The 236,557-nt window shown below is 39.8% G+C and overlaps 3 protein-coding genes, 1 long non-coding RNA gene, 3 other non-coding genes and 1 pseudogene across 9 annotated transcripts; 6 read left to right on the top strand and 2 right to left on the bottom strand.

Annotated features, from left to right (window-relative positions):
• Positions 1-17,943: 17,943 nt before the first annotated feature.
• Positions 17,944-166,075, bottom strand: st6galnac3 (ST6 (alpha-N-acetyl-neuraminyl-2,3-beta-galactosyl-1,3)-N-acetylgalactosaminide alpha-2,6-sialyltransferase 3). Of its 3 annotated transcripts, none has more exons than XM_047367961.1 (6): positions 165,794-166,068; positions 132,998-133,117; positions 117,661-117,855; positions 90,884-91,293; positions 24,277-24,384; positions 17,944-20,405 (listed from the first exon to the last, which is right to left on the bottom strand). In XM_047367961.1, exons 3-6 carry the CDS (start codon positions 117,796-117,798, stop codon positions 20,216-20,218), a joined length of 846 nt encoding a protein of 281 aa, XP_047223917.1. In that variant the 5' UTR covers positions 117,799-117,855; positions 132,998-133,117; positions 165,794-166,068; the 3' UTR covers positions 17,944-20,215. The 3 variants fall into 3 exon arrangements, 2 of the variants coding, with proteins under 2 accessions (XP_047223917.1, XP_047223915.1); XR_007038661.1 differs by lacking the exon at positions 132,998-133,117 and adding an exon at positions 88,939-89,051 and having other exon boundaries at positions 20,268-20,405; positions 165,794-166,075; XM_047367959.1 differs by lacking the exon at positions 132,998-133,117 and having other exon boundaries at positions 165,794-166,067.
• On the top strand, positions 104,187-107,913 carry LOC124869813. Its single transcript, XR_007038662.1, has 3 exons — positions 104,187-104,225; positions 104,421-107,679; positions 107,792-107,913. It is a non-coding gene; the product is annotated as an uncharacterized LOC124869813 (long non-coding RNA).
• Positions 166,076-177,484: 11,409 nt separating the features above from the next.
• Positions 177,485-188,096, bottom strand: rabggtb (Rab geranylgeranyltransferase subunit beta). Its single transcript, XM_047369495.1, has 9 exons — positions 187,956-188,096; positions 187,584-187,691; positions 185,417-185,614; positions 185,055-185,160; positions 184,812-184,864; positions 183,093-183,203; positions 182,788-182,913; positions 180,133-180,282; positions 177,485-179,148 (listed from the first exon to the last, which is right to left on the bottom strand). The coding sequence occupies exons 1-9, from the start codon at positions 187,956-187,958 to the stop codon at positions 179,008-179,010; spliced, it is 996 nt and encodes a 331-aa protein (XP_047225451.1). The 5' UTR covers positions 187,959-188,096; the 3' UTR covers positions 177,485-179,007.
• Positions 188,097-197,397: 9,301 nt separating this feature from the next.
• Positions 197,398-204,501, top strand: LOC124870137 (E3 ubiquitin-protein ligase HECTD3-like). Its single transcript, XM_047368661.1, has 13 exons — positions 197,398-197,429; positions 197,521-197,602; positions 199,379-199,561; positions 199,638-199,690; positions 199,776-199,944; positions 200,039-200,152; positions 201,107-201,196; positions 201,538-201,744; positions 201,824-201,953; positions 202,992-203,066; positions 203,200-203,281; positions 203,367-203,438; positions 204,274-204,501. Exons 1-13 carry the CDS (start codon positions 197,398-197,400, stop codon positions 204,356-204,358), a joined length of 1,374 nt encoding a protein of 457 aa, XP_047224617.1. The 3' UTR covers positions 204,359-204,501.
• Positions 204,502-205,100: 599 nt separating this feature from the next.
• Positions 205,101-207,881, top strand: LOC124869512 (annotated as a pseudogene).
• On the top strand, positions 206,019-206,127 carry LOC124870723. The gene has a single exon (XR_007038881.1). It is a non-coding gene; the product is annotated as a small nucleolar RNA SNORD46 (small nucleolar RNA).
• On the top strand, positions 206,328-206,395 carry LOC124870722. The gene has a single exon (XR_007038880.1). It is a non-coding gene; the product is annotated as a small nucleolar RNA SNORD38 (small nucleolar RNA).
• Positions 206,928-206,996, top strand: LOC124870711. The gene has a single exon (XR_007038870.1). It is a non-coding gene; the product is annotated as a small nucleolar RNA SNORD38 (small nucleolar RNA).
• Positions 207,882-236,557: the final 28,676 nt, after the last annotated feature.

Genomic DNA, 236,557 nt, shown 5'->3' on the forward strand with positions numbered 1-236,557 from the left:
TCTGCATGTCATTCGGAAATCAAGGTGCCAGAGTCTGGAGGAAGACTGGGGAGAAGGAAATGCCAAAATGCCAGAAGTCCAGTGTCAAGTACCCACAGTCAGTGATGGTCTGGGGTGCCATGTCAGCTGCTGGTGTTGGTCCACTGTGTTTTATCAAGGGCAGGGTCAATGCACTAGCTATCAGGAGATTTTGGAGCACTTCATGCTTCCATCTGCTGAAAAGCTTTATGGAGATGAAGATTTCATTTTTCAGCATGACCTGGCACTTGCTCACAGTGCCAAAACCACTGGTAAATGGTTTACTGACCATGGTATCACTGTGCTCAATTGGCCTGCCAACTCCCCTGACCTGAACCCCATAGAGAATCTGTGGGATATTGTGAAGAGAACGTTGAGAGACTCAAGACCCAACACTCTGGATGAGCTAAAGGCTGCTATCGAAGCATCCTGGGCCTCCATAAGACCTCAGCAGTGCCACAGGCTGATTGCCTCCATGCCACGCCGCATTGAAGCAGTCATTTCTGCAAAAAGGATTCCCGACCAAGTATTGAGTGCATAACTGTACATGATTATTTGAAGGTTGACGTTTTTTGTATTAAAAACACTTTTCTTTTATTGGTCGGATGAAATATGCTAATTTTGTGAGATAGGAATTTTGGGTTTTCATGAGCTGTATGCCAAAATCATCCGTATTAAGACAATAAAAGACCTGAAATATTTCACTTAGTGTGCAATGAATCTAAAATATATGAATGTTAAATTTTCATCATTACATTATGGAAAATAATGAACTTTATCACAATATGCTAATATTTTGAGAAGCTACAGTACAGACCTACAGTACAGACCAGAAGTTTGGACACGCCTTCTCATTCAAAGAGTTTTCTTTATTTTTATGACTATGAATATTGTAGCTTCACACTGAAGGCATCAAAACTATGAATTAATACATGTGGAATTATATACTGAACAAAAAAGCGTGAAACAACTGAAAATATGTCTTATATTCTAGGTTCTTCAAAGTAGCCACCTTTTGCTTTGATTACTGCTCCACACACTCTTGGCATTCTGTTGATGAGCTTCAAGAGGTAGTCACCTGAAATGGTTTTCCAACAGTCTTGAAGGAGTTCCCAGAGATGCTTAGCACTTGTTGGCCCTTTTGCCTTCACACTGCGGGTCCAGCTCACCCCAAACCATCTCGATTGGGTTCAGGTCCGGTTACTGGGGAGGCCAGGTCATCTGGCGCAGCACCCCATCACTCTCCTTCTTGGTCAAATAGCCCTTACACAGCCTGGAGGTGTGTTTGGGGTCATTGTCATGTAGAAAAATAAATGATGGTCCAACTAAACGCAAACTGGATGGAATAGCATGCCGCTGCAAGACACTGTGGTAGCCATGCTGGTTCAGTATGCCTTCCATTTTGAATAAATCCCCAACAGTGTCACCAGCAAAGCACCCCCACACCATCACACCTCCTCCTCCATGCTTCACGGTGGGAACCAGGCATGTAGAGTCCATCCGTTCACCTCTTCTGCGCCACACAAAGACACAGTGGTTGGAACCAAAGATCTCAAACTTGGCCTCATCAGACCAAAGCACAGATTTCCACTGGTCTGATGTCCATTCCTTTTGTTCTTTAGCCCAAACAAGTCTCTTCTGCTTGTTGCCTGTCCTCAGCAGTGGTTTCCTAGCAACTATTTTACTATGAAGGCCCGATTCACACAGTCTCCTCTTAACAGTTGTTCTAGAGATGTGTCTGCTGCTAGAACTCTGTGTGGCATTGACCTGTTCTCTAATCTGAGCTGCTGTTAACCTGCGATTTCTGAGGCTGGTGACTCGGAGGAACTTATTGTCCGCAGCAGAGGTGACTCTTGGTCTTCCTTTCCTGGGGCGGTCCTCATGTGAGCCAGTTTCTTTGTAGCGCTTGATGGTTTTTGCGACTGCACTTGGGGACACTTTCAAAGTTTTCCCAATTGTTCGGACTGACTGACCTTCATTTCTTAAAGTAATGATGGCCACTCGTTTTTTTTACTTAGCTGTTATTTTCTTGCCATAATACAAATTCTAACAGTCTATTCAGTAGGACTATCAGCTGTGTACTGTATCCACCTCCTGAACAACACAACTGATGGTCCCAACCCCATTTATAAGGCTTGAAATCCCACTTATTAAACCTGACAGGGCACACCTGTGAAGTGAAAACCATTTCAGGTGACTACCTCTTGAAGCTCATCAACAGAATGCCAATAGTGTGCGGAGCAGTAATCAAAGCAAAAGGTGGCTACTTTGAAGAACCTAGAATATAAGTCATATTTTCAGTTGTTTCACACTTTTTTGTTCAGTATATAATTCCACATGTGTTAATTCATAGTTTTGATGCCTTCAGTGTGAAGCTACAATATTCATAGTCATGAAAATAAAGACAACTCTTTGAATGAGAAGGTGTGTCCAAACTTTTGGTCTGTACTGTAGTTTGAGCCAAAATTGTACTGTTTAGGCTCCCACAGAGTTGGGCGTACTGTGAGCAGTGTGGACTCCATGTGAACTGTCCGCAGACAGTGCACACTTTCTGCGATGGCATCAACGGACAAGGAGGAACAGTTAATTCAGGTCCTTCTCAAAAAATTTGCATATTGTGATAAAGTTCATTATTTTCCATAATGTCATGATGAAAATTTAACATTCATATATTTTAGATTCATTGCACACTAAGTGAAATATTTCAGGTCTTTTATTGTCTTAATACGGATGATTTTGGCATACAGCTCATGAAAACCCAAAATTCCTATCTCACAAAATTAGCATATTTCATCCGACCAATAAAAGAAAAGTGTTTTTAATACAAAAAACGTCAACCTTCAAATAATCATGTACAGTTATGCACTCAATACTTGGTCGGGAATCCTTTGGCAGAAATGACTGCTTCAATGCGGCGTGGCATGGAGGCAATCAGCCTGTGGCACTGCTGAGGTCTTATGGAGGCCCAGGATGCTTCGATAGCAGCCTTTAGCTCATCCAGAGTGTTGGGTCTTGAGTCTCTCAACGTTCTCTTCACAATATCCCACAGATTCTCTATGGGGTTCAGGTCAGGAGAGTTGGCAGGCCAATTGAGCACAGTGATACCATGGTCAGTAAACCAGTGGTTTTGGCACTGTGAGCAAGTGCCAGGTCGTGCTGAAAAATGAAATCTTCATCTCCATAAAGCTTTTCAGCAGATGGAAGCATGAAGTGCTCCAAAATCTCCTGATAGCTAGCTACATTGACCCTGCCCTTGATAAAACACAGTGGACCAACACCAGCAGCTGACACGGCACCCCAGACCATCACTGACTGTGGGTACTTGACACTGGACTTCTGGCATTTTGGCATTTCCTTCTCCCCAGTCTTCCTCCAGACTCTGGCACCTTGATTTCCGAATGACATGCAGAATTTGCTTTCATCTGAAAAAAGTACTTTGGACCACTGAGCAACAGCCCAGTGCTGCTTCTCTGTAGCCCAGGTCTGGGGAATGCGGCACCTGTAGCCCATTTCCTGCACACGCCTGTGCACAGTGGCTCTGGATGTTTCTACTCCAGACTCAGTCCACTGCTTCCGCAGGTCCCCCAAGGTCTGGAATCGGCCCTTCTCCACAATCTTCCTCAGGGTCCGGTCACCTCTTCTCGTTGTGCAGCGTTTTCTGCCACACGTTTTCCTTCCCACAGACTTCCCACTGAGGTGCCTTGATACAGCACTCTGGGAACAGCCTATTCATTCAGAAATTTCTTTCTGTTTCTTACCCTCTTGCTTGAGGGTGTCAATAGTGGCCTTCTGGACAGCAGTCAGGTCGGCAGTCTTACCCATGATTGGGGTTTTGAGTGATGAACCAGGCTGGGAGTTTTAAAGGCCTCAGGAATCTTTTGCAGGTGTTTAGAGTTAACTCGTTGATTCAGATGATTAGGTTCATAGCTCGTTTAGAGACCCTTTTAATGATATGCTAATTTTGTGAGATAGGAATTTTGGGTTTTCATGAGCTGTATGCCAAAATCATCCGTATTAAGACAATAAAAGACCTGAAATATTTCAGTTAGTGTGCAATGAATCTAAAATATATGAATGTTAAATTTTCATCATGACATTATGGAAAATAATTAACTTTATCACAATATGCTAATTTTTTGAGAAGGACCTGTATATCTTATAGCATTGGAAAAACAAAAAGAAAAGAAGGTGGTATATACGGCCTTCGGACCAGACTAGGAATGAAGAAGGGGAATTTACCAGTCAGTGCGGTGCAGAGAGGGGCAGTGACATTATGCCACAACTGGTTGCTTGGAGCGGTGTCACATAAACACTAGGGGTGTCCTGGTACACGTATTTGTACCGAAAATATCCAGTACAGCCCGGTCAGTTCGGTAAGCATATGTACCCAACAAATACAGCTTCGCTTTACACCTGAACATGTAGTGGCTGCTGTAGACTTTGAAGTTAAAGCCACTATATTGTTCAAAGAAGTTTCTTTCGGTTCACTTTTGTTGGCTTGGTTTTTAATTGATGCGTTTCTGTTCCATAGTATGCTCTTGTGCATCTATCCTTAATGAACTGAAGGGAAACTTACAATATACCACACGAAGTTTGATGAACGGTGAACTTTACTTTTCTTTTTGAGCAGATATCAAACAATGCTTCAACCTTTGGTTGGCATTCCACATAAAACGGTTGAAAAATTGTATAGAACCAAACATCTACTTTATTCCTGATTTTGTCACATACTTTTAAGATAATCTTCAAGTACATCCACTAGAGGGAACTCTTGCACAAAAACATGTTACAAAGTAACTTACTTTTAATAAAATATCCAAATGATCAATAGGTACAATCATCATATACAATAATAAACAATGTACAAAAAACACTTTGGCTCTTACAGAACACATGCAGAACTAAGTCTGGGATGCAACGTTCTATAGCACAACTTTAAAAACTGACACCAAAACAAAACAGAGATGAACCTGAGCTATCACTAAACTGCTATTTTGGAACATTATAAGGTTTCTCTTGCAGCTACAGGGGAAAAGGAAGGGTGGACGAATAAAACTTTACATCAGCGCACGCATTTTTTTGAACGGCAATAGCTTACAGTACATAGCTGCTCTGCCCTTAACTGAATTCCTCACCTGAACCAACTTCAAGATGGATGTATCAATCACAGGTACTGGAATAAAATAATCTTAAGTCTAAATCAGTTACCTGTAGCATATCATCAACCCAAACTCTATCATATAAAATGCAAGTTGGAGGAATCTACCTTGATGAGGGGATTTTCCAACAGATCAGCATGCTGCATCCAGGTACATATGGGACAACAGGATGTCTAAATATAAAAACAACTACAAAGTGATTTAAACATGCCTATTCTTAAATAAGGACACAGTCTTATTTGAAATGTTTAAACATTAAAATTGACTGTTTTCAAGTGGTTAAATTGTATAATTACGTATCCAGCCACTGGATATGCCTGCTTATACTACTTTCTGCACTGAAATAAAATCCAACCAAATCGCCTGTTAGCTCTATACTTTTCTCTCTACACACTTTTTTGAGTTTTGGAACATAATACAAATAATCAATAATCAAATTAATTTCAGAAAATAAAACATATATATTTTTATTTATTATTCTTGACTGAACCAGCTATCCCGTGACCCAGTATGGAAGAAGTGGGTTTAGAAAATGGATGGATGGATTCTTGACTGCATATTGAAAACAAACTGAATTGGGATTTTTGTGTACATCTCTAACGAGTACGTCCCAGACATTGTCGACATGCTTACCAAAGGGCTAGTGTTGTTTTAAAGCTGCAGGGTGTTTATGTGCAGAACTAAGTGCACAGAGCAGCAGTCTGTTGCACAGCTTTAAAAAGTAACACCAAAACGAACCAGGCAGCCTCCCAACTATCTCTAAAGTCTGCTTTTTATAGACTATTAAGTTCCTTATTCAGCTACAGTGAAAAAAAAGAAGAACCATACCAAAGTTTTGTCAGCATTTCTCAGCAGTTAATTATGTATTAGCTAATGTCCAAATCCTGCTGCCTGCTGAATTCCCTCTAAGATGAGGCGATTTCCCAATAGGTGAACTTGTAAGTTGCACTCAGGGACAACAAAATCTAGGAAAATGTTTGCGAATTTGAAAAAGGTAATAAAAAAATATTTTCAAAAATGTTTCCCTCTCATTTTGTCAATCCTATTTAACCTAAGTCAGTAGTAGTCTGGTTTAATGTCAGAAAGTGAGGAAATAAAAGGTTTTGTGGCATTTTAGATAGTTTATGTAATAATCTGGTTTTAAATGTATTCCCTTCTGTAAGAAACTGGTCACAGCTTATGGCATTTTTTAGTGTTGAAATCAGTGAAGCGCACCAGTTAACAGGATATAAAAATCAAGCAAAATACCCAAAAAACACGACACGCGTGTCTTGTACAGCCCTGATGAAATATGCAAACGACTTCAAGCTGCACAGAAAACAAACACAGCTGGAGATCAGCGCCCAGAGGAAGGTGATTTGTTACGCTGAGCTTTGACTTGATGTTTGTCAGACAAACTTCACTAATTCAGTGTCATCCTAGCTACAAGACAGTCGTTAATGCAATGAGTCAGGAAACCGGGAAGTGATGACAGAGGTGTTTAGTTAAAATGATATGCCAGAAACATGGATAAATTGATTTAATGATTTATTAAAAACAACTTTTAATCTCAGTGTACAAAATTTATGTAATGTGAATGCTTAAAGGTTAGAAAATTGTTCTTGTAATAAGGTTTTCTAAAATCTAGCGATCAGAGGAAGCAGAGTCTTGCCTTTATTCTCACTGTCAGTAAATAGTTTTAGGATATTGTTCGACAATAATTAATCTGAGGATTTATTTAAATTTAATCTGCCTTAAGTATCCAGAGGTATTGTGTTTTTTTTTGTTTTGTTCAAATCCTCAGACAATCCTCTTGTGGTGTTACCTTCTTTGTTACATTTTTTATTGTGTCTCCTGGGAGTCACTTGCACATGGATCAGAGATATCCCTCAAAACATACCATTTGGAGCTCAAGTTTAAGTTAAGTCTCAAATCTTTAGTGCTCGACTACAAGTCAAGTGTGAAACCTTTGTTCTTGAGACTTGAGTTAGAGTCTGAAAGTCAAATCCCCATCTCTGGTGCTAGGCTAAAATTAGCATGTTTACTGTGTTCTGATATGACTTGTTGAAAATTGAGTTTGTGACGTGTTTCAGTGTAGTTTCAGTTAATTGTCTGCAGACAAAACAAAAACACCAGCCAGTAAAATTGATGATTTGAGAATCAGAATCAGAATCAGAAAAGCTTTATTGCCAAGTACGTTTTTGGACATACAAGGAATTTGTTTTGGCGTAGTCGGTGCAATACAATACAAATTAAACAGTATAAACATATCTACAATATAATATAAATATATGTGCACAGTTTTAAGTGAGTGAGAGTAAATATAGAGCAGTATAAGATGCAAGAGCAATACAACAGTGCAGGTGATCATTGTGCAAGTAAAGCAGGAGTCCAAGCTGAGCGTTAATGTAACACATAGAGTTACAGGTTACAAGTTTCCTGTCAGCAAAAAAAGGAGGGGTGTGGGGGAAAGGGACAGTGTCAGGGTGGTTTCCGGGCTTTGTTAACCAGGCTGGTGGCAGATGGGAAAAAACTGTTCTTGTGGCGTGAGGTTTTGGTCCGGATGGACCGCAGCCTCCTGCCAGAGGGGAGAGTCTCAAAGAGTCTGTGACCGGGGTGGGAGGGATCAGCCAGAATCTTCCCTGCCCGCTTCAGGGTCCTGGAGGTGTACAGTTCCTGGAGCGACAGTAGACTGCAGCCAATCACCTTCTCAGCAGACCGAATGACACGCTGCAGCCTGCCCTTATCCTTGGCTGTAGCAGCGGCGTACCAGATGGTGATGGAGGAGGTGAGGATGGACTCAATGATGGCCGTGTAGAAGTGCACCATCATAGTCTTTGGCAGGTTGAATTTCTTCAGCTGCCGCAGGAAGAACATCCTCTGCTGGGCTTTCTTGATGAGGGAGCTGATGTTTGGCTCCCACTTGAGATCCTGGGAGATGATGGTTCCCAGGAAGCGGAAAGATTCCACAGTGTCAATTGTGGAGTCACAGAGGGTGATGGGGGCAGGTGGGGCTGGGTTCTGCCTGAAGTTCACAACCATCTCCACTGTCTTTAGAGCGTTGAGCTCAAGGTTGTTCTGGCTGCACCAGTCCAACAGATGGTCCACCTCCCATCTGTACGCAGACTCATCACCATCAGAGATGAGTCCGATCAGGGTGGTGTCGTCTGCAAACTTCAGAAGCTTGACAGACTGGTGACAGGAGGTGCAGCTGTTGGTGTACAGGGAGAAGAGCAGAGGAGAGAGAACACAGCCTTGGGGGGAACCAGTGCTGATGGTCAGGGAGTCAGAGACGTGCTTCCCCAGCCTCACGCGCTGCTTCCTGTCAGACAGGAAGTCAGTGATCCACCTGCAGGTGGAGTCGGGCACACTCAGCTGGGAGAGCTTCTCCTGTAGCAGAACTGGGACGATGGTGTTGAAGGCAGAGCTGAAATCCACAAACAGGATCCTGGCGTAGGTTCCTGTGGAGTCCAGGTGCCGGAGGATGAAGTGAAGGGCTAGGTTGACTGCATCATCTACAGACCTGTTGGCTCTGTAGGCAAACTGCAGGGGGTCAAGGAGGGGGTCGGTGATGTCTTTTAGGTGTGAGAGCACAAGGCGCTCAAAGGACTTCATCACCACAGAGGTCAGGGCGACGGGTCTGAAGTCATTAAGCCCTGTGGTCCTTTGGTTTGTGTCATGTAGGCCACATGACACAAACAGAAGCTGCAAGAGCCACAACAGTCTCTCCCAGAATGCAAACCACTACAGTTAGGGACAATCCTGTTTCTTTAGATCAACAAAATCAACTGCAATGACACAAATCTTTAAAAGAAATAGGTTTCTCTGAATGGCATTTTAAATGTACCTAATTCTGAACCTACACTGATGTGAGCATTAACATACAGAATGAGTCCTTTTTAGAGTTCTGGGTGTTTGAACATCTTTACAAGCCATTCAAGTTGTTTTTATGAGGCTGTTAAACAAAACGAACCCCATCCAAACATTTCAAAGGCAAAGCAGAAAAAGCAAATATTTGTACAGTTTAGACCTTCCACCTCTCCTTTTTCCCTTCATTTCTCATGTTTTACCATTTTTGTCTTCTACAGCGTCCCTGAGCTACAGTAATTGCAGAGTCTGCAGAACCATCTGGCCCTGGAGAGCACATTTCTCTTGCTAACATGCTCAGAGGTCAAACGCTCAGCAGGAACAGATTTGCACACATTGAATTTATCCTGGTCGTCTCATTGTCCTTGCACAGGTTCAGCTGTGGACACAACAGAAAACCCAGCATGGATTCAGACTGTATTTTAAGTGAGTTCGAGTGCAGCCGGTGTGACTGAAGTTAAAATGTCAGATTTTTCCCTCTTTCTTTAAAGTAAGGTAGACTAAAAAAGTTATTTTCTCCACTTCTCTAGCAGCTCCTTAGTTCCCCCGCCGTTATAAATTACATCATGTCCATTACTCCTGTGCAGCTCTGTGTATACAGCACTTTAGAGAAATGAATGGGCTCGGTAGTGAGCCATTTGGGTATTAGTTAATACATCAGCCTTGTCACTGTACTTCCCGAGACTCTCAGAAAGACAACCGAAGAAGTGTGGATGCCTGACACCTTTGGTCTATTAGCCCACATGATACACTACCTGACTGAACGAAGAGTTTAAAAAACACAACCTAAATTTAAGAGCCGCTTTTTGGAGAAGTACAACAGTGATTTCAAATAAACACTGAAGATTTTATTCGGCTGCACATCCATGAGGAGAGTCTCCCATTCCATAGCTTCCCAAAGAGGTTCAATTTAGACTGAGATCTGGTGACCGGAGAGGCCATTGGAGTACAGTGACCTCATTGTCATGTTCTGGAAACCAGTTTGAGATTAGCTTTTTTACATGTAAATTATTCTGTTGGACGTAGCCATCTTCTGATGGATACAAAGTGGTAATGAACAGTGTCCCGCGAAAGTACTCGGATAGGCTGAGGCATTTAAATGATGCTCGATTTGTACTAAAGGACCCAAAGTGTGCCAGGAAAATATCCCCCTCCCCATTACACTGCCACCAGCAACCTGAAGTCTTGATACAAAGCAGGGTGGATCCAGGCCTTCATGTTGTGGCAGCCAAATTCTGATGCTACCATCTAAATGTTGCAGGAAGTTTAGACTCATCTGACTAGGCAACATTTGTCCAATCTGTAAGTCTCTGTGAATTATAGCCTTGGTTTCCTGTTATTAGCTGACAGGAGTGGCACCTAGCATGGTCTTCTGCACTGTTGTCACCCATCTGCTTCAAGGTGCCATATGTTGTGCATTCAGAGATGGTATGTCATGTACCTTAGATGTAGCAAGTAATTGTTTGAGCTACATTTGTCTTTCTGCTATGTTTAACCAGCCTCCCAATTCTCCTCTGAAGTCAACAAGGCATTTTCACCCACACTCCTGCAGCTCACTGGATAATTCGTCCTTCTTTAGACCACTTTTTATAAACCTGAGAGATGATTGTGTGTGAAAAGTCTGGGTGATCAGCCATTGGTGAAATACCTAGCAAACATTATGCTTTCGTAGGATCCCAACAGCAGAATTAATCAGGCTCAGATTGTAGATTTTGCCGTGCAGTCTACAAATCTGGCCTTTATGGAGGAGTGGCAAGAATACAGCCATTGTTGAGAGTCCTGTCCCTCATGCAGGGGGAAGACCAAACATGTCAAAAAGTTGGTCTGGCCAGATTAGACTAGGGGTCTGCAACCTTTACAATCCAAAGGGCCATATTTGCCCTCAGTCCAGTAAATAAAACTTGTTTAGAGCCGCAAACGTTACAAGATAAAATAAAAGGAAAACATAAAACGCTAAAACAGAGGAAGGATAAATTTAAATACACTGACATTTTCTCGAGCCAGTTGAGGTGGCTCGGGCATCTATACCGGATGCCTCCTGGACGCCTTCCTCGGGAGGTGTTCCAGGCACGTCCCACTGGGACGAGGCCCAAGACACGGCCCAGGACACGTTGGAGGGACTATGTCTCTCGGCTGGCCTGGGAACCCCTTGGGCTTCCCCTGGAGGAGCTGGAGGAGGCTTCTGGGGAGAGGGACGTCTGGGCGTCTCTGCTGAGTCTGCTGCCCCTGCAACCCGGTCCCGGATAAGCGGAAGACGACGAGTACAAGTACATTTTCTCTATGGGATGTTGATATTTGTGGAAAATTTGTTTCCAAACCTAATGGCAAAAAAATTGATTACAAAAATATTACTGGTACTTTTAGTGTCATTTTGCTATAGGAATTGAATGCAATTACTTCAAGAAAAAACGGGAAAAACTGCTCAGACCTGCATTTGTTATTACATCTATTTTCATAAACATTGGTTGGATCTTTATTATGTTTAGAGCCAATGAGGAAGGTTCAAAGAGCCTCTTTGGCTCCGGAGCCGCAGGTTGAACACCCCTGGATTAGACCAAAAAACTTTTTGGCCAAAAGCTATATGCAGGTAAAACCTAATCTTTGCACACACTATGCTCACAGTAAAATATGGTGGGGGCAGCCTCATGCTGTGGAGATACTTTTCTTCACAATAATAAACTATTTTGTGCTTGCCTGTGAAATACATGGAAGCTTGTTGTTTTAACGTTACAAAATGTGAACTAAATTCAAGGAGTACGAATACCTTTGCAAGAAACTGTGTATGAAGATTTATGTCCTCCATCTCGTTTACTTGCAAAACATTTCTGCTGTTTAAAATTAGAGGAACTGAATCAGATTGTCTTCCTTCTAATTGTCTCTGTTGATATTTTATTTATTACTGTGGCGGAAAGAACACAAACCAGTGCATCGATAGTCAAACCCCTTTTCATTTCTTAACAGATTATATCAAAACCAAAGCTGTCAGGAAACGTCCGAACTCAGCACCATCCCCGCTCATTTTTAAAATCTAATGAGACGCCTGATCTGAGATGACAGCTCATCCCGAATCCCACAGCCATATAACATGAACACGTCACCAGGTTGGTTGTATTCCCACTCAGTTTTGTTTTGAGAGGAATTATATCACCATAAGGTTGTTTGATGGATTTATTTAATCTCCAAAGAGCATAAAACACACAGAGGACAGAGTTTACATTAGTAAAAATAACATTCACAATGAATCTGATTATAGCTAAAAAGCAGACAGCAACTGACAGACTAACAACACATAATCACTTCTTAAGAAAATGCACGCTTCAACAACATGCAGCGTTTTCCCCTTAGACAGCTGGGGTGTGTTAGATGTGTTACAAAAGCATTCTGTGCAGCTCAAACACGACCAGTGATACAATTTTAAAAGGACACTTGACCTGAATGATGGAAAGTGTTACAATGCAAAAAAAAAGAAAGCACAAGAAAGGAGAAGACAGAAAAAGCACTTTGGGAAATTGGCAGCTAAAAAGTTATGAATGAATAAAACACTTGATAAAGAATTCAAATCAGACAATTAGAGGTTCTTTAAGGAGCTGCTCCTGAATCCGTGAATAGACGGTAATCACCTCTTCGGATCACAATGTGGAAAACAGGAAAATGATGAGAGCAAATTCCCGTCTCTTTAATCAGGGCTTTTCATTTTACTAAATGACCTTCGGTTTGCTTTAACACTTGTTTCTTTTTTCCTGATTTACATTTAGACAGCAAAGTACTAAAATAAATAAATGAAATCTAATGAGGTGTTTTTATGGGGCTGGTGTAAGTTGATGTTAATTCTCCATCTAGAGCTGCAGAATCATGCAGGAATCAGAGTTCAAATCAGGCAAAATGAACTGAATAAAGATAACAGAGATGGAATCAAAGGATGAAAATTAGGCATTTGCTCTTGCATGAGCCCTGACTGCATCCAAATCTGGATTTACAAGCCATACAAATTATGTCTGAATCTGTAAGTAGTCGTGTTTACTGCCACATACCCAGCATTATGCCAAAGTCTAAAACAATCCTTGATTTCTTTATATTTTTCTTCTAACGAGCCAAACCTCCTTATAATCCATTGAACGTGTCCTGATCAAGAGTGGTTCATGTGGTTTTCTGAAGGTCTTTCAAAATGTTTCTTCATACTTGGCTGCTTTTTCACTCACTTTCAGTCTGGTGCTCATATTAGACTATGGCAGGCAATTATAGTTTAGTGTGTGACTAAAAAAATATGTGATGTAAACCAGTAGAGAACAAAAAAGGATTTGGCCTGAAAATATACATCTGTCACAGTACCTGAATCCATATTCTCCTTTATGTTGGTTCTTACACGTAAAAATATGTTTTATGTGTGTTTAGTAGAAAGAAAAAAGGTAAAATTTGTGCCATTTGTGATGGGGCCTGACTAGGATGTTAGGGTGCAGGATGTAGACTGTCTAGTAAGATACTGAGTTAGTTACTTTGTCTTTAAGCAATGCTGTCCAAACCTTTTAACATGAGGGCCAAAACTGTCAAGTTGAAAGCACTTCTGGGCCACAAAACAATTATCATCTTTTTAATTAAAAATGCAAAAATACATTTTGTGCGACAGTCTATGATTGCCCCCAAGTGGCTAAATAATTAATACCTGAATTCATTTAAAACAAAAGGTAAAGCTGGTTTCCTGCTATATCAGCCACTCCAAGCATTCAACATGTCAGAGTGAGAAAATCTTCATCAGTATAGACAGAGCATCTGCATAGTGTAACATCAGATTAAGTAAGGTTATTATCGGGTCATTGCTACAACCTTTGTGACCTAAAAAGAACAGCAAGAAACATGAAGGTGAATGGCAAGAAGCAAACCAGCAAGACATGGGGATAGGAACAAGTGGATCTGACAATACCTGAAAGCAAACCAGGAGAATAAATACAGAGGAGTGTGATTACTTAGACGAGAAGGAGGTGAGTCTAATTAGACTGATGTAGAACAGCTAGGAGAGGTGCTGAGGATTAAGGCAACTGGGGACACAGGGACTTACATAGATAAATAGAACAATAACTAAAGAACAAAAGAAACACAGAGAGCTAAAAAACAAAACACAAGAAATTCAGAGCAACCCGAATATAAAAATCAGGCAAATTAAACTTAAAGTCCTAGTAATTGTGACAGTGGCAGTCTGGTTTAGCTGGATATCCTATTGTGTGTTTTCCAGTGTCAGATGGGTAGAAAGGTGATGCTGAATCATTATTTCGTTAAAGCCGCATACCTGGGTTCTGCCTGAAGTCCACAACCATCTCCACTGTCTTTAAAGCAGACTTTCAGTACCAGGAGTCAAATATGAGAGTGAAGATGAACCAAATGGAGAAGGCTCACAAAGAAGCCATGGAGCTACAGCAGGCCAAGAACAGGGAACTGATGAAACAAGTGGCTGCCCTTTCGAAGGGCAAAAAGTTTGACCGGACAGGAAGCTCATTGCTGTTGCCCTAACAATAGAGCGCTCAACGAGTAAAGGCAGAACCCAGCCCCACCTGCCCCCATCACCCTCTGTGACTCCACAATTGACACTGTGGAATCTTTCCGCTTCCTGGGAACCGTCATCTCCCAGGATCTCAAGTGGGAGCCAAACATCAGCTCCCTCATCAAGAAAGCCCAGCAGAGGATGTTCTTCCTGCGGCAGCTGAAGAAATTCAACCTGCCAAAGACTATGATGGTGCACTTCTACACAGCCATCATTGAGTCCATCCTCACCTCCTCCATCACCATCTGGTACGCCGCTGCTACAGCCAAGGATAAGGGCAGGCTGCAGCGTGTCATTCGGTCTGCTGAGAAGGTGATTGGCTGCAGTCTACTGTCGCTCCAGGAACTGTACACCTCCAGGACCCTGAAGCGGGCAGGGAAGATTCTGGCTGATCCCTCCCACCCCGGTCACAGACTCTTTGAGACTCTCCCCTCTGGCAGGAGGCTGCGGTCCATCCGGACCAAAACCTCACGCCACAAGAACAGTTTTTTCCCATCTGCCACCAGCCTGGTTAACAAAGCCCGGAAACCACACTGACACTCTCCCTTTCCCCCACACCCCCCCTTTTTTTGCTGACAGGACACCTGTAACCTGTAACTCTATGCGTTACATTAACGCTCAGCTTGGACTCCTGCTTACTTGCACTGCCATACTTGCACAATGATCACCTGCACTGTTGTATTGCTCTTGCATCTTATACTGCTCTATATTTACTCTCACTCACTTAAAACTGTGCACTTATATTTATATTATATTGTAGATATGTTTGTACTGTTTAATTTGTATTGTATTGCACCGACTACGCCAAAACAAATTCCTTGTATGTCCAAAAACGTACTTGGCAATAAAGCTTTTCTGATTCTGATTCTGATTCTGATTCTTTGTGCTCCATGGAAACAAGAAGCAGATACAACACAGTAAGAGCGGTATAAGAAATAAAAACAAATCCATGAAGAACCTGATCCGAGACATGCAAAACTGCACCACCGTTCATCTGATCATATTCTGTAAGGACGTCTGTCAACTAATAACTTTGAGATTCACCTTTTCGGTTAAAATACAATTTCATGTATTTTTAACAGATTCATCAAAAGAAAATAAGGGAACAAATTGTGTCACCTGGCAGCCAAATGTAAATATTCAATTGGTTCTTTAGAAATTTGTCCTGTTAACAGAACCCTGGTTCTTCTTGTGACGGCAGGAACCGTTTTAAAAATAAATGAAAGCTCAGTTAGATGGATTTACAAACAAAACTTAAACTCACATGAAAATGAGAGAAAAGCAACCAAAGCCCACAGAAAAACGTTCAGAAATCCTGCAGAGCTACAGATTGAGACCATTTTAAAATATTACATGGAACTGTAAGTCATTTGAAACAAAATACAAAAACTTGCAGCAAATTGTAAAGAAAACACATTTGTCATTTTTTAAGGTCTTTCAGATCTTTACGTTTCAGTTTAGCGTTTTTAGTCACAAATTCAAAATGCACTTGGAAGCAGCTGTATAGAAACAGCTTTCCTCCGGTAATAACACACGGCGTATAAACAGTCCACACACAGAAACCAACAGAAAATGTCAACCTGACCTTTTTATGCTTTGCAGTTTGCACAAAACAAGATATATGATGTTAACTAGTTAATTTTAAAGGTCCTAGCTGTTTAATTTATTTTTCTTTTATTTTTAGATCATGTTGCAATAACTTTCCTCTAATTTCTTTCTCTAACATCAATGTTTTGGATCTTTTTACGGAAGTAAAATCTTCTGAAACTCACATTCAGCCACTTTTATGATATGACTGTATTTGACTGGGATTCAGTAGGAAATAGTGTTTACTGATCAGGAAATGAGCAAAAACAAACAAAATTGCACACAAAATACAGTAAAGGCAACTGACATAAGAAAACAAACATGCAACAAAACAATATTAACGGTTTGGAGCAAATCTTGAACTGATCTATTAAAATTAACGTTAAGGTCCCATTAGATGACAATAAAACACACCTCACAGCAGAACTTTCCTTACAGATTGAAATGCTGTTACAGGGTGTGCTGGAAACGCTGCTGCAGAGGCAAGAGTGAGTGATGAAGAGCTGCCAGATGACTGTACAATCCCAGGCTGAGAGGGAATGTAGAAAAACGGTTGTTAATCTGGAGACATGCACGGCTGTGAGGTCTGGTTTCCCTCCGGAGCAGATAGAACTCCTCATCTAATGTTCAGACTGTACCGTATAGCAGATACCTTGATTCCCAGCGGCTCATGGAGCTTGGACGGGGAGGGCACACGAGTCGTCCCGGAGGAGATTGGAACGCTGACCCCTGCCATGTCCCCGCCGCTTTCTGTCCACCAGGAAGAATTTAAAATAGGACCATTTTACATTTTGCTGATGCTCCCGTCAGCACGGCTGATTTCCAATGAGCGACAAGGTGACAACGGGTCTGACGCACAAATATCATGGACCAGATGCAACAACAAATATACTCCGGACACACGATTTGCAGGTGAAACTATAACCACAATTTGAGTGAAAACTGAGCTAAAAGTTATGAATAAAATCCTCAGAGCAGCCTACTCCTCAGGTTTTAGTTGTGTTAGGCAGCCTTCATTTGCTTACTTCTCAGGCTGATCAGTTGTCAATAGCCAAGAAAACGATGTCATTACATTTAGTGTCTGACAAAGACTGGATGTCTTTGGCAAATCAAAATAATCTAGCTTGTTTAGCTTTAGTTTTATAAATTAAAGCCTATCTCTGCAGACTTCGGAGGCGTTTAGGCACAAGAACAGATTCATGCATAAAACAGTTTTACGATGCCCATCATTCAGTGCATCTCCTCAAGATATGGGAACAATTATTAAGAAGACCAATCATTAAAGCAGCAGTGTTGTCTCTCAAGGACTCAAGAATGTTTTTGAAAGGCTGGCTTTGATTCAACGTGGTTTAGGCTACAATATCTCTACTGTAAAATATAATAGCTACTAACAGATCAATATGCTGAACCTCTTTATGCGTGCTAAGGCTGTAAATCCAGCAGCCGCAACATACAATCAGTCGAAGCGGTTTTGCTGAGGTGTGCACAATCAGCTTGTTTGCTGTGCTGTGAAATAAGGCATGAATGTCTGCAGCAACAAAATGCACACATTTAGAAACTTCACGTTTGAGATATGAGGAAAGAAAGCCAGGACAAGGCGTGGTCCACATAGTCAAAAATGCAGTGATTATTTAACAGAAAAATCGAAGTGATGATTTTAATCATAATTTCATTGCTATTATGGAAAAGGTTAGAGCATTTAGCTGTTTGGTGTCAAGTGCAACTTCTGATTGATACTTTGGTAAAAATAAAAATTACAATGACACATCTGCGAAAGAGCAAAGAACAGAAACAAAGAGATTTGCCTTATATTTTAATTCATTATCAGGTCTCTCTTGTTCGGCCTCAGCTTCAGCTGGGCAGGTCAAGTCACACGGACAAACTGGAAGCTGCAGCGAACAATACAGTCTCACCTTTTGCTGAAGATCAATGTTAATGTTGAAAAACACAACCCAGACTCATTAGGTCACATTCATAAACTAACAAATTTTACTCAGTAAATTCCACTTTGTTTGTGGATTTCTGTGATTATTTTTGTGGTTCTATCTGCATGGAAATTATTAGGTTCTATTCATGGATGTTACATGTTTTAATCCATCCATCCATTTTCTATATCTACTTCTTTCGAACAGGGTCGCGAGGGAGCTGCTGCCAGAGGTCTACAGGCGATTTGTGGGGTGCACCCTGGACAAGTTGCTCCATCCTAAAAAAAAATCTATTAAATGATTTTTTTTATTAATCTATATTATATGTTTGTGGAGAAGCAGATATTTCATGGCCTAACCAAATCCTTTGCACTTCTTACTGTGGATAATTGTTTAGCTGCTTGTTTTTTTCTCACATTTAAAATTATTTATATTATTCATAAGCCTTTAGACAATGGAGGAATTATTTTTACAAGTGCAGCTAAAAAATTTGAATATTGTGAAAATAAATTTATATTTGTTGTCATTCATTTCACAAAGTGAAACCTATATATGGTATAGATTCATTACAGATACAACAAAAGCCTTTATTTCTTGTAATTTGGTGATTATCCCTAATAAACAAAACTATTAAATTTTTTAACAATATTCAGATGTCTCGAGCTTTACCAGTACACTAACTGTTGTGGCATTTTGGCCTCTGTTAGTGAAGAGACATCTTGCAACATTATTTCTGTCCAGAAGCTCTGAAAGGATGAGCAACAGATTAGCTAAAGGAACATGTTTTGTGTCATTAAATTATTGTTTTTCATGCCCACGTTTGGCCCAGTTTGCACATGACTATAGCTGATCTGCAAACCACAACAATCCTCCGTCTGCTTGCATCGCAGCCAGCAGGAGTTGCAGAGAAACCTCAGCTGTTACTCACTGCCCTCAGAGCCTTCGTGCATTGAGTTGCCTAAATTAGAAGTCTTTGACTCTTTTTAGTTGTCCACACTGGTCCCATAAGTCCCAGAAGCAGAAGCTCATAGGTTATTCTTCACCCTCCTGTAACAGATATATTCAAATGAGACGTTGCTGAGTGGGAGACATGCACGCTGCACCCAGAGACAAATGGGACAAAGTCTGCATGGCGATGCGTTACACAAAGAGGCACAAAGCTGCATGAGAAGAAGAGAGGAAGAGAGCGAATGCATCTTCTTCTTTGTCTATACAATGAACTGCAAAGTATATTGCAGGCACAAAATGATAATGGGATACAATTAACTTCAAATGGTTTCACTGCACACATAAATCTCCTCCTCTGTAGGGCCACAGATTCCTTCCAGAGAGATGGATTTTCTAATTGCACCTCGCTCTCTGTGTTGTGCTGCTCACATCGTCATTGGCACAGTAAATCAGCAAACCCTCCACAGACAAAACCAAAATCACAAAGAGTTACTGAAATTCAGTTTCACTGGATCATAACAAGAAAAAAGAGCTGACATCTTTAAGTTGAAGCACAAAGAAGCTGATTTACATCTCTGGGTTTACCTGATCACTTCAAATCTCTTTGTCAAAAAACCTTGTTTGCCGAAGAGTTTATTTTCTATTTAACAACGAATTAGATCAAATTGAAACTGACAAAGCATTCTGCCTTCAGTACTCCCTCTTCCAAAGATGAAGGTCTGAACAAAACTTGTTACAGATTAATTATGACTTGACAGGAGAGGAAATCTCAGAGGAAACAGCAGAAAAGCTGATGAAATGTTCAAACCAACGCAACTCGTCTGGTTGGAGATCTTCCCATGTTCAGCATGAGTTAACACAAGATAACGTCTTTTCCTCTCTTTTGTTGAAGCTCGAGGCGTTCTTTGCTGGACTCACAGAGCCGCAGATGGATTGATCTGCCAGTGCAGAGCAGGAAGCTTTCCACATTCATCTGCTGAAAACGTACAATTCAAGAAGCCAAAGGTATGAAAAATGCTGTCTGCGTTTAGTCTTCAGATTTCCTTAATTCTGAAGGTTAAACGAGAACAAAATGGACAGATATGGAGTGAAATCTGAGCTTAAAACTGATGTGTGTGTTTGTTTGAGTCCCTGCAGAGGTTTGTTTGGTCTCTGGATGCAGGTGATGTGGGTTTTCCCATGCTCAGGCTCAGCCGTGGTCACGACAGCTGCCACGGAGGGCTGAAGAACTTGATGGAGTGAGTCTTGGCCCACTTGGCGAAAACGGACTTCTCTGTGATGAAGCGGTGTCCGCCGTAGGGGGCGCTCTCGTGAAGGTGGTACTCTGCACACTCGTCCCGACTGCCCGCCTCGTAGTAGTGGTAGGGAACCCTCCTGTAGCCCTCAGTCCTAAGAGGGAGAAAGAGAGGTTATCAGACAATGTCTTTCTCTACAGACGTGGAAGAGAAGCTCTTTACCCATAAATTAGGTGAAATCTTTTTCTGTCGATGACTTCTATGATCTGTAATTTAGCAATATTTGTAGGGTGCACAGCTAATGGCTGTCATGTAGACAGATTCTCCCACCTGGGCTGTGGATCTCTGCAGCTCCTCTAGAGTTCCCATGGGCCTCCTGGCTGCTCCTCTGAATAATGCTCTCTTTGGCAATCCTGTCAATTTAGGTGCACGCCATCTTCTCCACAACTTTCTCCCTGACCTCTTTGCTGTTTTCTTTGGTCTTCATGATGCTGTTTGTTCACTAATGTTCTTCAATAAAACCTCTGAGGCATTCACAGGACAGTCGTACTTAGAATAAATTACAAATCTGTGATAAATTCCCAATTTAGTTGACTTTTGAAGGCAGTTGGTTTTGCTGAAACCTATTTAGGAGTATCAGAGTAAAGTGGGCTGAATACAAATACACTTTTTTTTTTTTATAAAATCATTTTCCATGAGTAATTGTGGCTGAACACCGATCTCTGGTGTTTAGTTGGCAAATCAGACTGGTATGAACAGAAATCAGTGTAGAAATGTTTTGCCAAATGATGGTGAAGGAACCCCACATCATCTAACAGCTAAAAATCCTGCTGGATTATTGTAGAAATCTGGAGATCTATGGAGAATACAAACCATATTCCTGAAGCAAGGTGCTCTTATTGCTGACTGATCTGCATCCCTATTACAAGTCTGATACATAAGGATTTCAGGTGGTATGAGAGTTAATAGTTTAGACATAAATAATAACTCTGAGGTTAAACAAGTACAATGGATTTTACATTTAAAGTGATGTACACAAATGAAGACATAGTAATGGACAGCTAAAAATGTTGCACAGCTGGACTTTAAGAAGGTCTCTGACAGAATGGTTCTGTTGACTCCCAAAAAAAACTATGAAGTTCTGCATCATAATAAAACTACCAATTAGGATGATGTCTGATTTCAGAGTGAATTACTGTGCATAATTAGTGTATCTGCCAAGATTGTGTCTCAGTGCAGGTTCATTTTGGACAGGTGGCCAGCTTTGATGCTTCTGTTACAGGCTGCAGCCTGGGATAAACTGAGACATGCCCTATTCAATAACCAGCCAAGTGCTTTCTCTGAGCACTTATCCTTTTCCAAACACTTTCCTACCAACACCTCTCCCAGATGGTTCTGTGTAGCACATCGTGGGGTGAGTCGGGTTTCCCATCCTGCAGCTCTGAGAAGAACTGCAGCCATAGCTGTGAGGAAGGCTTTCTCAGCCAAAATCTTATTAATGCTGTTCGATCTGAGCGGGTATGAATCCCAGCAGCCGGGTTTCGGATCTTACACAAAAGCTTCTCAGAGAAAAACAAAAAAATCTTGTTATACCGTTCAGCTATGTTTCAACCATCTGGGATTTTATTGTATTTATTTTAAGGAGGTAGACCTTCAAGATCATTTAAACTGGTCTAGATCAATAGTTCTTCAGGCTGAGGGTCGTTCGGAGTTTTTCACTGGTCTTTGGCTACTTTTTCCCTACATTTTCTGTCCAGGCCATCATGACATCATATTGTGTGCGAAATGACTTAAGGCTAAAGATGACTTTTGTGACAGATTTTCCATCTCTATGTTTTTGTAAATCTTTCATCTGCCTGTTCTGATTTCTTTTTAGTATAATTAACAGCATTGCAGATAAAGATGCATGGATACACTCTGCTTGACAGAGGGTTCACCCTTTACAGCATTTAATTATTTTAAAAACAATAAAAGTCCACCTGTTTATCATTTTTATTTAACTAGAGTAGTTTTATTGATCTAACAAATCTTATTTAAACCTAACAATCTCAGGGGCAGATTTACAAAGCTATTTGCAGGAGCTAAATGTTCATATTTCTCAATTTGGCTTTGCTTCTAATTCTGAAACTGGCCACAAAGGCAGATCTGCTCCTAGAACAACGTCACCAATTGAACAGCATCTCTCTTCACTGACAAACTTTTGGTGCATTTCAATGAGGTATTATGTGCGCATTTAGTGGAAAGCCCGCACACTTTGATGTATATTTATGTAAAGTACAGTGAGAGCAAATAGCTTGTCATTTTTAAAGGTGAGTTAACTCAGAGCTGCAGAAACTCCTGTTGGGATAAAATATGTGTCCCTTGTACTGTAAGTGAGTTAAGTGAGACAAGATCACAATACTAACGTAGATCACGACATACTGATGAAATATAGCGTATTAGTCGACTTCACTTTAAGTTTTCAGGCATATAAATGTCATTGATTTTACTGCATTATGGGACCAGGACTTGTTAAAATCCTGATAATTGTAATTTTCTAAAATCAGTGTCAGAGACGAAAACAAATCCTTATCGGGACATCCCTGATTCTGGATTACCTTTTCTGTCAAAATGCTTAAATATATAGCAGATTTGGTTTCAAACAACACACAATTTCTCTTTTCTGAACAGATGAATGAAACTGCTTAGCTGCGACACACAGGCTCCTTCAGGACAGTAATTTGGGTTTCAAAGCAAATTTTCCCTGTCAGCAGGTTTTCCTTGCATTAAAATGAAATGTCTGTCAGCAGCAAATATATTAAATAATTTCTGACTAAACATTAATCATTTGCACAATATAACCAGTAGAAGAAATCTGAAAACATGCAGCAAACGTCTCATTGTAGAGTAGAATAATTTTGTCTATTTCGCCCTGAATTTCCAGTGGATAACTCAAACAAATACACAGCAGCAAAAAGCTGTGGATGTGGTTCACATGGCCTCTCCTGCATGTTTCTAATGGCGAGTGACATCTTTATGAGGGGATGACTTGTGTCACAATGGCATTGGGAAGATGAACAGAGACAGAAGAGAAACATTACAGCAGCAGTCAGAGAGTGACTGTGGCTCTCTGCCAGTTCACAGTAATACAGAACCCTGATATACAGCCCAATCACAGCTTCTCCTCTGTATCACACAGTGGAGCGTACAGGCGTTAATAAATAAATTCAATTTCACCATCTCTGCAGCACCTGTTGCAGCTCTGCCACTATGCAGCCACAGAAGTAAATTCTGGCTGCACCTTTAAATCTGAAAAACCCCTCACTGCTTCATGCAAACATTGAGTTATCAGTTCATAAACCTAGAGAAACACAATACGTGCAGGCATCAATAAATGATGCACAGACAGAGAGGGAGAAAACTATCCCTTAACTGCCTCGCTAAATCAGCAAATCTCCTCTGTGGCGGTTGAATTACCCTCTCCTCTCTGCCATGTGTCTGCAGCTCTTATCTCAGCTCCTGCTGTGCACAGGGGAACATACAGAGGATAAAAAGCAGGATTTCCAGCATGTATTAGGGAAGCGTGTTTGAATCGGGGGATAGAGGAGGTTCAGGTGTAGCTACGGTGGATGATGAGTTCATCGAGGGTGCGACAGAGCAGCCGAACCCAGAGCATCATGTTTGTCATCCCTCCTACGGCCTCGCAGCCTGACAGTAATCACTCGCCCAGGATTCAGGGAAAAGCGACAGGCCTGTACATAGGAACGACTTGAAGCAGAAGGTAATTGCAAGCCCAGACAGAGATACAAGGCAGGAAGAAACAGAGCCAGTCACAGCACAAAAAAATCCAATATGGGTGTCAGGAAGATAAATTTAGCCATTAAATCCAACCGATTGGCATAGGAACTAAACAGTGTGTAGTTAAAGATGTTAATAAGAATATTTCATTAATCAGTTTTATGAAATCTGATGTTTTTTCCCATCCGAGCTCAGACAAAGCCAGAGTGGTGTGGAGGCAGCAGGGTGTGGGATCTCTGGTGTCTTACTTGCAGTAGGTGTCATTTATCATGCCGTAGATTTGGATCTCCTTGCACATGTCCATGGCAAGAATGAGTGTGAACCAGCCGGTGCTCAGGTAGGAGCCGGACTGAATCCTGCAAACACAAAAACCATCACGTCGGGGTTAGCATAATATCCATCAATTCAAATATAATAATTTGCAGTTAGAGTTTCATTAATTCTGTTCCAGTGACCTTTGCACCTACTGCTCATGCATTACAGCTCAACTGAGTACTTTAATTATTGTAACAAATGCTTCCACTGTGGGCAGCTTCACATCTGATCCTTAGCTCAAATGTAAATTAAATGTAAAGGCATTAGCAGGTCAGCAGAAACACCAACTTTCTGAGTTTGGAGCTTTTACTCTTGAGTGGAGACATAAAAAATTACTGAAAGGCTGCGAAACAACAGGTGGCTCTTGCATTATTCAAGCACCTAGCAGGCAAGTCAATATCATGTATAATCTTTTCATGAGCCCCAGACTATTAGTGTTTGATTTGTGGACGTTCAAAGTTAAGACATGTCAGCTTTGATCAGAACATGGTGTTGAGATTCATCTTGGCTGGAGGTTTAGAAGAAAGCCTGGTGTTCAAGTCTGCACGTCTGACTGAGCAGGGGGCCACAAACTCCCCGGAGCCACACAGCAAACTAAAATAAAGTGAGGTAATGATAAAAAAGAAATATATATAAACTACTCATTTTATTTAAAGCCCTCGGAGGCTTTAATGGTGTACATCAGCAATTTGAAAAGCTAAACTATTATTACATACAATAATTCATGATGTTACATTTGGAGGAAAAAGGTGGAAGCTTGCAAGCCTGAGAACACCATCTCTACTGTGAGGTACAGGGTAATAGCGTCACCTGTGGGATTGTTTTGCTGCAGGAAGGACTGGTGCACTTCACCCAATAGATGGCATCATAAGGTTAAAGCTTGGGCGCCAACCAGTCTTGAAAATTGACAGTGACCCCAGGCATTAGGGCTGCATAATATATCACCAATACAGGTCCTTCTCAAAAAATTAGCATATTGTGATAAAGTTCATTATTTTCTATAATGTCATGATGAAAATTTAACATTCATATATTTTAGATTCATTGCACACTAACTGAAATATTTCAGGTCTTTTATTGTCTTAATACGGATGATTTTGGCATACAGCTCATGAAAACCCAAAATTCCTATCTCACAAAATTAGCATATTTCATCCGACCAATAAAAGAAAAATGTTTTTAATACAAAAAACATCAACCTTCAAATAATCATGTACAGTTATGCACTCAATACTTGGTCGGGAATCCTTTGGCAGAAATGACTGCTTCAATGCGGCGTGGCATGGAGGCAATCAGCCTGTGGCACTGCTGAGGTCTTATGGAGGCCCAGGATGCTTCGATAGCGGCCTTTAGCTCATCCAGAGTGTTGGGTCTTGAGTCTCTCAACGTTCTCTTCACAATATCCCACAGATTCTCTATGGGGTTCAGGTCAGGAGAGTTGGCAGGCCAATTGAGCACAGTGATACCATGGTCAGTAAACCATTTACCAGTGGTTTTGGCACTGTGAGCAGGTGCCAGGTCGTGCTGAAAAATGAAATCTTCATCTCCATAAAGCTTTTCAGCAGATGGAAGCATGAAGTGCTCCAAAATCTCCTGATAGCTAGCTGCATTGACCCTGCCCTTGATAAAACACAGTGGACCAACACCAGCAGCTGACACGGCACCCCAGACCATCACTGACTGTGGGTACTTGACACTGGACTTCTGGCATTTTGGCATTTCCTTCTCCCCAGTCTTCCTCCAGACTCTGGCACCTTGATTTCTGAATGACATGCAGAATTTGCTTTCATCCGAAAAAAGTACTTTGGACCACTGAGCAACAGTCCAGTGCTGCTTCTCTGTAGCCCAGGTCAGGCGCTTCTGCCGCTGTTTCTGGTTCAAAAGTGGCTTGACCTGGGGAATGCGGCACCTGTAGCCCATTTCATGCACACGCCTGTGCACGGTGGCTCTGGATGTTTCTACTCCAGACTCAGTCCACTGCTTCCGCAGGTCCCCCAAGGTCTGGAATCGGCCCTTCTCCACAATCTTCCTCAGGGTCCGGTCACCTCTTCTCGTTGTGCAGCGTTTTCTGCCACACTTTTTCCTTCCCACAGACTTCCCACTGAGGTACCTTGATACAGCACTCTGGGAACAGCCTATTCGTTCAGAAATTTCTTTCTGTGTCTTACCCTCTTGCTTGAGGGTGTCAATAGTGGCCTTCTGGACAGCAGTCAAGTCGGCAGTCTTACCCATGATTGGGGTTTTGAGTGATGAACCAGGCTGGGAGTTTTAAAGGCCTCAGGAATCTTTTGCAGGTGTTTAGAGTTAACTCGTTGATTCAGATGATTAGGTTCATAGCTCGTTTAGAGACCCTTTTAATGATATGCTAATTTTGTGAGATAGGAATTTTGGGTTTTCATGAGCTGTATGCCAAAATCATCCGTATTAAGACAATGAAAGACCTGAAATATTTCAGTTAGTGTGCAATGAATCTAAAATATATGAATGTTAAATTTTCATCATGACATTATGGAAAATAATGAACTTTATCACAATATGCTAATTTTTTGAGAAGGACCTGTATATCGTCATCAGTGTGTGCGATATTCATGTCGCTACGGAGTGTTTGACGTGTAATGATTGTTGGCTAATATATTCAAAGTGTTGTGAACTTGCATTTTACAAGTTTTTTGGAGCGACCGTGGCGATGGTGGTAGGGGTTTGTCCTGTAACAGGTAGGGTGCTGGTTCAAACCCCCACTCGGTTTGTCTCGGTCGTTTTGTCCTTGTTCAAGACACTTCACTCAACTAGCCTGCTGATGGAGGTCAGAGGGCCTGGTGGCGCTGTTTGGATGGCAGCCTCTCTTCTGTCGGTGCGACCCAGGGCAGCTGTGGCTACAATGCAGCTCACCACTGTCAGTGTGTGAATGTGTGTATGACTGGTTGTAGTGTAAAGCGCTTTGGGGTCTCTGGGGACTTGATAAAGTGCTACACAAGTACAGGACATTTACCATTTTACAAGCTAATGTAATATTTAGGCAGGTGGACATAGTCTCACGGCTGCAGATGATCACAGTGGACACAAATGACACTGTCCACAATGCCAAAGGCCACTGAGTGATGGACGCACAGATGAGCATGAGAGGAAAGAAGAAAATAGACACATATTTCAACTGAGGTCATCATCGTAATATTTACCAACAGTATAGCCATCCCAAGATTTTCTAACATTAAGTAGCACTATTAAGTATAGAAAATATTATTTTAATCTAACCGTCCAGACCTAAAACTGGTAAAGATTAGGCTGACGGCCACATAGATTTGAAATGCTATATTTTAGTTGTGTTTCAGCATCTGGGTTGAGCATCATGTGCTGTCAGAGGAAAATCTGATTGGCTAAGCCACTGCTGTGATGAACGCCCCTAAACTGGGCTGTGGTTAATCAGAAGTAGTTGATCGATTATTTAATATGTTGCGTGCCATGTATTATGAGTCTGAATACTGTCAATTAATTATTGGTGCTCTAAATGAACCATCTCTTGAAGGCCTTATTTCATCACAAAGTAGCACAAAGTTGTGAAGGTAAAGAAAATAATACATGGCTACTTTTTTACGAATAGAAAAGTGAGATGTTTTGCATGCATTTGCCTTCAACACCCTTTACTCTCTTACCCTCAAATAAAATTCAGGACAACCAAAAGAGAAAGTTGTGGAGACATTTAAAGCAATGTTAGGTTTTAAAACAATCACAATCTTTGAACATGTCACAGAGCTCAGTTCAATCCACCGTCCCAAAGTGAAACGAGTATGATGAAAACCGCAACCCTACGAAGACATGGCCGTCCACCTAAAGTGACAGCCAAGGCAAGGAGAGAAATATTCAGTGAAGCAGCCAAGAGGACCATGGTAACTCTGGAGGGGCTGCAGAGATCCAGAGCTCAGGTGGGAGAATCTGTCAACATGACAACTATTAGCTGTGCACTTAATAAATCTGGTATTTATTCAAGAGTGGAAAGATAAAAAGCCATTGTTGAAAGAAAACAACAAGAAGTCCTGTTTGCAGTTTGTCACAAGCCATGTAGGTGCTTCTTAAGAAGGTGCTCTGGTCGGATGAGACCAACACTGTATATACTGTACATAATTTAATATACATGCATGCCAAAGCTTTCAGATATTTATTTAGAAAAATAAATAATACAAATTTTGGTACAGATTTTAAAAATATGAGGAAATTCCTTAAAAACACATTTTTAATTCTGAGTGTACTTTTACTGTCAAGAACTTACCTTGCAGCTGAAAATACAAGCTGCACACAAACATTATTTATCTTGCAGCGGAAATGCTTTAAAAACATTAAATGCAGCGAAGTCAAATAGGAACCCAGGAGAGAGATTTCCATTATGTATTTTTTACAGCGTTGATAGCTCTGAAAAATGGAAGCTCAAAGTAAATAGGTTTAGAAATAAACATATTTTGGGGAGTTCTGATTGCTTGTGTATCCAGCTGTTCAGTAATGACTGCATTGGTGTCACTGCTCTGCACTCTACTGTGCGAATAATGTGGGTAACACAGTTCACATCTGTGCCTTTCATGCTCAAGTCGATGAGGGCTGAGTCCATATACTTAAAGGTTTTTAGTAGGTTTATTCTTGTTTTATACCAATGAAACTAATGATTAACATCTCAAAAACTGATGGATGTCAAAAAGAAACATCACAAGCCATCAGACCCATGGTAACTCGGGAGGAGCTGCAGAGATCCACAGCTCAGAATCATGGGGTTGCACGGTATTAGAAAAACATGCAATATTGGTTAATGTCGCAATAAAAAAACAGTTGCAACAAATAAACAATTACTGAATTGCTGTGGTTAATAAGTCAGATTTATGTCAGGGTCCTCTTTGACATTCAGGGTATTGTGGAGTAGAGAATAGTGCTGGCCACAAAAACTAGGTCCTCGGGTGTCACATTTGTATATCATTACATTTTTCTATATTATTAACTTGATGGAGTGATGACGTTTTTTGCTGAACTTGCTTTGCAACATTTTGGCATTGTTGGTAAGATTAATTAGGGGAGAGTGGCAATTTTTTTTATTGTGTTACTGCATGTTTTATAGTAACAATTGCATTTTGCGTACAGTATTATTACGAACACGATAAATTTGCGAATCATTTGCCATCATCCAAAATGCTGCTGCTAGAGTCCTAACCAAAACCAGGAAAATAGATCATATTACAGCAGTTTTTAAATCGCTACAGGATTTTCAATCTCGTTGATGGTCGAAAAAGAAGTGAATGTCTTGGATCTTGACAAGATAAGAAAGCACATAGTTTCTATGTTACTCAGCTCTGGACCAACTAGTGTGCAGAAACTGTTGAACCCTTTAAATCAGGACTGAGATCAATGTTTGTATGGAAGCAAATCGTTACCATATTTAAAAAAAAAAAATGCTTTTCAGAAATGCTTTTTCATTTTAAGAATGTGGCTGCATTGTTTGACTCATAAATGAAATTAGTTATCAATAATCTTATTTGCATTTTAATTTTCTTCTTCATGACTGCTCATTCTTTCACTTAATTAAAATGAAAAAGAAAAAGAAAATTGAGATTTATTATTCAAAATGTACCCCAGCAAATAGATACCAAAATTCAATTTGAAATGTAAAATTTGAAAATGAAAAAGCATTTCCAGAAATGCTTTTTCATTTTAAGAATGTGGCTGCATTGTTTGACTCATAAATGAAATTAGTAATCAATCATCCTATTTGCATTTGCATTTTCTTCTTCATGACTGCACATTTTATGCCATAATCAAAAAGAAAACAAAGCAGACATTGCTTTTTCGTTTTCGTGGTCTGCCCGCAAAGTACTGCCCAGAACTCGAAAACGAAAAAGCATTCCGAGCTGCGGGCGCAGCAGAGTGACGTCAGCAGCCGCTCTTCCTCAGCTCCCTGCTGACCGAGCTACCCATCTTGTTCGGTAGGGGGCGCTGTGCACATCTGCATTGCATTACATTGCAAACGTGCCGAGAAATTGATTGAATTGCAGCAGGGCCGAGCTCAATTTGTGGCAGTGGCAGGAAGAACTGGTAGTTCCGGTGGCAGACTGTGGCATCCTTGTAGCAGACTTATGGCCTGGGACATCCAGCGTGTTTTTAAGCATTTATTTATATTTTTCTGTGAGTGACGATTCAGAATAGCCGCTCGTGCTCTATAATAAACCGGCTGTTTGTGCAATAAATCTTCGTCATCCTTTCAACACGTCACACATACACATAGTGCTATTTATTTTCCATGTCAAGTAAATACAATCACCTTATGTTATGGTTCTAAAGCTGTTTATTAAATAATAATCAATAATGAAATCATTATTTAAAGGTAACAGGCTATAACAATAATGACAACCCATTTGCCGATAATCAGCATCAGCTTCCACAAAAACAGCGGCATCCGCATTGGCAAGTTTTTACGGCCGGTCTGGCACCTTCTGGCATCCTCGCGGAATCCCGTGCCACCGTGCGGCAGACTGTGGCAGTTCCGGTGGCAGCTTCGGTGGCAGGCTGTGGCGGAACTACCAGTTCTGCCTGCCACTGCCACAAATTGAGCTCGGCCCTGCTGCAATTCAATCAATTTCTCGGCACGTTTGCAATGTAATGCAATGCAGACGTGCACAGCGCCTCCCACCGAACAAGATGGGTAGCTCGGTCAGCAGGGAGCTGAGGAAGAGCGGCTGCTGACGTCACTCTTCTGTGCCCGCAGCTCGGAATGCTTTTTCGTTTTCGAGTTCTGGGCAGTACTTTGCGGGCAGACCACGAAAACGAAAAAGCAATGTCTGCTTTGTTTTCTTTTTGATTATGGCATAAAATGTGCAGTCGTGAAGAAGAAAATGCAAATAGGATTACTGATTACTAATTTCATTTATGAGTCAAACAATGCAGCCACATTCTTAAAATGAAAAAGCATTTTCAGAAATGCTTTTTCATTTGAAATATGGTAACGATTTGCTTCCATATGTTTGCTGCAGCTTTTCCATAATGGTCAAAGATTCTCAGTTCATTTCTCTGATGTGATACCTTTCATGTTATCATTTCTTCCTTTTTATGTGCTGTCTTATGTTTTTACTATGCATTTCAATGCTTTTCGAAGTGTCTTATCTCTGCTTCTTTGTTTTCCAGGTAAAGCACTTTTAATTTCCCTGGGAATGAATGGCGGTATATAAATAAACCTACCTTTCCTTACAGACCCGCAGTTCTGGGAAGTGATACACTGAATGCATTTACTAGATGGTGACATTTGTTAATGGTTTATACCAATCTGTTCATGTTAGCTGTGGCTTTATTATATTGATCCCATTGATGTCTTTCCAATTGAGATCTGTATAAAATGACTTTATAACAAAGAAATTACCTCCTGCAGTTCTTGTTGTTATAATGTCTGTGACACGCTTTTCCCACAAATGAAGAAAATGAAAGAAAACATCTGAATATTAAAGAAAGTGGGCAGTAATTGACATCACATTAGAATTAAAGACAATTGTGACACAAAGTAAGCATATTTTGTACAAAGTACAAAGTCGCCCAGAAAATGACCTCTAGGGGGAGTCTCCGGTCATTCAATGTGTGAGCGTCATTGATAAACAGTTTAGGTAGAAGTTGTGTAAAAAAAGCGTTGGCAGCAATACTACGACAGGAGTCGTTAGTCTGCACAACTTTCTTAAAGTGAAGAGGATCTTAGCTGCCAGGATCAGAGCTGGACAACTGACAAGGACACCCGGGCTGGTCCCTCAAAGCACAGCCAGTTGTGATCAGAGGACTTCTCGGCAAACTGCTTCGAACAAGAAACCTCTGAATCACCTGAGAAATGATGTCAGAGGTCGGGATATTTTACAGACGAAGGAGAATGTTGAAGCAGAGTCTATGGTTCAGGGCATCTGATGGGAAAAGATCGCCAAAGAAAAGGTTGTTACTGCTGTTGCTTAACAGATCAAGGTTCAGCAGGTAAGAACAGTTCCTTGTCACAAAAGTACATTTAGATATTGGCAGTTATTGTTATTAATAATAATCCAAAATTATTATTATTAAAATAAGATAAATTACACATGCATACAATATATTTAAATAAATATTTCTCAATTAAAAAAAATGACACCAGGTAGTGTCTTAAGATCTTGAATAATCCCTTGTGTCTGCTGCTGCTGCTCCTTGCTGCTCAGCTTCACCTCTGCTGGTTTCACTCAATGCCGTATATATACTGAATATGTACCTGGATTTACACTGTATCTGCTCCGGTCCAGTCCGCTGCGAAGCCCAGAAGAGCTCCAAGAAGCATATGCAGATCGCACAATATAAACCAGTGACAAATGTGGTATCAAGTCAGTTAAACTGCTTCATTTTTCGTTTTATGCATCCAGATGTTTTCTTGTGTTTTGTTCTACAATGGGTGAGTTCACTGAGTGCAGCAAAGCTACATCTTTTGGTTAATTTGGTGCATTAAATGATTATTTGCTCTGTTTTTAATACCTTAGTTTTATAAATATATGTGTGTATTTATTAATACAGTGAGATCTAGTCCGTCTTTAGTGAATTATTTTGAAACTGTGAATGTTGTGCTCGTTCTTTTTCTTGGTGGTCTGGTATGATTCGTGAATATTGACTCGGCCATGCTCCAGCATCCAGCAAAAATAGACTGGTGGAATTAGATGCTCTGCCATCTGATGAAAGCTGACTTTCTTCTCCTGACTGCTGCATCCCTCTGTGAGAATGACTGAAATATATCTAAAGAAACATCAGATTCTCTGCTGCTGTCTGTGTTGCCAGCCATTGTAGCAGCAGTCAGTTTACGTGCCGGGGTTCCCCTTCTATGTCATAAAAGAGTGCAAAGGAGTAGTCTGGAAGTCCCTTTTTAGTGAAATTTATGACCATATATCTGAACAACTTTTCATTTTAGCGGCATGAGTTTACTATTTTATTAATGTTTCCTTTCCATAAATGTAATTGGATTTATCATAAAAATTCGATGTCACAGGCACTGTAAGCTAGCTGTGTCATGATAAAGGGCACTTCTGTCTTATCAAAATAAAAGCAGTTCCTGTTGTGTTTACTCATAAATTCAAGATTCTTTCTTATTTAGTCTCTACACCGTGTCTCGATTATTATGCTGCCATTTATAGCATACTTTAGAACATTTATGAGAATGGTTTCTTGATAATCCTCTGATTCAAAAAAGGAAGAATAAAACATTCTAATCCCGATATACATATTTACAGCATATTGTGATGGAGATGACAATATGAACACATGAACAGGTGTTACTAAAGTCATTACAAAAAAATCATTCAAAAATGTGAATTTAACAAGAGTTAATCTCGTTCTGTTTTTTTTCTTTAAACATAAATGCACATTTATATTTTTAATAGGGTAAAAATTACACTTTATTAAATGTTATTTATTTTAACCACCTCATTTATTTCACTTCTTAGAAAAGGCGAGCTATCAGGGCTTTAGTCAGGGCCAAGTGGTCCCAGAAATCAAAGTAATTTTGATAAATAAATAAAGATGAATTAAATAATTTTCTAACACCACTTGTTTAAAATAAATTAAAACAATCAGAGGAAAGCTATACCAATCTAAAACAAGCTTGATTTTTCTGTACAGTGACCGTCAGTGTGGGTTTTCCTCACCAGTCCAAGGCTGTTGAAGCTGGTGCTGATCGTACACATTCCAGGACACTGAAACTCCTCAATCAAGATGATGCAGACTCACCACAGATTATTATTTTCAAATTTTTTTAAGACCATAAACCATTTAACCATAAAAAGATTTGAGTAAAAAGATGTGTTAAACAAGTTTGCGTAGGATATGCTGTTTTTCAGTCCTGGATTTGTCAGACATTTTCAGGTGAACAGGTGGAAAGGAAGAACTCGGCTCACAGACTTAGACTGAGTTCGGTTCAGGAGGTTCTGGTACTGTGTGGACCTGGAAAGGCTTTGAGATCAAATTGAAACACTAAAACACTGTAGGTTTTAAGCTAATGATCACAATCACACTTTTCGGACCACATAGATGGATTAAAGACAGATTAATCCAAATGGAGAAGGTGGAATCAGGTTCAACTGAGCATTTATGGTGGGTAAACCTGATTTGTTCAGTTTCTGCTGCAGTCATTCTATGAGGATTTACAGTCTGTCTTGTTAAATCAAGCTTCCATCCCCGAGGCTTGACTTGATATAATTTTCATTTGAACTCTTTAATTCATGACTTTTCTCCTGGCCTGCTCTGCAGGGATAACTGAATAATGTGCAAAATTTGCTTAAACTTGGAGGTCTGGGTAGTCTGTTTGGTGTAATCGGGGCTAGCTGTGTGATTTTGTGCTGTCAGTTTACCACAGATCTCAGTGATTACCTCAGCAAAGGGAAGATTGGTGTTCGGGTATCGGCTGGGTAGAACTATCACTAGTTAGCAGAGAGTTGAGACGCGACTTGCGAAAGATAGCTTGCTGACATCTCTGCTATGAACATGAATTATTATCAATTTTACGCTGTGTGAACTGAACTGAACTGAAGTTGCCCTGCGATGGATTGGAGACCTGTCCAGGGTGTACCCTGCGTCTCGCCCGTAGACAGCTGGAGATAAACACCAGATCCCCATGACCCACTATGGAATAAGCGGTACAGAAGATGAATGAATGAATGAATGAAATGAACTTATAACCAGTTTGTACCAGGGGTAAGTAGCACAAAGTTGGCCACTGGTTTATGGAGATACAAACTATCACATGTGACAGGACTGAAGCTGCTGCTGCATTTTGTATGTGCAGCAGCCATATTGACTTTCAATCAGGGGTTGACCTCAGACCTGCCAGGTCAGATTTAAACCTTTATGGAGTGCTCTCTTCGGTTTATCCGACTTGGAATTTGCTAATTCCAATTTTTCCAAAAACCATCAAATAAACTTAGCATAGAACCTCTCGCCTTCCCTTTAATAAAAACAAGCACCGCAACCCTGTTCTGCCACTAGGCTTTTCTGGATCCTCCATGTTTTATTGATAAGGGGTGTCAAACAGGACATCTCCAAGACATTAAGACTTCAGCTTCTTGGATGCTTTTAACATCAATTTGAAAGATGCAAAAAAACAAAAACAAAAAAAAGGAAAAATTTAACCTATTCACACATCATATAAAACTATATTTATTCTATTTATTTTTAAACAATTTGTGTCTGATAAGGACAAAAACTGTCTGGAGATACTCTGAATAAATAATGAGGCACCACTATGTTAGTTGAAGATGCCAATCCAGATGTGTAAACAAGGTGAAATCAAATTAGAAACCAATCAGCTGCTAAATCTGAGCTGCATTATTCAAAATGTTTGGCTTTTAAATCAAACAAACTCCTTCAAACGCTGTGACACACAAACACGCACGCATAGGGGGCTGTGGGGAGGTGAAATTACAAAAAATGCAATTTGTCGTAATAAAGGGGAGAAAGAGCACGGAGGGAAAAGGGACATTATCACCGATACGCAGCTCAGCAGCTCTCAGCCGTCTGAGCTGTCAACACATCACCATCACCCTGCATTATTCATTAGCCGTTTGCCACTCTGGAAGCACACAAACACGGGCCGACACATGCACCACATCCCTGGTTGGAGAGCTGGATGTTCTGGTGGAAGAAGCCTTCCTGGAATAAATGAAGAGGGTGGGATCTGTTGAACTGATAACTAACATTTCAAAGCTTGACGTCTGGATGTGGAGACCCAGAGAGAAAACGTCTGACAGGCGCTGTGTTTACCTGTGACGATTTTAATGGGACAACTTTGCAGAGAGGCTGCTGTTGTGTGGTCAATTTAAAAGGGAAGATAAGGCAGGCTGTAAAGCTGCTTTGGCAGGCGACAAATAACATTCAAAGCCCGGGGACACGGAGAATGCAATTTGCCTGTTTTGTTACAGCAGAAGAATCTCCTTTTACTCAAAGGCAGCAGACAAAATGTGTCATAAGGTCTGGCTCGACAGCAGTTTGCTTTTAAGAGAATCTCTTTTAGTCCCCACTGAGCCTCTTGTCTTGAAAAATTAAATAAACAGTGTTTGGGCAAAAACAAAGAAGGAAAGAAAGTGCATAAAAAAGCTTAGGTAAATCCTTCTTTCTATAACTCTACAACACAAACCAAGGAGAAGTAAGACAGGAGTTATTGGCACAGGCCTGCAAGTATAATGCCAGCAGCTGCTCTGAGCAGGGTCCTAACTAACAACCCCCTAAATCTGACTGAGCCGCCGTTTGTTGTGCTTTACATGCCGAGAACCAGAAGCTAAGATGCAGTGGAGAACTGCCTGGGATCAGCAAGACACTCATCTGCCTCCTATTCTGTTCAATAACTTGCACTTGACATTCACAGCAGGAGAGCTGTCCATTTGTGTGAGATAATCTGCAGTGACGGCAGATTCAGCTGAACCGTGCCTAGTGATGGCTCTGCATGCTGCTCCGATATGATCTGACACCTGTCAGAAACACTCAGAGGAAAATACCTCAGCTCTATTGTGGCAGGCTGATCGCTCAGAGAGGACGTCATGCTTACATGGGATTCAGAGAGAATGGTTTTCAAAAATTATTTAATGTGCTTTCTTGCCCAAAGTTCAACAAGAATATGGATACACCTTTTCATGCATAGATATTGTGAAGTTGCTTCTTCCTTTTCTTTTTTGATGTGTTGGTCCACAATGGTGGAATGATCTACCAGGTTCCAGCACAACAGGGGTGTCCCTGTCTATCTTCAAGAAACTCTTGAAGACCCAGCTCATCAGAGAGCATCTCCTACCCTAGAACCTACCCTGTACTTCCCTGCCACCTCTACTGTACCATCTTTTTCTGTATTTCTACACCTTTCTACATTTCTACATCTGCACATATGGTCTTCCTTCTAAGAAGCTTTTTGCTAGCTTCAATATTAACTGCAATGTTATTGCCTAATTTTTTAAGTCACTTCGGATAAAAGCATCTGCCAGATTTAAAAACATAAAGGTTATAACTAACGATGACTTAGATAAATATATCAATCAATTATAGGGGATGGGGAAATTATTTATTGTGCCCTCTGTGCTTCGGTTTTCCTAGTAACATCTGTTACATCATCATATCTACCTCAATTCAGATGTATTACAGTATATATTAAAGAATAAGTGTTTTTGGTCCATGGTCAGACCCTAACTATTCATTGCCTCTTTGCCATTTTGTTACTGGAGTTTCTGATTTATGATGGCTCTCTCTCTGCATGTGCAGCTCTTTTTATTTCACCTTTTTATTCAAATCAGTTTATTGGACAGTTTGCTTTAAAGTTTCACCTCCATTTGGGTTTATTCAATCCCTCCAACATGATCAATTCAGCAGCGGGACTTGGGTTTTTTGTGGAGAAATAAGTTGATTAAACAGGCGAGAAAAATGACCAGTTATCTCTCTGAATTTATTTCTTCATTGTGACGTCAGGTCAATATGCCCGCCAGATGAACGTCCAATTCTATTATTCCTTCGATATCTGGCCTTTTATTCTCAGAAAAACATCTTCTATGGGTAAATGGAAACTGTTGTTAAGAACATTTTTATCTTATTTTACTGGTATTATTAGTTGCCTGACTGTATATAACCAAGGTAATGTGGCAGGAATCCAGGTAAAACTGATGATGCAGCTTCAATTACTACCATTAGATGAGAAAGTATGCTCACAGAAATTACCGTTTGATCAGAATTGAGCTTTTCATATAAACATGACATCCCTGATTTTGCTTTGAAGAGAGGGAAGCAAGGCGAGGGCATGTGAAGACAAGAGGCTGGTTGAATAAGTGAGGTTAGTTTTCCACAAAGTACATTTTTGCATTAATGATTTATAGAAGGATACAATGCACCTGAAATTAAACTACTACACACTCATCAACACACTTCATGCTTCCCTGAAATTACAAAAATAAATAGACTAGAGGCAGCATAATGCAAATGTGCTGTACATTATAATTGGGGTTAAACTCTTAAGGAAGGACATCTCAGTTAGCTAAATATGTTACCTTGACTATTCAACTTCTATGATTAAATCTCAGGTGGCATTAACAAAGCTGTGAGGAAGAGAAAAACAGAACAAATCATTCTGTTTGTCAGATTATGTCTTTAATTATCTTTTACTTTTCACCAGAGAATTTATTAAAACTTATTTTGTGATGCAACTGTATTACAACCTTTGGTTAAGTTCAGTTAAACCTTGTTTTTAAAAAGCAACAAGGCTTTATTGGTAAATATAGACAACATCATCATCAGCATACAGCAGGAATTCACTTATATTTTATTTCAATTAGGTATGCATTGAAAATGTGACCATAACAGACAATTGCACCTGAATGACAACAGCACATGGTGAAGGCATGTGGTCAAGAGGGATTCTTTCTGCAACATCTTCACATAGCCAGCGCTGTTTTTTGTTTTATTTTGTAGCACTACTGGCCTTTTTATAAACGTTTGACTGACAGGAAATGGGGTGAAGAGAAAGAGGAAGACATGCAGCAAAGGTCAACACGCCGGGGCACAAACCGGCTGCGACGAGGACTATAGCCTCCGTACACAGGTCATGCGCTTTACCCTTCAGCCACTGCTGCGCCCAGCTAGCAGAGGTTTGACGCCTATGCACAACCTAAATCACCATTAGCCCCTTTTCCATTGCCTGTAGAAAGCCCCACGGTACAAATTTACCCTGGTAATTTCACTTTCCCGGGGCTTCACTTTCACGGGTAAATGCTCCTACTCTGGAGTAGGTCTTTTCAGCTTTCCCTGGGTTTTGTTAATTAGGGAAACAAAAAATATTTATCAGATAATAGTATTTTCAACAGAGTAAAGCAGTAATGCCATCTGCTGAAATGAAGGTGTTTTGCAGTTTTCTTCACAACTTTCCCATATGCCGTTGGGCTCATTTAAACAAATTGTCCATGACAATGGAAAAAAAAAGTACAGAATACCCTGGAATTCCTATAACCCAGGTAAAACAAATCCTAGGGCTTTAAATATTGGGGCTTTTAGTGGAAAAGGGGATATTGTTCCACTGAATGAAAAATCATCCAGATCATGAGGGAGCCTCCTCCACTGTGTTGAATACAGAACATCTCCAGTGGGATTTACTTGTCATACGAGTAACATTGGATGCCATCAGGACCATCCAGATTTAAGGGTCCCATGTTTGGGGCTCCTTTGAAAGTCAAGAGGGGTAAATTTATAGCATAAGAGAAATTGCCTTTGAAGACCATTTTTGTTCTTTAAGACCATTTCTTGTAGATATCTTATGGTAATTGGGCCGCATTCAGCTTTCAAACGTCTCCTGGTGAGCCAACCAGATCGTCCAGGGTAACAGGTGACTCTTTTTGGAGCCTTCTACTGGACCATTCAGCACCAGCCCCATCAGGATCTTTCAGGAAATTTAAAGAATCTCCTACTCCGACCAACGTTTGCAGCAAAGGAGCTTTGTGAGAGGCCTTGTGCGGGTCAGTAATCCCACCACAATCATAGACAGAAAGCTTTTTTGTCTTTGTATCAAGGAGTCCTGACGACGTGAATCCCCAACAGAAAGAGACAGCCAAGCCAAATTTATCCACAGATTTAGTTTTTTTAAGGCTATGGTCCTAAGCTTTTGATCAGCTGGTGTTTACTCTGTTTATTTTGTCTCTTGCTCTGGTTTCTTTGTTTTGTATTTTAAAGCTCTACTTAAAACCTAGTCATGATCCAGCAGCACAAACTGTGAATACTTGTAATTTCTTCCCAGGTCTTTAAATTGTGGTCAGCAATGTATCTTTAAAACCGTTTTCAGCTGTGGAGCATTTTCAACTCAAGTCCTCCTGGTCTTTCCGCCAAGTTTGCTCTTACTTCCATCACAATTTGGTGAATGAATTTTATTCAACCACTTTCCTATCAGAGAGGAGAACGGGCTTTATGTCAAGCATCTATTTCCCTTTTCCCTATTCTGGCCTCTCTGTTTTGGTTTAAACAAATTACCATTCAACCACAACCTTAAATATATAAGCAACAAGGACTCTGGTTGCACAAGTACCATTTAACTGCTGCCTGCAAACAGAAAGCTATCTCATTGAAGTGGTTTTCCACTAGATGTTCTGCTTTAAAACAGAGAGTTTCTCCTATTTTTCTTCTTCCTCATCAACATGTGAGCTTTCATTCACATCAGGATGCTGCCTGATGCAGACCAGTTAGTTATTAGTCGATTCTTTCACACAGCAATAATCTGTGAGACAAGGTTTTGCCTGTGGGCAGTTCTGTGTAGAAGAACATCACATAAAGTCTGCCTGTATCTAAGAAAAAGCTGCGATGCCCCCCGCCCCATGCCCGGAACAAATAGTGACAAAAATCCTGAACAGAGCCTTGAGGGAGTGGTGCTTTTTTAGTGAAACATTTTTCTTTTAGGAAGACCACAGAGCAGAGTAATTTATTGTAATGATCAAACGAAGGAGGCAGCTGTGTGGGCTTGTTGAGGTGGCTGTTAATTCTGCCGGGAGGCGACGTGAAACATGGCGAATGACCTCCACAACCTGCATTATGAAAATAAAATTTGCTCTTTTTTTGTAAAGGCCTGGTTTTGTTTACTTTCATATGTAGAGACATTAATAAAGCAGAGAAAGGATGCTGTACAATGAAACAAAGACTTCTGGTGATGCAGAAAATCTCCGCCTTTTGTTGCAGCGTGTCAGGACAGACCAAGCTGCTAATCTTTTCTGCTGCATTTTGTCTTTGTTTCCTATGACTTGTTACAGTAAAGTACATGGACATTGATTTTAACATTTCCATGCATATTAAGCAGGTTAGAGAAGAAAGTTGGTGCGATGAAAGAATCTATAGAGTGTTTCATGCATGCAGATTATTACCATTATTACAGGTGAAACATTTTCTCTTTGCATCCTGTTTCTGCAGGAAACAGGGAACTGAAGCGCTTGTCTTACCGACTGGGTTATGAATCCTTGAATGTTTTTTTTCTAACATTCGATTTGCTTTTATATTCAGCATGAGAATGCACTAAGGTCAAAAATGGAGCAGAGGAGCAAACAATGTCTTCTGATTAACTTTGGCATCTTCAACCTCTTTAGTTGAAGTCTTGCTTCAGTTTAGTTCTCATTTTGAAAAATTGTTTCCTTCTCTTCACTTCAGTCTCACACTTTAAGTGACATTTTAGTTTTACATCATTTTGAAGATCAGTGGATATTAACTTTTTTTAGTAATTTAAACTGCAGCAAATGTAATTATTTCAAATGTAATTGTAACAGTACAACAAATATCATTAATTAAAAAATAACAACACAAAGAAGCTATAGATTATATATATTATGCAAAAGTTTAGAGTATGTTTTTAAACTATGCTGTAAACTAAAAATGTTTTCAATAATTGAAGTTTATAGTTTATTTTCATTAGTTAACAAAATGCAGTACAGGGGTTGGACAATGAAACTGAAACACCTGGTTTTAGACCACAATAATGTATTAGTATGGTGTACGGCCTCCTTTTGCGGCCAATACAGCGTCAATTCGTCTTGGGAATGACATATACAAGTCCTGGACAGTGGTCAGAGGGATTTTAAGCCATTCTTCTTGCAGGATAGTGGCCAGGTCACTACGTGATACTGGTGGAGGAAAACGTTTCCTGACTCGCTCCTCCAAAACACCCCAAAGTGGCTCAATAATATTTAGATCTGGTGACTGTGCAGGCCATGGGAGATGTTCAATTTCACTTTCATGTTCATCAAACCAATCTTTCACCAGTCTTGCTGTGTGTATTGGTGCATTGTCATCCTGATACACGGTACCGCCTTCAGGATACAATGTTTGAACCATTGGATGCACATGGTCCACAAGAATGGTCCGGTAGTCCTTGGCAGTGACGCGCCCATCTAGCACAAGTATTGGGCCAAGGGAATGCCATGATATGGCAGCCCAAACCATCACTGATCCACCCCCATGCTTCACTCTGGGCATGCAACAGTCTGGGTGGTACGCTTCTTTGGGGCTTCTCCACACCGTAACTCTCTCGGATGTTGGGAAAACAGTAAATGTGGACTCATCAGAGAACAATACATGTTTCACATTGTCCACAGCCCAAGATTTGCCCCCGACGGACAGTTCTGGTGGAAACAGGAGAGTTGAGGTGCACATTTAATTCTGCCGTGATTTGGGCAGCCGTGGTTTTATGTTTATTGGATACAATCCGGGTTAGCACCCAAACATTCCTTTCAGACAGCTTCCTCTTGCATCCACAGTTAATCCTGTTGGATGTGGTTGGTCTTTCTTGGTGGTATGCTGACATTACCCTGGATACCGTGGCTCTTGATACATCACAAAGACTTGCTGTCTTGGTCACAGATGCGCCAGCAAGACGTGCACCAACAATTTGTCCTCTTTTGAACTCTGGTATGTCACCCATAATGTTGTGTGCATTTCAATATTTTGAGCAAAACTGTGCTCTCACCCTGCTAATTGAACTTTCACACTCTGCTCTTACTGGTGCAATGTGCAATCAATGAAGACTGGCTACCAGACTGGTCCAACTTAGCCATGAAACCTCCCACACTAAAATGACAGGTGTTTCAGTTTCATTGTCCAACCCGTGTAAATGAACAGAAGATAAATTTAAATCAAATCATTATTTGTTGTCCCCACTCTTTGCTTTCAAGACAGCATCAATTCTTCTAGGTACACTTGCTCAGTTTTTGAATGGGCTCGGCTGGTAGGTTCCTCGAAACATCTTGGAGACCTAACCACAGATCTTCTGTGGATGTAGGCTTCATCAAATCCTTCTGTCTCCTTATGTAACCCCAGACACACTCGAAGATGTTGAAGTCAGGGCTCCGTGGGGGCATAACATCACATCACATCCAGGACTTCTTGTTTACTATGCTGAATTAGTTAATTAAAGACCATAGCTGTGTGTTTGGGGTCTCCAGACATTAGATGGGTCTACCTGGTTCACACTGATTTCTGCCAGTTTTGAGCTGATAGCACTGCCGGACATCTTCTGATTTCGAAGGGAAATAATCTTGATGTGTTTTTCCATCTGCTGCACTTAGTTTCCTTGGCCAGCCACTGGGTCTAAAGTCTGAACGTTGCCAGTTTCTTTATGCTTTTTTGAAAAAGCTTGAACATCACATCGTGAAACATCAGTTTGCTTCAAAGGATTTTTCTTGGACAGACCTTGGTGATGCAGTATAACTACCGTGTTTGTTGTTGCTGTGCTCAGTCTTGTCATAGTGTATGACCTTTGACATGAAACTGTCTCCCACAACCTCACCTTGGTAGCGTAGTTTGGCTGTTCCTCATCCTCCACAGTTGTTTCTGTTTCAGTTAGTGACTGTGTTTAGATCTACCAGTGACACTAATGAGCATTAGCACCAGTCTGGTATAATTGGTTGATTGTACACCTGACTACAAGCCTGCAAAATCTCTGACTTTGCAAATGTACCTAATTGATGGTGATTTGAAGGCAAAGGGGAGTAAAACCACATTTTGATGTGATTTAGTTTTTTTTCTTTGAACAGATAAACATGAACTTTCATGACATTCTATTCTTAATTAAAAAGGTCCAACTTGTTGATGGATCCACCGTTGTCAATTCATAACAACTTTAACTATTCTGTGAACATCTCCCACAAGGTTTAGAAATAATTATATATGCCTTTAACATATAACCAATTGAAAATTTGAGTAGTTATTCCCACAACTATGGATAAATCTGTGTATGTGTGTATTAGTTAATTTATTAATTTCTAGTTTGTCTCAGCTATGATTTCTATTAGATATTACTTAATGATTTATTCATGTGTTGGATTCTTTTTCATCTTTTTCAAACATGTCTCTGTTCTCATATTACATGGATTTTTAGTAGTTTACGTTATTTTATTCAGCAACACATTCATTTATAAATACACTTTTAGCTAGTGTGTGATAAGCATATTTTAGCAAACAAATCTGTCTCAGGTGAGGTTTTCTCAGGTCCTGCGAAAAGAGATCAATACAACCTGAGATCTGTGGGAGTTTCATCCAAAACAAACTGAGGAGGGAAGTTCATGAATTAAAACAGACCGCACAGAGAAAAAAACTAAGAAAAGCTGCAAATGTTGCAAAGACGTGCGTGGTCGAGTTTCAGATAACTTAGTAGGAGTTGATGTTTTCAAGCTCTCTGTGAAGGTTGTTATGATTCTCATCTTGGTATATATGCAATAAAAAGACCTTAGGGGCAAATCTAGTCATGTTGAGAAGTTCATTCCATGGGTATTAAGCACTGTTTACTCATTATTCATTCCCTGTTCCCATGTTTATTATTTAATGTGCTCCTACTTGGAAGACTAGAGGAGCAAGCAAAGGGCTTGAGTTGAATAGAGGCTTGTTGAATGCGGTGCGTTCTTTGCAGAGGACTTTCCTGCATATCTGACTTATAAAATACAGACGTAGCACCTCTAATAGAAACAAAATACACATTTAATACCCGTGACTTTATTATGACGTTCTGTTATTCATGCTATTTAATTGAGGTTAAAGAGAGAAGCAAATAATGTCTTGTTTAGTTAAATATGTAATATCTTGATTGATCAGCAGCTCTGTTTGAAACCCAGGAGGGACCAAGCTGCGAGGCAAGAAGGTGAGAAAAAGTTTTGGTTTCATCTTCTGTCTGTCAAACTATGGGCTCCTCCATCCTTTACTTTTGTATTCTTAACTAACTTTTGTGATATTGTTGTGTTGTTTATTGTTTAAGTCCACTGTAACTGCCCAGACCCAGCAGTGCCTTTTAGTTTTCTTTATAACAGTTCACCTTTTTATATATTCGTTTATAATAATTGTAACAAGTTTACCTTTACTTTTTTAACCCGTCTCACTTTTAATCCAGCACAAAACATTCTTTTTTTGCTTTTGTGGTTGGAAATTTAATATACAGGTCCTTCTCAAAATATTAGCATATTGTGATAAAGTTCATTATTTTCCATAATGTCATGATGAAAATTTAACATTCATATATTTTAGATTCATTGCACACTAACTGAAATATTTCAGGTCTTTTATTGTCTTAATACGGATGATTTTGGCATACAGCTCATGAAAACCCAAAATTCCTATCTCACATAATTAGCATATCATTAAAAGGGTCTCTAAACGAGCTATGAACCTAATCATCTGAATCAACAAGTTAACTCTAAACACCTGCAAAAGATTCCTGAGGCCTTTAAAACTCCCAGCCTGGTTCATCACTCAAAACCCCAATCATGGGTAAGACTGCCGACCTGACTGCTGTCCAGAAGGCCACTATTGACACCCTCAAGCAAGAGGGTAAGACACAGAAAGAACTTTCTGAACGAATAGGCTGTTCCCAGAGTGCTGTATCAAGGCACCTCAGTGGGAAGTCTGTGGGAAGGAAAAAGTGTGGCAGAAAACGCTGCACAACGAGAAGAGGTGACCGGACCCTGAGGAAGATTGTGGAGAAGGGCCGATTCCAGACCTTGGGGGACCTGCGGAAGCAGTGGACTGAGTCTGGAGTAGAAACATCCAGAGCCACCGTGCACGGGCGTGTGCAGGAAATGGGCTACAGGTGCCACATTCCCCAGGTCAAGCCACTTTTGAACCAGAAACAGCGGCAGAAGCGCCTGACCTGGGCTACAGAGAAGCAGCGCTGGACTGTTGCTCAGTGGTCCAAAGTACTTTTTTTGGATGAAAGCAAATTCTGCATGTCATTCGGAAATCAAGGTGCCAGAGTCTGGAGGAAGACTGGGGAGAAGGAAATGCCAAAATGCCAGAAGTCCAGTGTCAAGTACCCACAGTCAGTGATGGTCTGGGGTGCCGTGTCAGCTGCTGGTGTTGGTCCACTGTGTTTTATCAAGGACAGGGTCAATGCAGCTAGCTATCAGAAGATTTTGGAGCACTTCATGCTTCCATCTGCTGAAAAGCTTTATGGAGATGAAGATTTCATTTTTCAGCACGACCTGGCACCTGCTCACAGTGCCAAAACCACTGGTAAATGGTTTACTGACCATGGTATCACTGTGCTCAATTGGCCTGCCAACTCTCCTGACCTGAACCCCATAGAGAATCTGTGGGATATTGTGAAGAGAACGTTGAGAGACTCAAGACCCAACACTCTGGATGAGCTAAAGGCCGCTATCGAAGCATCCTGGGCCTCCATAAGACCTCAGCAGTGCCACAGGCTGATTGCCTCCATGCCACGCCGCATTGAAGCAGTCATTTCTGCAAAAGGATTCCCGACCAAGTATTGAGTGCATAACTGTACATGATTATTTCAAGGTTGAAGTTTTTTTGTATTAAAAACACTTTTCTTTTATTGGTCGGATGAAATATGCTAATTTTGTGAGATAGGAATTTTGGGTTTTCATGAGCTGTATGCCAAAATCATCCATATTAAGACAATAAAAGACCTGAAATATTTCAGTTAGTGTGCAATGAATCTAAAATATATGAATGTTAAATTTTCATCATGACATTATGGAAAATAATGAACTTTATCACAATATGCTAATTTTTTGAGAAGGACCTGTAAACTGTTGCTGTACATGAGCTGGGCTTAATGCTGCATTGTTGCAACGCGATTATTCATTTCTGTTAAGGTATTTTGTCTTTTTCTTTAAATGAGAATAATTTTTAAAGTTTTAAGTAAAGATCTTATCACTGCAAAGCAACTTAAATTAAAAATGTATTGGTTAATCTTCATAGACCACATTTTAGTGTCAGATTCAGCTTGTTTTGATTTCTGACAAAAGTAATATGCATCTTAAAAAGTGAGAAATGTTTTGCCACACTTTCAAAAACTATCAGTTGGTAAGCATGTTAATATTCCATTTAAATCAGTAATTAGTCTCCTGTAGAGGTCTGTGTTGTGGTGGATCTGAAGAAGCCTCTGACTAAAGACACTGTGTGAAGAGGATGGTCTAAATCGTCCCTTACAGTTTTCATTTCAGTTCAGTTCATTTCGTGTTAGTTTTTTTCTTTCTTATTTGTTGCATTCCTCGTTCACAGATGGTCTCCCTGGTCAAGCCGGCATATCTGTGGCCTTTGAACTGATCAACAGCTGAGTATTTAGGATCAGCGCCTGGTTTGCCTGTCACAGTAACGAAAGCCTTTGAGAAGTTCAAGTAAAAACATTCCTGTTTCCGTACAGATTTCCTGCATACAAACAAAAAAACCTCCAGGTTTCTAACAGCTTGGTCTGCCTTGTCCAGTTATTTACTGCTCCTGTCAAGAGCTGCTTCCTGGATGAAGGATCTCTGCAACAAGCTTTACAAAATCTACCTACTTCACAAGTAAGAAACCTCACAAGTAAGAAATCCTCATCTACAAGACGCTCACCAATTATTTCCTGAGCTGTTCTAATACTTTCCAATGAGCCTGCTGAGCAACACCCTAGAACCCAAGATCTGTACTGTTATTATCTGTGCTTGCAATAAAAGTCTCCTTTCAGTTTCTCCTGTTCTTCAATCACACCATAAAATCATGACGAAGGAAGCAAGCCAGAAGCAAGTTGTGACAGAAATCATGAATGCAGCAGAAAACGTGAAGAAGGCCCGACATACTGTGTGTGTGTGTTGAGCGAGAACACACAGCTCTGACCTACACATACATTTTACTGCTTTCAGCAGGTCTCTTCAGAATATCCTTGACAGACCTTAGATGGAACCACAACGTCCTTTTATTGCATGCAGATGGCATCCTGGCATGTTAACGTTTTATGACCTCGAAGGGATTCATCAAAATAGGTCTTTCATAAATGCCTGTGAACACGTGTCAGTGTGTTCTTACGTGAATGGTCATATGGATCATTTATTTTTGCTTGATATGACATTTAGTAACATTTAGGAGTCAAGATAATCAATGACTGGTGCGCTTTAAATAGTGATTAATGTGTCTGGAATGTAAGCCTGTCCTTAACCTCTTAAGCCCCGAACCTTGTACCAGGGGAGGAATTTTACTTTTTCTTCTACGTTTATTGATCTACATTCCCTTAGTTAAATATAGATGTGTGGTATCCTTGAAAACGTCAGACTCTTGGCTAAATGCTAAATGCTTTAAAGCATTCCCACGAACACCAAAAAGCTGAAACTACAAGCAGTTCAAACAGAAAGTAAACAAACTTCACAAACTACAGTCACTGCAAATCTCGGTCTCAGCTGACCCCCTGCAGCTTCCCCACACACACAAACAGCATATCTGCAGACAACAGAGAGCTCACAGTTTCCAAAAATATATGTTTTGTCACAATCCGCCCAGGATTTACTAAACCAGCAACAAAAGACCAGAATTATCACTCGCGAATGAAAAAAATTATCTAAAAACTTTCTTACCTTTGTAATATTCTCCCCCTAGACTATAAACCCTTGTTTTCCTTCTGTATTTAGCAGGTAACTATATCTCCCAGTGTGCTTTGCAACTTGTTATACTTAAATTTCTGCTACCTGATTCCGGATAGAACATCTTGATTGGACGAAGGTAAAAGTCACTCAGCCTGCGTCACAAGTCTTTGTCGTTTTACAGCTGGTGATTGGTGGGACTGTCGTCAACGTATTTAGTATAATCTGATTCTACTGGCTCTATGGATGAAAAAGAGGGGTCATTTGTGCAATTCGGACCAACCAAACTTAAGTTATTGCTCTGCGTAAAGCTACTTGTCAGTACTTGAAGAAAAAAGGAAAATAAATGTGGGTAATAAAAAAAAAAAATAATATGTTAAAATGAACCATTTAAGACATGTAAAAAAGTTTTGCAAATAAAAACACTACATGTATCGCAGGTGTAATTATGCAGACAGGCTATTTGAACTACAAAGCTTGAATAAGTATTAGTATTTGCTTGAAATATATATCACATTAAATATTTACCATCAAAATAATAGATACTGTTGGTTTTCTGAAATGGAGTTCTTTGAAGAAGGTCAAACGTTTGGCAAAATTGTTTTAAAAAGAAAACTTGCATCTGTGTGGAAGATACTGTAGACATTGCTTTCTATCTTTGAGGTGGTTTTGCAAACTATATAGGTTTAGCCATCATGGTTAAGCTATCATGCGTAGACAGATTTCATCGGTGCGACTATCCAGGAGAGATCTAGATTACATTTATCCTGCTGCTGAATAGTACAAGCAAAACATGTAGTTGTAGCTGACAGACGATTCAACATGTTCAACATGACATTCTTTAGTTGGGATTTTGCATTTATTGAATGAAGGAAGTTGTAACGAACTTCCACAGTTAAACAGCAGCTACAGTATCTACAGTAGTATTATTAGACAACAAATAATTAAATCTGCCAACTAGTCAATCAGTCATTTTCTACCGCTTATTCCATAGTGGGTCGCAGGGGAGCTGGTGCCTATCTCCAGCAGTCTATGGGCGAGAGGCGGGGTACACCCTGGACAGATCGCCAGTCCATCGCAGGGCAACACACAAACAACCAAACACACACTCATTCATACACCTAAGGTCAATTTAGAGTGACCAATTAACCTAACAGGCATGTCTTTGGACTGTGGGAGGAAGCCGGAGTACCCAGTGAGAACCCACGCATGCACGGGGAGAACATGCAAACTCCATGCAGAAAGACCCCAGGCCGGGAATCAAACCCAGGACCTTCTTGCTGCAAGGCAACAGTGCTACCAACTGCACCACCGTGCAGCCCACAATCTGCCAACTACTTTCTGAATAATATTTAAAAGGTGGTAAAAAATAATTTTCTTTTCTCTTTCATTCAAAGCTTTGTTACTCTGTTCCGTTAACACTAAGAACGTGACAAACAATCAGATTATTAAGTGACAAATATTCAAGATATCATCAGACAAGAGAGAAGATGAAAAGCTTCACCTTGAACATCTTATCCTTTCAAGTCATTTAAAAGAGGAATACAGTGTTCTTTTTTTCAGTATCACTTTTTTCTGTGTAAACAAAGCAAATCCAGGAAATTAAGTGAACATTCTGTTCACACCTAATATATCTACATGAATCAAAAATTAAAAAATAAAGCTTTTGGCTTTTTTGGCCAACAGCAGACTGAACACTATGAATAATAATTGGGCCTGATATGGAGTTTGAAAAGAAATGTCAATTTATTTTCAGCCTGGTGTGGCCTCTTTTTGGCCTATTCACAGAGAAAATATCTCCCAACATTAAGCAGTTACACACCTATCGTCTAACATTAGGTTGCAGCCTTTTCAGAAGGCAAACACAACACTGAATCTAGCCTCAGATTCATAGCTTCCAATTTCACAGTTAAATAAGTGACACAGCTCTTTCAGAAGCTACAGATCAAAAGTAAGTAAACTGTTTTTATATAGCACCTTCACAGATAAAATCACAAAGTGCTTTACGGAATGCAAATAAAATAGATACAAATATAAGCTTAATAAAACAAAGACAGTAAGAACAGCTAATAAAACAATAAGCAGAATATTTAACTAAAAGCTTGTCTGAATAAAAGTGTCTTGAAGGTTAAATTTTCCTTTTAGGGGTATTTGATTTACAGTGGTGGTAGGTCCATCACATTGAGGAAAAACAGGGTACACGGAGTAGGGTTGTTTATATTTTTGGAATATTTCTATATGGAGGTACTTTTATATGCAAGGATAGTTTATCTACATTTTGGATTGCTCCTTGAGTCTAAAGAATGTAGTAGAAAGAATAGTAGAGTCCATTCTTCTTATTAGCTATCTAATGCCACATTGCCACATGTTCCCTAGTTCTGCCTTTGATTGGCTGGTCAGACCCTTGTGGCGACTCTTTCCCCTGAAGCTGCCGACTCTTGATGCAGATGAGTTCTGAGACTAACAAAGAAACAGAACCATAGGACCAGCAAGAAGCTTTTTTTACTCAACCAGTCAAAACCAGGGCTGATCACCCTGCCAGTTAGTTGTGGTTGTGTTTCTGTTTGCATCATGCATCAGCAGGTCTAATGCATTTTTAGTTTACAGATGCTTTTGATCAAACAATCTGTATAATGAACATTTGAAATATTCTTTCTTGTATGAATTTAATATTTTTTAACATCTTTTTCTTTTGTGCAATGTTTTTATGCTTTTTTAAAATGTTCTTTCTGTTTTTCCTTTGATGTAAAGCCCTTTGGATTGTGCATGTATAAATATGCTATATATTATATAGTATACAATATGCTACATAAATAACCTGTCTTCCTTACAACAGTTAGACTTTTCCCCACACCTCTGATGTGCTCAGTGTCACTCAGCATGAAGTTAAGTAAGTTTTCTTCTTTTTTTCCAACTCTCTTCTGAATCAAAACCGCATTAAGGTATCCAGATGAACTGAATCAGAGCCAATGACATACCAGTCTTGGATGAAGCTTTTGGCTAGAGCCACAGCTGTTTGTGTCCCAGTTTACAGCCTAGCAAACTAAAGTTGGGTATGAAATTATCCTCAACAACCATGGAAAGGGGCAGTACCATGGGACCCTCAGATCTGAATTGATTCAGATTGTCTTGTGAGTGAATCAACAGCCTGATTCCGTACCACAAGATAGGAGCTCTCTTGTTCTGTTCTATAATGTTGTTTCCGGTGTGAGTAGCCGATGAAGCAAATATTCTGAACCTTCAAAATCCTTATACTTTTTGTAATTCCACCTTTAAGTGAATAATAGCAGCAGATGTTCAAGTGATGAAGGAATTAACTAAATGAAATAAGCGAGAATGTATTTAGGGATCCTAAAAAAAATCCTTTATCGTTGATAAATATGCACAATCTCTTTGTTTTTTTAGATTTGTGATAAAGATCGTTTAGTGGAAAGTTAAGTAATTTGTCCCTATAGAACAGTTTTTTAATACGTTATGAGACTGGTTAATTTACAGACTGACATAGTTTTAAGTGGTTTATCAATGCTACATATGAATTTAAAAAGGCCAGGCATTGTTCTGAATATTACCTAAAAGTGTTTCAGTTCTGTAAAGGAAACATAACCTTATGACAGTCTAAAGCAGGAAAAAAAATTTCTGTTTCAGGTCTATTTTATCATACTTTAAATAATTTTTTTGAATGTTCGGAGTGATTACTAAAAATTGAAAACATAAACTTTTATCCTCAAACATTTCAGCTGTACTGGATTTATTCTAGACACCATTGGAAAGGTTGTTTTGTTGCTTCTCTTTGTTTAGTCCTTTGATATGCATTGGGTTTTTTTTTTTGCAGGGATTAGTCTGTCATTCTGCACTTCCTTAGGGGATAGAGATATTGAATTTTTACTCCCCTAAGTTCCTCTTTTCTTCTGGTTCAATATTACTCAGTATTTTCAAATCTCGTGTCTCTCAGGGGACCCCCCCTTTCGCTGTTTTTGTACTCACTCTATCTTTGCTTCTCTTTTTTCATCAACTTTATCAACAATTTTTCAGTCCGCCCCTTTAAACCTTCCCTATCCCCCCAATGCTCTGTTTGTGTCTCTCCCCACAGGTTAATGACCTTGTAGTCCTCCTGAAGCACATCCAGAGAAGGCGCAGAGCAGTGGTGTTACAAAAAAGGTACAAAGGGTTCCTGAATATCCCATATGTCACTGCTTTGACATTGTGCACTGTGGGTTTTCCTAAGAAGAGTGCCAACTGACTTAGTAATCCTGGGTACAATGAGCTTCCTGCTGCCAGAGTCACATTATGCTCCATTTAAGTGATGATGAGCAAGTAGGAGAGGACCATGGCATAATGAAAATATCACTGCAGACAAGAAGAAATTTATTACCCCTGAGAGCTGCAGAAAAATGTCAGAGCTACAAAGCATGGTGCTGTCGCTGCCCATGATGATGACACATTTCTTTTCTGCCTCTCTGTCATCATTATTTAGCCTTTTCTGTTGTGATGTCTTCGCTGTGACTTGACAACTCTGACATCTGAGACCATTGTGAAATAACATAATTATAACCTCTAAAGACAATTATTCATGGAGTGCTAAATGCATAGCGTGACTGGGATTTTTGACATAGAAAACCTTACATGTGGAGGGTTTTCACATTGAGAAATTTGTTACAGACAGAGATTAACTTTGATATTTAAAGTCTTGTTTTCTGCAATTGCAGTTAAGGGACAAAGAAAGGTGATGCTAATCAAAATGCACTACCATTTATTATCAGCAAGTCTGTCCACTTTTATAAAAGCAGGAGGTTTTCCAGATTGCTGGTTTGGATTTTGCATTCTGGAGGCCAGTACAAAATACATCTTTAGAAAGGTTATTTAATAGTGGAAGACATTTAAGAGGGTTGACAATGTTTTCCATCACCACGTTAAAGTTTATGACAGGAGGATCAGACAAATGACTTGTTTTGAAGGGTTGCGATGAGAAAATCTCTTCTCTAAAATAAAAACTGAGTTGCAAGGTTACTGGAGCCAAAGTAGAAATGAAAAAAACAAACACAGCATATCAGCACAAACACTTCATTACAACTGTCAGGCACGTGTGTGGAAGGGTGATGATGTGGGCTTTGGTTTGGGAGCCACAATTACTGAGTTGTTACTAGAGCTCTACAATATATCAAATTGCAGTCATCATTGCAATATCAGTGTGTGCAATATCGCATTTGCAAAGAACTGCTTCGATGCAATATTAGGTAGGATATAATATTTCCAGTGTCCTGCGTTCACATATATCTATTTTGCCAGCTGAATGAATTCTCACTTCCCTTAATGCCCACAACAGATGTATTTCCTTAGATGCTGGGAAAAGTGTCCCAAAAAGGAAGATCATAATTTATATCGTTATCACAATTTTCAGCAGTATTATTGCAATTAAATGGTTTTTTTTTTAAATCTTGCAGCCCTGGTTGATACCAAATGTTCTAGAGTCAAATGTGAGGCAGTTTCTCCAACAGCCAAAGCTTGGCTCAAACTTGGTCATGAACAGGACAGTGATCCCAAACACAGTTGCAAACCTACAAACACATAGCTGTAAAAATGAGAATTAAGAGGCTGCCAAGTGGCCCAGTCAAAGTCCAGACCTCGAACTGACTGAGATGCAGTGGTGGAACCTTAAAAAATCTGCGTAATAACAAGGTTCTGCAAACCTCAATGAATTGAAGCAATGTTTCAAAGTTGAGTGGGTGACAAATACTCAACAATGATTTAGGAGTCAAACAAAAAATTACTGCTTCACGGTATTGCTCCTAATGGTAGTTCAACAAGTTTTTCAATCATGGGGTGTGTTTAGAGTAGTCTTTCATGGTTTTTTTTCTTTTTGGTGTCATTTTTGTCTAGTAACTAACAGTATTTGTTCTTTTACACGTAAGATTAGATGTAAATTTTTCTAAAACCAAAAAAAGGTTTGATGATTTATAATGTCCATATATTTATACTTAAAAACCTAGAATTTAAAGGTAAGGTAAGGTAAGTTTATTTATATAGCGTTGTCAGTAACGAGACACTCAAAGCACTGTACATACAATTACAATACAATCACAAAATTAACACAGATAAAGACACAGAAAAACAAATCAAATGATACTACAATCCTTCTAAGAAATCAAAAAATCTATGAATCCTTCTGAGAAATCTAATAGTCTCATCCATCCACTGAATTCTAACTAGGGAAGTTGAATCACTGGTACAAAACAGCTTTAATCCACATTTTCAGGTGCTAATGATATATTGCTTTTACTGGTACTGAAGTTGAACTAAGTAATAACAGTCCATTGTAGTCTAATTAAGAAAGCTGGGTCATTGGTGTAAGAGCAGCTAAAGACCAAATTACTAATAATATTTGGTTTTCGCTGGTAATCCTTCTGATAAAACTAAAAATCAATGAAAAAAGTAATGAAATACTAATAATAATTGGGTTTTGCTGGTAATCCTTCTGAGAAATCTGAAAATCTATGAAAAATAATAAAATCACACATTTAGGTAAAGTAAGATAGGAGGAAACAAAAAATTATATTTCAGATGATATTCTTAGCAGAATGAGTCTGAAATAGTACAAAAAAAACCTCAGCAGGGGTAAGCAACACACACATAAGTAAAGATTCAGCAAGGGTACGGTGTAATCTTGAGGATGTGAATATATATAAGTCTGAGTGTGTTTGCAAGAATTAGACTGTCAACACTGATAGAAGCACCATTGTACTTGAGAAGAGAGGTGGAAGTTTTATCAATCGGCCGCATAGTCCTATCAGCACACAGCTGGTAGGGGAGTGCTGGGGAAGCGCGTCGTGTTTATATAACATCCAGGAGATATTTTGTCGATAACCAGTTAGCAGAAGTTGCCAAGGCCACATTGGGGAGCCAGATTTAGAAAAACAATAAATGTTGTGGTTCAGGCAGTTGTGAATTTCTAACCACCTTAAGAGTTTTACTGTTATGTCTCAATTGCGAATCCAAATAGACAAATTTCTGGTACTTTCCGCAGAACTCGAGCGTACAACTTCTCCAAGATTATATCCTTTAACCTCTGAGTCCAACCGCTGCCAGGCTGCGATTCTGTTCAAGAATCGTGTCCAGCTTGTGATTCTGCTCTCTTAACATTTCAGTCTGAGTGTTGATCGCTCTACAGACTCCATCTAACATCGCAGGCAGCTTTGGAACGCTTTGAACAGCCGCCTGCATTTTGCAAATCACTCGATAAGCCAGGTAACCACCGATTCCAAAAAGCAGAAATCCTGTTATCAAAAGTCCAAATATGTACACATTTTCTATGTCCTCGACCGACATCGTAGTCAGACACACAATCTTCCACTCCTGCCAAGAATCCATTGAGTATCCAGAGAAGAACGTCCCGTCTGGACAAGAGGGTCTCCTTTACCCTGTCTTCCCGTTGAAAATAATTTTTTTTTATCAATTACGTTGAGAGTCCAGCTGACTAAATCCATAATTTAAAAGTTTGGAGGATATGCAAAGCGAGGCTCTGAGATAAATACAGACAAAAAGCAGAAGCAGGGATCAGCAGGGAGGGAGAAAGAGAAAATGCGTGTGTCTTCCACCATGAGCAAGAGAAAAAAAGTGCTTTTTATTTGTCCTACTGTATGTATGCATCTAACCTCGATATTACATAATCCTTCAGATATAAGTAATTACACTTTTGCTTTCCTCATGTCATTTACTTTCTGGTATTCACATATACAACTTCATACATCTTTACTTATTTTTATGCATTTGTTTGGTCTGAAAGTCACTGTCATTTTTACCATTAAGCCTAATTGCCAAGTTCTTTTCCCCAAGACACGATCAGTTGTTATTTGTTTTTCATAAGCAGAGAAAATAAATTGTTTGGGAGCTTTAAAAATCGTCTGCAGCCTACACTTAGTGTTTCAGAGCTGCAGCTAATCGAAATGTACAGGTAGAGAAAGCTAGACAATAAAGCCTAACCACTGCTAGAGCAACATGGAAAGACGGACACAGCATTAGTCGAGATACAACACAATGAGTGTAATATTTTCCCCCTTTAAAAGTGCAAATATGAAAAAACCAACAAAATCATGATTTACCACAACAAAGTTATTAATATAGCTGAGCACAGCCTCACTTTGTTGGTTTTATGTATGAATATTAAGTCTGCTGTAAGCTGCAAGCCAGAACATACAGATATATTTAACAATTTTAAATATTATTGAGAAGTTAATTTATTTCTGTAACTCAGTTCATTAACTCAAGCCCATAATATAGATTCATTACACAGAGACTGATATTTTAAATGATTGATTTCTGTTAATTATGATTTTCTGCTTACAGCTAATGAAATGTAAGTTTAGAATACTACATCAGACCAATTGGAAAAATAACATTTTTAATATAGAAATGTGGGCTTGATGTTACAAAAGCCACCTTTTATTTTTAATGGATCTGTTTCCTTGTTTACTTGGGGTTTTTGTAGGTTATGAGATAATCACAGACCACCTCAAAAACATCAAAAAATATTGTAGGAACATTTAAGGAACGTTTTGCTAAGGAAGAACCTAGAAATTAAGTTATCAAATCTGGTCATTTCATTAGTCGTTGAGAAACCAAAATTAGCTGCCCTACCGAAAAAGGCAATAGAAGTGTCTACCTTTTCTCTCTTTTGAATATTTTTTCATGTTTGCCATGAAATGACACATTTGTAGTCCTCTGAATCTGAATGTTTTCATGTGACAATTATGATTTAATCATTAATGTTTCAAGATCAAATAACCATATGGCCTGGTGTATGCAATCAGGCTGCAAAAGACAATTCCTACGTTCCAACCTTTTCCTGCAGAGACCTGCAGAACTGCTGCATCAACTGTTAGTACCGTCAAGGACGATTTTCAGGAAGACAGACTTAAAAGAGTCCAATGCTACCAATTAACCCCACCATGCCTGCTACTACAGTACAGCCTGTCCACATACCACAATGGATCTGTATGTATTTCCATTGTCCTGACAGGTCACTAACAAGCTGAAGTGAACACAGAAACCATTCAAATGTAAAAAATTAAAAAGGATTCAATCATTCATCTTCTATACCGCTTATTCCATACTGGGTCATGGAGGGCTGGTGCCCAGCAGTCTACGGGTGAGAGGCAGGGTACGCTCTGGGCAGGTCGCCAGTCCATTGCTGGGCAACACAGAGACATACAGGACGAACAACCATGCAAACACTCATTCAAACCTAAGGGCAATGTAGAGACCAATTTACCTAACAGGCATGTTTTTGGACTGTGGTAAGAAGCCGGAGTACCTGGAGAGAACCCACGCATGCACGGGGAGAACATGCAAACTCCATGCAGAAAGACCCCCGGCCAGGAGTCAAACCCAGGACCTTCTTGCTGCAAGGCAACAGTGCTAGCAACTGTGCCACTGTGCAGAAAATCTAGTATAGCAAAATTTTTGTAATTTAGATTTTGAAGGCGATTGTTATCCTTGTGTTTGTTCACCATCCATGGCAGTGTTCAACATTCAACATACCTGGTGGGTTTTTGGAGTCAAACTGGCTTAACCATGTACAGATGACCACTTTGAAACTTGAACTCGGTCTGATCTTTATTATCAGACCGAGACAGGTTCAGGTCAAGCATTGCCTGCTCATATTGTTACTAAAACCAGCTGATCACCCTGGTTCTTACGTTCTTGTGTGTTAGCAGGTTTTATGCATGAACTTACTGAAAACTGGGGAAATCCATTCTGCACCACCGAGTGTTAACTTCCCAGTATTGTCCATTGATGTGGCCTTTGTTTGCTCTACCACACCCCACAATGCTACCCAAACCTGGTAGATGTGTCCGATTGAGCTCGGATCACATTCACACCATAAACAAAGCACTCTAGAGTTTGTTTGGAACCGTACCAGGACCACCTCCTCTTTACGGACTATAACAGCCCTCAAGATCCATCTCAATGATTCAGGCTTGGTTAGCCTTTTTGATCAATCCCAACAACCATATTTTTGCAACCTGACTTAGTTAAACCAGTTCTGTCAGGAGGAATCGCCAGAAGCGATTGTGAGAAGCTTGTAGGAGGATATCCACCATGTTTGACCCGCGTCTTACAGTTTAAACAGCAATTATTTAAGGAAAGTCATAAAAATACTTTAAAAATGTCTCTCTAATTATCTAGAATTTAGCAAATAGAAATAAATGTGCCAATCCTAACTGAACAGAACATGTTTAGTTTGATTTAATGTCAGTGAGAAAATTATGCTACGTTACTAAATACATTGTATGTAAATATCTACTTGTCGTCTTCCGCTTATCCGGGACCGGGTCGCGGGGGCAGCAGACTCAGCAAAGACGCCCAGACGTCCCTCTCTCCAGGAACCCTCCTCCAGGTCCTCCAGGGGGAGTCCAAGGCGTTCCCAGGCCAGCCGAGAGACATAGTCCCTCCAGCGTCCCCTGGGCCGTCCCCTGGGCCTCCTCCCGGTGGGACGTGCCTGGAACACCTCCCGAGGAAGGCGTCCAGGAGGCATCCGGTATAGATGCCCGAGCCACCTCAACTGGCTCCTCTCAATGTGGAGGAGCAGCGGCTCTACTCCGAGCCCCTCCCGGATGGCCGAGCTCCTCACCCTATCTCAACACAAATCTGCTTACTTGGAATGCATGACCTCGGGTCTTTCCTATTTTGAAGAGTGGCAGAAAGAAGCTGGCCTTTTTTTGTCTGATCATATTTATACTCCAAGTAAAATGACAGTCATTGATTACTAATTAAAGGTTGTTAAAGCTTGTATCAACATAAAAAGTATAAGTAAGAATGCTTCAGTAACATCAGTAACAGTAATTTTCAATGTGACATTATACTGCAGTAAGTGTGGTGCCTTAAATCATGCTATTAAAGAAAAAGCAATAGACAAAGCAGAACATTTTAATGATGAGGGGTACGGTATCTAATTTTTTCTGACTCGTACTCCCCTGCTGGGTCCTGCTTGATATAGTCTGCTGTTTTGCTGACACTCTGCATGCAGAGAGCATCCATCATTCTATCTTGCTTCACACCCGCTGCATTTGTCCCCCTGTCAAGTTTACAGGGGATTAAAAAAAAAGCAAACACAAACACCCAAATGACCGAGCAGATGGTGCTAAATGACGGGAGCCAAAACAGAACATATTTTTGTGCTCTCAACCTCCCTCCTGACACGAATGGAGCTGCGGCGAGCCTGGCTTCCACTGATCTCCTCGTCTTCGCCTGGCAACCGGCACTTTAATAATTCTTTCAGAGCAGAAGACGTTGTCTGATGCTTTCATGCCCATCACCTCCCCAGCAGTTTTCTCTCATTAATTCTGCATCACCCCAGTGAGTGTGAGGCAAAGACTTTGAGGAGAAGACAGATCTTAATCTGTGTCCTTTTAAGTCTAAGGTAAATGTGTCTGAGGTGTTTGTTTTACAAGCAACCTTTTTATCCTTTGTGCCCTGGGCAGGACTGCCCAATACTGATAAAGTCCTCTCAGAGTATTGTGTTTCTGTGCTATACTTCATTTTAGAAAAGATGACATACATCTCACTTTAGATGGTGCAGTTCTCACATCTAGATATATGGATAGATTTATTATTCAGCCAAAAACATGAGAATCCATGGCTGAGAATGTAAAGCTGGGTGGTCGTTACCATTTTTCTGCAGCATCTTCATTGCTGCCAGGCCTCTAAAACTCCTCATTAAGATTGTTTCTGCTTCCCAAACAACCTAATGAAACAAATACAAGCAAGTAAATATGTAATAACAAACTTCAGTTTAAATTATTAAGTACATTTATGTTCAGATGCATAGTGCTCATTAAACAGCATGAGAAGTCTTGTTTATGTGTAAAACTAATCTTAATTAACTGGCTTTAAAAGTGGTGGTGTCATTATTCTACTACAGCAGGAGGTTTTTCACATTTTGTCATGTTACATATAACAGATATTTTTACCATACCACCCACTCAAACTGGTCCCTACAGGGATCAGAACATAAATAAAACATATATGAGGAAAATAAGGCATAATTAAATTAAATACTGCAGCTGCAGCCTAATTACAAAGAAAAAAAAAAACGGATAGACATGACTAAGAAAAATATGTAAAGAAATATATATATATATATATATATATATATATATATATATAATAATAATGTATATATATTATTTGTTTATGTAAAATATGTAAAAAACAAATGTAACAGATTAGCAAAGGGGTCAATTGACTTGGATTCAATAACATTAGTTTTGCTTTGTTTCACAGAGATTTTTCTCACGTTTAACCAGTTTACCTAATTTGTGATCAGCACAGGAGAACTTCACGTTTGATTTCCTCTTTTAGTGTAAATCTTCCCTGTCTTCATTCATTTATTGGATTCCTGTTCCATTTTGTGCTTTGGTTGTCAGGTTCTTCCTAAACCAGCAGCCATTGTAGCTCATATTTAGCTCACAAAGTATTTATGTTCTCCCTACTTGTATTCGTCTAGTCCATCTGTCTGATGTTTGTCTTGTGCTTCCCCACCCACCATTGTCCCGACTGTCTGCTTATTTTGCTCAAACCTTTAAAATTCATTTTAACTCTCGTCTTTATTGGTGAATCCATGAGTTTTCATGCATTTATATCATGCTGCAGCATTCATATCTGATCATAATTCATAATTACGCTTACTCCTGAAGTAGACCACTGCCAGCTTGATGCCTTTGACTTTAAGTGAAAGAATAAGCGACAGTCTAATTTGTTAAACTTTCTCCATCCTGGAGGAAACGGGCACATTTTTACAGTGGAAAGAAACATGTGTGTGTGTGTGTGTATGACTGTGTAACATTGTACCCATTTATGCTGTTAATTGAGGTCAACCGGCTGCACTCTGATGCCTGAAAAGTGAATCACAGTCAAAAGCAGCCTGCTTCCTCTGATAGTCGTTTCAGACAATTACCGCCCACAGAAAGTGTCATCCTCTCAGTCACACTCCGGCTATAACTTCAAAGCAAGTTTCTCCACCGCCCCGTCTCGCTTGAAACAAGTGGGCAGATTTTTCATAACGATTGTGTAAGCTCGTTTCTCATTTCAAAAGACAAAGATAGATTAGTTAACAGCCTCAGAAGTGAATCAAAGCTGGCCACACGCAAGTTTTGCTACGTTTCAGGGAATTCAGCGGCTGTATAAATCCTCAATGTGACACAATCAGTGGGACGATGTGATGCTAGGAGGTATGTAGTTTTCTTGCATATGTTGTGTGCCAGCAAGTTCACAAGTTCTCTTTCTGTAAAATAACATGATTTTCTTTAAAGTCTACCCAGTGAGAATAATAAAAATCTTCTATACTAACAAAATTCAAGTCTTGAAGTATGTGCATTGGGACTTTATAAGCTCACTAAATGTCTAATGAGAAATACAGTTGTAAAATAATGTTCTCCCGTCATCACGAGGAGTATTACTTCAAGACGCTGAGTTGCTGCTAATCTTTCTGGAGCTCAAATAATATTTTTATGTTGTAACCTCTTATTTTTTTGGTCTCTTTGTTAATTCAAGCAGAAAAAAATTAACTGATTGTACCTATTTGCAGGCTTCTATCAACAATGTACCTAAAGATCCTATTTAAAGTTGGTTCTTTGACAAGTTGTAAGTTATGTTTAGACAAAACAGTGGTTCATCCAGTGAAGTAAACAATTAGAGTATGTTTTCTTTTAAACTATTCAACAATAAAAATGAAAAACAACAGAATCCAAAATTGGGAATTTCTATGCAGAGGTTTTTGAAAATGTGTTTTTCTGTGTAGGAAAAGTCTGGGTCACTTGATATCCAAGGGGGTCGCAAAGGCAAACAGTGGATGGCCAGAGTGATTGAAAACAACAGTCTGACCTAAAGATGAGAGGTTCAGGGTAATCGTAAACATAATGCTGGACGAGCAAACGGATCTAGACGTGGATTCTGAAACATTTTCATCCAGTCAAGATGGACTGTTTAACCTGAACAATACAGCTCCATCAGAGGAAACGTTCCTGCTCCAAGCAGTCCAGCCTTGTTGCTTGATCCAAAATATGACTGATGACCCACAAGCCATGATGAATGCAAAGGCTGAAACAAGCCGTGACAAGGTTAATAATTGTCTGTCTAAATTTGAAGTGAATTTGTTTTTAATGAGTCAACTACTATAAAATTTATACTATAAACTCTATAAGCAACTAAATGCGTTTTTTCCATCCCCTTATCTCTTTCCTCCTCTCTCCTCATTGCTAAATACAGCACCAGGGCTTCTCTCTGACAGTTTGACAATCACATTTAGCATCAGATTGTTTTGCAGAATGAAAAAGTTGCTTTCTAAGGTCTGCAAATAACCAGTATATGCACAATTTGTAAGAGTGTGCACCTCTCCCCAGCTACGAGCCCTGTCTCATGGGGACTGCCATGCAAGGTGATCTCTGGGTCCAAGGGGTCAAATCATGTCAATTTACTTATTGGTTAACCCCAGAGCAGTGATGGGAGGTGACATGCATAACAAATGAAATGTTAAAAGAGTTACCTGTAACTTGTATATAAGGTGGGTGTAAAAAACAGTTGACCGTATAGTCAGGTCAGTATTTTGGAGAACAATAAAGTATCTCCATACTGTTCTTCATAAAATTAAAAACTAACCACAACAATAATTGTATGCGCCTTTGTTGAAAGAAATGTCACATGGAAGAAAAACATCATTATTTGTGTAGATAACAAAATGTCCTGACTTGTGACAGAGCATCGATCTCCTGGCCATCCTTCTTCTATTAACTCGCTTTTTGTTGGCCTGTGGCAAAGAGGGGAATTGACCTGCATTCTGATGCACAGAGCTATGAAGATAACATCTATTACATCTACACAAGTCCTCTGTTTGTCATATCTCAGTTCAACCAAACCCAAAGTCCAAGAAGAGAACCAGTGTGAGTGACCAACCTTTTTTAATGGCAGCAGGTGGATATCTGTACCACACATAATGTATGCATTTTGCACATGGGCTGGTAATGAGCAGGTGCTCTAGTGTGAGGGAAACTGCTCACCTGTCACCAACAGCTCTAATACAATCCACCTGTCACATGTCAACAGCGCCCACGTTTTATTTTCAGCAAAGCATCTGTATTTCACTGCTGTTGCTTGTGTTCTGTTTTGGGTTTTTTTTTTAAACGTGGAAGTTGACTGCAAAATTTATGTTTAGGTAAGAGAGAAAAAGGTACTGTACAGATTGAGTTCATCCAGAGTCCAAGAGCTAAAAAGACACAATTACAGCGCATCTTGCATCAAATCTGGAAAAAATATTAATTAAATAACCACTGATGACCTGTAATAAGGAAACGCCTTAAATCTCTGGATCATTTCTTAAATCTACCTGAGAGAAACCCAAGATATGGTTCAACACTAACACAGCCTCTATTATGATATTGTGTTTTCTTTGATGCAGTCATACATTTAATAATGTCATCTTAAATTGTTTAAGCAAAAGCAGATTGTTTGTTAAAAGGCCAAACATGTGTTAGAGCCAAAAGAAAACATAAGAATCTTAAGAGGTATGAAACTTAAGTCAGAAACAATATATGCAGTTTTTCAAAAGGAATTAATAGCAAATAAAACACATGTTTCTGACACAAACAGAGCCTTTTGAGTCAAATCCTCGAAACAGAATATGCCCTCTCATATAATATATATATGATGACCCAGCATCTATAACTGCACCTTTTTGAAGCCTGTCACTATATCTCAATTCAGACAAAAAGACCTTAAAGATAAACAATACAGTGAGGACTTTTGCTCTAAAGATAATGTATGTAGGACATGTGGGTAAGCTCAGTGAAAGTAAACAAGTAAAGTCAGTTGATTTCTCTTCACCTGCCAAAAACTGTCTTACTGTTGGAAAAAGTTATTCTCTAGAATTATGAAACAGTTGCAGTCTTGGATTTGATGGAAAGGAACTACTGAAAGCCGAGGGAATGCAACAAGACACGTGATGCTTTGGCTAGGACAGATACAGTAGCTTGAGCAACGATTTGACAGCCAGACCACCAAGGCAATTTTGAGCGTTATAAGTATACAGTTTATCGGGTAACAAAATGCTTTCGTTTTTTTCTACCGATGATACACTTGGCCCTGTCTTTCAGTGTTTAACCCTTTCTTTCTCCTAGACATAGCTACTGACTGAGCTTTTACTGTAACAAACTCTATGTGCTCTCTTTCAGACTCTAACCTTGAAAACTGGCTCAAAGTTTATCTGTTCTTTCTTCCTAGATGAAAAGACTAAAGGAACTACATCCTTTAACATTTACTTTTCCTTCCCATAGAAAGTACTCCTGGATCAGTGCTTCTTTGTTCTTTGTGTCTCTGCTCTGTTCTCTCAAACCCCCAGTCAGTCGTGGCAGATGGCCGCTCACACTGAGCCTGCTTCTGCTGGAGGTTGCTTCCTGTTAAAAGGGAGTTTTTCCTCTCCACTGTCGCTACATGCATGCTCAGTATGAGGGATTGCTGCAAAGTCAACGCCAGTGACCCCAATAATTAGTTGTAGTTGTGATTCATTTTTCTTTGTTTCTGAGCAAAATGAAGGAGCGAGCATTTGACTGTAGCAGCTGTCCAATTGCAAAGCAGTATTTCACCTTCCTTTGCATCCACCACATATAACCTTGGCTTGAAGTGACTTTTTAGGGTCTGAGCACAAACTGTAAAAAATTTAAACCAACTTATCGAGCTTGAGTGGCTTGACAAACGGTTTCCTTAGAATCTTTTTTGACAGCTACATTACTGCAGAGATGGGACTATGTCATTACTTCCCAAGTCATAAGTAATGCCCCTATTCCATTAGTATCTACTCTATGTGACTTGGGTCGGAGCAGGTTGGCTCTTCACGGTTTGGTTTGTTTTCCATTACAATTGACCATCTCAATGTGGCTGGAATCATGAACAGCAAGGCAGCCCCACGGTCCAAAAAAGTAACGTCATGTGATTTGTAGTGACACAAACACAACAACAACAAAGGACCTGCTGCTCAGTCAATGGCAAAGTGAAAGAAGAGCCAGAGAAGGCTGCTGGCAGCAAGACGAAGTACTCTGGATCAGTACAGAAGAGAGAGAGAAGCCATGGATCTGTGTCAAACTGAAGGGTGCAAGCTAGAAGATGTGTGAGGGTAGGCTAATGCTACCTAATGCTAGCATAATGTTAATGTGTACCCAACATTTTGCTTGTTGGCAGCTGGGATAGCAAACAAACCTACCTACCTTAGAAGACACTGAATGTTGTAGCAGACAAAAATGGATGGATAGATGGATGGATGGATGGATGAAGGCAATCATAAAGCAACTTCTGAATGCCAATTTAAAAACCATAGTTTAGATGGTATTGTCATCATTCTAAAAACCATTAACTAGTTAGACAATCGAGAAAATTCCTTCCCATTGTTTATTTTCAATCTTTCATTTTTATGAAACTTATAATCAATGGAACATTTTCTTATTCATAGAACTATTCTCTAAACCAGTCAGCACAAAAGAAACACCTGCTTCAGCACTGCTAGAAAGCTTGAGGCATTTCTGAGAAGCCATACAAATTTAACCTGAAGTAAAACATGAATGAATGATAATTCTGAAATATAGCTCTACACTATTTATCACCCTATTTACCACTGTGAGAAGATGACTATATTGGGTATTCCAATACAGTTGAAAATATTCGTGTTTAATTCATTTATTTGTTTAAAATAAATAAATGTATTACTTGCTTTTGCTATCCTGAATTAGAGTGAATTTATATTGGGCATTCTGATGGACTGGGAATATGTCCTGGGTGTTTATTGACAGCTGGAGACAGTCTGAGGCCCCAAAGCAACCCTAGGCAAGATTCTGCAGGTATGGAAAATGAATAAATAATCTTTTGATTCAAATTCATGTTTTCACTGCACAATATTTTTTCTAAAACGTGGACTCCAGTTCCTGATTCCAAAATGAGAAAGAACCTCACGTGAAAGAATCCATCAATATTCCAAACCTTGGCCACGACAAGAGAAAGCAGCATTTCTTTTGGTAAAACAGAGGGGTCTGATCTATGCATTATTCAAGGTGGATCTGAAGTGTCTTGGTAATCATGTCACAGTGTGTAGCGGAGGACCCCAGAATGCAGACGGACAGGCAGCATGATGGTAGGTAAAATTATTTAATGAACAAAAAACTTACTTCAGAGGGTGATGGCAAAAACAGACATGGGCAGGCTGGCAAGACAGGCTTGGCATGAGCAAAAGGACAAGACATGAACAGAGTGAGTGAATGATCCAAAATATTTCCGCAAGGAATGAACAGAACAGATGTGTATACAGTACAGACCAAAAGTTTGGACACGCCTTCTCATTCAAAGAGTTTTCTTTATTTTCATGACTATGAATATTGTAGCTTCACACTGAAGGCATCAAAACTATGAATTAACACATGTGGAATTATATACTGAACAAAAAAGTGTGAAACAACTGAAAATATGTCTTATATTCTAGGTTCTTCAAAGTAGCCACCTTTTGCTTTGATTACTGCTCCGCACACTCTTGGCATTCTGTTGATGAGCTTCAAGTGGTAGTCACCTGAAATGGTTTTCACTTCACAGGTGTGCCCTGTCAGGTTTAATAAGTGGGATTTCAAGCCTTATAAATGGGGTTGGGACCATCAGTTGTGTTGTGCAGGAGGTGGATACAGTACACAGCTGATAGTCCTACTGAATAGACTGTTAGAATTTGTATTATGGCAAGAAAAAAGCAGCTAAGTAAAGAAAAACGAGTGGCCATCATTACTTTAAGAAATGAAGGTCAGTCAGTCCGAACAAGTGGGAAAACTTTGAAAGTGTCCCCAAGTGCAGTCGCAAAAACCATCAAGCGCTACAAGGAAACTGGCTCACATGAGGACCGCCCCAGGAAAGGAAGACCAATAGTCACCTCTGCTGCAGACGATAAGTTCATCCGAGTCACCAGCCTCAGAAATCGCAGGTTAACAGCAGCTCAGATTAGAGAACAGGTCAATGCCACACAGAGTTCTAGCAGCAGACACATCTCTAGAACAACTGTTAAGAGGAGACTGTGTGAATCAGGCCTTCATGGTAAAATAGCTGCTAGGAAACCACTGCTGAGGACAGGCAACAAGCAGAAGAGACTTGTTTGGTCTAAAGAACACCAGGAATGGACATTAGACCAGTGGAAATCTGTGCTTTGGTCTGATGAGTCCAAGTTTGAGATCTTTGGTTCCAACCACCGTGTCTTTGTGCGGCGCAGAAGAGGTGAACGGATGGACTCTATGTGCCTGGTTCCCACCATGAAGCATGGAGGAGGAGGTGTGATGGTGTGGGGGTGCTTTGCTGGTGACACTGTTGGGGATTTATTCAAAATTGAAGGCATACTGAACCAGCATGGCTACCACAGCATCTTGCAGCGGCATGCTATTCCATCCGGTTTGCATTTAGTTGGACCATCATTTGTTTTTCAACAGGACAATGACCCCAAACACACCTCCAGGCTGTGTAAGGGCTATTTGACCAAGAAGGAGAGTGATGGGGTGCTGCGCCAGATGACCTGGCCTCCAGAGTCACCGGACCTGAACCCAATCGAGATGGTTTGGGGTGAGCTGGACCGCAGAGTGAATATAAGACATATTTTCAGTTGTTTCACTTTTTTGTTCAGTATATAATTCCACATGTGTTAATTCATAGTTTTGATGCCTTCAGTGTGACGCTACAATATTCATAGTCATGAAAATAAAGAAAACTCTTTGAATGAGAAGGTGTGTCCAAACCTTTGGTCTGTACTTTATATGGAGCAAGAACCAGGTGAAACGAGGAGACTGAATGCTAGGTGCAGGTGAATCGAATGAAGATGATTGAAGACAGGAGAGAACAAAACGTGGCTCGAGCGAAACAGAGACTCTTGAATACAAACTTAAACACAACTAGTCAACCATGAAACTAAAGCATAACCAGATCCAAAAACCCAACTTGACAAAACATGAACTAGAAGACAAAAACTAAAGCATGACCAGGAAAATAACAAAAGCATAATTCAAAACCTATCAGGAAGAATAATAAGAACCCCAAAACACCCACAAGTCATGACAAATCAAAGCTTAGTGCCAGCTGAGAGGCTTTTTTCAACCAATACTGCATAACAGATTATTGGCTTTGCCCTCAATGTCTAGCAGGGCTGGTACCAGCAACAACATAGTGCTCTTACCTTCGTGCACAACACCCATAAACCATTTATGAGAATTTAATTTGCATCAAATAAGACCTTCGTGTGTTTGAAGGTCTGAGAAGGTTGGCAGGGGTCTGAACACATTTGTTGTAAGTGCAACTTTTTCACTCAAAAATGAGAGTAGAGAACAGCATGAGGCAAACTCTGAAATCTCTTCAACCTTTTCAGCATAATAATGAGAAGCCGATCTAAGATAGACAAGTAAAAACTGAGGATTAGTGAATCAGATGAGGGCCAATTTCAGAGATTTCGCCAAGGACAGATATCAAAATGACCTAAGATCCATTTTTACACACAAAACCGCTGATTATCATTGATTTAAAGCTCAGTAACCGATTAATCTCACCTGGTCTGTTGAATAATTTAGAGCCATCTTGAATCGGGCACCATACCTTTTGAATACTCGACAAAAGGGAGTAATCCCACTAACCGTGGCGCCGGTAAGCTCTCCCTCGCTGCTCTTAAGCCACACCGGGTCCCCTCTCATACAGTAAAGGAGATTTATGGAGGCTCACATATAAATGTGCTTTGAATTCAATATGTAACACCCTCTCGCTTCTGGTTTTACAGGAGGCTTAGAGAGAACACAGTTGTGACTTTACATTTTTATTTTCATCACGGAGAGGGTAAATGATGCTGCACACAAATCAAAAACCCGTACAAGTGTGACAGAGGGAATAATGAAGTGATTATTCTTCTTTTAAGGGCTATATTCCCATCACTTTTACCATATACCTAGCTACTTTTTCAGTTTTCATAGTTTAAATATTTCCTTATTAACATATTTTTTGCATCTATAATTCTTTTAATCCAGAGGTGTTGCAACTTTATGGGAAATGAGAGGTGCATTTAGTGTGGGAGGTTAGAGTAGCTAATGTAAGCAGCACTGGAAGAATTTAGTTTTGAGGATAAATTTACTGAGGCTTTGCAGGGACTCATATTAACCTTTTTATTTATTGTTTTGATGGTTATTCTGATTCTTTTTGTGTCTGACAGGAGTGAATGACGGGAACTTTTCAGTGTCAAAATACAAATTAGTTTAAAACTATAACACAAGGCAGCAGTGAAAGTGAAGGAAATTATAGTTGTATTTTAGAAGATCCAGTTCCAGTTTATTTGAAAAAAAATTATTCTTACAAGAAGGGAATTTGTAATAAGACACTAAAAATTCCAGATCAAACAGATTGTACATTGTCTAATTTGGCCTTTAAACCTTTGCTAGAAATACAATAATTTAAAAATCAAAGCTGCAGCAAAGTGCCACCTTAGAGTTTAAAATAAGTCATGGAAGGCAGTTGTTATCAGGGAAACCCACAGCTGAAACACGACTTGTCACTGGAAACTGAGAAAAACAGGAGCTGCTCGGTTTCTGGAAATTCGACAACCATTTCACACAGTGCTGTGTATAAATGGAAGTGAATAGTTCACTTTCAATTTAAAGCTGAACATATAACACTGACAGGATGCATTACAACTGATGGTGCACAGAGCATTATGACCCACTCATTTTTCTTGCTTAGGACACAAATTCGAGATCCATCTTTGTCCGGGCTGCGACGGTAAACGCATTATCTGACATGACAGAGTGACTGTTGCCTCACATTATGCAGCAAGCAGCAGGCCTTACATTTTATATCTAAGTCTGTTCTGTAGATTTATTGATAGTGCCTCCACAAAAACAGCACATCAAAAAACAGCTTGTTTGGTACCAAGGTGTTTGAGAATCATTATATACAGTGCCCTGCACAGCTGTAATTGCACTGAAATGTGGTTCTACAAATATTCACTCAAAACACATTTATACTGAATATAAATGCACATCAATGTTTATTTATCCAATTCCAATCTGTTGCATTTAATTCCAATAAAATACATTGAATTTAGTGGGTTTACAAGAGCTACCTGCTGGGTACTGTGGGCGTTGGCAACAAATGGTGTTTGGTCTAATTAAATAGCTATCATCTGCATTAGCTGAAATGCAAACCACCGAGGAAGGAAAAGATGAAAAGTGGAGAAGAAACAGCAGTAGATGGTAAGCTAGTGGTAAAAATTTACAATGTGCAATGTTCTCACACCTTACCTGATACCATACCACACTTCACACGTTCTCACCTTCACACTTTGTTCCCACACACTAAAGCACTGAAAACCACAGCCAGTTAACTGCTTTTTTATGCAGGGATTACACACACAGAGCTAAAACCCTTTTAAACAACTGGCTTTTTTAGGGCATGATTAATGTGAGCACAAAGGATATTTTTAGTTGTTTTAGAAACAACTGAGTTTTATTGCTCATCAAGCATTTATTCTATCAGTTTTTAAAAGTTGCGAGTGAAGATGTGAGTTTACTTGTTTAATCTCCCCAGATGGCACTATGGGAAAAAAATTAATTAGGAGTTTGGAAGAGTGGATGAAGCAGATATTGGAAAGGATGAAGGAAAACGACTTGCTAAATTGATATGTTGCTGAAAAACTTAATCTGAATGTAAGATTAGACTGATCTAATTTGACAAAATGTTGTGGCTTTCTAAGAATTGAATTACAATAATTCAATTCAACTCAATTCAGTTTTATTTATATAGCGCCAATTCACAACATGTGTTGTCTCAAGGCACTTCACAACAGTTAAGTACATACATTCCAATTAATCCTAACCATTGAACAGTGCAGTCAGATTCAGTTATTTATTCAAATTGGATAAAAAGTTTTTCTGTCTAAGGAAACCCAGCAGATTGCATCCAGTCAGTGACTTGCAGCATTCACTCCTCCTGGATGAGCATGTAGAGACAGTGGACAGTCACTGGCGTTGACTTTGCAGAAATCCCTCATACTGAGCATGCATGTAGCGACAGTGGAGAGGAAAAACTCCCTTTAACAGGAAGAAACCTCCAGCAGAACCAGGCTCAGTGTGAGCGGCCATCTGCCACGACCGACTGGGGGTTTGAGAGAACAGAGCAGAGACACAAAAAGAACACAGAAGCACTGATCCAGGAGTACTTTCTATGGGAAGGAAAAGTAAATGTTAATGGATGTAGCTCCTTTAGTCGTTTCACCTAGAAAGAAAGAACAGATAAACTCTGAGCCAGTTTTCAAGGTTAGAGTCTGAAAGAGAGCACATATAATTAGTTACAGTAAAAGCTCAGTCAATTTCCATGTCTAGGAGAGAGAAAGGGTTAAACACTAAAAGACAGGGCTATGTGGATCATCGGTAGAGGGTGAGCATTAAGTTGTTGCCAGCAGAAGCTCGGACGATTCTCCTCTCCAGAAAGGTGTCACAGGTAGACACAGAGCCAGGCCAGGTGTCACTTCTAGGAAGTGAAAAGAGAAAACATGGTTAAAAGCTGAAATAACAGCAAACAATGCAAAATTGGAGAGTAGTGTGAGAATGTAGCGAAGAGGGTGAAAGTGGTCGTTATGTCCTCCAGCAGCCTAAGCCTATAGCAGCATAACTACACAGAATAGAATAGAATAAATAAACATAAATTAAGAAAATGACATATCTAATGATGGTGAGGGTGATGAGAATGGGTAATATAGATTTATTTTGGAGGATTAAAAAAATTAATTGGATTAGAAGACTGATTTGGATGAAATAGGATAAGAAAAGGGCACAGGTGGGATTTAAAAGGGGCTGTAAGGAGCGATAAGGATGATGAGAGGGAATAAGAAATATAGCCGGTCTGAAAGATAGATGAGGAGAATGGAAGCAATAAAAAAGGGGTAAAAAAAAGGGGTGAAGAGGATGAGTGGGTCAAAACTGGGTCATAAAGAGGGATGAGGATGAGTGAAATTAATAGGGGTCAGAAAGAGTGATGGAGAGGATGAGCACGATGAGCGGTGGTCAAAAAGAGGTAATAGGATGATGAGTGGGATGAAAAGGGATCAGAAAAAGAGATGAAGATAAGTCTGACGAAAAATGGTTAAAGAAGGATGCAGAGGATAACTGGAATGAAAAGAGATCAAAGCCTCATTTATGTCTTTGCCTAGAAGAGAATAAAGAGGAGGAGCATGCCTAACTTCACTCTTTTTAGCTAATAGATCAAAAATTATGAGGACCAAAGACTGAAAAATGAAAATGTGTTTTATTAAATATGTATATACAGTGCCTTGCGAAAGTATTCGGCCCCCTTGAACTTTTCAACCTCTTGCCACATTTCAGGCTTCAAACATTAAGATATAAAATTCAAATTTTTTGTGAAGAATTAACAACAAGTGGGACACAATCGTGAAGTGGAATGAAATTTATTGGGTGTCTCAAACTTTTTTAACAAATAAAAAACTGAAAAGTGGGGCATTCAATATTATTCGGCCCCTTTACTTTCAGTGCAGCAAACTCACTCCAGAAGTTCAGTGAGGATCTCTGAATGATCCAATGTTGTCCCAAATGACCGATGATGATAAATAGAATCCACCTGTGTGTAATCAAGTCTCCGTATAAATGGACCTGCTCTGTGATAGTCTCAGGGTTCTGTTCAAAGCGCAGAGAGCATCATGAAGACCAAGGAACACACCAGGCAGGTCCGAGATACTGTTGTGGAGAAGTTTAAAGCCGGATTTGGATACAAAAAGATTTCCCAAGTTTTAAACATCCCAAGGAGCACTGTGCAAGCAATCATATTGAAATGGAAGGAGTATCAGACCACTGCAAATATACCAAGACCCGGCCGTCCCTCTAAACTTTCATCTTGAACAAGGAGAAGACTGATCAGAGATGCAGCCAAGAGGTCCATGATCACTCTGGATGAACTGCAGAGATCTACAGTTGAGGTGGGAGAGTCTGTCCATAGGACAACAATCAGTCATACACTGCACAAATCTGGCCTTTATGGAAGAGTGGCAAGAAGAAAGCCATTTCTCAGAGATATCCATAAAAAGCCTCGTTTAAAGTTTGCCACAATCCACCTGGGAGACACACCAAACATGTGGAAGAAGGTGCTCTGGTCAGATGAAACCAAAATCAAACTGTTTGGCCACAATGCAAAACGATATGTTCGGTGTAAAAGCAACACAGCTCATCACCCTGAACGCACCATCCCCACTGTCAAACATGGTGGTGGCAGCATCATGGTTTGGGCCTGCTTTTCGTCAGCAGGGACAGGGAAGATGGTCAAAATTGATGGGAAGATGGATGGGACCAAGTACAGGACCATTCTGGAAGAAAACCTGTTGGAGTCTGCAAGAGACCTGAGACTGGGACGGAGATTTATCTTCCAACAAGACAATGATCCAAAACATAAAGCCAAATCTACAATGGAATGGTTCACAAATAAACATATCCAGGTGTTGGAATGGCCAAGTCAAAGTCCAGACCTGAATCCAATCGAGAATCTGTGGAAAGAGCTGAAGACTGCTGTTCACGAACGCTCTCCATCCAACCTCACTGAGCTCAAGCTGTTTTGCAAGGAAGAATGGGCAAGAATTTCAGTCTCTCGATGTGCAAAACTGATAGAGACAAACCCCAAGCGACTTGCAGCTGTAATTGCAGCAAAGGGTGGCGCTACAAAGTATTAACGCAAGGGGGCCGAATAATGTTGCACGCCCCAGTTTTCAGTTTTTTATTTGTTAAAAAAGTTTGACACATCCAATAAATTTCATTCCACTTCACGATTGTGTCCCACTTGTTGTTGATCCTTCACAAAAAATTTGAATTTTATATTTTTATGTTTGAAGCCTGAAATGTGGCAAAGGTTGACCAGTTTAAGGGGGCCGAATACTTTCGCAAGGCACTGTATATATTTATTTATAATAAAATCTTGACTTATCTGGATTAACTGTTTTGGTGCTTGAAATGGGTTTACCCAAGTCTGAGCTTCACAAAAATAATGTAATATATAATCTAAATAGTAAAATAAGTGCCCAACATGATTTATAGTAACATTGCTTTTAATTTAACCTTATGGCCTCAGATAATGGACTAGTGTCTGTACTTGTCCTCTTAGATCTCAGTGCTGCATTTGACACAGTCGACCACAATATTCTCTTAAAAAGGCTGGAATATGCTGTAGGGATCAGGGGAACAGCACTAGGCTGGTTTAAATCTTATTTGTCTGACAGATTACAGTTTGTTCATGTAAATGATAAATCATCTTTAAACTCCAGGGTTAATTGTGGAGTACAACAGGGTTCAGTACTTGGGCCAATTCTCTTTACTATATATATGCTTCCAATAGGTCAAATTATCAGGCAGCATAGGACAAATTTTCACTGTTACGCTGATGATACTCAGCTTTACTTATCCATAAATCCTGATGAGCCCAACAAGTTAGATAGACTACAAGCATGTCTTGAAGACATAAAAACTTGGATGACTTTAAATTTTCTGCTTCTAAATTCAGACAAGACAGAAGTTGTCACCTTTGGACCGAAGTCTTTAAAAAAAGAAACTGCTTAGTCAATCACTTAACCTGGATGGCATTAAATTGACCTCTGGTAATAAAGTAAAAAACCTTGGTGTTATTTTTGACCAGGACATGCCATTTAAATCCCATATTAAACAGGTTTCTAGGATTTCCTTCTTTCATTTCCAGAACATTGCCAAAATTAGAAATATCCTATCCAGGAGTGACGCTGAAAAACTAGTCCATGCATTTGTTACTTCAAGGCTGGACTATTGTAATTCGTTACTATCAGGATGTCCACAAAATGCAGTTAAAAGCCTTCAGCTGATTCAAAATGCAGCAGCAAGAGTTCTGATGAAAATTAAAAAGAGAGATCATATTTCTCCTATTTTAGCGTCCCTTCATTGGCTCCCTGTTAAGTCCAGAATAGAATTTAAAATTCTCCTCCTCACATATAAAGCCCTTAATGATCTAGCTCCATCATACATCAGAGATCTGATTGGTCCATATGTTCCTAACAGGGCACTTCGTTCTCAGACTGCAGGTTTACTGGTGGTTCCTAGAGTCTCTAGAAGTAGAATGGGAGGCAGATCCTTTAGTTATCGAGTTCCTCTCCTGTGGAACCAGTTCCCAGTTTTAGTCCGTGAGGCAGACACCCTGTCTACTTTTAAGGCTAGGCTTAAAACTTTTCTTTTTGATAAAGCTTATAGTTAGAGTGGCTTAGGTTATCCTGAGCTATCTCTGTAGTTATGCTGCTATAGGCTTAGGCTGCTGGAGGACATAATGACCACTTTCACCCTCTTCACTACATTCTCATACTACTCTCCAATTTTGCATTATTTGCTGTTATTTCAGTTTCTAACTTTATGTTCTCTCTCTTTTCTCTTCCTAGAAGCTACATCTGACCTGGCTCTGTATCTACCTGTGACACCTTTCTGGAGAAGGGCGTTGTCCAAGCTTCTGCTGGCAACCACTTATTGCTCACCCTCTACCGATGATACACTTGGCCCTGTCTTTCAGTTTTTATCCCTTTCTCTCTCCTAGCTACTGATTGAGCTTTTACTGTGACTAACTCTATGTGCTCTCTTTCAGACTCTAACCTTGAAAACTGGCTCAGAGTTTATCTGTTCTTTCTTTCTAAGTGAAATGACTAAAGGAGCTACATCCATTAACATTTACTTGTACTTCCCATAGAAAGGACTCCTGGATTAGTGCTACTTTGTTCTCTTTGTGTCTCTGCTTTGTTCTCTCTAACCCCCAGTCGGTCGTGGCAGATGGCCGCTCACACTGAGTCTGGTTCTGCTGGAGGTTTCTTCCTGTTAAAAGGGAGTTTTTCCTCTCCACTGTCGCTACATGCATGCTCAGTATGAGGGATTGCTGCAAAGTCAACGCCAGTGACTGTCCACTGTCTCTACATGCTCATCCAGGAGGAGGGAATGCTGCAAGTCACTGACTGGATGCAATCTGCTGGGTTTCCTTAGATAGAAAAACGTTGTATCTAATTTTGAATAAATAACCGAATCTGACTGCACTGTTCAATGGTTAGGATTAATTAGAATGTATGTACCCAACGTTTGTGAAGTGCCTTGAGACAACATGTGTTGTGAATTGGCACTATATAAATAAACTGAATTGAATTGAATTAGATGATAGTAATAATGTGATCATTATTCATATTGCCACAATTATTTCAAACACTATTCTACTTCCTCTTTCAAAAACATATTTTTCTTTTGTGATTCCTGCTATATAACTTTTCTGTAAGGACCAATAAAGTTGCATTCTTTCTCGATGCTAGTCTCAGGAAAAAAAAGATGTTTAAGAAAAGCCTACAGATCTGTAAATATGCAACAATCTAAACTGCTGACGTCAGTGAAGGGACATACTGCACGGTGGAGCTTTTTTATCTGTTTATGTTGACGTTTTCTAAAGCAGCAGTATTTGATCTATCTAAGCTTTTAGATGAGGCCGGCCTGCTACATGACTGGTGGAGCAAGAGTGTGTCATTCTGTTGCGGTGGAGTTTATTCAGGCGCGGCAGAGCAGAAAATGCATTTACAGCTTTGGAGTCTGCAAGCCAACCATGTCTTCCACCGACGGCACTGCCCAGCTGGTACAACAGCCGATTCATATAAGCTGAATGTAATTATGTTCGCATCCACCCCAAGAAAGTTAAGTAGTTTCTGTCTAAGTGGGTATGACAAATGTCTGTTGTATTTGTAACAAAATTGCTGGGAGCATAAAAGCAGTATTCGTCTGTTTTCCAACCAGAATAAATCTAATCTGATAGAAATGTGGAATTAAAAGCAAAAAACTAAAAACAGCATGTTGCCTTGAAGGCATTTCAAGCCAGATCCTGGGCAAAGAAAACTTTGTAGGTGATGTAAGGATGGATGTTTTCTCACCAGAACATTGCATGATAAAACAATGTCAAGTCTTACATCATCAGTCAGCTGTCATTGTCTTGTCACAACTGTTCTCCATACACAAAAGCTAGTTTTTCATTTTGAGATAGATGAAACCTTTTTAATATATTTAATGCTTGTCGCTGGCCCATTCCTCCTGACAAATCTGGTGTAACTAAGTCAGTTTGTATACCATCCTGCTCGCAAACACCTTTTTGACTCTGCTTTGTGATGATCATCTCAAACATTGACTGTGTTGGCCTGCAACTAATGCTGCGTTCCATTAACCTCAGAAGTTGGAACTGGGAAGTCGGAGTTTACGTCATCTCAGAGTTGTAGCATTCCAGTTTCCTGCTTGTTTTTGTTCATTTTGCTAGCTGTAACAGTAGTCTTACATCAATAACGATGACAATAACACCATTCTGTGCGGTATTTCATGCCTATGAACAGCAATAAAACATCTCGTTTTAAAAAACACTTAGAAGTATTTGTTTGACTGACAAAATGTTACATAAATAATAAAGACCTGCTAAAAACAGTCACAGTAAGACGGTTTTAATACTATTGCTGCTAGTAGCAACCATCTTGAATGCGGTAGTCAGGTATGGACGTGTTGCCCCGACTTTCCAACTCATAATTCCGACTTTTGGGGGTGTCCCAGTTGAAATTTCCAGTTCCAACTTCTGAGTACATATGGAATGTCATTGATCTTGAAGAACCACTTATGGAGTATAGAGTATGTATAGGTAGTGTGAGTGAGTGTACGACGTCTATTGTTGTTTGTCTTTACGTTGGGTGTGAGTGTTTTCATGTGTACACATGAGGGTGGGAATGTGTGATTGTGACTGTGTGTGTCTGTTTTTGTGTCAGGTTGGGTCTTAGGCTACTCTGTCAGATAGGACACGGTTAAAAAACAATAAAAGAAAACCCATTTATGCCCAAACTTTAACTTTCTGACTGATGTCTTGAGATCTTGCTTCATTATTTCCTGCTGATGCCATTTATTTTGGGCACCAGTCCCTCCTGCAGCAAAACACCCACACAGCATGATGCTGCCACCTCCTTACTTGACATTTGGGGCGTTGTTCTCAGGCTTATGAGCTTTTTCCCCAAAAATTAACAATGGTAATTATGGTCAGGTAATCTGGCTTTTTATTTTATCTATGTACGTCAAAATAACGGGCTTTTTAACATGGATGCACATATATTTTTAGATCAAGCATAAATTAGAAACAGATACGTTGTGATAGTCCTCAATACTGACCAAAGGAAGTTGTTAAAAAATGACTTACATCTCATTTCTAAAGCTGCTATAGGTAAAAGAAACAATGAACCACACAGGATTGTGTGTTAAAGTACAGAATCACAGAGGATAAGTGGTATTTTAGACATTTAATAACACAGAAATCTGCTGACCAGCTCAGTGTCGTGTTCTCTGCTAATAATTTTGCTGCTTTCACCCAAGAGTCATTACATTATTAAACCACAAATGCAAATGGACTTTAGGGAAGACTGCTCTCTGCCTTTATATGACAGTTTGCTTTTCTCCTTCCAATAAATGCCTCATTTCTCCCTCTGATGTGGTCACAGTAACGCAGAAAGGAACAATTTTCCTCTTGCTTTGGGAGCGCCCAGTTCATGACTTTTCCATTTCTCTGAATTGACGGCCTTTGACCCCGGTGGACCACCACCCAAACTGCCAGGGTATTCAAGCCTAAGAGTTTCCAGTGGCTTCATTTAATAGGATAATTTCACACCAATTACAAGCTCTCAGCACACAGAAGTAATATCATTACACGCTTGCTCGGTGACAAATTCTTGGCCGAGATGAGGCGAAACATGCGCAGGGCTGAATGAGGTGGAAATCAAAGCTTTACGAGGGAAAACAGCACAATGAATCCTCTGGCTCTCTGTTCTCTGTAAAGAGGTCATTGTGATAAACATAAAATTATAGTTATGGGATGATGTTGCAAATACTGGGTTTATGCTTCCTATATGACAAATCCTGATGTCTGCTGTTTGTTATCTGATCAGAGAAAAAAAAAAAGCAATTATAGATACAGTCACGCAGAATGCACAATAGCCTGCACTGCTGGTGACCTATTTGACACCAAATCCACTGGTTGCTCACAGTCGCACAAGGACGCACACTGAATCACACTGATTGTTTTTTGCACATTTCTTTATTTTCAAGTTAAAACCTTCAAGGTTTGCAACCAGGTTTGTCTGATTTATTTTGAAGCAAATGTATGAAGCACATATTTCTTTTCAATAAAAATCAGGTTGTCTTGCCAGATTATTAATATTTTGGAGTCCAATTGGTCTAAAATGCAATAAGGAGTAGTTACCCACCTGCTTCTCCTTTAAAATGAATCAAGTCCCAGCAGGAAATCTTCTGACTCTTGAGGCTCCTGCAGACTGTTTATCAAAGCTACGCTTAGCGAAGTACAAGAGCTAAATCAACTTTTACGATTTTGAAATTGACAGACAATAAAGCAATCCAGAGTCTAATTTCTTGCTTATAAATATCTTCAATGAACAGTACAGACTAAAATGTCTCTAATGAATTCTGCCAGCTGAAACTAAAGCTCTCAAATTCATGTTCCTTGGAAACTAGATTTAAATTTGTTTTGGTCATTAACAATGCTTTAGAAATTGGTCTGACTTCGCTGTGAGTCTTTTTTAGGTAAATCTTCTTTTACTGCTTCACTGCTGTCTTTTAGGTTTGGATTTTGCGTGTGGTGCAACGTGACGTTGGTGGATGGAGCGAGACATGATGACCCAGATGTGCTCAATCGGATTCAGGTTTGGGGAACGGGCGGGCCAGTCCATAGCTTCAATGTCATCATCTTGCAGGAACTACTGACACACTCCAGCCACATGAGGTCTAGCATTGTCCTGCATTAGGAGGAACCCAGGGCCAACCGCACCAGCATATGGCCTCACAAGAGGTCTGAGGATCTCATCTTGGTCCCTAATGGCAGTCAGGCTACCTCTGGCGAGCACATGGAGGGCCCTGCAGTCCTTCAAAGAAATGCCACCCCACACCATTACTGACCCACTGCCAAACTGGTCATGCTGAAAGATGTTGCAGGCAGCAGATCGCTCTCCACGGTGTCTCCAGACTCTCTCACGTCTGACACATGTGCTCAGTGGGAACCTGCTTTCATCTGTGAAGAGCACAGGGTGCCAGGGGCAAATCTGCCAATCCTGGTGTTCTCTGGCAAATGCCAAGCGTCCTGCACGATGTTGGGCTGTGAGCACAACACCCATTTGTGGACGTCGGGCCCTCATACCATCCTCATGGAGTCGGTTTCTAACCGTTTGTGCAGACACATGTACATTTGTGGCCTGCTGGAGGTCCTTTTGCAGGGCTCTGGCAGTGCTCCTCCTGTTCCTACTTGCACAAAGGCGGAGGTAGCGGTCCTGCTGCTGCTGTTGCCCTCCAGAGTTAAAACATTATAAAGGCAGCACATCTTTTGCGTTTTGTTGCCTCCCCATATGCATAGCAGTCCCTGAGGACGATAGTTAAAATAAATCAGGCCATTTGGAGCTATGTCAGCACAGTGCAGGTGTGATGTGGTTGTAGCCTTAGCATGAGCAAGTGTGACAATAGTCTTATTTCAAATTCTCCAATAATAAATTTAAAGAGGTTAATATGTGGTCACGCGTCATCTATAAGCTACTGTTACTGTCAGGCTTCTTCTTGCAGCATTGCATTAACAAACCACCACAATCTCACCAGAGAGGTTTTGTGCATCCTCAATACAATTGGGGAACCATCATGGTCCGTAACATATAATGAGGAGTGCAGCTCATTCTTAATACACCCCAGAAGACCCTCTGAAGACCTTGCAGAGACTATTCTTAAAGTCTTACTGCAGTCTTAAGTTCACTGAAAGAAGAGAACATAGATGGTCAGCATGCACAACTCCAAATTAGATACAAAATGATAAGTGCATGGTTTAGAAGAACTTACAAAATAGTGAGAACCAGCGCTCGCTGTATGTCTACTTGCACTTTTTGTCCATGACACATGTACAGGTGCACAAACTGTACCTAAACTCTAAACATCACGCGGTTGATAAAGGAAAATGCATACATAATGGAAATCAAGTCCAATGTGGAAGAAACAGATGTTAGTTGTTTTCACAGTACATGTGCAAAGGAATGAAATTCACATTGCAGAAAACTCAGATGAAGAAACAGATTAAGTGTTGTTGAAATCCATTCTCCAGGTTTGCATTTTTATCCTGGTATCAATTTTCCACAGTTCCTAAATACTCATCTCACAGACGGCTCTACAAAGACATGAACGAGCTAAGGCTATAAAGTATATTATTTCATGTTTTACAAATGAAGCCCTTTGAAGATTGGGACTTTTTTTCTCAAAGGTATTGATCCGGACAGTGAAAATGTTTCTAGCTTTCAACAATGATTAAACAAAAGCAACAACCTAATGCTTGTTCAGAAGAATTGGATTTTTAATTTTTATTGGGGTTCATGTTGCTTCATGTTCAGGAGAAAATCGAAGCGGAAAAATATGAGCTATTAAACTATAAAGCTAACAATAACAGTATTTATATTCTCCCTTGTACCAGTTTCTGAACACATAAGCTCCTGTACTGATTGTTCACTTAAATGTTGAAATTTACAAAAGCCTGCAGTTGTTAGAAGGCTGTTGATGGAAAAAACAGCGAGGAGAATCTCTTAGACAGCGACTATAACAAAGATGAGAAGCGGTTCAGCTGAATGGTGTTTTGTTTGAAACTATTTTGGGATGAGTACGCGCTGACCGCCAGGGGCGCATACAGTCATATGAAGTGGACAGCTGGAGATTATGGAGCGTGATTACACAGTCCTGACATTCACCGCAATAAAAATGGGTTAAAATAAAATTTACCACTCATTTAAAGACCTGGGAGAGAGCAGAATTGCTCATCCATGTGACAAAATGCAAATGTGAATTTAAAATACTATTTGTACATCTGAAATGTGGTTGTTATTTAACCGGAGGCACTAATGGCCTGATTTTGTTTGCTTTTAGTTAACTTTTCATTGTCCTTTTTGCTGCCTTTAATTTTGGTAAGCCTCTTCAGTTTTTATATCTTATATTTACACATCATATTTAATCACAGCTGCAATATTTGGAGATGATTCTGACGGAGAAGAAAAAGAAAAAGCCCTTATCAGAACTAAATTCTAAGATTTTATCACTGAGATCCTGCCTCCTTTCCCATTATGAAATATCAGTAGGAGTGAAAGTTAAATCAAATAGATGCTATAAAATAAAATAAAATATTATTTTATTTCCACAGTTTTTTCCACTGGCAGAGCTTCAGATCACACTGAGCTTCAGACGCATAGCAACGCAATGCAGCAGAATCATATACTTAAAACAACATATCTTCATACATTGTTAAGGAAAGCTTGATCAACAATTATGGGGTAAAGGGGAAATGATAGTAATTATTTGACAACTTGTTAGGCCAACTAAATAAGTCAGAAAATAGATCAAACTCCCTTGGCTTGTTAGTCAGTCCAAGCATTTAGCATGCTATATTATCAGATCATTGCAAAACTTGGTTTTTATTATTCAATTGAATGAGAAAGTGTGTCCAAACTTTTGACTGGTAGTGTAGAAGTAGCACTAGCGTAAACCTTATAGCAGTAACACATACAGGGGTTGGACAATGAAACTGAAACACCTGGTTTTAGACCACAATAATTTATTAGTATGGTGTAGAGCCTCCTTTTGCAGCCAATACAGCGTCAATTCGTCTTTGGAATGACATATACAAGTCCTGCACAGTGGTCAGAGGGATTTTAAGCCATTCTTCTTGCAGGATAGTGGCCAGGTCACTACGTGATACTGGTGGAGGAAAACGTTTCCTGACTCGCTCCTCCAAAACACCCCAAAGTGGCTCAATATTATTTAGATCTGGTGACTGTGCAGGCCATGGGAGATGTTCAACTTCACTTTCATGTTCATCAAACCAATCTTTCACCAGTCTTGCTGTGTGTATTGGTGCATTGTCATCCTGATATACGGCACCGCCTTCAGGATACAATTTTTGAACCATTGGATGCACATGGTCCTCAAGAATGGTTCGGTAGTCCTTGGCAGTGACGTGCCCATCTAGTACAAGTATTGGGCCAAGGGAATGCCATGATATGGCAGCCCAAACCATCACTGATCCACCCCCATGCTTCACTCTGGGCATGCAACAGTCTGGGTGGTACGCTTCTTTGGGGCTTCTCCACACCGTAACTCTCCCGGATGTGAGGAAAACAGTAAAGGTGGACTCATCAGAGAACAATACATGTTTCACATTGTCCACAGCCCAAGATTTGCGCTCCTTGCACCATTGAAACTGACGTTTGTCATTGGCATGAGTGACCAAAGGTTTGGCTATAGCAGCCCGGCCGTGTATATTGACCCTGTGGAGCTCCCGATGGACAGTTCTGGTGGAAACAGGAGAGTTGAGGTGCACATTTAATTCTGCCGTGATTTGGGCAGCCGTGGTTTTTTGGATACAATCTGGGTTAGCACCGGAACATCCCTTTCAGACAGCTTCCTCTTGCATCCACAGTTAATCCTGTTGGATGTGGTTCGTCCTTCTTGGTGGTATGCTGACATTACCCTGGATACCGTGGCTCTTGATACATCACAAAGACTTGCTGTCTTGATCACAGATGCACCAGCAAGACGTGCACCAACAATTTGTCTTCTTTTGAACTCTGGTATGTCACCCATAATGTTGGGTGCATTTCAATATTTTGAGCAAAACTGTGCTCTTACCCTGCTAATTGAACCTTCACACTCTGCTCTTACTGGTGCAATGTGCAATCAATGAAGACTGGCTACCAGGCTGGTCCAATTTAGCCAGGAAACCTCCCACACTAAAATGACAGGTGTTTCAGTTTCATTGTCCAACCCCTGTATGTGCAGTGCCATTTGCTTCTCTATACTGCAACGCTCATGCTAAAGATATTTTCTATGTCTAAACATTGCCTGGCGGCCTGGCTTTCACGCTGATTATCAGATGTATAAAATAGCAAATCTGGAGCAATTAGACTAGTATATATTCATACAATATTATTGAAAGGCAGAGGTGCAATAGAAAGATTGTTTTTTACTGTTTTTGGTGTTTGGTTTTTAGTTAGCTTTTCTCAAATCTATAAATGTACATGTTTATATTCTCCTGAGGTGTGTTACACCATCTACATTTGGGTTGTCCACACTAAACCAAGTAAAGAAAAATTCGCGCGTTCATCTTTAGTAGAATTGATTACCTCAACAGTGTCTTCACAGATCTGCCTAAAAAGTCGATCAGACAGCTGCAGTTGATCCAGAACGCTGCTGCCCGCGTCCTCACTAGAACTAAGAAAGTGGAGCACATCACCCCGGTTCTAAAGTCCCTACATTGGCTCCCTGTAGCTCAGAGAATAGACTTTAAAATACTTCTGTTAGTCTATAAATCACTGAATGGCTCAGCACCAAAATACATTACAGACTTGTTGTCAGTGTATCAACCTCCCAGACCTCTCAGGTCTTCTGGCTCAAATCTACTCTGCATACCCAGAACCAGAACCAAACATGGAGAAGCAGCTTTTAGTTCTTATGCTCCACTAATCTAGAATAAACTCCCAGAAAACTGTAAAAGTGCTGAAACCCTAAGTTGCTTTAAATCAAGATTAAAAACTTATTTGTTTAGAGTGGCCTTTGAATGTGTTATCTAAACATTATTAGTTAAGTTTTCAGTACAATTTTCCTTTCATTTTCTTATCCATCATTCTATTCTCTTTTTTTTTCTTAATTACCTCTATTGTTTGATTTTCTGTATCATTGTGATGTTTTTCCTTATGTACAGCACCTTGAATGCCTTGTTGCTGAAAAGCGCTATATAGATAAACTCGACTTGACTTGACTTAAAGATCTTGATATCAGAGACATTAGTAAACTTCTAAAACAGCAAACAAGGTCTCTGCTGTTGGTTCTGTAATTTGACAAATTTACTGAGATAAAACTGCATCAATATTTACATTTGAAGATATTTCAGAGTCACACGAGACACGTTTCTGTAGAGTTTTCTTTACAAACATTTCACTAAGCTCAAGTCCGTAACAGATAGGACGTGAGAGAAGCTGAGGGGCATGAAATGAATTGAAATGTTCTGGAGCTCAGTGTCAGCTTAACTGCACGCTACACTTTGAAGCTTTTAACGTTTAGTTATGAGAACTCACTGGGTTTTACATCAGTTTGATAACTTCAGAGAAGGCTCTTTGGGATGCTTAGGTTAATGCAGAACAGCTCAGAGTCGGTCATAAACATCTAGACTGATGTAACAGGGAGCTTTACATTTTTATTATGGATACTGATTTTTATGAGTTGATCAATGAAGAGTAATAAACAGGAGTAGTTGCTGCAAAATGTATAAACTGTGTGTCTTCAAATATTTCATTCATGTTGTTAACCTGGTATAACAGTTTCATCACACTAAGCCTGATAATTATTCATTTTAGTTTACAACCGGATCTTTATTGCATGGGCAGGTATTATTAAGATGCATCCATTCTAGCAATGAACAGTGGGGCTGAAACCAAGAAATGTCAATAATTTTTGACCATCTGCAGTGGAGTTACAAATCCTCCCCTGCTTATATCATGGAGTGATGAAAGCTGAATGATCTTAAAGCTATTGGAAACAGCAAAAAGGTCCTGATACAAACCTGAGTATGAACATCTGCTGTTTGTAATGAAGAAGTGGGCGGATGGGAGGCAGAGACCCTGGTCACACAGGCCCTGGTAGCAGGACTGTAATGTGACAGTGTGATTTAAGTCCTGTGTCTTCGTAAGGTCTGTTATCTCCTGCCACTAACAGGAATAGGCCGATACGCTCTGACAGCCACAGACTGCAGCTCGGGAGGCACAACTGATAATGGAGAGGCTCGGTCTGTGCAACATCCGGCCACAGCCTACACTTACATGAATCACACTCTAAACAGGCTGTCACATACGTTTACATCAACAACTTTTTAATATCATGCTTTGAACTGAATTTCCTCTTTATTGCCTCTAGATAATCATGATTATCAGCTTGCGGTCTGGATGAGGCAGGAGACGACAAAAGCTCCAGTCATCAAGTTGTTACATCTCAGACAGCTGAGTCATCAACACAGTTTTTCTCTTAACATGATACTTTTCATCCCCGACATGATTCTCAGTATAGCATGCCAATAACTGGATGAGTTTCAACTGAAGCTGGAGCACATTTATCATCACAGCTCCCCATACCAAAAGATAAATGCAAACCTGACTGATCTGTTGCAACACACGTTCAGTTCAATTCAGTGTTTTCACACATGAGTATTCACATGATGGGCAGGTATCAGATTCTGGTTGTATGGGACCCAAGCACAAATGATTTCATTGTCCTAAAACAAAAATTTAAATCTAGACTATGAAATTGTATGACATAACAAAACTTGATAAAATGTGTCCCGGTGCACATATTCGTACCAAACAGTCAAAGAATATGTTAGTCAGAGGTGATCTTCAGCATCATTCCAAAAGCATGCATAAAAAGAGTAGATGAAGACACTATCTACAGCACTCCACACCAAAGTCATGTGAAAATGGCTGGCATCTATTCGAGTAGGAGTTTGCCCGCTGGCCTACTTGTTTTTATTAGCTGTGTAGGTGTTAGGTTCCCCAGGATCTCCAGAAGCAGTAAAGAGACTGGTGAAGATATGGAAACTGTATCTTCTGTGAGCAACAAACCAGGCCCAGTTACAGCAGTTTTTCAGGAGAAATTGGCAAAAATCCCTGTAAACCATTGCAGCTTGTGAAAGGATAAAAAAACATTTTGGAAAGGACTCAACAGAATTAAGACAGTGCAGCGATGAAGACAATGATTTTTACAACCTGGGGGCCCACCGCTCAAAAGATGTAACTCCTTGTCTTAAAATGTGTTGGTGGAACCACTAACAGCCTCTGAACTGGGCCGTCCGCTGGGCCTCCTCCAGGTGGAACGTGCCTGAAAAACCTCAGAGGGAGGCATCCAGAGGGCATTTGAAACAAATGCCCGAGCCACCTTAGCTGACTCCTCTCCATCTGGAGGAGCAGCGGCTCCACTCTGAGCCCCTCCTGGATGGCCGAGCTCCTCGCCCTTTATCTAAGGGAGTGCCCGGCCACCTCATGGAGAAAGCTCATTTCAGCCGCTTGAATCCTGGATCTCGTTCTTTCTGTCATGACACCAGAGTTCATGACCATAGGTGAGGGAAGGAACGCAAACCACCAATATCATTTAATTCTCCTAAAATCAGCATCAATATTAAAAATACTTTTGTTTTTTATTTGATATTTTCCTCTGAATGCTGACTCCTAACACAGTTGTTTTTGTATGTACATGTGACCATGTACATACAAGCTTTTTCATTTCCTCTTCATCCTACACAACACACTGTCTTCCTCTTGTTGACCTGCTCCACCTGGATAGAATCTGTCTTTCCTGTATAAATGCTAATTTCATGATAACGTCTTTTCGGTTCTCCTAGAGTTTAATTTCTCAGCTCCGTGTAGAAATGAGTTTTCTGACACTTCTTGGTTACATGATCTGCTGAAGAATTAGTCAGTCCTGACACAGCGTTTGCCTTGATCAAGCATGCAAGTAGAAGCAGAGATGCTGCATCTTCCTAGCTGCTGGCGGCAATGTGGATAATTAGAAGTGGTGTTGATCACTGTTCCATCTTTTTTCACCAGGCTGATTATTATCCGTGCACCAGTAGGGAGGCAGTAAACGACTGCATGCACAAATACACACAAACTACAGGGTAAAAGCAGAAGAGCTGCTGCAGTAATGTGCTCTTAAGAGCGTGAGAGGTTTTTGCGGACTTATGTCTGAAGTTAGCTCCGGCTAAGAGAGCAACAAAGAGCTGCAGGGTTGGATCAGTTTGAATTAGCTGGATCTAATGACAGCAGCTATTCCCTTCTCTCTCTCTGTTTACAGTAAACCACACTCCATATAATCTAATTTGAAAGCTGTTTCTGTGGATACTGATTGTTTGCAACCAAAATTGTGACAAGACAGGCACAGCCATGGAGAGAAATTTCTCATTGCATATTCATTCAAAGAGCCTCATTGTTGCTCCTTGAGTTAGGTGTGTGTTACCAATCAGCATTGATTGACGCCCTGCATCTTCCTCAGGAGCATTATGTCCCATAATGAGATTTCTCTCCCTGAGCATCCATGCCTTATCCAGTACCTCTGGCTGTGCTCTCTGGGCCTTCTGCACAGCTGAGCTGCACTCGAACTGGGATGTTGTACATGAAATTCAGTGTCAATGCTGGCGTCCTGCATGAGAACCACACAATGGAGCTGAAATGAAATGGATGCAACGCCTATTACCAAACATGTTAATCCTCTTAAGAAGTTAAGAGAGGTCTTGATGACATGAGGGAGGGGCAGGAGTGCAGAGCTCTGTGGAAAAGAGCAGCAACGGGTTGAAGAAATGAGGTTTGTCCTGAACAATAGCATGCCTGCTGCTACATTCCCACAGTCATTACCCTGTGATTCTCTCAGGCGAATTAGTAGACAAAGAGGAACATCATGAGCTGGTCTTTACAGGGCAAATATATTTTAGAGCCAAACAACCTAAAAATATTAAAAGTATGAAATGTACTTCCATGTATGGATGATGATGTAATGTCTATAATCGTTTGAATTCTGTCTATAGCTGTAAACAGAACAGATAAACTGGTTGTGTGGCCAATTATTGGGGAGGCAGAAAAAGGAAAGCAATTACTTTTACAACACGGATCTCCTGTGCAGGAAACCTGACTGAGCTTTTCATAAGTAAACAGGTGAAGATCTCTCTGTTCTGAACACATTTCACCCCAGGATTACCAAACAATCATAATCTTGGACTTGAGTGAAGGAACAACCTAAAACTAAGCAGAGGGGATATTCGTTTCTGGAGGTTATTGTTTTATATGTGCACTCTCTCCAAACGACCCTGCTACTTGTTTAGCCCCAAAAAGTAGTGACACTGACACTTGATTGATATTGGTATAACAGTTAACTTTCTGTATATTAGTACAAGATAACAACTATACAAGTTGCAGTCTGACCCATTTGGACATTGTAATTTCTGATTTTTTAGGTGTTTTCATAAACCTGGGATCTTATCTCCAATTTTCCTGCCATCTGCCATCCTGCTTGTAGCGTGCTCGATTCCTGTCTGCAGATAAGAGATGCAAGGTCTGTAATTGGCTGAGAATATTTGTTGTGAACAGGAAGGTTGTCCTCATCTATAAATGTCCCAAGAAAGCTGTTTTTAATTGCTGCAACTTTGGCAAACGTGAGACTTTTGCTACAGTAAAATAAAACACAACTCCCTTTGTAAACTGCAGAGTCTGACTGTTTGGGTTTTGTTTAAGAATTTGCCTACACGGTGGCTTCAGCTGAGACTTGTTTTTTCTATGTGTCTGAACCAAATGACTGAGAGTGTTTGACTGCAGCAGCTGTCTGATTGTATTTCACCATTTTGACTTTCCTTCCTTTCACCACATTAGTAGCATTAACATGTTTTTTTAGTTTTTTCTTGCATAAACCTTTTGGCATCTGAAGTACTGGAGCGCAGTTAAACCCTCACGAATAAAACATATCTTAGAGAAACAAATAGGCTGTTGTAGAACACCTGATTCTTTTCACATAATTGTAATTATAATGAGCTAAAAGCCTGAACACCAGTGAAAATAAAACGTTATAAAAATTATGATATATTCACTTTAAACTACATTGTGGAGTGTTACAGCATATGTTGAGGTCAACTGTCAATTAACTGACTTGTAGCTTTAATTCTGTGTTTTGAAAACAGAACAACTCAGAATGTTAGAGAAGCTGCATCTTAGAAAGACTGCCAAAATTAAGCAACCTAATTAACCAGTTTTCCCAGACCAACGTTTTTGGATCATTTCCTTCCCTCTGAGGCTGCTCTCTAAAGCTACTTCTCAAATGGCCTCATGTGCCATTTTGAACCTCTTTAGAGGCAAATCTGACTTTGATGAAAAATCATGAGAGGGGAGGATCTGAGACTAGATGAACTAAAGAGCAATACTCAGAAGAGATTATGGCAAAGGAGACAACCAAAATTCAGCTTTGAAATTTTGTGATGACGTGCAAAAACCAGGTAATGTAGTTTGGCTCACCTGTCTTTTCCTGTCTCCTTCTTGAACACCATGTCACAATAGTTCATCCTGTCCTCTGTGGTGATGTAGATACGAGCGTTGGGGTAGTTCTGCGACACTTGTCGCAACATGTTGTAAACGATGCCCTTTCCGTCCTTCCTCATGTTCCGCAGCGGCCCCCACACAACGTAGACGGTGTCATTGCCTTGGCCGAAGAAGTGGTGCGGCTTCTGCAGCAGGAGGGGTACGCTGGTGTGTGAGACGACCCTCAGGGTGGTCCGTTGCCCGACGTCGTTTTCGAATCCTCGCGTGGGAGCGTTGTTCATGCGCCAGATGCAGGGAGAGTGGTCAATCTGTGTGCCGGCAGCCTGGCCCAACATCTGACCTGAGCTGGACACGATGCTACACAGCTCACAGTTCAGCTTCAGGGGCTGAAGAACAGAAAAAGACACGTTTTTCTAGAGATTAAAGATCAGGGTCAACTATAGAGATGAAGTCAGTATTAATATATGGATTTAAAAGTGAAAGGTTGATGGATTTTTTAAAATGTTTTGCAGCAAACCCAACTCAACAGTTCTGGCACTCAACAAAAAATAAACTCTCAAGATCTCTAAGAAAGGTCATATTTCAAAACTGAAGCATCTAAAGGTGAGCCTCACAAATAATTTATTTCACTTAGATTTTGCAATAAACAATCACAAATCAGTGCATAATTGTGGAGCGGAAAGAAACTGATATGGCTGTGGATCTCTTGGGGTAGTTCTTCACCACCTATGCACATCAACAGACTGACATTCTTTCCTGTTATTATTTTGAAATACTTTCAGTCATATTGTCGCTATGGTGTGGCAGAGGCTAGATGATAAATATGGCTCCCCTGAGATTATTGAAAATGCACTCCTGCTAATACTAGAGACTTTTCCAAAAATATCGAACAAAGACAATCAGCGTCTTAGAGAACTAGGGGACATTTTAACGGAGGTCCAATCAGCTAAGTCAGGTGGAAAACTACCAGGTTTAGCCTATCTTGACACAGCCAGTGGGGTTAACCCAATTGTGGAAAAGCTTCCCTTTGGCTTACAAGAACGCTGGATTACCCAGGGCTCCAACTACAAGGAAGTACATAATGTTCCCTTTCCACCTTTTAGCTACTTTGTAAGTTTCATATGTGGTCAAGCAAAAACCCGTAATGATCCGAGTTTCGTGTTCTCCACATGCAGTACTATGACCCACGTAAAGCCAGAGAAACCGTTAAGACACAACAACAATTACAAAACAGTGTCAGTGAGGAAAACTGAAGTGGCAGTTGGATCTGGGGTCACAAATAGTATATCAGAAAAGAAATTAGAAGAGCCAGCAGAGCGGTGCCCAATACACAGTAAGCCACACCCCTTGACAAAGTGTCGGGGGTTTAGAATCAAGCCCTTAGATGAGAGGAAAGCTTATCTAAGAGAAAACTCAATCTGTTTTCGTTGTTGTGCATCAACCAAGCACTTGGCCAGGGACTGCAAAGTTGCTGTGAACTGCAAAGAGTGCAATAGTGACAAGCACCTTACTGCTTTGCATCCTGGCCCAGCTCCTTGGGCTACAGAGGTGCAAGTGACACGGCAAGAGCAAGGCGGGGAGCGTGAAAATAGTCCGACTCCAGAAGTCACTTCGAAATGTACAGAAATCTGTGACACATCGCATGGACTCAGGTCATGTTCAAAAATCTCCTTAGTGAAAGTGTATCCTGTTGCCTGTCCTAGCAAAGCCCAAAAAATGTATGTGGTCTTAGACGACCAAAGCAATCGATCCCTTGTCAAGACAGCCTTCTTTGATCTGTTTGGCATTAGCGCTGTCTGCTCCACGTATACTCTAAGGACCTGTGCAGGAATAAAAGAGGCAACAGGAAGGAAGGCTCACAATTTTTTTGTTTCATCTCTAGATGGAAAGACTCATGTAGCACTCCCACCTCTTTTGGAACGCAATTCTATGCCGGATGATCGCTCAGAAATTCCATCGCCTGATATTGTGCCACATTTTCCCCATCTAGCTCCTGTTGCAGGGGAAATAACACCAATTGAGCCAGAAACGCTCATCCTTCTGTTGTTGGGAAGAGATGTCCTGAGTGTGCACAAAGAACGTGAACAGTACAATGGTCCCCATAACACGCCATATGCCCAACGGCTAGATTTGGGCTGGGTCATCGTAGGTGAAGTGTGCCTTGGAGGGGTACACAAACAAACAAAGGTGAATGTCTACAAAACAAATGTGCTAAACAATGGCCGCACTTCCTTTCTTAAGCCTTGTCCCGGTGCAATCCACGTGAAAGAGAAGTTCAGTACTCCCACTGACCAAACTATAGACCACGCATCCGATGTCATACAAACAGGTCCATTCAAACCAACAGACAACTTGGGGCTTAATTTATTCCAAAGAAACCCTGATGATGACAAAACAGCCTTGTCTATTGAGGACAAGATCTTTCTTGAAATTATGGACAGAGAGGTTTATATGGACAATGACAACCATTGGGTGGCTCCATTACCGTTCCGCACACCACGTGCTTTACTTCCCAACAACAGAGAACAGGCTTTGAAGCGTCTCACTGTTCTGTTACGGACACTAGAGAAAAGAAAGGACATGAAGGAACAATTCACTGAATTCATGCAGAAAATCTTTGATAACGACCAGGCAGAAGGGCAGAAGAGGCACCCCTGCTCAAACCAGGTGAAGAATGCTGGTACTTACCGATCTTTGGAGTGTACCGTCCCCAAAAACCAGGCAAAATACGAGTTGTGTTTGACTCCAGTGCCTCATTCAAGGGTATTTCCCTAAATGACATTCTACTTAGGGGGCCTGACTTAAACAACACACTGCTTGGGGTTCTATTACGCTTTAGGCAAAAACAAGTTGCAGTTACTGTAGATGTGGAGCAGATGTTTTACTGCTTCAGAGTCAAAGAAAACCACAGAAATTATCTCAGGTTTCTGTGGTTCCAAGATAATGACCTTATCAAAGAAATCATGGAGTTTCGCATGAAAGTGCCAGTTTTTGGGAACAGTCCTATTGCAATTTATGGTCTTAGACGGGCAGCGGAACTTGGAAAAGAAGAGTATGGCTCTAACACAAAACAGTTCGTTTTCCGCAACTTCTATGTTGATGACGGACTGGCCTCTAGACAATGTAGCTGAAGCTATTGAACTCTTAACAAGAGCAAGAAACATGATGGCAGAGTCTTCACAAAATAGCCTCAAACGTTAGTCATGTTATGCACGCATTTCCCCCAGAAGAGAGAGCAGCAGATCTCAAAGACTTGGATTTGGACGCGGACCCTCTACCTCTACAACAAAGCCTCGGGGTGTGCTGGAACCTGGAAAATGACTGTTTCACGTTTCAAGTTGGAAAAGACAACAAGCCTTTCACCCGCAGAGGAATACTTTCTGTTGTCAACAGCCTCTATGATCCCCTTGGATTTGCTGCTCCAGTTACAATCCAGGGAAAGGCCTTATACAGGGAGTTGACTGTGGGACAGCAGGATTGGGACGAACCTTTACCAGCAGGCCGAGAGGCAGAGTGGTTAAGGTGGACTGAGTCACTTACTGCTCTTGAGCATCTCCAAATCCACAGACCATTTGTTCTAGCTTCATCATCACATGCTCAGAAAAGAAAACTATGCGTTTTCTCAGATGCGTCAACAACAGCAATAGCAGTTGCAGCATACCTTAGAGTCATTGACACTGATAGCCAATGTCAAGTTGGGTTTATCATAGGCAAATCTAAGCTAGCACTGTCATCTGCCCACACTACCCCACGCTTAGAATTATGTGCAGCTGTATTAGCAGTGGAATTGGCTGAAGTTATTATAGATGAAAGTGACATTGAGTTCCATGCAGTGAACTTCTACACAGACAGCCGAATAGTTCTAGGCTACATTCACAATGCCACCCGCAGATTCTATGTATATGTGGCCAACAGAGTCGCTCAGATTCGCAGGTCTACCAAACCAGACCAGTGGCATTATGTCGTTATTGACCAGAACCCTGCAGATCATGGGACTAGAGCTGTATTAGCAGCTCAACTGCAACAGACCACCTGGCTCACCGGGCCTCGTTTCCTAACACTGTCTGACACTGAGCAAAGAGATCCAGAACAGAACAAAGAGACATTTAACCTTGTGCAGCCCTCAACAGACGTGGAAATTCATCCTGAAGTGACTTCCTTAGTAACAAAAACAGAGGAAAAGGAGCTTGGCTCCCACAGGTTTGCACGTTTTTCAAGCTGGAAGTCTTTGGTAAGAGCAATCAAATCTCTCATTCACGTTGCCAAGTCATTCTCTAAAACTTCAAGCACATGCAAGGATTGGCACAGTCGTAATCTTGTGAATGCAGTAGAAATTTCACAAGCAAAAACAGCAATAATTCAGTGTATTCAAACTGAGACTTACAAAGAGGAGATCGATAGCCTTAAAAAAGGAAAAGTCATACCCCCACGCAGTCCTCTTGGGAGACTTGACTCCTTTATTGATGGTGGGTTGTTAAGGGTTGGAGGACGTTTACAGGCAGCAGATCTTTCAGATATGGAGAAACACCCTTTGATAATTCCAAGCACTCATCATGTTGCGGTTCTTTTAGTTCGACATTACCACGATCAGGTAGCCCACCAAGGCAGACATTTCACTGAAGGCGCCCTGCGCTCAACAGGACTATGGATTGTTGGTGGCAAGAGACTTATTTCCAGCACTCTCCACAAATGTGTTACATGTAAGAAACTTAGAGGCCGCCTAGAGGTGCAGAAAATGGCCAGCTTGCCTTCTGACAGACTAACAGTTGACCCTCCTTTCACTCATGTTGGCCTGGATGTCTTTGGGCCTTGGAATGTCAAGGCCCATCGCACAAGGGCATGTAGCATTGACTGCAAAAGGTGGGCTGTGATGTTCACCTGTCTTAGTACCAGAGCTGTGCATATAGAGATCATAGAAGCAATGTCAACTTCAAGTTTCATAAATGCCTTACGACGTTTCCTGTCAATCAGAGGACCTGTCAAACACTTACGGTCAGACCAAGGGACAAACTTCATTGGTGCCTGTAGAGAGTTGCAAATCGATGTTCAAGACCCGGAGATCAAAGGTTATCTGCAGGACCAAGGCTGCACCTGGACATTCAACGCCCCACATTCATCTCACATGGGAGGAGTCTGGGAGAGAATGATCAGACTTGTTCGACGCATCTTTGATGGCTTGCTATTGCGAACCTCAACCACCCACCTCACACATGAGGTTTTGGTCACCCTTATGGCAGAGGTCATGGCCATAATGAATGCCAGGCCATTAGTTCCTGTTTCTAATGATCCTGAAACACCCGAGGTTCTCTCACCTGCGATGCTTTTAACGCAGAAGGCTGGGGCTATTCCAACACCACCTGGAGACTTTGAATTTAGGGACCTTTACAAAGCTCAGTGGCGGCAAGTTCAAGGTCTCGCGGATTGCTTTTGGAAAAGATGGAGACAAGAGTATCTGCTACTCTGCAGACAAGGCAAAAGTGGAAGGGAGAGAAGCGGAATGTTAAGCAGGGTGATTTTATTTTGTTGAAAGACAATCAAGTAAAGCGCAATGAGTTGCCCATTGGTGTTGTAGTCAAGGCCATTCCTAGTGAGGACAACCGAGTGAGAAAAGTTGAGGTTAATATCATGAAACAAGGTACTGTTAAAACATATCTTAGGCCTGTTACTGATGTAATAGTACTTTTGTCTGAGGATGAACCAAATGTTTAAGAGTGGTATATTAATTAATATACCAGGCGGGGAGTGTACTGTTATACGAAGTAATTTTCTCATAGAAAAGCCTGTTTGTATTTTGTTGATTTACTACCCCCTTGTGGCCGGATTTGAGTTAGGTTTCGTTTTTTGTCAGAGCTCAGTCAGTCAAACATGGTTGCCCGCAGCTTAGCAGAGAGACGGTGACGCCAACCCTTTTTACAAGCCTTGGAGTATCTTTGTCCGTAAGTTAACAATGTTGTGATAGCAGAACGTTGTTTTAATGAGAAATAATTAAGTTTGCTACATCTGCTATTTAGGTTATGTATGTGTATGTACAGTAACTTAACTAAGTGTGTTTTGTAGTTCCTTAACAGCTATATATGGAAGCTAATGCTACTAAGTATACAGCTTTCTAATAAGTGCTGTAGGTATCTGTGTGAACCAAAGTACAGAAATGTGCAAAACTAGCGACATGTTTTGTTGGCAAGGTTCACACACTCTTCTTTAGTTCATGTGTTTATTTTAAGGTCTTGATATGCATGTAAGGTGTGAAAATGTTTATGCATATCCTTTTGTGTTTATTTTCCAGTTTTACATAAAAGATGAGAACGCTTTCAAACGCTTCAAGTCTTTTTTGTCAGCTATCTGTCTAGCATGGACCAGCACGCCTGTGTGAGGACAGAATAAAAGGTTTTGAGCCAAAGGCAACCAAAAGCCCCAAGTCATTTAAGATTAAGAGCTTGGTGAGGCGTGAAAAATTCAAATGAGGTTTCACGATTAAATCTTGTCAGAAAAATTAGATGCTCCTCTGCAAGTGAAGGTTTTTAAAGTTTATTTCAGACAGTTGACAAATACATCTAAAAACCAAAAGACACAAATAATATCAAGACTAAGCGGATGTCTGTGTCACTGAATAAATCAAAGTTAACTCACCTGGAAGGGGTTACATATCGTGAGTTGGTTATACCTTAATCTAAAGTTTACAGTTCTAATTAAAGAACAAGCACTTTATGACTTCCTTTAGTGTCTATCTGTGCAACTTCTGCAGGGTTGTGCAACAGTTCATAAAATACAGCCTTGGGAAAGGCAGTTAATTAGAACAGAGGCCCAAGAGAACCTAAATTTATCACATTGTGAAATGCTGCTGAGGCTTATCTCTTGGTTTTACAGCTTTAGAACAATGTGAGCATGTTTTCTATCACTGAAAAGCTGAAAGTGCAGAAAACTTGCTGGGAATGTTCACCTTATGTATATATCCTGACCTCACCAAAGTCAAAGAAAGGCACACTAGGTTAACAAGAGGTAAATTATATCATAGGCTTGTAAAAGGGTCCAGGTCATAATAAAAAAAACAGAACATTCATCATTTATACAGAACATAATTGAGAGAGATAATGCAAACCACCCAATCGCAAATGTTAACACAGATACACTGATCAATGAGTGCTTATAGTGGTGGATTGACAGTTTTAATACAGGCAAATTCAATGAATTACAATATTGTTAAAAAGTCCATTTTATTCAGTAACTTAGCTCATTAAGTGAAACACGTTAAATAGATTAACGGCACACAGGCCTGTTTTCAAGCCTTTATTTCTGAGGATTTTCTGCTTACTGATGAAAATATGACATTTAAGATTAAAATATTACATCAGACTGATAAAACAAAATTATACAGAAATGTATTTGAAAGGTATGTTTATACCTGCTTAAAAGTTATTTTCAAAAAATACTCATAAAATATATAAAATTAATAATCTTAGATTAACTTCAATCAGTTTTTTAACTTAAAGGCAGGATAGATGCACGTTTTTTCTGTCTTTGTGTGTTTTTGTGACAGGACATCAGCTAACTCTGATAAGGGCAAGCCGACTTTGCAGGTTGAGGAAGTGACGCAATCAGGATGTATGGTTTGTGATAACAGCCAGCCACAGGATTTAAAAATGTAAACAACACTCAGAAATCATTTCCAAGTAAAGCTGTGGGAAAATTCTGCGGCAATGAATGTCACTTTGACTTGTATACCTTTGGTTTTGGCCCAGTTGAGGCACCGCAGGTCTCATTTTAAACAGCCAAATCTTTATTCCACAAGTAGTAGCAGAAGAAGAGAATAAAGAGAAATTCACACACAGCTGTTTGGCATCAGAAGTGTTACTTAAGCAGTTTAAAAACTCTGTCAAACATTTTTGAAAGCTCACAGCTGTGTGGGATACTCCAGTCTCCCATTGTGATTTATGAATGGTCAGAGGGAGGTCCGCAGCGTTGATGACAGACATGAAGCAACACATTCACTGATGCAGGATGGACAAAGCTACAGTTCGGCTCAGAAATATCCATACCCCTGGCAGATTTAGGTTTAAATAAATTTTTATTTGACCAACATGTTTCTTCTGACTGGAAGTAATCGTTTAAGAGTAGTGCAGTCAGAGTCCCAACTTGAATCTGTGGAGGGAACTAAAGATTAGGGTGATGGCGAAGACAGACTTCCACATCTCAAAGACTTGGTGCTCATCATCAAAAATAAATCGTACTTTTATTTTCTATTTTTTTATTTGGTGGAGATGGTCCAAACAGATGAAAAAAGGGAAGCAATAATAATTTAATTGACGCTTTACTTTGACACGTTGATCAGTATGTCAAGAATCTTTTTATTGGTGAACCATGAATTTCTTTTTCTCTGTAATATAAATGCAATGTCACAAAGAGCCACATTTCTATACCTTACTCTTCAAAATGGGAAAGACAAGAACAAATGCCATTCAAGTAAGGCTTGTGTTGCTTTTCATAAATCAGGAACGCTACCAAATAACCACTGCTTAAGTAAACATTAAACAGTCAGAGCGATAAAAAGTATTTAAGAACCTGAAAACAAACAACAGATAAGGACAGTAGTAGGAGAGATAAAAAATAATCTTTAATGCTCACTCCAGAACAGCAGCAAAGAGCAACATCTTGTGGTCAACAACCATTCATTTTAAACCTTTTGCACATCTCTATTTTCCACCAGGGGTGTCAATAGCAATCGCTTTATCATTACATTCTATGCAGAAAGCAGCCATGTTGGATTTTGAGCTTGTTTTTGATGAGAAACCTCCAAAGAGGACACTAATCCAGTTGACTTTTTGGTTATTTAGAATTAGGACATTCTGTAAAACAAGTTAAATTTAATGATCCAGTAGTAGGTAATTTATCTTATGGCTATTTGTCATTTAGCTTTATAGAAAGAAAAAAAGTTAAACTGAATTTAGCAGAGAAGTATAAAACAAACTGTCAAAAAGAATAACAAACACCTCTTAAATTATGTTTCATTTTACTTAATTACTGCAGCTGCTGTTCCGTGTTGCTTGTTAAAACACCTTACCTCAGTTGATGACTGTTTTTATGTGTTCAGATTCATAATGAAAGTACTATTTTGGCAGGATTGCATGGGAAGATTATTAAATAAATTACATTTGGTCATGTTAATTAGGGATTTACAGGCCTATTTTGTTTAATCTTATGTCCCGCTGTTTAGAACAAACCCATATAAAAACTGAATATGTAGCAGTGTGATTTAATATAACGTAAACTTTTTATTCATTTTTCTTACCATAGAAAGGAGACTACATAAATATTTTTTTATTGCTTTCAGTCACCCTTCACCAACAGAGAGAGGAAGTTATATATGGATCAGAAACTTAAAATCAGGGATTCAAAATATTTTTATGTTTAAAAATATAATTTTCTCCAGACTCACATTTCTAGGATTCTCTGTCCTTTTTATGTATGTATGTATGTATGTATGGATGGATGGATGGATGGATGGATGTATGTATGTATGTATGGATGGATGGATGGATGGATGGATGGATGGATGGATGGATGGATGGATGGATGGATGGATGATGACTGTGTCGATGTTTGTTCTCATAAGATTAATCACACATAGGAGAATTAAAACAAGACAAAGTTAGACATGCTTTATTTAACATTTGCTTAATGGGGAATTGCTGAAATGTCACTGATATGAAGACAAATAGCCTTTTTGTCTTTGTTTTACAACAGCGGATGAGAACCTCTCTCTCCATCTATGATCGTTGCTTGAACAAATGCCTAGAGAGTTTTATGAGCAAACACAATCACACAAGATAATCCAGCAAATTCTCTCATAACCACTTGGTTTATCTGCGCTCAAGACTCATTGGTGAGCTTACACAAGATCAGCTTCTTAAGATGAAACCAAAACTGAAGATTTTCTTTCTCATGAGACAACGATCTTCTGTAAATTACTCCATCTTTTTGTTTTTTCCCTCTCATATGTGGGTGCAGTCAGAGGGTTATGAAATAATCTGAGCACCTGGGCAGGTCACTCTCTAGCCGTCGAGCTGCCTTGAGCTGTCAGCAGCTTATCAATCATCACAGGCTGCCCTCTGCCCAGCTCATAACTCATCACGCCTTTCAGCACACACAGATTGGCTCAGCCCTGTAGAGAACACCAGCTACCTAACTGCAAATAACACATGGAAACCTGCCTGTGGAAAAGCCCCTGAGCAAGGCATTGGCCCTCCACCGCAGGCTAAACACTTGCACGCATTTAAACTGAATGCCTCCATTAACTTGACATAATAGTTTGCATGAATTTTGGCCCATCCCTTCACAGAACCGGTGTAACTGGATCAGGTTTGCTGGCCATCTTGCTCACCATGAACGGAGATCAGGGCTGTGTAATAATGGCCACTCCAAGACATTCTCTTCGTTGTCCTTAAGCCAATTTGTAATTAATTTGTTGCCATGCCTAGGGTCAATGTCCATCTGGGAGACCCTTTTGTGCTCAAAATTTAACTATCTTCATGATGGACTATATTGTGTGAAATGCACCAGTCCCTCCTGCAGTAAAATACAACACAACATGATGCTGCCACCCCCTTACAACATAGTTGTGATGCTGTTCTCAGGCTTGAAAGCGTCCCCCTTTTTCCTCCAAATGGTCATTACAGCCAAAGATTTCAAGTCTAAAGAAACAAGGACTTTGTCCCTGAGGATATTTGCAAATTGTAATCTGGCTTTTTATGTTAATTTTAGAGTAATGGCCTTTCGGCCCATGTCGGTACTGGACATGTTTCACTGCGGATAGTGATGCTCTCTTACCAGTTTCAGCCACCATCATCAAGATCTTTTGTTTTGGGGTTAATATGCACATTCCCCACCAAAACACGTTCATCTCTGGGACACGTTTGACAGTATTATAGCTGGACATAACCATGGTGTTTGTACCTACATATTGAACAAATTAACTAGGACTTGTGGAAATCCACAATTCTCTTTTTGATATTATGTCCTGTCCCAGTTTCTTAATTTCATCTTGAAAACATTTAATTGTTTTTTTTTTTTCGAGCTGGAAATGTCCCTGGATTTAATTTCAGAAATATGGTCACCTTAGTGTGAATACATGTACCATTACAACCGTAGTTCTTTGGGTTTCTATTGCAGCAAACTTTAGCCCTGAAACTCTGGGCTAAGCCAGGAGCAATGTGCTGCTGGAACAGAGGAAAGAAGCATCTTTGTCTGACAAATTCAGTCAGAGCAATTCAAATTCAGTTTCTGATGGCACAAGTTTCTTCCCATAAGGTAGCAGCAAAAAGTGTTACCGTCCAGTGTCAGGTTTTTGTCAGAGATGTCCCTTAAATCTGAAAACACAGCTTGAAATCAACCTTTAAAAGATAACTCATGTACGCAATGCATATTTATTAAAGTATGCTTTGAAGATTAAAGCTTGCATGTTCTATTAAAATAAAATAAACAGCTCCAGCACTAATAATCAACAGAATTTTATTTCCATCTGCCTGACAATGCAGACCAGTGACTAGCAAACGCCAGTAAGGGTAAAATGCCTTATAGACTTGCCGCCATTTGTAGGGATGCTGTCATGGTGTGACATTTTGGACTTTGTTTGTGGTTCTGTGTTTTTGTTTTGCTAGATGTTTTTGTTTGTGGTTTTGGATTCATGTTTATTGTTTTCTATTTTCTTTTAGTTCTTGGTTATTTTAGATTTCTTATGCTTCTTTGGTTATTTTATCTTGGTCTCTAGTTTGGCTTAGGTCTGTGTCTTTCTTTTGTTAATTAGTCCCTTCGCCCATGTTTAGTCTATGCATTAGTTTCACCTGTTCCTTCAGCCTCTCTGCCTCCTTGTCACACTTGTTCCCTATTCCTTTGATTACCTGCCTTTGGTATCCCACAGTATATTAGTTGGTTTGGTGTCTTTGTTCTTGGCTGGTTCCTTGTGTGTTTGTCACTACCCCGTTCCCTTTGTCTATGTTTCGTTTGGAAACTATGCTATGTTTTTGCCTTGAGTAACGAGTTCATGTAAGTTTGGTCTGTACTCTTGCTTTGTACCTGCAGTGTGTTTTGCTACGTTTTTGCTCTCACCTAGCAACCTCTAAATAAAACGAGGATAAATTCATATGCGTCTCCCAAGCTCTTGTCTGCACTTTGGTCCGACCCTAAACCCCATCATGACAGATGCTGAGATAAATAATATTGTTTGGGTGTGTAAATTGTCTCCATGCATTACGATCCCTCATATAAAAACTGAATAAAACCAGTGGAGGATCAAAAACTAACTGCATGAGATAATGACATAATTATGAGGTTCTGAATTGGCTCAAGGGTGGTGGAAAAGCAAACTTGTTCTTTTTCAGAACCAGTTAACCCTTGTTACGAACTGGAAAAGCCTTTTAGTGCATGTAAACCTTTATCTTTGAAGAAATGAAACAAATAATAATTTTGGTAATCCCAACTGACCCAAAACAAAAAAAAAGGGTTTAGTTTGCTTTAATGTCAGTTAGCAGAAAAAGCTGTTTTTTAATGCAGTGTATGTAAATATTGTCAGGATCTGGAGCTTTTGTGTGTGTGTTTTTTATTTTGTTTACTTTGTTCACTTCTCAGATGGTGCTGGATTTCTCAGGTGTGCTGGGTGACAGGTGCGACTAATTGGCTGATTGCTTGGAGGTGTATTTAAGCTGGAGGCTGCCAGCACTTCAGCGCCAGAGTGTTTGCCTTCAGTGGTACAAGCTCAAGCCACAACTAATCTTTGCTTTGTGCTATGCTCTTAGTAGTCTTCGTTTGTGCTCCTTTGCAGATTGTTTTACCTGAGTCTTCGTATAACCCTTGTTGATACCCGCCTTCGCTCTCAGCATTGTTTGCTGTTTTGGATTTTCGACTTCTGGAGAAAGGTCTCCTATTTTTGTCGGTTAAGATCCAAGGTTCCTGTTTACTTCGTCTGGACAACAACCAGCTGGCAGCTTCCTGTTTTCACCATCATCTGAACTTTGGCATAAGCGTAACTTGTTCACCCTCCAACACAAGTACCTCCATTCTGAACTCCTCATCATCCCTCACAGATCTCTCAAGCCTTACCAGAGAAACTTCTGTGCCGTACACTCAGACTCTGCATCCCTCAACCCCCCCCCCCCCCCGCCGGTTAGATTATTCCAACATAGTAAGCCTCACCTCATAACTCACATTCAGTGTAGTGTTTTGATTTATTTATTTCATGTTTACTATAGCATTTCAATTTACCTGATTTTTCTCTTTCTTGTACAGTTGGCAATTTACCAGTTCCTGCACATTTCCTATTTACCCTTGTGTAAGAAAATAAATCTTCTTCATAATCCTGTTTCTTCCTCTGAGTGTTTCATCTGCATGTGGGTCAGAACTATCTCGAGCATATTGACAGAACACTCTGGCCAACAAGACCCTGCAGAAACACTCAGAAGAACTCTTTCAGACCATGCTATTCAAATCCATTCTCACGGTTCATCTCTGTTCTCTTGCAGAGCAGCAATTACAAGCTAACCAACAGGTAGAACAGATAGCTTCCATGCTACAACACTGCCTAAGCACCAAGTCCACCTCAGGTGTAGATGGCGCTACAGCATCACCGGTCTCTCAGCAGCTTCCTTACTCTCATGATGTCATTTCCCCTAACCCCGAAAAGTTTTCCGGAGAGGTGGGTAATAGTCGAGGTTTTTTGCTTCAGTGTACTCTTGTGTTTAACCGTTCTCCACATTCTTTTCCACACGATGACGTTAAGATTTCGTACATCATCGGATTATTAACAGACAGGACTTTGCAGTGGGCAGAGGCCCGGTTCTCTAATTGTAATAGTTTTGGTTGCACTTTTGATGAGTTTGTGCAAGAATTGGTCCGAGCGTAGCATTGAATCATCTCTTAGTTGTCATTCCACTTGTCTCCAGTCAGCTGTTTCCCCGAGTCTAATGGTGAGGAGGATGAGACAATAGACTTGTCTCACGTTCCCTCTGAATACCATGACCTACGACAAGTTTTTAGTAAAGCCAAGGCCCTCTCTTTACCTCCTCACAGACCCTATGACTGCTCTATTGATCTACTTCCTGGTTCCCATTTACCTACAAGCAGACTTTATAATATCTCCCGACTTGAACAAAAGTCTATGGAAGACTATATTAATGAGTCTCTTTCAGCAGGTATCATTCGGCCCTTTTCTTCACCTCTTGGGGTGGGGTTTTCCTTTGTGGGGAAAAAGGATGGCTCTTTACATCCTTGCATCGACTATAGGGGTTTAAACCAGATTACCGTTAGGAACAAGTACCCTCTTTCACTTATCACTTTAGCCTTTGAACCAGTTCATGGTGCAACAGTTTTCTCTAAGTTAGACTCAGGAAATGCATACCCGCTTGTTAGAATCCGCCAGGGGGACGAGTGGAAGACGGCCTTCAAGACGCCACTTGGTCATTTTGAGTACTTGGTCCTGCCTTTTGCTGTGTGCAATGCCCCGGCTATATTCCAGGCCCTTGTAAATGATATGCTCAGAGACTTCCTACACATTTTTGTGTTTGTGTACTTGGATGACATTTTAATCTATTCTAAAGACACTGAGGAGCATAGCCGGCATGTCCGCCAAGTTCTTCAGCGCCTTCTAGAGAACCGCCTATTTGTGAAGACCGAGAAGTGTGAGTTCCACCAATCCTCAGTTACGTTTTTGGGCTACATCTTAGAGGGTGGACAGGTACACTCGGACCCACAAAAAATAAAGGCGGTATTGGAATGGCCTGTACCAGACTCCCGCAAGGCTTTGCAGCAATTCCTAGGGTTTGCAAACTTTTATTGGCGCTTCATCAAGGATTACAGTTTGACAGCAGCCCCACTTACCGCTTTAACCTCCTCTAAGATTACATTCTCCTGGACGCCAGAGGCTGACAGAGCTTTCCGGGCCTTAAAGAAGTTTTCTTAAGCTCCCATCTTAGTTCACCCAGATTCTTCTAAACCATTTATTTTGGAGGTTGATGCTTCAGACATTGGGGTCGTGGCAGTGCTGTCACAGAATTCAGAAGATGAAAGGCTACATCCTTGTGCCTTTTTTATCCTGCAGACTAAGTAACACCGAAAGAAATTATGATGTGGGTGACAGAGAACTATTGGCAATTAAACTAGCCTTAGATGACTGGTGTCACTGGCTTGAGGGTGCCAAGCATCCCATTCAGGTTTGGACAGATCATAAGAACCTGGCCTACCTTCAGTCAGCCAAGAGACTAAATCCACGTCAGTCCCGTTGGTCCTTGTTCTTTACTCGTTATGATCTCTATGATCTGCATCTATTTCAGACCTGGCCCAAAGAACACGAAAGAAGGTGATTCAGAGAAGGAATCAGCTCTAATCCTGCCTCCCAGTTGGACTGTAGGGGCACTCAGGTGGGAGGTGGAGGGCATTATAGCCAGGGCTCAACAACCCGATCCCGGCACAGGACCACCAAACCGTACCTATGTTCTTTCTAGTGTTCGCTCTAGACTCATCCATTGGCTTCATACAGCAAGGTTTTCAGCACATCCTGGAGTAAGCAGAATTAGCGCTAGTTCTGAGAAGATTCTGGTGGCCCTCCCTACATAAAGATGTGAGGGAGCTCGTTTAAGCCTGCACTACCTGTGCCAGGAACAAGACAAGAAACCAACCACCCTCGGGCCTTCTCCAAGCTCTCAGCATTCCCAATCGGCCATGGTCCCACATTGCCTTAGATTTTGTGACTGGCCTTCCCCTCTCGCAAGGTATGACGACTATACTCACAATTGTAGATCGCTTTTCTAAAGCATGCCATCTCATTCCTCTTAGAAAGCTCCCGTCGGCAATTCAGACGGCCAGGCTCCTCACTAAGCATGTTTTTCGTCTGCATGGTATTCCTCAGGGCATTCTGTCTGACCGTGGACCAAAATTCATTTCTCAAGTTTGGAAACAGTTCTGTTTAACTTTAGGAGCCAAAGTCTCTCTGACGTCAGGGTATCATCATCAATCTAACGGTCAGACTGAAAGGATGAACCAGCAGCTGTCTCACGTCCACTAATCCCACTGATTGGTGTTCATATTTACCATGGGTTGAATATGCTTTAAACTCGCATGTTTCTTCAGCTACAGGACGCTCCCCCTTCGAATCATCGATTGGTTATCAGCCGCCTCTGTTTACAGCAGATGAAAAAGAAAACTGTTTCCACTATCTATCAACATGTCCACCGCTGCAGGTCCATCTGAAACTCCACCATCCATGCCCTCCATCAAACCGCAGAACAAAATAAGCGTTTCGCTGACCAAAGACGTCGACCAGCTCCAGAGTATCGCCTTGGACAAAAGGTCTAGTTGTCAGCACGAGACGTGCCTCTCAAGTCCATGTCCCGGAAGCTTTCGCCACATTTTATTGGACCTTATGAAATAGAGACTGTTATCAGCCCCTCTGCGGATCGCCTTCGTCTTCCTGCAAATCTTCGCATTTATCCCACGTTTCATGTTTCTCAGATAAAACCTGTGTTCTCTAGTGCTTCTCCTATTTTTGTCGATTAAGATCCAAGATTCCTGTTTACTTCGTCTGGACAACAACCAGCTGGCAGCTTCTTGTTTTCACCGTCATCTGAACCTTGGCATAAGCGTAACTTGTTCACCCTCCAACGCAAGTGCCTCCATTCTGAACTCCTCATCATCCCTCACAGATCTCTCAAGCCTTACCAGAGAAACTTCTGTGCCGTACACTCAGACTCTGCATCCCTCAACCCTCTAGGTGGTTAGATTACTCCAACATAGTAAGCCTCATCTCATAACTCGTTAATCGCGTTCAGTGTAGTGTTTTGATTTATTTATTTCATGTTTACTATAGCATTTCGATTTACCTGCTTTTTCTCTTTCTTTGTACAGTTGGCGATTTACCAGTTCCTGCACATTTCCCATTTACCCTTGTTTAAGAAAATAAATCTTCTTCATAATCCTATTTCTTCTTCTGAGTGTCTCATCCGCTTGTGGGTCAGAACTATCTCGAGCATAATGACAAATATCTGGTTTTAGTTGTAAATAAATGTATAAAAGCTGATCTAATGAGTAAAAATCCTGGAATCTAGTTACAAACAAATCTTAGTGAATCAATAAAATGTAATGTAGTGCACAGTAATCACAAATTAAGTGCACTTTCATAATCCCACTAATCCTAGCACTCTGACAAAAACTAAATCTGCTCAGCAAAGCCTCTGATATGAATGCATGAGTGTGTTAAATATAAAGTGGGTTATTTAAAAAGAAAAGCTGCAGATACGACCATCGTTAAATTAGAGCGCTGGGCCGTGAACTTAAGCTTGACGTTCATTAAGTCGCTTTAAACTCAATTAATTAATAAGCAATAATGATTGCATTAGCAAGCTGCAAATCAGTGCAGTGTCTCTCTGGGAATTCAAATTGCTTCTTTCAAAAAAAAAATCTTTGAGCTGCCTGTGTGGAGATCTAATTCTCCAGGCGTAAAAAGATAATTTTTTGTGTTTATTTCTCTCTGCCCAAACAAATCTTCCAAATAAAGTGTATTAAAATAAAAGGAATGTGTGGGTTTGAACAATATAATTTCTTACAGAATTCCTAAAACAATTTGGGCAAAAAACAATTAAAACTTCTAAAAAAACCTCCCAAAAATCCAAATTATAGCTTATATGAAACACTTTGCTCTGCAAGTAGACAGCTGTGACCAAGAAATATTTCCATAAACACAACTTTAAAGCCATGTAAAAAGACTCTGACAGATGTTTTTGTTGCTAAGAGCAGCTTTGTGGACCTTGATGAGGAACAACAGCAATAACTTTAATGCTGTTGTTCCTCATGAAGTTACTGAGCAAGTTTTGCTGTAAACATATTTTTATTTTGACCGTTTTAACAAAATGCAGGTGAGGTAAAGTCAAGTTTGTCTAAATCTAACAAAGGAGGATACTTTATTTTTCACTTCATTAGGAATTGTATTTTTCATGAGGAGATGTGACTTAGCAATATAAACACATTTTAGAGAGCCTGGCAACAGTATTGGGAACTTTTTGTCCCATGACAACCGCAGACCTGAATGTGTCTTGATAGGATTTTAACTGATACAAAGACACAAAGTAGTGCATTATTGTGAAGTGCACCATTAAGCACAAACTCTGACCAGCCACCATGTTCCTGCTGAAGAAAAGCAATCCCTAAGCATGATGCTACCACCACCGTGGTACACTTTGGAGTGTTAGTTTTGATATTTTGTCATCTGACCAAAGCACCTTTGTTCCACCTGTTTGCTGTGTCCCTAACATGGCTTGGAGCCAGGGTTTTAATAGTTTTTCAATTTTCATTAGTTTTTATTTTTATTTAGTTTTGAATTCACATTTTCAATTCTATTTTAGTTTTAATTCGTTTTTAGCATTTGCTTGATAGTTTATTTTTTGAAAATGTTTAGTTTTTATTAGTTTCAGTTATAGTTTTAATCTTTTTTCTTAAATCAAATCCGGGGATTTCCAGCTCAGAGATTAAAAGAAATAAATGTTATCAAGACATAATGAAAACATTGGTACACTTACAGTTTCATTTATTTTAAAATATTTACTCATAATTAAACTATAAAAATCAAATGTAATAGCAGGAAAGTCTATCCACACTGTGTTAGCATTTCCTAAGAGTAATAAAACAAAAAATAGCAGTAGTAACGTCTGTCCTCTTTACTCTCCTCGTTTTTCTAACACTCATCTGCTCTTTCGCTGCTCTTAGATTTACTCTTCTTTCTATTTTCTTCCTCTGTCCTCTTCTATCAGACGTTCACTATTCTAAAAGAGACATAATATAATCACAATCCTCTCCAAAAACATTAGAGCTTATAACATATTGAAAAATTACAATTTAACAAATAAAATAGTATTTTTGATTCAGATGCCGTTTAGTAGTTGGATATTTATAGGAAACTAATATAATCCTTTCAATATGAACTTTTCTTTAATTATTTAACTATTTACCTCTCTTGATAAAATACCAAAATTGCCATATTTGGCAAAAAGAAAAAAACAACTATTTTTACTTGGAGCTACAGGCTCATACAACAGAAGAAATGCACACTTAACCAGGTGATTCTTTCTCCCTTCTCATCATTCTCAGTTCATGCAGTTCTTGTCTCATTCACTTTCCCTGTTACTGACTCCTATATATAACTGAGTAAAAAACACACTTCAGCCTGAGTTCACAAATCACTATAATAAATTAGCAAAACAACTAATAACTAACTCAGGAAATATAAACTAAAGGTCACAAATCAATTCAAAACTATCTTACTTTGGACAAATCCTTGTTGACACTGTAGCTCTAATTTCCCAAATCAGGGAGTTGTGCTCTTGTCTTCCTATTTGCTGTTTGTTCATAAAAACCTGGTTTATTAGCATTTGCATCTTCACCTTTAGTAAAACAAAACACATCCAAGCCATTTGTTTTTTACCATTTTTTTGAATGTTGCCAACACTAGTAACGTTTCCTGCCGCGAAACAAACTTTCATCACGACCAGGATCAGCCCAGTCCAAGGCGGCGCGCTCAGCTCATCTTCTACTCTGTAACGTTAACAGCAGCGCGACCAGCTACTGTAACAGCAGTTGGTGCGCGCAACATGCTCGCTCGGGCTTTCTACCCCCGGCTACCGTAGTAAGTCTACACAAACATTTCTCATTCACAAAACGCTAAAATCGGGGACATTTCCGGGGACAGTTTTAGCAGGGGACAGCTATAGTGGGGGACAGGTCATCTAAATCGAGTTACGTCTGGTCAACCTACACTACAAGACACTTGGTTTTATCTAAAACGCAGTCATATTCAAAGTAATCCCAATTTGGACTCTGGTGCCAAGTTTTGCTGACATGACGCTAGGTGTGGACGGACCGCTTAGATGACTTGACTGATGTCAACCCGAGACTAGACTTCATACTTATGCATGAGACACACTAACGAAAATTAAGCACATTATCTCTATAAATTCAGTTAATTTTAGTCAGTTTTGAGAACACTCATTACAGTTTCAGTTAGTTTTTGTTTTTTTGCAAAGTCTTATTTTTAGTTTTATTTCACTTAACGAAAATGTTTTTTTACTTCTAGTTTTCGTTATTTCGTTAGTTTTTGTTAACGATAATAACCTTGCTTGGACCAAACTATCAACAGAACTTCTGATGACTTTCCTTCAACAGCCACTTGCCACTTCTCTTTAAAGGCCAGATCTGTTCGTTGCACAACTAATGATTGTTGAGTCGGCAGATTCTTCCATCTGAAGAATCTCTGCAGCACCTCCAGAGTTAACAAGGGGCTCTTGGCTGCTTCTCATACTTTAATGGCCTTACAGTTTAGGAGAACTGTCCTTCCATTCTAAGATGATGGACTGAACTGATTTATGTGAGATGTTCAAAGCTTGGGATACTGTTTTACAATCTAACCCTGATTTAAACCTCTCCACAACTTTCTCCCTGACTTGTCTGCTGTGTTCCTTGGTCTTCGTGATGCTGTTTGTTCACTACTGTGCTCTAGAAAACCTCTGAGACCTTCACAGAATGGCTTATATTGAGATTAAAACACAGGATAACTCAATTGACTAATTAGGTAACTTCTGAAGGCAATTTATTGCCCTGGATTTTATTTAGACAAATCAGAAAAAAAGGGCTAAAATAGGGGCACATAGTTTGGTTACTCTGACGCCATGGCGTACAGACCTGATAATTGCTGGCGAGCAGACAGTAGAGTCTAACTGGCTGCTCCCTGATGCAAGCCGATCTAAGTAAAATTCAACCGATTTTGGAGATCAGACGATTTGTTTTTCATTGTTTTGTCAAAGACAGACAAGAGAAAATTGAGCAAGAAATGCTTAAAAAGCAATTAAATTGTAATTTTCATCACAACTTCTGATTTAAAATCTGCTCTGCAAAAACCAACAACTTTATATTGAAAGAACACTGATATTTCAGAGCAGACACTTGGTTAAAGTGAGGTTTAACAATGAAGTAATTTGGGCAGAAGATAACAAGACAGAAGTCCTTGCTTGTCCTTTCATTCTAATCTCAAAGGTCTTTACATATGCAGAAGGCCTGATTTTAATTCAACTCACAGAGAAAACATGTCAAGTCTCCACTAATTAATTAATACATAATTACTTTTCTAATTAAGAGAACAAGTTTGGATTGGACAACCCAGATGAGTCACACTTGTTTAAAATAAGAACATTAGAGATGTTAGGAAAAACAACTAAATGAAAACCTGAAGTTTTATTTTAACAAAGAAACATGCAGAAGATGTTTTATTTTGTAACATTTCTGTCATTTATAAAAGCAAGAGGACAAAAATCAGGATGCAAATGTTTCGGCTCGGTGTGTGACAGACTATGGGCCATGAATGCAAATTGCTGCAAGACAAATGTTTTGTATTTCTCTGAGAAAGCAGAACAGGAACAATAAATCACACCTGCAGACAGACTCAATCAAATGAGGAAAATAAGCCTGGGAGCTAAGGCAGCTTCCACCGCAGCTAGGTTATGCATAATACATGCTTGTGAAATGACACCAAGCTGTAGATCAAGTAAGACCATCTACCTTCACACAGAAAGATCCCTACCATTCGAGGCTGTTATGTTGCTCAAAAGCTACTGCAGCAGACCAATCTAAACAGACATTCAAGCCAATCACGGCCCATTCTATTGTACAGCAAAGAACCCGCTGGAGTAGAGAGAGAAAGACAAAAAGAGGCGTAATTCTGCAGAAGCCGCCTGCCTTTTCCAATGACTTCCCTGAATCTCCACAGGGAGAGCCTGGTGATTTAAGCAGGCTCGTCTGAAGGCTGGAGGAGGCGCAGACGTAGAGATTGGTGTAATGCATGATTGCCTCTGGGCCCGTGTTTTGTGGATGAAAGTCTCCAGAGGCAGAGAAAGACACTGCGCATTAATCTGCCAATATCAACCTTTTTCCGAATGCAAGCCATCCACTTCTCATGAAGGGCGAAGCATCTTCTGCAACTCTAAAACTAGCCTCCAAACTAGGAGCTTCATTGTATTTATCTTCATTCTCCTTCACCTTCTGCTTCATGCATCTTTTATTTAACTGTATGGCTATTTAACAACTAACATGCTGAAAAGGCTTTGATATTTCATTTTCCATAAATCGTGCTGGAAAGATAATCACAAGCTGCTTGAATGCAGGAGAACAGCATCACTGTCAAGGCTGTTTGGGTTTACAAAGACATACAGCACACAAAAGACATCAAACGAGAGATTTTTGGATCGGTTGCAGAGATACGGATACAGTGAATTAAAGAAATCCTTAAGGAGCTGTTGTGTTTGCATTTCATTATCTCTTACTCTGGAGTCGAGATGCAATGGTAGGTTATTTTCGACGGATGCCTGCAGAATATGAAAGTAAAGGTTATTCTGTTATGATGCAAGTTGTGGCACTCAACAAGAGTTTAAAGAAATGCAAAACGGTTTTCTATAAAAGCAGGATATGTTTTTGCCTCATTGTAAAAAACAGTAAAATAAAAGAAAACCAACAAAACATTACGTTAATATCTGAGGCATAAAATCTAAAGCTTCAGTAATCCTGCTCTGAAACATCATTCAGCCTTGATTCATGCTCATTTTGCCTTGATCTTTAAAAAACATGACGATGTCATCTTTTCCACCATGTTGGTTTCCCACAATATATTTATAACTTTAGCTGAAACACCAACACACAACATTAGGAAAACATTGTTATTAAATCTCCCTCAGTATCTCTTGGCAGCACCAGTCAAGATACATGTAAAAAGCTTTCAAATAAAATTCATGTTTAATTCCACTAGCATAAAGCACCCCCACAGCATGATGCAGCCACCACCAGCTTACCACCATCTTTAATTGGAGTGCAATTCTACATCACACATTTAGGGAACATCTGTTATACTAAGAATCATGAAGGCTGCAATTACAGGTCCTTCTCAAAATATTAGCATATTGTGATAAAGTTCATTATTTTCCATAATGTCATGATGAAAATTTAACATTCATATATTTTAGATTCATTGCACACTAACTGAAATATTTCAGGTCTTTTATTGTCTTAATACGGATGATTTTGGCATACAGCTCATGAAAACCCAAAATTCCTATCTCACATAATTATCATTAAAAGGGTCTCTAAACGAGCTATGAACCTAATCATCTGAATCAACGAGTTAACTCTAAACACCGGCAAAAGATTCCTGAGGCCTTTAAAACTCCCAGCCTGGTTCATCACTCAAAACCCCAATCATGGGTAAGACTGCCGACCTGACTGCTGTCCAGAAGGCCACTATTGACACCCTCAAGCAAGAGGGTAAGACACAGAAAGAAATTTCTGAACGAATAGGCTGTTCCCAGAGTGCTGTATCAAGGCACCTCAGTGGGAAGTCTGTGGGAAGGAAAAAGTGTGGCAGAAAACGCTGCACAACGAGAAGAGGTGACCGGACCCTGAGGAAGATTGTGGAGAAGGGCCGATTCCAGACCTTGGGGGACCTGCGGAAGCAGTGGACTGAGTCTGGAGTAGAAACATCCAGAGCCACCGTGCACAGGTGTGTGCAGGAAATGGGCTACAGGTGCCGCATTCCCCAGGTCAAGCCACTTTTGAACCAGAAACAGCGGCAGAAGCGCCTGACCTGGGCTACAGAGAAGCAGCACTGGACTGTTGCTCAGTGGTCCAAAGTACTTTTTTCGGATGAAAGCAAATTCTGCATGTCATTCGGAAATCAAGGTGCCAGAGTCTGGAGGAAGACTGGGGAGAAGGAAATGCCAAAATGCCAGAAGTCCAGTGTCAAGTACCCACAGTCAGTGATGGTCTGGGGTGCTGTGTCAGCTGCTGGTGTTGGTCCACTGTGTTTTATCAAGTGCAGGGTCAATGCAGCTAGCTATCAGGAGATTTTGGACCACTTCATGCTTCCATCTGCTGAAAAGCTTTATGGAGATGAAGATTTCATTTTTCAGCACGACCTGGCACCTGCTCACAGTGCCAAAACCACTGGTAAATGGTTTACTGACCATGGTATCACTGTGCTCAATTGGCCTGCCAACTCTCCTGACCTGAACCCCATAGAGAATCTGTGGGATATTGTGAAGAGAACGTTGAGAGACTCAAGACCCAACACTCTGGATGAGCTAAAGGCTGCTATCGAAGCATCCTGGGCCTCCATAAGACCTCAGCAGTGCCACAGGCTGATTGCCTCCATGCCACGCCGCATTGAAGCAGTCATTTCTGCAAAAGGATTCCTGACCAAGTATTGAGTGCATAACTGTACATGATTATTTGAAGGTTGATGTTTTTTGTATTAAAAACACTTTTCTTTTATTGGTCGGATGAAATATGCTAATTTTGTGAGATAGGAATTTTGGGTTTTCATGAGCTGTATGCCAAAATCATCCGTATTAAGACAATAAAAGACCTGAAATATTTCAGTTAGTGTGCAATGAATCTAAAATATATGAATGTTAAATTTTCATCATGACATTATGGAAAATAATTAACTTTATCACAATATGCTAATATTTTGAGAAGGACCTGTATTCGCAGCCTTCATGATTCCTTTGATATAAATGTAATTGAATTGGTATTGTATGCTTTACTTTCTGAAGTTCATTTGACCCTCTATGAACTTTTAATAAGTAACCTCTAAATACTAGTTTTCATTGGGTATTAAAATGACGTGACAGTTTTTCTTCAACACACTTCAGAGTCAATCATGAAGACATTTCTTATTAAACCTGATGGACCACTCAAAGTTAGAAGAAGAGAACATGTAGTTAAAGTAAGGCAGATGTGTGCATATCTAATTGAACAGTTTAAAACAACTGGATTTGTGACAGCGTGACAGGACAAGGACCAGAGTTTATCTTTCCGCCACACCATAGTGAGGAGTGGTGGAACAAAGCTCAACAGGAAACCGCAGCAAAACATAATTTATTTTCAAGGTTCAAAGATATAATCAGTATGTGGGTGTATCTAGTGATCTTTATATTTAAAAAGTTAAATTCACCAAACGTTGATGAATAAACAAGAACTGGTTCACTCTGGGACTCTAAATTTAGTTCAAAATGTTTAAGTGGTGAACTATAAACATTAACCTGTTCGGTTTTTAACCTGTGTGAACTGAACATTTTATGTGAACTCACCCATAACAAGAACCAGATTTTTATGAAAGGTGAACTGCCCCAACCCGGACCTGGAAAATATTACTAAAAGTGAGAAATGGATCCAAGTGGCTGCACAAGCTCTGTGCTTCCAGCCTGTGCAGCCACTTGTCATTCAGAAGGTAGCTCCAAAGTATAACCTCCCATTTTACTGAAAATGACAACATCATTTACAAAATGGGCATCAAGCTGAAGATTGGAAACAAGATTGCTACCTAGACCAAACTAAACAAAAAGTTTTAAATCCTCACGCTGGATTAATGTGCTTCAACTGATGCAATGCAAAAGAATTCAAGGCAATGAGACGGACCAGCTGTGTGGCCTAAAGAGGACCTCTTAATAGTGAGGTTAGTTTACATAAAAGGTTTCTGATGGAAACACATCAACCTTTTCTAAGAGCGATGGACGCATTGAGGTAAAACACTGACACCTCATGTGGGGCATGTGAGAAATGCTTTACTTAGTCAAAAGATGGTGATTAATTGGTCTAAAATGGTGAAACAGCTGTTCAGTGTGAGATATAATCAAGAAGACGGTAAGGTTATTAAAATCCTCCATCATCAGTACATTTTGGAAATTCAGATGGCTCAGTGATATCCAAAACAGGGATTTTTAATTCTATAGCCAAACTGCAACCAAAGAGACCACAAGGAAGTCACCAACAGGGGAGTGATGCAGGTCTGTCACATTCAGCTGAAAGGTAAGAACAGAGTCCAAGCTAGTCATTAGATACCCTGCTGGTGTACTAGCCTTGAAAAACATAGATGAAAGTTTTATTATTATTATTATCATCATTACTGTAACCTTTAATAAACCAGGTAGATCTCATTGAGATTAAAAATCTCTTTTTCAAGAGAGACCAGGCCAAGTTAGTCAATGTCTTGACCTGGCAAAGAAAGTCAATATTAATAAGACAAGGGAGCTTCTAAGAGTGCATTGAGGGTTTCACCCAAATTCCAGGACAAAGTACCAAGTGAAAGGAGGGCAGCAGACACTGCAATGGGAGAAGGACCAAAAGGAATCATTGTGGTAAGATACCTGTACGCAGGAATTGAGGAAATGGCCATCTACAAGGCGCTAAATATGGCAGCACGGGAACAGGTACTAGACATAGGAGCTACAGAGGCCAAGGTCTACCATGTCAGACAGAAACCAAGAGACAGACTGTACAAAAATGCCTCAGAAAAAGTCCAGCTCATGTTAGCAATTAAATGGATCAATAATCCCAGTTTCTTCCCGAACTTGATGCTTGCTTCAGTAGATCATCTTCAGCATGTCTGGAGCGGCTGAGCTGTTGCCATGTAATCGACTCAGCTGCTAATTTTGTCAAAAAATGGAATGGGTGTACCTTATAAAGCAGCTGGGTTTACTTCAACTAAACAATAAATCTTGACAATCTTCATCTAGCAGGATGTGCAGTTAAAATATGGTAGGACATGAAAGTTCAAACAGCATTCTGGCAACATGGAGGCACGTAGTGTTAAAGACATGTAGTAACCTGATTAAATGTGAAAATAAAGTATTTAAGCTGTTGTTTCTCATTTAATATGTCATTGCTGCAACGCATTTGTCTCTCACCTCCTGTTTTGGGATGCTGACATAGCCAAGATGAGGCTTGAAAGCCTTGTATGACTGCTTGGAGAACATCCAGTGGGTGCTGAACGTCTGGCCAAACACAGGCTGCAGGAGGAAGTACGGCTTCTCTGAGAAATTCATCACAACCACAAAGAGGGATACAGCCACAATCAGACTGGTGGCAATAAGTGACTTCCTCTGTAAAGAGAAAGAAAGAAAGCATTAAGCAAAACCAGACTCAACTTCTGTTATAACCAGGCAAACAAATGAATGTGAGGCTTATATTTCATGAGATCTGCTGACTATAAATCCAAATAATCCAATAGAAAGGCTAAGCAGAAGCCAGACAGTGCCATTGTAATTTTAATTTTGAAAAACAAATCCAAGGATTTTCCATTCAACAAGACCATGCACAGTGGCGGTTATTGGTACATGGGCAGTTGGTCAGAGTGCCATTAAAAAGAGGGGGCGCTTGAGCATCAGATAAAATAATATCACTTGTACCCTGAACAGGTGTTTCATTGCTTTATGAATGTGCAGTCAATGGAGAGTTAGCATCCCCGTGTGCTGAGACAAGCTATCCTACCTTGTGCTTAGAGCGGAATTACACTGCATTTTATTGCACCCCTGCATCTCATTTACTCCTTTTAATTGGTTTTAGGGAGGCTTAAGGAGGGTCCTGCCCAGAGCATCACTTATGCCTGAACCACCACTGGACGTGCACAACTGATACCAGTCTTTTTACCTATCAATGCACATTAATCCCTCTTTCTGAGATATTTTACAGCTACTTTTCATTTTCAAATAACAGCCATTAGACACTTCATATAAAGAATAAATTGGCTTGTTCAAAGTCTACAGAATAAAGCCTTTAACTTCACCATATGAAGACGCAAAGTCCTAATTACCTTTGAAGGTAAAACTTATTTGAGCCAAATTATAAATCATGAAAGTGGATCTGAGGAGAGACACATCAAAAACGTCTGAGAACAAGTGAGCTCTGTTCCCGCGAGAAGATATTTTCAAAGCAGCAGAGGGACTTGGAACACTTGGAAGTGTTGAATTCAATCTATGCCTTTTGATTCAAGGCTAATGACTCAGAATAACATCTGCCGTTTAGATCCAAGTATACAAAGGTCTCTCCTCCTCCTTCTACAGTCAATTTGCAGAGATTACGACCTAATCTCCGCTCACTGAAGCACACCATTTCATCCCTGATGTGAGTGAGAAGATATACTTTCAAAACCCCAGTTCAGCTTTTTAATAATACACTGAAAGGTGGACTTGTTAACATACAGTCATGGTAAAAAGAAAAGTATGGCCAATTTCAATTCTAGGGTTTTAAAAGGAAATAGTACAATGTTCTGGTATTTAACAGGTTTTAAAATTATTTTTAAATTAACCCCAAGAACATACACTAGATTCCACACTGCGTTTCTTTTAATAAATATAACAGAAGCTGAAAAGGAAAAGCTGCCTCTGAAAAGCAAAGAACACCCCATGATTCAATACTTGGCAGCAATGACTTGAAATAGTTCTTAAGGTCCCACCAAACCTTATCAATCAGGTTAAGGTCAGGACTTTAACTAGGCCTTTACTATTTCAGTCATTCTGTTGCAGATTTGCTGCTGTATATGGTAATCATATTGTTGCATGACCTAATTTGGGCCAAACCTCAGCTGCCTCATCAATGGTCTCACATTTGACTCTTGGGTCTATTGGAGAGTTCATGGTGGACTAAATGACTAAAAGGTGGCCAGGTCCTGTCATTTCAAAAAACAAAATCCCAAATCACCACCCCTCCACCACCATGCTTGACAATTGGTATGATATGTTTGTGTTGTTATGCTGTGTGTAGTTCATGCATTATGGCCAAAACTCTCTACCATGGTCTTATCTTTTAAAATTGATGTTTCAGAAGTCTTTTGGTTCATTGTGATGCAACGTTGTAAATTTCAGATGTGCTGCCATACTCTTTTTTTTAGTGGCTATCCTCAAGGCAACCTATCCAAACAGGCCAGTATGCTTCTAACTGTCCTGTCAGAGAACCTGCACATGCTGACTGAAGCCTGCAGAGTCTAAGGCTGAATGTATGGATAATTTGCAGTTTTTTTTTAACTGTAAGACACTTCATACATTGATTGGCAGCAACAGTTGCATCTTTAAGGTCATTACTGATGTATTTTCAGCTTGGCATTGGGTTGACACATGTATGTTTCCTGCTTATGTAGACACTGTGAACATGGACTGGTTTGCAATAATTAATATGAAGAGTGAGGCAGAGAGTTTTGCTGCTTAAATGGACTGCCAGATTAGGAAGGTGTGTTTAATGTGTTATTTGGAGTCAGAGGTAGCTCACCTCTTAAGCAGCATGGCAGCTGGAGTTGACATGCTGAACAAGCTCACAGGTGTCGCCTAATTTGTGTTATGGAGATTTTAGGCTTTTCAACATGTTTGCAAATACAAATTAAGCTAAATCTACCATGCAGTGCAAACTACTTAAGTTATCCTCAATGCATTATACTTTGCTTACAACGTCTGACGGTTTAAAGCAGCCAAAGTCCAAAGAAAAAAGTTTGAAAGACCTCCAGAAAGTTTGGAAAAACTACTGATCAAGATTAAAACTTTAGAAGAAAGTCTGGCTGCTTGAAAGCAAATTATGGTTTAGTGCTCAAAGCAGTACAATAATAAAGTGAAGTGGACACCAAACTTAAATATATGTTTGCCCCCTATCAATAAAACGTCTGCACTTGTTATATAACCCAAGAAAGTTCCCCAGTTTTCCACAGTTTTTCAATGTTTCCTCGGTTGACTCACCCATGGACTTTGCATTGCAGTGCCACAGCTAAAATAAAACTCACTGCAAGATTCAAGGTCTAGAGATTTATAATATTAACCTGAACTGTCTTGTTGCAACACAGGGATTGGCCACTGGGGCAAACTGGCAGCAACAACATATAAATGTATCTGTACAGATTCCTGGCATTTTGCTAGAGGATTATGGACCATGTCCACTTTGCATAATCTGCTTTCTCTCTCAGCATTTCTCGAAATAAAGCAACAGCTGGGGCTGGACTGTTTTATAGATGGCAGAATCTGAAGGTAATGGGTATTATGGTCCAGGGATAAGAGCTCAGAGTGATGAATAATGGATAAGCGATGGAGGAGGAAAGGTTTCACAGAGGAGAAGCTATTGGCAGAGCAGAACTGGAGATCAATGCACAGAACACACAAGGAATCTGGATATGGTACAAAATATCTGATTGCTACAACACCTCAGAGCCTGAGGCTGATTACGGATTTCAGCAGAGCCAAAGAAGTTTCATTTCAACCCCCTTTTACTGCGGGAAACTGTTAATCCAACAGACAACACCAGAGCACACCTCCAGCTTTTGGAAAGTTGGTGTTTTTCTTTGAAGTTATCTGATGGTGAAAGGATCAGATGCAGTGGAACAGTGAAACCCCCACTGAAAAAAGTGGCTGAAGCTCTGAACTCCAATATCAAACATCCTAAAGGAGGGGGCGGTGGAGGCTTTGCATCATGAAGACGAGATCAAACAGCTGTGGTGCAGCAGGGGTGAAGCTGGAAGCGATGGTGACTGTTATGCTGGCCTGAAAAGTCTATCCCTATTTAGCAGATGTATATACAGTGCCAGGCAAAATCATTTATTCTTATTTTGTTCCCTTTGTGTCACCTTACAACCAAAGGATTTCATGTTTTTTTTTACCAGGATTTTATATGATAGGCCATCATAAAGTAGTGTATATAGTGACTACTATGATGCCTCCAAATAAAATCCATTGCAACAAATTGCATACAGAAGGAAGCCAGTATTGAAAAAAATGTCATAAGAATGAATTAATTTAACCAACATGTTTCTTCTGATGGGGAGTACTACCAGTATTTTGGTGTAGCCTATCTTAGTACCAACTTGATTCTGACAGAGAAACTCTGGAAGGAGCTAAAGATTAGGGTTATGGCAAGGTGGCCTTCCCACCTCAAAGGCTTGGGGCTCATTAACAAATTGAAATCATCAAAATACCAGAGGAAACATGTAAAAAGATGGAAATCAATAAGAAGGGCTTCATTTAATTCAAATTCAATTCAATTAAAAAATACTGTATTAATCCCAAAGGAAAATTAAACTCCTTTAACAACTTTTTATTAGATGCCTGTCTCATTTTCTATGGGAAACAAACTTCTTGGTGCAATGAAAATAACTTTCAGGGATATTAATAACTTGGGGCCTAACTGTGAGGGAAACAGTAAACATGTGGAAGCACACGCTCTGGTCAGATAAAACCCAAATTAAACCTAGTGTTGCATGTGACAGAAAACTAACTAACATCACCCTGAAACCTGGCGGTGGCAGCATCCCCACAGCATGTGGGGATGCATTCCTTCAACCGGGAAAAGTAAACTGGTCTTGGTTAGTGGGAAAATGAATGAAGATAAATACTGGAAGAACATCTGTTGGAGGCTACTAAAGACTTGAGGCTGAGGTGGAGGTTCACCTTCCAGCAGGACAACGACCCTAAGCCCACAACCAAAGCTGTCTCTGTGGGGCTGAATACAAAAGCATGCCACACTTTTCAGATTTTGATTTGTAAATGATTTTGAAAACCATATTTACTTTTCCCCCGTGACCCACTATGGAATAAGCGGTAGAAAATGACTGACTGACTGATTTACTTTTCCTTCTAAACACTGTACACTATGTGTTGGTCTATCACAAAAAATTACAGTAAAACAGATTAAAGTTTGTGGTTGTAATGTGACAAAATGTGAAAATATGTTCAAAGTGTATGAATACATCTGTAAAGCACTGTATTATATATACCCTTTCATGGCATACTGTGATAATTTGATCCAAACTGATTCCCTATGAGGAGTAATTCTCTTTCCTCCAGTTTCTCCTTCCATTTTATATAAAAGCACCATATTCTGAAAGAGCACAGCCAGTCTGTCCTATTTTATTAAGAAAATGCAGGTTATTTTCAGAAAATGTGCTGTAATAACCTATCATCAAGCCTCCATTACGGGGTTTGAAACCAATTCCTTGTGATGCAGGAGGGTTCTCCGAGGGGGTGATAGAAACAACCCTCGGCTCAGCCTACAGAGCTGAAAACCTCGGCCTATACTCAGGAAGACAGAACATTTCCTCCTCTCCTTCAACCTCGACTCCCTTGTCACAAATCATGGGGGAAATGATGTGTCAGAGTCTGGAGGCGATTGGCGGCCTCGGCGTGGGCGTCACGGGGCGCTGAACTTCAGCTGTTGGAGAAGCTCAAAACTCCTCGGTGCGTCTGTTCATCCATCAGGGCGATGTTAAGTCAGATTATTGAGCCATGAGATGCCACAGAGAGGAGAGGCTCAGAAGAAGTACAGTGGAAGAGTGGACCTATTAACGCCATCAGAGAGGCAGCAGACGGCTATAAAGTCTGAACATTAAAGCTTTTGGTCAATGTTAAAACATTTTACTTGAAGACGATGCGACTGCATTGACCTTGTTTGGCACCATCGAATCAGGCAATGATTGCCACTAACTGCAGTGCTTTTTACAGCTGTCACCTGGGGACATTTTATTTAATCTACCCTGGCTGAAAGCTTTGAGGGGGCTTTTGGTTAAGGTGCTAAAGCTTGTACACTGATGGACTATTGATCTCGGTTCTCTGACTGTGCAGGATCACAGAGACCTGGGACAAGAGAGCCATAATTTCCCTCAATCTCTCCAGCGAGTCAGTGTGACCACAATACATCCAGAAGGAACTAAGAGAGTTATTTGAGGCAATGATCTAACTGCACTATTCTGAAATTAAGGAACTGAAGACATTGTGAATCAAAATGGAGAGTAGTAACCAAAACACATGGACAACACAGAAAAACTAAGTTCAGTACTTTTAAGATGCTTTAGAACATATATGAGCAAGAAATCTATCTGCATTTGCAACTATTACAGTTGTGGTCAGATGTTTATGTAAATATCCTTAGTTTTTGGTAGAATTGCCTTTTAAAATGGCAATCAAACACTTTTGAGTATCCTTCCACAAGCTTCACAAGGCCGATATTACAAGGCTCCCCAGGCTTTCTGAAGGCTCTGAAGGTCCAAACCTGCTGACAGAACTGGTGTAACTGAGCCAAGTTTGTAGGCTGCCCAGCTGAGATCAGGGCTTTGTGATGGCCACTCCAAACATCAACTTAGTTGTCCTTGAACCACTTTGTAATTAATCTGACAGTATGTTTAGGGTCATTGTCCATTTGGAAGACCCATTTGTGCCCAAGCTTTAATTTCCTGGTTGATTTCTTAAAATGTTGCTTCAATAATCCAACATAATCTTCTTTCCTCATAATGCCTCATCTACAGGTCCTTCTCAAAATATTAGCATATTGTGATGAAGTTCATTATTTTCCATAATGTAATGATGAAAATTTAACATTCATATATTTCAGATTCATTGCACACTAACTGAAATATTTCAGGTCTTTTATTGTCTTAATACGGATGATTTTGGCATACAGCTCATGAAAACCCAAAATTCCTATCTCACAAAATTAGCATATTTCATCCGACCAATAAAAGAAAAGTGTTTTTAATACAAAAAACGTCAACCTTCAAATAATCATGTACAGTTATGCACTCAATACTTGGTCGGGAATCCTTTTGCAGAAATGACTGCTTCAATGCGGCGTGGCATGGAGGCAATCAGCCTGTGGCACTGCTGAGGTCTTATGGAGGCCCAGGATGCTTCGATAGCGGCCTTTAGCTCATCCAGAGTGTTGGGTCTTGAGTCTCTCAACGTTCTCTTCACAATATCCCACAGATTCTCTATGGGGTTCAGGTCAGGAGAGTTGGCAGGCCAATTGAGCACAGTGATACCATGGTCAGTAAACCATTTACCAGTGGTTTTGGCACTGTGAGCAGGTGCCAGGTCGTGCTGAAAAATGAAATCTTCATCTCCATAAAGCTTTTCAGCAGATGGAAGCATGAAGTGCTCCAAAATCTCCTGATAGCTAGCTGCATTGACCCTGCCCTTGATAAAACACAGTGGACCAACACCAGCAGCTGACACGGCACCCCAGACCATCACTGACTGTGGGTACTTGACACTGGACTTCTGGCATTTTGGCATTTCCTTCTCCCCAGTCTTCCTCCAGACTCTGGCACCTTGATTTCCGAATGACATGCAGAATTTGCTTTCATCCAAAAAAAGTACTTTGGACCACTGAGCAACAGTCCAGTGCTGCTTCTCTGTAGCCCAGGTCAGGCACTTCTGCCGCTGTTTCTGGTTCAAAAGTGGCTTGACCTGGGGAATGCGGCACCTGTAGCCCATTTCCTGCACACGCCTGTGCACGGTGGCTCTGGATGTTTCTAATCCAGACTCAGTCCACGGCTTCCGCAGGTCCCCCAAGGTCTGGAATCGGCCCTTCTCCACAATCTTCCTCAGGGTCAGGTCACCTCTTCTCGTTGTGCAGCGTTTTCTGACACACTTTTTCCTTCCCACAGACTTCCCACTGAGGTGCCTTGATACAGCACTCTGGGAACAGCCTATTCGTTCAGAAATTTCTTTCTGTGTCTTACCCTCTTGCTTGAGGGTGTCAATAGTGGCCTTCTGGACAGCAGTCAGGTCGGCAGTCTTACCCATGATTGGGGTTTTGAGTGATGAACCAGGCTGGGAGTTTTAAAGGCCTCAGGAATCTTTTGCAGGTGTTTAGAGTTAACTCGTTGATTCAGATGATTAGGTTCATAGCTCGTTTAGAGACCCTTTTAATGATATGCTAATTTTGTGAGATAGGAATTTTGGATTTTCATGAGCTGTATGCCAAAATCATCCGTATTAAGACAATAAAAGACCTGAAATATTTCAGTTAGTGTGCAATGAATCTAAAATATATGAATGTTAAATTTTCATCATGACATTATGGAAAATAATGAACTTTATCACAATATGCTAATATTTTGAGAAGGACCTGTATTGTGTGAAGAACACCAGTCCCTCCTGTACTGTACTTCCCAGTTAGGATAGTGTTCTCGGATTTGCAAGGTTTCCCTTATTCGTCCAAATGTAACAATGGTTATTTTGGTCAACCATCTGAATTTTAGTTTCATCAGACCACACAACATGTCTCCAAAAATTAAGGTCGTCATCCCTGTGTGCATTTTCAAACTGTAATCTTTTTTTTGTTGCTTTTAGAGTAATGGCTTCTTCCACACTGAGTGGTCTTTCAGTGGGATTAGTTTCTCTGTAGATAATTATATCAGCTTCAGAATATAATAGTTTGATCAGATGAACCTGGCACCTTAGGGCATATGGAAATTGTACCCAAGGAAAAATCAGTATTGTGGAGATCTACATTTCTCTTCCTGAAATATTGGCTGATTTATTTTTATTTTTCCATGATGTCACAAAATGAATCAGCATGTTTGAGGTGCTGCCTTAAAATACATCAATAGATGTACTTCCAATTACCTTAGTGGTTGTGAATTAACCTATAAGAAACTTACAATGCCATGACATCATCAGCTGGGCTTTCTCATTTAAGAAAAAACCAAAAACACGACCAAAAACGGGAAACATTTTGTGTGATTTAAAATGAGACAATGTGAAAAAAGTATATGTGTCTCTTAATACAGTGTATGTAAACATCTGGTTTAAACAGTAAAAATAGATTCTCCTAAATATTTTAATAGGTGGTTCTGAAGGTTCTTAGACGTCTTGTCTAAGACCACTATTCCATTCTGAATAATACGAATCACAAAAAAATGGCAAACGTTTACGATTCTTAGTTGAAACGTAACAAGGTCCTCAATTCATACTCATATTTCATTCTTAGTTTATGCAATTCTTCAGCCATCTGGAATTCATCGCAAAAGTTTTGAGATGTTCAAAGTTTTGGTGCCGAGCTCACGATTCCAAAACATCTAAGTTAATTTTCAGCAAATTTATGCTTCATTCTTAGGTTTAATAACTGATTCCTAATTGATTTGTAGGCATTTCTATGTGTTCTTGACCCAGTCAGGGATTCGTGAAGCATTGTCTTGTCCACTCAGGGCCTTTTTAACCCCCTAAAACTGCCCAAATCTCTCTTCACCCCTTGGAAAAAATTTAGAAATAAGGAAAATAATTATAAAAAAGTTAAAAAAACCAAAATGATTTAAACAATTTCAAATAAATTAAGTTAACTAACTTAAATTTAGTTTCTTATTACATTTTATGTCCAAAAACAAGCACTTTAGTTTTTACATTTAATTGGCAAAAACAACAACTTCACTTAAAACATTTTAACTTCTAAATATCAACAGTTTTCATATAAATAACCTCCACACCTGCTAGGCCCTCATCACTTTCTATTATATCTTGGTGAAAAATCCCACAAACTGTCAAGAATTGTAACAAATTCAAATTAAATCCTGATTCTTGCATGCATTCGGCATATTGTTAACTGATTTCTAACTGATTCCTCGCTGATTTCTAACGTTCATGCACTATTCTTTATAAATTCTTGTAAATCGTTCTGAACTCTTGACAATAATTGTGCGAATCAAGCTGAATCTCACCATTTAACTTTATCTATCGTACTTTTGTCATAACTTAATCTTACAGCGTCACAAATTGGACCAGAAAATTATTAAAATTCCAAGAATCCTCACAAATCATAAAATGTAGGATTCGTATTATTTGCGATGTATGGAGGATAGTGGCTTAAGAAGGTCCAGAACTTTGAAAAATAATGAAAACTGAATGTATTTGATAAAAGACAAAACACAGTTGGTTTTGATTGCAAGTATAATTCAAATAATTATAATAATAATTATAATAATAATAATAGTAACATTTTTACTCAATAAAAGAACTGTAACAGGTCAGTTGTATTATTTAACTATACCAGCTTAAAAGGGTCATTCAGCAAAGATAATTTGTTTAACTTTCATGCCAATATCTCAAAGGTTTTCAAAATTTGTATTATTTTGTGATTTAGTCACAAGTCTTAAACAAACTCAGAAGGGTTTCAAAGTTAAAGCACACATTTTTATGTGTGGAGCTCTTAATACTGGATTAGACTTACTATACCAGATGAAGTCACATGCTGAGAGCCACTAGGAAGCAGTTTGGTGCAAAACGTTTAGGTAGACAAGAAATATTACAGCCATACTTTTAACTCTGAAAAACCGAGGGCTATTACCTTCTTGTTAATGAACCTGGTTAACTGCAGATTGTAGTTTCTCTTTGCCTGCATAAATGCGTAATACATTTGAACGCACTCATTATATTGTCCAATACTCAGAACAAGAAAAACTTCCGAGGAACTTAGTTAGATTCTAAGAAGGAGAATTGTAGGTTGATATACACAAGGAACATATTTCGGAACAACTGCATGTTTCAAAACCATCAATCCATCGTCTATAAGTACAAGTTAAAACCTGTGCTGTTTGTTTGTTTGTTTGGTGTAGTCTAGGTAAGGCTTCTAAACTCAAGACCTCTGTGCTAACTGTAGAGCATGGTGGTGGCAGTATTTTGCTGAGGGGCTGCCTTGCTGCTAGTGGTTCTGTTTTCATTGCAAAACGTTGACACAATAACAAAGAAGGTGGACTACTCCAAATTTTTCAACTTCACCTCAAATCAACAGCTAGAAGGTTAATAGTTGAAACAATTAGTTTAAAAAAGTACAATGATTCCAAAGACTCCCAGAGGACATTATATTTTCAATAAGTGATCAGTTATTTTGTAGCTTGTTTCAGGATTACCAGGATAACAAGATTCACTACGTCATAAGGAGTGAGCAGAGAACTCCAGCGTGGATGAGAAACAAATCTTCATTCCTGCACAGGTTGCCATACTCTTGTAAAATGTATTTTATTGTTTTTTTTTCATGTACAAATATTCAGCCATGTTTTGTACACTTGTTTAAATTATTACATAGAAAATGTAGAAAAGTATCCTATTCCATTCTATTGTAACCTGAACCTGTTTTTGTATTTCAGATGCAACTGATTGTATTTTAGATTCATAAACTAGCTAAAACCTGTCCATAAAACACAGTGTGTGGCTTTAAAGTGCCAATCTTGTTTTCATACCTTTCTACAGCAGCTGCAAACACCTGCTTGTTTTGTATTGCACTCAGCTGATGTGCGTTTCTAGGTCCATCCAGACCAAACTGAAAGGACAGAGCTGCATGATTCTAAGAAAGCATGAAACGGTGATAATATTGTCGAATAACATTTTCTCAATGAACTCTATTTTTTCCATCATCACATTGTCCCTACTACTCTACCTGAGCTATCTGATCTTGGTCACTAAGTTTGATGTCAGTTGTGTGCATAAAAAGACAGTGAAAGTTGATTGTGCAGCTCTAGTTTCCATGCATCGTGCAGAAAACAATTCACACCCAAAATAACCTAAGGCTGCGCATTTTATTTTTATTTTGACTGCTTGTTCAGGTCTGAGTTTCTGCAACTCAAAGTAAAAAAAAAGGAACAAATTTGATTAATTTTGTGTAGTTCAAAGATTGTTTTAATAATTGTAAAGTATCTCCAGGTTGTTTAAAGCATCAATTTAACAAATAATTAAGCGGAACTTGCCCCCTGAAACTTGTTGTTTGTAACTATTTTTGTTCTAATTATGCTTGAGCGTAAAAACACAATTACGTTTAAGTTGGTCAACACATTATTATTTACAGGGTGTTTCACGTCAGAAAAACTGTTTACGTCCTCTAAACACAATCTGCATCTTTTTCCCTGATTATTTCCCAATAATGTGCACCGAGTGGGTATTAAATCTCCAAATTGAAGAGTTGCCTACAAGGAGTGCTCAGTTCACTAGTGTGATGAATGGAAATTCAAGGCAAATTAGCTGTTTAATTCCTCATACATATTGTGCAATCAAAATTTCACCCCCACCAGGCTCTATCTGGGCATGAAGAGAATACAATTTCCCACAAAGAATAATCCTCCAGCTCAGTAAACAACAGGACTAGGCCGTAGTTCAATCTAAAAAGTTAATAACAATGGGTATTGGAATAATGAGAGGTTCACCCTGAAGAAAATGGTTTGTGAAAAAAAAAAGAACATATCTGCCAGCTATTTTTGAGTGTCTCCTGGGCAGCAGGCACAAACAAAAGCTAAGATTGCATTTGCAATGCAAAAATACTGCTTCCACAGCCCCTGATTCCTGCCATCACGCTTCGTCGGGCAGTTATAACCCAATTTAAATTAAGGTGTTTAAGAAAATATATTTAGTCCTTCTCTCTCTCTCTTTCTCTAACGTTTCTCTCCAAGGTAATAACACCAGGATAAACAAAAATCTGCTCCAGAGATTGAAAGCGTAGAGCTGTGGATGTGTGGACTTCATTCGTGTCATGTTTTCTGAAAAATGTCTCACTTCAAAAGTCATCCAAGTACAAGATAATAAAATATTGCTTTCCCCAGAGGAGGAAGAGCCTGAGTGTTTGCTGCCAGTAACACAATCACGTACAAGCTTCCCTCCAAGTTTTAGCCAGTGGAAAAAAAACGTAAATCTGATTTGGGTCTTTACAAAAGGATTAATTCCAGTTATGAGTTAGTGGTACAACTCATAGGTTTAGGTTTTCTCTTATTAAAATTCAAATTTTTAAAATCCTTTAATTTATGTAAAACCTTCTTTCATTATTAAAAGTGTTTTAAAGAAAGTTTTAAATGCTCTAACTTTCCCCTTGTTCAATTTCCAATGTTCTCCATTCTTTTTTGGCCCTTTTCTAAACTACACACATAAAAATAATAATTAGGGCAAATGTTTCTACAGCCTTAAACCTCAAAACCTTTAAGATGTATGGGGTGAAATCACATGCATAGCTTCTACTGACATGTAATCTCAGAATAATACTAAAAAACGGTTTTGTGGAGTTGCATTGCTAACATGAGCTTAGTGACCAGCAGCAGCAAATTACACCCTCTAAAAATCCTTCAGTCCAGATTATTAACTTCAAGTATTCCAATCACATTGATGACCACAGCTGTATAAAACCAAGCACCTAGACCTGCAGACTGCTTCTACAAATATTTGTGGAAGAACGGGTCGGTCTCAGAAGCTCAGTGATTTGCAGCGTGGTACCATTATGGGATGCCACCTGTGCAATAACTCTAGTCATAAAATTTTCCTACTACTAAATATTCCACAGTCAGCTGTCAGCGGTATTATAACAAAGTGGGAAAGACCGCAACTCAGCCACAAACTGGTGGGCCATGTAAAATCACAGAGGGGGTCCTGAGGCATATAATGAGCAGAGGACACCAACGTTCTGCAGAATCAATAGCTGCAGACCCCTAAATTTTATGTCAGATTAACTCTAGAACATTGAACATGGAATGGATTTCCATGTCTGAGCAGTTGTATTGAGCCTTATATCACCAAACGCAATGTAAAGCGTCGTATTCAGTGCCGTAAAGGATGGTGCCACTGGACTCTAGAACAGTGGGATCATGCTGTGTGGAGTGATGAATCATGCCTGTCTGTCTGGCAGCCCAATGGTCAAGTCTGGGTTTGACAGTTGCTAGGGGAACCTGACTGCATTGTGCCAAGTGTAACGTTTGGTGCACAGGAGATTAAGCGATGAGGCTGTTTTCAGGGGATGGCCTCAGCCCATCAGATCCAGTGGCAGAAACTGTTGACGTTTCAGAATACCAAGATATCTTAGCTTTGTGGGAACAGTCTTGAAACGGCTCCTTCCTGCTCCAGCATGACTGTGCACCAGTAGACAAAGCAAGGTCCATGAACACATTGATAAGTGAGCTTGGTGTGGAAGAACTTCACTGGCCTGAAGTGCCCTGACCTCAACCCGATAGAACATCTTTGGGATGAATCAGAGCAAAGATTAAAAACAAGGCCTTCACGGCCAACATCAGCCCCTGACCTCAGAAATGTATTTCTAAAATAAAGGCAAAAACTCCCATAAACACACTCCTAAATAGTTTGGAAAGCCTTCTCAGAAATGTTCAAGCTGGTGCGGCTGCAAAGGGTGGGCCGACATCATATCAAACCCTATGCAGGTCACTTAAGTTCATGTGTGTGAAGCCAGGAGAGCGAATACTTATACAATATAGTATATTAAACCACATGACTACAGTTGACATTCAAGTCAATTCAAAATAATAAAGACCCTGCCCCATATGTAGAAATTCTATTCCGCTGTATTTTAAACTAGCAAGCACATTAAATAGGTGATTTCTGCAGGCTCTTGTAATGAAGATTTCAGAAAAAAAGTACTTAGATGTATGTTTTTTCCTTCTGACATATTTTCCTGGGAGGTTTTTGTATTTTTCCACCAAAAAAGGTCCATAAAACAGAAAAATGGGACATTGATAACAACCTTGTCCTGTTGAATTGGTAGACAAATCTAAATAAAGAAAGGCTCAAATTAAGCACTTGAAACACTTGACTGGTTTGTATCCCTTTTAATGCCTTTGAAGCAATGAATGCATTCCCGCCACTCCCATTTTATTGCTTTTTTTTGGTTATTTCATAAACCAAAGTGGAGATGAACTAAATAAAAAAACATCCTCTAAATGAAAAAACATGCAAACATTTGACAATGTTGCTGCAACAACCAATCTAATGAAGCCTGTTGATAGCGGCCATGTCCAGCAGAGGGAGCAGTCTGCTCACAGAGATATGATGTACCTTAGCCACACCACACTAATGTTAATATTTGTCATCATAATCATGTCCAATAAAACCTGCCTTTCGTCTTGTTACATTTGCAAGTGAAAGTTGTTTATTTTTTAAGTTAGAATATGTTTAACCTTTATTCATGCAAAAATAATTTGATTCATTTTGGTGATGAACAAAAGGTTTGAAACTCAACAACACCAAACAGACACCTTAGTGAAAAATAATATGATACTACAATAATCACGGCAATCAAAAGCAGAAAGTACAACTTTAGAGATCCAAGTTTCTTGACTGCCTATATTTTCCCCTTCGTGGGCACAAATCAGGTTAGATTTCAACAAAGCGGGTTAATTTGAGATAAGGAAACTGGTTATCAGGTGGAGTTGATGACGATATTTCAGACTTGCCCGAATCATTGTCAGCTCTCTAAAGATGTTTAAAAACCCTGATCAATAAAATCATCTTTTTTGCAGCTGTATAATCTGTCACTAAAAATACAAGAAAACCGAATTCTGGCTGTTTTTTTTTTTTACAAAAGCAACACCATCACCCCCTTGTTAATACCTTGTACAGTCCTAATGTAACATTTCATAAGGTTGGAGAATACAAAATACAAAGTGAACTGTCAACATTCTTCTTCTTCAATCTCACTAGACTGGACAGAGTCCTCTGCAATGTCCTCTTCCCTTCATCTTACCCTGCAGGTTTTCTAAAGAGTTAAGATCTGGGAAGAGATGTCCTTCAGAAGAGGGTTGATTTAGTCTCTGGTGAACCGTTTCTGGGTTAATTCGCAAAAATCCTCTGGATCATTATTATCCTGAAAGACATGATGACAAATCAGTTTTACCAGTAAATCATTTGTTTACCAGTAGAACATATAGCTGCTGCCATAATTCACTTGTTTTTGCATGAATGCTGGCATATTGGAAAACAGGTTGCTTGGCTCCATAGTCAGGATGCCAGGGTGACTTTGTGGACCAGTGCCACATCTCTGAGGACTACCTCTTTTAACGTATCAACCTTCTACATAGTGTATAACGGGATTAATAGTGTGGAATTCACACTGTTTTGCTGCGGCCGGTCCGGGTATGTAACTCTCCTCTAACATCTCTGTATTAATTATTTTTTTTTTTGCATATTAAAGGACTATCTGACCATCTGGGAATGAAAGATCGGTGCTCTATGGAACCCCATAATTTTTGTCACATTATCTTTAGCCGAATCTATCAGAAAGTGCATCTTTCAGTTTGGAGAAATCTACATTTGGATGTGAGTGAAGCATCTTTATAGCATAGCGTGAAATTATGCAATATTGTTATTGTAATATTGCTGCAGGTTTCTGTAGCAGTAGTGCACAGCTGAATGGCATGTGGGAGCTGGGGCATTTGTGGGATTTTTCTGCAAGTCTAAAGAATCCGTGGTAGCCAGGCTAATCAATGCTAAACTATGCTACAGTGTTTAATGCATAGTAAGGCAATGGGCCTAAATTAACCTCTGTGTTACAACATAGTGATATCCCAGGAACACAGGCAGTTGTGGATTAAACCCAAACTTTAAAACAAACAAAAAGCTTCAGGTACATTTATTTTATAAAAATTTGAAGGCTGAAAAGTTTTTTTTAATTATTATTTTAATTATGCAATTGCAATAAAGGTAAATTTATTTAGGGCCGGCAGAATTCTGCCGTCCTACTTAAACACTGGAACCTTCTCAAAGGAAAAAGATAACAGATGGTCTGAGTCAGTTTTGGAAAGGTCCTACTGTTAGGAAGAGGGTAAAAGACACCAAATAAAAGCTGTCGTGATCAGATAGATTTCACGTGGTTCATATGCAAGAAAGGGAGATTCGCTGGAATGATCATAAGGTTGCTGCGAAATGTGAACGCTTTACAAATACCACATGGCCGATTAAAGCCTAACTATCCCATCCAGTGTTCGCCACATATTTACTTTATTGCTTTAACATTTCGTTGGGTGGTGGAGGTAGTGGGTCGCATCAAATGAACCCAAACACTTTGCTCATGTTGTCCAGGTCCGCTTCCTTCTTTTAACTGCCTGTTAATGCTGTCTACAAATTTGATACTGGCAATAACACATACATTTAACAGAAGAATGTATAAAACGAGCTAATTGCTTTTATTTAACTCCTAGAAGCTACAATTATTACGCTACTACTCCTAAAAAATCCTAAAATCTATTTGTGATTATTGTATCAAAAATGCTAATGTTATTTCCGTTTTGAAACACAGACGTATACGGAGAGAACAGGGGGTTTTATAATGTCAAGACTATGTCTTACAAGTGTTTTTGTCAGCTAAAGATATTTAGGAACATTAATTATTAAATTTAATTTGAGTCACGGGTAGTGAAATAAATCTAAAACCAGTGTCAGCTAAAACATTTAGTTGTTTTAAATATTTTTTTAACTGATGTACACAGTAGTGGAGGACTAAAGTAAAATGTGCAGTGAACACCTGCTGAATTTAGCATTCGGGTTAAAAGAAACATGCTTTTTGTGCAGAACTACATCAGTTCTTGCTGTTTTGCTCCTTTATAGAGTCAAACAAGCTAATATCAGCAATATCAAAAAACATTCCACATTACAAAGATATCATTCCTCCTAGTCAAAGTAATATTCTTAATAGTAGAAAATGTACTTAAAGATGTTGAGAATATCTTTAAGTACATTTAAGAATACTACAACTAGAAATTCAAATTTCCTGGAAGTGGGGCTGCACAACATGAGGAAAACGGCAGAGATGCAACATTGTTGGTGTCATGATCCACCGCTGTTGGGTTTGGAGTTTTAGTTCTTTGTTGGTTGCTCTGCCCTTCCTTGTGTTCTTCGGTTACTGTTATGTCAACTTATTCTTAGTGGATTAGGTTCATGATGTATTATTGTGTTTAGACTACTTTCTGGATTCTAAGGTTTATATATTTTCTTATAGATTAGATTCCTCCCTGTTTATGTTCATAAGCCTAGTCATTGTTTACTTGTGTTCTGGTCACCTCCCTGCTCTGCATGCTCATCTGTGTTAATAAGTCGCTCTCCCTCTGTTCTCCTGCTTCCCAGCTGGTCACCAGCTGTTTCATATCCCTTCTGATTAGTTCCTCTCTTAGTTCACTGGTCCATTCTCCTCCTTGCCTCTGTATTCATACTCTCTGGATTTCTGTTTTGATCACAGGTTTGCTGCTAAGTTCCTTGATCCTTGCGTTTCTGCCTCCCTGAGTTCCATTTAGCTAGTTTCAGCTTGTTTCATTATTAACGACCTTTCAATTCACCATGCATCTACCGTGCTCCTGCTTGCGCTTCGATCTTGCAAAACCCGCCTTTCCCGTGACAGTTGGTGAGTTTTGCAATGACGAAATAGCTTGTGATGAATACATATTTAGCTAAACACTGTTAATGTCTTTTTGCTTCGGGGTTAGTGCCAACGTAAACCCCAGACAGTGAATAGTTTAACCAGCAAATGGAAAAAAAGTAATTATTTCCATCAACATGGTTTCGAACAGTTACATCTGGCTACATCTGCTGGTTGGGCAATAAAAATAACTCACTTGTTAATAAATTATTTTACCAGAACATTTTAAACCAAACCTAAACCTTGGAAGGTAAAGGTGTGTGAAAATTAAAAAGCTTGTAGATTGATGTGATGGAAGAATATACGCACTGCAAAAATCTGAACTTGTCATGATTCATGGGACTTCATTTTGGATTTGTCACTCTTTCCATAGTCAGTTAATTCCTGGATTGTTTAATAATATTATGTGAGTCTTGTCATGGAGTTTAAACAAAAATTCAACATGGAAGACTCACCATCACCTCTAGTTTTGTCTAATTACTCCTCCATGCAGCTCTGCTCCACCAATCAGCATCAGGTCTGCATTTCTCCCCACCCAATCATCCTTCAAGGCTCCGCTTTAAAAGATCTTCATCCATGGATCCCTCCGTTCTGCTGCTGAGCTTTGACGTTCAGCCACATCATGTTCAACTTCAGTCTGACGATCTGGCCGCTCCTTGCGTTGTTCGCGACGGATCTTCGCCCTCCTTCCTCCTTACTTGCTCGCAGAACCTGGCCTGATCTAGATTTATCCCACCTCACGCAGCTCTCCGCGCTCCTGCCGCAGCATGATTCTCTCCTTCCACCTCCTCCGGAAGCGCCCTAAAATCCTCCTGCCAAGCGTCACCGAGGTTAATCTCCTCCACCCTGGCTCCTGCTGCACATTCCTGCCTGTCTTCTGCATGCAGCTTCTCCTCTGATCTTCTACTCTCAAACCGATCCTCCCGCACCTCAAGCTTCGACGTCTTCTTCTACTCCAGTCATCCCTTAATCTTCTCCACTTCATGCATATCATCCATGGATTCTCTCCAGCGCTCCATTCATCTCACTCAACATCTCCGGAGTTCGCCTCCAACTTGGCCACGTCAGCTTCCTCTTCTCCGCTCTACCAGTGCCCAGCCTGCTGCTCGGCCACTCCCACCAGCGTTCACCTCACCAACGCCCGGCCTTACTTGTCTCTAGGTGAGATGCATCACTCCATTTTTTTTTTCCATTCCTTTTTTCAACCTTCAGCTACATTTCAGGCAGATTCTATGCTCCCACACATTCTAACGTCCCACCTAGGCTCCGTTCCTAGATTCTGCAGGGGCAGCGCATTAATCCAGTCTCCAGAATAAGAAATCACCATTCACATTGTCAACAAAGCTGATTAATCTTTAACACTCATCAAAGTTTGCTGCTCTCTCAGTAGTTTAAAGAAGGGCATCATGTTTATACTTTGTAGTTCTACTCCAACAAAAGTTGGAGATATTTAAAGTTGTAGGACCGCTTCGACAGTCAGTTTTCTCAGTCCAAAACTAAGGAACTGGACAAGAGAGTGTCTAATTTAAGGGTCCACTCATCGTTGGCACACACAGCAAACCAGTTTGGACTTTGGTTCATACAACTTTCAGAGTTCCTCAAGGTTTGATCTCACAAAGCTCTTAGTGTGACTGAAGAGTCACACATAATGCAAGGATTTAGTAGCGTGAAGATATAACCATCACGTTTTTCAAATACTATTTTCTCAATTCAATCTGCATAAGACAAACTGATTTGAGATCAATTAGTTATTTTGTCTGGTCGAATTCCTCATTCATATTCATAACAATGGCATGTTTTAACTTTAACAACTCATTTATGTTGGGAATCTGCAACAGTGTAAGGAAGCTATATTTGCTCAGTAGAGCAGATCTATCTTTGTGTCTTCTAGAAATTTTGGCACTTGCAAGATTAGGTCTGCACATTTAGCAGCTGCTAACAGCGTTGTGCATTTGCTCCTCAATGTATGTCAGGCGCAGCTATTTCTTTTCCTTCTCGCGATCCTTCATACAAGCTGATCCCTCACTCTCTACATTGTCAGTTACAGTCAATGCCTTATCAGGATTACATCATTTCCCCTCCACGCCTTGTCAGGCACGTCCAAGTCTCATCTTCTGTTCGCCTCGTCAGGTTCTGCAAGTTCTCATCCTCTTGCCTAGTCAGGCTTTCATTATTTTTCCCTCTACTCTGTGTCAGGCTCGCTCAGGTCCGCACCCTCTATACCTAGTCAGGTTTGTCTCATATCCCCTCCACGCCTTGCCAGGGTCGACAGGTCTCACTCTCTGTGCTCCTTGTCAGGCTCAGCTGATTCTACATCCTCCATGCCAATCAAGTTGTACCATTCCCTCTCCAAGCTCAGTCAGCTTTGTCCTTTCTTCGCCCTCATCTTTCCTCTTCTGCGCCTGTCAGGCTCACTTCATCCTCTCTTCTCACCTCCCTTCTTCCCCTTCATTCGTATATCTTTCAGCTCGGTCTTGCGCTGTATTTTTTGGGGGAAGACATATCTAATCTTAACCCTATGATGTTTGAGCCTTCTACGGGCTTCTCAGGTTAGGTGAATTTACTTTCCCAATCAATTTGTTAGTTCCATCTAGAAATTTAGCCTTCTCAGACCTCAAGTTTTATCCTGATCATTTCAAACATAACACTAACATACCAAAGGGAAAGGCCCATGTTTCATCTCTATTGTTCGCCTCGATGGCCCGTTCTGCCCATCTCAACCATGCTTGAATCCACTCTTAAAACATTGCAAACTTAGCTCGCCCAGCATGCCCTTCTTTCTCACTCTAGAAGGAGCCCCCATGTCTGCCTCCTGGTTCTTTAAGTTTTGAGACATCTTTAGACTAGTACAACCCGCCTCCTAGTCAGGTCTCAAGTCACTTACTTAGAATTGGAGCTGCCTTTACAGCAGCAACCCAAGCGTTTATACAGCTTCCCTCCATCAACTCGGCCGTTGGCCTTCTTCAGCTATGGTCACCAGACTTCCACTCTGTGCTAGCTGTTCAACGATCTCCCAGTTCTTAGATATGAGCTTCCTGCACCAACTGGTGGTGGTTGGCCTTTCAGATCTATCTCTTCCTTCTAATCAGTTTGCTGATTTAACCTTTTTAATCCTCGTAGATCCTCATCCCCCAACAACCTTCAGCTGCAGAGCCGTTCTATCTTCATGCTTATTCTTCTCAGTCTCCGCCTCATTTTTCTCCTCTACAGGCACCATCGTTAATTAATTATTTTATTTTATTAGCTCTTCAGCCCCATCTACGCCTTGTCAGGCACTGCCCCATTGACGCCTTATCAGGCACAGCCCCATCGACGCCTTGTCAGGCACTGCCCCATCGATGCCTTGTCAGGCACACAAACCTATTCCTTCTCTCTAGGCTCAAATCATCCCTTTTTCACGCCCCTTGTTCGAATCTTTATAAACCTCAATAACTTCCCTTCCTTTCTCATTTCTGGCCTCGGCCCCAGCCTCAGCCTCAGCCCCTTTTTTTTGGGGGGGGACAGCTCTAAATCTAAACCTAAGAAGTTCATTCAAGCACACGTCTTCCACTGGGGTCCAAGCGCCAAAGAAATAAACATTCACTAATAAACTTTTCTAATTGCATCCCTGTCTTCTCTTTGTGAGTCTTTCCAGGTTGAAATATCAGTTCATTTCCATATGTTGGTTTTATTTTTGTGTTTCTGTTCGGTGTGACTCTACCTGAGTGTCTCAGCTCCCTGCACCCCCAGCTATCTCTCATCTGCTCATTAAGTCACCTAGCAAACCAGTAATCAAGCTCACCAGTGTAAATACTTCTGGTTTCCTCAGTCAGTGTCAGATCCACTTGTTGTTGCTACCAGCCTGATCTGGTCCTCATAGTCCACTTATGGGTTTTTCTGGTTTTAGACAGTAACATTGGCTCTGTTTTTTCTAAAATAAGCTTCGTTTAACCACATTTTTAGCAATAACTGTATTTTTAACCTGCGTCCTCTCTGCATTGGGTCCTCCACTTCTGTAACAGAGCTTGTGTGTATACAGTTGTAATTGATATGTCGTATTAAAAACATTACTACATATAAAATCTGAAACATATAAGGTAAAACAATAACATTTGCAAACATTTCTTTTGAGAACATGATTTGGATTTGTCTAATGGGGAGGAAAAACAAAGATTAATGTAATTTTAAAGCCTCTATGGCAGCGTTTCATGTGTGTTTCATAACTGCGGTCCAGATGTCCATGTTGGGCAAACGCAACATCACTTTCTCCTCATCTGTGTGGAGCAAAATGTCCTGATGCTGTTCCCTCAGTGCACACCAGCTTCAGTGGTATCGCACTTATCAGTCGTAACATATGAAAAGCAAATCCTTCAATCCAGGTCAAATGAACACTAATCTGCTCTGCTGGCGTCAAACTGGATCATTAGAGCCCGCAGCATAACGCAGCATCTCAATCAGGGCCCAAAAAGGAAGATGTTTGATTTTTATGTAGAGGACACTCCTCACTGATCCTCGGTTAATAACGAGGAAAAGGAACACAAAACACTCTTGAAACAGAAATACTGCCGTGTGTGTGAATGTATGTCAATCTACAACAAGATGCAGTGAAACCAATTGGACTAATGCATATCTAATATCAAATGGAAATAAATCCCCACAAGTACAGAGGATTAGATTCTCTACAGCATTCACCTCCTCATCTGGAGACCAGGAAGAAAACTTTTGGATCTAGGTGCAAAAAAAACAAAACAAGTACCATATGTTCACAGAGACAATTTGGTGATACTTTATGCTTCGCAGCGTAGGCAGATGCTCGAAAAAGTTAAGAAAATTTGCCAAAGTGAAAGGAGGAAGATGTTCTTTATGGCGGATTAAAATAAACAGAGCTTTTATACTCTGATTTTCAGTAGCTCTGGATGTCTACCCTGGAGGAGTTAAAACAAATGTTTCTACCTGAATACATGGTCTGTTTGGGCAGCATAGACTAGTCAAAAATTCCTCAGATGATTACCTTCATTACTAAAATTCCCAGAGGCTTCGTTAAATTCTGTTTAACGCTTCAGTACTGTGTTCCAGCCGGGGAGTTATTTGTGTTGCACAACACTCTCACTTACGTCAATGCTAGCCTACATTGCTGATACGTGGATGCTAAGTGTGGTTATAAGCTATGGAGGGAGACGGCGAGGGGCAAACAGAAGCGTCGAGACAACGACTGCCTGCGTTCTCACTAAAACTAGGAAACCAGAGCACGTCACCTCAGTTCTAAAGTCCTTACACTGTCTCCTTGTATCTCAGCGAACAGACTTTATTTATTTCTGTTCGATTAAAAATCACTGAATGGCTTAGCACCAAAATACATTAAAGATTTGTTGCTGTTGTATCAACTTTCCAGATCAGAACCAGAACCAAACATGGAGAAGCAGCTTTCACTTCCTATGCTCCACTAATCTGGACCAAACAACCTAAAACGGCAAAAATGCTGAAACCCTGAGTTATTTTAATCACTGTTAAAAACCCACTGTTAAAAATCATTAATTTCAATCTGTAGTCCAACTTTTCTTTACTTTCATAGCCAATGCTATGTACTGTTTTCGCTATGTTTTCTTGTCTTCTGTTTTCATCATGTAAAACACTTTGACAAGTCTTGTTGGTGAAATGTGCTATTCAAATAAATTTGCCTTGCCTTGCATGTACCGCAAAACTGAATTAGCATTCCACAATAGCACGTCCTCGATGCCCCACTCTCCCCACATGTCAATCTGCAACTAATTCAACGTGTTTATTATCAACTTGTGCTTTGAAAGCACACCAGAAAGACGGATTTTACTGACAGAACTCTTCTGCAAACAATATGCCTGCAGAACGAGAACACTCGCAGGAGCAAGTAAACTGAAACTGAGGTTTGATATATAAAAGGTAGCGTTCTGTCTTGAAATTTGCTGTGTAATTGTTTTTTTCTTTTTTTTCTTCAGTACACTACAGGGGTTCTATTTTATCTGGACAACATTATGCGTGTTAAAAACATCTCTTTAGAAATCCAGAATGCAATATGCAAGTGACACTTTATGCATTGTTTTACTACAGAGGCAGCTAGCACTGTACTCATGTTAAGTCAACCAGAAGGAACTGAGCTTTTCGCATTTTGATGTTAAAACTTTTTGTTTTACCTGCAGATGCATCTTTTGCTGCCAAAGTTCAAGTGATAACTAAAGACATCTTATGTTATTGCATTTAAGCAATAAAATGTAATTTTTTTTAAAAGGAATTTAATTATTTGTTCAGTGGCATTTTCTCCTCCATGTATTTCTATCTCTCATAAAATAAGCTTAAGGAATAATCCAGCTGCAAGCCTACTCAGAACTTGTCTTTGCAACGTTAAAATAAAGGTAGGCTGGTATAAATTCTCAGTCATGCAGAACACGACTACACTAAGTGCTCAAGTAGAACTGGACTTCTTCTCTTGTTTCTCTCTTTTCTCTCTTACCGAAAAGGCTTATCCAGGTCTAGTTCGGAGCTGAAGAAGCCTTTTGGATGAGAGGAAACGTCATCAAGAAATAAGAGAAGTCCAGCTGTCTTAAGCTTTTAAGATTGTCAAATGAAAATCTATTTCACGCACAAACAAGTTGCTAGATGTAAAGCCACACTGGGGCACAAGCAGACTGACGTTCTTTGTATCGTTTAAAGTGGATCTTTATGAACTGTGATAAAAGCAGACAGGCGAAAAGGCACAATTTGATCAGAAACGTGGCAGAAAGTTAATGTTCAGCTGAGACAGGGCCAGATTCATGACTTGTTTCTTAGCCCTGCTTCTACATTTTACACAAAATGAGTAAAGCACAGCAACCCTCTTACACTATTACAAGAAAGTCAGACGCCTTGGAAGAAAAGAAAGCTGCAGTGGTTTTAAAACTTTGGTATATCTCAATACCATTAAGCGGGCCATGCCTCCCTGAAGGAGGAACCAAACGCAGAAAACTGGAAACTGATTAGTAAAGAGAAACTGTAGATTACGCAAGTCTAGAAATTAAGAAGCCAGAGTAACTATATAAACGGGAATCAATGGCTAAGAAAACTGGGAGCGACCCATACAAATCAATTGCTAGAACCATATATTTGCATACACTGTAAAAACGGGCATGTTTTTCACTTCATTAACTGACATTAAATCATATGATATATTTCCTGTTTGAAGTTAGTTAAGATTACCAAAAGGATCTCTTGTTGTTAATGCCAGAATAATGAAAGATATGTTTTTTCTTTTATTGAGATTCTTTGTATCACTTTATTATAATAGAGAAGTTCACATACAATAAGATTATGGTGCATTTAAACAATCTGGAAAGCCCAGATAACGATGTCATGGCTTTGTTAGCTTCTGATAGGTTAATTGATAATACTGGAGATTAATGGAGGCACACATGTAGATGTATTTGAGGCAACATTTCAAACCCACTGTGACATCATGGGAAAATCAGAAGGATATCAGGAAGAGAACCTCAAACCTCCACCTGTCTGGTTCATCCAGTTTCCAGATGCCGGAAGGTTCCAAGTTCAGCAAGTATGAGGAGCATGGGAATGTCCCACCATCATACTGTTCAGGAAGGAGATGGGTTATGTGTCCCAGAGAGTGCATCAATTATTGTTTTCATGAGAAAAACTCTAGCCGCTATTTCCAGCTCTTTCAGAAGCTCTCTGAGTGTTTCTGAGCTCTTGGGCAACTCATTTGATTATTCTCTTCTGAGTAAATTGAGAAAACATGATATAGCAGGGAATCTTCCCAGGAGTGGCCAGCCCACCAAAATTACTCCAAAATTGCATCAGCGACTCACCCAGCACTCTCACAAGCCTCAGTTAAGGTCAGTGGTTTTTAGGAAAATATTCTGTGGACTCAATACTTTTAGATGCACGTCTTGTGACACTGGGCATAAAACTAACACAGCATTTCAGAAAAATCACATCATACTAGCATTCAAGCATGGTAGTGGTAGTGTGATAGTCTGGGCTTCCTTGATGTTTCAGAACCTGTACATTTTGCCGTAATTGATGGAACCATTAATTCTGCTCTCTTAACAAAAAAATCTGTGTCTGACCCACAGTTCATGACGTTAAGTTGAAGCACATGCAGTAGGACAATGATCTGAGGCAGAGCAGCAAGTCCACCTCTGAAGGAGTAACCAAAAACAACACAAAATATTTAAAGCCTGAACTTCATTTGAGATCCAATGTCACAGCTTTAAACCAGCTTTTATTGCAATGTGGCTCAAAATGTCAGATGACGTAAAAGACTTGTTGCCAGTTATCAGAGACTCTTGATGCCGCCAATTATTTGGTTTAGGTGATGATTACAGTATATTTTCACATATTACCGGGCTGGGTTGGATAGCTTTATTTCCACTAATAAATGAAATCTTCATTTAAAAACATGCATTTTGCATTTACCCAGGTTATTTTTGTCTGATACCGTAGCACTTAACATCCCTTCTGTCAAACGATAATTTTTTTATATTTTACATAGAATCGGTTAAAGATATGTGAACAAATTGTGTCGCGTCGGATTTGCTGATATCAAAGTGTCTAAAGATTCCATTTAAAATGGTATCTTTACTAGGTTGCCTGTATTGTGTTGATAATGGCTCATTCTATGAGTTCTGGGGCGTTTCCTCTGAAAATATTCAGGTACTGGGCTGAAAATGAGTTAAAAGGACAATTTAAAAGAAAACAAACCTTGAGAAGGTCTGAAGAAATACTCGTAACTTTCTATTTAGAAGAAAGCCGGGATCCTTGGAAGCAGAATATAAAGAAACGAGTAATTCCCCATATTTTCAGTTTTGTTTTATAACCTGTTTACTTTAAAGTTTAGCTTTTTCTCGTAACGACTTTGGGGTAAACTTCTACTTGAAAGGCTTTATAAATATAAAAATAAAGCTGAGAGAGAAAAATAGCAAACCTGGCCTGCAGAAAGAGGCTACTGCAAAGATTAAACGGCCCTTTAAGTTTCATGTCGAGCCAGAATGTCTCGAGGCATTCAGCCAATAACAGAAAACAGCCTCAGCCGCTTATTTATAACAAGAGCCTTTTTAGCTTTATTCTTCTGTAATGTCTTAGGGTCAGAGGCTCAGTGCTTATGGCTGCAGATGGCCTGCGGGCAGAAAAGACCTCGCTGCCAGCCAAGGACAAAGCTACTGTACCTAAACCATCAGCTGCTCTCTATCTGCTACAGATGTCCTGACTTTAGGCCAGATGTCAGGACTGCAACCAGTTTGCATGAAAATCTGCACATCTGAACGTGCAGCCTTGATTTTCCGTACAGTAGAATCACAAGTACTCAGTGAGGAAGAAGGAGGGGGTGGGAATCTGGCTGTTGTGAAAAACATCGACCAGGGAAAATCTATTTCAATTTGCCAAATGCCAGAGCAGGATTACTGACATTTAGCGACTGATATTTTCCACGAAACTCAATAAAATCCCTCCGTAACTCCATAACAGGGGCTCATCTCACCGACGGTGATTACACACAGCAGGACTCCCGCTCGAAGAAATCTGAGCAGATATATCAAAAGCACAAAAGCACACAGACATCTGAGAAGCTGGAAGGATTGGACAGGCGAATTACAGAGCATAATTCAAGGCGGAGAAGCAAACACTTCTCTTCTTCACCTCAGAGATTTTCCTAAAGGTGTTATTTGTTAAAGAAAACCTTTCCTGAAGGCTGCCGGGGAATGAAGGCAGGAGGAATTTTAAACCAATAAATGGGATTTTGTTCTGTTTGAATTTCAGCCTTCGGAAGCATGACGATTGGAGTTCTTTGTTTTTGTCGGCTTTACTTTTCAAAAATACTTTCAGCCAAAAAAAAAAAAAAAACAGACGAGAACTTTTCTTTTTTTTTTAGAACTGAAAACATCAGGAGTTAAACCACTTCGCTGGTTGGTGAGTCAGAGCCTTAATACAAAGACCAGCTTTTGTCCATTTGGGTCCTATGTTGCAAAATTAAGTCACAAAGGGTAAGACCAGGTGGGTGAGTAGGGACATGTTCTAGTCATGCACTCCACAAATCTGTTTTTTGTGCAATTGTGGCAAGAAGAAAGCTATTGCTAAAACAAAAGCCATGTAGAACAATTTAAGGTTTACCACAAGGCATGTCATGGAGCTAAATACAGGGCAATCCTGGAAGAAAACATGTCGGAGGCTGCAAAGGGGACAGGGGAAGTTAACCGTCAAACAGAACAGTGACCCTAAATAATGACGCATTTAGATCAAAGCATATTCATGTGTATTAGTGACCCAGTCAAAGTCCAGACCTATATCGAAGTGGTGTAGAACAGTATCCAAAATGACTCCACGTCCACTTCCAAGACTCATCCAGGAGGTCACAGAACCTGAAAAACATCCAAAGCTCTACAGGCACAACTTGCCTCAGTTAAGGTCAGAGTTCATGATTCAACAATAGGAAAGAGAGACTGGGCAGAAATGGACTCGGTCGAAAACCAAAACTACTGTGGGCCAAAAATAACACCTAGACCCTAATCAATACTCTTGGGGATCTATAAGCCTTGTCGGAAAATATTCAGAGGACCGACAAATCAAGAGAGGAACTTTCTGGAAGGCGTGCGTTAGAAAAAGAATGGCATGACTACAGTCAAACATGGTTGCTATTTTGCGATAGTCTAGGGCACTGAAGTGATCAGATAGAAAATTTAGGACGGATTTGAAAGGCCCTATTCAATGCCCAAACCTAAATCCAGTTGCAGATGCAACTTAAACGGGGCATCTATGCTTTAAAACCCTCTAAGGGGGTGAATCTAAACGATTGTGCAAAGAACAGTGGGCATAGATTTCCCAACAGTAATGATAGCCACTCATCATAAACGTTTTATGGGTGGTACAACCAGTTAAGTGTAACAAAAAAACAAAAACAGAAGAAATAGGTGGGTAAATATTTTATCACGGCTGTCTAGGTCATAACAAGTCTTTATATGAGGAAGGAGCAACGCCTGCGTCACCCTCAGCAAAACTTTCCCTGAGATTTCTAACAACGGAGGCATTCAGATGATTAGCAAGCAAAGCTCTTTGATTTTCATTCATCCTCTGCTTCTGAATTTACACAAAAAGCTCCAACACCAGCATTATAGAGGTGGAGCAGCTGTTGCATATAACAAACAAACCATCCAGGTGAATCGAAGGCCAGCCGGTCCCGCTACGTGGCAAACACACTCAGGTGTTTGGGCTGCAAAACAACAATAAAGCTTCAGAGTGTTTTGTGTGAAAAAAGGCCCTGCGGCACTGCTGCCCCATGCTGACGAATCTGAAGGGGGGAGAGTGGTGGCATTCAACGTGTGAAAGGTGGAGTCGTGTCAACAACAAACACAAAAACCGCAGCAAGTGCCTGCAGTCTGTCAAGAAGATCAATAAGAATGAAATATACTGAAAAAAACAACAACAAAGCAGCCGATACACGCCTAATACACAGAATCAGTTTATTTAAAGTGCTTTGTTGCATTTTCTAGCATTTCCCACTTCTTTTTAATCAAAATCACTTCCACAGATGAAGAGTTACAGACACACCAGATTATATTTCATTAAAACAATTGCTCTGGTCTTCCATACCTTTCTAATTCCCTCAATTAACCAGCTGGCTTTATTCATGCCTGTCGACCTCTTCAGCTGGCAGAGGCAATCAGCCTTCCAGTGCTGGCACCCAGAACTCTCCCAGCTTCCACTGGGGATAATAACAGAGGCCCTGCAACCTTTTTATTAGCCCGGCTTTGACAAGAGCTCTCAGAAAACAGGACCCTGTAATATCAGCAGGCCATCTCCCAAAGAGGCCATCTCCGACTTTACAGCCCAACCTGACAATATCAGAGAGAGGAGGATATTTATGCAGGGCATCTGATGCTGTGTGTGCTACCTACAGCTCTGCAGCATGGGAAAAAATAAAACTCTAACATGTCAGGGTGATGAATTCGACCAAAAAGCCAGTGTGGAAGAAGCGGGCGTGGCCCTGGCTCTGAGTTGGACCACACTAATGCAATTACAGGGATTTTCTACTTACTCGGAGGCTTGGTTCAAGAGCGAACTGAAAGCTGAAGCCAAGCTGCAGAAAATCAGGCGTTACTCAGGGTTTGAGCCAAGCCAAATCTTGCCACCTTACTGTCTGGAAAAGCCGATGAGGAAATGCATACGGGATTATAGCAGCGCAGCTCCGGGATCGGGGTATTTGCTCTTGTAATGGGTCCATTCTGCATTTAGCTTAGCTTTACTCTACTTACTGTAATAGAATAAAAGATATTAATGTACAGGAGACGTCACATGCAGCGCGCCTTGTTTCTGCCTGGAAATATAGCCGCTACACGTCAGCTGATGTGCATCAGTTCTGAAGTTGCTGTGCAGGTGAAGCAGACAACAATCAATGATGTCTGCTGTAATGCTCTAACTCCTGTTTTGTGGAAGGTTTATATTTTGAAGTTGATCGTCTCTAGCAACAGGTAGATGTGATTACCTTGACCCACATGTAAGTAGTTCTCCACAAAAAGTGAATAAAGAGACTTCCTTGCTTGCTTCACCCATTGTTTACATCTGATCTAACAGCTTCCTCCCTCCTCCAGTCAGCCCGGCACTTGCAGTGATGTAAAACTTGGATGAAATGCAACAGGTTATTCAGACAGAAGTCCCTTTAAGAAAATATCAGATCTATGCAGGTTTTATTTTATGGGATTTATTTAGTTGTAGGGTTGGGGGCAACAATGTGGCGGCCCGTGGGGGGGTTTGGGTGATTGATCAGAGTTGGTTACCTAATTATTGCAGGTTTACAATCAAATAAACAAACTGGCTTTTAATTAAAGGCATGCACTCTAACTAGACTGATGACTGGGTTTAATGGTGCTGAAGATTTTTTATCCTCCTCATTGTTGCAGAAAGCGTTACACATCCATTTTAACAGGAAAAAACTTTCACCATTTACAGATAAAAAGGTTCCAGAGAACAGAATAAAGGTGAGTCATGTGTGTATTTAACCAACTGATTAATGAATCATGCCTGATGGGTGATGTTTGTGCCAGCTTGAGTTGTTTTATTATGACAACAGTGGTATCTGATTTAAGTTAAAAACATTAGCTGGCAATTTGAATGGCTACATCATAATCTCTTCTCTTTTTCTACTGAAAGAAAACTTGTTGGTTTCAATAACACGTCAGAAAGTCAATGATTATTTCTAAACCATACTTTTTCCCAAAGAAAATCCCTTCTAAACATCTTTAGAAGATCTTTAAGAAAGCAATTATTTCAAGTATTGCTTCCCAATGTTTTGTCATGGGCCATTAGCAACAAAATGGGCACTGTTCCCTATATTCCCAAAACTAATGGCTCAACTGCCTTTAAACAGGAACTTGAGAGACATCCCAATCTTAATTCATAGGGTTTCATGAGATGTTGGCCCAAACGTTGGAGCTATAACAGCTTCAACTCTTCTGGGAACAAGTTCCCTAAGGTTTATTTATGGTGTACTTATGGGAATTTTTGACCATTCTCTCAGAAACAGATTTGTGAGGTCAGACACTGATGTTGGGTGAGAAGGCCTGGCTCATAGTCTGTCTCTAATTCATCCTAAAGGTGTTCTATCAGGTTGAGGTTAAGACTCTATGCCAACCAGAGAGGTTCTTCCACACCAAACTCCTCTGTGCCCTTATGGACCTTGCTTAGTGCACTTGTGTGCAGTCATGTTGGAAAAGGAAGGACAAATTGTCCAGTATGATGACATACTTCTTTCACTGGAACTCAGGCTGAACCTAACTCCTGAAAAGCAGCCCCACACCTTCCTCTCATCTGCACCAAACTTTACACTTGACTCAGTGCACTCAGGGAATTACCGTTCTCCATCGGATTGCCAGACAGAGACACATGATTTGTCACTCCAGAGAACACGCCTCCACTGTTCTGGAGTCCAGTGGAATTTTTTTTCAAGCCACTGCATCTGGCACTCTGTATTGTTCTTGGTGAGGTACATTGGAGATCTGTAGCCGCTGACTCTGCATAAAGTTGGCGACCTCTGCGCACTATCCGCCTCAGCATCTACCAACTTCGCTCTGTGAATTTATGTGATCTACCTGGTATGGTAGAAGCAGTCTGCATCTCTAGTTGCTGAATTTCATTGACCAATGGCCATGGAAACTTATGGTAATTTAGTAAATCATATTGGTGGTTGTAATATGTGAGCTTCTTTGTCTTGTCTTTTCTAATTGGGATTTTTTGTGGGAAACAATTAGTGTGTGCCAGCACATTCCCATCGATATGGTACCAAGGTTTGTTGTTTCCAGAAAAAAAGCATCGCATTGAGTTTCACTTTGTAGAGTAGAAAGCAAACAAAAAAGTATAAATTGTCCTTTATGCCCGTTTGAAGCTGAATATTTCAATGTAAACTGTAACAGTCTTCAATTTTCACAAAAAACACATTTTGACAGTATTGATTACAGTGTAGTTTTTCTCTAATGTCAAGAAGAATAATGGCAGAAAAATGACTTCACACTTTGCTGTATGATTTCCTCTGTGAGCTCCTGTTTTAAAGATAATTAAAGTGTAAAACTTCAGCGTCAACATTACAGCTCCTTTGTGAAAGCTTGTACAGTAATAATAGGTGTTATGGCCCAGAGGTTCAAAATGAGTGACATGTAATTTTAGGCTGCTGACCATGGCTACAGCTAAAGAGCAGAACTTAATTTACAGGCTGCCATGTCAACTCCTTCATTAAACTCCGGATGTCTTTTCTTTGTGTTTTCGCCCAATGAGAGAACAAAAAAAAGACATGCCCTGCCAGTTCCTGACAGCAAAGTTCAAGCAAGCTGAGTTCTCAGAGTGGCACTCGATTAAACATTGCAGAATTAAAAACTACCTGTACAACAAGACCGACTGCACAAAGTCAGAGCAAGCAAAGCCTTCCTAGATGCTGATATGATCTCCCTGTGTGAGCACGGTGTCGGCTGCTGGCCCGGTTACTGTTTTGACTGCTGCTCTGGGGGACTAGTCAGGAGGAAGGTTATCACTCCTGGTTACCCCTGTGAATAAAGCTAACCTTGCTCTGCAGCAGCATGTGAATTCATGTGTTCTTGCACAACAGATGTAGGTTACATTTCCATAATAAAGGAGCCACACGCTTAAATGCTCTGTCGACTCAGAGGGGCTCAGAGAATGGACCGCGACAGCAGAACGCGAGACAAAGACCGTCTTTCAGGACATTCAGGACAGGACGAGGATTCAGCTAAGGTTGAATTTAAATGTGATTTCTTTACTTTTTTCTCTAATAATGTGCACTTTTACAGCAATGCGTGTGATTTATCACATACTTTAATTTCTTGTTGATTTTCACTGGTTTTTGTTCATGTGTATGAACATTTCCATTTATATAAAGTTGAGCCGACTTACTGCAGCATTTTTCTTTGCTAAAATAAAAAAACATTTGTTCTGCAACAGGTTAAATACTAGGTTAAACAGGATTTGTATTACAACAGGACCTTTCTACAGTGGTGAATCTAGAAATACTTAGCAGTTAATGTAGTTACACTCTCAAATATAAAATTATTTTGTTTTTTTATTTAATTTCAGAAAAAGCATCACAGTCTGTTAGAGGCTACCATCAAACAGCAGACAAATACAAGTAGATTCCTGCAGAAAAGCATAAAGGAGCATTTGGTAAATAACAAGAACTAATTTAGGCCGCTACCAGCAACACGGTTTTAAAAGTTCTGGTTTCAGGCCTAATAAAGCTTTCCATCATAATGTCCCAGCAGTTTAAAGTATTTTTTACCAGACCAGAAAAACTATTGCAGTGACCAGAGATCTCCCTCAGGTGTGGACCACAGATTAACAGAGTACTGCCACTCTCCTACGTGTTACTGAGCACTGCTGATCAGACGGCTGAAAGAAGGCCCCTACAGTTTTCCCTCATTTACAAGACAGACAGATTTGTGTGTTTAAAAATATTTCCAGTTGAAAAAAAAAACAACAACAAGACGTGCAGTCATGATGTGGAAGCTAAAGGAGAACCGTCTGGGGAACCAACTGAGTCCTTTAAGCCACTTATTAATTGTTGATAGTCAAATTCTTTGTGTTTCTGTGAAGGGCAAGAGATTTTTAATGATTTTACAGTTCACAGGTAAGAAATTAAACTGCACACATTGGACCCTCGGCCCAAATGGGTTCCCCACTGACAGCCATTCAAACTCCTTTTTCTGGATTTACTTTAATTGAGAAAAAACTGTTTTGATAAGATTTGTGATTTAAGGTGATAACAATAAACAATAATTGATGACGTTGACAAACCGCCCCAAAAACTGACAGCAAGGCTGAGTTTGTTACTTTTGCTATTTGAACTATTTTCACCACTGTTTGTTCAATGGGAGCCTGAATAAATATCAATATTTTTAAAATTATAATTGGAGGCGCATATTGTGTATCAGTTAGTATTACAATTGCACTACAGAATGTAACTTTTGTACTGAATTTTTTGGTTTGATCATTTATTTTATTGTAAAACTGTGTTAGTGCTTTTGAGGCTCTGACTTAATGCAGCAACTGACTGGCAAAAAGACTAATTTTTTAATATCTTTTATCATCACTCTTATTTCAATAAATCCCACCAAATATGATGAAATTTTAAGTCCATATCACCCTTTCATATTGCATTTGAAATAATGCAAAAACTGGATGAAAAAAGAAAAATGAGGTGGTTCACTCAATTAATTACAGATAAAAACAACATTTAAAACACATTTAAATTTGTTATTATCCCAATATTGCAACACAATTTAGTTTTATTTGTCCATTTCTGATCTTGGCTTCCTTTTGTATAATTAATTCAAACTTGGTTTATTTAAGAGTAAAACTGAACTCTGCTGGGTTTCCTTAGATAGAAAAACTTTTTATCCAATTTGAATAAAAAGCTAACTCCGACTGCACTGTTCAATTGTTAGGATTAATTGAAATGTATGTACCTGACTGTTGTGAAGAGCCTTGAGACGACATGTGTTGTGAATTGGCGCTATATAAATAAAACTGAATTGAATTGAACTCCTGCTAGAGTGGTTTGTTGAGTAGCATAATTTTAGTTATTGTTTTATGAAGAGACCTATTTAACTACAATGGACTGTTATCTGTATAACTTTCAAATTAGAAAGTTTAATTTTGGGAAGCAACTAATAGAACAAGGGATTCTTCAATAATCGTCGAGAGCCTCTGCGTCCAAAAAGAGCGAAAGGACAAAAGCAAGAAACGTCTCAAGGGAACAGAAAGCAAAAGAAAAATCTAAACCAGAGCACCAGCTTCATTCAACCTCCCACTAGAGTCCTGTGCTTTATTTAAAACCGAAAGAGAGACCTATTTATTAGACTGTTTTTATGTAGCTACACAAGAAGAACTCTGTAAAAAGCTCCATTCATCCCTGTTAAGAACTGGGCCACTCACAAAAAAGCTTCTACAAAGCCTCTCAACACACACTAACGAGTGCCTGTTTGCATTTTAACCCATTAATTACTGTAAAATCTTCAAATGAGCATGTGTGTTTGTATGTTTTCTGCTGGTGCACGCCGACACGACAACCCGCCCGCCGCTAAAAGCCGCTCCTATGGTCTCGTCCTGCCTTAAGTGGTGAGTAGTAACAGCAGAGTCCCTCTGCTTTGATGGAAAGTGAGAGAAAGTCTGAACTCGTTAACTGTTGGGAAAGAACAGCCTTCTCCAGCTCAAGCACGGTTGTTCTTCATGGATGAACTCACGTCACTTAAAACACAAGTGAACGACGTTGGGAACACTGCATGGACCACCGCTCTCAGCAGGCCTCTTGCAAATAAAACTGCAGGAATCATGAATCACACTGAGGGGTGGTTTCCAGCTTAGGAACTGCATCCTCTCACTTCATTATGAATGGATACGTATGTACAGATCCCACCAAAACATGGCGACCTACTAATTACACAATGTGCAGGGGTAAACAGTTCTTTATGACTGGGATATAACTATAGAAATGCTGGAGCTCACTGATCGTTGTTCAGCTTTACTCACCAGGTGACCCTGATGAAGGCACAGATGGTGTAGAAATATTAGTCTCCATGAAGTTTGCACAATAAAGCTAAAAACTGATCAGCGAATCCCTTCTGCCTCTGGTTCAGTTACTGTTTGTTTGAATATGTGCCGAGTCTTACACTATTTTTGCTTTTACATTGAATTTAAGTATAAGATACCAATGTTCTGTAAGGTCTGCGAGGGAAATTCTCAACCCTCGATCATATGACACTTTAAAGCTGAGACAGAGATGCTTTCTAGCTGCGTTGATTTTATTTTTTTGAAAAAACTGTGGCTCCCGTCACATCTCTGAGCCTCCAACGGAGGTGGTCATAAAACCGAATTAGCGAGAGGGTGCAAACTGGTTCTTTTATACCGACTGTCTAAAACAACCAGTTAAGAACCGTTTCTTCTGTAGAACCAGTTCCTGACAGGGCCTATGTTAAACAACCTTTTAAGCTGCTAACAATGTTTTTCAGTGAAGCTCTATGGAGCACTGACTGTCATGTAACCCCATGAGAATTGTGTGATTCCAGCACCAGTCTCACTTTTTATAAATGTTAAAGCTCAGCATGATTCCATCTTCTAACTAAAGTGTATGTTTATCTCCAAAGTGCCCCGGAATAGCACCAGCATTTCTTGGTAATTAAGTCAGCACTTGGAGAACAAAAAAAAAAGGTGCTGCAAAGCAAGAATCAGCACAATTTTAGGACTGGAACCTGGCGGGTTATCTTTAATAAAACCATGTCATTCGGGGTCCAGTGGTTGGTTGATGAGAAGAAGGCCATTATGCAGAACTATCGTGTCAAAAAGGCACTCGTGTTTTTGCTTATTTATTATTAACTGGACGTTATCCCAGAATTGAGACCAAAAATTGTTTATTTCTATATAAAAAGCAACAAAATTATAGAGGCAGTTTTAAAATTTTTAACCCTGATTAAAGAGGAGAGGACAAGATTTATATGAATAGATGAAGAAAAAAAGCAGAAACTGGAGAGAAAGTAGATCAGGTACAAGAGAACAGATACATTAATTCAGCCAATAATTTTTGCTCTTAATTTAATTTACTGCCAAGCAGGAAAACAAATTAGAAGCCAAAAAATGTTTTATAAACATCAAAATATGGCCTCTAACTGTTACAATTTGTTCTAGCACTGCTGCTTGCATTAAAATTGCAATTTCAAGATTAATTTCTCAATAAATGGTAAATTAGGATAACAATGTGTCAGCAACACATTTAGGGATCCAGGGATCGGAAAAAGTAAGAATTCACTCCTTCAGTTTGTGTGGTTTGCTTTCACACACAGAGTTTTCTAGACCCAAACATCATGCAGTTGCAACAGATTGTTTTGGTGGCAGTATTGCTTCAGTATTGCCCTGATCACATGAAGTAGAAAGTCCGTCTCATCGGGGGTTTCTGTTGCTACTTTGTTCAAATATAGAGGTACTCAAATGTGTGTGCCTGCACCTCTTCCATATTGTATGTAGCCCCATGAGACACTTTGCAACTCCAAAAAGTGGCTAGAAATATAAATTTGTATGCCATTCAATGCAACAAAATAATAAAAGAAGACATTTTTTTCAGTAATTGATCAATTGATCAGATATAAATATATATTTCTATTTTAATCCACTCATTTTATTTAAACCACACGTTTTCAAATTGTATATTTTTTCTTGAATTTTATATTTTTCCTTTGTATATTTAATACAAGTTAATTTTTTGTTGTTTTATTTTCCTACCCCTTCCAACGATATTTAAAACATGTTTTTCACTCACAAATAAAAACATTTTCAAATTATTTTACTGTCCTTTTTTTTCTTGAGCACTGATATATTTTCTCCTCTAATATAGTGTAGTAGTATTGTAGTATTTTTCTATCCAAAGGATTTCCCTGAGCCCATTTATTTCCCTCTTTCTTTTAACATTCCTTGATCGCTGTATTGTCTTTTCCTCCACAACATCCTCTTGGAAATGTAAAAAGGAACGGGGCGGGACTGAGATAGCGGGGGCGGTCTTTGGAGCAGCATCACCACCTCAGCTTCTCTCCTATTGGCTGAGGTCAAGCCTCCAGGAAGTAGGTGCTGAGCCTTATTATGGCTGCCTGGTTCTGAAAAGGAGCTGCTGTCTGTGATGTTGATGGTAAAGAAGTCTGGAGCATTGTGGTTTTGGTGGTAGATAGCACTGTTAGTCGGGATAATTTATTATATTGACACTAACTGAGAGAATTGCCGAAGTACTAAGAGGAATTCATGATTATGGGCCAGCTTTCAAAATAAAAGCATGACTCAATGAGAGACTGTTTTCAGTCTAACCAGAAACATATTTTAAGAACTTTAAATGAGCATCTTGAAACATTTACTATAAAACTTCCAGAAAAATATTAGGATATATATTTTTCAAAAATAAAGCCTGGAAAATATGGCCAAAACAGGAGGAAGACTTTGGAAAACTTCTGTTTACTGCTTCCACAGTTATTTCTCTCGGCAGGACTTCCCATCCAGTCCAAAATTTGGTGGCTTTGCTTTGTACACAAGATGCTGCAAAGAAAAAAAAAAACATTGTTTTTAACAATAGTGATGCTCATTATCAGGTCTAAGAAGTACTATTTTTTTACTCCGATCAATGTCCAGTACTGTACTTCATTAGCCTGAGAGCTTATTTCCTCCATCAATGCAGTCATTTTTGGTTTGTTTATTTGAACATTAGTGAATATTAAAATAATATACTATAACAAAATTACTATTTACGATAAAAAAATAAGATAACATACTGTAAACACAACAGTAATATTTAAAATGCATCTATGTTATGTGTACAGAGCAGTGGCTCCACCCCCTTTCTCTTGATTGGCAGAGGAAGTCTTTCTGCTGAAAAATGTCTTTATGAAATAAAAAGGCCTTTGGCAAAAAACACCATTATGAAATAAAAGCCGACTTTTTGAAAATGACATTTTGGAATAGAAACTGCTGGAATTAATTAAATATGTCCCAACAATAATGTGTTTGAAATATTTAATGGGAACTTTTTTTATATTATGAAGTAAATCTTTAATGGAAAATTAAATCTATTTCATATTAGTGAGCTAAGAATATTATATGAATTGAGTTAGTTCACCATTTCATTGTCCATTATATATTTATCTATTATTTATTCATGCACATACTTATTTTCTAATGTTTTATTTATTTTCTTTAAACACTTTGGCGTTCCATAGGATTTGCGCTATTACCATGTTTTTCTTCTTCTTCCTCTAGTCAAATGCACTGCTTTTACATCACATAGTTTGGTGCACTGGGAGCAGGACACATTCCGGATGGGTTCACACCAGCTTCATCCGCTCCAGAAAGCAGACTCTGGCACACTAAAAAGGGTTCCAAAGGTTTGGTGTGAAAGCACTTTTAGCCGGTTGTCCAAACTGGTCTTAATCTTATAGCCTTTCCTACTAATTTTACCATCAAGTTAAAAGTTTTCCCCATTATCGAACCCATGAGGGTCAGGGTTTAGTTTCACTTTGTGCCTAAATCTTCATGAGTAACACTTATGAGGACGGTTCTGTTTGCGTACCACATTTATCGAGCCAATAATGCAGAAATCCATGTTCTCCCAAAAGTTTTACAAGCTTTTTTTCTGCAACTTTGCATTTTAACTCAATCTAAAAGAAAATCACAAGAGTTATATCATTTTATCTAAAGCTATACATCATTTACTCCTGTCCACCTCCAGATTACATTTCCTTTAGTCACTCAGCACTTTGTACAGGGTAATTATTTTCCCTTTGTTCCCTGTTTTTGAAATATAATAACAGACTACGGAGTCAAATCTAGTGTGAAATTAACTGCTGTTTGCGATAACAAGGAAAGCCTTAAACAGCAGACACGGGCGTGACGGTAAAGCTTTTGAAGTGAAATGCTACTGAAGGACTGCTTCCCGACGAGGAAGAGGAGAAGGATGAGGGTATTAGATGAGTGACAGCACAGAAAGTTAAACTGTCTCAGATTCAGTGAGGAGTTAAAGTTGGACTCACAGGGCAGAATTGTTTCAGAAAATTAAAGTAAAAGCTGAAATTGATCCATGTTAAAACCTCAACACACTGAGATCAATGACATTGAGTGACATTGAGTGACTCTGCTGTACATTAGAGGGGGCGATAATTTAATATTGCAATTTGTTTGAATAATTAAAAGATAAAATTGCTGGGTATTCATTATTTTAAATACACCATATCCTGAAATGTCATTAGAAACTAAATTTCATAAAGCTGTGCAGTTCCTGCTCTTTTCTGTTACATGGATCCATAGGTCAAAGGCTGAACATATCGAATTGTTTTGCTGTTAATAAATGCCTAAAAACTGAAAATCCTACTTTTTTTCAGTTTGCAGATGCATGATCAAAGAGCAAATCCCCTGATGCATTTAAAGAGGCAAAATACTTTATGCATAAACAGAAATAACCTTGTATTCCCTTCATTTTCTAGAACCTCCATCAAGAAACCTGACCAGTCAAATAATTAATGGACAATACAATAAATATTACATGGAGTTTAGGTTTTAAACATTAAAAAAACTCATCAAAAAGGTGGAAAATTATATGAATAAATAAAGAGTTGGATAACAATAGTGCAGTTCATCAGGTAGGACCCTGGGGGGGACCAAGTGTGCTAAGCAAAGCAGAAAATGACAGTTGGTAGGGGCTGAGGGCTCTCACTGAAATATGATCTATTATCAGATGTATGGTTTTCAAAACCATGTACTAATAGAGAAGGTAAGTACATGCTCTATTATGGTATGTAAAAATGCAGCAATCCAACTTTAGAAACCTTAATTTTCTTAAGCTCACTCAAAAATGACATTCGTGCAGCTCATTCTTTCTAGTATGGTCAATCTCTTACATTTACAGAGATGGAAAAATGTGTTGGTTTAAGATGGATGGATGGATGGATGGATGGATGGATGGATGGATGGATGGATGGATGGAAATCAGATTTTACTGATGCAAACTTTAATTATACATCCAGTTTTGATCCTTCAACTGCATCTAATAAGTGAAACTGATAACTCAAGGACATGATGCAATCAACAGGAGACTCATTATTTTTTACCTTCCCATCAATAGGGATTTTGTTTTTAACTAAGCTTGTACTTTCATATTTCTCTGGGCTTTAATTGGCTCAATTCAGTATCACCAGTTTGCCTAACATGCATGTTGTGGGACTATGTGAAGAAACCAATGCATGCACAGGAATACTTAATTAATCTTAAAGGTAAATTAAATGTTGTAGTAGCACAGACCAGCGCCATAGAAAGAAAGAGTTACGACATTCCCATTGATTGAAAGAATTGAATGCGGAAGTCACGTAGGTCATGGAGCTGCTAATAGTTCCAAACACCAGCAGCTCCAGCACTGGACGTAATTCATTCTCGTTGTTTCGGAAGGATTTTTTACGGTAAGTGGATGAAAATACAAAATTATTTTGCTATTGTGAAGCTTTAGATAACTGTTCTGTATTGCAGTTTAACAATAATATTTTATATCGCCAGGTTTAGTTAATTAAGCATGTTAACTCACTTGTTGTATTTTAACTGCAGCTAGCTCATTGCAAGCATGGCGGGTTTAGACGGTGAAGATGAGTAATTTTTTATTATTCTTTTCCAGGTAAACCACACGAGAATGGCTTAAATGAACTGCTGAACCATGTTGCATACAAAGCACCACACAGGTAACAATATCTAATTTTTCTGTCCTTAAAAATAATAAGAGTTGAATCAAGATGTTGGAACAAAATTATTTTAAGACCTTCACAAAGCTGGTATTTACAGCAGGACTGTTACTTAACATTTGTTTTATGTTGTTAGTTTTGCATTTGCTAGTCATGGGTGAAGTTGAAGTAGATATTAGAATCTATCTAAAGACAGAACAAGAAATTAAGAATTATTACAGGAACATATCAGCATCAATACACAGTAGAACAGTTACAAAAATACTTTTAAACAATCAAAGGTAACACTGCTGTCATTGAAGTCTTGTTGATTTGAAGTGCTTACTGAACAGAGCCACCCTTCTTTATCAGCTTGTTGAGCTTTTTTAAGTCCCTGGCTCTGATGCTGCTACCCCAGCAGATGATGGCAGAAGAGATCACACTCTCCACAACAGACTAGAAGATATGCAGCATCTTGCTGCAAACACCAAAGGACCTAAGCTTCCTCAAGAAGTACAGTCTGCTCTGTCCCTTCTTGTAAATGGCTTCACAGTTGCATCTTCACTCTAGTCTGTTGTCCAGGTGAACACCGAGGTATTTATACTCCTCCACCACCTCCACTTCTTCTCCCATGATAGAAATAGTTTTCGACTTATTCCTGTTTCTCTTAAAATCTACAATCATCTCCTTTGTTTTAGTCACGTTCAAGATGAGATGATTGTTTCCACACCATGCCACAAAGTGGTCCACCACCTTCCTGTACTCAGCTTCTTTGTCCATTTCTGATCCACCCCACAACTGCAGAATCATCCAAGTATTTCTGCAGATGACAGGAGTCTGTCTTGTACTGGACGTCTGAGGTGTACAGAGTGAAAAGGAATGGTGAGAGTACAGTCCCCTGTGGTGCTCCTGTGCTGCTGACTACCTGGTTAGACTCACAACCCTTCAGTCTCACAAACTGTGGTCTGTTTGTCAGGTAGTCTTCGATCCAGGAGATTGTTGAGGCCTCCACCTGAGTCTTCTGGAGTTTCTGACAAAGCAAATCAGGTTGGATTGTGTTAAATGCACTGGAGAAATCAAAGAATATGGTCCTCGTGGTGATGTTGGCTTTGTATAGATGACAGTGGGTTTGTTGAAGGAGGTGTATGATGGCATCTTCAACTCCAACTCCACAGCGATAAGCAAACTGAAGGGGGTCCTGATTGGTTATTGGTTGCTTACTCAGGTGGGCCAACAGGAGTCTCTCTCAGACCTTCATCATGTGGGATGTCAGGGCAACAGGTCTATAGTCATTGAGGACTGATGGGTGAGTTTTCTTTGGTACCGGTACTCTGGCTGGGTCCTTTGTAGTGGAGTTCATCCAACTTGGTTCCTAACAATCTCATGATGTCCATCATAATCGACGGAAGAGATGGTATGAGATATATATATATACAGGGGTTGGACAATGAAACTGAAACACCTGTCATTTTAGTGTGGGAGGTTTCATGGCTAAATTGGACCAGCCTGGTAGCCAGTCTTCATTGATTGCACATTGCGCCAGTAAGAGCAGAGTGTGAAGGTTCAATTAGCAGGATAAGAGCACAGTTTTGCTCAAAATATTGAAATGCACACAACATTATGGGTGACATACCAGAGTTCAAAAGAGGACAAATTGTTGGTGCACGTCTTGCTGGCGCATCTGTGACCAAGACAGCAAGTCTTTGTGATGTATCAAGAGCCACGGTATCCAGGGTATTGTCAGCATACCACCAAGAAGGACGAACCACATCCAACAGGATTAACTGTGGACGCAAGAGGAAGCTGTCTGAAAGGGATGTTCGGGTGCTAACCCGGATTGTATCCAGAAAACATAAAACCACGGCTGCCCAAATCACGACAGAATTAAATGTGCACCTCAACTCTCCTGTTTCCACCAGAACTGTCCATCAGGAGCTCCACAGGGTCAATATACATGGCCGGGGTGTTATAGCCAAACCTTTGGTCACTCATGCCAATGCCAAACGTCGGTTTCAATGGTGCAAGGAGCGCAAATCTTGGGCTGTGGACAATGTGAAACATCTATTGTTCTCTGATGAGTCCACCTTTACTGTTTTCCCCACATCCGGGAGAGTTACGTTGTGGAGAAGCCCCAAAGAAGTGTACCACCCAGACTGTTGCATGCCCAGAATGAAGCATGGGGGTGGATCAGTGATGGTTTGGGCTGCCATATCATGGCATTCCCTTGGCCCAATACTTGTGCTAGATGGGCACGTCACTGCCAAGGACTACCGAACCATTCTTGAGGACCATGTGCATCCAATGGTTCAAACATTGTATCTTGAAGGCGGTGCCGTGTATCAGGATGACAATGCACCAATAAACACAGCAAGACTGGTGAAAGATTGGTTTGATGAACATGAAAGTGAAGTTGAACATCTCCCATGGCCTGCACAGTCACCAGATCTAAATATTATTGAGCCACTTTGGGGTGTTTTGGAGGAGCGAGTCAGAAAACGCTTTCCTCCACCAGTATCACGTAGTGACCTGGCCACTATCCTGCAAGAAGAATAGCTTAAAATCCCTCTGACCACTGTGCAGGACTTGTATATGTCATTCCCAAGACGAATTGATGCTCTATTGGCTGCAAAAGGAGGCCCTACACCATACTAATAAATTATTGTGGTCTAAAACCAGGAGTTTCAGTTTCATTGTCCAACCCCTGTATATAAGAGAGAGATAAATATAGAGAGAGAGATAGGTAGTGTTTTGAAGAAACACATTTACTTTTCTTCGTATTTACTGGAAGGCATTTACTTTTTTTGCCTTTCAGTATGACTTTCCAGCTATGATAGTGATTGATTCTCAGTCCTCTAAACTGTTTCTGTATTGTTTTCTGGGAGGTCAGCAGATGTGGTGACTGACTTCAAAAGGAGCTGCTGCCAATGATGCCAAGGAGGATGAACCCTCATTCGGACTTGGGCACATTTTACCTTGTCCAGATTTGATCAGATACAGTTTATTGGTGCAGATGTAATTAATAAACTGTATAAATGGTAGTGCAAGTACTTCTTTATTAAAGCTAGTTTTGCATTTTACATATCTTACAATAAATTGTTTGGTCATTTATTTTTGCACAATTCAGTTGTTATGTCATCTAATATGATTTTAACTACAGTTTCAATTATATGAACATTTTAGTCAATGAATTACAATTTTACAACAGTGGTCAGACTACAGGCACAATCAACTGTTATAGATACAAGTACTCAGTTCGCATGGGAGGAAAAAATAGAATAATTATGTATTCTACAAAAATTAAGAAGTCATCCCAGGTCTTCAGTCATTTTCATACAGCTGCTTATTTTCCTCATTCATTTAAAAATTATTTGACTTTTAAATTACGGTAAATAATTAAATAATTTAATTCTGCTCATTTTCCATCTGTAATATTTGGATATTTTTGTGAAATACATAGGCAATAAATCTTTCCACGTAGTATAGGATGTAGATCTGAAGGTAAGTTTGATCAGAGCTCTTAACTGCTGGCACAGAATACAGTTATAGCATTGCCATGCTAGCATGCAGAGGACATCAGAAAGAGCACTTATATTAGGTATTGTTACTTCTGTTTGGATTTTCAAATTATGATTTAGTAACCAGTAATCTGTTCATTATTAATGAATTACTGAAAGTCGCAGGAAAGATTTTTGCATTATGTCGCGCCTGAAGCCGTTCAAACTGACTGACACCGCTGAGATGTTTGGAACTATTGAGAGCTACATGAACCACGTGACCGCCTATCGGCGAGTTCAAAGAGTGTCGTAACTCTCTCTTTCTATGGCGCTGGCACAGACTATCCAAGTTTTATCAAAGCGTGTCACAGGAGCCACTCCAACAAGCTGCGATGTTATTCTAGAATCTAGAACATGCATATGAACAGTAATAAAGGAAATAACTAGCTAACATGCAAACTCCGCAGGGAAATAAATATGACAACATAACAGAAACATGGATACATCACAAACAAACCTCCCTGGTATTGAATCTTTTTTTTCCAGGAGAAAACTACAGGAAACTACAGGAATTTGGGAGAACGTGTAAACTAAGCCCTGACATTAATATAAAATCAAATAACATATTAAAAAATATTATTAACCGAGAAAACAAAAGATATTTTCTCCAGAAACTCCCCTTGTTTTCTGACAGTGAAAACAAATTTTTTGTCTTTAAAGAAGCCATAGTTGGGATCCGGGTTAATTATCGCTTTCACTCTTCACACCCAGGCATTTGTTATGACATATTTCCACTGCATACATTTAGATTTTCCATACTAGTTATTTGGTCAAATAATGAAGATAAAACTGCATTTAAAAATATTCAAATCTAAAACCTTTTTTATTTTATTCATCTAAAGATTTTATGTTATGACTTATTTCCACCAACTGTGGTTCTGATCTCTGGTTTTATGAACATTTTTTCTATGAACATTTTCCACAGCTTGTTTAGTTTACAACCACAAACTTTAATGTACTTTACACGATAAACCAACACAGACTGGTGCATATTTGTGAACCAGTTTTTCAAATTTCACCTTTTAAGTAAATCATGTCCACCTGTAAATTATTTAATCTCAGCACAAATCCAGATGATCGGTGAAGGCCTCAGATAACATTAGTGAACAAACAGCACCAGGAAGACCAAGGAACAGAGCAGAGAGGTCTGGAAGGAAGACGTGGAGAAGTTTAAAGCAGAAGTAGGTTATAGAAAAATTTTCTAGGCTTCGAATATCTCCGAGTACTGCTCAGTCTATCATCTAAAGCTGAAAAGAGCATTGGCAAAATTGACAACCTACCTAAACATGGACCTCCACCTAAACTGACATACTTAAACAAATACGGTGTATCTACTCTGGAGGAACTGCAAAGGTCCACGGCTCAGGTGAGAGAATAAATATAAGTCAGGCACTTCCAAGTCTGGTCTTTACTGAAGAGTGGCAAGAAGAACATTATTGTAATAATACAATTAAAATACCTTAAATCTGTGTCCTGTGCAGCTGTGTAGCTAATTTGGTTAAATGGTATGCCAGTAGTTGAGAACTGAAACCTGTCCCATTTTACCTTGTTTATTATAGTTACCAATCTCAGCTAAAACATCCACTAATTAACTCAAAAACCCAATTTAGATGTTTTCTAATTTTCCACTTTTAGACCAAATATTTCCCAATTCTAGCACAAACATCTATGGCAAATTTAGACATATTTTCCAGTCATTTTCCCAGGGCAGTGGACTATAACCATAATCATGGGCTTTGAAAGCATGTACGAATAGACCTGAGAGCATGTTTGAGAAGACTGATGACATGTACAGATACATCCATGCAAGACAGCTCCATCAACCTCACAAACATCTAAGGTGCAGGCAGCAAAAATGCAGATGTACAAAAAGCCAAAACAACAACAAGCAACTAAATGGTGTGAAAAACTCCAGTCCTCCCCCACTGGAAACTTTAAACGGTTCAAAGAGGGTACAGAAATGGGGTAAACTTTTCATTATTACACAGATCGTACTCCATATTTTGCAAGAACTAAATTTCATGATTTGTTGGTTGATTTTTGGCTCATTTTTACATTTTAAGCCAAAAGTTAATTATAAATTTACAGTAAATATTTCCACAAGGGTGTAGTTTGGAAATAATACACACCAATAATAAACTAGTAACTAACAAAAAAGAGAATCAGCCCTTCTAGAAAACATTAACTGGAAAGTATTTTCAGAAGATTTAATGCTGTTATAGCCCACCTCATATTCAATGGGATGCCTCTTAAATTGAGATACCTGTGAAGGCAGATGACAGAATAGCTTTGGCAATATGGTGTATATATAAAATGAGTTTTATTAATTTTATAGAAAACAATGAATGGTACTTTTAAGTAGTACTTTGAAAAGAAAACAGGGGACAAGTTCATTGTTAGTTTGCACCTCAGTGTTTGGTAAAATATCCGAAGTTTGTTTCCAAAGTTAAAGTAAGGCATGTTTGTTTACCTCCCTTCAGCTCTGCAGGCGCAGCATGTAAACAGCTGGACCTAAAGGATGATGTTCTCACAGACTGCTTGGCCTTCACCAGCCTAACGGTACACCAGATGAAAATAAAATATAAACAAAACACAAACACCAGAACCTGTGTGTCTTCACACCCCAAAACAATGCCGGAGCCAGAAGAACAGCCCGGAAACCCACATGTGATTTAAACCTGAGGGTTAATTACCTCCGTGGAGCATCTTTCCCATCAACATATGCAGCTCTCCGGCTCATATTTCACCATCCGTCAGCTAAAACACTCACAGACGAAGACTTAACCACGTCTCGGGCTTCATATGTCCACTCCTGTTATATATTTTAGCAGGAATGAGAAGAAGAAACCAGCTCTCACCTTCCACATCCAGGCCATTCTTCTTATTTCTGCGCACACAATGGTGGACCGCCGGTCTTCTTCAGTCCTTAAAAAGCGCTCACCGCGTCCGTCTGCTCACATGAAAACATCACAGGACGCGGGTTGGATGCGGGACAATTTAAATGCGGGGTCGGCGGGCTCCATGTATGTTTAAGTGTACCGTTATTTGGTCGTATCTCTCTAGGGTTCTCCACAAACCCCCACCCCCCAACCCACCACCACAGACCTGCTGCCGCTGCTGCTGTTGCTGGAGCCTGGTCCCGTTCTGCGCTGCTATTGGTCGGCTGGGGGAGGAGTCCCGCCCCCTGGATCAGTCACGTGATCCTGACTACTTTAACATCAACACGAGGAGAGAAGCCAAGAGAAACAAGAGGCGGCTGTGTTCACTCGCTGATGAGATGTTAAATGTGACGTCACACAAAACGAAAAACCTGGAGTTGACTTTGTGTTTTACTATTTTAACAAGCTGATTTTTTAATCACATCGTGAACATTTCTTAGCTTGAATTAAAAATATAAAACTTCACCCCTACCATATGGGCACTCGAACTGTAGTTCAAGATGGTCTGTGATAGTTCTGTCTGTTCTAACATATATATAAAATTTTTCTGAGGTTAGATGAAGTTACCAATTTCAGAAAGCCTTCTATATTAAATTTATGTATGATTGTATACAAGAGTATCTTTAAGATGTTCATTTGGGGGTCTTTCTGCATGGAGTTTGCATGTTCTCCCTGTGCATGCGTGGGTTCTCACAGGGTACTCCGGCTTCCTAACAGGCATGTCTTTCCCAGTGCAAATTTACCTGTTAGGTAACTTGGTAACTCTAAATTGCCCTTAGGTGTGTGAATGAGAGTGTGCTTGGTTGTTTGTGTGTTGCCCTGCGATGGGCCTGGACGTGTGCTGATTTAAGCAGGGGAACCTTCTGTGCCATGCATGACTTTAAACTATGACGTCTAAGTGTATTACCCACAGTAACCTTGGAAACAGTGGTGTCAGCTCTCTTCAGATCATTGACCAGCTCCTCCCATGTAGTTCTGGGCTGATTCCTCACCTTTCTTAGGATCATTGATACACCACGAAGCGAGATTTTGCATGGAGCCCCAGTCCGAGGGAGACTGACAGTCATGTTTAGTTTCTTTTATTTTCTAATAATTGCTCAAACAGTTGATCTTTCTTCACCAAGCTGCTTGGCAATTGCTCCGTAGTTCTTTCCAGCCTTGCGGAGGTTTACAATTTTGTCTCTGGTGTCTTTGGACAGCTCTTTGGTCTTAGCCTTGGTAGTTAGAGCCTTACTGATTATGTAGGATGGACAGGTGTCTTTATGCAGCAAACAACCTCAAACAGGTGCTTCTAATTTAGAATAATAAGTGGAGTGGAGGTGGACGTTTTAGAGGCGGACTAACAGGTCTTTGAGGGCCAGAATTTTGCTGATTGGCAGGTGTTCAAATACTAATTTGCAGCAGTAACACACAAATAAATTATTAAAAAATCATACATTGTGATTTCCTGATTTTTTTTTTTTTTGATTACGTCTCTCACAGTGGACATGCACCTAAGATGTAAATTTCAGACCCCTCCATGATTTCTAAGTGGGAGAACTTGCAAAGTCACAGGGTGTTCAAATACTTATTTTTCTCACTGTACATATGTACCTATTACTAATTCTGTGCAGTTTGTCAACATCTGCTAACTAATTTTGCCTTAAGATAAATATTTGCATATATAAATTATGTTGCCGCTTTGACACTTGTCAGAAAATGGCACTGTGGTCCAACTTGCACACAGAGTTGAAATATTGCATTGCATTGCATTATGTAAATTTGATCCTATAAAGCCATTTAAATTATCCTGCAGCACTGACATTTTGAGGATAAATTACACTGATGTCCATATTGGATGTGGAGTTGGATTATTGCACTGCACAACTAAGTTTCAACACTTGACACAATTTCCTTAAAAACCACATGAAACGGGTAAAATAGCAAAGATGGGAAAGTTGAACAAATTGTGAAATTAGAAAAACAATTTTTGCAAACAGGAAATGTATTTCTTCTTAAAATCCATTTATCAAAGTTTCTTATTTTCAAAGTAACTGATAAAGTAAATCAGAGACAAATCCAACAGTTTTGTCTGCATATTCACTGATGATCACACTGTATAATCTTTTTTGGATAAAAAGGACTATGAATATGACAAATATAACCAGTGATCCAAATTAACCTGATTTTGTGTGAAAAAGTAACCACCTCCCTTGTTAAATCATAAATCAACCGTGACGGACCACCTTTTTTGGTTCAATTTTACAATACACATACGAGTCTGATTACAGCCAGACCTAACTAGAACCTATATGATAACATGAAATAGGCAAAGAAATTTTAAAAAGCAACGTCTAATTGTTATGATTTGGGTTGTTTGGTTTTTGTTTTGGGTTTTTTCTTTATATCTTTTTCACTGTTGAAGTTTTGAATCGTTCCTGTGTTTGTTTTCCTGGTCATGCTTTAGTTTTTGTATTCATGTTTTGCTAAGTTGTTTTCTTGGATTGGGCTTCTGGTTATGCTTTGATTTCATGTTTTTCTAGTTTCATTTCTATTAGTTTGTATTCTTGAATTCCTGTTTTTGCCGCAGCCACATTTTGTTCTGTCTGCCAATTAAGTTTATTTGGTTCACCTGCTCAAAGTTAATCTGTCTCCTTGCTCCACCTGGTTTTCACTTCATATATACACACCTACTCATTTAGTCATCGCGGAAACATTTCTCAAACCAAGTCTTGTTTTTTGATCATACCATGCTTGTCTCGCATGCCCTTTTGTTGTTTTGTTCCTGCCTCCTGCTGTGAGTGAGTTTTTGTTATTAAACCTTTTTGCACTTACCATCACGCTGCCTGCTCGTCTGCATTCTGGGGTCCTATCTCGCAAGCCATAACACTAATGCCCTGTTTCCTGTTCTTAGCTGACAGGAGAGGTACACAGAGTGGTCTCCTGCTGCTGTAACCCATCTGGTTCAAGTTCCTAGTGCTGTGCAATCAAAGATGGTGTTCTGTATACCTTGCTTGTTGAGGTGTGTCGTTACTAGTTGCATTAACTTTAGTAACCTTTTAGTAACCTCCTTCTAGGAGTAGTTTTCCTTCATTATACTTTTTATTTCTACTTAAGTAATAATATTTTGAAGTAAGGCTACTCCTGCCTGAGTAGTTTCTGGGTACTCTACCCACCTCAAGTTTTTTTGCTGCAGACAGCAAACATGTTGTAAACAAAATTGCAGCAGACACAGAAAAACACGTACAGCTCGTATTAAAGTAAAGCTTCTTGTTTGTACACAAGTTTCATTGTTCTCATATTCATCCTATCAAAGTCACTAAAATGGCCATTCTCCCCCATTCTGATGCTCGGTTTGGTCTTCAGAAAGTTGTCTTCACCACCTCCTCAAAATGCTTAAATGCACATCTGTCTCTAATGCTGACAGACGCAAACACAGATCCTGAAGAGTTCCCAGCTGATGAACCGTGGTCTGTCGTAGTACTATGTTAGCAGATTTATATGAAGCCCAGTATAGGTAGATCATAAACTAAGATGGAAAACAGAGAGATATTGATGTGCTACATGCAACAACCTGATACATGCAGCTTTTTCCAGCAGGTGTCCTCATACTGTCAGCTGAATGAGAGGATGTAGATGCACAAAGCAGAGACGAGCTGGTGCCCAGTATTTGTTCTTGTTGAGGAGGATGAATCATCTCTGACAGATCCATCTCTCTTGTTGCTGGGAAGAAGCAGGAATTAAAGTATAATCACCATAAGGCCTTTTGAGCGCTGTGTTCTGTTAATCTGCAAATGATTCATTGCAGAACACGATGCTTACTTGTATCAACAAACAGAAAGGGCATCAGTCTGAAGGTGATCAGAAGCAACCAAGTAATCTCCACCTCTTCATCTACTCCTGGTTATCTTAACTCTGTGCAAACGTTAACAGTGTGTCTAACATCTGCGTTTACTGATTCCTTCTTCACACAGGAAAAAGAACGTTTGCCAGATTATCAACACAGTCAAAGGAAATTTTAAGTACGCCCCATGATTGATCAGTATGCGGAAGTAGTTGTTTTCTACATGGTTTTATCAGTCTCTCACGTTGTTGCTAAAATCCTTATACTTCAGTTAATTGAATTATGCAAACATTCATCTCTGCACATCTCTCAAGGTACTACTTGAACATTTTAGTTAGGCTGATGTCTGGACTTTGACTGGGCCAGTTCATGATCCACTCAATGACTGCAAGGTGTCCAGGTCCTGTGGCTGCAGAATAAGACAAATTTATAACTCCTCTACTGCTGTGCTTTACGGTTAGCTGCCACAGAAGAGTTTTGTTACACACAAGCAAAAAGTTGCCCCCCTCTGATCTGCCTCTGATCATTCATAAATCACAAATCCGAAAGCCGTATCCAGCACACATGGGCTTTCACAAATCAAGCTGGCATCGCAGATCATCTTGGTCTCACTGTGTACATGGACACCAAGGAAACATTTTGTAGGTGTTTTGTTAAAGAGGTGTTTGTGCTGATATTTTGTGTTTGGTTTCTGCCAAACATGGTGCTGTGCATCAAGGTCAACCGCCTCTACAGTGGTCTGATCGGTCCAAAGGACATGGTCCCACATGTCTTCCAGAACTCAAATACAAATTGTGCAGTTGTGCACTACATTATTTTTAGACAAAGAAGGATTTCTCTGTCATTTCCTTCAAACAAGCCAAACTTTTTCAGTCTTTTAGTAATTGTCCTGTCTTGGACATTAACATTTAACATGCTAACTGAGGCCTGTAGAGTCTGAAATCTCTCTCGGGTTCCTTTCAACTTCTCTGAACATTGCCTGAATGTGGCATTAAGATGTTTGGACTTCCACTTTTGAGGAGACAGACAGCTGTCCTAAATGTTTTCCACTTGTGGATATTTTTACTCTTTAATGAAGGTCTTTAAATTGGGTGGAAATGTGCTTATAACTGTTCCCAGATTGATGGGCATCAACAATTGCTTCTCTAAGGTCATTGCTGATGTCTTTCCATTTTGGAATTGTGTAAATAAGCACCTAAACGCTCCAGACCATAAATCTGCAAAAAATACTTTCTAGTTTTATTCATGTCTGTAGTCCTAACTCACACATTAACCACATTTTTCATCACCTAGAGCTATTTTACTGAACAGAAAACAAAGAAAGATCCCATCTTATCCAACTCTTAAAAACACTGTGGAAAACAATTAATTTTAGCAGGAATCTAGGATACTCTTTCTTTCTTGCTCTGTCTTATTTTTCATTATTCTTAGTGTTTCAGGTCTTCGTTGACTTTTTCTTAAACTCCTAACACCCTTTCAGTGATTTGGCATAGATTTGGACTAACGTGAGGTGAATTGTAAAATAAATGTAAACAAACAACCACCTCTAGTTTATTTCAGAGCAGAAAAGTTAGCCCCGGGTTTAAGATGATGGGGGAGAATAGTAACAAGATGGTAATAACCACAATCGGTATGCAAAGGTTAACACAAACTCCATTTTTTGTGTTTGTTGGTTATGCTCGTGGATTCACAGTGTCTGGCTGCAGCCTCGTCTCCTGGATTAATCCTCTGTAGTTTGTGCTGAGAGTTAACACAAGGATGGCAAGACCTGGAGGAAGACAGGGAGGAGAATGTGCTGCTGCTTTTTATGCAAACAAACATGACTGATTGGTGAGGGCTCTGATCCATCCATCTGTCTCCCTGCTTCTTTTTCTCACACTTCCTTCTTCGTTCCCACCTTGCGTCGGCCTCTTCATCTGTCTTTTCCTCACTAATGAGCGCCGGTGGGGTTTCTCAGTAGCCTAACAACCAACGAGTTTTGTCTCTGCCCAGAAACGGTGGGGCCACTGATTACTGCTCCCCATCAGTTAAATAAACACACAAATGCATACAGAACTCACAGGCCTGGCAGGTTCATATCGCAGCAAGAAAATCCCATGTAGCAGGAGGAGAGCAGGAGAGGACAGAAGATTGGTACTTAACTGCTGGCTGTATACTGCATAAAATAAGTGATTGGCTCGCTAATGGTAAAAAGTAATTTGCTAATAACTATTTACTGTGTAATGTGCAGAACACTGATGCTCTTGTGATATGCTAGCAAAAGGCAAAAGCAGGATGCTAAAGATTTTCTGTTTGAACGTGGAGGTCAGAGGTTTCTCATTATATCCAATACTAAAATTCAACATGGCTGCCGCACACATAAAAAGTGGTGACAGCAGTATATTTGCACTGACAATATGTCGGTACGTTGTTTAAATGATGCCCATCAACCACAGCAAATATCAAACAGCAGTGGCTTTCTGACTTGCAAGTGGAACAAATTTAATTCACTTCCTAAATCTGGATTCTGATGGTTGGTTCTGTTTGTAATTGGAAGATGGAATTTCTGACTTCCAAGTTGGGAAGAAAATGTTGGAATACCCCATGATGTCAAAATTCTAATGTATAAATTTGTCATTTTTCTCACCAACCCTGATCTCAATCCAATATGGTTGCCACACATATAAAAAGTGACAATGTGGATCATAGAGAAAATAAGATTTGAAAACAAAGTCATGAAACATATAGAAAATGCCAAAACAGAAGGATGGACAGGAACAATTAAGAATCACCGAGGAACCAGAACCCTTGGCGGAACAGGTGTGACAGGAAAGCGGAAGGATCTGATGAGAAGTGATGGAAACAAACTGGCTCATAACTGCTTGGGAGGTGATGAGTGGCATGGAAGCCACATCAAACAGAATGCAGTGGATCTATGTGGGAACCTGAAGAGAGAAGCTGAGGGAGAATGACAAATGAACACAGAAGTTCATTGGTGGACTGCTCCCTCTGGGTTGGAGGTCAGTCTCTGCCTCAAGCAGAATGATGGTAGGATGGAGTAGGAGATGGACAGACAGATTCGGGCTTCACTCTTCGGGTCTGTTGTGGTGAAGAAAGAGCTGAGCGAAGGTTCCAACACTTACCTATGGTCGTGAGTTATGGATCATGATCAGAAGAATGAGATCCCAGATACAGGCGGCTGAAATGAGCTTCTTCCCTAGGGTGATTGGGCTCAACCTTAGAGATAGGGTGAGGAGCTCCATCATCTGGAAGGAGCTTAAAGCAGAAATCGAGGTTGAGGTGGTTCAAACATCTGATCCAGATGTTCCCTGAGCCCTTTCCTTTTAAGGGCTTTCTGAGCAGGTACCACAGAGAAGACCCAGGACTCACTGAAGGGACTATATATCTGGCCTTGTAATCCTCCCGAATGAGGGGGAGAATGATCTGGATTCCCCTTTTGGACCTGTTATCACCACAAGAGATGGACTGACACAAACATTGTATGGAAACTGTGATGATGGAAAACAAGAAAAAGAGTAAGGAATGATTGATTGGTTAATCACCAATATCATCATCACAATTATAAACTGCAAATATAAGTAAATATAACTTCTTGCAGCCCTCATCTCAACTCAGAAGCAGAAAACGTCCAACTTCTGAGTTAGTAAAATCACCTGGAAAACCCCTGAAGTTGGAAATCTTGATGCATTTTAAACTTGAAAGTTAGAGTTTACACCTGTTCAATTCAGTTTTATTTATATAGCGCCAATTCACAACACATGTCATCTCAAGGCACTTCACAAAAGTCAGGTACATACATTCCAATTAATCCTAACCACTGAACAGTGCAATCAGATTCAGTTATTTATTCAAATTGGATTAAAAGTTTTTCTGTCTAAGGAAACCCAGCAGATTGCATCCAGTCTGACTTGCAGCATTCACTCCTCCTGGATGAGCATGTAGAGACAGTAGACAGTCACTGGCGTTGACTTTGCAGAAATCCATCATATGACTGAAAAAAGATGCAACATGTTCACAAATGAGACACAAATAATCACAAATACCAAGAAACCTGCAAACAGCAATGTCTGTCTTTCCAATGTGAGTCTTCATGCATTTAAATAGCTGTAATGGATCTCCTTAATATGAGAACATTACAGACTTCGAACCATCATCATATTAGTGTGGGGTGATATTGATGTTCCTTACAGCTCCTGCTATCACTTCATCATTTGTCTGACATTATCAAACCAACTGTTGAAAATTGTTCCCAGTAAAGTGCCATTTTCTTATTTTGGTTGCACTGCAGGAGGAGGTTCTTATCTTCATCACGACAAGGAAACACGAGGAGGAGAGAATTACCTGCCTCTAATTACTCTAGCAGAGTGCATCTATCTTCATGCTGCTCTGTTATTGCAGTCTGTTGCCACTGTTAAGCAAAAAGTGACACATTAAACCATCAGCAGTGGCCTTTCCAGGATTCCAGACCTCTTACTTTATAAAGAACCTGCACTCATATCCATTTAAAGTTATTATTCTCATGGCTTGTGAATTTGTGGAAGCACGGAAATGTGGACAGCATGGTGGAGGATTTAGTAAAACAGAAAACTTACACAGAACTGTACACAGAGCATGGGCAGAGTAACAGAAGACTCCAGCAATGAACAATGAAAAACCAGGAGCTTAAATACTGAGGCAGAGGTGGAAAATGACAAATGAACCAGAAGAGCTAATCCGAGGAAATGTGGAACAGCTGAAGCAGCAGAAAAGCTGAGGGAGGGAGACTAATTAACACAGAGGGAGCTTAACTAAGATACAGAGAAACTACTAACCAAGGGCGGAAGACTAACAGTGATCTAAGAAAAATAAATCCGAAAGTACAAAGAACAGAACCCAAGAATACACTAAGAGGCTAAACATAAAGGAATTAATTGAAAACACCTTACAAACAACAATGAACACAGTGAAATCAACTTAATATGGTAAGACCTAAAGAAAATGAACAACAAGGAAATGATGAAAACCAAAACCTTAACACCCACAGAATGTAATAAATATTCGTTGTTCTTTTAGTAACCAGAGAGAAGATTAATAAGACCAATAATTCTGGTTGAAAAGACTTTTGAAGCCGGAAGAAATTATAGTATAATATGCATGTTGACTGTGTGGCCATCCAAACTGTTAAGTCCTTTGTGAGCTTTTAGGATCTGGGCACCAAGATGTAGTAACTCTCCCAGAGCATCACTGGGATCCCTCTGACGGGCTGCCACAGAAAGCTGGACAGAAACTCCTCTATCGTGCTGGTCCAACCCCACAGGGAAGGTGGTGCACACGGTGCAACAGATCACTGAGCTGCCAGTCTGCAGAGCCCCTAGAGGCCCCCCTGAGAGTCAGAGAGAAGGCAATGCATCCACACAACAGCCTGTTCACACTGATTTCTCCTGGCAGGAAAGACACGAGTCACAAATTGCACAACAGCAGATGGAGGAACAGTTATCATGACTTCCTGCCAAATTACTACAGAGGGACTTCAAAAACAATCTGCATACAAACACAGAGGCAGCTTCACTCTCTTCTGTATGGACCTCTCAACACTGTTCTTTGCACAGAACATTAGATCTTTAATGGTTATTATTTCTTTAGAACTACTTTAAGGTTACTTTTCACTTAATATGCTACTATTTTATATACTTCACCATAATAAACTGTTGTAATCTCCAATTCAGCCCATCATACCAACACCATATCTGTTTTTCCCTCTTTTAATTCAAAAATTTATATTTTTGTGCATTAAGACAATAAAGTAAACAATCACTCTGACTAAAGTCCTGTTTTAAAACGTAAAACTTTACATTAATAAATGTCACTATGGCAAGCACATTAAATTAACCAAAAGCCCGTTTAAAATGACGAGGCTGCCATCTAGTGGCAAACGACAGTGAAGCATCTTGTTACAGGGTTTCTACACATTTCAGTTCAACAGAAATTCACTATTCCAGCCTCAAAATTAATTAGTCTTATAGGACATTTCTGACATGTAAGGACAAACTTTTAATGTGTTTTTTATTTTTTAAATAGGGTTTGAGTATCATTGTGTTCTAAGCCAGTTTGCCACCCAGGGCAAAGCTATCATGATGTGAATTATTTCAATCAGCTCACGAATAAACTCATGAATTAAGTGATCCAAGAACTCAGATTTTTGTAGAAAGGTGATGTGTAAATCTTTGCAGTGTTTTGCCTGTTGCTTTACTACAGTAAAGACCTATTGTTTCACATTTTCCTGGTCTAAATAAAGTTTTCTGTATCCCAAGCCAGAACAGATGGATCACTCCTTGAAAAAGTCTTGATATATTTAGTTGATGCATGAGTGTGCCCAAATCTGCTTTTGAGTAGCAGTGATTGGGTCTCTGTGGTCCTATCTATTATGAAATTAAAATGAATGCCAAAAGTGTGATATTTAAAAGCCATATACATTTTCCATTTGTCAGTGAAAATGGCGTCCTAAAAATTCTAAAGGTGTCTGCATCAGAACACCTGGTTTTAACCTTGACCAGAGCTTTCTCTCCAAAGCCTTTAAAGGGGACATATCATGCTCTTAAGTTCTTCCTTTTCACGCTTAAATCATTCAGTTGTGGTCTATATAAAGTAGAACCGCAAAGCTTCGGTCAGAACTCCTCGTTATTGTAGCTCCAGACTCCTCTTCTACCTCTGTTCTGAAGTACTCTGAGAGCAACTCGTTTTCTCTTTAAACGCTGTTGAGGCACTTCATGCCTCGCCCCCCTTGAGGTCAAGGGCCATTCCACTTTAACCCGTTAGGCCATTTTTGTAGTTTGATAACAGAGATAAAATTATCTAACAGGTGCAGCCTTACAGTCTGACCCAGAGCAAGAGGACAACGAAGGCGACGAACCTGCAGAACCGCGCCTTCAAATGAATGCATCGCAATGGTGTGTTTTTACTGGATTTACAGCCTCTCCGTCCATTCCAAGTAACTACCTTAAGGAGCGTAGTTTACACTTTGAGGCGGTCCTGATACTGGTGGAGTGTAATGAATTGTGTGGGTTAATACACCCAACAACCGAACATTTAGACTTATCCACTTGCAATTTCAGCATACAACAAAATCACAGCTAAAAAAAAAGAAGCAGATATTTTAAACTGGTCAACGTAAAGTCCACTGCCTTGTTTAGCTGTTCTGCAGCAAATACTGTAATGTAATAGTTCAAAAACTGAAAAGAGACTACAGAAAACTAAATCGATTGAAAAATATGCTCATATTTTATTATAAAATATGTCTATGCAGTGGCTGAAGACTAAATTCAACTTTTTTGCTCTCCTACAGACTCAAAGTACACAACAAAATGTATTTAAGGGATAAAAAAGTGGATTTTGCATATGTACCCTTTAACATTTGCTACATTTTCAACTTTTTGTGGAGATCGTAGTGACTGTATTCACATTATAAAGTGTAGCTACTGCAACAGAATCGTCATCAGTTAAGGGTTTATAGCTGAACATCACGGCATTAGGAGAGACCAAAAGTTTGTGAGATGGCAACCAAAGTGCAAAATAAATGTTTAAAAAAGCCCTCAAGGAAGGTTGGAGAACGACTGACCAAGACAGCTACACAAAGTTACAGGAAAACGTGGCTGTGATTCAATTTCACAACTAAAAACTATAAAATAAAATGCTATCGAATCTGTTTGTTAGATGACCATTTGAATCATTTCAATGAAATCGGGGCAAAAAGTTAATTGATCCTTAAAGAAAAAAAAAGAGGTAAAAGAAAAAACAGTAAAAATAGAAAATACCTTGAAATCGTTTTAATCAATCAGAAATCAGTAAACCAGAGTTAAATTGCTGCTATTAAATGTTCTTTAAACTTAAATCCAATGTTAAAAACTATTTCAAAACTGTTGAAATCCTAAACACACAAAATGTCTCCAAAGCATGAAGTAAAGAGGTGTGAAACAAAATACCTGATTAATGAAGTAATTTTAATTAGTTAAAGGATAAAAACCATCATTGTAAACATAAATGATTCCTCCAGTCACCGTGTTCATTTCCCAGCCAATCACGATTAGAAGCTCTCATCAGTCTTTCCGACTGGACCCCAGCATTAGAACACTGACGCTTGTTCATAAAGCTTTGTAACAATACCCGCTGACCAGTTACCGTACAACAAATAAACATTTTCTGACAGTAAGAGATGTGGAGATTTACTGAATCAAATGTGGAGCCAATCTGAAAAAGATTTGGTGTCATCTGTTCAGAATCGCGCGGTTGACAGACTGCAAATATTTCCTTGGAGGCCGAACAAACGCAGCTGCCTGCAGAGTGACAGATTTTAATAAATAGTGTAGCTGGACTATTAAACATAGCATAAGATTTACAGTCACAATGAGAAAACACCCCACCCCCATCTGAACAGCTTCCCTCAGGTTGTTGTAATGGAGACAACGGTGTTTGTAGCGACTCCTGTGGTTCCGCTCCAGCTGTGTGGACCATTATCGCAGCGGGCTGGGAGCGCTTGAATGCCACGCTCATGCTCTCATTTTCATATACAGACGCCGTTTCATTACTGCATACAACGGACTGAATGTTCTGACGTTTTTCTGTTCCTGCAAAACAAAATCTGTTCGTTTACGACAAATCAGAGACCCTCAGTTTCAAAACCCTTTTGGTTTTGCATTTAACCGGTGGCTCAGGAGAACCCAAAACCTTCAGTACACCACAAAATAAAACTGTTCATCATATCTTTACATTACAGCCACAAGCTACAGATGTTATGTGACAGACCAACACAAAGTGGTGAAGAAGTGTGAAGTGGACCCCTAAATAAACTCCAGGCTGATGAAAGGATGAATATATATGCTCTCTATATTTGTACTATGTTTTATGGTAAAAATACAACCTCTTCTTTCTACTTTACACTGATGGAGCACTTTGTCTGGGTCTATCACATAAAATCCCAATAAAATACAAAACATTTGTAGTTGTAAATGTGAGAAAATGAGTAAAAATTCTAGGGGTTCCTCCTAAAGACGTCCCAAACAAGTTAAGTAATGAAGAAATGTCATTTTCTGATGTCTAAACATCTGAGAAGTTTCTTCAAAACACTCATATTGCTGGATTTCAACAAGAAGGCTGCTATAATCTGTTAAACAGGTTAAGGCAGCCTGGAAACACGGATAATGTGGAGGCTTCTACATAGCAGTGTTGTGGTCCTCTGTCTGCATCCAGAGTGCAGCGGTAGTGGTTATAACTCAGGCTGCGGGGCCTTTACGGGGGGCAGCAGCGTTTGAGTTTGTCATGATGACGAGCCAGAGGGCTAGCTGAGAAGGTCAGGCTGCAGGCCGATCCTCTGCAGGACATCCTCGGGCATACACAAGACGGGATTCACCGGTTTGACCTGCTTGTCGCCGAGAAGAGAGAGGCCCGCGACTCCGAACAGAGTGTGGAAAGGATCCACCTGCAGAGGAGGGGGTCAGAAGTTTAAAATGGTGCCTAATAAGTCCCCAAAATGTTGCTTATCGCATTATAATGGCATACAGTGCTGTGAAAAAGTGTTTCCTCCTTTACAGATTTCTTCTAGTTTTGCTTTTTGTTACAGTTATATGTTTCTGATTACCAAGCAATTGTGATACCAGACGAAGATAACCTGAGGAAACATGAAATACAGCTTTTATATGATGATTTCTTTTAATTAAGGGGAAAAGATTGATCCTAACTGACTCGGTCCTATGTCCCCTAAACCTAACAACTGGTTGAGCCTCCATTGGGTCAACAACTGCCATCAACTGTTGGGCAACGTGTCTTTTCCATCACTGTGGAGGATTTCTGGAGCACCTTTCTATGCAGAATTGCTTTCATTCAGCCACATTGGAGGGTTTTCAAGCATAAATGGCCTGTTTAAGGTCAGGCCACTCTTGGAATCATTCTGGTTAGCCGACCACTTCTATGAAAGTTCACTCTTTCAAGTTTTCTCCATTCCAGAAAACGACTCTTACTGTGGTGTGCTGGAGTCCCAAAGCCTCAGAAATGACATTGTAACCCTTTCCAGACTGATATATATCCAAAATGTTCTGTTTCTTGAAAAAAAAAACATCATGTCTGCTTCATGTTGTCAGACAGGTTCTATTTAAGTGATTTCTACGGCTCTAACTAGTGAAACGGAACTAGTTTTAGGGGCTGGTCTCAGTTAATTCATGATTTCACCATCATTGGAAAAGTGTATTTTGTGTTTACTCAGGTTGTTATTTTTTTATTTTATTTTGTTTGATGATCGGAAACATTTAAGTGCAACAAAAAAGCAAAAACACAAGAAGCCTGTAGGGGGTGCCGATACTTTCGGACAGCACTGCATTAAAAAAGGGAGATAAATAGAGATAGTGGAGATTTAGCAGCATTGGCGGGAGGTCACAGGAGGACAACTTTTGATACAATCCCGTCTCACCATGTCTCCTGGTCTGTCAGCAAATCCTCCTGTCTCCTCATCCTGACAGGCCAGAATAAAGCGCCGCAGCTTGGCTTTGTCGATCCAGTGAATCCTGCCGATGATTTTCAGAGACGCCAAGACCCACCACGAGTAGCAAACATCTGGAAGCTGAGAGAGATGGAGGTTAGTCTGTAACTCTGCTCTCCAGCTCAAATCAAACACGGGACTTAATCCATCCCTACATAAAACATTTTTGGTCAATGTTCCTCATGTTTGATTTAGAAAAACTAAATTAAGGGCACAACAATTGTCATTTCTACAAAAAAGGATGGTGCACAGAGAAAACGTTCTTCTGTGATAGAGTAAGGTTAGATTTGTCTTCCTTTATATTAATATATGTTAACCAAACAATCCCTTTGATTCCCTTTTTAGTGTCAAACGGGGGAAGGCATTTTAAATTTGTTTGCAGGATAATAATCAATGTAAAAACTGGCTCATTTTCAACACTTTCTTTCCTAAAGTGAACTAAGAATTTACTGTAAGCCAGAGATATCTAACATCCTTTCCCTGAGGGAGTAAAGACGTTCAGGGTGTGAATTACATTTATCCATTTAAATCTGAACCAATCACTGCTTTTGATTTCTGTCAGGGTTGGGATGTTTTATGACTTTCTGAGTCTATGATGAGTTTAGATATCCAAAAAACAGCTCAAGCTCGGTCAGATTGGATGAAAAGTATCTGTAAAACATACATTTTTAGATCTTGCAGCAGTTTCCTAATTGGATTTAGGTCTGGACTTTGACTAGGCCATTCTAACACATGAATAAGGCTTTGATCTAAACCCTTTCATTGTAGTTCTGGTGGTTTGTTTAGAGTCGCCAGCTGGAAGGTGAACATCTTCCTGTGTTTTGCTTCATCCAGCCTCCTATCCTCGCTGACCCGCTTCCCTGCCACCCAACCACAGGATGAAGAGCTGTCATCCCTGTTGGAAATTATTTTTTAGAGTTTGCAACCAAACTGTGGCTTTTTAGGCCATGATATGTTATTTAGGAGATTTTAGTTATCTCTAAACATTTATTGTTTTTTTATTCCAGCAAGTTACAATCAGAAAACTAAATGAATCAACATCAACACCTGGTTGCTTTGGTATGTTGGCCACCAGTTATGATATTAGGAATGACTGGCATAAAAAAGCCTAATGGCGAGGAGTGTGTGTGTAAAAGGGATTATAATTTGTTGTCCTTTGCAGACGAATTTTAAACGTAGAACTCTATTATTAATTGACATAGACACTAAAGTACTTGGCCCTCTTTTGTACGAAAAATCGTCTTTATTCTGAAATTGAAGCTTCGCTTTCAGCATCTGGTGGGACTCTGTGTGCATGAGCAGAACGTTTCCGGGAAACTGGACTAGCTTGTCAGATGGACGACCTTTGGTTACCCTGCACAGAACAGCTTCAGCCCTGCATTATTTTACCTGTCAAGAGTCACACACCTCCAAACACTAAGGGTGTATTCACACCAGGAAAGTCCTTAGGTCTGCTGTTTGGTCCTGGCCAAACAGCAGACATTATTTTGTTCGTTAGTTGCCGTTTGCTTTCATTTTGTACTTTTTGCAAGTGAACTATAAACTTGTAAACAAAGCCATGCGGGTGACGATCATCGCTCCGATTGGACAAAATTGATGGGGGCGGGACAGAGCACAGACCGGGAAATGGAGGAAAACAGCTGGAAGTCCAGTGTGCAGCCCCTCTATTCTGCATATCTGTGTCGTTATTACAGCTGCAATATCACTGTGGGGGTCACAAGCAGCTCATTCAACACAGATTTTGAGTCGTTCTATTTCTAATTTTGAAACCCCATTGGAGAATGTGAGCTGCAAGCTGAAGGAGGCGCTGTGCTCTGCATCAAGCTAAAACACGCAGGCATCAGAGTTGCTAAGCAACAGATCACAGTTCAATTGAGATTTCAGTATTACGTTCACTGCTACGGCGGCTTGATAGGTCCAAAGAGATGTACGTTTTCTGTAGTTGGGTCGGATAGAGGCCGGTTCGAATTCACACCAGAAGCAAACCGCACCAGAGTTCCTTTGAAAGCGGACCGAGACCACCTCAAAAAGTGGGTCTCAGTCCTGTTACTAGGATTCGCTTGAGTGTATCCAGACCTGCACAAGAAGTCCGAACTGAGTGGGGAAATAAGCTCTGGTCCGTTTAAAGCGGACCAAAAGTGGCCGGTGTGAATACAGCCTACGAAGTCAAAGTGAAGAGCAGACTACGTTTTCCCAGCTGGAGTAAATAAGAAGAAGAAGGGAAGGAAGCATTAAATTTCCATGTTTAAAGAGTAAAAGGAACAAATATTTTTGGGTGCGTCATTTCATTACTTGAATTAACTGGATCAAATGTGGAAAATTAGTGGAAAAAATGAAAACACTGCTGATATAAAATAATACTGAAGTTTTTTGTATTAAAAGTGACCATTTCTAATTTTTTTAAAACATTTTCTGTTCATCTGATTTAAGGTTTCGGATTAATCCTTGATGCATATTCAAAATCCTTCATAAATTTAAGGACAACCACAATCTTTTCCATCTTTAGGCACATTCCTATGAGCTCATCCAGCAGTTGTCTTTTAACCTAAACGAGCAGAGAAACGTCATCATCTGAAAGCCACAAACCTTCTCAGGTCTTCCGTTGAGGCCCCCAGACGGCAGCTGTCTCTCGCAGAGCCACCATCCCAGCAGGTCCGCGTTGAGCTGGTGGAGCTGGCCGGTGAGCGACAGGAAACCGGTGCAGCAGTAAATCTGATGGACAGAAAGAGGAGGTTTGATTTTAATAACAGATCTGCTGAATAAATGCATTTATGAAGCAATTATTTACATTTTATTATGCATTTAAATTTAAGGACAGTTAATATTGAGTAAAGAGCTTGATGAGTTTTTTTTTAGAAGGAATAAAATGATCTTCAGCTCAGTAAACTCACCTGACCAGCGTGAGACTCTGAACCGGGTCTGCAGCCAAAACCTCCATCGAAATTCATACAAGACAAGACGAACTCCACGGCTTTGTCGACGTTTATCGTGTCCATCTTTCCCTGAGCCAGGACAGATGAAGACACAAAGATCGATTAGAACTAGCACCGCACACAACCACAGTCCGGCTTGATCAGTTCTAGGGAAATGGTCATCTATTATCCAACACTGTAAAAAACATTATAGATATCTTTTTTTTTTTTTTGCACACTTCATGATTCAGAACAAATTTAAATAACAGACAAAGATAACCGGAGTAAAAAGCACATGTGGTTATTAGGTGAATTTCTTTAATAAGGGGAAAAAAGCTATCCACACCATCGTGGCCCTTATGTGAACAACTTGTTGCCTCCTAAACATAATAACTGGTTGGGCCACCCTTAGTGTCAACTGTGTCAACTGGTGATGAGGTTTTTACATCACCATGGATGCATTTTTATTGCTGAATTATTCAGCCACATGGAAGGTTTTCAAGCATGAAAAGCTTGAGGTCATGCCACAGCACCTCAACTGCATGCCAGTCAAAACTTTGACTAGACCATTCCAAAACCTCCATTTGTTTTCTTTTTCTTTTTAGCTTTTCAGAAGTGGGCTAGCTGGTGAGCTTTAGATCGTTGTCCTGCTAGGCAACACAACTGTACTAGAGCTTCACGTCACAAACCGACAGAAATCATGGTTCCATCAATAACTGCAAGTCCAGGTCCTGAAGCAGCAAAGCCACCCCAGACCATCACACTGCCACCACCATGTTTGACAGTCAGTATAATGACCCTTTTTCTGGAATGCTGTGTTAGTTTTATATCAGATGTGACAAATACACACCTTCCAAATACTCCACTTTTGTCTCATCAGTCCACAGAATATTTCACCAAAGGTCCTGAGGATGTTCAAGATATTTTTTGGCTAATTGTGTTCTTTATGGTCAATAGTGGTTTTCACCTTTGAACTCTCCAATGGACGCCATTCTTGCCTAGTCTCTCTTTATTACTGTTGAATAACTGTAAACTCTGACCTTAACTGAGGTAAGTGATGCATGCAGGGCTTTAGATGTTGTTCTGGGTTCTTGTGACCTCGGAAGGTTCCTCACTGTTTCAAGTTTTCTCCATTGTGGACAATGCTTCTCACTGTGGTCGACTGGAGTTTCAGAGCCTCAGAAATGGCTTTGGAACCATTTCAACCCTTATATATGTCAGTGATTTCATTTATCACCTGTTCTTTCATTTTTTAATATTGATGCATTGATTTAACCTTTTTAACCTAACCTTTGTTAAACAGGTCCTATTAAATTGAGTTGTAGATTCTACAGGCCTGTTATATTTTTACATATTTCCAGGTTGTCTTGGATAGATTTGTTTTTCCCTGATAGATAAAATCAATAGAAACCTGCTTTGATATCTACTTGGATTACCTTCGATGATCAGAAAACATTTAAGTGTGACCAGAAAGGGAAGAAAGTTTACCTGTGTTGCTTTTTATTTATTTGACTTTGCTGGATGTTGATTTCTTTATAAATAAAACAGAAGAGCTGACTGAAACACAGAAATGATTTTAATAAATACAGACCTTTCTAATCTTTACAGGAGAACTGCTGTATTTGGCTGCATTAGATTCTTCTAAACACTCTTGGTTGTTCACAAAAACCACCGGTGGGGAAATAAACCCATACTTACCAGCAAGGCCAGCGTAGCAACAGCACAGAAAGAAAACCGTGTGTCAATTTCTCCTGAGAAAAGACAATCAGAAGCACTGGATGAAATTCAGATGCCATCAGTAAGGAAACATTCAGCAGTTCACTTTCAATACGTCAACATTTACAACAAATAAAAAACACAAACTGATGAGCATCAGAAGTATATAATAGATTATGTTATTATTACAATCTATAATTACATGATAGATTAGAGTTTGATTACCCCATTTGTCCCCTGCAAAGGAGCCGTCCTCCCGCTGAAGTCCTTTAACGTATTCAACCACCTTGTCCACATCGATCGCATCCAAGCTGTCATACAGGCACAAGATCTGAGAGAGACATGAAGACCCAGAAGTTTGTCAGCAAAAACCAAAAAAACCCTAAAAAGGTCAATAAAAACCTGAACCTCCAATTATTTCAGAAACCTAATTTTTAAAAAAATGTGAGAATATAATGGAAAATATTATCCCTATAATCATTACAGAAGATCCTAATAGATCAACAGATGCAACTAAAGAAAAGAAGAAATAAAGTTTAGGGTGTAACTGAGAATAAAGAGAAGCTGGAACAAACTGAAACAGTCACCTGGACAGCACTGAGGGTGTAGAGCAGGTGAGGGTCGTGTCCAATGCTGGCGCTGATGCCTCCACACTCATGCTGACAGGCTTTAATGAAGTCTGTGATCTCCTGCTGGTTCATCCGCTGCAGCTGACCCATCAGATCCATCACTGTCAGCCCCCAGTAGATGCCGCTCATCCTCAGGTACTCAGACAGCGTGTACTCCTGAACATATGTCACCACAGAGTCAGCTTTGAGGAAGTCTTATCTACGGCCCTCATCAGAAGTAGTTTGAGACATGATGGTTCATTAATTTAGCAATCCGTCCAGTGAAATTTTGAGACTAACAGTTCAGACCCTCTTAAAGTTTTCCTATAGAGCAGGTAGGAGTGTAAATGATCCTGTCAACCCACTTCTTCACCTGATCTTAGATCATGTGGTCAAGGAAAAAGATTGTATTCACTTGCTTTTCATTGTCTCCAACTGTCTACAACCACACATTTTAGCTGCTCACCTCATCAACACACACTACACTGAGCAATATGTAACTGCTGGCCCATATATGTTTTTTTAAAAGTTAAATCCCAAAAAGTAATTGTTTAGGAGAGCATTTATTCAGAGAAACAGCCAAGAGACCCATGGTAACTCTGAAGGAGCAGCAAAGACTCAAAACTCAGGTGGGAGAATTTGTTGATCACAAAACTACTAATGATGTTCTCTACTAATCTGACCTTTATGGACTACGGGCAAAAAGAAAGCCAATGCCAAAGTTAAAAAGAATCTAGTTTGCCACAAGCTATGTAGAGCTAACAGGAAGCTCATAGAAGGAAGGTGCTCTGGTCAAATGAGATCAAAAGTGAGTTTTTGTTTTTTACTACATGCAAATGTAACAAATGATATGTGGAGGAGAAACAAACACTGTACATCAACCTTAAAACACCAGCCCCATGGTGAAACATGGTGGTGGTAGGATCATTCTGTGGGAAGGCCATTTAGCAGGGACAGGGAAGCTGAGATTAGATGAACAGGGCAATCATTTGAGAAAACCTGTTAGAGGCTACAAAAGACCTGAGACAGGGAAATGGTAAATGACCTGAACTCGTATAGCGCTTTATCAAGTCCCCAGAGACCACAAAGCATTTTACATTACTATCAGTCATCCACACATTCACACACTGATAGTGGTGAGCTATATTGTAGCCATGGCCATTAACTTGTATTAACTAGTTACATTTATTTAAGTAACATTTTGAAACATCTAGGGGTAGTTTTACTGCAACACATGTTATACTTTTACTTGAGTTATAATATTAAGTATATTATTAAGTCATGCTACTCTTGAGAAAAATTTCTGGTTACTCAACCCACCTCTGGTTACTTCACTGAATGAAGATCAGGCATGTTTAATGCAGCAGACACAAACGCACATAATTTATGTTAAAGTGAGGTTCTGTGGTTGTACTAAAGCTTTATTGTTCTAATAGTATTTTATATGCTGCACCATTTGGATGTCAAGTAAATATACAGTATATATTTTCATTGATTTTTATTTTATTTTAGTCTTTATAACACCAGAATTTGCACATTATTTAATAAGAACATTTTTGTCTGTCTGGTTATATAATTGACTAAATATTAAATCAGATGTTATGATCAGTACTTGAGTAGTCTTTTTACCAAAAACTTTTATACTCTTGAGTAATTTGTTTCAGAATCAGAATCAGCTTTATTGCCAAGTTCGTACATACAAATAAGGAATTTGACTCCGGTACACTTTGCTCTTTTGTTCTGTTTTTGCATTACAGAATATACAAATTTACAATTTACAATGTACAATATATAATGTACAATATACACATATCTAATAAAAAAAGGTGCATTTGCAACATCTGTATGCTGTTGTTTTGTACTTTATTGAATGTTCAACAGAGAAACAGCCTGGGGGATGAAACTGTCTCTGTAGTGGCGGCCTGAAGGTAAAACTCTAAACAGTTTATGTGCAGGGTGTGTGGGGACTTCTTTTACTTTTTAGTAGAATATGTTGAATTAGTACTACTCTCACGTCAGCACACTTTTTGGCCAAACTACCCACCTCTGCAGCTCAAGGGGTATAGCTCATTTTTACTGACACTGCGTGTACTGGTGAGGAATCATATGAGCTAAGATCTGTGTGTGTAAATAAGGATTTACTCACGTAGTCATCCTTCTTGGAGCCGTAGGCAGCGATATAGTCTGCATGTTTGTCCAGCAGCAGAGAGCTGGAAGCGTCAGGCTTGATGATGACATCTTTCAGTTGAGCACTCTGACATAAAAACACAAAACAGCTTAAACAATCCACAGAGCCACAAAACACATCATAGTGTGTAGTCTCGGGGCTTTAATTCAGACGCTTATTTAAAACGAATGAATTTGGACATGATGTCGCTGATGCTAGCTGCTGTCAGACTAACGGACAGTTTTACGGCAAGATTTAAACAAGACAAATAGACATTTCAACTGAGTTATTCTGTAAGATTATATTCTAAAACTTCATGAGAACATTGAAGTATGTTAAGTATTTGCTTACCATTGTGGGATACTATTGACTATCTTGCATGATTTGGCTACCTTCCTTTTCTTCTTCTTCTTCTTCTTAAAGTTTTACGGCGCTTGGCGACCAATTGGGCAACACTGCCACCTACTGTTCCGCAGTACGGGTCAGCCATTCTTCTTCTTCTTCTTCTTCCTCCTGTTGGTTTTATTGGCTAACATCAGCCCCAATGTGGTGTAAAGAGAGATAAAAAAGAAAATTGGAGATGTTGAAATGGTAAAGATTTTGAGAGATGGAAACTTATTGGTAGTTTGTAAAAATGAAGAACAAAAGAACAAGGCTTTAAAGGTGGATAATATCTGCAAGAAAACGGTGTTGGAGAAAAAAATCATGGGAGAAAATAAAAAAATTGTGATTTATGTGATCCTGGTGAAAGATTGGTTTGATGAACATGAAAGTGAAGTTGAACATCTCCCATGGCCTGCACAGTCACCAGATCTAAATATTATTGAGCCACTTTGGGGAGTTTTGGAGGAGCGAGTCAGGAAACATTTTCCTCCACCAGTATGACGTAGTGACCTGGCCACTATCCTGCAAGAAGAATGGCTTAAAATCCCTCTGACCACTGTGCAGGACTTGTATATGTCATTCCCAAGACGAATTGATGCTGTATTGGCCGCAAAAGGAGGCCCTACACCATACTAATAAATTATTGTGGTCTAAAACCAGGTGTTTCAGTTTCATTGTCCAACCCTTGTATATGAGGAGAGAGGTTGAAGGTATTAAAGAAAAGGTTAATTTATTAGATACTTTGAGGAAGAATTTAGGAGTAAACATATACAAATAGTGATTTGATTTTTAAAGAAAACTAAATTATTTCATAGAATTTGATTATAGTAGATAAACTTGTGAAAGTATTTAGGATATAGATGGGTAGAATACAAAGTAATGTGTAAGTATGTATATTTGTATATATATATATATATATATATATATATATATATATAGGTAGGATTTATTTATTTAATTTGTAGAATTTAAATATATACATAAATAGATAGACCGACACTAACCACTCTCCATTCCAGTAAGTAATGCTACTAAAAGTTCTTCTTCTTCTTCTTGTTGGTTTTATTGGCGGTTGGCAACAAACGTTTAGTAGCATTACCGCCACTTACTGGTATGGAGTGTGGTTCGTGTCGGTCTATCTATTTATATATATATATTTAATTCTACAAATTAAATAAATAAATATATCTTACCTATATGTATATATACAAATAGACATACTTACACATTACATTGTATTCTACCCTTCTATATCCTCCATACTTTCACAATTTTATCTACTATAATCAAATTCTATGAAATAATTTTGTTTTCTTTAAAAAACGAATCACTATTTGTATAGGTTTACTCCCTAAATTCTTCCTCAAAATATCTAATAAATTAACCTTTTCCTTAATACCTTCAAACTCTCTTCTCATATATCTTATTTCTCTTTCATATTTATGACATTCTAATATAACATGTTCTATTGTTTCATATTTTCCACAGTAATCACATTTACCAGTATCATGCTTTTGAATTTTAAAAAGTGTATAATTAAGTCCTGTATGCCCAAATCTCAACCTTGTTATCACTCTTTCCTCCTTTCTATTTCGTCTTCCATTTCTTCTTTCTCCTACTATCTTCTGAATTTTATAAAACCATTTTCCTGTTTTTCCTTCATCCCACCTTTTTTGCCATTTTTCCATCAGCTTTCCTTGAACAATACTCTTTCCCTCAGATTTACTTGTTTTAATTATAAAACTAATAGGATTTTGAATTATTCTCTTTGCTATTTTATCTGCCCTCTCGTTTCCTTCTACTCCAATATGTGCTGGAACCCACACAAATATAACTATCAAGCCCATTTTTTGTATTCTGTATAATGTATGAAATATTTCTAATAAAATGTCCATCCTACTATCTGATTGATTACATTTTAAACTTAATTTTGCAGAGCTTGAATCTGAGCAAATGACTGTTTTTAATGGTTTTATGTCTTCTACCCATTGTAAAGCTAATAATATTGCCAACATTTCTCCTGTGTTTACTGATAAGCCGTCTGTAATTCATTTTCCTATTTTTATATTGAATTCTGGTACTACAAAAGCTATTCCTACTTTTCCATTTATTTTCTATGTATCTGTATATATTTGAATATATCTATAATAATTATTTAAATGTATCTGTACTGAATAACTATCTACGATGTAAGATTTATCTTGCTTCTTTTCCATTATTGACATATCTACTGTTGCTTCTGGTAGAATCCATGGTGGTATAATTGATATTGGTGATGTTTGACTAATTTCTAAATCAATCATTTTAATTTCTTTTATATTCTTTTCAATTGTCCATCCAAAACTCTTCATTTCTTTTTCCCAACATGGATTTAAAATTTCCCAATTTGGATGATCCAAGTTATTACCTTGTAAATTTGACGAATAATTTATTTCTAGTTTTATTCTTCTTAACTCTAACGGCATTTCTCCCATTTCTATTTCTATTGCTGCTGTTGGTGTAGTTTTAAATGCTCCAGTACATAATCTTAATGCCTGATGTTGGATAATGTCTAATTTAACCAGATGTGTTTTAGCTGCTGAACCGTAAACTATACAACCAAAGTCTATGTTAGATCTTATCATTCCTGTGTAAATCTGTTTTAGTGATTTCCTATCTGCTCCCCAGTCACTGCCAGCCAAGCATCTCATAATATTTAACATTTTCTTACATTTATCAACAACTTTTTGAATATGTATATTCCATTTTAGTTTTTCATCAAACCATAATCCTAAAAAAATTATACACTTTACTTGCTCTAATTCTTGGTTATATAATTTTAATTTTATTTCCTTGTTTATTTTTTTCTGATTAAATATCATTACTTTGGTTTTTTCAACTGAAAACTTAAATCCCCATTGTAACGCCCATTTCTCTATTTCAATAATAACCTCTTGTAATTTCTTTACAATGAAATCTAAATTTTTTCCTCTTTTCCAAACAGCTCCATCGTCTGCAAAAAGTGAACATCCCATTACTTTTCCAATATCTTTAAAAACATAATTTATCATAATTGAAAACAATAACGGACTTATAATACTCCCCTGTGGAGTTCCATTTCTACTATGTATTTACCTGAGATCACTTCCCCAATTCTAACTTGTATTTTCCTATTTGTTAAAAAGTCTTTAATCCATTTAAATATTTTCCCTTTAATGCCCAGCTTTTGTAATTTAATTAATAATCCTTCCACCCACATCATATCATATGCTTTTTCTATATCAAAAAATACTGCCACTACACTTTCTTTATTTACCTGTGCTCTTCTAATTTCATGCTCTAAGCATAGCATTGGATCATTAGTACTCCTCCCTTTTCTAAAACCACTTTGATACTTTGACATATATCCTTTATTATTTAAATAATATACTAGTCTACTATTAATCATTTTTTCCATTATTTTACATAGATTTGATGTTAAGGCTATTGGTCTATAATTTCCTGGATTTGATTTATCTTTTCCTGGTTTAGCTATTGGTACTATAATTGATTCCTTCCAGCTCAGTGGTAATTTTCCCTCCTCCCAAATTTTACTATACGGTGGAATCTGGATGGTGCGAATATATAAGTCTGAGTGTGTTTCACATTGAACCGTAAATGCTAAGCTGGTTGAGCTTTATCTTGTCAAAATAAAAGATTTACTTTGGGTTCTGATTATTTTGTGTCTATGCAGACTTGAGCATTGAAATTGGTCTGACTGATGGTGCTGTTCAAATCCGGCTCCAAGAACAAGGTGAGTTCAGAATAGAAAACCTGGTTGGAAATACTAACACCTCAAATCTTTGACCTTACATCTGTCTGTGTTTTACAGGGATGAATGGGGAAATCAACAGTCAGGTGTATCGCATCCCTGTAGACCTGGCAAGTCTTGGCCAGTTGGAAGAGCAGGAAGAGAAGATGGACGTGGATGAGGATCCTTATGAGTCTGAAATGGAGTACTGAGGTATTTTCACATTCTGGGAACTGATGGCATTTGGTCTAAAAACTAAATTGTGGCGCAGATGAAAAGATATTAAATATCTGTATATAGTCAGAAAATAAAATGGTGTCATACTAACATTATTTGACAGATCTTTTGAGAGCAGTCCATTGACAGCAATCTTTCCAGTATTCACTCTTGTGTGTACTGGAAAATCATGAGTATCCTCTTTTCTGGGGGTGTGTAATGTCTCTAAATCTCAGTTAGGTTTAGGTCAGTTATGATTTCTTTTAGAAGTTTCCTGATTTGTTGATATGTATGTTCTATCCACTATAGGAGGTACAAGGTAAAAAACAAATGATGATATCAAGCAAGATTGTCTCCATTCAGAACATAAGCTGACACCAGAATGACTTGAACAGAAATTATAGTACTGCTTAAAATAATAAACATGGCTCTGGGTGAATATATTGATGTTATAACTCTGTTCAGAGTAGTAGTAGTACTACTAGCAACAATGTTACTTGTGGTGATAGGTGTATTGGTTTACGCAGCCATTTTAAATTATAGCTATCTAAGTTTCTCATTTTTAGAAACAAGCCGTTTTTTTTTCAATTTCTACTAGGGTGTCTGGAGTAGTGTAATAGTTGTTTCAGTCATCTTTTAGTTTTCTTTCAAAAATATCTCAGTGAGCCAAGCCAAATTCAATTCAATTCAATTAAGTTTTATTTATATAGCGCCAATTCACAACACATGTTGTCTCAAGGCACTTCACAACAGTCAGGTTCATACATTCCAATTAATCCTAACCATTGAACAGTGCAGTCGGATTCAGTTATTTATTCAAATTGGATAACAAGTTTTTCTTTCTAAGGAAACCCAGCAGATTGCATCCAGTCAGTGACTTGCAGCATTCACTCCTCCTGGATGAGCATGTAGAGACAGTGGACAGTCACTGGCGTTGACTTTGCAGCAATCCCTCATACTGAGCATGCAATCCCATGCTTCTGTTCACCAAAAAGTCCTGTTAACCTAAAGTCCCATCAAATATTGTTTTAAGATTATCATTAATCCTGTAGCCTGAACCTAAAAAAACAAAGTTGGGTTAATTGCCACTTAATTATTATTTAGTTAATTAATTTTACTACAGCCATTAAATAAATGAGAATTGCAGTGCTTTTTAATTGATCCTATGTGAAACAGCCTTAAAGATAAAGTTTTATACTAGCTTTGCCTGCAGAAAAGGGAAATGAGCACCAAGGAAAAAACGATGTAACAGAGGTAAACTTTAAGTGTGCATCAGTCTTATAAAAGAGTCGGACAGTCCTGTAGCCAGCTGCTCTTTAAGGATCACACTAACAGCTGTCTTTAAAATGGCTCTGACTGGTGTGTGCATCACAAAGACGCACCGTGATTTGGTACTTCATATCACTCACATTTGAAGTCAATACGGAAAACACAACACGCCTTGAAAACAAAGAGGCAAAGTTACTCATAATAGCATGTTATGCCCGTAGGTACTAATACCAATTATAGTCTTAACTGTTTTGGACCCAAATGTACCAAAGTGGACCCAGTATGTTACTCAGATAATCACCTCAAACTGTTTGGCACCAGAAATAGCATTTCCAACATTTATTCTCTAAATTATTCAGCAGATCTTCACATTTGTTCTTATGCTATTAAAAATCACAAACTTATTTAAAAAACCTTCTAGAAAGTCAGAATTTTCCATTTCAACAGAAAGTGCTGAACAAATATTTTATCATAATTGTAAAAAGAAAGTACACCCTCTTTGATTTCTAGAAATGTACATTTAAGGGCAAAATATGGCTTCTAAAATTACTTGAATCTAATCTTAAAAATGGAGAAACACTCTACAGATCCCGTACTGTGATTGTTTAATCAACAACGATGATGCCAAAATGGAAAAACTAAGTACCCAGTCAACCAAACCTCAACACCATTGAAAAGCTGGGGTCTTTAGTGGATCTTGGCAAATGTTGATTGTGGGACAACATTCCTCAACATTGTTAGAGATTGACAAAATTGGACAAAAATGTTTTTACTGCTAATGGTGTTCTCCAAGCTTTGAATCTTAGGATCTAGTTTGGTAAATGCTTTTCCATTTAATCTTTATTTTTCATCAGTAACTAAGGACAGTGTGGAATCAGTTGTATGTGTTTTTCTGCACTGGAAGTTATTAATAAATTTGGAACCTGGAGAAAAGTAGGTCAGGTTTAATCCTGATAAATAAAACCCCTCAAACTGAGAGAGGGTTCATATTTTTTTCTTAATGAGTTTAATCTCACTAATTTCCAATCTTCAGTTGTTTGAAGTTGGTCAAAAACAGAAAAATGTGATTATGTTTGTAACTAAATTCTTTAAAATGTCAAATATTTAAAGTTGCTATAAGTTTGTGTCTAACATAAAGACACCAGATATCAATCGGCTGGAGGTAATCTTATTCTATCATTTAAATATTATAAATTGATATTTTTGCGTATATCATATTTTCATCCACTTAATGAATTAAAGAGTAACTGTTAAAATTATCTCACCTAAATGGTTTTCGTTCTAGGAACTGCATCACTGATGTTATTCAGCTTAATTTTTAGGGAGTTGACTGGATGTTGTTTAGTTACTTTAGTCACATTCAGATCAGCAGCTAATTGTTAATTCCACCTGATCTATTATATAATTACTTCAAATAACCTTGTAGCCTTGCAAATAGCCTTTAAAATGGAGAATAAACCATATCTCTGTTTTCTTTTTTAGGTGTTTTGTCCAAAATGTCTTCCAGACATTCTTCGGAAAAGAATGTCTCAGAAAGATCTAATTGTGGGCTGCACGGTGGTGCAGTTGGTAGCAATGTTGCCTTGCAGCAAGAAGATCCTGGGTTCAATTCTCGGCCGGGGGTCTTTCTGCATGGAGTTTGCATGTTCTCCATCCACTAAGACAAATAAATAAATAATGCTACCCTGAGGTGTTTTGTTTTTCTTTTGACTTCTTATTTCAGTGGCAAAATGTTATTTTTCTGGAAATTATATGACATCTGAAAATATGCATTGCCTACTTGCAAACTTATTTGTTTCAGGTATTTTTTTTTATCAAGTAATGAGAGATCTGTGTCTCTTTAGACATACAGTATGTTCAAAAAGTGGCACTATGCTGAGTACCGTATTTTCCGCACTATAAGGCGCACTTAAAAACCATTAATTTTCTCAAAAAATGACAGTGCGCCTTGTAATCCGGAGCGCCTTATATATGGATCAATTGGTTAATTGGTTGATCCATACTGGTTGTACACGGCGCTCTGTCAAAATGTTTCAGTACGACTGGTAAACTACAAAGCCGCACCGCTTGCAGCATTACGGCTACCGTAGTCAGGGGCGTCGCCGAAGTAATAGCGGTAAACACCTGTACTGTGCTTACTCCTAGTCCAACACCACTTGTGTGTGTATAACGACCCCAAAATTGCACCTTTCAAGAGACACGCTTACGATGCTGAGTTCAAACTCAAGGCTGTCAACTACGCAGTCGAACATGGGAATAGAGCAGCAGCGAGAGAATTCAACAGTTAACGCTACTATATTGTGAATGTACTAACGTTTGATTTAGTGCATCAAACTGTTTCTTTTACGTGTTTACTGAATCAGGGAAAAGTTCCCTTTAACGTTTTAACTAACGTTTGATTTCAACTTCAACTTCATAGACTCCAATGCATTCCTAACGTGCGGTTGGCTCTATTCAATAGATTTCTATGTAGAGGAGACCTTACCATGAGAGTGAATGGAGTTATCAGAACGCTGGTTTGTAGTGTATTAATAAAGTTTGACTGACTGACTTATCTGACTGTTTTGTTGACATTCTCTTTAGCACAGCTCCATCTAGTGGATGCATAACGCAACCCCAGTCAAACGTTTGACTGCAGTGGCTTCTATTCTATGCGCCTTATAATCCGGTGCGCCCTATATATGAAAAAAGTTCTAAAATAGGCCATTCATTGAAGGTGCGCCTTATAATCTGGTGCGCCTTATAGTGCGGAAAATACGGTATTTTAATTAATTTTAATTAAAAAATTGACAATTTGGCAAATTTTTCTGTGTGTATTCTCAGTGCAAAGAACAGGATATGAGGTCACTCTTTCTTCAAAAACTATTGCCTTATTTAGCCAAGCTTAATAGATGGGTGCACCCAATTTAGCTTTTGAGTAAACGTCACTGGATGTTTATGGTCTTAAAAGCAAAAACTGTGGTTAATAAAAGATTAGTAGTTTGTGCTTTCATTTTAGGAAGATTTAAATTTATCTCCCTGATTTTGGAAAGGTGTGATCTCAGTTAAGTTTTCTCCCTAACAAAAAAAATGTGGATCTGCATTAACCACTTGGGCTTGTAAACCAGATTTGTACAAGTGCTGAATTGTGGTCCAGAGCCGCACAAAATCATTCCGAAGACCACAAAACGTTCCCCGGGCTGCACTTTGGACACCCCTGATCTAAAGCAAATGGCATTAGAAATCTCAGCAGGTGAAGAAAATGAAAGGAAACGCCTCGGTTAAACAGAAGTCTTTTTTGGAAGGTAGTTGGAGAGACGCATATATAGACAAATAATGCAAACTTAATAAATAATAATCAATTTCTCTGTTTCTCCCCATCAATCTGTCCACAGTCCAATCCAGTAGGTGGCGTTAATGCACCTTATTAGCTGGTTTGTCAACCGCCATTAATCCCAAGATTCAGGTTCGAATCAATTCAGCTTTGTCCAGCATGATTAATGACTTTTTTTCTGTTCCAGGAGGTTGGTCTCTTTTTGCAGATGACGTTGTACTATGGAAGAGAGGGTGAAACATTGTACATATATTAAATAAGGTCCAAGAAGCTATAAATGATGTGGTTGAATAGAGGAATGACTGGGGGCTTAGGTTTTCAGTTGAGTCAGTTTCAGTCTTTTTTACACGGTGGAATTTGAATGAAAACTTCAAACTACAGTTATATGGAGAGGAAGTGGAGATTGTTGGATCTTTCAAGTATTCGGGTGTGATATTTCATGCACGCTTTACATGGAGAGATCATATTGACAGGATTGAGGGAAAATGCAAAACAATAATAAATGTCATGGTGTGTTTAGCAGGAAGGGAGTGGGGAGCAAGTTGCTTAGCCCTAAAGAGAATATACCAAGTTATGATTAAGTCAGTATTAGATTATGGGTGTTTAGCCTATTTTACAGCAGCTGCTTTTATCTAAAAAAAAACTAGATCTGATCCAAGAACAGGCATTGAGAATGTGTTGTGGTGATTTTAAAACTTCCCCAGTGAATGCTTTGTAGGTGGAGATTGGAGAAATGCCATTAAAGATGAGGAGAAAACAGATCATGGCAAACTACTGGGTTCATCTCAACAGTCATGGCAAATCTCACCCTTCTAAACAAGTGCTTGAATATTGCTGGGAGTATGGAAAGTGCCAGATGGATCACTTTGGAAAGGTACTGAACTTTATATTTAGGTCAGTAATGTTTTCTTACTGCCCATGATGCCTTTTACCTTCAGTTTGGTTTCATATTTGGTCTGTTTCAGGTTCATCAGTCTACTTGACAATGTGCTGCCACACCTGGTGCCAGCCTGGGATTACAGCCTGGGAATGTTTAGCCAGATCAAAGTGAGTCAGATCATATGTCTTTATCTGGTCCAACAAATAAAATAAAACCAGTTGAAAGTTGAGGCACTGCTAGTGTTTAAATTGTGGTGACCTGCACTACTCTAAACAAACATAAGATCAACAGACAGTTGAATAGGTTAAATCAGACAAGGTTCATTTATTTGTACAAGGTTTGTTTCATAAAACAGAAGTTTCCTTCTGGTGCCTAGTGATGGAATTAATGCAAATATAAGTGAGATCGTTAAAAAAAAACATTATAAAGGAATGAATAAAACGGTCAGAACATCTGAGAATCAAAACTAAAGACAGCATTAAAGGGAACGAAGCCTCTGCTTTCAGAACACAAATGTTGCTGCATCTTATTTCATTATTCAAAGCAGCAGGATCAGAATTATTTTTCTACTGCTGCTTTCTTCACCTCAAGACTAAAAACGTTCATCTGAAAGAAACAAAAGTAAAACTCAAAAATAGGAAATATCTTTTTTCTTTAACTGCCTAATTTGCAGGGTCACAGCAGGATTTTATCAGCTGACTCGAAACATGAAACTGAAGGAAAAAACACAAATCTGATTTTTAAAAAAAAGAAGAAATCACATTTAAATTTGCAGATAAAAGGTCTAGTCTTTAGTGAGTCTGAATTTTGTAATTTTCTATTGTAGTTGTTTTTGTAGTAGTAGCCTCTATTTTTCTCAGTATATTCCAATAGCTGTTATGCACATATTGCAGAAACTTGTACTTTTCCTTTCCTCTGCCATAAGAAAGCCTGCTAGTTTTTTTTATGGCATTGCTGGTTGAAAAGCTTTTATTAATATTTCCTGAGACTTTTGCCCTTAATATAGTTCCCATACAGACTGGAAAACTGGATTTTAATTCAAGTATTTTCCAGATTTAGGTAGGTATGGAAATATGTAAAACAATATGGAAAGGTATTAGTGATTCCCACGTTACACTGTTCCTTCTATAAAGTCTTTAGGCTGTGATCACACCAGCCACTTTTGGTCCACTTTAAACGGATCAGAGTTCGTTTTCCCCTCCTCGGTCCAAACAACCGGACCGAGGCCCACTTTTTGTGGTGGTCTTGGTCCACTTCCAAACAAACTCTTGTACAGTTCACTTCTGGTGTGAATAGAAACCTCTATCTGACCCAACAACAGAAAACATATGTCTCTTTGGACTTAACAAGCCACCATAGCAGTGAACGTTATACTGAAATCTTACCTGAACCGTGCCCTGTTGCTTAGCAACACTGATGCCTGCGTGTTTTACCTCAGTGCAGAGGACAGCGTCACCCTCGGCGTGCAGCAAGCATTCGCTGACGCCGTTCCAAAATTATAAATAGAACGTTGCAAAATCAGTGTTGAATGAGCTGCTCTTGACCCTCACGATGATATTGCAGCTGTAATAACAACACAAATATGGAGAATAGAGGTGCTGCTCGCAGGATTTCCACAGTTGTTTCGCCCCGGTCTTTTCTGTCCAATGGGAACAATTGTCTTCACCCGCGTGGCTTTGTTTACAAGTTATAGTTCATTTGCCAAAAGTACAAAGTGTAAGCGAACTGCACCAAATGAAAAAATAAAAGTCGGTTTTTGGACCGGACTAAAGCAGCGGACCTTTAGAATAAGATCTACATTTCACAGAAGATTTTATTTTTTTCGACTCTGACATGTCTTTCTTTGAAATCGCACACCTGGAAGTATAGGAAATATGCTCCAAAAGAAATGTACTCACTTCTTTGTGTTTTTATCTCTTTGTGTGTTCTGTGGCGCCCTCTAGAGCATAAAGCAGTTCTTGCTGCTGTCCAAACGGCGCTCCGCCCTCATCATTCAGTGCCTGAAGGACTCAGAGACCAGCAAGCCTAACTTCATGCCTCGCCTCTACATCAACAGACGTCTGGCCATGGAGCACAGAGACAACCCGTCTCTGGACCCAAGCTGCAAGAACGCCGTGTTCAGTCAGGTCGGTTGTTAACTTCAGTGGTTCAGCTCATTCAGATGCTGTAGCTGTGGTCTCATGTTTATCTCTGCTCCTGAAGGTGTATCAAGGTCTCAAGCCATCCGACAAACATGAAAAGACTTTAGATTACAGGTACCTCTTCTTGGCCTCATGATATTAAGCTCAGTAAAGTTTGATCATAAACTTGGATATAAACGACTGTGTTTTGTCTCACCAGATGGCCAGCTCGCTATGACCAGTGGTGGGAATGCAAGTTCATTGCTGAGGGAATCATCGACCAAGGAGGAGGATTTCGGGACAGCCTGGCAGACATGTCGGAGGAGCTTTGCCCCAGCTCAGCTGAGTGTCCCATGCCTTTGCCGTTCTTCACTCGGACATCCAACCAGGTAGCAGGTCCAACCCCAACACTTTTTCTAAGGACCACACCAAGCTTCAATGAGCCTCACTTTTCTCAAACCATCATTTCCCTCTATCTGTCAGGGAGACTTTGAGGCCAGAGATTACTACGTACCTAACCCGTCCTGTAAAGACTTCCAAATATATGAGTGGATCGGTCAGCTGATGGGTGCTGCTCTCAGGGGAAAAGACTTCTTGGTGAGTCATACCTTCTCTCTTTTAACTGTAGGACAATGGAAGCAAGAATTTAGTACCTAAAGTCGTAGTTCAGGTGAGGTTCTGTTAGATGTATTAAGCTGTTGATACATACCTTGTTTTAGTGTCTTCTTTTCATATGAATCCACATTAGTTAAGCTCAGAGGCTGAAGCTAAGGGATAGTTTTAAGGAGGCCAACACAAAAGCTGACTTCTAACATATTCAAATAACTCCAAGCTCAAAAACATCATAGCATTGTAAGGAAGTGGTATTTTACAAACATATTAAACTCGTTTGTGATGCACAATTATTTACACAGAAGATGATGATTGTTCACACAGGAAATGGAGGCAGGAGACGGTGCGCCACCATTGATCTTCCTTTGTGAAACACTCAGAACAGAACATAAATCATTTCCAGTCAGAGTAACCATCTGATATAAAAACAACGTGGTGTAAAAAGCATAAATAATTAAGCGACATAAGTGAAGAATTTTTATGCTGCCTTTATGACAGAGCAACAAGAGAAAAGCCATAAGAAGTCTTGTTTTCTGTTCACAAAGGTTTTAGATGTAGAAAAACTGTTAGTGACATGCCCCAAAAGACTTGTACATTTATATGTGTTGGAATGGCCCAGTCAAAGTCCCAAGCTAAATCCAATCGAGAATTTGAAAATGGATGTTTACAGATCTGGTCAGTCTGACTGATCTTAAGCTATTTTGCTATTTCAGTAGTATTGACCCAGAGTGCTCCTCACATTTTTATTTCTGAAACATTTTGAAAACCACTTCAAAATTATGGACTGTGCATTGTTTCTGTATCTGAAAACCAAATAAAATGAAATAAAAACAAGTTTGTGGTTGTAACGTCAACTAAATGAGAAAAAAGGGGACAATGGGGACTTTTTTTGAAGACGGTGATTAGTTCTCTTTGTCCATTACTCTGTCCATCCTACAGGTGTTGGCTCTGCCTGGCCTGGTCTGGAAGCAGCTAACAGGGGAGGCAGTCAGCTGGAGCAAAGACTTCCCAGCAGTGGACTCGGTGCTGGTGAGGACTTCTATACTAGCTGTCATAAAATACAAAACATCTCAATCCTCAGGAGGGGACTCTGAACAGAGCTTAATACCAACAGGAGACTCTAGGTTCAGTAAACTGTCATGGCCAAAAATTATTGCAATATTTATTTGGTGACAGTTTATGCTTATAAACAAGTTATTTTGTTATATTTTTAATTGCTGTGAAATAATTATTTATGTTCTTTTTTTTTAATACTTGGTATATTCTCTTGGTTTTCCTGTGTCCAATTGTAAATTTTGCACAGAATTAAAAAATAAATGTGTCTTGGTCTTTGATGGCTTTCCATAAATTTGGCTCCAATCTGTGTTCAGGTAAACTTGCTGGAAGCCATGGAGAACATGGACAAAGAGACGTTCGAGTTCAGGTTCGGGGAGGAGCTGGTCTACACGACCCAGCTGACTGATGGTCAGATGATGGACCTCATCCCAGGTGGCAGCAACGTGCCAGTTCGATACGAGGACCGCAGCGAGTTCATCCGCCTGGTGCAGAAGGCTCGGCTGGAGGAGAGCAAGCAGCAGGTTAGAGATGAGTTCCTGTAACTTGTTGACGCTTCATGCGTTTTGTTGTCGTTGTCTGATTTTCTGTGTATTGCTGCAGATCGCAGCCATGCAGGCAGGGCTGCTGAAGGTGGTTCCTCAGGCCGTACTGGACCTCCTTACATGGCAGGAGGTGGAAAAGAAAGTGTGTGGAGACCCGGAGATTACTGTGGAAGCCCTAAAACGGCTCAGTAAGTTTTACTCTTAGAACAGGTGATGACGACCATTATTAAGCCAATAAACCAAGTTTAAAAGGCAACTTCAGTTTTAGAGGCAGGGAAATATATTACAAGAATGGCGCCAAAATGTAGGCACTACATAAAAAGAAATAATTAAAATAATTTAGAACAAATAAAGTGCAATCCATTACATAGATTATAAAACATTCATTCACTGGAAAGCTGTGGCGAATCAGTCCAAAAATAAAGGAGCCACCAAATTCAGGAACATATTAGGTTTTCATGAGCTGGTTCCAGAACTGAGGAGCATAGAAACTAAATGCTGGACCCCTTCGTTTAGTTTATTAGTCCTGGTAAGATAGAAAAATAGAAAGATTGTAAAGTATTTTATTTAACAAACTGGAGCCAATGCAGCGATCGAAGGACTGTGCATGATGGGTTTTTTGTATCTAACCTATTGAAAATAAAACTCAGCTCTAATTTTTGTGTCATAATGATAAAGATGCAATATCACCTCAGTTAGGGGCAGCATGATGATCTTAAATAAAAGTGTTCCAAGAACACAGCCTTTAGGAATTTCATATGTGATCTTTCCCAGGAAAACATCAAAAACTGCATCCTAATTATTATTTAGGCTGTTACTTATTACGAAATCTAGTTACCCATCTAACTTGGCTTCAGGTTTGGCCATGTTACCTACACCTACCAGCCATAACATTATGACCACTGAAAGGGGAAGATGAAAGCAAAGACTCTTGTTCTTGTATTGGCATTTAGGATTAGGATCAATATCTTGCAAAGCAAGGAAGCTTTTTGCAAGTTTAAAGTGTAAAAACCTGCAGCGATCAGGGGTGTTTTAGTACCAAAACACTTACTCAACATTTCATTGCTATTTTATGAATGATCAGTTTGCCCCGGTCTGCTCATACTGAAATCTGAGCCCTTTAAAGTGTTGTTGCATGTTGTGTTCAATAAAAGTTAAAATCTACCCAAAAAATACTCATTTAGATAATTTACATGAATGATAATAATGTTTTCATTACCAACCAGCACGCTACGAAGACCTGGAACAAAGTGATGTCAGAGTGCAGTACTTATGGGAGGCGCTGACAAACTTCACCAACGGTTAGTTCTCCGTTACATTTTACTCTAACTAACAACATATATATGAACTGTTAAGATAGGTCTTTTAAATTCAACTGAACAAACTAAAAATGAATTAAACTCAGATTAAACACAGTGATTTTTCCATATTCAGAGGATCGTAGCAGGTTTCTGAGGTTTGTAACGGGTAGAAGTCGTCTCCCTGCACCAATCTATGTCTTCCCTGACAAACAAGGGTATGCACAAGTGTTATATTTAAGAGTTGTATAACAATAGTGGAATAACAGAGTAATTCCAACTTGTTTTTGTTTACTAAATCAGGTCTGACACAACTGACGCACTTCCACAGTCGTCCACATGTTCCAGCACCCTGTATCTACCCAACTATCCAAGGTACGACCAAGTTAAGTGTCTTGTTCTTTGCAGCCTAATGACAAATAAAAAAAGGCTGAAAAAAAACCCCACATTTCTTGTCCCATCATTGTCATTCTCTTGTGCAAATTCGTTCCAGATTTTGCATGAAGGCCTTTCTTATTACCTGAATAAATTAAAACATTGCACAGTTCTATGACAACATGTGCCAAAGTAAATGTTGCATGCTGCTCCAGAGCCACAGGCTGCAGACTTCTGGTCTTACCTAAACTGAGCTTAGCAGCTGTCTGCTTAGCACCTTTCACATTGGTTATGTGAGGCTATTTTACACGCTTGTACTTCTTCTGCACTGGATCCTCCCGAGAAGCTCAGAGCTCACTCCGCCTGGGGGATCCATTCTCCACAGCTCTGGACAGAGAAATGACCGTAGAGGACATTTGCACGGCAGCTTCCTGTTTATCTCCTTATTTATTAGGTTTTACCTGTGTTAAGTTTTCACTTTTTCCATGTCTCATTCTGTATTGAGATCTGACAGAATTATTATTATTTCACTGCACTTTTATATTGGCGCAGGATGCTTCTGAGTGCATAAGTACGCATGCGGAGGGCTGGGCTTTTGAAGCTATTCTGGCCTAGCAGATTATTTAGCTTGTGGTTCGGACAAACCCAGTAAGGCATAGACTACATCCTGCTTCACCTTTAACCCACCAGCGATAGCCTAAAAGGCCAAAGCCTGTACACAGTAGAATCTGGGGTTACCATAGGTAACCTAATTTTTTGTTTAGTTTATTTCTGACCAGAATTGTGTATATATGAAGCGACCTGATAATGAAACTCTCACTGCTCTCCTCTTCAGTGCCAAGGTTTGTGAGGAAAAGCTGCGTTACGCTGCGTACAACTGTGTGGCCATCGACACCGACATGAGCCCCTGGGAAGAGTGATCTCTCTGCTGCCTCACTGAATGCTGCTCACTACAGTCCCTTCTAAAACAAAAACATGTATATCACCATGTTTATAATCACATCTTTACAACTGCCGGTTAACAATAGCTGTATATAATAAAGAACTTATAAGGAAACATGAACCTGACTCGTTGATGTTTGTGTAAACGGGTCATATGTTCCAGCCAAAATAATGATTTAAACAAGTACAGTTCTTTACATCTTTCTACATTACATCCAAGCAGACAGAGATGGTGTCAAGTTGTTTCTATCATTGGTTCTTCAGTCTTTCTGAAGGTCTCTGAAACTTTAGTTTAGTACGAAAAAATTGAAATAAAGTGATTATACAGATAGGACATTATCAATGGTGTTTTGGAATTTTAGGAATGGGATGTCTAAATATCTAAACCTAGGGAATTATTTGGTAATAGTGAGCTGTGACTGTTTTTAGCGCCCTCGCCCTCTGCTGATAAAATCAATGTACAGTAAAATCGAAGGATGTTTTTCCATATTTTTTATCACCGCCCCATGATACATTGTTTCTGACGGAATATTTTTAAAAAGGTGCTTTATTTACCGCAGAGAATCCGTTTCCTGGATTATAGTGAGTCCTTTTGAACCAATATGTACTTACAAAAACAGAACCCAGCACCCAGAAGTAATGGTTTCATTTGGACCATTGATGGGTTTGTCAAAAACGGAACTTCGAAAGTTATCGCGAGAGTCGCGAGGCTTCAAACTTTCCCATGAGCCCTTGCAGTTCCTCTTTCTAGCCGGCGCCTGAGAATGGGTACGTGTTGTCGTGCTAAGCTCCGAAGCAGAATCTTTGTCCATCTCTTGTTTTAGTGAAGGAATATTCCATCAATGGGTTGCAATGCTGCAGCTTAATGATTTTAAAATGTGTCTAGCTCGAACTTTGTTTCCTAAAATCAATAGATTGTGTTTTAATGTTATAGTTTTTAGACGTTGTGTGAAATGCTCCAAGATGGCTGCTCACATATGTATAGCTAGCTGCTGCAGCTGAAATGTGGTCGTAAACGGTTCACAGAGCTATTAAAAATGGGCCAGATGCCGTGTTGGGAGGTAGTATGAGTAACGTTACGTGCTGGGTTTGTGGAAGTTTATTTAAAAAGGTTTAAACAGTTTGAAGCTGTAGTGTGGGCTGTTGGTAGTAGCTAGCGTGCTGGTGGCGATCATGTCTTGCGGAGTTTGATGCACTTAAGGGTAAGGAATGTACATTTCACTACGTTATGATGTGTATTAGTAAATATAACTAGTTTAGAAATGTCACTGTCTGTTTTAAAAGCTTTATGCGATATGTTGTTTCACAATTAAACATTAGAGGCCTTAAATTGGTTGAAATTGCTTGAGTGGTGTGATGAAGCTCTATTATGCGGATCCTAAATCCAAAATGCGGACAAACCTTACCTTGGAGAACTGACCACTCAAGCACAGGAATGTTTTCAGTGAATGTCGGAGCAGAAACTGTGATGTGACACCTTTTTAAAACATTTTTCTAGGTATCTCAAGGGACAACTGGCATAAACGCCGCAAGACCGGCGGTAAACGCAAGCCGTACCACAAGAAGAGGAAGTATGAGCTCGGGCGTCCACCTGCAAACACAAAGGTGAGCAAAAAGACTGGCTTGCTTTGTTAAAGCAGCATGGGTGATGAAAACTTGCCCTTAGGTAGGCTCCTTTTTGTGCCGTTTTGGTTCAAAACTTTGGACCTACCAATGGTAGGACTTGTCATAGTTACACTGACATGCTGCAGTGCAAACCAGTTGCTTTTACTGCTGCTGTAGTTCAAAGGATTGCTTTAACAGAACTTTACTCTTAGCTTGGACCTCGTCGCATCCACACAGTGAGGGTCCGTGGTGGGAACAAGAAGTACCGTGCTCTGAGGCTGGAAACTTCTCATGGGGCTCTGAGGGTGAGTGTCTCCTGTTTTGGCCTCCCATGATGCCTCTTTTCCATGGTGATAACTTTGTCAGTTCTGCTACTGAGTGTAAGTGGTGAATTCAAAGACTCTGAGAAAAACCTCCTGTAAAACTAAAGTTTTCTTCAACTGTTGGGTTTTCTTCTAAGTTTGCTTCGCTCTGTGTATTCAGGCTGCACGCGCAAGACCAGGATCATTGATGTGGTCTACAACGCCTCCAACAACGAGCTGGTGAGAACCAAGACGCTGGTGAAGAACTGCATCGTGCTTGTTGACAGCCTTCCCTTCAGACAGTGGTATGAGGCTCACTACGCCACTCCTCTGGGATGCAAGAAGGGAGCCAAGCTGGTACGTTTAATACTTCTTAAATTGTTTTTAAAGATGTAGTTTAACATACAAGATGTAAATTGATGCCAAATTCATTAAATTTGTCTGATTTTTGTTTAACATCATTAGATTGTATATGGTCGCTTTCTAAGGACTCCTACCTTCTGTGTTCTGTTGGTTTAGAACATAACATTTTGAGATGTTTAGAAGTTAAAAAGTTAGCTTTTAGCTGGTTGAGGTTGGTCACATGACCCTTGTATTTTGACGCCCCGTGGCACAACTATCCTCTGATCTCAAGCACGTCTTTCCATGATGATAACTTTGACCAGTTCTGCTACTGAATGGAAGTGGTGACACCAGAGTCTCTGAGAAAGACTGGCTAGAAGCACCAAAAAAAGTCAGAAATTTTATATTTATCGAGACAGATTTATTTCTTATCCTAAGTTGTTTCCTGTTCTGCTTGCAGACTCCTGAAGAGGAGGAAATCCTAAATAAGAAGAGGTCCAAGAAGACCCAGAAGAAGTATGATGATCGTAAAAAGACATCCAAGATCAGCACTCTCCTGGAGGAGCAGTTCCTGCAGGGAAAACTGCTTGGTAAGTCAAACATTTGGCCCCTAATCCAGAAAGGAGTTAAAAGTATGGATGAAAAGAAAGTTGACTGTCGAGAAATCAAACCTGTAAATCTCTGGCTAAGAAGAGATTCTAACGTTGTTTAATGTCTACATTTTGAATCATGGGTACCTTAGTGCTTAAAATCTCTTGCAGTCAGTTTTTGGTCATAAATGGGTTTTGTTCTAGAATATCAGCTTGTAGTTTGGTGTGTTTTTACTAGCGCCCACATCAGGAGGAGAATTTACTTGACTTGAGCTGCACTGATACTGCAGGCATTTGGGGGGTTGAATGCTCCTTAAAGCAAGGCATCAATAAGGATAAGCAGCTGAAACTGCTGTAGTGTAGAATTTAAAAAGTTTAAGGACCTAGACGAACATGTTTGTGTTTAATTTCTTTAGAAATCACGTTACAATATGTTTCTGTTAAACCTGATTGCTGCTTTGGTTTTTAAGTTCCTCTAATAAATTTGGTTTTGCTTGTTTTTCCACAGCTTGCATTGCCTCCAGACCCGGCCAGTGTGGCAGGGCCGACGGCTATCTCCTGGAGGGCAAGGAGCTGGAGTTCTACCTGAGGAAGATCAAGGCCAAGAAAGGCAAATAGATGTACAGCTGTTTGATACACCAATAAAACTCAAATGTCCCACACCTGATTGTTTCTTCTGGGGTCATTGTTAAAGAGGAACAGTTTTCTGTCTGAGGTCTGCAGAATGAGAAGGTGTAACTGTGCAGGAGCTAGTGGAAATATTTAAATCTGAATATAAATGGGACAACTTATCACATAATACTCAGATGTAAAATATCTTGGTGTCATGCTGGATTCTTATTTAGGATTGGATAACATGCAAAGATGTTTCACAGAACTGGAAAAATAAATTAGCAACTTCAGTTCATGTTTTTCAAACAAAGCCACTGAATGACCTCTTGATCACAAGTAACATCTATTTCAATCTACTGTGGACTAAAAATAAGCTGGTGATTGAGATGTTGGGCAGGGACCCCATCTGTTCACATCACTATCATATTGTAAAGAAACTGAATAAGGAAATTTGAAGAATTTATAGAATCAAATCTTAACCCTCTTATTATCCATGGGGTTAATGTGACTATTCAAAGTTTTATGTCTCCATATTAATATTTGACATTTTTTGGCTTCATATTTTGTTACTTTTCCAAATTTAAGGGTAAACAAAATGACACGACAATATTTTTTCAATGTCCTGTGCACATGTTGCACGCATCAGTGTTCATTGGGGTCAGTTTGACTCCAGGCTGTTTTAGCTGTATAAAACATATCAGAAATATCAATATTTTACACACGTGTGTTTTGGACGACACTATAATGTGAGATCTTAAAAAACTTAAGGGCCCTAACTCTTTGCAACCCTACATAACCATAACTACAGTAGTGCGTGAATGACGAATAGTTCAAACGACATGGAAAAGGGGAAACACTGTGAGAAGTTTGATATTACCATACTGTACTTCACTCAACAAACAAGAAACCATATAAGTTTTCCCCAGCAGCCTTCTGACTCATCTCTTTTGGTGCTGTGCGCTCCCTTTCTGCTCTCTGCTGTAATGAAAAAGACTCCTAAGAAAAGGTTTCTGTAAATGAGGAGTTGTCAAACTCTTTGACCGTGTAGGTAACACGAGAACATGTCTGAAACAGAGGATAACATTGAGGAGGACCCTGATTATGAGGCATATTCCACTAATGAATCAGTGTTGACCCTCCTGTAATCTCTCAACTCCCAGCAAACACTCTACTTCTCAAAAATGGAAAGTTATTGTGGTCTGTATCCACATTTCCACAACAGGGTAGACTCAGTGCTGCTAACATTGTTAAAATGGTTCCAGAGCCTACCAGATACACTGTCAGCCATGTCCAATACATATAATCAGCATTTGAGCTGTTCATACACACAATCAATTGAAAAGGATATAGTTGAGGCAACAAATTTAGAGGGAAGGTGCGTGTATGGAGATAGTTGGAAAGAGGTGGATGGAACTCATACGCCTACATTGGGATACTCGTTTTATCTACAAGCCAAAAGACAAAGCAACAGCAATGGATCCAACAAAATGAAAGGCGTTACTACCCTTAAATTGCTTTTCATTCCAAAAGTTATGACAAAAATACACTCACCGGCCACTTTATTAGGTACACCTGTCCAACTGCTTGTTAACGCATGTTTCTTATCAGCCAATCACATGGCAGCAACTCAATGCATTTAGGCATGTAGACATGGTCAAGAGGATCTGCTGCAGTTCAAACCGAGCATCAGAATGGGGAAGAAAGGTAATTTAAGTGACTTTGAACGTGGCATGGTTGTTGGTGCCACACGGGCTGGTCTGAGTATTTCAGAAACTCCTGATCTACTGGGATTTTCACGCACTACCATCTCTAGGGTTTACAGAGAACGGTCCGGAAAAGAGAAAATATCCAGTGAGCGGCAGTTCTGTGGGCATAAATGCCTTGTTGATGCCAGAGGTCAGAGGAGAATGGCCAGACTGGTTCAAGCTGATAGAAAGGCAACAGTAACTCAAAACCAAGGCACGCAGAAGAGCATCTCTGAACGCACAACACGTCGAACCTTGAAGCTTTCTGTCTCGTTATCTATTTATTGGATCATTTACTTTTGTAAAAGGAGTCAGGCAAATTTGGTGTTCCTTTATTAGGTATTAATTTAAATGCTTTTACTGTGATTTACTAAACTTTTCTGTTTTCTTTGTATTTACTCTGCAGTTTTTCTGTTCCACTTCAGTTCAGGATTAAATAAAAGGGTTACTTTTACTTCATCACTTTTCTAACACAGAACCAAATATTTAACATTTTTAGAGCACCTTCGTATTCATGAATGCTGCATTGTGGTGTTTCGGGGGACAAGAATGGATTAATTGTATTTCAATTCATTTCAATGTGGAAAATGGATTCCACATATGAATAATTCCAGTTAAGAGCTCCATCGTGGAACAAATTAACTTATAAAGTAGAAGCACCACCAGGGGCGTTATTAGAGTCTGAACCATTGGGGTCTTTAACCCAGGCACTAAATAATTTAATTTTCATCAGATGGCGGCCCAGTTTATAAGTCATTTAAAGTTAAAGTGACACAGGACATGTTGTAGCAACTCTCTGCCTTGGCTGGGTTTCCACTGAATTTACTGAATGTAAATTATTGTGAATCAAACTAAAAAGCTTCACAATAATTTGTGAGTTTTCTCATAACCCTGTCCTGTCTGACCATTTTTTAATAACCTTTGAGTTTAATTTAACTGAGTACTCCACACCTGAAAGAAAATTTCATTATAGTAGATCATTATCAGACAATGCTGTAACAACCTTTAAAGAATCTGTTCCACTTTTGATTTCCTCATTATCACAGAAAAACACAGTGGAGGGCAATAATTGTGTTTCTGCCTCTTCACAAATTGATTCTCTTGTTCATTGTGTTTCTTCCTCATTGCGTGGTGCATTAGACAATGCAGCGCCTCTGAAAAAGAAGGTAATTATTTATAGGAAGCTGGTTCCCTGATTTAATTCAGAGCTGCGTATTTTAAATCACAATGTTAGAAAATTGGAGAGAAAATGGCGCTGTACACACCTAGAGGATTCCTACTTAATCTGGAAAAATAGGCTACTGTTGTATAAAAAGACACTTCACCAAGCTAGAACAGCTTATTTCTCATCATTAATAGAAGAGAACAAGAATAATCCTAGGTTTCTCTTTAGTACAGTTGCTAAACTTACACAGAGTCATAGCTCTGTTGAGCCATCCATTCCCTTAGCTCTCAGCAGTCATGACTTTATGGGATTCTTCTTAAATAAAATTGATTTTTTTATAAAGAAAATCTTTGACATACTCCCAAAGATGATTACTTCATCCTCAGCAAGTGAGACAACATTGGAAGTAACTCTAGAACCTGATTTGTGTTTGGACTGTTTTAATCCTGTGGAGTTTCCTGAGTTATCAGAAATATTAGCTTCATCTAAACCTTGTATGTTAGACCCAATCCCAACCAAATTATTTAAGGAAGTGTTCCCTCTGATTACCAGCCCCATTTTAGATATGATTAATTTATCCTTAGTAAATGGATATGTACCACAGGCTTTTAAGGTAGCTGTAATTAAACCTTTTCTTAAGAAACCTTCACTTGATCGAGATGACTTAATAAATTACAGACCTACATCCAATCTTCTATTCTTATCTAAAATTCTTGAGAAAATTGTTGCTAATCAAATGTGTGAACATTTACACAGCAATGACCTGTTTGAAGAGTTTCAGTCAGGTTTCAGAGCTCATCATAGCACTGAAACAGCTCTGCTGAAAGTCACTAATGATATTCTTATGGCCTCGGATAATGGACTTGTGTCTGTACTGGTTCTGTTAGATCTCAGTGCTGCATTTGATACAGTCGATCACAATATTCTCTTAAAAAGGCTGGAATATGCTGTAGGGATCTGGGGAACAGCGCTATGCTGGTTTAAATCTTATCTGTTTGACAGATTCCAGTTTGTTCATGTAAATGATAAATCATCTTTAAACTCCAGGGTTAATTGTGGAGTACCGCAGGGTTCAGTACTTGGGCCAATTCTCTTTACTATATATATATGCTTCCAATAGGTCAAATTATCAGGCAGCATGGGATAAATTTGCATCACATGTGCCATTACTGTTAATTAATTATGAGCTTCTTGTTTTTCAAAGTGAGGAACTGCACTGTGGTGTCTGTTAAGTTAGGGGAACAAAAAGCATTTGGACTGTTTTGTGAGTGTGCACAAAACGTTGGTTGCTTATGTTTAATATTTGCATAAAGCTAAAAAACATTAAATGTCAGAGTTCCTAGTTCCTTCTTAAAATCATTTGCATGTTTTGGACATCATATCTGATGCATATGAAAATTACAACCATTAGTAATGTGTGAACATTGTAATTCTTTACTATCAGGATGTCCACTACATGCAGTTAAAAGCCTTCAGCTGATTCAAAATGCTGCAGCAAGAGTTCTGATGACAATTAAAAAGAGAGATCATATTTCTCCTATTTTAGCTTCCCTTTATTGGCTCCCTTTTAAATCCAGAATATAATTTAAAATTCTCCTCCTCACATATAAAGCCCTTAATGATATAGCTCCATCATACATCAGAGATCTGATTGTTCCATATATTCCTAACAGAGCACTTCGTTCTCAGACTGCAGGTTTACTGGTGGTTCCTAGAGTCTCTAGAAGTAGAATGGGAGGCAGATCCTTTAGTTATCAGGCTCCTCTCCTGTGGAACCAGCTCCCAGTTTTGGTCCTTGAGGCAGACACCCTGTCTACTTTTAAGGCTAGGCTTAAAACTTTCCTTTTTGATAAAGCTTATAGTTAGAGTGGCTTAGGTTATCCTGAGCTATCTCTGGTACATTCTCATACTACTCCCCAATTTTGCATTATTTGCTGTTAACTTTTAACTTTACATTCTCTCTCTTTTCTCTTCTTAGAAGCTGCACCTGACCTGACTCTGTATCTACCTGTGACACCTTCCTGGAGGGGGGCATTATCCAAGCTTCCGCTGCCAACAACTTAATGCTCACCTTCTACCGATGATACACTTCGCCCTGTGTTTCAGTGTTTAACCCTATTTTTCTCCTAGACATAGTTACTGACTGACCATTTACTGTGACTAACTGTATGTGCTCTCTCTCATCCTCTAAACCTGAAAACTGGCTCAGAGTTTTCTGTTTTATCTTCTTAGATGAAACCACTAAAAGAGCTACATGCATTAACATTTACTTTTCCTACCCATAGAAAGGACTCCTGGATCAGTGCTTCTTTGTTCTCTTTGTGTCTCTGCTCTGTTCTCTCAAACCCCCAGTCGGTCGTGGCAGATGGCCGCTCACACCGAGCCTGGTTCTGCTGGAGGTTTCTTCCTGTTAAAAGGGAGTTTTTCCTCTCCACTGTCGCTACATGCATGCTCAGTATGAGGGATTGCTGCAAAGTCAACGCCAGTGACTGTCCACTGTCTCTACATGCTCATCCAGGAGGAGTGAATGCTGCAAGTCACTGACTGGATGCAATCTGCTGGGTTTCCTTAGACAGAAAAACTTTTGATCCAATTTGAATAAATAATTGAATCTGACTGCACTGTTCAATGGTTAGGATTAATTGGAATGTATGTACCTGACTTTTGTGAAGTGCCTTGAGACGACATGTGTTGTGAATTGGCGCTATATAAATAAACTGAATAGAATTGAATTTAAATTAAGTATCACAGGTTCTTCTTCACGAGTGGGTGAGGAATGGAGCGGGAGATCGACAGACGGATCGGTGCCGCTGCCGCAGTAATGCTGGTGCTGTGCCGGTCCGTTGTGGTGAAGAGAGAGCTGAGCCGAGAAGCGAAACTCTTGATGTACCGGTCGGTCTACGTTCCTACCCTCACCTATGGCCATGAACTTTGGGTCATGACCAAAAGAACGAGATCCCGGATACAAGCGGCTGAAATGAGCTTCCTCCGTAGGGTTGCCGGGCACTCCCTTAGAGATAGGCTGAGGAGCTCAGAGTAGAGCCGCCACTCCTCCACATCAAGGGGAACCAGTTGAGGTAGCTTGGACATCTATACCGGATGCCTCCTGAACACCTCCCAGGTGTTCCAGGCATGTCCCACCGGGAGAAGGCCCAGGGGACGGCCCAGGACACGCTAGAGGGACTATGTCTCTCAGCTGGATGGGAACGCCTTGGGCTCCCCCGGAGGAGCTGGAGGAGGTGTCTGGGGAGAGGGAAGTCTTGGCGTCCCTTAATTAGTTTGCTGCCCCCGTGACCCGGATAAAGCGAAAGATGCTGAGTAAGGAACGAACAATAATTTTATTTTTTCCTAGTGGCTGGGCACTCCCTTAGAGATAGGGTGAGGAGCTCGGCCACACGGGAGGGGCTCGGAACAGAGCCGCTGCTCCTCCACATGATAGTTAGGATTAATTGGGATGTATGCACCTGACTTGAAATCTGTATGACAAGGTTGTATTGTGAGATAGATTGTATTGAATAAAGTGCCTTGAGACAACATGTGTTGTGAATTGGCACTATATAAATAAAACTGAATTGAATTGAATGTTCATATCTCGGCTTGAGCCAAAGTTTCACCCCTTTCACAGCTGCAAAAATCCGATTTTAAATTAAGACTGGTGGTAAAAGATCATATTAGTGAGGCCGTACTAAGCTGCATAGTTATAACCATAGGATGCTTTTCACTACTTACCAGGTAGGAGGTGTTCACAGTCCAGGAGGGGTCACAGGAAATGTGAATGCCCAGGAACGTTATGCTGTCCACGTGCTCCACCACCTCCCCCTGTATGTAGAGATGAGCGTGTTTGCTTCTTCTGGACCTTCTGTAATCCACTATGACTTCCTTGGTCTTGTTAGTTTTCAGTATGAGGTTGTTCCTGGAGCACTACTGAGTCAGGTTGTGGACCTCCTTTCTGTAGTGGGTCTTATCATAGTTAGATAGGAGACCCACCACAGTGGTGTTGTCTGCAAACTTCACAACCATGTTTTCTGAATGGCAGAGCAGTCGTGTGTGAATAGGGTGAAGAGGGCAGAGCTGAGAACACAACCCTGTGGCGTGCCGGTGTTGAGGATGTAAGGGCAGATGTAAGTCTTCCCATCCTCACCACCTGGGGCCTGTTGGTGAGGAAGTCGCTGATCCAGGAGCAAAGTAGTGCAGATAAACCGAGGTTGCGGAGGTTCATGGCCAGCATGTCAGGAGTGATGGTGCTGAAGGCTGAGCTGAAGTCCACAAATAGCATCCCAACATGGTTGTTAGGGTGCTGCAGATGAGTCAGAGCCGTGTAGAGTGCTAAAGAGACAGCATCCCCCGTGGAGCGATTTTCCCTGTAGGCAAACTGCAGGCTGTGTAGGCCAGCAGGGATGGCGTCCTTGATGTACTTCAGGATGATCCTTTGAAAGCACTTCGTGATGAGCAACAGAGCAACATTATCATTATCATTAAGGCAGGTGATAGTTGATTCTTTTGGGCACAGGCACAATAGTGGAGGACTTCGGGCATGCAGGGACCATTGAAAGCTGCAGGAGGAGGCTGAAGAGAAAAACTCCTGCAAGTTGGTCGGCACATGATTTTAGCATCCGACCTGACACCATGTCTGGACCTGCAGCTTTGTTGATGTTGATCTTCTTCATAGTGGAGGTCAGTTGGTGCAGCTGCAGGCCTAGAGGCTGATGCTGCTCCTCCGGCTGAGGTGGTTGCTCAGTCCTTCAGCTGCTTGGTGTATCAAAGCGTGCAAAGAAGCTGTTTAAGGTGTAAGGAAGAGCTGAGTCATGGCTGAGCTGCTTGTCGCTATGCTTATAATCTGTGATGGATCCAACGCTCTCCATATACTGCATGGGTTGTCATTCATGAAGTGCTCCTTGGTACACTGCTTGTATCTTTGCTTAGCCTGCTGGATGCCCTTTTTCAGTTCTCTCCATGCTCTGCTTTAGGTCAGCCGGTGAGCTGCATCCCGAGCTCTTTGCAGGACTCGCACTGTGCTGTCCACCCATAGTTTCTGGTTAGGGAAAACTGGATTGTTTTTGTGGGTAGGACAGCATCCTTGCAAAAGTGAATATAGGACAGCACAGATGTGTATTTCTCCAGATCAGCATTCTTTTTAAACACTCCCCAGTTTGTGTGCTCAAAGCAGTCCTGCAAGGCTGAGCAGGCATCTTCAGTCCAAACCTGGATGGTTCTGATGATGGGCTTGGTTCTGCAGATCAGAGGTTTGTAGGCAGGGATCAGGTCCACAGAGATATGATCTGACGTTCTAAAGTGAGGAGCTGCTGCAGCTTGGTATGCTCCAATTACGATCACAGCTGCCTCTGGATTATTGTTCATTTAGCTGTTGAGGCTCTACAGTTCCTCCAGGGCTAGCTTAGCATTAGCTCTTGGTGGTAGATAGGCTACTGAGCTGAGTTTTCTAACCAGTTTAAAGCTCTGCACTTCACTGCACGTGAAAACACGAACAAAATCACATAGATGAACAAAAAGAGCCTTCAATGATCGTGATCACTACTCCAAGTAGCCTCACAAGACATTTTCAAACTCTTTTGTCTTCAGATTGACACTCTTGTGAGTTTAAACGGTAAATGTTATGTGATATATTGACTACCATCCATTACTGAATGAACCTAAAATCAAAGAGTTGGAGGGTGTGGAGCTGGTGGTGTAGGGGTTTAAGTGTGCGACCCATGCAGAGGCCTTAGTCCTTGATGCAGGCTGTGGCGGGATTGAATCCCAGCCCTAGTGATAGTTTTTGCACACCCTTCCCTCACTTGTTCCACCATTTTCTGTCTGCTTACAGTCAAGAAATGATAAAATAAAGGCCACTAGTGCGGCAAAAAAAACAAAAAAAAAGAGGTGGAGATTTTTTAATCAGTTGGTTCCAACAATTAAGTATGCCTACATCTTTGGTCAGTAGTGAATGAAAAAGGAATATTTCACCGTTTTTGGGTGCATGCAAAAATATTCCTTTTGCATGCACTTGTTTTTGTTCCTTAAAAATATTCTGAGGATGACCTTGACTACTGACAATATGCACAGACTAAACTGCTGTATAAACATCACATTTCTGCATCTGTCTATCCATGAAAAAGCCTGAAGATCCCAGAAAGACTTTCTGTTTACTTTATTTTTATGATGGACTTCAATGCAAATGTGTCTAATCAGGTGGTTTTTTTAAATTTTTTATATGAAATAATGAAAGTTCCTCTTATTTAATTTCCTCCAGATAAAACGATTTGACTTGCAAATATGATCAGGGAAACATTCCACTGAAACATTAAACATGAGGTCCATGTTTTCCACACTCATATCTTTCATTTCATCATCAACATTTTCTGTGAGCTTTAGCATCTCAGCCACAAAACATACACGTATATTGACCCTCAAGGGCAGTTGGATCCATCCAACTAGCCAAATATATTGTTTGTATGCAGATTGTGAATGCACAGCACGGCACAGAATATGGTGTCTAACCAAATATTGCATGCAAGCAGTCATTTGTAATTGCAATATCCACAGTAAGCCCAGCACATTCGTTTTGTCATTTAAAAGAATGAGTGGAACCATTATTGGCACCCTTATTGTTAAAACTGAAAGCAAAGTGAAAGCAAACTTTACCACATTAACATGAAAACATTAACACAAAGGTATGTTTGTTCATGAAAAATTTTTTAAATCACTAATGTACCTGTTCTCAAGGAGTAACAACTGAAAAACTCAAACTTCTGGAAAATCTTGAATCTGTTTTACAAACCCAACAAAGTCTGGAAGCCTTGTAAAATAAAATAATATATAAATTTTGGATGAGATAAAAGCACAAGGACTGGTTTGGCTGGAGCGACCATAGACATAAGTATATCATGTCTATGGGAGCAACACCCCACCCTCTGAGTTAACAGGTACTAGCAGCCAGTCAGGTGACATCACGCCAGTATAAAAGCCTTCAGTGATCAGAGCATCAGAGCAGAACAACCAGAGTAGAGATGCCTAAAAATCCAACGTATCTGTAAGCTCCTGTAGACAGGTAAGATTATTTGGTTTAAATTAATTATTGACTGCAGTGTTGTGTAAAAAAGGTTCAAATTAGTGAATTTAGAGATTTAAATGAATTTGATTATTTTGGTTATTTTAGTAATTATCTTAGATTTAAACAGTAAAGCTATTCACTTAATTTAGTGTAGATTTAGTTGTTAATATTTTAAAACTAATAAATAACAAAATCCCGGATAAAAGTGGCTGAAATGAGCTTCTGCCGTATGGTGGCCGGGCACTCCCTTAGCCTTAGAGATAGGGTGAGGAGTAGAGCCGCTGCTCCTCCATATCGAGAGGAGCCAGTTGAGGTGGCATCTATACCGGATGCCTCCTGGACGCCTTCCTCGGGATGTGTTCCAGGCACGTCCCACCGGGAGGAGGCCCAGGGGACGACCCAGGACACGCTGGAGGGACTGTGTCTCTTGGCTGGCCTGGGAACGCCTTGGGCTCCCCCCGGAGGAGCTGGAGGAGGTTTCTAGGGAGTGGGACGTCTGGGTGTCTCTGCTGCCCCCGCAACTCGGTCCCGGATAAAGCGGAAGGAAGACGACGAGTACTAGTACATAACAACATTCAGACATATACCTAGTTTGATGAAGCATTTCCACCGTTCTTAAACATTCAAACATTTTCTGGGCAAAATAAAACATTCCTTTATAGCCAAAACACAGCTGAATGGGTTTTTTGCTTTTGGACTGTTTGTAGAAGCATTAGAGACCCAAATGAAAGTATAAAAACAATCAAAAAGTGAATTTTGCATGATAGGTCCACTTTACTGTCCTGGTTTTGTTTAAACAAAATGGAGAGAAAACTCTCAGGAGACCAGTGGAAGGTTTTTGTCTTTTTTTCCAGCACTACTGGCCTTTATTTTTCTAAATTTTTTGACAGTAAGCTCAAAGGATAGGGGGCGGGGAGAGGTGACAGACATGCAGCAAAGTTGCCTGGGCCGAGAGTCGAACCCATGACAGTTGTGTTGAGAACTGAAGACTCTGAATATAGGTCGTGAAGGGTCATATGCATGTGAAGGAGATCTTGGTATGCTTTTTTTTCTGGAAACACGGGCCAGCAGAGTCACACAGGGAGCGGTGGGCAGGGGAAAAACTGTAGGGAAATGAGGAAGGAAATAGAGGAGGCTTACTGTATGATGTAAAAGATGAATGCCCAGGAGAATTAGTGGTATATGGAGGAGGGGTCCATATGGTGGCTTGTAGATGATAAGATGGAGGGTGATGGTCAAGCAAGAAGCGGAGATGGGAGTATCAGAGAGCGGACAGGTTGTACTAAGAATGATGAGATGGAGATCAAAACGTTATTGTTTGTGGTTGGTCTTTAGAAATCCAGAGGCACACAGAGAAGGAACTTGTTTTCTGCTTGAAAGTTTGTCTTGAGAAAAGAGGAACAAAAAAGATATTTAGAGAAAACACAGAGAGAAGCATAGGAACTCAGAGGGCATCTGGTTTACAACATAGGTTTACACTCAAGCGATGAAGGACTGGCAGCTATTTCCTCATGTATTCCAGCCGATGGCTCGATAATGAATAGGTGTGTACACCTGCTCAAATCCATCGTCCAAAGATCAGCAACTCCAGTCCAACTGCGCCCTCCAGTGGAGACTTAGACTCCATCCATTTTCTATAACCAGTTCTTCCATTTCGTGTTGCTTGGGAGCTGGAACCTATCTTCTGGTCTACGGGCGAGAGGCAGGGTACACCCAGGACAGGTCGCCAGTCCATCGCAGGGCAACAGAGAGACATATACAGGACAAACAACAATGCAAACCCATTCATACCTAAGGGGAATCAATAGAGAATAATTAACCTAACAGTCATCTTTTTGGACTGTGGGAGAAAGCCAAAATACCCAGTGAGAACCCATGCATAGAAAGAACATGTAAACACCACGCAGAAAGACCCCCAGCTGGGAGTTGAACCCATGACCTTCTTGCTGCAAGGCAACAGTGGTACCCACTCTACCCACCTAAGACTCCAAAAACAGATAAAACCAACCACTCAGACATAGACATCCCAGATTCCTGACAATCAAACTTTATCTGTGTTTTTACGATGATAGTAATATTTGCTCTATGAAAATAGCTTTATTATGACTTTTAGTACCATCGGCACAATTTACTGTATTTCCTTCATTAAAACATTAAAAGACCAGGTAGAACAAATAAATCTGTCTTGATAACAAAACTCGATGCAATCAACAGTTCACTGTTACTACGTGTTCGTTCTGAAGGGAATGTCAGGGTTTCTACCAAATGGAATGATAAACTGAACTTTACTGGATTGTTTAATAACTACGATTGAACTGAATTGTTTGTAGCCAACTACATCATTGGTTAATATTCACTGCATATTTGTGGAAATGTTTTTTGTAAGGTGTCTTTAGACAACAATTGTTATGAATGAGACCTTTAGAAACAAACTGAATTGAATTAACATGGCAGTCATGACTTTCAGTGAGAAAATGGTGTTAGTATGACTTTTTTTCATTAACACAGTTTACCACATTTTTATATTAAAATATTAAAAAGACAGATAGAAATTTTAAAACAGGCTGTAACTGAATCCAAAAAAGTAAGTTATGACCCATGGGCAGTTGCCTGATTCCTTATTATCTGTTACCCTTGTGCCGGTAATTAAGGACAAAGCTAGTAAGGTTGGTAGCCTTAATAATTATAGACCAATAGCTTTAGCTTGCGTGATATCTAAAGTATTAGAAAAAATCCTGCTTGGTCGGCTCAATCAGTTTATTAGTACAACAGATAATCAATTTGGTTTTAAAGCCAAGTTGGGAACTGATTTCTGTATTTGTGGCCTGAAAGAAGCAGCAAGAGCATATCTAAGGAAAAATTCCTCGGTGTTAATTGGGTTTATTGATGCCTCTAAGGCCTTTGATCGTGTCAACCACTTTAAGTTATTTAACAAATTAAAACAGAGAGGTGTTCCAGATATTATTACACGAATTTTAGTGTACTGGTACTCTAACCAGAAAATGCATGTAAAATGGGGAAATGATATCTCTGCTTCCTTTGGTGTGAGTAATGGTGTGCGTCAGGGTGGACTTCTTTCGCCTGCCTTGTTTAACTTGTACATGGATGACCTGTCACAAGAAATGAACCTCTGTAAAACTGGATGTATGATTGGTGATGCGTTGGTCAATCATTTCATGTATGCTGATGACCTGGCTGTCCTCTCACCCAGCAGTTACTGAACATCTGCTCTGATTATGGGTTGAGTTTTGATGTGCAGTATAATGCTAAGAAAACTGTTGTACTAGTTTGTAGGACTAAAGCTGACAAACAACTTTGCTTCCCTGATTTTTTTCTGTCAGGGCAAAAGTTAAATGTTTGTTCCAAAACTAAATATCTGGGTCACTACATCACAGACCAGCTCTGTGATGATGATGACATTTATCGGCAGTGTCGCATGCTGTACGCCCAGGCAAACATTCTGGGGAGGAAATTCCATATGTGCACTGATGAGGTGAAAATAAGCCTATTTAAAGCTTACTGTACATCCTTGTATACAGCTCCTTTGTGGTGTAAATTTAAAAAAGCTAGTATGCAGAAGCTTAAGGTTGCCTATAATGACTCTTTGAAAATTCTGCTCAAGAAACCCAGGTTCAGCAGTGCAAGTGAGATGTTTTGTAATGCACATGTCAGAACATTCCAGGCACTTGTGAGAAATCTGATATATAAGTTTATGTGTCGTTTGTGCAGCTCATTGAACAGTCTTATTGTAATGTTTTCACATCCATCTCTGTGGAAACATTGGTATGCAAGTCTTTTATAATTATTATTTTTTTTATTTCTCTCTTCTCTTTTTTATATGTCGTGTTGTTGTTTTCTTGTGGACCATGAGTTTGTTGAATAAAGTAATCAACTAAGCTATTTCTAAACCTGTTTTTAATGAACTGAAGAAAAGTGTTATGTTCGAGCTGGTGTTTATTTGATACAATCTGTTTGCTGTGTTTATGCAGAACAGTTGCTGATGACTCAAAATAACAAAACTCTACATGTGATTCTTTTCTTGAACGCTAGAGAGCACGATCTCATGTAAAAAAGCTCAGTCGTAGAAGACGTGTCATCGTCAGCACGTCGTTTTTGGTTATTGTTTGTAGCTATCACTCAAAATGCATCCCATTCGTTCACTGATTTTATTCATTCTGATTTGCTGGTTTGTTGGTGAGTTTGTTTTTGTTTTTCTTGCTCACATACATTTTCTTGCTCACGTATATTTTCTTGCTCACGTACATTTGCTCAACTGTAGGGGCATATATAGTCGGACGCCTTAGCGTAGTCTCATTTTACCTCGCTTTACCAGCTTTGTATTTGGAGTTTGTTTTAGAAAATGTTGTTCTGTTTATGAGAAGATAAGATAAACAATGAAAGGTAGATTTAAACACATCAGGGAAGTGTTGCTCATCAACTTTGGCTGCCGATAACTTTTCCACAAGCTTGGACCTTCAACAAGATGAAGCTATGCTAGTTAGCCTCGAAGGCTTGCCGTTTTCAACTTAAAGTTAATTCCTTGATTCATTATTATTGAATCTCTTACAGCAGTAGAGGCATTTTTATGAAAGGGTTTTTTGTTGTCTATATTGATGGCTGTCTGACTTTACTTTTTGGTTTCATTTATTTATTTCTCTTTATAGTATTTTAATCTGTTTTTTTCCTCTTTATACATTAAAATACTATCACAATTTTAAAATCAGATTTATTAAATGTTTTTAGTGATTTCTTTTTTGAATCTTTTTTGGTTGTCTGGAAAATATAAAATTGTAACAAAAATACACACAGGGTGAGAGAAAATAAATTACATCATTAAGCATTTATAAAACATAAATATCTCAAAGTATTCGTTCGTTCGTTCGTTCGTCGTCTTCCGCTTATCCAGGACCGGGTCGCGGGGGCAGCAGACTCAGCAGAGACGCCCAGACGTCCCTCTCTCCAGACACCTCCTCCAGTTCCTCCAGGGGGAGCCCAAGGCGTTCCCAGGCCAGCCGAGAGACATAGTCCCTCCAGCGTGTCCTGGGCCGTCCCCTGGGCCTCCTCCCGGTGGGACGTGCCTGGAACACCTCCCGAGGAAGGCGTCCAGGAGGCATCCGGTATAGATGCCCGAGCCACCTCAACTGGCTCCTCTCGATGTGGAGGAGCAGCGGCTCTACTCCGAGCCCCTCCCGGATGGCCGAGCTCCTCACCCTATCTCTAAGGGAGTGCCCGGCCACCCTACGGAGGAAGCTCATTTCAGCCGCTTGTATCCGTGATCTCGTTCTTTCGGTCATGACCCAAAGTTCATGGCCATAGGTGAGGGTAGGAACGTAGACCGACCAGTAAATTGAGAGCTTTGCTTTTCGGCTCAGCTCTCTCTTCACCACAATGGACCGGCACAGCGCCCCCATTACTGTGGCAGCTGCACCGATCCGTCTGTCGATCTCCCGCTCCATTCTTCCCTCACTCGTGAACAAGACCCCGAGATACTTAAACTCCTCCACTTGAGGCAGGAACTCCCCTCCAACCTGAAGAGGACAAGCCACCCTTTTCCGGTCGAGTACCATGGCCTCGGACTTGGAGGAGCTGATCCTCATCCCAGCCGCTTCACACTCGGCTGCGAACCGCCACAGCGCATGCTGTAGGTCTTGGCTAGAGGGGGCCAGCAGGACCACGTCATCCGCAAAAAGAAGAGACAAAATCCACTGGTCCCCAAACCAGACCCCCTCCGGCCCTTGGCTGCGTCTAGAAATCCTGTCCATAAAAGTTATGAACAGGACCGGCGACAAAGGGCAGCCCTGCCGGAGTCCAACATGCACTGGGAACAGGTCCGACTTAGTGCCGGCAATGCGGACCAAACTCCTGCTCCGCTCGTACAGGGACCGGATGGCCCCTAATAAAGGGCCCCCGATTCCATACTCCTGGAGCACCCCCCACAGGGCATCACGAGGGACACAGTCGAATGCCTTCTCCAGGTCCACAAAACACATGTGAACCGGTTGGGCAAACTCCCATGAACCCTCGAGCACCCTGTAGAGGGTATAGAGCTGGTCCAGTGTTCCACGGCTGGGACGAAAACCACACTGTTCCTCCTGAAGCCGAGGTTCGACTATCGGTCGGACTCTCCTCTCCAATACCCTGGCGTAGGCCTTACCAGGGAGGCTGAGGAGTGTGATCCCCCTGTAGTTGGAACACACCCTCCGGTCCCCCTTCTTATAAAGGGGGACCACCACCCCAGTCTGCCAGTCCAGAGGCACTGTCCCCGACCGCCACGCAATGTTGAAGAGGCGTGTCAACCATGACAGCCCTACAACATCCAGAGACTTGAGGTACTCAGGGCGGATCTCATCCACCCCCGAAGCCTTGCCACCGCGGAGCTTTTTAACCACCTCGGTGACTTCAGCCTGGGTGATGAAAGAGTCCAACCCCGAGTCCCCAGCCTCTGTTTCCACCACGGAATGCGTGATGGCAAGATTGAGGAGATCCTCGAAGTACTCCTTCCACCGCCCAATAATGTCCTCAGTCGAGGTCAGCAGTCTCCCGCCCCCACTATAAACAGTGTTGGCAGAGCACTGCTTCCCCCTCCTGAGGCGTCGGACGGTTTGCCAGAATCGCTTCGAGGCCAACCGGTAGTCCTTCTCCATGGCCTCACCGAACTCTTCCCAGGCCCGAGTTTTTGCCTCTGCCACAGCCCGGGCCACAGCAGGCTTGGCCTCACGGTACCCGTCAGCCGCCTCAGGAGTCCCACAAGCCAACCACAGCCGATAGGACTCCTTCTTCAGCTTAACAGCATCCCTTACTGCCGGTGTCCACCACCGGGTTCTGGGATTGCCGCCACGACAGGCACCGCAGACCTTACGGCCGCAGCTATGGGCAGCAGCATCGACAATAGATGCAGAGAACATGGTCCACTCTGAGTCTATGTCTCCAACATCCCCCGGGATCTGGTCGAAGCTCTCCCGGAGGTGGGAGTTGAACACATCCCTGGCCGAGGGCTCCGCCAGGCGTTCCCAGCAGACCCTCACTATGCGCTTGGGCCTGCCGAGTCTGTCCGGCTTTCTCCTCCTCCAGCGGATCCAACTCACCACCAGGTGATGATCAGTGGACAGCTCAGCCCCTCTCTTCACCCGAGTGTCCAAAACATGCGGCCGAAGGTCTGATGATACGACAACAAAGTCGATCATTGACCTCCTGCCTAGGGTGTCCTGGTGCCAAGTGCACTGATGGACACCCTTATGTTTGAACATGGTGTTCGTTATGGACAATCCGTGACTAGCGCAGAAGTCCAATAACAAAACACCACTCGGATTCAGATCGGGGAGGCCATTCCTCCCGATCACGCCTCTCCAGGTGTCACTGTCGTTCCCCACGTGGGCGTTGAAGTCCCCCAGCAGAATAATGGAGTCCCCGGGAGGGGCACTATCCAGCACCCCCGACAGGGACGCCAAGAAGGCAGGGTACTCTGCACTACCACTCGGCCCGTAGGCTGAAATGATAGTCAGAGACCTCTCCCCAAACCGAAGGCGCAGGGATACAACCCTCTCATCCACTGGGGTAAACCCCAACACGAGACGGCTGAGCTGGGGGGCAACAAGCAAACCCACACCAGCCCGCCGCCTCTCCCCGTGGGCCACTCCAGAGTAGAAGAGAGTCCAACCCCTCTCAAGGAGATGGGTTCCAGAGCCCACGCTGTGCGTGGAGGCGAGCCCGACTATTTCTAGTCGATATCTCTCGACCTCCCGCACAAGCTCAGACTCCTTCCCCCCCAGCGAGGTGACATTCCACGTCCCTAGAGCCAGCCTAAGCCTCCGGGGATCGGGCCGTTGAGGTCTCCACCTTCGTCCGCCACCCAATCCTCTTTGCACCGGTCCCTCACGGTTCCCCCTGCAGGTGGTGGGCCCACTGGAGGAAGTATTTTGTATACAAAAATGAAATACAACGCTGGTGAAAGATTTTGTTTGTTTTTTCTATTTGTATACAGTCTCAAACCTTCGGGAGGATGGGATTTTTCTGGATTTGGCTGCCAATAATCCTGCCATCCGATTGGTGGAGCTGTCCCAGGAAGCTGTTCAGGTTGTACTGAAAGGTGAGGGGTCAGCTGAGATCAGATTTATCTCATCCATTTTTTATCATTTCTATTTTCCACCATCTGTTGTTGCTGAGGAAATAGGAAAATAGTTGTTTAATTAAAAAAAATTGGACGAGGTTTGGGAAAATATTTCAATAAATAATTGTAATTAGAGTCTTGATGCACACAGAGCTGTGAATATGACCTACTTGACCTTTAACTTTTAAAATTAAAGAATAACTTTGGGTTCTGTATATTTCTGTTTCAATTTAGTCCTACCGTTTCTGAAAGATGGGATTTCTTGCTGTCTATTTGCCATTATTAATTCCATCTCATCAGTGGAGCTGACCTTTGGACGTGTTAAGTTCAACATTAATGTGTCAGGTGAGTTCAGATGTATATCTTTTTTATATTTTATATTTTTCATCTTTGTTGTATAGGAAAAAATAAAATTATTGTTCGTTCCTTACTCAGCATCTTTCGCTTTATCCGGGTCACGGGGGCAGCAAACTAATTAAGGGACGCCAAGACTTCCCTCTCCCCAGACACCTCCTCCAGCTCCTCCGGGAGAGCCCAAGGCGTTCCCATCCAGCTGAGAGACATAGTACCTCCAGCGTGTCCTGGGCCGTCCCCTGGGCCTTCTCCCGGTGGGACATGCCTGGAACACCTGGGAGGTGTTCAGGAGGCATCCGGTATAGATGTCCAAGCTACCTCAACTGGTTCCCCTTGATGTGGAGGAGTGGCGGCTCTACTCTGAGCTCCTCAGCCTATCTCTAAGGGAGATAGGCTGAGGCTGAAATGAGGAAGCTCATTTCAGCCGCTTGTATCCAGGATCTCGTTCTTTGGGTCATGACCCAAAGTTCATGGCCATAGTTGAGGGTAGAAAGGTAGACCGACTAGTAAATCGAGAGCTTTGCCTTTCGGCTCAGCTCTCTCTTCACCACAACAGACCGACAAAGTGTCTCCTCCAACCTGGAGAGGACAAGCCACCCTTTTCCGGTCAAGAACCATGCCCTCGGACTTGGAGGAGCTGATTTTCATCCCAGCCACTTCACACTCGGCTGCGGACCGCCCCAGCGCATGCTGTAGGTCTTGGCTAGAGGGGGCCAGCAGGACCACGTCATCCTCAAAAAGAAGAGACGAAATCTACTGGCCCCCAATCCAGACCCCTCTGGCCCTTGGTTGCGCTTAAAAATTCTGTCCATAAAAGTTATGAACAGGATCGGTGACAAAGGGCAGCCCTGCCAGAGTCCAAAATTATTGTTGTTGATAAAAAAAAATGTAGACAAGGTTGGGTAAAATAAATAAATGAATAAGTAGCATCCTGATGCACACCGAGCTGTGAATGTTGATGTAGTCGAGCTTTAGCTTGTACAAACAAAACAATAACTTGGTTTATTTCTGTTTCTATTCAGTCCCAATTCCTCCTCCTCTTGCTTTTGGGCCTGTTGATTTTAACATCACATTGATGGACCAGACCTTTGGAGGTCTTCAGTTCAAAGTTGACATCTCAAGTAAGTTCAAATTGTTTGAGCTTTTTGGGCTTTATTTTGTTTTTCCATCGGTTGGGTTAGTTGGGAGAAAAGAAAATTACTTATTGAAAATACATACGGTCAGGTCACGGAGCTGTGTGCAGGTTTGTCTTGCTCTGTGGGTGTTGTTTCTCCTTTCTTCCACCAAGGTGTGACAGGTAGGTGCAGCTGCACCGCGGAGGAGAAAAATACTGGATTTTGAAATCTTTACCTCATATGATATATATGTACTATGTATTTATAACATCTTGTTGTTAGTTTACATTTATATTTAGAAACCAAATCTTTTAAGTTAAATCATCTTAATCATGGGATGGGCACCCGTCCATTATTGAACTGCTAACATTGTCAGGCTTCCAAAGTAACGTCAATACCTTTAAAAAATGTTTTGTCATCTTATTTTATCAAAATGCCACCACAAAAGAAATGGCTTAAACAACTGCAGGACTTGCTTTGTTTTCTTAAAAAGAGTTACGTCAGTGAGTAACGGTTACACATTACGAGGTCAACACCTAATCATACTCGGCTATTTATGATGTCTGACATTGTATTAGATATTATGTGTATTATGTGAAGCAGTGTAAGCAATAAAAGGTGGAGAGACGGAGGAAGCTCGAGGGAGGTCTTAAGTGATTAGCGATCAAAATATTAGAGCCAGGGGCAGCTTCAGGGTGGGGAGTAAGGTTTAAAAATCACATTATTGATAGAATAGATCCAGAAAGAAGAACAGGTGAGAACTGATGTCAGGTTGATTTTTTTTATCATTAATTATTTATTTCCACTGTACTATAAAGGTTTAGGTTAGAATACGAGGTTATCAGCTGCACTAGAACACCCCACAAGTGTTCTGCACATTTATATGGTGAAATGCTGCTCCTGCTCCATAGTAACGGAGGAGGTGGATTTTTTCCCACATTTATTTTTAAAATGTGCCACCTTTATGCTCAGGAGCTGCACCTTAGACATGCATCTCTGAAGCTATTTTGTATGTTTAGGAGCAGCAATGCAGCAGCACAAACAGATGAAGAGGATGGTACAGGGCTGGAGGTGAGGTCTTAAAATAAATCAGTGAACATTTTGATGTCAGGGTGAGGTTATGCTATTAACAGATTTGACTGTATAAGCCTAAACACATCTGCAAATCAGTTGTTAATAATCTTTATGTATAAGAAAAGCCTCAAAAGATGTTTTTTAAATATTTTGTAAGTCAAATCCTGATACTGTGTATTACCATATGTAATATCATAATTGCATGCAGAGACATCAAGGGTTCTAGGCATTTTTGACCAATAAAACATTTGTTCGTCTTCTATACTGCTTATTCCATAGTGGGTCATAGGGGGGTTGGTGTGCACGGGCAAGAGGCAGGTTACACCCTGGTCAGGTCGCCAATCCATCGCAGGACAACACAGAGACATACAGGACAAACAACAATGCACACACTCATTCAAACCTTATGGCAGTTTAGAGACCAATTAACCTAACAGTCATGTTTTGGACTGTGGGAGGAAGCCAGAGTACCCTGTGAGAACCCACGCATGCACGGGGAGAACATGCAAACTCCATGCAGAAAGACCCCAGGCCAGGAGTCAAAACGAGGACCTTCTTGCTGCAAGGCAACAGAGCTACCAACTGTGCCACCGTGCAGCCCCCAATAAAATATCTTAAACCACTTATGGATCTGTAAGGTTTCCAAAATGTGTCCCCTCCAATGTTTAACTTGTTCCTACACTCTTGGCTGAGACCTTGGAGAAGGCATTGGATTGTTTACTCTGCCGAGTGGTTGTTGACAACAAGACCCTGCCCTAGATAAATCCTCTGTGGTTCTGGCTTTTACCCTGCTGGCTGTCAGCAAACCCGCTTCCTGGAGAACCCGCTGTGGTTCAGCCTCCTGCCCTTGGTAAATACTTCAGTGAATTAACCTCAGTCCAAGGACCACTCTTACCTTTAACATTAAGAACCACCTGCCTGATAGTAACCACTCTCTCTTTCCTAGTGAGCCAATCCCTGAAGCCCGCTGGCTACAGAACCCTGACACTGCCCAAAAACACAATTTCAATAAACTTGTTTAAACCTTTCCTGTCTCTCTGGTGTGCTGTTCTAGAGTCTCCTGGTTCGGAACCCAACATGACACATACAAGTCCAGGGAAGATGAATATTAATAAAAACAAATATAGAGGTTATTAAAATAAAGTGTCTTCAGATTCAGCTGTTGGGTTTGGATCAATCTTTCATATTTTTATCTTGTGTTTCACAAAAGTATTTTCTTCATGTTGTGACATTTTGTACTTTTGTATAAGATTTACTTTGAATTCTATTTCTATTCAGTCTTAAACTATTTGTAAGATGGGACTCCTCTCTATTTGGGTGCCGTTTGTTAACATTAACATGACTTGACCCAGAGATGTTTTCATTATCCATAAAACTGTATTTTCAGATGACCTCGGTTTAAACTGTGGATGAGAATACTGATTAATCAGATCTGTCTAATCTACAGGTCTCTCCTGGATGGATGGAGGAATCAAGGCCAAGTTTCTGATCATTTGCACTTGGAATAATTAGGAATCAGACCAACCTGCTGCATCAATACAAAGCCTGGAGATGCTTGGAAATAAAATATGAAGAACTGGAGGATAAATAAAGATTGTTGAAAAATATTACATATCAAAGAACGGGATAAGTAGCATCTGAGATTTAATTTGTAACTATTACATATGTTCCTTAAATATTAGAATCATTGTTTGAAATATTAGTGAGGTCCTGTCAGCTAACAACTAAATTTAATGATCTAAATATTTGGGTTAAGTTAAATGGGTAAAAAAATCATTATTCTGTTCTTTGACTTGCATGCAACTATTAGATAAACAGAACTTGCAGTGAAGTTTAGTTGTTGTCAAAAGGTACACGCTAATACATAACAGCATTCAGACATATGCCTAGTTTAATAAAACATTTAACCGATTCTTAAAAACTTAATTGCTGAATTTGTTAAGCTTTATCTTTATAAGTGTTAACATGACAGTAATGAGAAAATGGCTTTATTATGACCTTTAGTACCACTTGCGTAATTTACTGCATTATTTCCTTAATTAAAACATTAATAGACCAGATAGAACAAATAAATCTGTCTTGATAACACAACTCAATGCAATCAACAGTTCACTGTTGCTATGTGTTCTGGAGGGAAAGTTAGGGTTTCTACCAACTGGAATGATAAACTGAACTTTACTGGATTGTTTAATGACTAGGATTGAATTGGATTGCTGGTAGTTGACTACATGATTGGTTAATATTCACTGCATATTTCTAGATAAAATGTTTTGTAATTGTTATGAATCAGAGTTTAGAAATAAACTGAATTAAATAACCTTGACAGTCATGACTTTCTGTAAGACAATGTTTTTATTTTGACTTTTTGTTACAGCTGGTAGCCGTATGTGTGGATGTGTGTGTTTTGTTTTGTACCATCATCAACAGACTGGCCAGCCGATGTCGCACGATATGAACTCTGCACCTGCCACTAAGGGCAGCTGTGATTTGAACTGAACAGCTCGCCACTTTTGACCTTGCCTGTGTGCTTACCTGCTTGTTGTGCAGCTTGACTATTTTGTGTTTACCTGCTTGATGGTTAGCTTGACTCCAGCTTGGCTCAGAGGAGTCTCTTTAAAGCTTGTTAAGCTTTATCTTGATTTGTTTATTTGCTTATTGTTAGCTGGGACTCTTTAAGAAACTGTTGAGTTAGCTTGTCCCTCCTTTTGGGGGATTATTTTCAGTTAAATTACTGATTGTTGTTTATTTTGTTACATTTATAGTCATTGTGTAATTTGGGTTTTACCCCTTTTTATTTTTCAAATGGTTTGTACTTCGTTAAGTACCCTCCTTTTGTTTGTATTTTGTTACAACTAACAGAAACTGAACTGAAAAGCAATAAATGACTCTTTCATTCACAAAACCAATAAACCTGGTTCAAATGTTTACTTCCCCCTTCCCGTAAACCGAGGGGGGTCGTAACACTGTTATTGTCATGAACACAATTTGCCACATTTTTACGTTAAAATATTAAAAGGACTGATAGAAATTTAAAGAGGTTGTAACTGAATACAAAAAAATGTTTTCCCTGTTTTTCTTTTCATCAGCTCTTTCTAGACCTGTTTTTAATGCACTGAAGAAAAGGGTTTAAATGTTCGAGCTGGTCTTTATTTGACTAAATATGTTTGCTGTGTTTTTGCAAAATAAATGTTGATGAGTCAAAATACCAAAACTATACATGTAAGAGATTCTCCTCCTGAACGCTAGAGTCAAAACTCATGGAAAAATCTCAACAACAACAAAAAAACTCGTAGAAGGGGCAAGGCTTCTACAACTTTTTTGAGATCTTTCCATGAGCAGCACGGCGATGCCCTCCACCCTGACGTAAGTGTGCAGTCCACTTTCAGAGGCTTTAGCTATATGCAGCAGCCATTTTATATCAAATACATTAGAAACAAGACAATGAAACTCCTCTTCTGGTCAGACAGTTTGTTTGACCTCGCTGGAGGTGAGTTTGCTTTTGCTGTCATGCTGTTGTTCTTAACACTTGTTGAGAGCCTAGGCGCAAGCCCGCTCGCCTTGTTGTGGCCTATATTATTAAACCACGTGGCGTAGTCTCGTTTTACTCCGTTTAAACATACGAGTTTTTTTTAGTGATGTTTATGAGACGTTAGTCATTTGGCATAGTTCTGCTATTTTCATTTATTCATTCAGTCAGTCAGTCAGTCATTTTCTACCGCTTCTTCCATAGTGGGTTGCGAGGAAGCTGGCGCCTATCTCCAGCAGTCTATTGACGGGAGGCAGGGTACACCGTGGACAGGCCACAGTGCTACAATTGAATTGTTTGTAGCCAAATCTTTCTGGATAAATGGGGCTTAATGGTGTTTACTTAGTTATCAAATTTGGATTGAAAACTAAACCTTTCTGGGTAAATATTATTTAGCAGCAAGCACATGTCCTTAGCTGTTAGCACTTAAGCTAACAAAGAAGCTGCTAGCTTAGCACCAGAATCAAACACACACCTTTAAAAATACCGTTAATAAAAGGGTTAAAATGCATAAGCGCGGACGGCGCATTATGATCAATCTTCTGTTTATAATCACTCTTTAATAAAGTTTGTCTTAACTTTAAAAACACACAAAGAACACAACCTGAGCACGTGTGCTGCAGATAGTCAGCAGACTTTAAACAGAAGATTGATCATAATGCGCCGTCCGCGCTTATGCATTTTAACCCTTTTATTAACGGTATTTTTAAAGGTGTGTGTTTGATTCTGGTGCTAAGCTAGCAGCTTCTTTGTTAGCTTAAGTGCTAACAGCTAAGGACATGTGCTTGCTGCTAAATAATATTTACCCAGAAAGGTTTAGTTTTCAATCCAGTAAATAATGTGTCCCTAACATCATTTTACTAAATTTGATAACTAAGTAAACACCATTAAGCCCCATTTCTCCAGAAAGATTTGGCCACAAACAATTCAATTGTAGCGTTGTGGCCTGTCCACGGTGTACCCTGCCTCCCGTCAATAGACTGCTGGAGATAGTAGGGTTGCCAACTCCTTGATAAATAAATAAGGGACACCTCCTGGTAGGGCTATCCAACTCCACTGTCTGCACCTCTATCGGCCTGGTGATTTTTTTCACCCTTTTTCTTTGTGTGAAATGACTTTGGAAACATTGGACTCGAACCCAAGTTTAATTCGATGCATGTTTTTGACTGATACAAATATCCATGGAAAAATAATTATTCAGCAATTTATAAAATAATTTATACTTTTTGCAAAATAAAATTACTAGACAAAAACAAATATCCTTCTAAAATAAATAAACCACTATTGAAAAGACCTCGGTCCTGCTTAACTTAAAACAATATAAAAAGCATAACAGTATAATGCAAAACATTTTCGTAATAGTGCATTTAGTGCAAACAAGAAGTCTGTAGAAAAGTTCACTACAGTCTCTCGGGAAAAGGCGAAGTGTCAGTCCAGTGGAACAGCAGAGAGGTGGATGCAAGTTCTTCAGCAGCTGACATCCCCAACATCCAGGCTATTGTACCCTTTGTCCTCAGCATCCCTTCTTCTAGTGGGTTTGTAGAAAATATTTTCTCCATCATGAAAAATAGGTGGACTAATGTGAGGAACAAATGTTCTACTGAATTAATGAGAAGTGAGCTAATTGTCAGTCTAATTAATGAAATGTCCTGCTCAGAGTTTTACTCGGTAGTCCTGAAAAGCAAACAACTCCTTGCAGCAGCAAGAGCTCAAATGAAATATAAATGGAAAAAATAGGTTGTTCCACATAATTCAGCACTGCAGTTTTTAGTTCACTAGTTCAATATTTTTTTCACTACACCTGTACAGTCATGGCCTTTAAGGCACAAGTGTTTATGTTTACAACTTTTCTACAGACTTTTTGTTTGCACTAAATGCACTATTACAAAAATGTTTTGCATTATACTGTTATGCTTTTTTATATTGTTTTAAGTTAAGCAGGACCGAGGTCTTTTCAATAGTGGTTTATTTATTTTAGAAGGATATTTGTTTTTGTCTAGCAATTTTATTTTGCAAAAAGAATAATTATTTATAAATTGCTGAATAATTATTTTTCCATGGATATTGTATCAGTCAAAAACATGCATCGAATTAAACTTGGGTTCGAGTCCAATGTTTCCAAGTCATTTCACACAAAGAAAAAGGGTGAAAAAATCACCAGGCTGCTAGAGGTGCAGACAGTGGAGTTGGATAGCCCTACCAGGAGGTGTCCCTTATTTATTTATCAAGGAGTTGGCAACCCTACTTACCACTACTAGAAAACCGTGTAAGACACGGAGAGTTCCCAAACGTTAAAGTAGCAACAGAAATTATGTGTTTTAACGTGCTTATATATTAGAACAAGTAAGAATATCACAGTAGAGAGAAATCAGATCAATGAGAGAGCCTTCACACACCAAACAATTCACCGAGTGCAACAGTGAAACAGGAAGTGATTAATACGCCTTACCACGCCTTCACCATGCCTCTTCTCTTACAGCAGAAGAGGCATTTTTATTAAATGGTTGTTGTTTATAATTGTCTATGTTGATGGTTTGTGGTTTCATTTTTTTTCATTTTATACTATTTCAATCACTTTTTTCTCCTTTATGAATTATTAAATTATTATATATGTGTATATTGTACATTGTAATATGTATATTCTGTAATGCAAAAACAAAACCAAAGAGCAAAGTGTACCGGAGTCAAATTCCTTGTTTGTATGAACGAACTTGGCAGTAAAGCTGATTCTGATTCTGATTAAATACTATCAATATTTTAAAATCAAATTTATTAAAAGGTTTTAGTCATTTATTTTTTGAATCTTTTTTTGGCTATTTGGAAAGTAATGGTGAACTAATAATACAGGCAGGGTTAGGAAAAATTAATTTTATGATTAAGAATTTATAAAAATGATTTAGGTACTTAAAAATATTTTATAAACAAAATATATACAACACTGGTTGAAGATTTTCTTAATATTAGTTTTTTTCTGTTTGTACTAAGTCCCATACCAACAGGAAGACTGGATTATTATGGTTATGGCTGCCAATGCTGTCATTCGATTGGTGGAGCTGACCCAGGTTGTATTAAGAGGTGAGGGGTCAACTGATTTCAGATTTAAACTCTTCTATTTTTTTCATTTATTTTTTCCATCTTCTCTTGTTGCGGAAAAAAGAAGTGTTAAATTAAAAAAAAAATTACAAGGTTGGGAAAATGTTTCAATAAATAATTGTAATTAGAGTCTTGATGGACACTGAATGTGACATACTTGGTCTGTACTAACTTTTAAAATTACGGAATAATTTTGTGTTCTTGTTATTTTTGTTCTATTCAGCCATAAAGTGTCTGATAGATGGATTTCTCGCTGTTTATCTGCCGTTTATTTTTCCATCACATCGGTGGAGCTAACCCTTGGACCTGGTCATTTCAACGTTGGTGTGTCCGTTGAGTTCAGATGTGCGTCATCTGTATTCTATTTTATACTCTTCATCCTCGTTTGTTGTAGAGGTAAAAATATAATTATTTTGTTAACTTAAAAAAATTAGACAAGGTTTGGGAAAATACATAAATGAATAAATTGCAGCCTGATGCAAATTGAGCTGTGAATTTGACCTGGTCGACCTTTAACTTGTAGAAATAAAATCACAACTTTGTTTATTTCTTTTTTTTTTTCAGTCCTAATTCCTCCTCTTCTCCCTTTTGATCCCTTTTATTTTAACATCACATTGGTGGAGTGGACCTTTGGGATATCTTCATTTCGAAGTTGTCCTCTCAGGTAAGTTCAGATTATCTTTTTGGTCATGGTTGATGGGGGTGAAGAAAATGACTTATTAAAATGCATACAAGTCCAGGAAAGTAAATAATATTAAATTAAATAAAAAAAGTACAAATGTATTACAGAATACAGGTTATCAAATAAAGTGTCTTCAGATAGAGCTGCTAAATGATTATTTTGGATTCTGTTAATCATATTAACCACCTAACCATCTGGAAGATGGGACTCCTCTCTGTTGGGTGCCATTTGTTAATATTAATTATGGCTTGATTCCAGAGATGTTTTTATCATCCTCAAAACAAAATTTCAGATGACTTCAGAGTTTAAACTATGGATAAGAAAAGTGGTTAATCCGATCAGTCTAATCTACAGATCTCTCCTGGATGGACGGAAGAATCAAGGCCAAGTTTCTGATCATTTGCACTTGGAATAACTAGAGGTCAACTGTGCTCCTCATAAGCAACATTATCATAATTTGCCCAACACTTTGGTTTGGTTCCATGAGATCCACATCATCACTTGGTGCTTAAATATTCAGTGGACAACATCAGCATGTGCTCTGGCACCACATCAATTGATATTCTGGTATTCTCAAACCTCTGGTATCACTTGAACCAATGATGATGTGGATCCCATTTCCGCTGTGCTTCTAGCTTTTCATTATTTTGTTGTTTTACATTTGTCAACAGGGCATTATTTTCTATTTGCGATGTTTAATCATTTAAAGTTCAGACACAAATCAGCATAGGTCTGTTCTATGGGAAACAGAGGGGGTGCACACCTGAGGGCTGCAGGGCAGTTGCCGGAGAGATGGTAGAGTTCTGGTCCACTA

The sequence above is a fragment of the Girardinichthys multiradiatus genome, chromosome 6, assembly GCF_021462225.1.
Source record: "Girardinichthys multiradiatus isolate DD_20200921_A chromosome 6, DD_fGirMul_XY1, whole genome shotgun sequence".
Classification (NCBI taxonomy): domain Eukaryota; kingdom Metazoa; phylum Chordata; class Actinopteri; order Cyprinodontiformes; family Goodeidae; genus Girardinichthys; species Girardinichthys multiradiatus.

Coding starts and splice junctions, on each gene's coding strand:
- rabggtb (XM_047369495.1), bottom strand. Junction 183,204..184,811: donor TTGCTACGCTGGCCTTGCTG/GTAAGTATGGGT, acceptor GTCCTGGCTCAG/GGAAAGATGGACACGATAAA. Junction 182,914..183,092: donor CAGAGTCTCACGCTGGTCAG/GTGAGTTTACTG, acceptor TCTGTCCATCAG/ATTTACTGCTGCACCGGTTT.
- LOC124870137 (XM_047368661.1), top strand. CDS start 197,398: ATGGAAAGTGCCAGATGGATCACTTTGGAAAG. Junction 197,430..197,520: donor AGATGGATCACTTTGGAAAG/GTACTGAACTTT, acceptor GGTCTGTTTCAG/GTTCATCAGTCTACTTGACA. Junction 199,945..200,038: donor TCACTCGGACATCCAACCAG/GTAGCAGGTCCA, acceptor TCTATCTGTCAG/GGAGACTTTGAGGCCAGAGA.
- st6galnac3 (XM_047367959.1), bottom strand. Junction 91,294..117,660: donor TCAGCATCCCAAAACAGGAG/GTGAGAGACAAA, acceptor TCTGTTCTTCAG/CCCCTGAAGCTGAACTGTGA. Junction 20,406..24,276: donor ATAAATGACACCTACTGCAA/GTAAGACACCAG, acceptor TCTCCCTCTTAG/GACTGAGGGCTACAGGAGGG.